The sequence below is a fragment of the Schistocerca gregaria genome, chromosome 2 (assembly GCF_023897955.1).
Source record: "Schistocerca gregaria isolate iqSchGreg1 chromosome 2, iqSchGreg1.2, whole genome shotgun sequence".
In the NCBI taxonomy this organism is placed as follows: Eukaryota; Metazoa; Arthropoda; class Insecta; order Orthoptera; family Acrididae; genus Schistocerca; species Schistocerca gregaria.
This window is the reverse complement of record NC_064921.1, coordinates 847,998,082-848,271,750: the sequence shown is the minus strand read 5'-3', so window position 1 is coordinate 848,271,750 and position 273,669 is coordinate 847,998,082. Positions and strand designations below refer to the sequence as shown.

Genomic DNA, 273,669 nt, shown 5'->3' with positions numbered 1-273,669 from the left:
CAGTGGAATAGAAGGAATTGTCCAGGAGAAATTATTTTAAATACTATTCAAAACTTGCTTAACTACCTGTCAGACATTTTACGTTGTTGGGCAAATGATCAGAAATATTTTTTGCTCCGTATTGAACTCCTTTCTGAGCCAGTAACAGCTTTAACAATGGGTAATAAAGGTCATTTTCCCTCTAGTGTTATAGGTACGCAGATCACTGTTCTTCCCAAATTGTGATGCACTATTTACGACGAATTTCACCAGCGAAAATATGTATTGTGACACCACAGTTAAAATGTCTAGGTCCTTGAAGAGGTATGCATATGACGTCCGTGGGCGAACACCACATATCGTTGTTATTGTTAGTTTTTATGCAATCCATGAGTGATGAGTTACCCCAGAAAATTATGCGACAAGACATTATTCTGTGGAAACATGCAAAATATGTCAGGTGATTGATACATTTCTTTCCAAGACTTAAATTACATGAAGAGAAAAAGTGGCCAAACTAAATTTTTTCAGAAGCTCAGTGATATACTTCTACCAGTTCTAGTTTTCATGAATATGTACACAAAAAATTTAGAGTTTCTATTTACTGATTGATGCTCATGTGGTACATCAATAGCTATTCTTACTTTATTTGTTGTACAGATGTAGTATGATGTTCTCAAACCTTGGATTCTCAAAATCCGTTTTCAGAGAACCACTTTATGATTCTTTGGAGAGTATCATTCACCAACTCTTCTGCTGTTTTCTCTCTAATGAGTTTTATTATAACATTAATATCGTCTGCAAAAAAATACCAATTTCACTTGTTGAATGTTAAGCGGAAGGTCATTCAAATGCACAAGGAATAGGAGTGGACCAAAAATTGAACCCTGTGAGACTCCTTTCGTGATTCTTTTTTCCCTTGTCACTGAAATTCTCTACCTTTACTACAGTGTCAGTGTCGTTCACTAGAGCCTTTTGCATTCTGTTTGTTAAGTATTGATTCAGTGCAGAGACGCCTGCCTGAGTCTTAGACCGGGAGAGCGCCATGTGGCCGGACTTCTTGCGCTGGTCTGGGCCGGTGTGAGCTCCGTCACGGTTCTTAGGGCCATCACCACCGGCAGACACGCCCAGAGTGCTCACGACACGTCGCGCCCAACAGCCGCGACCAATGGCCGTTACGGCACGCGGGTCCGCAGTGTGTTTTTGGCCGACAGCCGTATCTGTACGGAGACCACCCGGGGTGTGGCCAGTTACACAGGCACCTGAAAAGAACGCGTTGTAACTAACTACTGCCAGGTTTCAGAGAAGCTCCAAGTCGAGCTGGAAATCGACAGCTTCTCAGATCGACCACATTTCTAGTTACACAGCTGTGCAGTAAAGCTGCGCCACCTTGAAAGCAGCGTGAAACAAACATGAAATTGGTATAAAGTGTACTACATGTTTGGGTATGTAAGTGATTGCTGTCGCAGGGCAACTGCATAATGTAAGTAGGAGTAACGTCATCTACAGGGTGTATCATAATTAATTGTTGAAGTTTAAAGTACACGATACTGGAAGCAAAAAAGTCTCAGTAAACATAGTGTCGAAAATGCATACCTTTAGAGCTATGAGCAACTTTTCATCTTCGATACTGTGAAAGAAATCTCTTTTACTGCAAGTGCTTTGCTTTCCATGTTTTGGGAAGTGGTAGTATGTGCTCTAAAACGCATACTTTAAGAGCTACGAGCACTTGATCATTAGAAGAGTTGTGTTTCAAACTAGCAAAGATGAAAAAGTGGTCATAGCTCTTAAGGAATGAATTTTAGAGCAAGTGTTTTCTGGACATTTTTTTCTTGTTTTGGTCCATACTACCACTTCCCAAAGTATGGAAAGCAAAGAATTTGCTGTATAAGAGATTTGTTTTATAGTATCGAAGATGAAAAATTGCTCGTAGCTCTTAAGGTATGCATTTTCGACCCTATGTTTACTGAGACAATTTTGCTTCTAGTATCGTGTACTTTCAACTATACGCGTTTACGCCATTAATTATGACACACCCTGTATATTCTGTATACAAGGAAAGACTATGGACCGTATTTCTCTTTCAGAAATAACATTTTAATGGCGATTGTTTCAAGGAAGATAGTGAAGTGCCTCGTTTAAGAAACAGGAACGTCTATCGTCACTTGTCGGAATTTCACAGTAGAGTGATCGTAGCCTATGGAGACTCGTTTATTTTTCCTCGAAGTTGCTGCTAGCGTCTGTCGGGTTACGACGACTGTCATGCCCGAATATGGAATCACTGGGTACAGGAGGGCCACACACAGCCACGTGTAGGACCTCGACTGTCTTAAATGACTAGTGCCCATTTGCTAATGCAAGGCAGGTGGTTGATGATGCTTGGTCTTCTTCTTCTTCTTCTTCTTCTTCCGCTAACTACTGTTACCATTGTTTGTCTGCACTTATTCCGTGGCTGTAGTGAATCAACTGCTGTCCCATCTCTTGGGTGGTTGTCCCAGTAGCGGTTTCCCTGCAGTCGTCCATGTTTACAAACTTAAGCTAGTATTGAAGGGTCCATTCTTTCCACCTGACTCTTCCAGTTTCGTCTTCTTGTTTTCATTCGTTTACTTATATTTTGTACTCCACACTATTCCCTCATCGACACATTTGTTCTTTTGTACCACGTAGTTACACCATTTTTTATGTTTTTATTTTCCCCTCAGTTGCTTGAAATTTGTTTCTCCATACAGTATTTTGCAGGCCCACGGCTACCCTTACTGATAACAGTCCCTAGGTAGTTGAAGCTCATCATTTGTTCAATTGATGTGCCATCTACTTCCGATTCATATCGTATAGATGCTTTTGATATTATCATCCTCTTTGTTTTTTAATTGAGATTTGCATGTTATATTGCTTAACTGTTTTATTAAATTGGTGAAGAAACATTTGTAAACCATCCTCGTTTTTTGCTAACAGTACAGCATCATCAACATATCGTACAATATTTAACACTTTATTTCTCATTTTATAGCCCGGTTTCTTTCTTGCTTTATCAATGATGTGTTCCAGTACTAAGTAGAGCAGGAGTGCGATTATTGGGTCTCCTTGCGTTTTAATTCTCGTTTTATTGCATGTATATATATCTTCTATGATTTTTACTAAACCCGTTGGTACTCTCATGTCGATTTAGGTTTGAATTATATACTTTTTCTAATCCTATAAATGGCTTCTAACAAGTCAACGAAGCACAGGTAGGCTGCGTTATTTAACTCTATAAATTTCTCCACAATCTGTCTTAAGGCGAAGATAACATTTATGCACTTCTGTTTTTCTGAATTCTTGCTATTCTTCTGGTATTTCTATCCACTTCTGTATTCTGTCTCTAAATACTAATGTTAACAGTTTTGAAGTAGTTTCAAGGAGCGTCATTCCCCGGTAACTGTTTAATATTTACTTATCTCCTTTTTTATACACTGCAATTGTAATACTTTATATCCATTCTCCTTCCTTCATGATACTATTAAGCATTATATATGCGATCTGACCTTGAGGATTTTTTATTTCTAATTCCTTTTTTGCAGTGCATATTTCCTCCAATTAGGAGTCTATTTGATAGTCATTTTCTGTAATTTGATGACAAATTTCAATGTAGACTTTTTCTACGTTCTTACGCTGTAATTTAAAAACAATTTTCCCACTGAATTATAATTAGTTGTGTCACTCAATGTGTTCATTAATACTGTATCATTCTTTTGCTACAAGGTGTTCATTAATACTGTCTCATTCTTTTGCCAGGTACGCAACAGAGCAAAAGAACTGTATCAAGCCAAAATTAATAGTAGTTCCTTGCAAAGTACAGTCTATGTACTATAACAGCACAGCTCAAACTTCCCCTTCAGAGACAAAAATTAGAGAAAGTAAAAGGATCGTACTGATAATTAAAATACTTTCTTGAGATAGGCTTATATCGCGCTCTCGTGCACCTGTAACCACTGTACGTTACAAATTGTGTTTTAAAAGTCGTAATAAAAACAGTCCACAGATATGTCACGTGTTTCTCATGAAGAGTTTTGTATTGAGAAACGCAACCGCCTCTGAGCATTCTGTGTCCGTAAATTGTCGGAGAAAATGGGAGAGACAGCCCATCAGAGCATGTCTGCTTTTTCTCGTGACTTGCGTATGCCAACGGAAATGGGGGAACAAGAGCTAGGCGAGAAGCGAGACCGACGTTGTAGCGGCCTGAATGGGTTCACGGGACCGTGTCATCAAAACATAACACGCCTCTCAGTGGAACTGCTCTTTGATCGGTGACAGAGAACATTTGGTGAGGACGAATACGAGTGTAGTTCACGTACATTATACACCGAAGCGCCAAACAAACTGGTATAGACATGTGTATTCATATACAGAGATACGTAAACAGGCAGAATACGGCGCTGCGGTCGGCAACGTCCATATAAGACAACAAGCGTCTGGCACAGTTATTAGATCGGTTACTGCCGCTACAATGACAGGTTATCAAGATTTAAGTGAGTTTGAAAGTGGTGTTAGAGCCGGCAAACGAGCGATCTGACACAACGTCTCCGACGTAACGATGAAGTGGGGATTGTCCCGTACGGCATTTCACGAGTGTACCGTGAATATCAGGAATGCGGTAAAACATTCAATTTCCAACATCGCTACTGCCGAAAAAAGCTCCTGCAAGAATGGGACCAACGACAGTTGAAGAGAATCGTTCAACGTGACAGTTGTGCAGCCCTTCTTCAAATCTCTGCAGATTTCAGTGCTGGGCCATCAAAAAGTCTAGATACGACTCTGACAGGTGACACATACGCAAACATCCTGTCAGATCCCCAGCATCCATTCATGTCCATTGTACATTCCGTCTAATTCCGGTAATTCCAGCAGAACAATGCGACACCTCACTCGTCCAAAATTGCTACAGAGTGGCTCCAGAAACACTCCTCTGAGTCTAAACACTTCCAATGGCCACCAAACTCCCCAGACATTATTGAGCATATCTGGGATGCCTTGCAAAGTGCTGTTCAGAAGAGATCCCCACCCCACGTACTCTTGGAGATTTATGGACATCCCTGCAGGATTCATGGTGTCAGCTCCTTCCAGGACAACTTTGGACATTAATCGAGGCACTCCTGCGTGGTCGCGGGGGCTCTACACAATATTAGGTAGGTCTACCAGTTCCTTTGGCTCTTCAGTGTAAGACCTTCAGCTTGTGCATTAAACTATTTTATTCACTAGCCTTCAGGTCTATATGGATAAGTTAACGTGCAAGATGTGGAAAGTTATGTGTGTCAGTAGGACCACTCCCAGAAGTTGATTTCGATACCTTTGTAAGCTGCTTTACGCAATGTGTTTAAAGAAAAGTACCACGTATACTTACACGAAGTAGTAATGATCAAAAGAACAAGAAAAGTTCCTACAAGGATATGTTAGAAATTTACTACCTATTGAGACACGGAACAGTCTGTTACGTGTTAGACACTGAAGACAATGCTGAATGTGGTAACGGATATCACATACACATATACAGAGGGGTCCAAAAAATGTATCCACTGTTTAAAAGACCATAACTTGCAAACTAATAGACGGAATTGTATAATTTTTTGTGAAAGTGTAGCTTAAAGTCCAGCTTAAAGATATCACTGTAGGTGTTCAAAATAGTCACCATTAACATCCACACACAAACGATGCCGCGAACTGCAGCACGAACTACTGACTGCAACGTGTTCAGTTGGACATTTGCACATGAATGTACGATGATTTCTCGAAGTTCATCCAATGCGTGTGGCTTTTCTCGATAAACGACGCCCTTTATTGTTACCCATAAGTAAAAGTCCAGAGGAGTTAGGTCTGGGGAACGTGGTGGATACTCCACAGCACCTCTACGGCCTATCCATCTTCCTGGTAGATTTTTATGTCGATATAAGCCCTAACACAATTTTGGTAGTGGACTGGGGCATCACCTTGTTGAAAGTAAACTCTTCCATCTCCATACAAGTCTCGGCTCGGATGGCAGGTAAAATGGATGTCTGAAGCTTCTGAAGGTATACCTCACCAGTAACTGTGCCATCAAAGAAGACTGGCCCAATCAAGCCCCGGTAAGACAACCCACACCATACATTTACTCCTGGCAAATTCACGGCTTTGTCTACATGGACGTTCAGATTTTCGGCGGCCCAGTAGATGCAGTTGTGGCGATTTACTGTACCATCGAGTTTGAACTGTGCCTCATCCGACCACACAATCATATCTGCAAACTTCATCGTTGTGCACCATGTTAGTAAGCCACTCGCAGTACTCTGTTCTACGATCTGGGTCGTCCTCGTTCATTACGTGTAACAATCGTGGGATGCAGCACTTCCACTTTTTTTTTTTTTTTTTTTTGGTCATCAGTCTACTGACTGGTTTGATGCGGCCAGCCACGAATTCCTTTCCTGTGCTAACCTCTTCATCTCAGAGTATTCCAATCTCTGTCTTCCTCTACAGTTTTTGCCCTCTATAGCTCCCTCTAGTACCATGGAAGTCATTCCCTCATGTCTTAGCACATGTCCTATCATCCTGTACCTTCTCCTTATCAGTGTTTTCCACATATTCCTTTCCTCTCCGATTCTGCGTAGAACCTCCTCATTCCTTACCTTATCAGTCCACCTAATTTTCAACATTCGTCTATAGCACCACATCTCAAATGCTTCGATTCTCTTCTGTTCCGGTTTTCCCACAGTCCATGTTTCACTACAATACAATGCTGTACTCCAGACGTACATCCTCAGAAATTTCTTCCTCAAATTAAGTCCGGTATTTGATATTAGTAGACTTCTCTTGGCCAGAAATGCCTTTTTTACCATAGCGAGTCTGCTTTTGATGTCCTCCTTGCTCCGTCCGTCATTGGTCATTTTACTCCCTAGGTAGCAGAATTCCTGAACTTCATTGACTTCGTGACCATCAATCCTGATGTTAAGTTTCTCGCTGTTCTCATTTCTACTACTTCTCATTACCCTCGTCTTTCTCCGATTTACTCTCAAACCATACTGTGTACTCATTAGACTGTTCATTCCGTTCAGCAGATCATTTAATTCATCTTCACTTTCACTCAGGATAGCAAAGTCATCAGCGAATCGTATCATTGATATCCTTTCACCTTGTATTTTAATTCCACTCCTGAACCTTTCTTTTATTTCCATCATTGCTTCCTCGATGTACAGATTGAAGAGTAGGGGCGAAAGGCTACAGCCTTGTCTTACACCCTTCTTAATACGAGCACTTCGTTCTTGATCGTCCACTCTTATCATTCCCTCTTGGTTGTTGTACATATTGTATATGACCCGTCTCTCCCTATAGCTTACCCCTATTTTTTTCAGAATCTTCAACAGCTTGCACCATTTTATATTGTCGAACGCTTTTTCGAGGTCGACGAATCCTATGAACGTGTCTTGATTTTTCTTTAGCCTTGCTTCCATTATTAGCCGTAACGTCAGAATTGCCTCTCTCGTGCCTTTACTTTTCCTAAAGCCGAACTGATCGTCACCTAGAGCATTCTCAATTTTCTTTTCCATTCTTCTGTATATTATTCTTGTAAGCAGCTTCGATGCATGAGCTGTTAAGCTGATTGTGCGATAATTCTCGCACTTGTCAGCTCTTGCTGTCTTCGCAATTGTGTGGATGATGCTTTTCCGAAAGTCAGATGGTATGTCGCCAGACTCATATATTCTACACACCAACGTGAATAGTCGTTTTGTTGCCACTTCCCCTAACGATTTTAGAAATTCTGATGGAATGTTATCCATCCCTTCTGCCTTATTTGATCGCAAGTCCTCCAAAGTTCTTTTAAATTCCGATTCTAATACTGGATCCCCTATCTCTTCTAAATCGACTCCTGTTTCTTCTTTATCACATCAGACAAATCTTCACCCTCATAGAGGCTTTCAATGTATTCTTTCCACCTATCTGCTCTCTCCTCTGCATTTGACAGTGGAATTCCCTTTGCCCTCTTAATGTTACCACCGTTGCTTTTAATGTCACCAAAGGTTGTTTTGACTTTCCTGTATGCTGAGTCTGTCCTTCCGACAATCGATGTCTTCACACTTTTCCTGCAGCCATTTCGTCTTTGCTTCCCTGCACTTCCACTTTACTGTCTTCAAAACACTAAAGGACGTAGTTTATCGACAAAAGCCGTGCACATCGGATGAACGTCGAGAATCCATAGTACATTCATGTGCAAATATCCAACTGAACAAGTTGCAGTCGGTGGCTTGGTTTGTGTGTGATATCTTTAAGTTGGACTTAAAGCTACATTTGTACCAAAAATGAGACAACTCCGTCAAGTAGTTTGCAAGTTATGGACTTATAAACAGAAGATATATTTTTTTGGACCCCTCTGTACATTCGTATCTGGTAAAGGAGATGATCCTTGTGTCGTCCTCGAATTTGGACGCAATTCTACATCAGTCACAGCAGTGTATTACGAATTATTTCAAACACCTGAAGATCATTAACATTTACAAGACCAATTCTCTGCTACAGTTCTTCCACAGTGTTAACAGGACTGTTGTTCACTCCAATTTTGAGATGACCGTAACACAAAAATGTAAAGAATAGTGCAGGACGGTCTAGGAGTCCGAGATATAGGTCCGGTTTGACAGAAGCATCTTGGACCAAACTGGCGCGTTACATGTTGCCTTTCGTCAGAAGCACTTGCACTGTCTAGTTATCATAAGCAGCCGGACACGTATTAATGAATATTAGTATGGAGCATTCCCGCTCTTCGCCTTTCTGATGCTGAAACTGTGCTGAGGACACTTTCAATTAGATTCATGTGTAGGAATGTCAGCACAGTCTTCCTCGAGAGCCGAAACCGGATGTGATGGTGACGTTGGACACTGCGGACCGTAGCGACACCATACATCCCAAAGGTGAGATCCAGGTAGGGATTCTGAGCAGGCCAGTCTATTACAGTCCGCAGCTCGTAGTCTCGCGGTCGCGTTCTCGCTTCCCGCGCACGGGGACCTGGCTTCGATTCCCGGCTGGGTCAGGGATTTTCCCTGCCTCGAGATGACTGGGTGTTGTTGTGTTGTCTTCATCATCATCATTCATCCCCATTACGGTCGGAGGAAAGCAATGGCAAACCACCTGCGCTACGACCTTGCCTAGTCGGCGGTGCGGGTCTCCCGCATCGTTCCCTACGCTGCTCGGAGCATTGGACCTCATCATCATCAGTCCATTTCAGGAATGTTATTGTCTGAAAACCGTTGCCTCATGGATATTGATTTATGACAGGGTGCTGTGTCATGAGGATATAGTCTGCTGTAAGCAGTAAACTGTATTTTAGCTCTGGGGATAACAATATTTACTCATATGGAACTACGGACAGTGCAATGAATTAATAGACCTCTATGATTCTTGAAGGAAGGAAGTAAAAATATACAGAAAAAAACATTTATCATTCAACGTAATTGCATGTAAAAACGATAACGATTTATTACGTATGTTATTATTTGTTCTATTTTAAAAAAAATATTAATAGCTGTGAAACAGTCGAAAGATTTTATGTACGTACTTACTCAGGTCTTGATCTTGGATGAGGATAGGCGTGAGAGACATTGTAAGTGTGCTTATATTGTATTTTGGTTAAATATATGTGTTTATTTGCTCTTAAAATCTTTATTTATGCATCTTTAGCACCCCTACATGTTACGAAATAATGACTTATTTTTTTAGAGTGACAGAACGCGCAACACAGCTCGAACCTATGTTTGATTGTTGTCGGCCATTTGCACGGCCGCAACGTTTTATTTGAATATTAGCAATATTAAACGACACAGAGCTGCAAGCAAACTTACAAAGTTTGCATTTTAATTATATTATTTAACTTAAAACGCGTCATTTTAATTTGTTTACGATGGTTAATAGAGGTTTTCATTAAATTCTTGTGGTTGCCTCATAACGGGTACCCTCTGTCTGAGCTACGTGAATTTATAAAACTGACTTACTCCTAAATGATCAGTGACAAATATGCCACACAGTAATATTTCTCTACGTGAACCAATGACTTTAAACCAGTATTAATTTCAATGAAATTGCAATGCAAAAAGAACCTGAAATATTTTTTTTAACATACGAGATAGTGTGGTGCTTCACACCGCTCCTTACGTGTTTCGTATCGCGGGCATTAAACCTTCAATTAATATTTCCATTAAAAAAAGACTGTGTAATTAGCCCGTGACAAGCTGTGTTGTCACTTTAGTTTTTGTGGCGTCTTTTGATGTGTAACTACACGTATTTGTGTCTACAAGTCATACAGTTTAATGGACTGCACATGTACAAGCATTAAAGCACACCACTTGACGCACAGAACAGAACGCAACACAGCACAATGCTGTAAAATGTGTTCCTATCCTTCCGGTTTAGCATTGTATCTCATTGTTTTCAAATCCACAGACAAAGTCATTTTGACAGCTGGACTACATGTAGCACTTTGGTAGCAACGAGTGATTTCTTCCCACTGATCGCATGGTTTTTTTTTACAAACACTCTCCGCAGCTCTCAACCGTCTCTTTCCCTCATTACGTGAGGTCTGCCAATTCTTTGCTTGACTGTTGTTGTGCCTTCGCGTTTCCACTTCACAGTCACATCACCAGGAGTCGACTTCGGTAGCTTTAGAACGGATGAAACATCCCTGATGGATCCTTTACGAAGGTGACGTCCAATGACGAGTTCAGGTTCGAAGTCAGTGAGCTCTCATGACCGACCCGTGGAGCTGTTTCTGCTTCCCTGCTGACAACACAGACATCGAATTGGCTGGGATACACTCATTTTGCGTAGGAAGATCCAGCGTCCTGTGACACTCTGTCTTCCTCTTAGCTAACCTGGGGTAATGAAAAATGGTATTGGCGTGAATAATGGCTCGGGGACTCTGTTGTCCGATTTATGATGTTGATGTAGGGAATTTGTGATGGTTGTGGGATTACTTTTAATGTGTTATATGGTAGTTTTTCTATTTATTGTCTGAACTGACGATTTATGGTGGTGATGGGTAGGTTATGAGTGGGGTGTTGTCCTTCTCCGAGTGAGCTGATGCGATGAAATTGTGAGTTACAGCGTGCATTGTAGAATGAGATGGATATTTGCTTAATGATTTAATATATAGTGGGATGCCCCAGCGTAGCTCGATTCTCTTCGTTGCCGGTAAGTCTTGGTACATTTGAGATAATGCCACAAGACGTGTTCTGGACTCTCTCGACTTTCGTTAGGTTTGTGTTTGCCGCTATGCTCCGTACTTCCTAGGCATAATTTGGCGTAATTTGGAATCTTCATTCTTAGGATGTGTAGTGGAAAACTGTACTGAAACATATAATAGCCCGCCATTCCAAACACGGTCGAATCTTCCTCTTATTATTGTGTATCACTGAATCGATCTGGCATGTGCTTTATTGGAAGCCTCTGAGATATGTTGTCTGAACGTTAATGCTCTGTCAATTTTTAGTTCTAAGTAGGTAATTGATCTTTTCCATGGCAGATCCTGGTCATTTATTTGGATTTTTCTGATTGATGGCTTCCTCTTTGTGATGAAGAGGATTCTCTAGCATTTTTCTGCGTTTATTTTTACTTGCCATTTGTTGCACAATGTAAGAACACTGTTCATATGACATTGTAGTCTGACTACTATGTAACTTATGTTTAGGCCACTGTTATGTAGAGTCATGTCATGTGCATAAAGGGCAATCAGCCCCCCCCCCCCACCGCACCTTGGGTATATCGTTGGTACACAGGAAGTATATGAGGGGACCGAGCAAAGATCCTCAGATCCTTGGAGCACTGCAGCTTCAGTGTTTCTTATGGGGATATCTGCTCCATCTATCGAAGATTAGAGCGTGCTTTTGGTCAGGAAGGACTTAACTATTTTAGGATGTGTAGTGGACAGCTGTAGTTAGACATCTTATATAATAGCCCGCCGTGCCAAACACGGTCGAAAATGGCACCGGTGCTGCTGCCCTGGTGTTTCTGCATGCATATGTGCTCTATCAGGCGAATGGCTTGCTGTATTGTGCTGTCCCCAGCACGAAATCCGAACTGTTCGGGGGTTAGGATATTGTTGGCTGAAAGGAATTGCTATACTCCTCGCCTACTTTTATACTGGCGGATCTGGCTCTCGTGACATCTAGCGGTCAGTTTCGCTTGTTTCGCTTGTACAAGGGAGTCCCTCCCGCCAACAGTCTCGTACGACCTACTTTCGACGGTCCTCGGACACTGGAGTTCATTCTGTAACATTATTTCATAAACGGATAAAGATGAATGCCTTTCTGCGCTTCTCTGGAAGCACGTGAGGAGATCGGCGCTTCCTCACCTCCCTCCACTCCACCGCATACCTACACGCCTCCCCCCTCTTTTTCTCCTGAGAGCCCCCACCACCATCACCAATCTGAGGACCTCTGATATGCTGGAAAAGAACGAGGCAGCTGTAATAGCGAGTTTCAGCGTGACTGTAGCTGCTAAAGGAAAACCATGCGTAACGGCAACAAACATACCCGTGCTACAGGGATGCCGTTCTGTGAGAGAAATCTCATTAGCATGAACCTGCAGATGGAAGGAAAATATAGAACAAAGCTCTTTACAACTGTGAGACCGGAACGTAGCACATGTTCAGTGGGACCTGATGCTAAATCAGTGTTGTTGAAATTGAATGTCTCACACAGACAGCACTTTTTACATTGGTACAAGCTAGGGTGGAGGAGGAACTACCAGTTGCCGTGTAGTGTTCTTTGTCAGTCTAGCAGGATTCGGCCGGACGTTGTTGGGAGTAGTATCACTTCACGCAGTCTTCCTGGTCGTTGCCCTTGAATTACGTCTGCAAGACGTCTCAGTTAATGTCAACATTGATGATCACACCACGGGGGCGCAATTTGTAGTACAACACACCGTCATGTTCCACCAGATGCGCAACATTATCTATTGCGATGTGCGCGGGTGTTTTATGGGGAGTTGCTGCTTTTTTTCGGTTCGACCATTCCTTTTTTCCTCATTTTACCATAAAGACGCCAATTCTAGTCACTGATGCGGGATAGGTGACGAGCAAGCAGAGATACACGTACAGCCACCTACTAATTTTTGTGATTTTGGGTTAGGGCATGCAGTACCCATAGACTCGACTTTTGAACCTCCCCACTGCATGCAAATGTCCACGATGGTGAACGGACCACATTTCATCACATTTGCCAGTTCTCGAGTACCCTGAACTTCGATCATTGTGGATTAATTTGTAGAAACGATCCACCTTAAAATGTGAAATTCATTTTCTTGCCGTGATCTGTCCAATGTCATTATCTCCATACACGGCGCAGTAGTTACTAGCTCCGCTGCTGTCATCCTTTCAATGAACTCAAAGAGTTCACGTCGCAAATGTTCCGATTACTGTATTTGGCACTCCATTTTTTCGTATCTACAGTCCCATACCTCCAAATGATAAAATGAAAATATGTCAACTCACATAGCAACAGAGAACTAAAAATAAAAAATGACATACGATAAATAAACCGATAGCAACCGGAATACCAACTCAAACGAAAAAGCTATGAACTCACGCACCAACCAAATACATCACAGGTGCGTAAATAACTCATGAAAATTCCCGCAGTACAACACAAATTGTTTCACTATCTACCTCAGAACAAAAATTGAAGTAACTGAGAGCTCAGCTCGACAGTAGCTATGTAATGGCTACCACACTGCTGTAGGGCCTACGCTGTATTGTATTGCATTGTATGTTAACTGGGAGCCTAGAAACGACGAAGAGGCTTCGTCCCCGCCGCAGCCGCAGTGGTCCACAACCCCACGACGACTACCACAGTCCACTTCACCCCTCCGCCCCACACGAACCACTCTTTCAGGGTTACTGTGCGGTTCGCCCCCCCCCCCCCTCGCCTCCCTCCCAGGGAACGTCTCACACCAGACCAGTGTAACCCCTATGTTTGTGTGGTCGGGTAATGGTGTGGACGCGTACGTGGAGAACTTGTTTGCGCAGCAATCGTCGACATAGTGTAGCTGAGGCGGGATAAGGGGAACCAGCCCGCATTTGCTGAGTCAGATGGAAAACCGCCTAAAAACAATCCACAAACTTGCCGGCTCACCGGACCTCGACACTAGTCCCCCGGGCGGATTCGTGCCGAGGACCAGGTACTAATTTCCAATCCGGAAAGCCGTGCGTTAGACCACACGGCTCGCCGGGCGGGCTACCCTGTATTACTGTTGTTATTATTAGTGGGAAATGTCAGATACGATGCAATGTCTTCTAATTTCTGCCAGTTCAGGGTAAGATGTCGGGGGCTGCGGATTGTGGGTAACGAAAGTATCATGAGTGAGACAAGTAGATAGGGGCAAACATGTTTGGTAATAAGTGCCTGCCCTCCATGTGGAGGGCAGGCACTTCTTTTCTGAGAAGGGGTAGTAGGTAGCACTCGCGACACATGGAGAATTGCTTTCTCATTGTAGGAAAGAAGGCTGTTTGAATTAAGGAGTAACAATTACGTCTTCACTCATTAGTCTGTGGTTTAATAGCATGGCAACGAAAACTAAATATAACTTTCCTTTCGTCATTTCAAAAACGCAAGTGTTGAACGAAAGTTCTTCTTCTTTCTAAAGTCTAGTCAACTGCTAATGTTAATGACTGGTGGGGCGGGGAAGAAGGGATGCGTTTACTACCTAATATTTGATTGCACGCATGTGTAGTGGTCTCAGAAGACTTGGGAACCAATGTACTAAGTGATATACAAACATCTAAGTCTATGAAAGAAGTCAATAAACTCAAAATAAGTGAACTGAATGATCAGTTTTTGAGTGGTCCTTCGTTTCTTTTTTGGTTCTACGAGGCCAGAGCTTCGCTAGATGGGATTTTAATGCGCGAACCAGCAGTGCTGGTGGTCTGCCGTGACCAGTCGTTTGCTCACGCTTCGCCACCTGTCACGAAGTTGAAGCGCTGCCAAGGCCTTCTGTGTTCAATCGTCATGTCGAGTCCCTAGTTCAGTTGTCTTGTTTCACACGTTACTTCTCACTCGCTCCAGTCGCTTAAAACAGAAGAAGACCGAGCTCGCATGTCGCAACTTTTGCGTTGGCTTTCTCTTATCCGATTAGATGAAGATACTTATGTAACAGGGGACGCAGGTTATTGGCTCAGCAACTGCAACAGCTCTGTTGCCCACCTCAAAGCAAAAAAGCAAAGAAATAGTGGTTGCTGGTGACTGTAATGTGGATTTATTGGAATGCTCTGTCAGTGAACAATTACTGCAATCACTAACACTGTCATTCAGTTTAGATCCTACTGTAAACTTTGCAAGCTACGATATGTAAATCCTCTGAGACTGGTATTAATAATATCTTTGTAGACAAATCGAGGGAAAAAGTCATACAAAACCAATAATAGATCGGCTATGTCATCATAACATGCAACACCTTATATTAAATGTTGATACTTGTCAGGATATAAAATCTATTAAATCTGAGTATAGGAGGACAATAAACGGGTCAAAAATTAAGAATTTTTGGAGATTTCTCAGACATAAAATAGATAGATGTTTACAATACTTATGGCTCAAATGGAAAGTACAAAGCATTCATTAGTAAAGTTAATTCCTCATTTGAAAATATTTCCCCTACAGGTAACTCAAATCAAACAGAACTCCAAAAATAAACCATGGATTACACAAGGAATAAAGGTATCATGTGGGACAAACAGGAAACTATACCAACTATGTAGGAACAGTTCTGACATTTGTATTGTAATGCATTTCAAAGAATACAGAAAAATATTGAAGAAGGTAATCCAGAAAAATGAGCAGCTTCATTATGAGAAGAAGAAAATTACATGAGGCAACAAGATAAAAACTAAAACAAGTACTTTGTTTTAGTTACTGACAGCTTTGGGTTATCAGGTTCAGTAAACAGTGCAATGGAATATCTGAGACCAGTCTCTACAAATAACTTCAGTAGATTGGAAATGACCCTCACCTCTCCCCAAGAAGTAATATCCATTATAAAATTCTTAAAATCAAAATATTCTAGTGGTTATGATAACATATGGTCAATCACTTATCAGTGAAACATTTCTGGACCAGCTAAAATATGCTGAAGTTAAGCCTCTTTACAAGAAGGGAAATAAAGAAATACTTTCAAACTGTAGACGAATTTCACTTTTGCCGGCTGTTTTCAAAAATATATGAAAAGTTTGTAACTAAACTGGGATATAAAGGTGTCACTGGCAGTGCTGAAAAATGACTTGAATCTTACCTAACTAACAAGGAATGAAGGGTGTCGTTGCGAAATAAATGTGACGTAAGTAACCAGTCTTCATCTGTAAATTATTTACATGTGGTGTTCCTCAAGGTTCCATATTGGGTTCGTTGCTTTTTATTGTGTACTGTAATGGCCTCTCGTCTATTACATTGACAGATGCAAAGTTTGTTTTGTTTGCAGATGAGACAAACATTGCAAGAAATAATTAGTAAAGTACATATTTAGAAATGGTTGCTAATCAAACTTTCACTGACATTAATCAATGGTTTTCAGCTAATTCACTTTCATTAAACTTCGAAAAGACCCACTGTACACAGTTTAGAACCTCTAAGAGATTTCCTTCGAGCATTCACGTGCATATGAAGACATGCAGATGGAAGAAGTTGACTGTGTTAAATTTCTGGGATTACAACTCGATAATAAATTCAGTTGGGAACGGCATACCACAAAATTGCTGAAGCCCCTATACAAGTCTGTATTTGTAATGTGAATGTTGTCAGATGTAGGAGATATAAATATTTTAAAAAAAACTTGCGTACCTTGCTTACTTTCATTCTTATGTGTCATATGGGATCATAATTATCATGGTGTAACCCATGAAATCAAAAAAACGTTTTTAGAGTACAAAACGTGTAATAGGACTCATTTGTGGTGTAAATTCAAGAACAGTATGTAGAAACTTGTTCAAGGAACTGGGTACCCTAACTACTGCTTCTCAGTATACTTATTCCTTAATGAAATTTGCCACAAAAATATGCTCTACTGTCTACCAATAGCTTAATACATAGTATCAATACTAGGAATAAGAACAATCTACATACAGACCTAAAATCACTTTTGTTGGCCCAAAAGGGACTCAGTTACTCAGGAACACACATTTTAAATAAATTGCCAGGAACCACTAAAAACTTGGTATCAGTTAAAACACAGTTTAAACAGAGTTTGAAAGACTTTTTGATAGGCAACTCCTACTGTATAGATGAATATCTTAACAAGGTCTGTTAGATCAGCTTAAGTAAAAATGTCCCTTAGATTTCAGTTTTTACAGCACTTTTTCACAACAGTCAAGATAAGATATTTTGTGCATCATAAATTTATTAAAAATGCATAACTATGTTTCATTCTGACTGTGTATTAATTCTGTAAATATTTGCGGATCCAGTTTACTGTAATGTATTACCATATTTTGACAATCTCCTGACAAATGATTAGGGAAGTAAGTATTATATTGAAATGTTCTACATTCTTTATGTTGCTGACATGTTCCAGACTCACTAGAACCATCTCATTTTGGGTCTAGGGAACGAAATCTGAATCTGATTTAATGTAGTCTAATTGAATCTCATATAAAGTCCTGAATATTTTAAGTACACTAACAATATATACTATTTTCCATACTCTGTTCCCCGGGATTTACCACTTGTGGTAGAACTTGCTGCAAAATACATCCCAAATGTGAACATTAAGGTGTGTTTACGCAGGCAATAGAAATTGCACAATGACGACTATATAGAATGGCAATATTGCCCAGCAGCATGGTGGATCTCACTAATTGCAGCCTCTCCAGTATAAAGACATTAAATGCAGCTCTCTCTGCGTTACTGCAGCAGCCTACATCCACTTGAGGTTGCTTACTGTAATAAAGGCTTGGCCTTATCCTACAATTATTACTTCCTGTGCTTTCATCCACTACCAGATTCGTATGTTTCATACCTTGCATACCAGAAGGATCAGTTTTATTTCTCCCAGTCACTTTAGTCATTCTGAAGGGATGTCTTCTACTCCATGTTCTTCATTTCGACTTAGATTTTCCATAATTCTGTCAAATTCTTCACGCAGCGCTGCATTACACATCTCACTCCATCCACTCTCTCTTTCCTTTGCACAGCATTATTTGTAAGTGCCTTTACTGTATGCAGCCCTTCTGTATTTTCTTCCACTTGTCAACCCATCCTTCTTTGCTTAGCACTGGTTTACCGTCGGAGTTCTTGACGCTCATAGAGCCGCCTCTCTTTCCTCTAACGGTTTCTTCAACTTCTCTATGAGCGGCATCTACCTTTCTCTTAGTCACTCATGTTCCTACAACTTTGAATTTCTTCTCTAGCCAGTCTTGCTATGGAATTTGGTACTTTCTGTCAATCTACTTTCTTTGAAATTCTGCGCTCTCTTTACCCGTTTCATTTTGCTGTATTTTTATATTTGCTCCACACATTGATCAAATGTAATATGTCGTGCTTTATCCAAGAATTTTTATATGGCCTCATCTTTCTGTCTAAATGATTTTCTGCTGTATCCACCGTACATCTCTCCAAGCTAACCATTCATCTTCTATTAAGTTTCTTTACCCTATTTCAGTCAGTGCTTTCGTAAGACTCCCTTTTAAAATCCCTACTACATCTGATCGTTTCAACTTATCCAGGCTCTATCTTCCTAATTTCATCTTTCTCTGCAATTTCTGCAACTTTTAATTCCATGTCACAGATCAGATGCGCTCAGACTTCACGACTGCTGCTGAAAGTTATTTGCAGATGAAAATCTTGCTATTGATTGATCCACCTGAAATCTTCCAGCCTCGCCGTCTGTTTCACAGATAGAACACTCTTTCTTGATTGTTAAACCAGGTGTTATTAATAATAAAGTGGGCTTTGTGTGGAATACTAAAGCTACGTCAGTTGCCGAGGTCGCTAATGCACGCTTGTACTGTGTTACTCGACTCGGCAGTACACCGCTTCGTATCCTGGCGGTGGAAAATTTGTCTGGTCAGGGGAGGAGAGGTATTGGTGTAAAGTTCCTGATCACCAGTCTTTGTGCCAATGTCCTGGCTTAAATGTCTAACTTCTCCACAGTGTCTCGTGATGCGAAGACGTATGTCACTTCTGATGTTGAACCGTCTGTCGGACGGATACTTTAAGCTCGGTGGCCCGTCCGTGCTAATAAAGAGTAGGCTATGTGCCGACACACGGCATCACCCTCTTCCTTCCTTTCATTCATGACAACACAGACACAACGCTACAATCCTGCCTTTGGCATGGATGTGTGTGATGTCCTTAGGTTGGTTAGGTTTAAGTAGTTTTAAGTTCCAGGGGACTGATGACCTCAGCAGTTAAGTCCCATAGTGCTCTGAGCACTAAAAATAATTGTAATGTAATACTGTTTAATAGCAGTAATTTAAAACATGAGAATTATTTACGATCTTGGTACACAAGTTTGTAAGAAAGACCGCTTCCGTACAGTGACCAATGAAGATGCTTTGAAATAATACGAAACGCGTGTGGTCTCAATAAGAATTTTATTAGAGTCACAAGCGACAGTACATAACCTGTACTGCCTGAATATACAAGTTGTTAATTCATTGCAAGTTATTTTATAAAACCACTATTATATATCCCTTTTATTATTGTTGTTATATAAGGTAGGAGCTGTGGTGGTTCTCGTAATATGAAGTTTGATAATTCCAAGATTTGAGGGTTGTGGCTAATTCGTCGGATCAATTTCCTAAATATGGAATTGTACACAAATTAAACCAACCTAAACTCCATCCGAAGACGTCTCGAAAGACTCTTACGATACTGACTGACCGCCGTGCCATCCTTAGCTTATAGACGTCACTGGATGCGTATATGAAGGGGCGTGTGGTCAACACACTGCTCTCCCGGCCGTTGTCACTTTTCATGACCGGAGCCGCTACTTTTCAATCAAGTAGCTCCTCAATTTGTGTCACAAGGGCTGAGTGCATCCCGCTTGCCAATAGCGCGGTCACCCATCCAAGTGCTAGCCAAGCCCAACAGCGTTTAGCTTCGATGATGTGACGGGAACCGGTGGAATTGCACACGAGCAGGTTTTAAATATGGCTGTTACTGCATAGAGGGCATAAAGGTAAGGCAAGATCATTGTCTCTTGGGTAGAGTGTTGTGAGCTAGGTCAGGGCTATAGCCACTGATAGACACAATAAACATAATTACATTTAGTTCATATGTGATCACATTTAGTTCACTTTCAAAATCCTATTTCGACATTGGTGTGAATGTGAGACGATCTACCATGAAATGGAAGGCAACATGTCTGTGTGTAACGGATGCCGTGAACAAGAAGGTAATACAGTGTGACGTATGTTTTAGTTCGCATTAATTTAGAACGACAAAAATAAATATAGTAAAAGTGTCGCGTATATTACTGTGCTGGCGTATATTACTGTGCTGTTCTCAAACTGTTGTCCACATAAAGTTAAATTTACTTGTAACTAAAGTAGGAAGTGAGGAATATTAGGGTTCATCGTCCCGCCGACATGATGTTTATTAGAGAGGCATCATGAAGCTGGGATGCCGAAAGGATGGGAAATCGGCCATGCCTTTTCAAAGGAACCATCCCGTATTTGCCTGCACTGATATAAAGAAATCACGCAAATCCTAAACCTGGATGACCGGAAGCGGATTTGAACTATCAAATTGGTTCAAATGGCTCTGAGCACTTAACATCTGAGGTCATCATTCCCATAGAACTAAGAACTACATAAACCTAACTAACCTAAGGACATCAAACACATCCATGCCATAGGCAGGATTCGAACCTGCGACCGTAGCGGTTGCGCGGTTACAGACTGTAGCTCCTAGAACCGCTCGGCCACTTCTGAACTATCATCCTACCGAAATGAGTTCAGTGTGTTACGTAACTAACGTAAACAACTGATAGGCTAATGTAAGTAATTACAATGAATGTAGCTACGTAATAACTAATTATCATTTAATCATTGTACCCTTTACTACCCTGTGAACCATCGCAAAAAGTTCTCTGTACAGTTGGCTTTCTAACGAAGATTATGCATTGAAGTACTTCAAAGTTTAGACCGATTAAAGGAATCGTAATGGCTTTCGTCTGCAGTGATTCAGGGAAAACACAGGATATCTAAATAATCTTGTTCATGATTGGATTTGACTCCCGCTCTTCCCGAGTGTGGGGCACTTTTCTACAGAATGTTGCTGTTGCAGTGTTAGCTGCAAACGAATCAGTGTAGCTTTAGGTAAAGCTGGTAGAAGTATTTCGTGTCTCCATTTCCTCTTTCCATACCCATTATGTGACAAAAGATCGGTTGTAGCACACTCCATTACGAAGGACAACCGTGTCAATGAGATGGGTCGGAGGCCGATACGGTGAGTGCTTTGTCGTGGACTGGTGACAAAGCAGCGGTTGTCCAAGGAGGTTGGTTACGGTTCTCACTTGCAGGAGACATCAGACTGCGTGTTCCTCAGTGGAGACGCCATTCCGCGAGAAAACATCAATTCCTGACATTCATCCAACACAAGAGTTCTTTGTGCTTACTGCAGTAGAACTACAGCGCTTCATGCTGGGCATTTTATTTTCGGACATCTACATCTACATGACTACTCTGCAATTCACATTTAAGTGCTTGGCAGAGGGTTCATCGAACCACAATCATACTATCTCTCTACTATTCCACTCCCGAACAGCGAGCGGGAAAAACGAACACCTAAACCTTTCTGTTCGAGCTCTGATTTCTCTTATTTTATTTTGATGATCATTCCTACCTATGTAGGTTGGGCTCAACAAAATATTTTCGCATTCGGAAGAGAAAGTTGGTGACTGAAATTTCGTAAAAAGGTCTCGCCGCGACGAAAAACGTCTATGCTGTAATGACTTCCATCCCAACTCGTGTATCATATCTGCCACACTCTCTCCCCTATAACGTGATAATACAAAACGAGCTGCCCTTTTTTGCATCCTTTCGATGTCCTCCGTCAATCCCACCTGGTAAGGATCCCACACCGCGCAGCAATATTCTAACAGAGGACGAGCGAGTGTAGTGTAAGCTGTCTCTTTAGTGGACTTGTTGCATCTTCTAAGTGTCCTGCCAATGAAACGCAACCTTTGGCTCGCCTTCCCGACAATATTATCTATGTGGTCCTTCCAACTGAAGTTGTTCGTAGTTTTAACACCCAGGTACTAAGTTGAATTGACAGCATTGAGAATTGTACTATTTATCGAGTAATCGAATTCCAACGGATTTCTTTTGGAACTCATGTGGATCATCTCACACTTTTCGTTATTTAGCGTCAACTGCCACCTGACACACCATACAGCAATCTTTTCTAAATCGCTTTGCAACTGATACTGGTCTTCGGATGACCTTACTAGACGGTAAATTATAGCATCATCTGCGAACAGTCTAAGAGAAATGCTCAGATTGTCACCCAGGTCATTTATATAGATCAGGAACAGTAGAGGTCCCAGGACGCTTCCCTGGGGAACACCTGATATCACTTCAGTTTTACTCGATGATTTGCCGTCTATTATTACGAACTGCGACCTTCCTGACAGGAAATCACGAGTCCAGTCGCACAACTGTGACGATACCCCATAGCTCCGCAGCTTGATTAGAAGTCGCTTATGAGGAACGGTGTCAAAAGCTTTCCGGAAATCTAGAAATACGGAATCAACTTGAGATCCCCTGTCGATAGCGGCCATTACTTCGTGCGAATAAAGAGCTAGCTGCGTTGCACAAGAGCGATGTTTTCTGAAGCCATGCTGATTATGTGTCAATACATCGTTCCCTTCGAGGTGATTCATAATGTTTGAATACAGTATATGCTCCAAAAACCTACTGCAAACCGACGTCAATGATATAGGTCTGTAGTTAAATGGATTACTCCTACTACCCTTCTTGAACACTGGTGCGACCTGCGCAATTTTCCAATCTGTAGGTACAGATCTATCGGTGAGCGAGCGGTTGTATATGAGTGCTAAGTAGGGAGCTATAGTATCAGGGTAATCTGAAAGGAACCTAATCGGTATACAATCTGGACCTGAAGACTTGCCCGTATCAAGCGATTTGAGTTGCTTCGCAACGCCTAAGGTATCTACTTCTAAGAAACTCATTCTAGCAGCTGTTCGTGTTTGAAATTCAGGAATATTCCATTCGTCTTCCCTGGTGAAGGAATTTCGGAAAACTGCGTTCAATAACTCCGCTTTAGCGGCACAGTCGTCGATAACAGTACCATCGGCACTGCGCAGCGAAGGTATTGACTGCGTCTTGCCGCTTGTGTACTTTACATACGACCAGAATTTCTTCGGATTTTCTACCAAATTTGGAGACAATGTTTCGTTGTGGAACCTATTAAAGGCATCTCGCATCGAAGTACGTGCCAAATTTCGCGCGTCATTAAATTTTAGCCCATCTTCGGGATTTCGCGTTCTTCTGAACTTCGCATGCTTTTTCCGTTGCCTCTGCAACAGCGTTCGGACCTTTTTTGTGTACCACGGGGGATCCGTTCCATCTCTTACCAATTTATGAGGTATGAATATCTCAATTGCTGTTGCTACTATATCTTTGAATTTGAGCCACATCTCGTCTACATTCGCATAGTCAGTTCGGAAGGAATGGAAATTGTCTTTTAGGAAGGCTTCTAGTGGCACTTTATCCGCTTTTTTAAATAAAATTATTTTGCGTTTGTTTCTGTTGGATTCGGAAGAAATGATATTGAGCCTAGCTACAATGACCTTGTGATCACTAATCCCTGTATCAGTCATGATGCTCTCTATCAGCCCTGGATTGTTTGTGGCTAAGAGGTCAAGTGTGTTTTCGCAACCATTTACAATTCGGGTGGGTTCGTGGACTAACTGCTCGAATTAATTTTCGGAGAAAGCATTTAGGACAATCTCGGAAGACGTTTTCTGCCTACCACCGTTTTTGAACAAGTATTTTTGCCAACATACCGAGGGTACGTTGAAGTCCCCACCAACTATAACCGTATGAGTGGGGTATCTATTTGTTACGAGACTCAAACTTTCTCTGAACTGTTCCGCAACTGTATAATCGGAGTCTGGGGGTCGGTAGAAGGAGCCAATTATTAACTTAATTCGGCTGTTAAGTATAACCTCCACCGATACCAATTCGCACGGAATATCTACTTCGACTTCACTACAAGATAAACCACTACTGACAGACGCAAACACTCCACCACCAATTCTGCCTAATCTATCTTTCCTTAACACCGTCTGAGACTTCGTAAAAATTTCTGCAGAACTTATTTCAGGCTTTAGCCAGCTTTCTGTACCTATAACGATATCAGCTTCTGTGCTTTCTATTAGCGCTTGAAGCTCAGGGGCACAACCTTTCTGTAGACCGAAGACCAAAGCTTCTACGTGTTTGAAAAAGGAAGTCATGACCACCGGATAGCTTCAGTATGAGTTTGTTTTATTGAATAACTAGACAGTGTTATCATTTGGTCTAACCTATTAACACACCACTGTCATTTAGTAACTGTACAAAGCTATGTAACTGGCAATATCTAAAGAAAGCACCTTACAAACTTTGGCAACGGGCGCGGCCTGGAGCGCGGAGTTTGTTACGCTACGTGTAAAAGTTGTCGGCGGGCGAGCTCAAGTTTGACAGATAAGAGGGGGCGGTAACAAGCCGCGCGGTGGCTGAGCGTGGCTGCACACAGTGGCAACCGTTTTGTAGTTCGTTCGCTAGATGTCGGCGCTCTTTGAGTTCCGCTATTGCAGGAGACACCATGAATGAGAAATTCTGATGCTAGGAGACGACTGAAGCACTCTGAAAGTACGTGGCCGGTATTTCCACTGCTCGAAAGCCGTTAGGGAGAAACGACCGTCACGAGGGACTAAAGGATCTTGTTAAAGACTGAAAACTCAGGCACGTTCTAATAAAATGTGAACACAGTAAGATATTGGAAAACCAGACCACAGAAAAAAAGTGAAAATTATAGCTAGTACGAGGGTATAAGTGCGCCCTCGGTGCGATGAATAGCATTATTAAGTGTTCAACAACTTGTAATTCTGTGACAACTACACCGATTTTCATAAACGCAGTGTGAATGGACAGATCTCGTATAGACTTATCAGAGAATTAAATGAAAATTGTGATAAACATTTACATTTTTGAATTATAGTCCGGAGTGTTTTTTTCGTACTGAACAGTAGGCAAATTTAGCCACAAGATTAATTTATGTTGTAAAAGAAGCAGCAGCATTAAATAATAACAATAGTTAGTAAAGGAGAAATAGTTTCATAAATTGTTAACGATGATGTCACCAAAAGTAACGTTTTCATGTTAAAAGTGTAGTTCGTGCGAAAACCGGTGCCTGAAAAGCTGATAAAATTTTGAAGTGATTTCATATATAATTCTTATATATATACTCGTGAAGAAAGTATACTTCATTTGCCTCATGTGACCTACGCGAGAATATATATTTCCGACCGCCGTCTTGTGTCAGGCAGGCTGATATGGGCGGTACTCGCGAGCAGCGTCTGTGTGAATTGGTTGGTCAGCGAGTTGGCCGTCTCGTGAAAGTATTGAGATTTTTCTAAGTGCTTTAGCGCCTATGCAGAGTGTAGATTCAGGCTTGTTATTTTTGCCAGTTGGCATCTGAGAACTTTAACTTGAATCTGAACCAAGTTGGACTTCGAATTTTTCGAAGCTTTGGAGTAACTGGGGACTGAGCTGAACGGCTCTGGAGTAAGTGGGGACCTAGCTGAGATACTGCCTGGTTATTTAGCCTGGTTATTTATGTTCTCGCATAGGATAAACATTTATCTCTGAAAATTGCTGTGGTTCATAACAAAAATAAAACTAATAATTTCATGAAGCTCCAACCCATGTGAATTGTTGACTTTATTGCGCAAATCCCTGCCTGCAATCTGTTGAACAATTTGGGCAAATGTGACAAGTGAATGTTTGCTCCCTAGATGTTAACGCAGCCAGATTTTAGAAAAATCCAACGTTTCACTGTGGCCCGTGATGGTGTGCTACTAATTAAAACTCTAATAAATAGATGATTTTGCACAGTAATGCTGGGTGCTCAGAGCTGTTCCAGAGATCTATTGGGACTTCCAAGTGACATTTGTGCAGTTCAGTACTCCAGTTTTAAGTTTACAGTTTGAAGTTAGGCAGTGCATACAGCAATGAGTGTACGGTGTAGTACAGTCGCAACATATAGGGTGTTTCAAAGTCTTTAGATCAGACGTAGTGGATGAGAGATCGCGTCATTGGGAACAACTTAGTTTAAAAATAGTATGTTTGCTGGTGCTTCCCAGCGACTATCCTCTGTTATGCACCTCAGAAATGGTAGGGCGTAGCCGCTCTGTGGTGTGCGTATACCTCGTGTGTTGTCTGTAATCTAGTGATCTTCTCCATTTGATAGGGTGTAGGCCCAGCAAAATTAACTTTCCTGTTCCTTCTAAAATTTTATACTTGTAAACACTCAATTTTATCGTTTTCTGTTGAAAATTAATCTTTGAATTTGCTGGGGTAGATAGAATGCTAGACACCTGATGAGTAGACCCATTTGTTCGGTGAAATCTAATCGTTCCGGGCGCCGGGCCGAAGGATTACACGGTCGAAAAATTATGACCCATGCCCCCATGCCTCCCGCACCGCGAAAGATACGCCTGTTGCACAGGACCCAAGCCCCTCTCCCCCCCCCCCCCCCCCCCCTTCACAGTCAGGGAAGAAATCCAGCCGTCCTGTTCAAAGCAGGTTGTAACATAATTATTTCTAGTCGAAGCTGTACAAGATTTCTCTGTTGCAAGTAATGTGGAAAAACGACTCTGATTATGCTGAATGTCGAGGTCAAAAGGAAATGAGCCTCTGTCCCTTACATATGAATTACTGACTTTTGTACAAGTTCGATTAGCGTTACGCAGAGTACACCATGAGATCTCACACTCCGGAAGTATTTGCAAACTTAGTAGTACACTACTGGCCATTAACATTGCTACACCACGAAGATGACGTGCTACAGACGCGAAATTTAACCGACAGAAAGAAGATGCTGTGATATGCAAATAATTAGCTTTTCAGAGGAGTCACACAAGGCTGGCGCCGGTGGCGACACCTACAGCGTTCTGACATGAGGAAAGTTTCCAACCGATTTCTCATACACAAACAGCAGTTGACCGGCGTTGCCGGGTGAAACGTTGTTCTGATGCCTCATGTAAGGAGAAGAAATGCGTACCATCACGTTTCCGACTACGGTTTATAGTATAGCGACATTGCTCCTCGTTGGTCGAGATCCAACGATTGTTAGCAGAATATGGAATCGGTGGGTTCAGAAGGGTAATACGGAACGCCGTGCTGGATCCCAACGGCCTCGTATCAATAGATGTCTAGATGACAGACATTTGATCCTCATGGCTGTAACGAATTGTGCAGCCACGTCTCGATCCCTGAGTCAACAGATGGGGACGTTTGGAAGACAACAACCATCTGCGCTAATAGTTCGACAACGTTTGCAGCAGCATGGACAATCAGCTGGGAGACCATGTCTGCGGTTACCCTTGACGCTGCATCACAGACAGGAGCGCCTGCGATGGTGTACTCAACGTCGAACCAGGGTGCACGGATGGCAAAACGTCATTTTTTCGGATGAATCCATGGTCCGTTTACAGCATCATGATGGTCGCATCCGTGTTTTGGGACATAGCGGTGAACGCACATTGGGAGCGTGTATTCGTCATCGTCATACTGGCGTATCACCCGGCTTGATGGCATGGGGTACAATTGGTTACAAGTCTGGGTCACCTCTTGTTCGCATTGACGGCACTTTGAACAGTGGACGTTACATTTCGGATGTGTTACGATCCGTGGCTCTACCCTTCATTCGATCCTTGCGAAACCCTACATTTCAACAGGGTAATGCACGACCGCATGTTGCAGGTCCCGTACTGGCCTTTCTGGATACAGAAAATGTTCGACTGCTACCCTGGCCTGCACATTCTCCAGATCTCTCCCCAATTGAAAACATCTGGACAGTGGTGGCCGAGCAACTGACTCGTCACAATACGCCAGTCACTACTCTTGATGAACTGTGGTATCGCGTTGAAGCTGCATGGGCAGCTGTACCTGTACACGCCATCCAAGCTCTGTTTGACTCAATGCCCAGGCCAGAGGTGGTTGTTCTGGGTACTGATTTGCCAGGATCTATGCACCCAAATTGCGTGAAAATGTAATCACAAGTCAATTCTAGTACAATATATTTGTCCAATGAATACCCGTTTATCATCTGCATTTCTTCTTGGTGGAGCAATTTTAATGGACAGTAGTGTGAATACATATATTTTGTATCTTTAAACGTATTTGCATATTTATTGTCACACTAGACTACAATGTAAGCCTGTCATTAACATTGGAAATATTTTTCAAATCGTCTGTGCTTCCAGATGTTAATTACAGGAAACTAGTTTAACATATTATATTCCTACAATTTTTCCGTCTTTAAAGTTCTCGAACTTTAGGCCCAGACAGCACCTTCCCTTGGTTTTTTTTTTTTTGTCTAGTTGAATTTGTTTCAGTACGCAAGAGATCTGAACTGTCAAACTATTTACTTGCTTTGAAAACTGCCGCTAGTATTGGTAGTCCTCTGTCTATTACAACTTAGTTGCGCCCACGGAGTTGGATGAACGAGTACGTTTTAGTCTGTATAAGTATCACTACGAATTCGCAAAACGTTTGTAGTTTCCCACATGAAGGCATCGCTCACATTAAATCCTGACAAAACAGTCACCAAACATATCAGGATCCAGCACTGGCCAACCAAATATAGGACAGAAACTTCCTGATTTCATTTCAGGCGTAGGGGTCACTTGTAAGTCCCAACATTTGTATCTTTCACAACCAGTTCTGTGTTAGATGATATTTACAACCTCGGATTCTCACATTAGTTCACACTCCCTTTCGGCAGCAATAATGCTTTCTTCAAATACTGAAAACATTGTTGACAGAGGTAATTTCTGACCTAGACTATCGCACTTGACAATAAGTGTTAAAAAGACATGCTGATAAGATGAAGCTTTCTCATCGTTCAAGAAAGAAAAATCGTTAGAATATAACGTCCATTAACAAGCCCATGGACTGCAAAACAATGACTAAAAAACTTGTGCAATATTTGGAAATTCCAATTTTAGTATTGTGTCATACTAAATGATACCACAACGTTCTTCTCACCATCACGACGTAATAACAAATCGGCCCTATTCGTAGTTTTCACACTTAGGGTGTTTACTCGTGGAATAACAAGAACCTCCTGAATACTTGTAGATAATTACTGTGGAGTTTTCCGTCAATCTTTGTTAAAGGATTTATGAAAGCTCCTGACTTCTTTAATGTTTACCTCTGTCCTGTGTTGTCCTTTCGGTTGATTATATACAAATTTTGATGCTGTCTCACACATATCGCCTGTAGCTTTCCTCTTCAGATCACAAGCTGTTTTCTGTCTCTGAATGTTATCATCAACTACAGGGTGTTTCAAAAATGACCGGTATATTTGAAACGGCAATACAAACTAAACGAGCAGCGATAGAAATACACCGTTTGTTGCAATATGCTTGGGACAACAGTACATTTTCAGGCAGACAAACTTTCGAAATTACAGTAGTTACAATTGTCAACAACAGATGACGCTGCGGTCTGGGAAACTCTATAGTACGATATTTTCCACATATCCACCATGCGTAGCAATAATATGGCGTAGTCTCTGAATGAAATTACCCGAAACCTTTGACAACGTGTCTGGCCGAATGGCTTCAAATGCAGATGAGATGTACTGCTTCAGCTGTTCAATTGTTTCTGGATTCTGGCGGTACACCTGGTCTTTCAAGTGTCCCCACAGAAAGAAGTCACAGGGGTCAATGTCTGGCGAATAGGGAGGTCAATCCATGCCGCCTCCTGTATGTTTCGGATAGCCCAAAGCAATCACACGATCATCGAAATATTCATTCAGGAAATTAAAGACATCGGCCGTGCGATGTGGCCGGGCACCATTTTGCATAAACCACGAGGTGTTCGCAGTGTCGTCTAAGGCAGTTTGTACCGCTACAAATTCACGAAGAATGTCCAGATAGCGTGATGCAGTAATCGTTTCGGATCTGAAAAATGGGCCAATGATTCCTTTGGAAGAAATGGCGGCCCAGACCAGTACTTTTTGAGGATGCAGGGACGATGGGACTGCAACATGGGGCTTTTCGGTTCCCCATATGCGCCAGTTCTGTTTATTGACGAAGCCGTCCAGGTAAAAATAAGCTTCGTCAGTAAACCAAATGCTGCCCACATGCATATCGCCGTCATCAATCCTGTGCACTATATCGTTAGTGAATGTCTCTCGTGCAGCAATGGTAGCGGCGCTGAGGGGTTGCCGCGTTTGAATTTTGTATGGATAGAGGTGTAAACTCTGGCGCATGAGACGATACGTGGACGTTGGCGTCATTTGGACCGCAGCTGCAACACGGCGAACGGAAACCCAAGGCCGCTGTTGGATCACCTGCTGCACTAACTGCGCGTTGCCCTCTGTGGTTTTCGTACGCGGTCGCCCTACCTTTCCAGCACGTTCATCCGTCACGTTCCCAGTCCGTTGAGGTTTTTCAAATAGATCCTTTATTGTATCGCTTTTCGGTCCTTTGGTTACATTAAACCTCCGTTGAAAACTTCGTCTTGTTGCAACAACACTGTGTTCTAGGTGGTGGAATTCCAACACCAGAAAAATCCTCTGTTCTAAGGAATAAACCATGTTGTCCACAGCACACTTGCACGTTGTGAACAGTACACGCTTCCAGCAGAAAGACGACGTACAGAATGGCGCACCCATAGACTGCGTTGTCTTCTATATCTTTCACATCACTTGCAGCGCCATCTGTTGTTGAAAATTGTAACTACTGTAATTTCGAAAGTTTGTCCGCCTGAAAATGTACTGTTGTCCCAAGCATATTGCAACAAACGGTGTATTTCTAACGCTGCTCGTTTAGTTTTTATTGCCGTTTCAAACATACCGGTCATTTTTGAAATACCCTGTATTTCTGGTCATTATAGTCGTTTTAACTCTCGAACACATCGGTGTCTTCAGTGGAGGCAGTTTTAATAAAACTTTTGGAATTCTTAGTGTGCACGTCCAGCGCGCTACACTAGCTTTTAACAATTTAGGAATCCGGAACCGTAATCTTTCTGAAGTCGCAGTTTCTCTCCCACTATACTTACAGTAACTGCAACAGCGTTGAGGGATATGTTCACCATGCAGCAATCTGTCACAGGCTTAAGACTGAACCCTGAGCTACAAGCTACCATTCCGAGGATGCATGGAGTTCTTAGGGCTACTTCCTACTGGCTCGTAGACGTGTTCGGGGACAGATAGGTGCTGCTGACTGCTATACCTACCTGCTTTCCGGAGGCTTGGATCTTGCGCTCGTCTTTCCAGGGCGAGTGAATGCTAATGCCAGACCAGCGGAAAGCATCAACGAAAATTTTATCTCTCATAAAAGTTGTTCCCCATGATGTGATCTGTCAGCCCTAGACATCCAATGCAAAGACCCTGTGTATCAAAACTTAATAGCAAAAACTTACGTAATTGAGTCGTACTAACCGATTACAGCGAGCCATTGTCATCAAGAGTCACCAATGATTAAACATCTCTGTTTTGATCCTAGCAGCGCAATTCTGACTTTGTTCGACGTCTGCTGTAGTGATAAGAATCTGGTCTCATCTTCAGGAGGACAGTGGTTTGAAAGCCCATCGGACCATACAAATTAGGTTCGTCACAGTGTCACGATATCGCTTCAACAAATAATGAGGTCCAGGACAGAAAGACGGTCAATTTAGTTTGACTGATGCTTGTACATCCCACAATTTATTCCAATATGTGTCGTTATAATTATACAGAGTCTAAATGACACCTGTAACGTTCTGACGATACCTGCACTTTAGCTGAAATCTAGATTTTCAATAAGTTATATATGATATTACGACCGACGCTGACCACCTTTCTTTCCTGGATTACACTATTGTTCCCGTGGAATCAATCCTGATAAAAGAACGGGACGGTCGATTAAAAAACGACAGGCCGATTTCTTTCATCTTTCTCCTGCTTCGTCTCTAGCCACCTCTTCGTCCCGATCTGCTAAAACCTAAATCCTTTTTGTTCTTTTTTTGATGAGAACTCCAGGCTGTACCAGCATATTGGATGCAACGTATTAGTAAGAAACGAAGCAATGTGGCCATAGATTGAACAAGCAAAGAAGAAGTAGGACGTAGAACTGCCCAAACGAGAAGTGTCTCCAATAAACAGAAGAAGATATTGACCTTGTATCGTGGCCAAGGAATAGATTTCTATCGTCACAGACTTGAACGGTTATTAGAACGCTCTGATCGTTGAGTGATGAGACTTAGCGAATATGGTGAAAAATAATGCCATTTATCTGTGTCATTTTGAAGTATAGTGGGGCATTCAATAAAACTTACTTGACCTACCATAATAATTTGCAACTTACGTTTGAAAGTCCCTACGTGGCGCCCGGGTTCGATTCCCGGCGGGGTCTGGGATTTTCTCTGCCTCGTGATGACTGGGTGTTGTGTGCTGTCCTTAGGTTAGTTAGGTTTAAGTAGTTCTAAGTTCTAGGGGACTGATGACCATAGATGTTAAGTCCCATAGTACTCAGAGACATTTGAACCATTTTTAGTCCCTACGTGTTTTGTGAGCTTCAGCGTTACGCATTACACACTACCAACCTGCATGGGTATGTTGGCTCGTCAAATATATGTGCTCTTCGTGATCTTACATTTTACACTAACTATTTACATTCTCTTTTCCGATCTTTTTCAGGTCTGACGATGATTGTTACTAAAATCCTTCTGAATGTACTGCCACATCATCTTACAAACCTGTTGCTACTTTCTGTAGTCAGAAAAATCTCAATAAGAACATTGATAACAACAATGGAGTAGATTCAAATCTATTTTATTGAAATCGTGACAGCCACTAAAAAAAGAAAAATAATACCTGTACTGTTTACCGGAACCAATGTATGAAATGCGTAATGGACATCAATTTTCTTGTACAGTTTTACGGAAATCTTCACAAGAGATGTATTTGAAATTAAGTTTCACAATTACAATTCCTGCAAATGATTCTACAGATTGCTGTTTCCCTTCTTTCGCCCGTTGAACAGTTACAAGTGAAGACTCATGTAAACGAACAGAGCGATTTACAATGAACGAGAAGATAAAATTCACAGCAGTTATAGAAGATGAGAGACTGATCCACTGGAAGAATCCGCAGGGAGAGTAGCTCACCCACAAAGGAGACAGCGCCAAAAGCTCTCGTTCGATCAACACTTGAACATTACACGTCAGTCTGGGTGTCTGGGACCAGTACGAGGTAGGACTGATAGAAGAGCTAGAGAAGATCCAAACAAAACAAACACGATTCGTTACAGGTCATTTAGTAAGCATGAAAAGTGGCAAGGTATTTGATGTGTCCCTTTCAATTCAGTATGAGAATTACTTTCAACTAATAGGAGAGTGATGAGGCAGAACATTAGAGTAATAACTTACAAAAGCAGCTGGACTGTAGTAACTGTATGTCGTGACCTCTAACTAACTGCAGGTCTTGTGCATTAATGGGGTGTGGGTCATCTTTCTCTTTTGCTTCGTGAGTGGATGCGAACAAGACGCACGCTAGATTTGGGATATGGATGTCCAACATAAAAAAGCATGCCACAACATGTAGTAAGGACTTTGACATCTGCAGAAAACAAAGCAGGCACCATGAGGTGTTGTCATCATGAAAGTTGCATCGCCAGAGAAGTTCCTGGGGGACCGATTCTGTTGTTCATTTACGAGGCGTCTCCAGCCTAGCGGTAGAGCAGTGCCGTGGGAAGGAACTTCTATCAGCAAGAGACTGACGCTGTGCCGAGTTCGGAATAGTGCCTTCAACAACAGAGGGAGGGAGATACTGCAAAATAAGTGCCTAGCCTCGAGTGCACTTTTTTTACTTTCGTAGGACTTTCTTAGGACCAGTTGGCAAAAATACTCGTGACTCATGAGATCAGGAGGATGGATCATACGTAGAGGCGTAGAGGTTTTTTTGATAAACAAGTGTATCTTCATTCGACGAATTTTTCTCGACAGGCTTTTGCGGGAGAAGCAGTTAAGTCATTGGCAGACACGGAGTTCTTATGCAACAACTGGAAATCATGTCTAACTTGCTGGGAAGGAACAGGCAGGCTATACAATTCAGATAGAAAACTAGACAGATCGACACGGGTCTTGGAGCTGAAGAGATCTCTGTGGGCTGCAATCTTCACTCGAGCAGCCGACTGGATGTCCAGACTTTGCATCTGCTCCAGAGACCCATTCGCGACGTAATATCGTGCACCTTCAATGCTGATAATGTACAGTGAGTGTATTGGTAATACCGGCATCTTACGGCAATCCTTGGTAAGAATATACTCGGATCATTGTAGTTATCTGTCCAAATATACTAGTGCATTGGCAGATGCGTGTGTTTCTCAGTCTAACAGGCAACAATCACTGTATTCGTTCAGTTAGAAACTCTTGTGTCGCTTCAGAACTCCAGTTGCGCTTATAAGGCACGTTCCCAAACCTTTCAAATAAATCGGCGACCCAGCAGGATCAGTTGGTACAAACCATATAGTGTAGTTTTGCAATATTACTTTACTATTGCCAGATAGATGCGTTTCATGTTTGACTTTTCTTTCCATAAATTAATGTGTTCATTTAAAACTTGTTTCTGTTTACACCTTCAATTAATCAGTTTTCCAGTATTAAGCAATTCTCGACTTTAGGATCCACAACTAGGGCCTTAAAATTCCATCCCATTAGTCAATCTGTCTTATACACGCGGCATTTTGCCAGGCGTGAAAGCGTTACGGAGACACTGAGCAAATTACAGTGGCAGACGCTATAAGAAATGTGTTCTGCATCGCGTTGTGGTTTGTTGTTAATATTCCTTGAGTGTAAGTTTCTAGAACAGTCAACCATTAAACTGCTACCTCCTATGCGAAAAGACCACGATAGCAAAATTAGAGAGATTCGAGTTGACGCGGAGGCTTGTCAGCAATCGTTGCTCTATTCGAGACTAAAACAGGAAAAGACGGAACTGATATTGATACATTAAGTACCCTCAGCCACACATCTAGCTTGTGAAGTATAGATGTAGAGGTAAATGTAGTAGTTGATTTGTTGCTAGCAACGAAAAATTGACTACATCTGATCCAAAACTCACATATCATTAACAGTTATAGATTACAGCACTACCACTTTGATGAAAATGAAAATCGCGAGTATCGATTATTGATACGTAAGTATCGCCTTGATAGGTGGCTGTGGAGATTCCAGTATCGAATTAGATTTTTGTGTGTAGAATGTTTGGAATATGTTCTCGTAATAGTAACAGTGACAAAATACTGGAAATTTCTTTATAAACGAAAACGCTCCGGCAAGATTCGTACCGATGGCAATTCCACACGGAAGATGCCTGGACGGCATCTTACATGTCTAATAGCAAGAGCAGCGCGGGTTAGCCGCGCGGTCAAACGCGTCTTGTCACGGTCCGCGCGGCTGCCCCCGTCGGAGGTTCGAGTCCTCTCTAGGGCATGGGTGTGTGTGTCGTCCTTAACGTACGTTATTTTAAGTTAGATTAAATACTGTGTAAGCTTAGGGACCGATGACCTCATCAGTTTGGTCCCATAAGACCATATCACAAACAGGAAGACCAGCTGTAGATCCTCTCACAGATTTTGTCTTTTCATACTCAAACGGGTAGAGTGAGTTGTTGAGATCTGGTCCATTATACAGACGCAGGTTTTCAGCCAATTTAAGGCGAGGTGGGAGAGGGGAAACGAAGAAGAGTCCCAATTGGCATCAGCTGGAAAATTTTGGAGGGAGTTATCAGTTCTGGTACTTTATTTGTGTTGCATACAAAGGAAACCTCCCGCAAACCTTATTCGGAACCGGAGCATTGGAAAATTTTTTATTCGTTTCTGAGAGAATGGTGCTCATTGTTTCAGACAATGGTTCAAATGGCTCTAAGCATTATGGGACTTAACATCTGAGGTCATCAGCTCCTAGACCTAGAACTACTTAAACCTAGCTAACCTAAGGATATCGCACACATCCATGTCCGAGGCAAGATTCGAACCTGCTACCGTAGCAACCGCGTGGTTCCGGACTGAAGCGCCTGCGTCTCGAACCGCTTGGCCCCAGAGGCCGGCTAAAAACAATGTGTGTGTGTGTGTGTGTGGTGTTTAGAGATAGAATAGAACTCATGCAGTTCATCTCCGAAATCCGACACACTCTGTTCAAAAGGACTAGGGGAATATGTGACTCAGAAACGGTATTTTAAATCAACGTTGATACAGGTGGTACCTGTGATCTTACTGCATGTCTTGAGGTCTTCACTTTCAACGTATGCGATAATTAAGATCGTTCGCCATCTATTAGCTGTGTCTTGCGGTACAGTGTTAGGTGACTCCTCAGGAGGAAGTGAGTATCGGTGTCCCAGTGTTTTCTGTTGAGGTACACAGATGGCAGTTGTCGTTTGTTGGACGTTGTATTCAACCAAGCCCAAGCAATGCGATATCTTAATGCAATGCATGTTGCAAGGGCGGTTCGTTTCATCCAGAAAGAGTAGACTTTTCGTTGTGTTGCTGTAAATATCAATTGTCTCTCTTCGTGTCATCGATGGGTTGAGTTAAAGGGAGACAGGTCAGCACACAAGGCGAGTTGGATGAGGTTGCCGACGCATTACAACGCCACGTGAACACCGATATCCGGCCATCTCTGCGTTGCGACGTCTCGCGGGTACTACCAGAGCGCTGCAAGACGATCTCGGAAGGGCAACGGGAACCGCTGTGTCCGATCGGAATGTAACGTACAGTTTATGATAAAGGATCGTACGACCAAGATGTCGTGTTCGAGCAACCCGCTTGACATGAGAACATCTCGCAGCTCGCCTTCAGATCTGCCGTTCCCTTGTCAACTGGCAACTTCGTTACTGGCGAAAGATGTTATTCACAGACGAGACCGGATATTCTCTGATGCAAGGTGAAGGCCGAGTGTGTGGAGACCCTTAGTGAGTGTTACGTCTTACGTTTTGAGGAGGTATAGGTGTTGACAACCATAGAGACATCTATATGAAGATGTTATCCTTTCGGACATGTCCGAAAGGTCAGATACCATCTTCATATAGATAGGGATTACCGGCCAATGATCTTCTTCAGTGCGGATGCATTCACATTGTCCGAACTCTTACGGGAATCAGTAGATTGACTGCCGCGAGTAATGAGTATAGTGGGCAGAGGCAATACAAATGTGGTATGTGGACAGTAAGTTGGGAATGTGAGACTCACGGGGAGCGTGCCAGAGATAAGTCCCTGCAGTCTGTGTCTTCGGTGGCTCAGACGGATAGAGCGTCTGCCATATAAGCAGGAGATACCGAGTTCGAGTTCCAGTCGGAGCACACATTTTCAACTGTCCCCGTTGATATTTATGAACGCCTGTAAGCAGCTAAAGATCTGATCTCATTGTAGTTTCATACAGACATCTTGTCGTTGTCCATGGTCGTTTTTCCGAAAAGCATAAAATCGAGCAGATCCTGTTGGATCATGTGGTGGCCTGAATTTCTTTCTGAAGCCAGGGCCCCTGTGGCAGGCATCAATAAGGAAGTCTTGCGAAGTCTGGACACTGTAGTAATGAAATGGCCGGCGATGAGTCCTGACCTGTGTGGGACAACGATGGTCATCCTGCTCCACCACAGACTCTCCAAGAACTTCCACAGAAATTGAAAAAAGGGAAGGGATACCGCAGTGTAACCACCGCAGAATAATGCGGAGCAAGCCCCGTAGGTGTCAGCTAGTGATACACGCTCACGGTGGGCGTAAACGTTATTGAAGCCTTCATACTACAATGAAAAACACCCACCATGTCGGAATGAATGACTGTTTCCACTTTGTTTTCGACGCCTTTCGAACATTTCAGTTCTTTTTATACAAACGATCGAGGATGTAATGATGTTCTGTTGTGCACCTGATTTCTGAAAAGTAAAATTTGGTAACATACCCCACACTCAACTATCGGTCTGTGGGGTATGGCAGACCCCAAAAGTAATTTTCCCGTAGTTCCTTCCTGCGAGGTGACTTGTAGCAGCTGTGACAAGTGAACCTGAATAGGAGCAAGAAGTGTAGGATGAAGGACACGGGTGCTATGGCAGTGCGTACAGGTGCGTGGGCAGCTGGCGGTCTCGTTAGGCTCGCCTGCATTCAGCGGTGTGGGAGGGCGTGCCAGGGGACCATTTAGCGGCGGTGACGGAGCAACTTGCTGAAGGCGTTGGGCTGCTCCGCCGCCCGTAACCTGAACGCGCCGCAAACAAAACTCCTTGCGCCGGCCACAGCCAATGATACCCGCATCCGGAAACGGTCGCGGTCAGCGCATCACGGCTTCACTGCTTCTGGTGCCGCCATGGCGCATTACAAACAATGACATGCCGGCAGAACGTGCACGAAGTGTGTCTTCACAGAAAAGAAAGAGCGCGGTGCATTGGGTTTTAGGCCAGTGTCCTACAAATAAGTCCGAAATTTAACGGGTTCCATAATAATGAACTAAGCATGCTCCACTACGATGGGGTGACAAAAGTTACGGGTACCTCCTATTGCCCTGCGTAGTTCGCATATCGAGTTGGCATGGACTGAAAATGTCGTTAGGTCTTCAGCAGAAATAATACCTCTATAGCTGTCCCTAACTGTGAAGTTGTTGCCGGTGCAGAATTTTGTACACACTGACCTCTTGGTTATGTCCCATAAATGTTCGATGTTATTCTTGTCGAGCGATCTGGAAGGCCAAATCATTTGAACAAACTGCCCAGAATGTTCTTCAAGCCCATTGCGTACAACTGTGTCATCTATAAAAATTCCATCGTTGTCTGGGCACATGAAGTCCATAAATGGCTGAAAATGGTCTCCAAGTAGCCGAACTTAACAATTTTGTCAGTGATTGATTCATTTGGACGAGAGGAGCCAGACGATTCCTTGTTCCACGTAAACACAGTTCACACCATTTCGGAGCCACCGTCAGCTTGCACAGTGCCTTGTTGACAGTTTGGTTCCTTGGCTTCGTGGGTCTGCGTCACACTCCACCCCTACTATCAGTTCTTACCAACTGAGATCGGGATTCATCTGGCGAGGCCATCGTTTTCCAGTCGTCTACGGTCCACCCGATATGGTCGTGAGGGGCACTGCAAGAGATGAGATGCTGTTAGCAAAGGACCTTCAGTCGGTCGTCCGCTGCCATAGCCCATTAAAGGCACATTTCGCCGCATTGTCTTAACAAATACGTCCGTTGTATATCCACTTTGATTTCCGTGGTTATTTCAAGCAGTGTTGGTTGTCTGCTACCTCTGACAATTTAAGCAAACACCGCTGTTCTCGGTCGTTAAGTGAAGGCCATCGCAACTAGGTTGTCCGTGGCGATAAGTAACGCCTGACCTGACCTGACACTGTGGACCTCGGAGTACTGAAATCCCCAACGACTGACGAAATGGAATGTTCCAAGCGTCTAGCTCGAAAAACCATTCCGCGTGCAAAGTCTGTTAATGTCCGTCGTGCGACCGTAATCACGTCGGACAACTTTTCAATGAATCACCTGAGGCCAAATGATAGCTCAGCTAATACACTGCCAATTTATACATTGTGCACGTGATAGTACTGCCATCTGCCGGCCGGGGTGGCCGAGCGGTTCTAGGCGCTTCAGTCTGGAACCGCGCGACCGCTACGGTTGCAGGTTCGAATCCTGCTTCGGGCATGGATGTGTGTGATGTCCTTAGGTTAGTTAGGTTTAAATAGTTCTAAGTTCTAGGGGACTGGTGACCTCAGATGTTAAATCCCATAGTGCTCAGAGCCATTTGAACCATCTGAAGCACTGCCATCTGTATGTGTGACTGTCCCTGTGCCATGACTTTTGTCTCCTCGGTGTGTAGTAAAGTGTGCAGCGGGAATTCGATCACGCTTCGGAAGGCCCCTTCAAGGAATCCCACATTTGCTTTCTCATAATTTTTTATTAGGTGACAGTCCGGGTTAATGAGCCCTGAAATATTTGTTGTTGTGCCGGAGTGCACATTAGGGAGAAGCTTAGGATACTAAGTTGACTGGAAGTTGCTTTTATTCATAAACTGGAGCAACTATGCAGCTTCAGATAACGTTTAAGGCATACAAATTCTATCACTCATTTCGAAGAGACTGTCCGCACGTTCCAACACTGCAGGGTCAGAGCTGTGTGAGGACTGCTGGCAAGCGGGAAATCGGGCAGGTTTGTGCGACCTTGTTGCAATGATGATGTGATGATGATAGTCGCCACACACTACCACTCACTGTGCTTTTGTTTACCGCATGGTCTCCGTAGATATTTAGCAAGCACCTATGTTTATCTGCGATGCCCTGGTTTTCCGCCATGACTGCCTTCTCCTTGGAATGCACCTCCGTTACAGACGTCATTTTGAGGACTACCACTGGCCGGTGTGGCCGAGAGGTTCTAGGCTCTTCAGTCTGGAACCGCTGCGGTCGCAGGTTCGAATCCTACCTGGGGCATGGATGTGCACATGATAGTACTGCCATCTGCCGGCCGGGGTGGCCGAGCGGTTCTAGGCGCTTCAGTCTGGAACCGCGCAACCACTACGGTTGCAGGTTCGAATCCTGCTTCGGGCATGGATGTGTGTGATGTCCTTAGGTTAGTTAGGTTTAAGTAGTTCTAAGTTCTAGGGGACTGATGAACTCAGATGTTAAGTCCCATAGTGCTCAGAGCCATTGTAATTTCATGAAACTATAGGGGCTGAAGCGGGAATATTCCACCATGCTTCACAACAAATTCTGCGTTTTGTTCAACCGAAATTGGCAAAGAAAAAAAGTGGTGCGTCAATTACTGAACGTCCCTCGTAGAAATGTTGCAGTTGAAGGGCCACTGACTCCCCACTATGTTCTGCGTCTCAAGTGGCGGCTTGCGTCGCTTGGGCCATAAACTGGGCCTACTTGTGTCAAGTGTTGTTTCTGGGCGCACCACTGTCGGCCCACCTCTCTCTGCAACCTCAAGGCAAGCCGCAGCAATGGTCGCCTTGCTGGCAATCCGTGGTGGATGTCGTCGACCTGTCCGTGTGGGTACTCGTGTTGCGGCAGATAAGCCACTTTCCTAACTGAAGCCACATGGCATGGCCCTACGGTCCAGCACGGCAGAGGGGCCGGCCGAGGAGGCCGAGCAGTTCTAAGCGCTACAGTCTCGAACCGCGCGACCGTTGCGGTCGCAGGTTCGAATCCTGCCTCGGGCATGGATGTGTGTGATGTCCTTAGGTTAGTTAGATTTAAGTAGTTCTAAGTTCTAGGCGACTGATGACCACAGCTGTTAAGTCCAATAGTGCTCAGAGCCATTTTCTCCGGTGTTAGACGTTTGATCCCGTTGAGACGCTGCTTGGGGTTGAGTATGGAGATGGCAAACCATAGATTTCGTATTTCCGTGACACTGCTTGAGTCCCGACTAACGTGAGCGGCAGTAAATTTGAACTTTAGACTGGAGTCTTGATAAGCCACGATCAAGTAATTCCGACATATAGTAGACGTTTCTCATACTTACGCGAGTCATAACACAATCTCCTCACAAGCAACCAACATTCTATTGCGATTTGAGAATCTGTTCTTATCTACAGAATGTTCATGGAGTTTTTCCTATCCAGTTTCTGTGATTGCCCTGAAATGGTGATAGTTGTTTACCCATGACTGTAGTACACTTCATAGCAATCTGACGCTTGTTTTTCAACAACTTTAGTAGCATTGCAGTTTTAACGCGCAGCAGTGTACATCTAGAATTATTATTCAGAATGAGAGTTTCACTCTGCAGCGGAGTGTGCGCTGATATGAAACTTCTTGGCAGATTAAAACTGTGTGCCGGACCGAGACTCGAACTCCGGACCTTTACCTTTCGCGGGCAAGTGCTCTACCAACTGAGCTACCCAAGCACGACTCACGCTCTGTCCTCACAGCTTTACTTCTGCCAGTATCTCGTCTCCTACCTTCCAAACTTTACAGAAGCTCTCCTGCGAACTTTACAGGTCCCGAGTTCGAGTCTCGGTCCGGCACACAGGTTTAATCTGCCAAGAAGTTTTATTATTATTATTGTTGTCTCTCTGACGGCATACTGGAAAAACGTTTATACTTAAGCCAACTTGTTCAAATATTAAATTTTTAAAACCGGTTCCAATGTTCAGCGAATTCTTTTTTTATATACAAGATATTATTCAGCACTTCTTGTTGCGTTGCTAGCAGATCTAAGCTTTTGAAGTGCATTTATTCTCTATATAAGTACAAAATTAGTCATTAGGTGCGATTTTTTAGGAAAATTTCGTTTATTAACACAACTTTGCCAATGAAGATGCAAACATCATTGTGGTGTGTATCAGTACTCCTACTTCTCTCAATAAATTCATCTGCACTCCCTTCTCAAGAAAATTTAATATCCCTACCTTTTTCTTCAGCGCTATTCTGTGTACCTGTGATGACCTTTGTTGGCAGCAAAGTTAATTTGTTTAATCTGATTAGCCTGAGTATGTCCATGTTTTTTCGGAATGTGTCAGTTTGGTCAATATAAAATTTGGTGCTTTCATAACAGTTCGGTTTAAATATATAAGATTTGTGGTGTTTTTCGTCATTACATTTAAATATGAGTTAATTTTTCTTTCATTTTATTATTTGTGGAAAACTACTCTGGGTATTTTTTAGCAGAGAGCATGTTTGCAATCTGATATGACAGCTTACAAGTGGCTATACTCTTCACAGTGTAGCGGGGGTACAGTATCAAGTGGTATTAGTTGTAGATATGGAGCCCTTTTTAATTTTTTTGTTCTTCATATTGAGGTGGAGTTTACCGATTATAGCAGAGCTATAACCATTATTGCAAGCCACTAGTATAATTGTGTAATTTTTCTAATGGAATTATTTCCATTTTTTCAAAGTTGCCTTGCAGTACGGATGTTATCAGGTCACTCGACCAACGGTTAGTATTTCTCGTAGAGTATAATGCTGTTTTCTTTGTAGATTATTCCAGGGAACTTGTTTCACAAAGTAAAATTCATTTTTCAACACGAATCACAGCATACCTTCTCAGTTGACATCAAGACCGTGATTGTGATGTTTAATTTCCATTTTGTCACCCAACTTCTCATTTTTTTGCCTCAAACATTGGCTCAGCAACCTTCTATAATGAGTTAGGATTATCAACAGTAGAGCTTTCGTCTAAATCATTCCAGAAAAAAAGTTATAGTGCGTAACCCTGTCGAGAAATGAATCGTGTTTTATTAATATTTAAATTTACCAAACCCATAATACACTCTGTTATCTAAGTAACTTAATACATAAAATTTACTGCTTAACACATACATTTTAACTACCCATTTCAAAAGTTTGTTTTAGTAATCTCTTTAATGACTTTAGGGAATTAATTGTCTAATTAATTTCATGATGGAAATTGCTGTTCTGAGTTTTCTGTTTTTCTTTGTTGATAAAAGTTTGTTCATTCTGGCTCCTACTCCATGGAGATAACTGTTTGCACATTAATAATTACGTTATTTTTGATGTACATAGCTGTAGTGTAGTTAAACCTTCAATGATATGAACAGCTCTTTACAACGAACTCGATTACAATTTTGTAGCTACTATTCAGTCTTGAGGCATCAAGGAATAATTTCAAAGGTGCTTGTGGGAGTTCTATATGGTAGAAACCCTAGACGATGTCTAAGATTGGAGTTACCTAATAAATAATTGAGGACTGTGGTGCAAATACTTTATGAGAAGAGCAGGATGGCACAAGAGAGGAATCCGTGGGGACAGCATCAAACCAGTCACGAGTCTGACGATAAAAGGAAAGTAGTTTGGAAAGTGTGTCCATGTGTTGAGCTATTGTTACCCAACAAAGAACTGCCTAACTGATAGCTAACTGTACATATGAACAGTATGTAACTAAAACAAGGTTACTGATGTACACTAACGACTGGATACTAAGACATAACAAGGTGATGACTTTCTGTTTGCCAATGTCTTTGTATGTTTACACTACTTCATTCAAAAATAGTTCAAATGACTCTGAGCACAATGGAACTTAACATCTGAGGCCATCAGTCCCCTGGAACTTAGAACTACTTAAACCTAACTAACCTAAGGACATCACACACATCTAAGTTCGAGGCAGGATTCGGCCCTGCGACCGTAAGCGGTCGCGCGGTTCCAGACTGAAGCGCATAGAATCGCTCGGACTACTTCATTAGATAACTTATATTTATTCCTGAGAATTTTTTGTTCCTTCACAGTCTACTTTTAATTTAACAGTGTTAGTCTTCCTGTTGAAACTGATATTATCAGTATTCGTTATCAGGTTGGTAAATATATATTTATTGATTATTGGCCATAATAAATTTCCACAGAGGATATATGTGTTTTCTCAGCAAGTAGTTAACATGTATTCTCTCTTTTCACTGGCTATGATATTTCTGTCATTAGAAATGTTTCCTGTAAAGAGTATAAACGTTAATATACCAGGAAGGATAGGCAGTATAAGAGCATGGTGAACTGTAATGCGAGTGACCACAATTTATTTCACGTCTCTTGCCTGAAAACGCATAAAATGAGAAACTAGAGGACAACGCTGCAGTATCAACAGAAGCACGAAAGTCTTGGCGAGTGAAAAAAAGGGCGTTGCAGAAACGGATCAGGTAAAATCTGTTGCAGTTTCCCGATACCATTTGTGTGTCGTATTCAGAGGGGTAGAGAAGCTTACCTTCTAGTGGCGACACGTTGCACAAGAACTACAGTGAGTATCTTGCAGCGACCGAAGCTGAATTGTCACAGTAATTTGAAGCAAACAACCTTTAACGCGGTAATTAACTCCACAGAAGTAACGTTTTTCAGATGCTCATATATTGTTGCAGGCTATGTGTCATATACATCAGATTCCTAAAGAGACAAACTGATATGTAGAAATCTTTTATATTTTCTTATTACAAATATCTTTGACGTATTCAAGTGAACTATATCGTTGAGTGTTCTCTTACTGCTGTCACTAGTTGATACACAAAATGTTGAGAAAGATTCTAAAGTATAACATCAAAAACAAATATACATTATGTATTATGAATGGATTACAAAGTTCTAGCATTTTATGTAGCCATCATCTTTTGGTCTCAGAATCTTTGTCCTTGACTGACAAGTAAATAAAAAAAAATATAAAAATGCGCATGCAGCAGCAATTGGTCTCAGAAGCTTTGTCCTTGACTGACAAGTAAATAAAAAAAATATAAAAATGCGCATGCAGCAGCAAGAAAACAGCCACTTTAACATGATAAAACCTTGTGAAACAACACCACAACATCAGTTAACCACGTCAAGCTGTAGAATGAATGGGTGTGGGGTGTCAGAAGTTTGACCATGATAGGGAAGCTAGAAAATGTGAAAAGCGAAACGCTACGAATCACTCGAGACGTAATGGGGTTGGTGAAGTGAAACAGAAAGAAAAAAGGGGCTTCTGGTCAGAATGTAGAGTAATATCAACAGCAGAAGAAAATAGTATAACGGGAATAGGGTTCGTTATGAGCAGCATGGAACGGCGTAGAGTAAGTTACTGCGAACTGTTCAGTGAAAGTGTTGTTCTCACCGGAATCGACAGCAGACCAACACCGACAGCAGTACTTCAGGAAGACATGCTAACGTCACTACCAGAGGATGAGAAGACAGAGAAAGAGTATGAGGATACTGAACAGGTGATACAGAACGTAAAGGGAGAGGACAATCTAACAGCCATGGAGGTAGTGGAATGCGGTTGTAGGAGAGGAAGAAGAAAGGGTTACGGAAGAAGTTTGGCTTGGTCGCAGGAATGAGAGAGGAGAAAGAGTAATTGAATTCTTCATTAAATACCAGTTAGTAATAGCGAATACTCTGTTCAAGAATCACAAAAGGATGAGGTATACTTGGGAAAAGAAGAGAGATATTTGATGATTTCAGTTAGATTGCATCATGGTCAGGTAGATATTCCGAAAGCAGATATTGGATTCTAAGTCATATACAGGAGCAAATATAGACTGGGATTCAATTTGGTGATGATGAAGAGTAGGCTTAAGTTTAAGAGCACAGTCAGGAAGAATCAGTGTGCAAAGAAATGGGATACTGAAATACCAAGAAATGAAAAGATACGCTTGAAGTTCTCTGAGGCTGTAGATACTGCGATAATGAATAGCTCAGTAGGGAGTTCACTTGATAAATGATCTTTAAAAAGAGCAATCACAGAAATTCTAAAGGCAAAGATAGGTACAAGGAAGGTAACTAGAAAGATACCCTGAGTAACTGTAGTAATTCAGTTGATCGACGAAAAAATGAAGTTCAAAAATTGGAACGTAAAAGAGCTTTGGACGACTTAAGATCAAATAAGGCTGAAGGGATAGATAATATTCCATCATCATTTCTAAAGTCATTGGGGAAAGTGGCAACAAAACGACTATTCACGTTGGTGTGTAGACTGTGTGAGACTGGCGATGTACCATCAGAGATTGGAAAAAACATCATCCACAGAATTCCGAAGATAGCAAGAGCCGACAAGTGCGAGAATTAACTCACAATGAGCTTAATAGGTCATGCATTCAAGTTGCTGACAAGAATAATATAGAGAAGAGTGGTAAAGAAAATTGAGACTCAGTAAGATGTTGATCAAAGTGATCGTTATCTGATCCTCAATTTCCTTTTTTTCTGTATAACAGATTGGCTTTGGGAAATGTAAAAGCACTGACGTTGCGGCTGATAATGACTGGAGAAAAATCAAGGCACCTTCATGGGATTTATCGACCTGGAAAAAAAGTTAGACAGTGTAAAATGGAACAAAATGTTCGAAATTCTGAGAAAAATAGCGGTAAGCTACAGGGAAAAATGGGTAATATATACTATGTACATGGACCACGAGGGAATAATAAGACTGGAAGACGAAGTGTTCGGATTTAAAAGGTTGTAAGACAGGGATGTAGTCTTTCACTGATACTGTTTTGTCTGTACATCGAAAAAGCTATGACGAAAATAGAAGGAAGTTTCCAAGATGGGATTAAGATTCGGGGTGAATATATATCAATGATATGAGTCGCTGATTATATTGCAGTCCTCAGTGAAAGTGAAGAAGAATTACAGGAACTACTGAATGGAATGATCAGCCTAGTGAGTGCAGAATATGGATTGAGAGTTAATCGAATAAAATCAAACGTAATGAGAAGTAGTAGAAATAGGAACAGGGAGACACTTAACATCGTAATTAGGGATCCAAAAGCAGATAATGTTAAGGAATTCTCCTACCTAGACAGTCAGCAAAATAACCGTGTCGGACGGAGTAAGGAGAACAAAAAGCAAACTAGTAGTGGCGAATAGGGCATTCTTATCCAAAAGAAGTCTCCTGGTATCAAACATATACCTTAATTTGATGAAGAAATTTCTGAGGATGTGCGTTTGGAGCACAGCACTGTATGGCAGAGAAACATGGACTGTGGAGAAAGCGGAACAGAAGAGAATCGAAGCATTTGAGATATCGTGCTACAGAAAGATATTGAAAATTAGTAGACTTATAAAGTAAGGAGTGAGGAGGTTCTCCACAGGATCGGCGAGGGAAGGAATGAATGAAAAACACTGAAACGAAGAAGGGCCACGGTGATAGGAGATCTGTTAAGACATCACGGAGTAACTTCCACGGTACTAGAGGCAGCTGTAGAGGATAAAAACTGTTGAGGAAGACAGATTGGAATACAGCCAGTAAATAATTCAGGACGTAGGTTTAAAGTGCTATTCTGAAATGAAAATGTCGCCACGGAAGAGGAATTCATGGCCAGCCACGTCAAACCAGCCATAAGACCGATGATTCGTAAAAAAAGCTGCCATGCGGTACAAGTTAATAACGTCGTGTGAGAAAGAAAATAAACGAAAAAACAACTGAAGACAGCACATAAAGCGATGAGACTGGTCTGTGTAAATCAAAACTATAAAATGGTGTCTTTCACAGGGCTGCATACCTTTCCAGTTTATTTATATGAGTCATTTCTGGCATTTGCAATCCACATTTATAACTTTATGTTAGAGGGACGTGGTTTAATTGATTTGTTTGCTTACTTGTCATCCTCGCACTTTTTTATCATCTTTCCCTTACTCAGTTACTGGACTTACAGTTAGCACCTAGTTCTGTGTTTGATCAAGAATCTCGCCACTTTACCTCTGTGCTGCAATGACAGCAACGCCGGATTGCTGAGGTTGGCTACTAGATTTCTCCGAGATTTACAGGTTTTCTCAAAGTGAAATATCGAATTTCCCTGAACCAAATATTTTTAGTGCTTTTCGAAGCAAGTTGTACTCTACTATTTTTAATGGCGGCAGATGTATTGTTTGATTTACTATCTTATATGTCAGTGATTATTCAACTTCAGTTACGAAGTTTTATCAACAATTTCGGATTTATATTCTTACGTTACCGTGGTCCTTTACCATTCAGTGCCATGCCGTATCATTCTGTGATAACCTCTAGTATTTGGCAACTCTTCACGCGTCCACGCTTCGAAATGTTGCCACAATTATTAATATTTACAACTAAATCACAAAAAACTGAAACCTGTTTATTCAATACTAATCTACAAATCATGCTTGTTCACATGTGCCTCGATGTTCATAGTTTTCATAAAATAACTTACTCAAGATACATTATATCACGGGAAAAGTGGCTAGAGCCTGAGAATCCACGGACGATTACGAAGGTTACCGAGCGCGCCGGAGGTAGCCACGATCGAGCAACAAACATTATAATTCAAAGCGCTTTTTCACCTTTCCTTAAGCGACTACACAACCAGTTTTTGTCGATGCAGAATCTCAGACTGATTCGTCACAAAATGATATTTATGTCCGTCAACCAGCAGTTCAGCTCCACTGGAGTTTCTAAAAATTCCCTGCGATTCCTCTACTACTCCAGTAAATTCAATTTCCCTGGGAATTCCATATTTTTCGGGTTTTCCAGACGAGTAACTACCTTGCTGTAATGGCTGACACGTCGGATAGAGACCCTCAGTGTGAATAAAGCGCTGATACACCGCTGCTATCAGCTGTGCTGAGGTAGAGACTTGCGGTAGAGGATGATGTTCCACTGACTGTCACTTTTCTGTCTTTAGGTAAGACGTATCCTCTGTCTACGTATGCCACACGAACTCTGCGTAAACAAGGGCTTGCCAAAGACGCCAATTGCTCTAGAGGTGTCTCTTCCAGCAGCCACTTGGTCTGGAGGTGCACATCTGATTCTAGAGGAAAGTTCAGAAGGGTCTGGACATGGCGCTTATCGACAACCCGCTATCAGCTGTGCTGGAAAGAGACTTGCTCTAGGGAGTGCTACTCCAATGGCTATCAATTTTTTGCTTTAGGAAAACGTAGCCTTGGCCTGCGTATGCCATAGTTGTTATCCTTGATAAGGGCGCTCTAAAGAAGTCATTTATTTAGAGACGCGTCTTCTATTCACTGACGTTCGGGAGAGGGGCCACTTGTCCTATAGGTGCACTTCTGGTTCTATAAGAAAGATTAGAAGGCGATGAACACAGCACTGGTTCACAGTCCGCTAGCAGATGTGTTGAGGAAGAAACTTTCTCAAGGGGACGCTCTTTCATTGGCTGTCAGGTTTCTGTCTTTAGGGAACACGTAACTTCGGTTTACGTATGTCATAGATGCTCAGCCTTGCCGTGCGCGTGAGAAAGAATTGGTTTGCTCCACAAATGTCGCAGGTGTTGACGAACGCTGGTTCCTCCTAGAGGACAGGTAGCCAGGGCCTCGGCGAGACGCGGATCCAGAGCCCCCCAACTGGCGTGCAGAAGAAGCCGTGCTGCTCCAGAGCGGCAGGGCTGCCCGAGGAACGCGGACACTGGCGCAGCTCGTAGCGTGACAGCAGCGCCGCCAGGCCGGCCTTCATCTGCACCAGCGCCAGCGCGTCGCCTGTAACACGTGACCAGTGTCCGTCAGCTGAAGCAATGTGGACGAATACGGCTGCGTCAGACGTTCCCCTCATTTCTCCACAAGGAAGAGCTTTGTTCTGGAAGTACATGTATTAGGAAACTCAGCACAATGGAAGAGATTGAGGAATAATCACTGCAGGTGTACCACAGGGATGGAGATTGGGTCCACTCTTCTTATACACTACTGGTCATTAAAATTGTTACACCACGAAGATGACGTGCTACAGACGCGAAATTTAACCGACAGGAAGAAGATGTCGTGAAATGCAAATGACCAGCTTTTCAGAGCATTCACACAAGCTTGGCGCCGGTGGCGACACCTACAACGTGCTGACATGAGGAAAGTTTACAACCGATCTCTCATACACAAACAGCAGTTGACCGGCGTTGCCTGGTGAAACGTTGTTGTGAAGCGTCGTGTAAGGAGGAGAAATGCGTACCATCACGTTTCCGATTTTGATAAAGGTCGGATTGTAGCCTATCGCGTATGCGGTTTATCGTATCGCGACATTGTTGCTCGCGTTGGTCGAGATCCAATGACTGTTACCAGAATGTGGAATCGGTGCGTTCAGGAGGGTTATACGGAACGCAGTGCTGGATCCCAACGGCCTCGTATCACTAGCAGTCGAAATGAGAGGCATCTTATCCGCATGGCTGTAACAGATCGTGCAGCCACGTCTCGATCTCTGAGTCAACAAATGGGGACGTTTGCAAGACAACAACCATCTGCACGAACAGTTCGATTACGTTTTCAGCAGCATGGACCATCAGCTCGGAGACCACGGCTGCGGTTACCTTGACGCTGCATGACTGACAGGAGTGCCTGCGATGGTGTACTCAACGACGAAACTGGTCGCACGAATGGCAAAACGTCATTTTTTCGGATGAATCCAGGTTCTGTTTACAGCTTCATGACGGTCGCATCCGTGTTTGGCGACATCGCGGTGAACGCACATTGGGAGCGTGTATTCGTCATCTCCATACTGGCGTATCACCCGGCGTGATGGTATGGGGTGCCATTGGTTACACGTCACGGTCACCTATTGTTCGCATTGACGGCACTTTGAACAGTGGACGTTACATTTCAGATGTGTTACGACCCGTGGCTCTACCCTTCATTCGATCTCTGCGAAACCCTACATTTCAGCAGGATAATGCACGACCGCATGTTGTAGGTCCTGTACGTGCATTTCTGGATACAGAAAATGTTCGACTGCTACCCTGGCCAGCACATTCTCCAAATCTCTCACCAATCGAAAACGTCTGGTCAATGGTGACCGAGCAACTGGCTTGTCACAATACGCCAGTCACTACTCTTGATGAACTGTGGTATCGTGTTGAAGCTGCATGGGCAGCTGTACCTATACACGCCATCCAAGTTCTGTTTGACTCAATGCCCAGGCGTATCAAGGCCGTTATTACGTTATTACGACCAGAGTTGGTTGTTGTGGGTACTGATTTGCCAGGATCTATGCACCCAAATTGCGTGAAAATGTAATCACATGTCAGTTCTAGTAAAATATATTTGTCCAATGAATACCCGTTTATCATCTGCATTTCTTCTTGGTGTAGCAATTTTAATGGCCAGTAGTGTACATGATACATCATTACACACTGTGATGGGTCAAAAGGAAGTACACTGAAGCACCAAATAAGCTGATATAGGTATGCATTTTCAAATACAGGGATATGTAAACAGGCAGAATACGGCGCTGCGGTCGGCAACGCCTATATAAGACAAGTGTCTGGCGCAGATCTGCTACTGCTGCTACAATGGCAGGTTATCAAGATTTAGTTGAGTTTGAACGTGGTGTTATAGACACGCGGACGAGCGATGGGACACCCCATCTCCTAGGTAGCGATGAAGTGGGGATTTTCCCGTACGACAATTTCATAAGTGTACTAGTACCGTGAGTAGGAGGGATCTGGTAAAACATTAAACCTCCGACATCGCTACTGCTGGAAAAAGATCCTGCAAGAACGGGACCAACGACGACTGAAGAGAATAGTTCAACGTGACAGAAGTGCAACTCTTCTACAAATTGCTGCATGTTTCATTTACTTGTATAAGTCAAGGCTTTACCATTACTCACATTTTTTTGTGTGGCGAGTGATCTTTAAAGACGGAAAGACAGTGGATCGAGTCTTAATCTTGTTCCAGTTGTTTGAATGGTGTGGCATAAAGTGGTGGTGGCAAATGGGGTTTTTGTTTACATGTAATTTTTTTAATGTTGAATCGCTTTGTTGTGGATTACAACTTGAAGGCATTCGTTCACTACTGCCGACTGCTTCTGTAAGTGAAAGTCAAATAAAGCAAAAATGTGTCAAAACTGAGAAAAAATTAATCCCAACCCTAAATTTCAAAGGCAAATGAAATACTCCCCATAACAAAAAGAACAGTAAAAGATCCTCCTCCCTAAAGTGAGCAAGGGAGATATTTAACTGGGAGTAAAATTCATTAAAGGAGATAGAACTGGATATTCTCAGGCAGAAATGATGATATTTAAGTGTGTCACGTAATTAAAGTTCAAAGATAGCAGTTTAACTTCAGGTGTCGGAGAATATTATCAGGACTAAAGTCTAGAAACTTTCAAATCAATTAGTTTACCTCAACAGCAGGAAATATTAAGAAAGTAATTCCGGATTATTTATTTAAAGTGTAAATAAATAGACGAATAGCAAAGACATTGATTTTATTACATGAACAAGACATATAATCTATAGTGAGACAATATTATATTCCTGACTAACAACTAGCCGCATCCCTGGATACTGAACTGAAGGCAGATAGAATTTATGAAAATTAGATTTCTTTAATAAACCAGTATTGTAAGTAATTTTTTAGTTTATAACTAATAATAACAAAGATGATAAGAGAAATAGATTGGTAGCCCTGTGATTAGTTAAGAGGTATGCTGAGCGTGGGTCATTTTAATGCAGAAACGATGATACAAATGGATCAACTGCGCATGTAGACGCATTTTCTGATCCCAGTTGTTTTAGAAGTCTTATTTATTTACAAGGGCGATGTACTTGAGGACAATATTATGGAATTGGAAGAGTATGTAGATGAAGATGAAATGGGAGATACGACATTGCGTGAAAAGTTTGACAGAGCACTGAAAGACCTGAGTCGAAACAAGGCCCCGGGAGTAGACAACATTCCATTACAACTACTGACGCCCTTGGGAGAGCCAGTCCTGACAAAACTCTACCATCTGGTGAGGAAGATGTATGAGACAGGCGAAATACCCTCAGACTTCAAGAAGAATATAATAATTCCAATCCCAAAGAAAGCAGGTGTTGACAGATGTGTAAATTACCGAACAATCAGTTTAATAAGCCACAGCTGCAAAATACTAACACGAATTCTTTACAGACGAATGGAAAAACTAGTAGAAGTCGACCTTGGGGAAGATCAGTTTGGATTCCGTAGAAATGTTGGAACACGTGAGGCAATAGTGACCCTGCGACTTATCTTAGAAGCTATATTAAGGAAAGGTAAACCCACGATTCTAGCATTTGTAGACTTAGAGAAAGCTTTTGACAGTGTTGACTGGAACACTCTCTTTCAAATTCTAAAGGTGGCAGGGGTAAAATATAGGGAGCGAAAGACTATTTACAATTTGTACAGAAACCAAATGGCAGTTACAAGAGATGAGGGGCATGAAAGGGAAGCAGTGGTTGGGAAGGGAGTGAGACAGGGCTGTAGCCTCTCCCCGATGTTATTCAATCTGTGTATTGAGCAAGCAGTGAAGGAAACAAAAGAAAAATTCGGAGTAGGTATTAAAATCCATGGAGAAGAAATAAGAACTTTGAGGTTCGCCGATAACATTGTAATTCTGTCAGAGACAAACGGTTCAAATGGCTCTGAGCACTATGGGACTTAACGGCTGAGGTCATTAGTCCCCTGGAACTTAAAACTAGTTAAACCTAACTAACCTAAGGACACCACACACATCCATGCCCGAGGCAGGATTCGAACCTGCGACCGTAGCGGTCGCGCGTTTCCAGACTGTAGCGCCCACCCCGGCCGGCTTTCAGAGACAGCAAAGGACTTGGAAGAGCCGTTCTCAGAGACAGCAAAGGACTTGGAAGAGCAGTTGAACGGAATGGATACTGTCTTGATGGGAGTATATAAGATGAACATCAACGAAAGCAAAACGAGGATAATGGAATATAGTCGAATTAAGTCGGGTGATGTTGAGGGTATTAGATTAGGAAATGAGACACTAAAGTAGTAAAGGAGTTTCGCTATTTGGGGAGCAAAATAACTGATGATGGATCGAAGTAGCGAGGATATAAAATGTAGACTGTCAATGGGAAAGAAAGCGTTTCTGAAGAAGAGAAATTTGTTAACAGCAAGTATAGATTTAAATGTCAGGAAGTCGTTTCTGAAAGTATTTGAATGGAGTGTAGCTATGTATGGAAGTGAAATATGGACGATAGATAGTTTAGACAAGAAGAGAATAGAAAGTAGTTTGGAAAGTGTGTCCATGTGTTGAGCTATTGTTACCCAACAAAGAACTGCCTAACTGATAGCTAACTGTACATATGAAAAGTATGTAACTATAACAAGGTTACTGATGTACACTAACGACTGGATACTAAGGCATAACAAGGTGATGACTTTCTGTTTGCCAATGTCTTTGTATGTTTACACTACTTCATTCAAAAATAGTTCAAATGACTCTGAGCACAATGGGACTTAACATCTGAGGCCATCAGTCCCCTGGAACTTAGAACTACTTAAACCTAACTAACCTAAGGACATCACACACATCTAAGTTCGAGGCAGGATTCGGACCTGCGACCGTAAGCGGTCGCGCGGTTCCAGACTGAAGCGCATAGAATCGCTCGGACTACTTCATTAGATAACATATTTATTCCTGAGAATTTTTTGTTCCTTCACAGTCTACTTTTAATTTAACAGTGTTAGTCTTCCTGTTGAAACTGATATTATCAGTATTCGTTATCAGGTTGGTAAATATATATTTATTGATTATTGGCCATAATAAATTTCCACAGAGGATATATGTGTTTTCTCAGCAAGTAGTTAACATGTATTCTCTCTTTTCACTGGCTATGATATTTCTGTCATTAGAAATGTTTCCTGTAAAGAGTATAAACGTTAATATACCAGGAAGGATAGGCAGTATAAGAGCATGGTGAACTGTAATGCGAGTGACCACAATTTATTTCACGTCTCTGGCCTGAAAACGCATAAAATGAGAAACTAGAGGACAGCGCTGCAGTATCAACAGAAGCACGAAAGTCTTGGCGAGTGAAAAAAAGGGCGTTGCAGAAACGGATCAGGTAAAATCTGTTGCAGTTTCCCGATACAATTTGTGTGTCGTATTCAGAGGGGTAGAGAAGCTTACCTTCTAGTGGCGACACGTTGCACACGAACTACAGTGAGTATCTTGCAGCGACCGAAGCTGAATTATCACAGTAATTTGAAGCAAACAACCTTTAACGCGGTAATTAACTCCACAGAAGTAACGTTTTTCAGATGCTCATATATTGTTGCAGGCTATGTGTCATATACATCAGATTCCTAAAGAGACAAACTGATATGTAGATTTAAATGTCAGGAAGTCGTTTCTGAAAGTATTTGTGTGGAGTGTAGCTATGTATGGAAGTGAAATATGGACGATAGATAGTTTAGACAAGAAGAGAATAGAAGCTTTCGAAATGTGGTGCTACAGAAGAACGCTGAAGATTAGATGGGTAGATCGCATAACGAACGAGGAGGTGTTGAATAGAATTAGGGAGAAGAGAAGTTTGTGGCACAACTTGGCTAGAAGAAGGGATCGGTTGGTAGGACATGTTCTGAAGCATCAAGGGATCACCAATTTAGTACTGGAGGACAGCGTGGAGGTAAAAATCGTAGAGGGAGACCAAGAGATGAATACACCAAGCAGATTCAGAAGGATGTAGGTTGCAGTAGGTACTGGGAATGAAGCAGCTTGCACAGGACACAGTAGCATGGAGAGCTGCATCAAATCAGCCTCAGGAATGAAGACCACAATAATAACATTTATTTAGAAGATATCGCACGACCAGGAACTTTTTTTTGAAGTTCTTATTTGCTAGATAATACTGTAAGTTGCATCTTGTGTTAATAGCAACGGTGTGGTGCACTTTCCCGCGGTCAGTGTAGGCGGAATCTAATTATTTCAAGCCTCGGTCCAGCACACAATTTTAATCTACCAGGAAGCTTTTATTTTAATTAGTGATTGTAACGAGAGTGTATGTTATGTTTGTAAGGACATAAAAATCAGTATATACATTGATATGCTGGGTTTAACTGTAATATTGGAATATATTCAAAATTTAATATCTAACACGTAGAAACAAAGCGTCCAAGAGCTGGTATCTCTGATCACTGCCGATTCAGATGCGTGCGCGCAAATGATTGTACGGTTTCCATAAATTAATGAGTCAAACTATCTTGAGCTGGAACGGAGTAACCCATAATCAGTGCATTACCGTATTTATAATTTCGTCGGGTGTAGGAACTGTTAGTACATGATGTCACATTGTAGGAGTTGACGTATAGCCTGCTACTTAAATTATTGGTGATACTGCTTGTGAGAAGCTTATACTGGTAACGGGTAGGGGTGATCAACCACTGTTTAAAGGTGACTGCTGCTCGAATTCCACTTAGTGTAAAACAGTGTAGGAAGTGACTTATTGACTAAGATCCACTCCTTGTTAGTGCAAGAAGCGTCGTCCGCAGGCAGAATCAACTTCTTACAAATCAGTCGAGAATTTTAGCAGTTAACATCACAAGTAGTGAACAAAGATCGAAAACTTGTCGCTTCTGCATAACAACAACAAGTAGTGACAGTTTACTCCACGAAAGCATCTACGTCTACATCTACATCGATACTCTGCAAATCATACTTAAGCGCCTGGAGGAAGGTTCATCGTACCAACTTCACAATATTTTTCTATTATTCCACTCTCGAACAGCGCGCGAAAGAAAAAAAAACAAAAAAAACGAACACCTATGTATTTTGATGCTATGTAGTTTGGCGTTAACTTTCACATTCGGAGTAGAAAGTTGGTGATTGGAATTTCGTGAGAAGATCCTGTCGCAACGAGTAACGCCTTTGTTTCAATGATATTCTCTCCAAATCATGTCCGTGACACTATCTCTCCTATTTCTCGACAATACAAGACGTGCTGCCTTTCTTTGAACTTTCTCGATGTACTCCGTTAATCCTATCTGTTAAGGATCCCATGCCGCGCAGCAGTACTCCAAAAGAGGACGGAGTGCAGGCAGTTTCTTTAGCAGAACTGTCGCACTGCCTAAGTGTTCTGTCAAAATAAGCAGTCTTTGATTCGCCTTCCACACACTATTTTCTGCGTGTTCTGTACAATTTAAGTTGTTCCTAAGCATAAGCGCTTAGGAGTTGTTCCGCCACAGGTGGTGTTATCTGAAAGTCTGGTATGTAACCTGCAACAAATAGATGTATGGCTTTATAGTCAATAATACATGTACCTATATATCTCGGTGAAGTGTGATTTTCATGTTTATGTGTTAGTTCTACATATCGCTTTTTTCGCAAACTTCAGCAGTGAATGATAAATCTGCTTCCGTGAATTCCATGTCTTCAAGAGGCAAGAGACCAATTCTAATACACCTGTGGCAAAATTGTAGTGAAAAAAAGCAGCAGCAGACAATCTCAGACTTTGTCAAAGAATAGTATTTAGCGTACTTCTGCGTACAGGGTGGGGATCCGGACAAGTCATGGGGACCGTACCGATTGCGTTCAAGTAGTGAGGAAGGATCCCTGCTTCCCATGCAAATGGGCCAGTCCCTTCAAAATACAAGCACTGCTCTCAAAAGAATCTGGCCAGTTAGAATGCCGAATGTTGGAGGGAAAAACGTATTATTCGATTCAAAGTTGGAAAATACAACTTCTGCCCACAGTTTACGTAGAACTTCGCGTCATTAAATAAGTTACTAAAGCCCACCAGAATATAGAGTGACTTTTAAGTATGTGACAAGTACGTGACCGCGGATGTCAGAAGCTAAGACGAAAAGGGATATACGTCAGCCCTGACATTCGGAAACCAAATCTGAATCATTTGAAGACAAAACGAATGAAGTTGGAAGATCATCTTGAATATCCTTTAAAAAAGTTGTCAATAAGTTTCCTGTCTACTCAAAAGCCCGTGATTAAGAGAATTAGTAGGAAACACGCCGGATAACTTCAAAGCACTGGATGCCTCAATGAGCTTTATGCTGCACTTTATGGACTCCCGCATCAGCTATTTTCTAGAAAATATAGGTGTTGTGGTTAAGGAACAGGGAGAACATTCCATAAAATAAAAACTGAACAGGAGTAAGAGGACATATGGGATGCCAGCATGATAGCTGACTACTGCTGCATTCCGCGCACAGAATGCCTTCACTAAGTGCACAGAAAGAAATGCAATCCCTGCTCATACGAACTGTACCTACGGGATTTGTTACGCTTTCATGCGTGTAGTGGAAGGTAGACGGAGTTATGTACTAATTGTTCTCTTACAACAAGTATTTAATAGAGTGCGTTTAACAACAAAATTACTCCTGACACGTTCAATTTCTATCGCATATATATGTCGTTAGCACTGGATATTTACTTCGCCAGCAGTTAAGTGGTTAAATAATAAATAAACTTACTAAAACTATGTGTTACTTACTACTTACTAAACTATGTATTCCATAAACAACTTACCCAATAAAAAATTACGATCGACACAACCGAATACGATAAGTCAAAGAAGATTCCAAGTTGAGACATTTCATGAGCTGTCAATTGTCCGCCCCTGATAGCTGAGTGGTTAGCGGTATGGAATGTCATACCTAAAGGTCCGGATTCGATTCCCGGCTGGGTCGGAGATTTTCTCGGCTCATGGACATTGACCCATAATCAGAGTTGCAGTGAAATATCCAAATGAGTGGTGACAGCGGCGCCGCAAGCCGATCGTCGCACTCACCGGGGCAGTTGCGCGGTCCTGCGCCGAACGGCAGGTACGTGGTGGCCAGTGGGGACCCTTGGAGCTTGCCACCGGCGAAGCGGTCCGGGTTGAAGCGCAGCGGCTCCGGGAAGAGGCGGTGGTCCCTGTGGAGCGCCAGCACCGGCACGAACACCAGGGTGCCCTCCTCGAGCACCACGTCGCTGCCAGGTACGCGGTACGGCTTGGTACACTGCCGCAGGAGCTGCCCCATCGGCGGGTACATCCGCAACGATTCTGCAAGTCGGTTCAAAAATGGCTCTGAGCACTATGGGGCTTAACATCTGTGATCACCAGTCCCCTAGAACTTAGAACTACTTAAACCTAACTAACCTAAGGACATCACACACATCCATGTCCGAGGCAGGATTCGAACCTGCGACCGTAGCAATCGCGCGGTTCCGGACTGAGCGCCTAGAACCGCTAGACCACCGCGGCCGGCCTGCAAGTCTGAAACGTGGCACTAGCATCTCACGTTAAGCCATTTGGCGGATATTTAGGTATCCTCCACTCAAAGAGACGACTGAACCATCCCGATTCATAATATGCAAACCATTTTTCACTATTACTCACAGTTCTTGAGATGTCTGACATTGACTATTTTTGTAAGTGTAATATCGTATCAGAGCAAAATTACACACATGCAGCAATTCTTATAGGGGATTTATTACGACGAAGCCATTGTACAAGTAAAGACCTTTTCGATCTAACGAGCCTCTCAGTTTCGCCTCCACCACCCTCGCCATCGCGTTGTGGACTTTCGTAACAGCTGGCCACACACGAGGGGATTTCTGTGACGGGCCGGAGCCGCGGGTCAATTCCGCCGATTTTTTTGACGGATCTGGCCCGCCGATCTAGGACCCGTCGTTTTCCACTAACCATATAGTCGTGTGACTAGGGCCTCCCGCCGGATAGACCGTTCGCTGGGTGCAAGTCTTTCGATATGACGCCACTTCGGCATCTTGCCCGTCAATGGAGATGAAATGATGATGATTAGGACAACACTAGACCCAGTCTCTGAGCGGAGAAAATCTCCGACCCAGCCGGGAATCGAACCCAGGGCCTTAGGAGTGACATTCTGTCGCGCTGACCACTCAGCTACCGGGGGTGGACTCCACTCTCCATCAGGAGCCACCTGTCGCATCTAGTCTCTCAAACCAGCCCGACGGCCGAGCCCCGTCCTCTGTGACATTAACCGCCGGATTTTCGTGATTTACCCGCGGACCCAAGACTAAAATGCGTCATCCTCCACAGGCTAGCGGCCACAAGAGACGAATTTCAGGAGTTGCGACTTTGTCTCGCTGAAAGTACATTGTACAAAACGACGTTTTTTGGACATCATTTGATTTTAGTACATTTTAGTGTTTTGGAACTCGTTTATATTATTCAGAAGGAGTTACTATGGACAGTAGTTGAAGAAAACTACGCCAGTCACCGCCGGTATGTAGCTTGTGTTTTCAAATATTACTCGAAAAAAAAGGGTCAAAAATGGATTCAATAAAATCTTCCTGGTTTACAATTCATTTCGAATAAAACACTCGAGTTTTCGATAGCTGTTCCGCCATCGTCATCAGGAGTTTAAATCACTGACTGCTTATGCTTAGGTGTCCATTTCCTTTTATGTTAAATAAAGGGACATTTACCAAATTTTAGAAATACGCCTGAGACAAGTAATGGAAAACAACGGGACAAAATTGTATTGACAAAATTTAATGGACATAGTTTGTCTTTACATTATGCACACAGATGATCCAAATGACTTTTTACGATTATTCTGCCGCATTTTTACCGTCAAGATGTGCATTTCCTTTTGGTATTTTTTCATGAACGTTGGCACATTATACACCACTAAAGTGTATTGACAATGAGAAAGGCCTTCACTGTTCCATCTTTAATTCTGTTTTTTTTTCAGCTGACCACAAAGAGTTTACTCAGGAAAACATACGTTTCACAGCAACATCTGACACAGGAATTTCCAAGCAAAACTCCACCAAATAAATCACGTTTTTCATGTTAATGATCTTGCTATTGAAATAGGCAAAGCTTCTACACCACATTGCGCTAACACTTTCATTGTCTCCTCCTATATTTTTTATTAAGTTCTGTACAAGTGGAAGTTCATCAAAGAGTTGGTCTTCGTCAACAGAAAAATTTGGTACAATAATTCTAACAAAAGCGCAACAGTCGACAGTATCCTTCTCTATAGCCCACCTTTAGAAGGTGAGAGAAATAAATGATAAAAACCTTTCATCAATGTACTCAATCCAAAAGTCATAGAAGATGTCAGCAGAAGTGTGAAATTCTTTCACAATAATTTCACTCTCTTCTTCCAGCTTTCTTAGCTGGTCTTGAACAAAGGATGACAGAAATTTTTCAGACTTTCTACACTGCAATTTTCCCAGTAATTTCCTTCTTGATACGCCTCTATTGCTGTGGTTTCTTGTGTCTCAATAGATTTAACTGTTATGGAGAAAAGTTTTAAATGGATAACAAGGAAAAAAATAGACAGAGAGTTTTCAAAGAGGGGTTAAGGATAGCAAGGCAGTTATCGAGGCAAATGAAATTGAATTTTAAAGCAGGAAATACCGCTATAATCCTTTTCATTGCTGGTAGCATCCAGAACATTCTTGCCTTTTGCCCGAGTACAGTTTTGTATTCAGTTTCAGTAAATTTACAGAATGACAGAGATTCAACCCTTACTGTATATATGTGGAAATGCTGATAGATTTTGTCCATAATTAATTGACAGTCGATGGGTAAGCAGTTTGTAAAAAAAAAAAAAAAAAAAAAAAAAATGTGGGCTACATGTGCTGAGCAGTGAACATCTACAATATTATTCACTGTCTTCTGTTGCAATTTACAGAATATATCGTTTTGTGCTTTCCTTCCTTTACCACCAAAATTAGAGTTAGTCTTGTCTTCAGACTGCAACGACTTTTCCCTCAACTTTACATTTCTTTAAAATTTCAAGCACATAATTCTGAAGTGGACCTGGAGTTTCTCCAGACAAATTAACCAAGTCGAACTCTTTCACCATGATTCCAGTTTTAGGATGAAAATACCTGGCAATGAGATAAATTAACTTAACATCCATATGATGCCACGTATCAATCATTACAGAAATAAATCGAGCACTTTTCAGTTCATTTAAAACCTGCTGAGCTGCATACTGTGCAATAACATTTAAAATGACTGCATTACATTTTGTGTGTACACATGTGAAATTAGGACAGTAAACTTTTGGTACAAGTGCTGTAATAAATCCATTGACTGGAGTCCAATAACAGTCACAAAACTGTTGTTGATCTTTCCAGCCACGAACTGGATAACGGCCCTGTTGCTGCACTGAGTAAAAGCCTTAATTTTTCTTCAGAACCGCGACGTTTGCCAATACTGAATATTGTTAGTTTAATAGAGCAGTGCATCAGGCCTCTGTCGCATGACGCGGCTGAGGACGTCAGAATGACTACTAGCCGTATCCTATGGATAGCTAAACCATCGAAATCCCATATTAGTCGGGAGGAACAAATGGCTTATGCTTCTTACGTGAGAATGATTGTCTTGCCAGCTAATAAAAGAAATGCCACTGTAGTTCTAAGTACCGAAGAATACCGTCTGTAGGAGCTGCATTTATCAGCAGATGATACATTTCGGAAGATCAGTCGTCATCCAACACACACTATTGTCAGAAAGACAATGAAGTTAATAAAGGACTCCGGTATGCCAGAGGAAATGACGGAGAAATCAGTGGGTTGTGCTGCCAGACCTCTCAGGCAATACAGAATGTCGAAGATACACAAGAAAAAATTTCCTCTGAGGTCTATAGTTAGTGCAATCAGTTCAGTCACCTACAGACTGGCAAACCATCTGCTAGGGTTATTGCCACCTATAGTGGGGCACTGCAAAATCACGTTGTTAACTTTGTCTTTGGTTGAGACCCTCAGCAAAATACACATATGCCAAAATGAAATAATGATTATAGTCTGGAGGTTGTGTCACTTTTAAGGGAGTGCTGGATAAGACACGCTGGAACTTTTGGTCCAACAGTTTCCACCTGAGATCATCAAGATGTTCCGCCATGCCTGAACGACACTTTCTGTACCGCGATGAATATTACAAAAAGACGGATGGCACAGCCATATGATCAGCTCTGTCCCCGTCCAACGCGAACTTTTTCATATAGCACTCTGAGGAGCAAGCTCTGAACTCTGCGAGGTTGCAACTATTTGGTTCTTATGGTACGTTATTGACGCCCTCGACACCCTCTTTATATGGCCTTTTGGTGAAAATGCACTGCAGCGGTTCTTCGACCACTTGAACGATGTCCATCCCCACATTAAAATTACTGTCGAGTTGGAGAGGGATGGGAAGCTTGCTCTCTTGAATGTTTTAGTTTAACGGAAAGCCGGATACCGACTTTGTTATTCAGTGAAAAGGAATCTACGCACACTTATTTCTGATGACGACCACATAGAGCATAAATTTTAGCAACTGAAACGCGTTTTAAGAGCAAATGGTTACAGCAAGCGGTAAATTCATAAAGATTTCAAGTGCCGCCGACGAAAGCGTCCACTTGAATTGGCGGAAGATGCCAAGCCAGCTGCAGAATTCCTTTTGTACTGTGGAGCAACTACTAGCATAATAGGAATCGTGCTGAAGAGACATGGACTGATACCAGAGTTCTTGACCTCCTCAAAGGTAAGATATATGTTATGCCCCGTTAAAGACAACAGGGGTCTTCGAGTTCCTGGCGTGTGTGGTGTCTCCTACGGATGTGGTAGCACTTACTCAAGTCAAGCCGTTCACACTGTTGCCGAGCATTGAACAAAGCGTTCACGACATGTCAAACAAGGGGAAATTGGGAAATCGTCCGTGGCTGAACATCGTCTAGAAAACGGGCATAAAATACAATTTGAAAAAAACGAATGGTTTGAGTCAAATACCATCGTACTGGGATTCTGTCTTAAAAGAACCGGCCGAAATTAGAAAAAAGGCGTCAGTTGTAACAAGAGACCAGGTGTACGCACTTAAGAAGGCATGGGGTCAGATTTTGAATATTGAGCTGAAGCAAAGACGTAAGCTTTACTCTTGTAGGGGCGCGGGAGAGGCAGTTTCAAACGTAGCACCGAGCGCTCGCGCCATGGTACGTTACTCGGTCCCGCGATGAGGTTCAAATAGCTCTGGGCACTATGGGACTTAAGATCTGAGGTCATCAGTTCCCTAGAACTTAAAACTACTTAAACCTAACTAACCTAAGAACATCACACACATCCATGCCCGAGACAGGATTCGAACTTGCGACCGTAGCGGTCGCGCGGTTCCGGACTGTGGCGCCTAGAACCGCTCGGTCACCCCGGCCGACCCGCGATGAGGCCCAGGAGAAAGACAGGCCGTGGTGCGTACGTCACAGCACGTGATACTACAGGTCTTGGGAGTGGCAGCAGCTGTCTACAGCTGTCTCAGACAGGTTTAATAGTTATTGACTGCTTGTTTAAATGAATGCAAGTCCTCGATAGCACATGACAAGATCAAGATTTATAGAGGATATCTTTCAATTAAATATTGGTTTCCCGTGGCCCTGCATGGAGCCGAGCGTTCGCGAAGTGTGGCGGACAGGCCGACTAGTGTGGTGCCACGAGTTCGTCGCAGGGCCCGCATGTCTCGCTAGCCCTGGTCCCGCGGCGAGTTGGAGCTATTAGGAGCTGCCCAGCTTGCCTTCCGCGCATGCGCCACTCTGTCCCTCTTTGTTTGTAAGGTACCAAATGCTGCCATTACATCTATATGAGCAGAACACTGTGCTGGCCCCGGCAGTCAGTGATTTCAACTCCTGATGACCATGGCGGAGACAGCTATCGAAGGTTCAGGTGCTTTATTCGAAATGATGCAGCTTGTAAACAGAGAAGATCTTATTGGTGCATGCCACAGCGAAAGACACTGAGGACACAAAATGAATCTCTCCAGAGCCGTAGACATTCCTCTGAGGATCGTGAAGGTTCGGTATGCTACGAACAGGGCAGTCATTCGTAATTCTTGCAAAATAATGTACATAACACAGTTATGGGTAATAATAATAGTCTAGAAACGTTTTGGAGTCGCTCACCATAGTGCTGGGTTTTACAATTCATCTCACCCGTTTATCTACCCTACTTTCAAGAGACTTGTATTTTTCCGAGTTCTTTTCTGAGTTATCGAAGGTATTTTAAATTCGCCTTTGCAACCAGAAGTAAATGCGTACTTCTGTAATTAAACACTTTTCGTTTTACTGAAATGAAATTTCATCCAATTGTCTGTAATGGAAGATATTTACAATTTGGCTTGCAAAAATAGTTCTTTACAAAAATTATCGACTTTACTTGCGATATTTTATGTCTAACTTTTGCTCAAATCAGGAAATGGCTTCTGTTTGCACGTTTTTAAGGAATTCCCTTGTTTGGAATTGATGTTTCTTTTAGCGTAGTTTTAGAGACAGATCTGAAATACCTTTCAGGAATTATAAATCAACCACGGACACTTCTGAATCTTTACTCTAAATTTTGTAACTCAGAGATCATTGCACTTCGGTCCACAGTTGAAATAACGTCTAGAAATATTTTAACTATCGCTTTCTCAACCCAATTTTTTACATTCTTGTTCGTGTAATGTTCAGGTCTCAGTTCCATTAAGTAAGATATTTCACAGCACAATTGTACAGGTTTGTGGACGTGGCCGTTGCTCTACCACTTCACTATACCAACTGTAACTAACACTTGCTGTCACCTACCAACTGTAACTAACACTTGCTGTCACCAGAAATCCACAGGTAAACTCGTGAACTTCATGCACGTTTCCCGTCGCAGAAATCCGCACTTGTGTGTTCAGCTAGTGAAGCGAGCTGCAGATAACGGCCTGTGGGTCTTGCAGAACCAACCGGAAATATCCATAGCCTTTCCCAAAAATCCCCTGGGTGCAGCCAGCTAACCGTTGGCTCCAGTACTGACTCCAACAGCAAGAAGGAACGATAGTTTACTGTTTAGCTGTGCGATTTTAAAATATGTGACGAAATTAACAAACCCATCAAGTATGCGCTTCTTTGTGTAATACCGTTTCTGAACGCGATAGAAATCTTCCCTATCGCAGTTTACAGACAGATACCCGAAGATTATAATGCTCGAAGCTTCCGTTCGATAATGGTGTGTCATCTTCAACGGCAAAAGAACGATCAGACCGACCTTCTCTTGTACGTGACGAACTTATATTAAGGTACGAGTAAAAATTCAACACAATAGAGGTTTCATTATTGACGGATTAGGCTCATGCGTTCCTGACATGTCACTGCCAGTCCTTTATTACACTACTGGCCATTAAAATTACTACACCAAGAAGAAATACAGATGATAAATATATTATACTAGAACTGACATGTGATTACATTTTCACGCAATTTGGGTGCATAGATCCTGAGAAATCAGTACCCACAACAACCACCTCTGACCGTAATAACGGCCTTGATACGCCTGGGAATTGGGTCAAACAGAGCTTGGATGGCGTGCACAGGTACAGCTGCCCATGCAGCTTCAACAAGGTACCACAGTTCATCAAGAGTAGTGACTGGCGTATTGTGACGAGCCAGTTGCCCAGCCACCATTGACCAGACGTTTTCAATTGGTGAGAGATCTGGAGAATCTGCTGGCCAGGGCAGCAGTCGAACATTTTCTGTATCTAGAAAGACCCGTACAGGACCTGCAACATGCGGTCGTGCATTATCCTGCTGAAATGTAGGGTTTCGCAGGGATCGAATGAAGGGTAGATCCACAGGTCGTAACACATCTGAAATGTAACGTGCACTGTTCAAAGTGCCGTCAGTGCGAAGAAGAGGTGACCGAGACGTGTAACCAATGGCACCCCATACCATCACGCAGGGTGATAAACCAGTATGGCGATGACGAATACACGCTTCCAATGTGCGTTCACCGCGATGTCCCCAAACACGGATGCGACCATCATGATGCTGTAAACAGAACCTGGATTCATCCGAAAACATGACGTTTTGCCATTCGTGCACCCAGGTTCGTCGTTGAGTACACCATCGCAGGCACTCCTGTCTGTGATGCAGCGTCAAGGGTTACGGCAGCCATGATCTCCGAGGCATCACAACAACGTTTCACCAGGCAACGCCGGTCAAGTGCTGTTTGTGTATGAGAAATCGGTTGGAAACCTTCCTCATGTCAGCACTTTGTAGGTCTCGCCACCAGCGCCAACCACGTGTGAATGCTCTGAAAAGCTAATCATTTGCATATCACAGCATCTTCTTCCTGTCGGTTAAATTTTACGTTTGTAGCACGTCATCTTGGTGGTGTAGCAATTTTAATGGCCAGTAGTGTAAATTGTTAATGGTGATTTCGCTTATAAACAGTGTGTACGAGATGGCTGCCTCGACTTTTGACAAATGAACAAAAAAAAAAATGGTGGTAGGACAGATTCCTCACTTGATACGACAAGGATGGTAGGGAGTTTTTGAACCATATTGTTACTGGTGACGAGACGTCGGTTTCAAGTTCAGACATGAAGCTCCGTCAGGTTAGTACTCATTCGCTTACATTTATTCATATTCTGTGAATTCTTCAGATGTTGCTGGTATTTGACAAACGGCGGAATCTTGAGGAATTGCATTAGAAACTGAGGAAATTTCTTGATACTTTACAGCTGCAATAGTTTTGTAGGCGAATCCGATAACGTTTTTCATACACGAATAAATTCGTTCTGTTGTGTCTTGACTCGCGTAATATCCTAGAAACTCCAATTTGTGCGAGGTTGTTGTTCGCCGTTGTTATTCAGCATGCAAGTTGCACGCACACGAACCATGGTGCCCTCTCTTTATTCCATCAATGGGATTTGTCTGTTAAACAGCCACACACGAAGCAAAACTACCAGTAGCTGCTGAATCCCCTTCCTATTAAATGGGCAGTTTTACCCTAGAGGGCAGTGCGACAACAGTTGATTGAAATTAAACTTGAAAATATTTCTATATACACAAAGTCTTGTATAGACGATGGTTTCATTGGTGTCTCTGATGAATAATTTAAGCATGAACAATGCCAAATTTCTTGACTGTTGGTCTTCTACGAAATATTGAAGTTTTGTCAATAGCTACAAAATCTATCATATTGGCGCAAAGTAGTTTTCAGGTCTGAAACCAGCATGACAAACTACATTCTGAAAGGCAAGGCAAACATCGAATCTTAAATCTACAGATAGTTTGTGTAATTTTCTGAGCATAGAAGAGAAACCACACCATAAAGTTCTGCTCCACACCTATGACATGCACATTTCTTGTTTTGCTGTTCGGAAAGCTATTGCGTTACGTTACTCGTGTTCCTTATATCCTACGGAAAATGGTCTCTGGCACGCGGAAAGAAGTCGTAGATGTGTAAGGGGCAGTAAAATGAGAACTAGACAGACTGAAAAAAGTAGGTAGATTGCTATTTCAAAGGTAGTCGTCACAACCGTTAATACACTTATCCCACTGTGAGAAGAGACCGTCAATTCCTTCATGAAAAAATATTTGCGGTTGTCTACGGGACCATGATTGTACCTTTGCGTGCACGTCTTCATCAGGAGCAAATTGCCACGAAAGTCTTTTTTCAGGACTCCAAAAATATGGCTACAGCATTGAGTGAGATCTGGACCCTTTGGGGCATGTGTAAGGGCCACCCAAATAAAATTCTGCAGCGTTGTCGAAACAACCTTGGCAACATGCGGGTGGCCATCATCCTGCAACAGAATGGCGCTGTTCTTAAATATTCCTAGACGTTTGGACTTGATAGGGCGCTTCAAATTTTGCAAAGTGTCCATGTTACTTTGTGTTTTATTTGTGGCGCCGTGTTTCAGAAAGTCAATGAGCAGCGGTCCGTTGCAGTTAAAGCAAAAAGGTCATCGTGACTCATGATTTACCGGAGCTGGCGTGTCTGTTGTTTCGACTACGCTGCAAATGTTTCGCTAAGAAGCCCTCACACATCCTCTATATAGTCCATATCACGTAAACACAGCCCACACCTTTACGTAGCCACCAACAGTTTGAGCAGTGCCTCGTTGACAACGTGAATCCATGGCTTCGTGGGGTCTGCGCCACACTCTACCCTTACCACCAGTTCTTACCGACTGACATCGGGACTCTTCTGACCAGGCCACGGTTTTCCAGTAGTGTAGGGACCAACCTATGTGGTCACGAGCCCAGGAGAGGCGCTGCAGGCGATGTCGTCCTATTAGCAAAGCCACTCAGGCCTGCTATCACAACCTATTAACGCCAAATTTCGTCGTTATGTCCCACATTGATTTATGCTGCTATTTCTAGCAGTATTCCTTACATGCCTGCTCTGAAAACTCCAACGCCGCTTTTCTCGGTCGTTAAGTGAAGTCCGGCGGCCACTGTGTTGTCCGTGGTGAGAGGTAATGCCTGAAATTTAGTATTATTGGCAATCTTTACCCTGTGGATCTCGGAATAATGAATTCCCTAACGATTCAGAAAAGGAATGCCGCATGCGTCTAGCTCCAACTATCATTCCGCTTTCAAAGTCCGTTAATTCCCTTCGTCCGCCAATAATGAAGTCGGAATCTTTTCACCTGAGTATCAATGACACCTCCACCAATGTACTGCTCCTTTAAATGTGCCCATATCGCCTTCCGATGACTTTGTCACTTCACTGTGTTGAATAAGATTGAGATGTTGGAGCCAGATGAAACTGTGCTAGGAAAGGATATGACGAATGTGTAGATGTGGAATCATGCGCGTTCGATGATATAAACTTGTGACACAACTGCAAATTTGAGAGAGAGCTAAAGGACTTATGAAGGGGATAATTAAAAGTTTAATACCATGTCTCGTATACGTTGATACACTAGTTGGGCACACTACAGTGATTTGTAACCAATTCTTTCAACAAAGACCCTGGCTTCTTTGCGAATAAATAAGGAGAGAATATATCCTACCTGCCACCACCATGTCCAGGTAGGCCATCTCTTGCAGAGCTTCGTAGCTAATCTCTCCGCAGTGCCTCCGCAGGGCAGCGTCAATCTCCATGCGGGCTCGTGTCTGCAGGTCTGGTTTGAGGGATAGCTCGTGCAAGCAGAAGCACATAGCCCATGACATCATGTCGAAGGCAAGTGCGAACGCAATCAGCACCTGCGCTGCCAGGAAGCTGTCGGTGATTTCTGAAACAGTAACGTGAAAATCCAGCACTTACCAACATTCACAGCAACTGCCATGCACATATCAGATTTTAACATTTATCGACTACATTGCCCAACTCAGCATTGTGTCCCAATCCATGTTAACAAGTATATAACAATATGTATTGCCCACCACATGCTCACATTCCGCCCTCCTTTCCTTCCCTTGTGCAACTTACGGTTGACAGTCACGAATTTTCTAGAAGCAGCATCTTTGTCTACACCGTAACAGCATGCACACTAGTACAACAGTGTTCATTCTTAAGAGAAACACGCCCGCATCTCGTGGTCGTGCGGTAGCGTTCTCGCTTCCCACGCCCGGTTTCCCGGGTTCGATTCCCGGCGGGGTCAGGGATTTTCGATGCCTCGTGATGGCTGGATGGTGTGCTGTCCTTGGGTTAGTTAGGTTTAAGTAGTTCTAAGTTCTAGGGGACATATATGTTAAGTCCCATAGTGCTCAGAGCCATTTGAACCATTTTTTTAAACAGAAACGCTCCCAAATAATACCATTACATATTTTCAAGAATATGTGTTATTCACCTTACCTTAAAATATTCGTTTATTTATTTATCATCTAACTGAAGAGTAGCAGTAGGTAAAAATGTGCGATACGTTTTTTTTTTTTTTTTTTTTTTTTTTTTTTTTTTTTTTTTTTTTTTTTGCAGACGTCTTATGGATTTGAATCGAAAGCGCTTTAATCTCTCACGAGCTTCGTGAGCATGCATGAATTTTTTCCCGCCTATGACTATCGTAGTGCGTAGTACTTGTGTCGGTTTTTCATTGCAAGTGAAATGACAGAATGACTGGATTAGGGCTACTGCATCAAATTTTACAAGAAATTGGGTGACAGCCAATTGGAGTCCATTCTGAAGGTTCAAACAGCTTTCGATGATAATGCTACGGGAATCACACAGATTATGGAGTGGTACGACCGGTTTAAAGACGGCTGCACATTAGTGGAGAGCAAGCCACGCTGTTGTCGGCCATCAACATGCCAAAATGACGACGTGGACGCTATGGTGATGTTGGACCGTCATATGACTGTCGGGAAATTGTGGAAGAGCTGGGCACCAGCACTTTTTCGGCACATTCCACTATGACCGAAGATTTGGCCATGAAGAGAGTGTCAGCGAAATTCGTGCCGAAGCTGCTGTGGCTGGACTGAAGAGTTTTTAGCAAACAGAACACAGTATGTTGTTATCAATGGAGAGACGTCTACAGACGTTAAAGTAACCTCTGGCGTGCCACAGGGGAGTGTTATGGGACCATTGCTGTAGTATACAGAGAAGTTGCAGCATTAGAAAATTGTAGCGAAATGCAGGAAGATCTGCAGCGGATAGGCACTTGGTGCAGGGAGTGGCAACTGACCCTTAACATAGACAAATGTAATGTATTGCGAATACATAGAAAGAAGGATCCTTTATTATATGATTATATGATAGCGGAACAAACACTGGTAGCAGTTACTTCTGTAAAATATCTGGGAGTATGCGTGCGGACGATTTGAAGTGGAATGATCATATAAAATTAATTGTTGGTAAGGCGGGTACCAGGTTGAGATTCATTGGGAGAGTCCTTAGAGAATGTAGTCCATCAACAAAGAAGGTGGCTTACAAAACACTCGTTCGACCTATACTTGAGTATTGCTCATCAGTGTGGGATCCGTACCAGATCGGGTTGACGGAGGAGATAGAGAAGATCCAAAGAAGAGCGGCGCGTTCCGTCACAGGGTTATTTAGTAACCGTGATAGCGTTACGGAGATGTTTAGTAAACTCAAGTGGCAGACTCTGCAAGAAAGGCGCTCTGCATCGCGGTGTAGCTTGCTCGCCAGGTTTCGAGAGGGGGCGTTTCTGGATGAGGTATCGAATGTATTGCTTCCCCCTACATATACCTCCCGAGGAGATTACGAATGTAAAATTAGAGAGATTCGAGCGCGCACGGAGGCTTTCAGACAGTCGTTCTTACAGCGAACCATACGCGACTGGAACAGGAAAGGGAGGTAATGATAGTGACACGTAAAGTGCCCTCCGCCACACACCGTTGGGTGGCTTGCGGAGTATAAATGTAGATGTAGATGTAGATAGATGAAATCACTAACAAAGAAAATGGCCGAGGGTTCGAGGTGCTACAGTCTGGAACCGAGAGGCTGCTACGTTCGCAGGTTCGAATCCTGCCTCGGGCATGGATTTATGTGATGTCCTTAGGTTCGTTAGGTTTAAGTAGTTCTACGTTCTAGGGGACTTATGACCTCAGAAGTTAAATAGTGCTCAGAGCCATTTGAACCATTTGCCATAACAAAGAAAAAACTTCTGTACCTTTACACAAACTCCATCCAAACAGTCTCTTCTACGATTATCTTAGCAAAGTTAGTCGCTTTGCATCCTATATCTCCGCCACTTTACACTATTAGCTATTACTCTATACTATCTAAATAGTGTAACAGAATCGAACGGAACTGTCACAGCTTCAGTTCACCTACAAAAATTGGCCTAATAGCACTATTATCTTAAGAATCCTAAAATTATCTCCTAGTTCTTAGTAACCCTTGTAGCCGTATACATATGATCCTCTGAACTGTTGAAAATTTCCATAGTTCTAACTTGGGTCTAACAATAAATCCCGCCCCTGCTACTTAATCAGATCCACTTAATCAGGTTTTCTTCGTTGCCTATGAGGGTCTTTGGATTCAGTCTCTCCTTCCTACAACGTAGTCTTAAAACATAAATCAGCTTCAAGTCTTTCTTATCCTGTCTGAAATTTTCTTCTGACGATAATCTCTATTAATGTAACCACCTAGTACCCTAGTACCCCAGTAGCTTAAAATGGCGAATACTTGCTTTTTTATGCTGTAAAGCTATGTTCTTCCAGTTAACTAAGTAAACTTTATAGCATTCATTCTGCGAATGGCCATTCGCTTGTCTCAATGTAGGCGTGTCTCAAGACCCACGCCATTTTTCCGAATAATTCTCAGTTACAAAGAAACATGGAACCCCTTCATATTACCCATCCAACACAAAACATATAAGGCCTCCAGCAACTACAACCAATAACTGAGCTTGATTTTCTACAACTGAGAATTCACCTGAAGCATCTCTTATCTGCCAAAATATACTGTGTTTCCGTTTCTTCTGTCACACGATTCAAACCCCTAGACACCATGTAATTTACCTTCTTAGCTGCATCTGTTTACCCTTTCCTGTATCTTATAAAATCCCCTTCTCTTCCATACTGATCTGCTGATGCAGTGACTTGTAGCTATATGGAGAGGATTGTCCTATTTGCGGACGTAACGGTCGTCAAGGGTCTGTAGTTGGAGTACATCATGCGAGGTAAGAGGGAAAATGAATGCTATTTTAGTTGAGCCTTACTGAATTTCTCTTAACTACACTAGGGAGAAATACTAAATGGCTCTGAGCACTATGGGACTTAACTTCTGAGGTCATCAGTCCCCAAGAACTCAGAACTACTTAAACCTAAGGACATCACACACATCCATGCCCGAGGCAGGATTCGAGCCTGCGACCGTATCGGTCGCGCGGTTCCACACTGTAGCGCCTAGAACCGTCGGCCGCCCCGGCCGGCCATGTGAGTGTGAGACATTACTAACCATATCGATAACAGAGAACCTTTTTGGACAAATTAATTGTCACTTATTCTTCCGTACCTGACTGCTGTACTGATAACCAGATACACGCAACTACTGCTGAGCATTTACACATTATTTTTTTTCAATGTCAAGTTGTACCTGAAACAATACGAGTACTCTTCATAATGTGACGCTGGAATGAATTTAAAATTTCATCTTTGCCTAGTATGTAACACCTATGTAAATGTTACATGATCCAGCTTCTCGTAACCCTGTTACACGACCTCGTTCAAACTCTGTGGGGTGTTGATAATGGCATCTTTGTCGCCTTTAAGACACTCTTAACTAATATGAACTCGCCACGTCCGATCTCAAAGGTACCCATTGCTCACGACCGATTTGCATCCTCATAGCGATGCTACTAGCGCCGCTCTTATGCAGCTGCCGCGAAATTTTAATAGACATCATCTTCCAGATGTAGAAACGCGCCTAGCAACTTTCGTTTATGCCGGAATATTCTTGTTACGATTTTTTTTCCGTCTATACATACATTATATAGGGTGTGATTCAAAAGTTTCAACACTTAAATCAGAACTAGAAATTTGTTGGACATTTAAGTACAGCGGAGTAAAATTCTTCAAAATATGATCCTTCAGCATCAACACAGCGCTGCCAGCGCGTCTTGCACTGTCCGTAGCCCTTCTGGAAGGCCTCGGGCTTCATGCTGTCAAGGGGTCTCGTCGAAGCATGCTGGATGGCGTCGATGGAGTCGAATCGCTTCCCTTTTAGGCCTGTCTTGATTCGGGGCCAAGTCGGGGCTGTAGGGTGGCTGCAACAGTGTTGCCACGTTCAACTTGACCAAAACTTGGGCGGCGGCGCGCGGCGTATGAGCGGGCGCGTTGTCGTGCTGGACAATCCAATCGCCCTCGATCGCCGGGCGGACGCGGCGAGCTCGATCTCTCAAGCGGCGGAACATTCACAATAAGAAGACGGTCATTGCGTAAAAGTTCTCGCACTCTCTCAACATTTTGATCCGTTCGGCTTGATGGTGGCCTCCCAGCGTGCCCGTCATCTGCCACATTTCCGTAGCCTTCTTTGAAACGTTTGTGCCACATGAAAACCACTGCACGGGACATGGTTTCTTCCTTAAAGGCGTCTTGAATCACACCGAGAGTCTCCGTGGCGGTCGTGTTCAGTCGCGCCGGCCGGGGTGGCCGAGCGGTTCTAGGCGCTACAGTCTGGAACCGCGCGACTGCTACGGTCGCAGGTTCGAATCCTGCCTCGGGCATGGATGTATGTGATGTCCTTAGGTTGGTTAGGTTTAAGTAGTTCTAAGTTCTAGGTTACTGATGACCTCAGAAGTTAAGTCCCATAGTGCTCAGAGCCATTTTGTTCAGTAGCACGCAAAACTTAATCGCATAACGCTGTTCCAAGTGCTGCTTCATTTCCGCCTCTCCCAGTTTTCGACCGACGTCAATGACACGCACTCATGCTGCAAGCGATGCGCACTGTCCAGGGTTCTGGAGGCAACTGCCGCAGCATCAGATCGTTCCGTGAGAACCCCCATTACTTCCCCCACCCGCGCGCGCTCCACTACTCAGAAATGAATCAGTCTTGAAACTTCTGAATCACACCATATAAAGTTTCTCTTAGTTATATTTATACGCGTCTGTCATTCTCTATAACGGAGGAAACGGTTCTTGTGATCTGTTAACATTATTTTGATATTTGGAGCACCCACTCAATCTTGACAGAAAGCTGAGCAGTTTTCCATTTAGATAATCAGTGCGCAATCATATTAACTATAGTCCATAAGTTTCGGTCTCTTACAGTTCTTTTCAGGTCGCAGTCTAATTGCCTGCAGTATCTACGTGAAGAAGGGAGCATCTGAAAACATGATCACCGGAATATTCCTCTCCACATTTATGGATTGTTGTGTTACTACATCCCACTCGATGGAAATGTTTGTGAAATGGACCGTGAGCTGTTAATAAGTGCACCATTCCTCTAGCAGGAGCAATGTCGCCTAGTTTCAGCCTGTTCCCGATGCTTGGTAATATGCTGAAAACACGTGTTAGAGTGTTCCTAGTGTCCCAGTCAGACTGCCAGTCATCTGACTTCCAGGCTCTTAAATGTCTTTTACCAGTAATATGCCTTCCTCTGATCTCGTACGTACTATCGTATTGTTCACGCCCCAGCCAGTACAGCGCCTCCATGTAACGTATCATAATATCCATTGCATACATCCCGAGAATAGACAGTAAACCCTCGACAGGTGTAGTGCGAGCGGGCACCGATGAGCCTCAGTAATACGCTCCGCTGAATTCGATCCAGTATTGCTCTCTACCTGCGTAATCAAACGCGACATGTTCTGGCAGACATCTCTACTTCCTACACCAGATTTAAGACCATCTTCTCACAAAAAAGTGCATTCAACTGGTGTTTCTGACAGAGAAGGCCGCTGCGTACTTCTCTCCAACACGTAGAATGCATGTAGCTTTACTCCTGCCTATTTTGTGTGGTGGCGTTGAGTTGTTAATCATGAGCACATCTAAGCATGTACTACTCTTTATGTCACGTGAGTTTTAAAATTTTCCCGCGAACTGAATCTTCAAACCAACTTCGGGTTTGCAGCCGGTCGTCGTTTAATTTATCGTTCGTTGTTTCGACTGGGCTCTTGCCAATCATCCTCAGGTGAGCCATCGAAGACTGACGAGGAGCTGCTCTGTTGCGCAATATATAGCGCGCTGAGAGTACTCCGCGCAACCGACAAAACCAAGCTGACAGATTGGCCACATTTACCGGCGGCAACGCCCTCGATCATGAACTTCTGCATTACCTCTTTCCGCGGTCGATGACGCACTCTGTAGCCTTCGAATGGAAATAAATCGTGGACATGGTGGTGTTCCACGCACTGTCCAACTGGTAGCCAGTATCGCGGTTTTTCAGATTTTCTGCCAGGCGTATTTCTACGGAGCCTTTCGTAATGGAGTCCCTAAAAGATGTTGTTGTACTCACAGTCATAGTTCTATCATACTCCATTGAATGTCCAGTGGAAATATAATCTTCGGCAAAAGCGAACTTGCTTGGTTGCAAAAGGCGAATGGAGGTTAATGTTCAGTGCAGCGTTCTTTTACAGTGTGTGTGTGTGTGTGACCTGTTCTATGCAAGCCACACCATGCTGACAAGGTATTTTGTAAATTCCGGCCTTCCGCAATAACAAGCCGTCCTTAACTGATCCCAAAAGGTCTTGCAGTCTTAGATGGTTGACAGAAAATCAGTTTCATATTAAATTTACAGATGATTATTGCTATTTTAAACGAGATGTTGCCCATGAAAGGAAGAAGCGCTACATATATCGTCGGCGTATTCTCTATTTTGACCATTACCTGATTCTTGGTTTTAACTGATGGTTCCCTGTTAATCTGCTGGGTGGAATATCCATTTTAGGTGGGCGAGCTGTTTTGGCAAACTATCTACATCCCAGACAGCGGGAGTTCTGTGTTCTAGTCTTTCAAGCACGCTCACAGTTTGCAACGGGTGAAGACAACTTGGCGCTTGCAAATACAGATTAGTATAAGTGGGCTTATGGAAAACTGAATGCCCCAGAGAGCCATCATTCTTACGTCTAAGACATCCAAGAAAGGTAGACAACCATCTTTCTCTGCTTCCGTAGTGAACCGAATGTTGATATTAATGGAGTTGAGGTGGTGAAGAAACTCCATCAATTCATCTTCTCCACGAGGCAACACTATGAAAGTATCGTCCACATACCTTCAAAATACAGTTGATTTAAGGGCAGTTGATTCAAGCGCTCCCTCGTCGCATAAAAAGATTGCCCACGAAGGGAGACATGGCGATGAGATCAATCTGTTCAAAACATTCTTGGTTGAACATGAAACAGATTGGGGATAGAGCGTGCAAAACGTTTTGCCAACTAGTGCCAAAGAATTTGCGAGAGGGTCCTTTGTAAAAAGAAGTACCACATCAAAGTTAAAAAGAAAGAAAGATCAGTGCTGCTTAGACAGAGACCCCTTAGTCTGTTGATAGAAGTCAGTCTTCGATGGCTCTCCTGGAGATGACTGGCACGTGAGCAGTCGAATCGTACGATGAAGTAAACAACGATCGGCTGCAAGCCCGAAATCTGTTGAATACTTCGCGTCAGTCTGTCGAAAGTTATAATTTTAATTACCAGCAATGTATTTCAAATTTTATATTCAAAGACTAAATTGTAGTAACGTGGTCACTGTCAGCCAATCCCCTGCTATGGGGATGCAAATAACAGACAAATCACCAGATATCACGAAATTCATGCAATATACTGATGAGAAGCAGGATCACATAACGAGAATTACAGATCGGACGTAAGAAGTATTAGGTATAACTATGTATAACTTACCTATGCTTTCTCCATTTTTTCCTGACTTGAGTCCCTTCTCTTTTAATTCCATCAGCATATGCATCAAGTCATCTCTGATAATTCCTTTTCCCTTTCTGTAGTGGATGGTCTCGGTGAAAACTCTGTTGAAGAATTTCATCACATGACGATAGAAGTAGTTGCTACCGAGGAGCATGGATACTTGTGGCAGCATGAGTAAGATCATACCGCGGAATGACCCCTTCCTGGTTTTATCGAAAATCTGTGGAGAATAATATTACACATTACACTTTCCAGGCCTCAGGCGATTTGTTTTGCAAATCCTACTTTCAGACCTAGGTGAACCAAGGAAGCATACTCAAAATAAACGGTTAGAAAATTCTCATAACAAAATTGTACTATTTGTAAAACTGTGAAGGATATTAGAGGACAGAATGTGTGTACTGAAGATATTAATTTTCTTTTATACTGGAATGAAATTAGTGTTACACCAGAGTTGTGTAAAATATTTAATCAAAGGCAAGTGTCCACAATTTTGAGAGCCTCCTGTTCCTCAATAGTCAGTTCACATCCACATGCACATATGTGTAATAAAATGATGGCTATGTACTTGGAAAAGTATTATGTACCAAAATATGTTCATGATATTTTTATATATTGGTCACTGTACGTCATATAGATAAAAATATGGTCATTATGTTTTAATATAATGTTGAATATATTACATGAAATTCAGTGAAAGTGTACATTGGTGTAATATTCTCCACATGCCTTTTTTGTTCCCTTCCATCTCTTGCTGCTACCTTTCCAGTTCCTCGTTCCTCCACCTTCCGCCCTCCCCCCCTATCCAGCATCCCTCGCCTATTTTCCTACTCACTTCCCCCTTAGACTCCCCCCCCCCCCCCAAATCGCATCTACTTTCGCCTCATATGCCCATTCCCTGCCCTCGGTGGAACCCCCCCCCCCTTCCCCCCGTCCCCACCAGCCCTCCAAATCTCTGGTTACTCTCAGTCCAGCCTAACACGTTTAGAAAATCTGTTATTTATGATGAGGATTAGGTTGTTTTGACATGCCCCATTTGTTGAAACGGTTCAAATGGCTCTAAGCACTATGGGATCTGAGCTCATCAGTCCCCTACACTTAGAACTACTTAAACATAACTAAGGAGATCATACACATCCATGTCCGAGGCAGGATTCGAACCTGCGACCGCAGCAGCTGCGTGGTTCCGGACGGGAGCGCCTAGAACCGCTCGGTCACTGCGGCCGGCCCCCATCTGTGGACTCATACGTTGACAGTGACTTGCTTTATTTGAAAAGCAATAAAATATGCATATCGCTTCCTTTATAATGATGTCCTTTACATTGCTGTCTCTCGATGGAATAGGTGGACAGAATGCCTAATATGCTGAGCGTTCTTTGTATATGTCCCATGATAGGTTTTATACTACGTTGTTATATTATTTCATTGACGATATGACGCTTGTTAAAAAGAAATAGACGTAATGTGGTGTGATGGATATCGACGATGTTTTGAATATTGTAAAAGCTATGTCCTGGTATGTTTCAATCTTTGACATTAACGCCATATGGCGCGACGTTGAAGTAACACGGTTCTCGAATCTGTTGTCTCCGGTCTGACATGCGACGTCTCAGAGTGGCATCTTTTGAAATAACACTGAACAGCAACTGTACATGAGAGTGTACATTTTTCTTGAGTTGTTCACTTGTATGAGCTTTGCTAAGCATATTGTATGTACTTATACTCAATGTGTATTTCCTTTCTTGATGTTACATTGACCTTGTAGTATTTATACGTCAATTTCACTAATTTTGCCGTTGCGGTAATTTTGCCCACAGTTATCTGATGATGATTACTCGAAACGCGTCATAAATAATATATTTAGCGATCAAGACGTTTCCAAGGAATTATTACATACCAGAAAGATGTAAACACCCAACAAATCACTATGGTGTAACCAAAACTTACTCTTAATTACTCTCTTGACCTCACAAACAGCATTCGGTTTCTGGCCTCGTCAAGCTGTCTTCTCCATCCGAAGCATATTTCTGACGTTGCGTGACAAGTTTCTTTTTATGGGAACGGTTTTAAGCGCAGTCCCCAACGCCTAACCTTGAGGACCAGTCCAGTTATTTTTTTCACGGTGAGTATTTTATTTCCTCACTATCCTTCCAGACTGTTGCCGGCAGAGCTAGCGACTCTTAATTCCCCGTTTCAGTGGGGACGAGCCTGTTGGAGGTAACTGGCACATTCTCACAAGGGGTAGCGAAAACAAAGGAAAAAACATATTTTCTGTTTTAAAAATAAGATATAGTTGAAGGGATGAAATGAAAAACGGATCTAAATGCCAAAATAAGGAATTTTGAGGTTTCGTGTGAAATTGGATCTACGTGCCAAGCCCAGTAACGTATAATATGCTCAGACTGGCAAGAATGAAACTGTAATGCCAAATTCGTTCAATAGATGGTATGCGCTTTAGCAGCCACTGCTGTTAACATGTTGGGGGGCTGTATTTTCCGCGCACTTCCTCCTTACTGTTTCATAAAATGGCAGAGGATACATGTGTTTGTAACATTTTGAGTAGAAAGAAACGCGAAATTAAAGAAGAAGGTACTGTGTTGGGAATGAGGAAAAACCTGAAAAATCAGTACATAAGTTGAAGTAACAAATGTATTCCAGGAAATGCTAGTCCAGCGCAGAAAGTCAGTCTCGTTACTGATTGCTAACCTACACCAAAACTGGATAGAATGTTCATATTTTAGCTAGGAAATTTATTGTTCCAGATGATGTAAAGGAGACGACACAGCAATCATATTTATCGTCAATAACATGAATTCATCCAACGCTTAGATTTTGAGAAAGCTGCAGATTGCAATATAAACACAGCAAGTCTAAACATAGCCGAAGTACAATGACTATGGTTAAACAAACATAAACGTCATGTGGTCAAGACAAGAAGAAGTTAAAATGAAATTTAGGCCTTGGAGGGTATTCCTATTTTGAGACGCTAGTAGCGTCACTCTGAGGATGCAGATCAGGTTTCCTCTAAACACACGCTGTAACGGTCGTGAGCGGCAGTTACCTTTGCGATGGGACGTGATTAGTTGGTGTCAGTGAAGAATACCTTTAAGGTGGCAAAGACGCCATTATTAACACCTCATTGAATTTGGACGAGGTTGTGTATAGGGCTATGAGAAGCTGGACACTGTTTCTGCTATACTGCTTAAGGACTTGGCAGGAATGTGATCCCTGTACATGATTACTGGGCCCGGTGGTCACGGGACTGAACGTTCGCTGTGGATGTGGCACTACCGACATGGAAGACCATTATGTTCGGGCTATAGCTCTGGTGCATCGTACTGCTTCTGCAGCAACAATTTGAGCAGCATTTGGTACTGCGGTGACACAACAAACTGTTACAAATCGGGTACTTCAAAGACAGATACGAGCAAGACGCCCTGTAGCATGCATTTCACAAACCCCAAACCACCACCATTTGGAACTTCTGTGGTGTGGAGCTAGAGCTCATCGGAGGGCCGGGTGGAGTTCTGTCACGTTTTCTGATGAAATCTGGTTCTGTGTCGGTGCAAGTGGAGGCCGTGTTTCGATTAGAAGTAGGCCAGTCCAGGGCCTGCAACCAATCAATTTATGTGCTAGATACACTGCACCTACACCTGGCGTTATAGTGTGGAGTGCAATTTCGTATGACAGTAGGAGCATTCATGTTGTTATCGCACACACCCTGACTGGCAATTTTTACGTCAATCTGGTGATTCCTCCTGTCGTGCTGAACGACTTCCTTGGCGATATTGTAATCAAACACGCACTACAGAGTGTAGACATGCTGCCTTGGCCTACTCGGTGACCAGATCTGTATCCAAATGAGCACGACAAACAGCATTAACCGTTCCTGTTTTGTCTGACCAAGTGCAACAGGCATGGAATTCCATAGCACAAACTAACATCCAGCACCTTACAACACAATGCTTATACGCTTGCACTCTTGCACTCACTCAACATTCTGACGGTTACACTGCTTAAATTTGGAAAGTCTTATCTCGCGCTTACATTAACCTGTGATTATGCAATGTTAATCACTTAAATATGTTGCCTAGACAAATGTATTCCAGAAATTTCAGTACAATAACAACTTTTTGGTGTTGCGATTTTTTTTCTGTCAGTGTTTTCAACGATATTACGTTACAGATAAACAAAAACCAACAGAAAAATCTAATACACCAAAAAACCTGCAGCAATGACATGAGCTCATTGCAACAAAAATCTTGACTCTAGAATCATTATTATAAAAGTTAATATTGTTTTTAATTAAACAGATTATAAAGTTAATAACAAATAGCCCACTGGAGCAATAACACACTTATAATGTAATAAGAAAAGTTGACGACACGCATAATCACCACAACAAATTATATTTAATTTCATCCATATTTCGCAACTTCAAACGTGACTGTACACAGTACAATCGACGTATGAATTAAAAAAACGCCTTCAGTCACAACTTTTCGTGTTTTATTCAGTACACGATGCATTTCGGAGCGTGTGGGTACATAATCAGATGTAATTCGTCGTAATACATGCTTTAGTTTTTCTCTTGCAGTGCTCAAGCAACATCCAACTATAACATTCCAAAGCAAAGAAAAATGGTTAATATATGCCATTTCCTCCTCAAAGAAAAACAAGCAAAAACATGCAGAATAATGAATCCGACAGCTCCAAGACAGACCTCAACCTAAGACCCATAAACCCGAAGTTCCATAGAGACCTATTGTTAATTGTAAGAATACACTTGCTGCCAAAGTCACCCAATTACTGAACGAAATTCTGAAACAGTACTATACATTTGATAAATCATACTCGGTTAAGAACAGAAAGGAATTAGCAACTAAAATTAAAGATATAAATATACCTGCAGGTTCCAGGTTTGCCTCTTTTGAGGTAACTAGCCTATTTACAAAAGTACCAACGGAAGAAACAATAGAAATACTCTTTGAAAACTTAATGAAACAAAAAAATTGTCAATTGCAGAAATATCAGAAGTCTTGCAGCTAATGTTGTCGCACAAGTACTTTACACTTAATGGGAAAGTTTACCAAGAGAATGAGGGTCTTGCCATGGGTAATAACATATCAAGTTTGCTGGCAGATATATTTCTAAATCACCTGGAAAGTAAGTTCTTTAATGAAAACAACAGATTCAAGAGTAAAATAATATATTCCTGGATATATACTGATGATACCTTGCTTCTATTTGATGGAACAAATGATGAGATCGAAGAACTACTAGCAGTATTTAATTCTTTCCACAAAAACGCAAAATTCACAATAGAACATGAGGACAAGAAAAGCATAAATTTCTTGGATCTTAAAATCACCAACCATCAACAAAAACGTAAGTTGAGCATACACAGAAAACACAGATACACAGACATAACACTGGACAACTCATGATGCCATCCCATCACACAGAAACATGTTGCACTTAAGTCCATGCTACACAGAGTATACTCTCTTGATTTAGAAGAAAACACCCTCAAGAATGAGATAGATACAATAAAGAGCATTGTTATAATTAATGGCTACACAGCCAAAACAACTGACAATTTAGACAGGCAAATACAGAAAAGCAAGACAACGAATGGCCACACTATGAAAGAAGAAAAAATATTCGCCAGTATCCCATACCTGGGCCCCATATCACAAAAAATAGCTAACCTTTTCAAAAAAACAAGTGTAACAGTGTCATTCTAGACTAATAATAAGTTAGAAAACTTACTCATCCATAACATAAAATCAAATACGCAAACATACAACACAAGTGGAATGTACAAAGTATCATGTCCCAGTTGTCATGGTTACTATATACGGAAAACAGGCACAAACTTCAAAACCCAATTTCAAGAACATGTAAATGCTCTCAGGCTCAACCACTTTCAAAAATCAGTCATTGCACAACATATGTTGGAAACGAAACATGTCATCAACAACCTAGAAAACAATTTGGTAGTATTACATAATGAAGCCAATTGTGAGACCCTAAATCTGTTAGGACATCTCGAGCTATACCTGCACAAAATCAAGAAACCAGAATCGATGTTAAATGAACAATCAGATTTCGCAAACCACAACTGTTTCAGTAATTTTAAAGACCTATTACAAAGTTATTTCCAGCATATGTCAATTTTTTCGTGCATATATCAATTGCTTAATAATTATGTCTTTTCCACAATGAAAAATTCATCTTTGACCACACCATGCACAAAAACATCTATGGAGTGTTTACAAACATGTGTATACCAATGATCCTCTTGAATGAAGTGAAATGTACGAAAACGATGGAGAAAAAAACATATGCTGATGCTAAAACGCTAAAAACGCTTTTCTTGGATCATTTAGTAAGTTTAACTATTCATCTTTTTCCCTATTTCGCTCATATTTTCCGCGTTTGATTACGAAATTTGTAAACTAGCATCAAACCTTTTTGTGACAGGAATACGCAGTTCGTCTCATTCAAGAGAAAAAATAAAGCATGCATTAAGACGAATTACACCTGAAGAAGGACCCACAGGGTCAAAAATGGATTGTGTACTGAATAAAAACCGAAAAGTTGAGACTGAAGGCATTTTTTACAACAAATTAGGTTACAAACCACGCGTGAGCACAAAGAATTGGAGACGATTGATTAAAAGCTGATATCCAAATGTGCCAATGCTATAAAATCACCACAGCTGCACTTAATACGAAGACGGTATGAGTTTCACAGACCAACAGTTAATTTTCTTGTGAATGGTTAACCATAATTTATTATTTCATAAGTAAGTTTTCTCATGTTGTAAAATCGGATGTAAAAATGTATTCGTGAACTTCGTTAATAATGTGTTTAATATCATACTGATATTTATGACAGTTTGCATAGTGATTGCAATACTTTTCCTTGCCTTCTACTATCACACGTATAGGTGTAACTAATTTTAAATTTGAATAATGGTCATTATTTAAGTAACTAAACTGGATGAAGTAATGCTTGGCTTCATTAATAGCATTCAAGAGTGAGCAGTGGTGATCACAAGATCTTTGGTTGGCAGACCCTTTTGTCTCGGGTTATTGACTGAACTAGTGGCCGATGTGCCACGTGAGTTGGACTTCAAAGTTTTGAATAATTTTTTTGCAGGTGTTAGATTCTTTAACATTTCAAGGAAGTTTTAATAACTTCATGCGTGCAATTTCCAAGCATTAACAGTGATTTATTGCCCAAATATGGCAGGCTATTTAGAATCTTCATCGCTATAACTTATGACGCAATATGGCTGTCACAATCAAACATTGATACCCCAATTAAGTCCACCATTATTTCATCACAATGGACGTATCCCAGAGTAGAAATTGTGAGAAATTTAAAAAAGAAATCCAAGTAAGTTAGCTAGCATATTGCTTGCTCTATTTATCAAGGAACTTCTCTGAGTCCCTCCATTCATGCATCTAGTAGTGATATGTTAAAAAGCTCACATTCAGGGTGACTATGATGACGTTACAGACTTTAAGGGATGGTGAAGAAGTACCTCGTTTCGCAGAAGAGCTTCTGTGAAGTTTGGAAGGTAGGAGACGAGGTAGTGGCAGAATTTAAGCTGTGAAGACGGGTCGTGAGTCGTGCTTGGGTAGCTCAGTTGGTAGAGCACTTTCCCGCGAAAGGCAAAGGTCCAGTTCGAGTCTCGGGCCGGCACACAGTTTTAATCTGCCAGGAAGTTTCACATACATGTTTCTTGTGATAATACATATGAACGGCTTATTTCAATAGTGGTACAAGTCCATTTTTTTTGTTCATTTTGAGATACAGAATCCTAAAGTTAAAGGAGCTCTAGCTAAGATACCAGAAATATTGAAGCATATGGCTTGTTACTAGAGATGAACCTTTCTTTCTGTTTGTTTGGATCATTAATTTCAGCAGCATTATAAGCAGAAAAATGGAGGTAATGGACTTGTACCTCTATTGAAACAAGCCCTTCATATACGATTAAAGATATATAATCGCACATCACACTCATCAAATATGTCGCAAATAGAGTGCGGCTGTGGAGCATGTTTGGAGGGTGTATCAGTTTACCATGGAGGGAGACAGTATAGCTGTGTAGCTATAATGCTATACGTTCAGGATGATATAGCATTAATGAATAAGTGCCACTACCTTTCTCCCTAAATAGCAATTTTCCGGTCGGGAGTGACAGTGTATGTACAATACACACACATTGCTTATCATAATAGGCAAAAAAAAAATTACAGATCTCTGATCACGAATGTCCCGTATTTACTATAGTCTGCATGTGTCTTGGGATGGCGATCTTAAATATTAGTTGGGTGATACTGAGAAGCAGATGCAAGAGGGTATTTGGACACCTTTGAAAATTAGTTGAAAGTTGGTAATTGAAAGTATGGTAACCCTTTTTTATCAATATGGGCTGTAGTATGTTTTCTAACTTAACACTACCACATGAAAATCAAGAGGGACGCAAAAAGTTCTTAAATAAATAGGGAGTGCAATAAGAAATATATCTCAGTTGGATTTGTTTAATTCCCAGCCGTTTTTACACTGGGTGATGACCACTGTGCCGTCGTTGTGGGGAACTGGTCTTGGGCAGACTTGCTTGATTGTGGGAGCCATTTTGGGTCATAAATTCTAGCGATAAAGAACCTAAATACACACACACAGCCTGCCCTATAAGGCTAATGAAAGGATAGTCACGTGGATAATAAATTAGATCGTAAATGAGTGACTTTCAAAATGACTGGTAGGAGAGGAAAGCATAAATATTTGGGACCGAACTGTTATAATACCATTACCTCTAACTTCCATTAAAATGATTTAGAATAATTCGAGTGTTTCTCGTTGATTCATTTTTGTACGACTACATGAACTTTAATTTTCTTTGCATAGCTTGAGACAGTTGCTGCATTTAATGTTAGAGTTAATGTATTTATGGTCTAGTTTCCCATTTAACGAAAGATTTTGAAGATCAAAGACTTTAGTTTATGCCGCTGTGAGCAGTGGGCAGCTACGCTTCCGAACTCTGAATACTTGCTACTGATTTTGTGAATTGGTGTGTAGTTGAATGATCATTGTTCAAAAATACATTGTATGCTCTGCTCACATTGCATAAATTAATCTTTGTTCAGTTGTCTTAAGTCAATCCAAAAATGTATATGAAGCCACCATTCTCGTATGTGTTGAATAAAAACACCGCTGCAGTTCTATGGTTAGTTTATTACGAAAGCACGATCAGTTTCTAAACGTTAATTATATCATCAGGTGAAGTCAACTACAAAATCATGCTGGAGTGCATTTGATATTGAACGTTTGTCACGATTTCTAGACATTTACTCCCTTCTAAAAATAAAAATAAAAAAAAAATTGATAATGAAATATTCGGTTTCGTAAGCATCGTTATCCTATAGGATTTTTTTCTATTTACTTCACATATTTTCAAGATTTTTACTGATTTATATGTCTTTTTTAGGATTCCATACATCAGTCGGTAAAAGTGGTACACTTGTAGGGTCACTTTGTTATCGAGCTGCTTGTCTGTTAAGACCCATTATTCTCAAGCACAGGTAGAGATATGAAGTTGAAATTTCTGTTAAATACTAAGGTCCACTGTACCATGGCTGCGCACAAAATTAAACTTTTGAACCAATGCGCTCAAAATATACGGCCATTTATGTGAAATATTTTGATATTCGCAAACTCACTCATCAAAGTATATATGCAGACTGAAGCAACGAACGAAAACTTGTGTCAATACTGTGATTCGAAACCACATATCATGCTCAATAAGCATCTACATCTACATATATACTCTGCTAGCCATCAAGCGGTGTGTGGCGGAGGGCACAATTATCACCAAAGTCATATTTCTGCCCTCTGTTCCACTCGCGGATCGTGCGAAGGATGAACGACTGTCTGAACGCCTCAGTACGAGCTCTTATGTCCCTTATTTTTGAATGGTGATCATTGCGCGATTTGAAAGATGGTGGTAATATTATATGCTCTACATCCTCGGAATTTAGTAAGCAGCCCCTTCTGTTTAGCGCGCCGTCTATCTGCAAGTGTGTCCCACTTCAAACTTTCTATGAGATCTGTAACGCTCTCGCGATGGCTAAATGTACCAGTCACGAATGTTGCCGCTCTTCTTTGGAGCTTCTCAGTCTCTTGAATCACACCCAACTGGTAAGGATCCCATACAGACCAACAATACTCCAAGACTGGACGAACTAATGCATTGTAACCTATTTCTTTTGTTGAAGGACTGCATCGCTTCAGGATTCTACCAGTAAACCTAAATAAAGAGTTCGCCTTACCCGTTACTTGTGTAACCTGATCATTCCATTTGAGATCATTTCGAATAGTCACACCCAGATACTCTTCACGGACGTTACCGCTTCCAAAGACTGGGCATTTGTTTTGTCCTCGTACATTAATGGGGATTTTCGCCTTGTTATACGCAGTAGGTTACACTTACTAATATTGAGAGATAACTGCCAGTCATTACACCATGCATTTATTTTCTGCAAATCCTCACTGATTTGTTCACAAACTTCGTGTGATGCTACTTTCCTGTAGACTAAAGCATCATCGGCAAACAGTCTAAGGCCGCTGTCAATACCATCAAACAGGTCGTTTATGTAAATCGTAAAAAGCAGAGGACCTATTACACTGCCCTGGGGCACACTTGAAGTTACGCTTGTTTCTGTTGAAGTCACCGCAGATGCGCTAACCACTATGCAACCATGGCACAGTGGTCTTACACAACTGCACGAACTACCGTAACATGCCTCCCTCTCCAAACCGAATTCCCATTCGCCCCTCAGCCCACTTGGTATTGCCCAAACTCGTACAGCATTGCAAAGGCTCTCCAACTGTACTGAAATAGGACTTCAGCATCGAACGAAACGGGGAATCCCGCCTGAAACCCAGGCACAAATCAAATGAAATTAAATGGTACCAGAGACTTTTTCAAGTCCCAAACATCTATGATGTATATATGCAGACTGAAGCAGTGAATGAAAATTCTTACCAAGGCAGGGATTCTAACCTGTGTCTCCTGCTCACTAGGCAGATGCGCTAAACACTACACCACGTTGGGGGCTACTTGCTGTCAGCCTATCTGTACCGCTGATGAGACACCTTGTTCTCAGGGACAGATGGAGCGATCAAATAAAAATGTGTGTCAGCGGCTAAGATCTAGTGCCCTAGCGGTGAAAAAAATTTAACATTCTAAGTCTATGCAAGCAAAAGATGCGACTATTTATGTCACATTTTGAAAGTCACAAACTCATTCATCGAAAGATGCAGATGAACTATCTGTATACTTAATTAAGTTCGTAAGGATCGTTCAGAGAGAGAATCCTACTCGCACTTCTTCGTTTTTTATTTTTTTATGCGCCGATATACTACAAACGGATTTGAGGAACATTTCGATGTTAAGTATTTGGGCTTTAAAGCGGCGGTGCACGATCGACCCCTGCTGACATAAAAAGAATTAAGCCAACAAAATTGTCCACACGAATTGCACTGGTGGGCACGTACAGTGTAATCATACACTACCGGCCATTAAAACTGTAACACCACGAAGATGACGACAGGAAGAAGATGCTGTGATATGCAAATGATTAGCTCTACAGAGTACTCACTCAAGGTTGGCGCCGGTGGCGACAAATAAAACGTGCTGACATGAGGAAAGTTTCCAACCGATTACTAATACACAAACAGCTGTTGACCAGCGTTGCCTGGCGAAACGTTGCTGTAATGCCTCGTGTAAGAAAGAGAAATGCGTACTATCACGTTTCCGACTTTAATAAAGGTCGGATTGTAGCCTATCGCGATTGTGGTTTATCGTATCGCGACATTGCTGCTCGCGCTGGTCGACATCCAATGACTGTTTGCAGAATATGGAGTCGGGGGGTTCAGAAGGGTAATACGGAACGCCGTGCTGGATCCCAACGGCCTCGTATCACTAGCAGTCGAGATGACAGCCATCTTATCCGTATGGTTGTAACGGATCGTGCAACCATGTCTCGATCCATGAGTCAACAGATGGGGACATCTGCAAGACAACAACCATCTGCACCAACAGTTCGACAACGTTTGCAGCAGCATGGACCATCAGCTCGGAGACAATGGCTGCGCTTACACACAGGAGCACCGGCGATGGTGTACTCAACGACGAACCTGGATGGACGAATGGCAGAACGTCATTTTTTCGGATGAATCCAGGTTCTGTTTACAGCATCATGATGGTTGCATCAGTGTTTAGCGACATCGCGGTGAACACACATTGGATGCGTGTATTTGTCAACGCCATACTGGCGTATCACCCGGCGGGATGGTATGGGGTGCCATTGGTTACACGTCTCGTACACCTCTTTTTCGCATTGACGGCGCTTTGAACAGTGGACGTTACATTTCAGATGTGTTACGATCCCTGCGGAACCCTACAATTCAGCAGGACAATACACGACCGCTTGTTGCAGGTCCTGTACGGGCCTTTCTGGGTACAGAAAATGTTCGACTGCTACTCTGGACAGCACATTCTCAAGATCTCTCACCAACTGGAAACGTCTGTTCAATGGTGCCCGAGCAACTGGATCGTCACAATACGCCAGTCGCTACTCTTGATGAACTGTGATATCGTGTTGAAGCTGCATGGGCAGCTGTACCTATACACGCCATCCGAGCTCTGTTTCGATTCAAAGCCCAAGAATATCAAGGCCGTTATTACGGCCAGAGGTGATTGTTCTGGGTACTGATTTCTCAGGATGTATGCACCCACATTGTGTGAAAATGTAATCACATTTCAGTTCTAGTATAATCTATTAGTCCACAGAATACCAGTTTATCATCTGAATTTCTTCTTGGTGTACCAATTTTAATGGCCAGTAGTGTAGAAAGAAGCGATCACTTTTTATAATGTGCGTTGCGATTTTATTGGTTTCGGATCATCTTGGAACATGCATATCTGACTGCTGCTTATTTTCCGGTTCACACTCATGTACCCCATATTCGTCGCGCACTAACGGTTTGTTTACAGACTTCGCATTTCGTTGGTCGAAATGTTCGAGCCGGCCGGAGTGGCCGAGCGGTTCTAGGCGCTTCAGTCTGGAACCGCGCGACCGCTACGGTCGCAGGTTCGAATCCTGCCTCGGGAATGGATGTGTGTGATGTGCTTAGGTTAGTTAGGTTTAAGTAGTTCTAAGTTCTAGGGGACTGATGACCTTAGAAGTTAGGTCCCATAGTGCTCAGAGCCATTTGAACCATTTTTGAAATGTTCGAGGATTTCCTTATGCTAATTGACACATTCTGTGGAATCCATCAGGAACAGATCTACACTGCTACATGTTCGTGCAGAATCAAGTGCAGTGGAGTATTCAATATGTCTAAACATGTATCCGTCTTATATGTCAAGTCGCTTCAGTTACGTTGCCCAGGTTACCTGTATTTTGGAACTACAACCGATTTTGGTCGACCTCCAGGAAATTCACGGCTGGTGCAAGCACGACCACAACGAAATTATGCGGAACAGTTGTCTTTTCTGAAGTCGACTTCTTTCTAAAACTCAGAAGATGTGATTAGTAGCACTGCTGTTAGGTCTTTATGATGATACTGAAAAGACCCTCAGATTAGATGTTCCGTTTTTCGTTATACCATTCCATTAAACGCTCATTGTAAACAAAAACACTTTAATGTCGATTGGTGTAAGGAAATGTTTATGCAGTTCGACTAGGAAAAGTGAAATCCGTATACAGTATAGTAACAGGAGGCGAAATCTAAGGACCTTAAACTATTATGTTAACCAAGGTCAACCGAAACCAAAAAACGCAGTTGACTCGCGAGGCGCCACCAAGAAAGCTATCGCTTGTTTATTTGGTTCCTCTGGGCTTGTCGCCATCGCAGCTTTAAAGGTCAGCGAATAGTTAATGCTGAATGGTGCACAACAACGCACACCGCTTGACAAAAAAGGAAAGCCGCCACAAAACTTAGTCGGTTGTCATCATAACTTCGTCCGTGTACACTTGACAGCGAAAAAAGTGTGTCACTGCCGAATACAACCAACATAACGTAGCTGTGTTGCAGGTCCTCTAAACACCAAAACCCCGTGGGATACAGTCGTTTGACTACACACAATGGGTACCGCAAGAGACTACTAAGAGACCAAAGGTCTTTATGGCAGTCAGTCTGAGTGTCAACTAGTATCGTCATACAAAACATATTAGAAAACACGTTCTTAGCGGTGAGACACCTCATAACACTCATAATCTAACCTTAATTACAACAAGTGACATTCCAAAAGTTACGAGAAAACGGATTATTTTACATTTATCGTACAGTACAGTACAGGCAAAATTAAATACTTGAGACAATATATGGAGTTACAAAGCTGTACGGCAATCGGAAAAACGTTTTTCGCTCTCTAGAAGGTTTTCCATCCACGTGCTGAAGGTCGCTCAACGGCGAGTGGCTCTGGAAACTGGATATTGGACGAACCAGAAGAAAAAAGCGATTAAACAAGCACTCTAAGGAAATCTCAACATTAACAGCGAACCACCAGTAAAATCATTATTCTCGTAACACATCAACAGCTACGTGTACACAAATTTGATCTTCAAATGACATGACCAACGTCGTTGTTCTAGACCCGGATTCAAACCCAGCACCTATAGCCATTGCTAACTAAGCTAAGCTTTGTTTGTGCCTTATTGATACCCGATCACTAGGCATAAAGAGACGTGAAATATAGACGTTTGCCCCAGTATCAGTTATCAATTCAGATCCTGAAAATAAGTGACGAAAATGTTTGTACTGAACTGGGAATCCTGTCATAACAGATACCGTCCTCGGAACTACCCCCAACGACGTTTAATATGGTGTCACTCACAAGGAACAAGGTACGCCCATGTTTAAAATTGAAATGCCGTCATATAAAGCTAGTGCAGGGATGCGAACCCAGCACCTAATCGGATTGTTAACGAAGAACAGTCATGCTCAAAAGTATCCAAACGACCTGGATTGCATTTCGCCTCATTCCCATGCAACCCACATAACGCAGCTGTCTAGCAGGTTCTCTAATCGCTCCTTGATACAGTTGTTTGACTATTGAAAATGGTTCCAACAAGTCACCACTAGAAAACACTGCTCTGTATCGCATAACTCAAGAAGTAAAGTAATACCATGATACCGCCGGCCGCGGTGGTCTAGCGTTTCAGGCGCTCAGTCCGGAACCGCGCGACTGCTACGGTCGCAGGTTCGAATCCTGCCTCGGGCATGGATGTGTGTGATGTCCTTAGGTTAGTTAGGTTTAAGTAGTTCTAAGTTCTAGGGGACTGATGGCCACAGATGTTTAGTCCCATAGTGCTCAGAGCCATTTGAACCATTTGAACCATGATACTACAAATATCAGGGAACACCTCATCACAGATACAACTGTCCTTAAGGCTTGTAAACTCGCATTTATTGCAATAACTGACATACCTGAAATGTAAGCACTCTCATTATTACGTCAGATAGGTAATGCAAGTAGTAAGTTCGTCGTATTCATGATTTCCTCTTCAAAGTAACATACCATACTTGTTATTAAACACAAAATGTCATAAAAATTTACGTTATTCACGAGCAGCTAGTTGAAAATATGTATGAATTTCAAATGACACGACGAACCGACTCGTTCTGCATATGGATTCAAACCCAGGTCATGCAAACTAAGATTTCGTGACTGACGGAAATTAACAGTCATTCCTGACTAGGCATAAAGAGAGTGATATACCCCGATTTTAGACAGTATCAATTAACAAATATCAACTTCAAATTACATAACTTAAACATTTTTAATGGTCGCGAATTCCTACTTAGCATCTATTGTCTCTGTTAACGAACTACGAGAGATGTTAAATACTGCTTCTTCACATGTAACTTACTTCAAATGCAGTGAGGTAAAGCTTTGTGTTGGACCGGGATTCGAACCCAGAACCTAATCTGATTGTTATCGAAGCATAATCAACTTTGACATATCGGATTTTCTCGGCAGTAGCTAGATGTATTAACTAAAATGACGAGACGAAACATTAATTTTTTCCTTCCCAGGACTCCAACCCGGCACATATCGCTGTTATATTCTAAAGAAAAGAAGGATCGTTAAATATGGGTTTGTTACACCAGCAGCGACATGTGAGCATGTTTGAACAAGAAATAATATGACAAATAGTTCAGTGCTGACTAGGAATCGAACCCCAGACATATCGTTGTTGACTACAGTGGTCTCGCAAATAGTTCTGCGTCTCACTGGGAGTCAAAAACGTCAGATATCGTTAGTGTTGATAGCGAATGAAAATGCATTAAAAATAAAAATTATCATCCACCAGCAGATAGGTGTTCTCATGCTAGAGCTTGATAATACATAGTGAAAAGTTTAGTGCTGGGCCAGGATTCCAACCCATTCATGCGCAATACGTGAAGATGTTGAGGAATCTGCAGTCTCGAACAAACAACATGTAGCAGTCGAGCTGTATTGTCACGAAGGGATCAAATTCCCACGTTAAGGACGGTCTGAGTAGCATTCCCAGTTCAGAACCAATTTTATCGTCATACAGAAGCTCAAATAAAAGATGGAATAAGTGTCCTGTGACCATACAGAGGATTCGTTTCGTCACTAGCTATAAATAACCAGTATAAGAAAGGTTACTGGAGATAGAGTTTCTACATGTCGCCACTCCTTACTTTATTGTGGTTCCACCTAACGTCTACTTGGTAGAGAAGGAATATCAAGTTTAATGTGATTTTCAGACCACAATGCCATTATTCCTTCTTCACTTGGCGTAGCCAGAAGAGAATAGAATCTGCCTCTCCCTATCAAATAAATCTCCACAAGTTTGAATCGAACCGAGACCATCATCATATGGAACTATCATCAGTCCAACAGACCACCAAACCCTCTTCGCTACGACTCATTTGTCTATCATAGCACCGTTACGGCACACAAGATGAAAATTCTGACACACAGGCTCCCTGTAGTGGTGTTCAGTACATTCATTTACTTGGTTGACCGAATCGCCATGAACTACCTGCCTCGGCTATCCAGTGCATACATTCGACTCTATTTTGTAATCACCGAAATAAAATAACGTAACTGCCACCTACATAGAACTGCCAGCAGTGTAGGATGCAGAAATTTAAATAGGAAGTGTTCCTTTCCATTTGAGCTACTCTATTGCGCTACCTGTTTGTTGAAACCATTGTGCAGTGCAAAAGAAATGCTGTAACTGTCTGTCTCTCAGAAGTCTAGATCCGACCAGACGCATTATCTCACACCACTGTGAAATGTCGAAGTTCTGGAGGAACTGTTCTTCACTTCCAGAGGTGCTGTAACTACGCCACAGCTAGTAGCGTAACCGTATGTGTCGCGCACTGTTGATAAAACCTCGCGTCTTCTGTTACATTCGCTACTACATTTTTTTTTAAACGCAATCCTGCTGTCTGCTGAAGTTATCAATTTAATGGAACTTTGAACATAATATTCTTCACTTCTCAACCCAAAATAGTCGCATGTGGGAAAAAGGCTAACTTCTGCGTCATTTTGTTCTTTTCAGGTTTAATAGACGGCCAGGCAGCAGATGCGTCTCGAAGCTTTTGTATTATGTATGGGGAGAGCGCATCGTGCCAAAGTAGTCAGAAAAGTATTTTCTACATTAGCTGTCGTCTGGTAGTGGCAATTTATTCTTCTTTAAACCCTGTTTGACAGCTTTAATTCAGAACAAGTTTTCTACATGCATCTAATCAATAAACTGCATGTGCATTGTCAGACTGTTATAGATAACACCAAAGAATTCGCATATATCGTTGATGATTAATTTCTCTATCATGTTTAGTATTGTTTTAACAACACTAAAAGAATCCTTACGAAAACTGTGCACTGTATCACAAGAAACGAAAAATAATTACCCATGATAACCTTACGACGAAAGTCTGTTTTAACAAAACTGAGTATCTGTACACAAGCGTGCCTCTATCTTTACGAATTAGTAAAATACTACTCACTTAGATTTCGATTGGGTCTGTGTTTAAATGGTATGCTGTGTCATACTCAACAGGTATGCAAACATGGCATTTCATAAATAAAGTTACGTATTCCTAGAAACCCAAAATTTGCTTGCAGCAGCGGAAAGAGGCGTTACCTGTTGTGCAGCATTGTAAGTTTTCCACCATTGCACTTGGAGCTGAAAGTATTTTCTTGCGATTTGCTAATCATTTTATTTCCTTCATACTTATCACCCTGGCTTGGGAGTCTTAAGTGAAGAACATTATTGAATTTTGTATCGTTGACGGTCGATTCGAATTTCTTCAGAGACGCTTGTATTGTATAGCAGCTTGGCAGTCAGTAAGCTGAAATCTACGACCATTAACACAAATTACTGACTCGAGCTGCCAAGAGAATTTGATGTGTAAAGGTTTTCCTCTTTTTTTGTTAAAGAATTTTTTCTGGTAATTCGCAGCTCCATAAAATAATACACAAAAAAGCTCCCACGCGCTGCCCGTACCACGGTTAGAACTGACGATTCTGTTTACCACTGGAACAGGAGACACGGGCGGTACCACGGGGCTATCGACACACTACTGCCAGCACTCTCGTCATGGTATTGGACGCTCAGCCTCATAGCACATCGTGAAAGATATTAAAAGTTGTCACTTACGTGAAGAACAGCATTTCTTTAGCCAAAAATTGAAATTTCTGTCTCAGTGTCTTAGTATACTTGAGGATTACATACCACGAGTCATTAAAATGGAAAGGGAATATTAAGTGAATTTAGCGAGTCAGTTCAGTACCATACGCGGAAGTGATTGCACTGTCACAGTGTTGCCAAATGTTTGTCACGATGTTGCCAATTCTCAGCTGTGCTAGGAACAGCTCTGTAATGTTATAGGAGGATAACCCTGTCCTCGTGTCATAGGAGGATACGGAGAGGAGGCGCGGGGTTTGGTTAATATGCAGCGTTTTCTCCTACCAGCTGTGTCAAACATTCAGGTGTGTAATCTTCCATCACGATTACAGTTTCCCATAAAATATGTACGAATAAAACACCTTGTTACTTTGTTACAAAAGATTATTTCAGTACAATGAAAAGTCTTTGGAAATCAACTTTGCCAATCTGTCACGAAAAGTAAGATAACAAACACTTTGCACCTCGAAATCGATTGCATCTATGTGCAGTCGTGTGATCATACAAGTAGAATTTCATGAATTGCACGAGAAAGTAGAAAAATGTTGGTGCGAATGGAAGCTGTAAGAAACACAGTAACCTAATTATTCTGTACCACGTAATAATCAATTCATTTGATATTCAGAAGAGAAGAAACTAAAAATTATGCCCATTACGACAGAAACTAAAGTGCAGATGCGGGCAATGTGCAGATGTGCGATTTTTCATCTTAAGATCTATACAAATAATGTATACTAACCAGCGTGTTCATTGCTTTCGTAATGTTTCCCTCTTGTTTAGTCTTCTTATGATGAACTGGATCCACACCCATGAGTCTGATTTTTTCTTTGTACCCTTCCCTCTACTATCTTTTTGTGTTATTGTTCGGTTTCCAAAAAGTAAAATATTATGCCTGCTTCCACGAGGTATTAAAATGAGGTCGCAAAAAGGCTAACGAATTATAATCAAAACACAGTGAGACGCCAATTTGTCTGTCGTCATGGTGTTAAGTGGACAGAAATAGTTGGGTGTTATTGTCGTCTTTTCGTATTGAGATTTTCATATTACTCTGACACAAGACGACGAGATAAATGTGTATATTCTCCGTGACGAAACATCCCACATTCCATTCATCCTGAACCATTCGTTACGTGCATCGGCTGCAATGAGTGATAGGAAAGCTGTTGTGGGGTGACGAATAACAATAACAATGGTAGTAATTACAAATCAATAATGAAGGATGTTTACTGCATTACAGACGACTAACAAAATAACCAAGAATGGCTGAGTGTTTAATTGCGGACTGAGTAAGTGTTCTTACCACTTTGTTACTGAATTCTGTTCTAGTTGTTTGCAGAGAGAAAACAAAGAACCCCGAAGCCATAGATATCGCTAGTACAACGAGATATTACCTATCAATTATCCTTGCTTTACATCACGAGACGAACATGGCGTCACTGAGCTGATATTTGAAATACATTTCTGTTTTCTCTCACTCTCTCTCTCTCTCTCTTAATTTTTATTTTAATTTTTTGGGGAAAACATCGAGAAGCGCGATAATAAGCAAGTAGGCATATAACGTGTTTACAGTTATTTTTATCGGGATACATAATGCAAAAATACAACTTTTAAGTGTGTTATTGCGTAATTCCAGTTATTGACAATCTATTCGTGAGCTTGCTCGCATTCAGTGGGGTGAAACCTATCACAGAAGCAAGCAAAACACAAATATTTCTCGCAAGATGCGCAACACATAAACGAAATCTCGCTGCACTGACGTGTTGTCCGATATATTGCACGGAAAACATATCTGATTCGTGTTGCTAAATACAGCTCTATCAGATATCAATTTGGAAGCGTACCAGGTGTATAAAAGCATATCTTGAAATACGCAAAAGGGCCCATAGAGGTAATCGACTGAAACATAGCCATGATCAAAATTGTAACTGAGGTCGACACCGTCGTCGTCTTCCACCTTGACAACTTGAACAGTGACAGTGCTCGGCCGGTTACTTACGTTTACTGGTATCAAAGCTATAACATGAAAACACAAAAATGTTAATAACTCGAAGATAATTAGTTTTGGAACCCATAGAAAGTAAAGCAGTCATCAGTCGCAAGAGTGGTTTGAACACCGCAGTCTTGTTGCAGGTGGTATGCTGTTGCTTCCAATCGACCTCTGAGTTGACTTACCTAGCCAGTTAATAGGGGAACCTACAGTTTTACGTGGATTTCGGACCACAGTGCAAATTTTTCACATCAACAAACACTGCACAGGGGAAAATGTGTAAAACGGCACATAAAAATCGTAGGACTGGTGAGGCATCGAACCTGAGACCTTCGTATCCAAAGTCTTGCTCTTTACCACCTTTCCACCATGTAGCCAACACTGTGGATTCTGCTTGCCATTAAAATTAAGGATCTCTCGTTTGTGCCTGCGTTGGCGGTTGCGTGTGCCTTAGGAGACCTTACCTTTGGAATTACCCTCGTATACGTGTGTGTAAACGCCCTCCAGTGCCCACTCAAGGAAGACAAGGATACATAGTCTAGCTTCAATATTACAAATACGCCTCAGTTTGAGGATGAACGTAGACTTAGGTTGATAATCACCTTGAATATTTATCAGTACTGTACCCATTGGTGTGAAACTCGTTTTCTACCAATGATTCCCACAGCTACAGGAACACTACTTTAATACCTCTTACACAAAATACTTACGTAGTGCTATCACACGAAAAGATCAACCTGACACAAACTGTGGGAAGTTTGTTTTACAACCTTCGTACGTGGATAAAGAGCTTTTCCTATATGAGATATCTGTGAACGTTGCTGCATAAGACGATTTAAGAAGAAACTAAATTCCTTCAGCTACGCCAATGTTTAAAGAAATCGTGTTAACGGCACTAAATCGTGGTTTGTAAATCGTTTACCAACCGTACTCTGCCGCATTTCGCTGGTTGGAAGCAAGAAGCTTACTGACAAATTTCACAGAAGGAAAAGGGGGATGAAATGTCACCCACTGGAAGATTGTGTTATTTTATTTAAATGATTACAAAACCAGGTAAAACGAACAGTGAGGTTGTCAGTAAAAGCACATTACTGTTGTCAGTATGATGTTGCACTGCCCGGGGCCTGTAATGATAAATGGCCCGTTTAAATCAGGCATAATGTATACAGATGTGGTAGAGAGAGCACTACGATATTCAACAATCCGTATGCACTGCACACACACAGAAATTACTGATACCGTGTACTTATGGAGCCCAATGGATTAATAGCGTATTTTCCGGTGAGAAAGAGAACTGGCAAACAGTATTCGCTACATTAGGTTACTTAAACTGGTGTCACTCTGAGCTAGAATTTATGGTCAGCGTAATGTCAATGGGTCGGATGCGGGTTTTGCAACCGTGAAATACTTTTCCACATTACAGAAGCTAATATTAAATGTGAACTAATACTGCGAAAATTTTGAACTTGGTTTGCTTAGAATGAAGATCTTTCTGTTTATAGCAAAGGAAAACAATTGATTTTCTAAAACATTCTCTGTCATGCACAACTTGAAACAGGTTACGTCGATCAAATCATATGGAAGAACTGACAGCGACGTATATCGTAAGGCAGTAAGATCCCTTGGCTTCGGGTTTGGCAGTATTCGACAGCCATTTCTAGGCGCAGGTAAATGAAGAAAGACAGTGCGTTTTTGTTATCAAGTGACATCTTCATCAATTCCTTCAGTTTTAATGTAATCTACGAGTAATTACTGATGTTTGATATTAACATGAAAAGAATTCCGTAGACAGGGAAAGAACCTGTTCTTGGACAACTACTTCTATAATGACCAAAAGGACTTAAATGATCTTCAAGCTCATGTGTTCCAGCAGCGGTATGAAGAAAATGATAGTAATAATGACGGTGATAATCGAATTATCCGGTAACTTCACACTTCACAGTGGATTTTTTCGAACTAAGAAATTTCCTGAATTAGTGAAAATTTGAAAATGGCTTCAAATCGGGGCTATGACGCCTAGAAGAGTCTTTACATCCTACGTCAGAAGCTTGCTTCTACTTAACCATTTAATAGACTCGCGTTTTTTCCCACCGTGACTAGTTTAATAAGTTAAGCACATTATCCATTATAGCACACTCCTGAGACTGGGAAATGTGGCCACAATGGACTGGTGGAACGAACTATTACATGTGCAATGCGTGGGTTCAGGCATTTACTTTTAAGAAGCACACACAGATTTACTTCACCTCTGGTAATTTAAAGTTGATATTTGCTAACTGATATTGTCCAAAAATGAGGTATATCACTCTCTTTATGCCTAGTCAGGAATGACTGTTAATTTCCGTCAGCCACGAAATCTTAGCCTGCATGATTGGTTCAAATGGCTCTGAGCACTATAGGACTCAACATCTGCGGTCATCAGTCCCCCAAAACCTAGAACTACTTAAACCTAACTAACCTAAGGACATTACACACACCCATGCCCGAGGCAAGATTCGAACCTGCGACCGTAGCAGTCACGAGGTTCCGGACTGAAGTGCCTAGAACCGCACGGGCACCGCGGCCTAGCCTGTATGACCTGGGTTTGAATCCATATGCAGAACGAGGCGGTTCGTCGTGTCATTTGAAGTTCATACATATTCTCAACTAGCTGCTCGTGAACAACGCAAATTTTTATGGCATTTTGTGTTAAATAACAACTATGGTATGTTACTTTGAAGAGGAAATCATGAATACGACGAACATACTACGTGCATTACCTATCTGACATAATAATGAGAGTCCTAACATTTCAGGTATGTCATTTATTGCAATAAATGTGAGCTTACAAGCCTTTACAGTCTTATCTGTGATGAGGTGTTCCCTGATACGTTTAGTATCGTGATATTACTTTACATCTTGAGTTATTGCGCTACAGAGCTGTGTTTTCTAGTGGTAATTTGTTGGAACCATTTTCAACAGTCAAACGACTGTACCAAGGAGTGATTAGAGGACCTGCTAGACAGCTGCGTTATGTAGGTCGCATGGGAATCAGGTGAAACGCAATTCAAGTCGTACGGATGCTTTTGAGTACGACTGTACATAAAATCTGAAGTTAAATATCTATTGTTCTCACCAATAGCGAAATGCTGGAACCTTAATTGACGATAGAATTGTTTTTGTCTGACTGGGATTCGAACCCAGCATTAGGCACCGTCGTTTTCTAGCCAGGAACAGACGATAAATAGCTATTGTTGGTTCACCAGTAGCTAGATGGGCGCATGTTTAGCTAGACATCAGGCGATCTTCGGGAACACAGTGAAATCGAATTCTAATCCCAGTCCAGCACCACAATTTTCAACGTCTCAGTTTCAAATAAAGTAAGATCCTTGTGAACTTACATGGCCATTGGTTCATTAAATGAAATACGTTTTCTAGTTTACGACGGCTTGCTGGTGACAGAATCTCTGCCTTAGGGGGTCTCTCCATCTGCACGGCTCAAAGGAATGTCACTCTGCTCCAGTCGGCAGCGAATGGATGTTATCTTTGCTGCGGATCTTGAACTACGGAGCTTACTGGCGTTCTTCACTTGGCGTTACTAGGGGTGAAGGAGAGCTGCTTGTGTGTGTTAAAAATCTACGCCTGCCGTGAGATGTGAACCTACACGTTTTATACATCAATACAAGATTAATCCATCAGACCACAGAACCCCCTGTCAAGCACATAATTATCAATTGCAGAGTATTCATTTAGATGTAGATGTAGATGTCAAGGGACGCGTAACAGGACGAAGGGCGGGATCTGGGAATGGATATAAGTGCAGAAGTGCAAAATACAGGTATAAGCGTGAAATGCTCGCAAAGTATTGCTTACTTAGATGTGTGCCACAGTTCGTTTTATCCTAGGACCGAGAGATAAGGAAGGACTGATCTCAGAACGAAGAATGGGTTATAGGGAACGGGAGATCAAAGAATACGGTTTCATAGGTGGTGAGAGGAATGATAGAGAGTAAAGACAGCAGCAGTTAAAAGAGAAAATGTAGCGTCATTGTAAACCGCTAGATTTGTTTACAAAGTTTTGTGGGAGTGTAATAGAAGGGCACTTACGGCGATAGTGTCAGAGAGAGAGAGAGAGAGAGAATAGAAGAGATATTAACAACGAGTAAACATAAATCTTCAAATGGGTGTGAAATCTTATGCTAAGGTCATCAGTCCCTAATCTTACACACTACTTATCCTAAATTATCCTAAGGACAAACATACACACCCATGCCCGAGGGAAGTCTCGAACCTCCGCCAGGACCAGCCTCACAGTCCATGACTGCAGCGCCTAAGACCCCTCGGCTAGTACGGAGCGGCTAATAAACATAATATGAAATCGTTGGCGTATTGCGTGTAGGATGGAGGGTGTATTCATGGATGGAGGGGAAGAGAGACACGTATTTGAAATAACAAAACCTACTGTGACAGAGTGCTTCTACGCTGATTAGTTTGTAAGTATGTAGACAGGGTATAAATGAAATCAAAATAGAATACTTAACAAATTATATTCAAACGAAACCCACTTGAATTAAAAGGGCAACTCAGAGGAAAGCTATCCCATTATGTACCTTTTCTGTTGCCACGCGATCTTCCACTAGTTCCCAATGATGAAAAATGACGAAAAAGAAGACATAACAAAACATTTTAAGAACTCTAATATTTTATCCAGAATCTTTATTATTTTGTACTTCTATCACGCGTCTTGGCATAAAATGTATAAGCAGTCGGACGCAACAGTCTGAAGAAGCAACTTCCTCCCAGGCTTCCAGGACGCAGTTTCAAATAGCGTTGATTGGTTTCGTGGCCAGTTCTCTGTTAATGTTCTGGCGACCTCACCCACATGTTTTCCGTGGAGTTCATATGAGCCGCCCGTGGCGGCCAGTCCATGACGTTGACGCCGATCGTGGAGAGCCACTGCTGAAGACATGCTGAAGAAATGCAGACTTGTGAATGGGAGTATGGTCCTCTTCCAATGTGACGTCCCCTTCTGCGTACAGCATCCGCACTGACGGAAGCATCACATTTTCCAATATGTGGGCATACTGCGCGCTGTCCAGGGTTCCTTCTATCCTGTGAAGAATTCCCGCCCCTCTCGCAAAATTCCAACCCCAGCAGGTAACAGATAGCCGGCCACTTCTCGTCGTGGTTACATATTGCGTCGATGGGGAGTCCCTTGCGGCCTGTAAACGATTCGTGGGCCGTCGTTATTGGTGGAAAACACCTTCTCATCGGTGACAATGACGTTGTCCCACGACGCCCTCAGATGGAGCTCCGCAAATGCTAGCCAGTACAAAACGTTGTCTTCGCCGAGCTCTTGTTTCACGGCGGATCGTCGTGTATGCAGGCCAGCGCCCCTCAGCCTTCGACAAATCGTGTCACCGGAGCCGGGGAAGTTGGTCTCCCGCCGCAACTGCTTCGCTTTCAGAAAGGGATTTTCTCTGCTCCTAGACACTAGGTCCCTGTCTTCCTTCTGTGAGATCACTCTCTTCCTGTCTGAGCCAGGAGCCCTGTTGGTGGTGCCTCTTTCAAGGCAGATCCTCCACCATCTCGTTTGCAGTGGTATTTAGTACGCCATACCGTGTGCCAGCTTCTCTGATGGAACATCCTCCTTCTTCAATGAGAGCGACGACTCTATCTCTAATAGACCTCTCCATGTGAGCCATTACGGCAGACAGCCTGATGTGTATTTCTGCTTGCCGCCCTATACTGATGCCAGGAGAGGAAGTAAACATATTTACGTCAAACGGAACGGCAGAGGCAGAGGCAGAGGCAGAGGCATGCGGCGCAGCCGTGCTGGCTCGTCCCGGGCTGTTGGCCCACCAACGCCACCGCCCGCTCGCTCACTTGCGTCTCGCCTCGGCCAGCCTGGCTGGCCCGTAGCTCGCGAACCGCAGCTAGTACAGACCCGGGCCGCATGGCCACGATCACTCCTTGAAGGATCAAAAGTTACACCTAACCTACCCAAGTCTGTAGTACAAACTAACGCAGCTATAGCTATTCAACCACGATAACTAAGCGGAATGTGAAAGTAAACAGGTTTGGCGGCAGCTCCTCCAAATAATAGTATATACTTAGTATATAATACACCTTTTGTGCACTTTTAACATATACTCAGTGTCTCTGAAACAATACGTGCTGCACGACGGAAATTACTTTCTGCTGAGGCACTTCATTTACATCTCAATGATACACGACTACTAGAGAACATTGCTCTTTACGGCAGTCAGTCCACTTGTAAATTAACATCATGATATCGCAGATATTAGGCAACACGTTACTAGGGATGAGTAAGGCCTTAAGGTTTGCAACTAAACATGCTACTCCTAGCTACTACTGAATATGAAGTTGATTATTAATGTGTCTTCATAACCATGTGTGCGGCATTCGACTCTCAGTCAGCATAGTCGTTTTCGTCACCTTACTTCTAGTTAAACGTGTGCACATCTCGCTGATGGTGAACCAACATTGGACGTTTCTCGTCTGTTCCTGGTTAGAGAACGACGGCGGTAGGCGCCGGGTTTGAATCCCAGTCAGGCAATATAACTTCAGTCGTCATTTAAGGTTGCAGCCCCACTACTGGTGACAAACTGTGATATCTACATTCTGATTATACGTACTTATTCAACAATCCGATTAGGTGCTGGGGTCGCATCCTTGTCCCCAGCATTACATGATGGCATTTCAATTTTAAACATCTGCATCCTTTATTCCTTGACAACGCAACACTATACAACAATGGCTTTACATTCTGGGTTTGCATTCGGATCCAGAACGAAGACGTTGGTCATGTCATTTACAGTTGATGTTGGGATTTATGTAGAATGGTTGCCGCCATTAATCACGTTTCTCTTAACTGCTTAGTATTACATAAAGTTCATGCGAATCCACTCCCCGTTGAACATTGAACGACGTTCAGCATGTGTTGCGTAAACCTTTCAGGCAACAAAGAACTTGTTTCCAATTGCCATAAAACTTTATAAATCCATATACTGTCTCAAATATTTAATTGTACCTAAGGATTACTGAACGATTTATGTGACAAAACTAGTTGTCCCATAACGTTTGAAATGTCACTTATTGTAATTAAGTTTAGTTAACAAAAGTTAAGGACTGTCTGATCTCTTCTGTACTATCGTGGTGTTACTTTACATCCTGACGGACTGTCATAAAGACCGATGTTCTCTAGTAGTCTCTAGGGGTACCCATTGTGTATCTTACAACGACTGTACTGTGGAGGGTTGCGACGACATGCAACACAGATATGCAATGTTGGTTGCATACATTCAGGTGCAGCCTACACGTTGGAATTCAGGGGTGACCCACTTTTTTTGCTGTCGAGTGTACGTACCACTGATGTGTATGTAAATGATTAGACTCATGACGTAGAACGGCCACCATAATTGCATTAGTGTTGTTCGTGTTTAGTGTTGTTACAAAGCGTGGTGAGCTATATAAGGGGTGTCAACAATGTGATCACTATGGAGGACTAGATCATACATACTCCTATGAGACAGCGTTCTCAGCATCTGACAGACTTTGAAAGGGGCCTCAATCTAGAGCTCCCTCAATCTAGAGATCCACTTTCCTGCTGTTCGAATCGTACAGTATACAGGTTTGTTAAGCATCCGGATGTGACAGTGACTCATTGTGGGACAGCCTGCGAACGTGAGCCACACTAGTAGTCAAGGTTCTGACTACCATACGGGAGCAATCCCGTTGTGTATACCATGTACATCTGCACCTGCCACCCGAGGACGAATACATCTGCATCTACATGGTTACTCTGCAATTCACACTTAAGGGCCTGGCAGAGGATTCATCGAACCATTTTCATACTACTTCACTACCATTCCACTCTCGAATGGCGCATGGAAAAAAGGAACAGCTAAATCTTTCCGTTCGAGCTCTGATTTCTCTTATTTTATTATGATGACCATTTCTCCCTTCGTAGGTGGGTGTCAACAAAATATTTTCGAATTCGGAAGAGAAAGTTGGTGATTGAAATTTCGTAAATAGATCTCGCCGCAAAGAAAACGGCCTTTGTTTCAGCGACTGCCACCCCAACTCGTGTATCCATGTCAGTGACACTCTCACCCCTATTGCGCGATAACACGAAACGAGCTGCCCTTCTTTGCACTTTTTCGATGTCCTCCATCAATCCTACCTGGTAAGGATCCCACACCGCCCAGCAATATTCCAGCAGAGGACGGACAAGTGTAAGGTAGGCTGTCTCTTTAGTGGGTTTGTCGCATCTTCTAAGTGTTCCGCCAACAAAGTGCAGTCTTTGTTTCACCTTCTCCCCAGTATTATCTCTGTGGTCTTTCCAATTTAAGTTGCTCGTAAATTGTAATTTCTAGGTATTTAGTCGAATTGACAGCCTTTAGGTTTGTGCGATTTATCATATACCCAAAATTTATCGAATTTCTTTTAGTACCCATGTGCATAACCTCGTACTTTTCTTTGTTTAGGGCTAACAGGCACTTATTGCACCATATAGAAATTCTCTCTAGGTCATTAGATCATTTTGTAATTGGCACTGATCGTTTTATGATTTTACTAGACGGTAAATTACAGTGTCATATGCAAAAAAATCTAAGGGGCCTGGTCAGATTATCACCTAGATCATTTATGTAAATCAGGATCAGCAGACGGCCTATGACACTACCTTGCGGAACGCCAGATATCAATTCTGTTATACTTAATGATTTACCGTCTATCACTACGAACTGTGACTTCTTGTGTCATCCTACATCCGTCATCGGAGGCTAGCAGCAACCAAGCTAGGAAATTACGGTCCCATGAGCAGGGTGTTCAGTGCTGACTCGCGGTTGTGCACTGCCCTGAGTTACCATCGTTGGCGAGCCTGGAGGCGACCTGGGGAGAGGTCCAAGACTTCCAACATTCATGAAAAGGGGGGGGGGGGGGGAACTGACACGACTTGTTTAGTTCGCGGCTGGTTTCGACCGAGAGACTCCGAGGCACAGCAGTGCATCACGGAGATCATGCGTCTTCACGTGTCACCTCTCATGCGACAGTATCATGGCGTCATTTTACAACAGGACAACGCCCCTCTACACATGGAACGTGTGTCTAAGAACTGCAGAGTGATGGTGAGGTGCTCCAGGGGACAGCAAGATCGCTGTATCTGTTCTTGACGGAACATTTGAGGGAGCACCTTGGACATCAACTCTGTCCCAGTGGCAGTGTCCACGATATAAAGGAGCAGTCACAACAATTGTGGGCTATCTTGTCGCAGTATACAACTTTCAAGATCACCAATTCAGAAATACTTCCGCACCGTGCAATGGCAGCAGTCAACCAGCCGGAAAACGAATCAGGTTTACTAGTGGCAAAATTCAGTACTCCTCCAACGAAAAGACAGGGGCAAACCACGGCAGTGAAGGATCCAATTCCTTTCAGCTTGACTTTATTTTTCGTCGCCACGGGATCTATGTAATATTTACATTACAAGTAGCTTTGTACACTGAAGCACAGAAAAAACACGCAGAATACGACGCTGCGGTAGGCAACACGTATGTAAGGCAACAAGTGTCTGGCGCAGCTAGTCCGGTTACTGCTGCTACAACAGCAAATTATCAAGATTTAAGTGAGTTTGAATGTGGTGTTATAGTCGGCGCACGAGCATCAGGTCACAGCGTCTGCGAGGTAACGATGAAGTGGTGATTTTCCCGTACGACCATTTCATGAATGTCCCTGAATACCAGGAATCCGGTAAAACATCAAATCTCTGACATCGCTGCTTCCGGGAAAAGAACCTCCAAGAACGGGACCAACGGTGACTGAAGTGCAGCCATTCCGAAAATTGTTGCAGATTTCAATGCTGGGCCATCAACAAGTGTCAGCGTGCGAACCATTCAACATCATCGATAGGGCTTTCGGAGTCGAAGGCCCACTCGTGTAGCCTTGATGACTGCACGACACAAATCATTACTCCTCGCCTGGGCTCGTCAACACCAACATTGGACTGTTGATCACGTTGACAACTGGAAACACGTTGCCTGGTCGGACGAATCTCGTTTCAAATGGTATCGACTCGATGGACTTGTACCGGTATGGAGACAACCTCACGAATACATGGACCCTGGCTGTCAGCAGGGGACTGTTCCAGCTGGTAGAGGCTCTGTAATGATGTGGGGCGTGTGCAGTTGGAGTGATACGTCTAAATACGTCTAGATACGACTCTGACAGGTGACACATACGTAAGCATCCTGTCTGATTACCTGCATCCATTCATGTCCGTTGTGCTTTCCGACGGACTTGGACAATTGCAGTAGGACAATGCGACAACCCACACGTTCAGAATTGCAACAGAGTGCCTCCAGGAACATTCTTCTGAGTTTAAACACTTCCGCTAGGCATCAAACTCCCCAGACATGCACATTATTCAGCGTATCTGGTAGCCTTGCAACATGCTGTTCAGAGGAGATCTCCACTGTCTCGTAAAGTTATGGATTTATGGACAGCCCAGCAGGATTCATGGTGTCAGTTCCTTCCAGCACTACTTCAGATATTAGTCGAGTCCATGCCACGTCATGTTCTGGCACTTCTGCGTGCTCACGGGGGGCTCTACACGATATTAGGCAGGCGTACCAGTTTCTTTGGCTCTTCAGTGAACACAGTAGCGCGTAAACGCTGGCAGTGTTGCCACTGTACAGTGCGGAAGTATTTCCGAAGTTAATGATCATGAAGGGGGCACATTCGTGCAAGCCAGAATGCTAAATGGTCTCATGCCGCCAAGTTCTTTGCAAATTTGACTTGATTTTGTAGTTACATATCCTCTCATACGGCGATGATAGGTTCCATTTCTTCGTTCCCCTCTGACTGCTTACATCTTTTGTCAGGTAGCGTACTTACCACAAGTCACAGATGAAATAAGGTTAAATATCCGGAAATTTCGCATCGGCCTTGATTGTGACAATGCCAGCGGAGAATAACGGCGAATTAGTATTTTTCAAGTGGTTTTCATTTTATTAACTTATCTTTCGTTTTTTGCGACTAGTATCGAGGTCTCAGCCCCATTCTAAAGCAGTTATCTCTGCCAGTAGTCAAGTCGTCGAACTGGAAACCTGAATCACCACTGGTCAACAAACATTGCGTTCACAGCGGTTTTTATGACATCAGGAAATTGTTGAATCCTTCTAAAAGCGTGTTTTTGAAACACCAATGTGCGCACAACTGGCGAATATTTTGACAAACAATAATACCCCTACGTACCAAAAATGTTTTTGTTTCCTCGTTTACTTAACATATTAATAGGTGGCCTTCGTAGGTATTCAAAACGTTTCATAGCGGGGTAATGTGATTAGTGTTAGTACAAAACAATGGCACATACACTTGAACGATATGGCCACAGTGAATCTGTTGGGATTATAGTAAATTTTATCTCAAGCTTACCATATCGGCAAAACGACGAAACTGCGAATTTGGGTCGTCGATAGCTCCACACTCGATACCAAACGCACACATTCCGATGACGTCAGTGGTGAACGACGACAGCAGGTCCTTGAGCTCCAAGTCGCGACTGGGCTGCCCGTTGATGCGAGCTTTCACCGAGTCCTGCAGCCGTGTGCAACACTCCTTCACCAGGAAGAAGTCTCGCTTCATGTGCTCCACGGTGAACACCAGGTTGGTTCGCAGACGCATCTCCTCCCACAAGACGCCGGTCAGGATGAGCATATGCTGTCCCAAAGTGGCCGTCTTCGTCCATGGATTCCCTAGTCTGCAACAAAATGAGTAATGTTCCATAAACAATGTGATAACTATCCTTTAATTTCCTGGCCTGTTACCAAGCTTTCAGATTTCCTATGGAAACTGTAAAGCTCGAGGGAAAAGCCAGATTCGCCGACAACACCCAGAAAAACAGTCTAATATGACGACGAAAGTTCACAAGCAGTCATAACTATACAGTGTTGTAGTAGTAACACCCTGCTCGAACTTACAGAAGCTCCTGATCCTGTAGCAGACTGCTGGTTGTAAGTGTACCACTCACCTTAGCTAGGGTGGTGTACAGTCAGCGATCGTAATGGGAATGTAAGCTCTCTATTAACAAACTTGTAAGGTGTCAGGCAAATCCAACACCTTCCAGAAAACCCTGACATGATAAGCAAATCCAGTAGTATGTCACATAGCTCCGAATAAATCGTGACATTAAATTAACCAAAGTAATACGAGTAACGAGTGAGCAAATGGAATATCACAGACTAAGACAAGAATGCCTAAATGCATGTCGTACATTCCCACCGTGAGACCGACGCAGTTCCGAGGGGAGAAACGAGAACAGGAGCCAAGAGCAGAATCGTGTTAAGCTAGAAAGCCCTACGATAAGGGACGGACTGGACACCTACGTCGCCCGCCTACTGCTAAGACTACCACCCGCACGTTTTAGCGTGAGACTTTTTCGAGCCTCTGTTACGTCAAGGACCACCCCCCCCCCCAGCCCATGTTAAAAGCTAGAGCCCTCCAGAAAAACTGTATAGATCTTACGATAACACAAAAATGGCCACTACCACCCGCAAGTTTTAGCGTGAGACTTTTTCGCGTGTCTGTTACATTAGGACCACCCCCAGCCCATGTTAAAAGATAAAGCCTTCCAGAATAACAGTACAGATCTTACGATAACGCTAAAAGGACCACAACAGCTGCAGGTTTTAGTGTGAGACTTTTTCGCGTCTCTGTTACGTTGCAAACTTTAAAAACATTTCCCCGCCACGAAAAGTATAACGTTTCTCATTGGATAGACAGAATTTTTGTAGGCGGAGCTTAAGGTTAACATTAAGACCCTGATTGGCCAGTTTTTTTTTAAACCAACTTCGGTAAATTCTAGTGAGGGAAGTTAGGAGAGAGTTGCTTCCGAGATGGCGAGGTGAGCGGAGCTGAGCTGCCCGCCGCTGCCCTGACACTGCCTAAACACCGACAAGGTAATGAACGCACGCGATGCCGCATTTTTGAGCGCATAAGGCTTCACTGAGAACTGCAGAAGTCTCATCTGTTACACCCCCTTTTTTGTGTAATACTAGTGTCGATCTTAATTAAAACTCATGGTGTTCACATTTGTCACTTGAAGAACAGATCTGAAACGCGATGATTTTTCTTTTATATAGTTATTGAGTAGCCACATCAGCCACTGTAATTTACGACAAGTTAGATAAGTAATTAAAGATAATTGAGGGTCACTGTAGACCATTTTGATAGTTTTCTCTTTCGTGAAACTTAAATTAAACCTAGATTATAGATGTGATATGGCATAGGTCATCCTTCGATCGATTGTAGAACTTGGAAACCCATTCAGGGAACATTCGTTCACATTTTTGTTGAACGCAGTTGGTTTTTACCATCCTGTATTAAAACATCTTCTTTTATCAATAGTGCAATTTATAAACAATGTTTTGTGAGTAGAATAAAATTTCCAATGGTAAACTTAACTGCTTTTTCGACGTTATTTTACTAGCTAACTAAAAATAGGAAAGCTTTGAAGCCCTTCCATTAAATTTAGTTAGTATTAAGAATCTTTTACAGGGAGTGCAGTGGAGCTGACGCTGAGATCATTAAGTATTTGGTTATATCATCGCTAGTCTCACTGAACTCTTCTGAATTCTATATGTCATGTGTGGTCTGGCGTCTCCTTACCAGCAACAGGTCCCAGGTTCAAACTAGTTAATTCCCTAAAAAACACGCTCAGAGCGTCGTTGCGCGAAAGTGGTAGGGAGACACGATAGAGAACAAACAGACACTATCATGAATGTTTAGAAACTGTTATCGCAATTCAATTAATTTACAGCAAAATGATGATTTGATTAGTAGCAGATCTCATATCCATTAAACACATTCTCTTCTAAAAATGATCCCATGCCCCTAACTAACATTAAAACTTGTAAATTCATTATTAAATTATGTACTGTTAATGAGTTGAATAATAACAGTTTAAGTTTTGTAACACTTAGGATTTTATCAGACATCAATAGCTACAATATCTCTCTATTACACGCATACCACTGAAATGACAAACCTATCTTTTACACATCTGAGTCCATTAGCAGCGATAATTCCTCTAGTTCTCTAAAATAGTGAATGTAATACAGATTCCGCATATCATCTCTTCCGTATTAACTGTCTGACATCCCCTTTTACATCGTTACCGCGATTACAAAACTAGTGTCCACACTCCACCGTCAGACTCGTGACTCAACCAATGCTTATTGGCCCCATAGGTGTGCTGCAGTTCAAAGACAACCAGTGGCGGAAAATGGGTACGCTGTATCCTGCGAAGGTGATGGTACGCTTTCACGGTTCCGTCTGGCAGTTCCGCTTATTTCAGTCTCTCGTGTAGCACAGGACCTGGCCGCAACATACGAGTAGTGCAGGGACTAATTTTTCTGCAGTATCAACAAGTGTTGCATTGCAGTGGTTACGTGGTTACGTCTGTCTCGACGCCCCCTGCCGAAAGTCCTGTTAACTTCTGTTATTCTGCGGTCGGCTCTGAGCCATTACCAGACCTAGTAGTAACCCTCCATAAAGACCTGATGAATAATGATCACATAAAGCGAGTTGCAGGGAAGTTTTTGTAATTCCGTTCTGTGCAAATTGAATGGGACCGCAGGTGGTTAAAGATGTGAAGAAAATAGATACAAGCCTTAACTTCATTTAATAATTTGATTATGTTACCAGGTTTGTAGTCTCATTGACACTCTCTTCAGGCCCCTGCTCACATCAACGAAATCGTCAACCTTACAATAGAAAAAAGAAAATGTTATGCAACATCAATAGTTATTATTTAAAGTAAATTTACCATGGATATGCACTGGTAAAAATTATAAAAAACAGAGATAAAAATATCGAGACTGTAAAATGAAATGCATAACCCACAAACACTGGCACTCAATCATCATGTACCAATTCACTGTGTTAATAAAAACATCTTACACAAAATACATTACTAACATAATATTATGAAATATAGTAAAAATTAATCATAAAAGCCTAAATCAGAAATTACGGTGAGTCATGCGTACAAACAACGGTGTCGGATACAGTAGTCGTACTGTAACGAATCATCATGAGGACAGAAAATCTGTCATACTATATTACTACATTACAGTTTTACGGTTTTGCGCAATATTGTGTTAGTACTGTATTTTGTTTCAGCCGTTTTTATTAATGCAATGGATGGGTAGATGACAAATCAGTAACCACTGTTTGTATTTCGTGCTTTTTATTATACAGTCTTGATATTTCTATCTTTCTTTTTTATAAAGAATAGAAAATAAAAATTGCAAAATAATAAGAGCTAACGGAATCGAATTGAGGCTTTCACTTTGACCTAAATGCATGGGTCTCATTTCTGATGTTCTATTCTTTTTAGTGGTTTTCCAATCGTTCACAACTTGTCAGTTAGACCTTAAAAGTCGGATCACTTTCTACCTTTAATGTATTTTTGCATTTATTAAAAATGGCTCTGAGCACTATGGGACTTAACGATATCTATTGTAAGCTTGATGATTTTGTCGATTTTTGCAGAGGTAGCAATAAAGCACCGAAACTGCTAGTTCAATAAAATGATTGAAGTTACGGTTGTTGGTATCTATTTTCTACAAGCTGTAAGAAAGGTAAATTCCAGGCTAAGGCTAAGGAAGTGGTTCTTAAAATTTTTATTTTTTACTTTTTTCTTTTTAATTTTTTTGAACCAGATCTTCAGTGTTGCTCGTCAGTGTGGGTTTCTTATTAGATTTTATTGATTAAAGAGAGAGATTTCCGACGAAGAGTAGTGTGTTAATCATTGATCATTGGATTGTTTATAAAGCAAGGAAGCCAGTTGCTGTACAATACTTCTTCTTGAGGTAATAATACGTTGCACCACAAAACAACTTACTTGATGAAGGTGGATAAAATTAAGACGCCTTACCTGATAGTTCAAGAACCCAAAGCTGTGCGGAATTTCAACACGACGTGCTCGCTGATGTAACATTTGTTACGGCCACACCATCAAGGTGATTGTTTCATATTCTCGCCAAGCCGAGTGCCTAGAGGCGCAGAAGTATCGAAACAGCAGAAAAATGGAGTCTTAGCAGCTCGGATAGCCTCATTACCTCATAGTCCGAGATTCTGTGATGACTCGAATGTTGTATCGATGGAGGGGCGTGGGCTTAGCTATGGCAGCCTGTCGTTCACTCACCTTGCAACCTACAAGCACTGCAAGTCCCCGCCTGGCTGCTTGGACGCTGCTAGCAGCAGCGCAGCTGACGTGTGGTGGCCGACCTGCCGTCTTAATGGTCTAGCGCCACCTCTTGACATCAGCGTCGCGACAAAGCTGGGCGCACGCTGACGGTAGCATCCGCTGGCTGGATGCGTGTTGGTTCCGACGTACAAATGCTGGCTGCCCGGATGCCCGGAGCGATGCCTCGACTAATGTTGAACTCTGAATAGTCATTGTTTACGTTGTCAGCATGTTTCACCGACATCACCGTCTAACGGGCTCCTTCTCATCCACATTGCACCGCTGCGCGCCGCAACAGCGCAATCACAAGTCCGACCTCTGCAAATATTTCAAATTTGCTTGAAGCTATTTTCCCGGCAGATCCATTTCATTTTGCATCGGATGATATGATACGGCTACAACAGTTAACCTACGCAATAGAAATTACAACGAAAGACTGCCTTCCAAGTATAACTCCAAGAATGATTGTTTAGCCCAGAAAATGTATGATAAAATATGTAGCTACGAAATTGGCCTCTTTCTTGCAGCAACTATCAGCGTCATGTACATTTCGGCGCTGTTCGTATATTTTGCAACATCTATGAGCATTTCTGATGCATCAGGTAGAACAGTTTCCCTAAGTACAAATAGGCGTTATTAATTCAATGTTTGATAAAAGATGATCTGCACCGGCTACTGATTGTGCAGCGCTGCTTGTAACCAGCTATGGTCCAGTCTGACAGCTCAACTTTTGCTACTGAAAACCACGAATATGTATACAAGTTGTAATGGGTATAAGGGCAGATATTTTTTGTGTTTTGTGCTTTGGTATGTACACCCGTCGGCGTGAGGGGTATTTTTTCTCCGTATCAAACAGTCTTCTCACAAACATACCACAAACGTTATGACCTGATGTTTTCTTCAAAGCTATAGTCGCTACACTATGTGGACTGCGCCTGTCAGTACAAACTAACCGTTTGCGCCCATTTGTCCAAACTTCAACTACTGACCTGCTGTCCATGGGAAAACAAACATTAATGGTTTGGTCTTGCAATATGTACTTGGAGTTACTAATCAACCTAAAACATCTGATTTGTAATAGCTATAATTATTCATCTAAAGATTTCTAGAGACTAGGACAGTTGAAATGAACACAATTTTTGTTAGAAATTTGTTATACTCATGAAAATATGTTTTACGGGATAATCAGGTGCACACTGAGGGTCATTAATCAATACCATCTGAACCCATTAAGTGCAAAATTGTTTATACTGAGGAAAAGGCTTTAAATAAAGATTTCCACTAGTCGAAATGACTTTCTGTTGATTAAGAGAGTGTGATCCCGGCCTCCGTTGGAAAAGCAGCTGCAGCAGCAAGTCGTATACTCCTAGCTCACTCATTTGTTACATAGTTTAATTTTTAATTTTTTGCTTGTTTTTGTTACTTGCATTGTTTAATGCACAAATTTCGGGCGTATTATAGTATTTGAGAGTTATAACATCGCGTTTTTGTACCTGAATAGTGTAAAATCGCGTAGTCTCCTTCCGCCGCCGAACAGTGTGTCAGCAGTGCGCAAGTAGCAGCATTACTGCATTTACTAGGCACTCTTGTATTTTAATAACCGTTTAAATTTTGTGTCGATTTGTTTGCGCTCTCTGTAGATTAGTTCAGACGTTCCTTGCACAACAGTTTTTAGCATGGATAGGGACTGCAACTGCTGTGTTCGGATGCAGGCTGAGTTGGCATCCCTCCGCTCCCAGCTTCAGGCAGTGTTGGCTTCGGTCACACAGCTGTTGCCAATGGGCATCACTGTTGGGGTCCGGATGGGGGTTTGTCGGGGACGGCCAGCTCGTCCCACGCATCCCCCGATCGGACTACGACTGTGGCTGCCCGGGATACTGCCCACATTGAGGCTGATCCCTCACCTGTGGTAGAGTGGGAGGTCGTCTCGAGGTGTGACAGACGGCGAAAGACATTGCGGAGGGCTGAACGCAAGGCCTCTCCAGTTTGCCTGTTGAACCGGTTTCAGGCTCTGTCTCCGGCTGATACTGATCTTCGGCCGGACATGGCTGCTTGTCCTGTTCCAGACGTTGCTCCTCAGTCTGCAAGATCCGGGCAGTCGCAGAGGGTGGGCTTACTGGTAGTTGGGAGCTCCAATGTCAGGCGCGTAATGGGGCGCCTTAGGGATATGGCAGCAGGAGAGGGGAAGAAAACCAATGTGCACTCCGTGTGAATACCGGGGGCAGTCATTCCAGATGTGGAAAGGGTCCTTCCGGATGCCATGAAGGGTACAGGGTGCACCCATCTGCAGGTGGTCGCTCATGTTGGCACCAATGATGTGTGTCGCTATGGATCGGAGGAAATCCTCTCTGGCTTCCAGCGGTTATCTGATTTGGTAAAGACTGCCAGTCTCGCTAGCGGGACGAAAGCAGAGCTCATCATCTGCAGCATCGACAACAGGACTGACTGCGGACCTTTGGTACAGAGCCGAGTGGAGGGTTTGAATCAGAGGCTGAGACGGTTCTGCGACCGTGTGGGCTGCAGATTCCTCAACTTGCGCCATAGGGTGGTGGGGTTTCGGGTTCCGCTGGATAGGTCAGGAGTCCACTACACGCAACAAGCGGCTACACGGGTAGCAGGGGTTGTGTGGCGTGGGCTGGGCGGTTTTTTTAGGTTAGATGGCCTCGGGCAAGTACAGAAAGGGCAACAGCCTCGAAGGGTGCGGGGCAAAGTCAGGACATGCGGGGACCAAGCAGCAATCGGTATTGTAATTGTAAACTGCCGAAGCTGCATTGGTAAAGTACCGGAACTTCAAGCGCTGATAGAAAGCACCGAAGCTGAAATCGTTATAGGTACAGAAAGCTGGCTGAAGCCGGAGATAAATTCTGCTGAAATTTTTACAAAGGTACAGAAAGGATAGACTGCATGCAACCGGTGGTGCAGTGTTCGTCGCTGTTAGTACTAGTTTATCCTGTAGTGAAGTAGAAGCGGATAGTTCCTGTGAACTATTATGGGTGGAGGTTACACTCAACAACCGAGCTAGGTTAATAATTGGCTCCTTTTACCGACCTCCGAACTCAGCAGCGTTAGTGGCAGAACAACTGAGAGAAAATTTGGAATACACTTCACATAAATTTTCTCAGCATGTTATAGTCTTAGGTGGAGATTTCAATTTACCAGATATAGACCGGGACACTGATATGTTTAGGACGGGTGGTAGGGATAGAGCATCAAGTGACATTATACTGAGTGCACTATCCGAAAATTACCTCCAGCAATTAAACAGAGAACCGACTCGTGGAGATAAAATCTTGGACCTACTGATAACAAACAGACCCGAACTTTTCGACTCTGTATGTGCAGAACAGGGAATCAGAGATCATAAGGCCATTGCAGCATCCCTGAATATGGAAGTTAATAGGAATATAAAAAAGGGAGGAAGGTTTATCTGTTTAGCAAGAGTAATAGAAGGCAGATTTCAGACTACCTAACAGATCAAAACGAAAATTTCTGTTCCGACACTGACAATGTTGAGTGTTTATGGAAAAAGTTCAAGGAAATCGTAAAATGCGTTTTAGACAGATACGTGCCGAGTAAAACTGTGAGGGACAGGAAAAACCCACCGTGGTGCAACAACAAAGTTAGGAAACTACTGCGAAAGCAGAGAGGGCTTCACTCCAACTTTAAACTCAGCCAAAACCCCTCAGACAAACAGAAGCTAAACGATGTCAAAGTTAGCGTATGGAGGGCTATGCGTGAAGCGTTCAGTGAATTCGAAAGTAAAATTCTATGTACCGACTTGACAGAAAATCCTAGGAGGTTCTGGTCTTACGTTAAATCAGTAAGTGGCTCGAAACAGCATATCCAGCCACTCCGGGACGATCATGATATTGAAACAGGGGATGACATGCGAAAAGATGAAACACTAAACACCTTTTTCCAAAGCTGTTTCACAGAGGAAGACCGCAATGCAGTTCCTTCTCTAAATGCTCGCACAAACGAAAAAATGGCTGACATCGAAATAAGTGTCCAAGGAATAGAAAAGCAACTGGAATCACTCAACAGAGGAAAGTCCACTGGACCTGACGGGATACCAATTCGATTCTACACAGAGTACGCGAAAGAACTTGCCCCCCTTCTAACAGCCGTGTACCGCAAGTCCCTAGAGGAACGGAAGGTTCCAAATGATTGGAAAAGAGCACAGGTAGTCCCAGTCTTCAAGAAGGGTCGTCGAGCAGATGCGCAAAACTATAGACCTGTATCTCTGACATCGATATGATCGATATGTTGTAGAATTTTAGAACATGTTGTTTGCTCGAGTATCATGTCGTTTTTGCAATCCGAGAATCTACCCCGTAGGAATCAACATGGATTCCGGAAACAGCGATCGTGTGTGACCTAACTCGCTTTATTTGTTCATGAGACTCAGAAAATATTAGATACAGGCTCCCAGATAGATGCTATTTTGCTTGACTTCCGGAAGGCGTTCGATAGAGTTCCGCACTGTCGCCTGATAAACAAAGTAAGAGCCTACGGAATATCAGACCAGCTGTGTGGCTGGATTGAAGAGTTTTTAGCAAACAGAACACAGCATGTTGTTCTCAATGGAGAGACGTCTACAGACGTTAAAGTAACCTCTGGCGTATCACAGGGGAGTGTTATGGGACCATTGCTTTTCACAATATATATAAATGACCTAGTAGATAGTGTCGGAAGTTCCATGCGGCTTTTCGCGGATGATGCTGTAGTATACAGAGAAGTTGCAGCATTAGAAAATTGCAGGAAGATCTGCAGCGGATAGGCACTTGGTGCAGGGAGTGGCAACTGACCCTTAACATAGACAAATGTAATGTATTGCGAACACATAGAAAGAAGGATCCTTTATTGTATGATTATATGATAGCGGAAAAACACTGGTAGCAGTTACTTGTGTAAAATATCTGGGAGTATGCGTGCGGAACGATTTGAAGAGGAATGATCATATAAAATTGATTGTTGGTAAGGCGGGTACCAGGTTGAGATTCATTGGGAGAGTCCTTAGAAAATGTAGTCCATCAACAAAGGAGGTGGCTTACAAAACACTCGTTCGACCTAACTTGAGTATTGCTCATCCGTGTGGGATCTGTACCAGATCGGATTGAGGGAAGAGATAGAGAAGATCCAAAGAAGAGCGGCGCGTTTCGTCACAGGGTTATTTGGTAACCGTGATAGCGTTACGGAGATGTTTAACAAACTCAAGTGGCAAACTCTGCAAGAGAGGCGCTCTGCATCGCGGTGTAGCTTGCTCGCCAGGTTTCGAGAGGGTGCGTTTCTGGATGAGGTATCGAATATATTGCTTCCCCCTACATATACCTCCTGAGGAGACCACGAATTTAAAATTAGAGAGATTAGAGCGCGCACGGAGGCTTTCAGACAGTCGTTCTTCCCGCGAACCATACGCGACTGGAACAGGAAAGGGAGGTAATGGCAGTGGCACGTAATGTGCCATCCGCCACACACCGTTGGGTGGCTTGCGGAGTATAAATGTAGATGTAGATGTAGATTAAGAGAGGGCATGTTTGTGTAGTGTGTGCACAGATGCTGATGAAATGATCAATATCCTAGCCCATGTGGACAAAGGACTCAAAACCATTCACCAAATCTAAATTCTGATTTCAGTTAGAAAGCAAAAGAAAAATGAAAGATTCTACTGTATGTAATATCCAAAGTTAACACAGAAGACTGTAACAGCAATGTGTTCCCTACGCAACAGCATGCAGCGATCTCATTAATAATAGCCATAACTAGAATGCAGACAGCACACCGACCAAGGCAGGGCAATGAATGAACGGCATAGCACCGCCCAATTGACTTCAGCAGTTTGATTGCACTGAATCAAATTCTTGCAGAAAACCGTCAGCCTGGCTGAATGTTCACAGATCGCTGCATGAGATATGCCTCTTGCTTGGCTGCAGGCTAGTCCAAAGAGCTGTGCAACCTATTTCTTCCACTCCAGTTCGTGTTCATCGAAAGATGCCAGTACAAGGGGCAGTATATGTATGCGCAATATTTTTATATTTTTATTGATGATTGAGGACAGTGTACCGGACATTATTACATCAATATTTATTTCATTTGCAGATTAATATTTATAATTATTAGGAACAGTATGTTTTCAGTTGATTAGTACCTCCAAGTACATGTGGCAAGGGCAAAGCTTTACCATTTATTTTTCTTTGGCCGCAAAACTATTAGTCTATACTATAGGTGTAGTATACGTAATGGTGCAATTATGACCATGCAGGAAACTTCAGGTCGTAAATTATGTGGCGTGTCTGAGGTAAGACTGTTAGATCCGGAGAGAAAACCACTAACACGTTAGAGTGGGTAGATATTAAGGTACCAGTGATCACAATATTCTCACCTATATCCCTACCTCCTTATATATACGTGATATTTCAAACTCCCTGCGTCAATCGTCTAGATGTGATGTATCACGTCATGGGAAACAATTCTGTTAGAGACGCTTCCGGCGATGATAGAAATCCTTTTCCTTTATTGGTTGTGCCTCTGAGAGGCGGCAAGGTACAGGCTCTCTGCGAGATGTGTATGCAATATGTGCTGTGTACATTCCAGTCACGTGCTCCATGTGAAAGGCGATTGGCCGAGCCAGTTACAGTTCTTCAGTCATTTATAAAATATCTTTCTTCGCTTTGGGACACACATTCTTAAGATTTTCTGGTTGAAAATCAGTTTGTCAATTTACTGAGATAGGTAGTAGGCTATGAAGCACCGTAGCGGTCACGCGGTTCCAGACTGTAGTGCCTAGAACCGCTCGGCCACCCCGACCGGTGAAATTTAGCACCTTCGCTAATATGAAGCCATCACAAAACTGTACGAGATTAAAATAAAGCAAGAATTCCCTTTATTTTCACGTTTTGATCTGATGAATCTAATAAAACATGCCCCAGACGGGCATCTGCAGTAGTTTTCCAGAACATTCAGAGAAGAAAAGACATAATTTCGTAACATTTTAAATTTATTAACTACTTGGCCCAATTTGTTTTTTGAATTACAAACAATTGCACGAAGTTTTTCAACAGAAGTTGCTGAGAACTTAATTTTGGAAAAAAATAATGGTAGTAACGTTAATTGAAACTGTATGAATGTGTCAGATAATCTGCTTTTAGTAATACCATGGCACACGTGAATTCATTTTAAACCGGAAAAAACAAAGCTCAGTGTTAAGGAAGTTGTATAGTGTACTTACAGTTTCACAACACATTCACAATAAATGTTAAACGAGACCTCCACCGAGTTCAATGCATTTAGCTGCACGTGTATGAACACATTTCGTTGCTCATTTCAGGAAAGTAAACAAATTTACTTGTATAATAATCACCGCTGGCCACCAAACTCGGAGGAAGCTGCACATTCCCTCAATTATTTGAATAAGTCCCACGAATCTGAATTTTGCTTTACCTGTCTTCGTAACAGAATTTTACTTTAACTATCTTCGTAAGTAGGATCTAACGGCACTGTGGTGTCGGTATACCCTTATAAAATGGTAAACTCCCACCTAATTAGACGGTGCTGCACAGTATGCTCACCAATATCTTGTCTCGATGGACGTGAAGTTGAGTGCACCAGCCCGGAATCCGCGGATCACGCTGTCAGCACGACGGCCCAGCGCAGAATACGAGAACGATCGCCCCTCAACGATTGAGCGTATGAAGTCTTCTCTAAGACGGCCGATCCCAGAGCGTTCGTGATCATTCGTCAATGCACCCAACTACCCAGTTTGTGCTGGCACGGCAGAAAACATCATTTAGGCAAAAATGTTATTTAGTTCTGCCCAGTACCGTGAAACTGCAGTGTTAAATAATTTGCCACCACGGAATACATCAAGTAGAGGGTCAGTCAGGACTCAAGCTCCTCTCAACGTCTGTTGCGGAAATTCTCTTCTGTCAAGAGGTGATGGCGAATCAGTGTGTTGTTTACACCAGTTAACATTTCCATCAGGCCAACCGACTGCGACGGCAACTCCACCAGGTCCCGCTCCCATAGTAGCAGGCCTGGCCTCTGCAGAAACGGTGAGTTCTCTTCAGATGTTACTAGGTGACAGGCCAGTCCTTAAGACCCAAACCCGGTAGCCGGGCCCCGGATAGTACCATACTCCACAACTCCGAAAATACCGACCTTATTTGTGTGACATGAGAGTTCCTCAGGTGTCACTGGAATGTCTCTATCACCTGCGTAAGCCAGGGATTTGATAATGCTCTGAGTGGTGAGCGGACTGCCCCGTTCTCCCCAGTGTTTTGAGCCACGGCCGTTCACCAACTCCTGGGAAAACGAACCGCAACGTTTCCACGAATTCCCTTGTCCGAAACGACACAAGTTCAGACAAACAAGTCCAAAACTTTTTTTTCAGTTACAATACTCAGAATCAAGTACGGTAATTAGAGTTAAATAAAGTGATGAAGATCGTGTGTCCCGCATATCTCCAGACGTAACAAGCAGCAGATAGTGTTTCCTTATTAATGAAAGGAGGCAAACCAGAGGGCTTGTAAACTTTCAACTATTCATGGTGAATGGAATTTCTTAATATTTTGTCCGCTTGGTAGCCCCTTATTAGAAATTTATCATGGCAGCATTCTATGTGATTTCATTTTTGAAATCTTCTACTTGCGAAAATTTGCTGATGATGAAAGCTGCTTCATTCCCTTCTCTTTTTTCGAACTGAACAAGTCTTTTGTATGTCCATTCCAAATACACTTTATCATTTTAGTTATATTTTCTTGCTGCCTTACAAGAGGTTTCTTCTACCAGTTTGTACAGACCGCAAGGGATAATGCAGCTAAAATGCTGCAGAACGAGTCGTGCCTATGGAGCCGTGGTAAAAATTGCTGTTTTGAAGAGCGCGCCGCAGCGCGTAGTGTGAAGCAGTCGCCCTCCGTTTCTGGCGGTGGCGCCTCTGTGGCAATTGCAGCTTTGGTGTCTCCCTCTGGTGGGGAAAGGGAAGGGTTGCCTGTTCACGTCCATTTAAGGGGCGCTATGAGCTCGCCAGTGGGTCAGTCCGGGTCTGTCTCCCGTCCGCATTTGTTAGGCAGTTGGTGTCTGTCTGTCGTTCGGAGTGCTAGTATGTCTGTCCTTCGGATCAACCTTTAAAGTCTTTCCACTCCGCCAGTAAGAGAACTCAGCGAGTGGTCGCCCGGTCGAGGCTTAGTTCCTGCATCTGAGTCTGCCCGTTAGGCAGCCAATCTGCTCGAGTTTGCTCAGGCAATGGTCATTGGCGTTTGGATCGATCGGTTGGTCGATCGCGCACTGAGACACAAGATGGCTTGTCCGTCTTAAGCGTCGGCGCATGTGAGGTCGCCACGTGAGTCCAGTGGGCCGCGGCGTATAGCGAGGGGTGGTGACTTGGCGGTCGACACGAGAGCAACAGGAGTCAACCCACGACATCGGTCTGGCCGGTGCGACGCCGTGAGACGGGAGATCGGCGCGCCTTCCTGCGTCCGTTGAAGCGGCTGGCAGGGGACGGGTTGGGAGAGCGATTTGGGGATGGTGCGTCAGGTCTTCTAGAGAAATCGCAGTTTATGAGAAGTTAAGTGATCGGTGATATGTTGTTTGATTTATTCTTGTCAAATTCTACTTGTTTTCTTGGTGAGGTCACCAACCGTTTTGCTTTGGGGTCGTCCCACCATTCTTCTCCGTTTGCCCACCCGGTGGAAGGAGGTTGTTTATAAATTGGGTGGTCCGTTTTCCCCTTGTGGAGTAGGGGCGGGTTAGAGCGAACTGCGGTTCGGGTTGTCTCCCTATCAATCTACCGTACGTTAGTAGCTGCCTCTGTCATGTTTGTCGGATTTGGTGTGCTAACGAATTTATTGCTTGGAGTGTAACGGCCTAATACCTGAAATATGTTTTGATCTTTGGAAACTTTGATACTATTGCTTACGATCTTGAGAGGCGGTATCTGTTTACTGTAGAGCATCTTGACTATTCCAGAATGAGATTTTCACTCTGCAGCGGAGTGTGCGCTGATATGAAACTTCCTGGCAGATTAAAACTGTGTGCCCGACCGAGACTCGAACTCGGGACCTTTGCCTTTCACGGGCAAGTGCTCTACCATCTGAGCTACCGAAGCACGACTCACGCCCGGTACTCACAGCTTTACTTCTGCCAGTACCTCGCCTCCTACCATCCAAACTTGACAGAAGCTCTCCTGCGAACCTTGCAGAACTAGCACTCCTGAAAGAGACATGGCTTAGCCACATCCTGGGGGATGTTTCCAGAATGAGATTTTCACTCTGCAGCGGAGTGTGCTCTGAGTGTGCGCGTGAGTCGTGCTTCGGTAGCTCAGATGGTAGAGCACTTGCCCGCGACAGGCAAAGGTCCCGAGTTCGAGTCTCGGACGGGCACACAGTTTTAATCTGCCTGAAGTTTCATCTTGACTATTGTTTGGCCAACCTTGTAGAATTTTATACGAGATTGCATTTCATGGGCTTTTATTTAAATGATCATTTTAGTATATAAAGTTGCCACCCTTTCACTGTAAGACTTTTCTTAGAAGTTAAAATCAAATGGCAACTTCGGTGGCAAGGTTAATATTTTAATTTGTAGTGTTTTATACCATTTCCATCCCTTCTACGGGGAGGGAGATGGGGTGCATAGTTTGTGTGCTTTCGTAAATTGTTAAAACTCTTATTTTCTAGTTATCTGGTGTGTTGCAGATTTGCTCCGGTGTAGTCTTTCAGAGGATGTTGTGAGCGGTCGTAACTACGGCCGTGTCAAAATTGAGCGGCAAAGTTCTCTGCCTGAAACCTCATACAGTCAAAACTTGTTTCTTTCTGCCTCTGAATAAATTGTAACTTTAATATTTAGAGGATGCTTTCTGATTATAATTTTAACTCTGTTTCTTTTAAAAAATGCTTTTAGGCACTGTTAAATTGAATAAAATTCCCATTTGTTAAAAGGAATTTGGTTATAATTTCACCAGTTACTCCCTGGCAACTACTTCCATGCTTACATAGTGTGATTAAATTTGTTAATATTATTGATGAATCGCTAGTAAATAAAATAATAAATTCTTTGAAAATAAATCACGGTTCACCTATAAATAAATGACTTCAAGCTAAAGCGTTCTTATCTTTTCAAATTGATATATCCAGGTTGTGGCTGCTCAGACTTCAAAGTCTGCCGGGTGAAAATGCAAAGTTGACCCTCCCCCACGCATGAGGGATGGTTAGGAGGTATCCAGTTGTGCCACAGACAGATGTCTCCTTTACTAACGCTAACTTTTCATCAAGAACCTTTTTTTTCTCACGATGCGTCATTATCGAGATATACAGGGTGAGTCACCTAACGTCACCGCTGGATGTATTTCGTAAACCACATCAAATACTGACGAACCGATTCCACAGACCGATCGTGAGGAGAGGGGCTAGAGTAATTGTTTAATACGAACCATACAAAAATGCACGGAAGTATGTTTTTTTAACACAAACCTAAGCTTTTTTAAAAGGAACCACGTTAGTTTTGTTAGCACATCTAAATACGTAATCAATACGTAAATACGTAAAAATACGTAAACAAATACGTAATCAGTGCCGTTTGTTGCATTGTAAAATGTTAATTACATCCGGAGATATTGTAACCTAAAGTTGACGCTTGAGTACCACTCCTCCGCTGTTCGATCGTGTTTATCGGAGAGCACTGCAACATACATCGTGTTTCTACAGAATGATCTGCCAACGTTGCTCGAAAATGTCCCACTGGAAACGCTTCGACGTATGTGGTATCAGCATGATGGTGCACCTGCACATTCCGCAATTAACATAGGCTGACCCTTGACAGGATGTTCGACGGGCGTTTTATAGGACGTGGAGGACGCATAAATTGGCCAGCCCGTTCTCCTCATCTTACACCTCAGGACTTCTTTCTGTGGTGTACGTTAAAGGAGAATGTGTACCGTGATGTGCCTACAACCCCAGAGGATATGAAACAACGTATTGTGGCAGCCTGCGGCGACATTACACCAGATGTACTGCGGCGTGTACGACATTCGTTACGCCAGAGATTGCAATTGTGTGCAGCAAATGATGGCCACCACATTGAACATCTATTGGCCTGACATGTCGGGGCACACTCTATGCCACTCCGTAAATGAAAACGGAAACCACGTGTGTACGTGTACCTCATCCCTCACGGTAATGTACATGTGCGTCAGTGAAAAAGACCAATAAAAAGCTGTTAGCATGTGGACGTAATGTGCTGTTACAGTCTCTTCTGTACCTAAGGTCCATCACCGTTCCCTTTGGATCCCTACGTAATTCGGTGCTCTCCGATACACACGATCGAACAGCGGAGGAGTGGTACTCAAGCGTCAACTTTAGGTTACAATATCTCCGGATGTAATTAACATTTTACAATGCAACAAACGGCACTGATTACGTATTTGTTTATATGTTCAGATGTGCTAACAAAACTAACGTAGTTCCTTTTAAAAAGCTTAGGTTTGTGTTAAAAAAAACACACTTCCGTGCATTTTTGTATGTTTTGTACTAAAAAATTACAGTAGCCCCTCTCCTCACGTTTGGTCTGTGGAATCTTTCGTCAGTATTTGATGTGGTTTACGAAATATATCCAGCGGTAACTTTAGGTGACTCACCCTGTATACTTGTCTCAAGTTAAATCAAACACTCTGTATAGTGCCTCTTTGGAGTTAACAGGCTTATGTCACCTTAGTGTGGCAATCAAACGAGGCAAAAAAAGCAGACTCAGTTCCAGCGCGTGTTGTACAGAGGCGGCCATCGAGTTCCAGTAGCAGCTCCTACAAGAGAATTGTTGTGCTTAAAGGAGAGGATTACTGTTGAAATTCCGAAGGCTTATATCCAAGAAGTATCGTCTTATATATATCACGTTCGCCCACATACGTCTCGCGAAATGATCACGACGAGTAATCAGAGACATTAAATGTCGCAATCACCATTCGAAAATGGAAGAGATGGGCGGTAAAATTGTGGTGGTACCAGAAGCACTTGCCGCCACACACGTAATACGTATTACGTAGTATGCCATCGTAAGACGTCACGCAGCCGCGGCTGTCTCAGATCCGCGCCATCGACGCGTTATTGGTGGCTGAGTAATTCTTGGTGTCGCTGCGGCGCGAACGCAGCGACATACAGGTAGGTGCCACCGCGTGGACGGCAGGAGGGGAGAGGAAGCTGACAAGGAACTAGTCTGATGTTGAGGAGTGAGCAGGCAACAAGCAGCGGGCAGACAGCAGTCGAGTGAATGGCGTCTGCAACTGACTGCACGCCGTGGCTGCCGTGGTGAGACAGCTGCAACAGGGAGGAGCGAGCTGGCCAAATACTTGCTGTACGGCGAGGCTGGGAGCAGTTCACTTCATTGCTAGCTAGCTCATGAGTGGCGGCTACAAGTTCGGAATATACAGTCCTGATAGATACTGGTACACGGCGCCCTATTTATTGGATGGATCCTATGTTACAGGAGCCGATGACTGGAAGTACCTATTCGGGTCGTAGTAGGATCTGAAAATGATGGAAATATAACGTTGAAACTAGTTGTCTGAATAATAAATACTATCAAAATATGGCTGCCATGTAACTTTCCCGTAACTTACCCCAAAGTACGGTAAACAATCACGTTGTCACTGCAATTGCCGCTGGACATCGCTTCACTCTGCTGCACTCTTTCATCGATTCGCCCTGCTGTACTCCCACGTAGCTTCGTCAGCAGTACTCGATTAAAAGCGGTAGACTCGGAAGCATTTCCTCTCGATATCTGTATAGCCAAGGCCTGTGACGTGTCTGTACTTGCTCTTTCTGCAAAAGTGTCATTGATTGCATCCTGTACTTTAAGTGTCATTTCCTTCTATTTCGTTTATTTTATTGTGGATTTCAGTTGGTCGCAGTCACAAGGCTCCGGAAATTCAAGTAGTATTAATGTTTGTTGGCCAGTAAATACTTCAACTGTAAAAATGTTTGTTTATTGCTGGAGATTACGGCGAGGAGAAATCACAAGTCAGTGCTCTACACCCTCAACACCGAAAATATTGTGATAGTAATTTTATTTTGTTAGGGGGTGTCGAAATACCCTGAGACGAGAGTTCAAAAGTGTTCAAATGTGTGTGAAATCTTATGGGACTTAACTGCTAAGGTCATCAGTCCCTAAGCTTACACGCTACTTAACCTAAATTATCCTAAGGACAAACACACACACACCCATGCCCGAGGGAGGATCTGAAGCTCCGCCGGGACCAGCCGCACAGTCCATGACTGCAGCACTCTCAGACCGCTCGGGTAATCCCCGCGTGGCAAGACGAGAGTCTGACGGACATTATTCCCTGTGTAAATTTTGACCCAGGTTACTTTTAATGCTCTGCCTTTCTAACTGTAAATGTTGGTTGTCACCAGCATGATCTCTCGGATCGCTACACCACAATTCAATCAAATCGTATTGATGATTTTTTTTATTACAGTAAGGTAAATGGCAATATTTAACTTTAAGAATTTACAGTGGTGTGTCGCAAGCAATGGGCGGCAGACAAATTAGAAAATCTCTTCAGTATGCACAACTCCTAATACAAGTGAAACAATATGGTTCCAAAGTCGCTGCTGTTGGGCTCCTAGAACGGCTAGTCTTCAACTAGGTCCGCGGTTAGGCGCGCGCGGGCGCTTATGTTCTCTTCGCCTAGACGCCGCTCCTGTCTCGGTGTCGTCCTAGAGAGGGGTCTGTCAGCGTACTATTTGCTGACGTTTTCTTCACAGTCCTCTCTGCTCTCCCGTTCCTGACCGTCGTGCCGGAGTTTGAATTTTACACCGGAACAAGACGGACGCCAGAAGCGCATTAGTGCCTTCCTAGAAGGTAGGTGACGCAAACAGCCAGGTAATGAAATAGTATTCTCAGAACGTTTAGGGTGGGAATAGAAAATAGTGTCTACCCTCACAGTATATTGTTTTCTTGATGGGAGGGTTTTCAAATAGGACATACCAAGGTCAATCTGCCACCTGTTTGCCGCAGCCTACATAACATGACAAGAGGCTACGATCCACAGGCTAGGTACAAGCTTTTGTATTTACAATCCAGAAGAGCAACACGCTACGGTTTATGTATCCAGATAGCTAGCAACAATGTAAAGAAGAAAATACTACAACACAGTTTCTTGGGAAGTCAGTTCGCGCTACTTGGTTGGGCTGAAAGTCGGTACCACCGTTGCACTGGAACATTGTCGTCTGAAAGTCTGTCACTGAAACTGGACGGGAATGTTAATACTCAGAGGATGTCCTAAAGGCCGTAGTCTGTGGCGAGTGGTATGCGGCGGACGTCCAGTAAGGCGGTCAGCACATGAACGGTTGGAGACGAGATCCAGCCAGACGTGGGTTGAAGGTCGGCTGAAGTCCAGCGAGATGTGAGATCGGAGGTGGTTGACACGCATTCCGGTGAGGCATGGTCTCGAGGATGGTTGAGACGAGGTCCAGTGAGTCAGTCAGGGGATGGTTGAGGCGAAGACTCTCGAGGCGAGAGCTCGAGCATGAACTCCCGACTGATGCGCTCCTAAACGAGGCCAGCGTAGGCCCAGAGAAAGAACGAGAGCCAAGTGCGAACACCGAAGGGCTGCTGAGCCTTGATGCCGTAATTCCGGAGCGTGCACTCGCTGTAGAGTGGCCGGGCGACGCCCTAAATACCCACTTGTCGGAAAAATACCCGGGTGGCATTTACCAGGTACTTGATTTGCGGAACAAAAGCGGTGCCTATGATTGCAAACACCGTTTACTGCAGTACATGCAGTACATGGAAATGGGGGAATAGGGGGGTGGGGGGGAGGCCAAGTGAGGCGGAGCACCCTAAGGTAACAAGAATGTCCATTTGAAGTAATTCTCAACAACTGCTGCCTCTCACCGAGCCAACACATATAGAGAAATTTTCCGGACAGGTAACACTCTATTGCTTGAAAACATGCAGAGAGATTGACTATACCGCTCCCACAGCGGAGGGAGGAGATCCTCGACAGAGGGCTGCAACTACTTCGGGTAGGTCCTTCATTCATACGAAATTGAATTTTATCTGTTCATGGCATATACCGAGTGATCAAAAAGTCAGTATACATTTGAAAACTACATAAACCACGGAATAATGTAGATAGCCAGGTAAAAATTGACACACATGCTTGGAATGACATTAGAACCAAAAGAACACCTAATATTGCTAGACGCGTGAAAGATCACCTGCGAGCGCCGTTTCGTGATGATCGTATGCTCAGCCGCCACTTTCGTCATGCTTGGCCTCCCAGGCCCCAGACCTCAGTCCGTACGATTATTGGCTTTGGGGTTACCCGAAGTCGCAAGTGTATCGTGATTAACCAACATCTGTAGGGATGCTGAAAGACAACATTCGACACCAATGCCTCACCATAACTCCGGACATGCTTTACAGTGCTCTTCACAACATTATTCCTCGACTACAGCTATTGTTGAGGAATGATGGTGGACATATTTAGTATTTCCTGTAAAGAACATAATCTTTGCTTTGTCTTACTTTGTTCTGCTAATTATTGCTATTCTGATCAGATGAAGCGCCATCTGTCGGACAATTATTGGATGTTTGTATTTTTTTGTTCCTAATAAAACCCCATGTCAGTCCAAGCATGTATGTCAATTTGTCCCTCTCTATCTCCATTATTCCGTGATTTATTCAGTTTATAAATTTATACTGACTTTTTGATCACCCGTACATTAACATCTGTGCTATGGAAGTCACTCTACTCTGAATGGTGGAGGTTCTTTCTCCTACTGCTGTTAATGTCCCCCTTCACTTTTCCAGTCCCAAATGGTGCGGGCAAAGAACGATTGTCGATAAAACGTTTGTATGAGCTCTAATTATGTTGCTGTTCTCATTTCACGATACCTGTGGGAGTGAAATGTTTCTCGACTTTTCTTCGAATGTACGCTCTTGCAATCAAAACAGTGATTCTCTTCTTGGTGCACAAAACATCTCTTGTAGCGTCTGCCATTGGCGTCTGAGCCTCTCCATAACGTTCCCGTCACAGGACGAGCTTCTCCTCTTTGGGTCTTCTCTGTCTCCTCTCTTAATCCGACTTGGTAAGGGTCTCAGACTAATGAGAAATTCAGATGCAAATATATAGTTCAACAGACATCTTCAAGTGTCACACTTGTATTAAGTATAAAGGGTGGTCCATTGATCGTGACCGTGGCCAAATATCTCACGAAATAAGCGTCAAACGAAAAACTACAAACAACGAAACTTGTCTATGTTGAAGGGGGAAATCAGATGGCGCTGTGGTTAGCACGCTAGATGGCGCTGCCATGGGTCAAACGGGTATCAACTGCTTTTTTTAAAATAGGAACCCCATTTTTATTACATACTCGTATAGTACTTCAAGAAATATGAATGTTTTAGTTGGACTGCTTTTTTCGCTTTGAGATAGATGGCGCTGTAATAGTCACAAACATATGGTTCACAATTTTAGACGAACAGTTGGTAACAGGTAGGTTTTTTAAATTAAAATACAGAACGTAGGTACGTTTGAACATTTTATTTCGGTTGTTCCAATGTGATACATGTCCCTGTGTGAACTTTTTCATTTCTGAGAACGCAAGCTGTTACAGCGTGATTGCCTGTAAATACCACATTAATGCAATAAATGCTCAAAATGATGTCCGTCAACGTCAATGCATTTGGCAATACGTGTAACGACATTCCTCTCAACAGCAAGTAGTTCGCCTTCCGTAATGTTCGCACATGCATTGACAATGCGCTGACGCATGTTGTCAGGCGTTGTCGGTGGATCACGATAGGAAATATCCTTCAACGTTCCCCACAGAAAGAAATCCGGGGACGTCAGATCCGGTAAACGTGAGGACCATGGTATGGTGCTTCGACAACAAATCCACTTGTCTTGAAGTATGCTATTCAATACCGCTTCAACCGCACGAGAGCTATGTGCTGAAAATCCATCATGTTGGAAGTATATCACCATTCTGTCATGCAGTGAAACATCTTGTAGTAACATCGGTACAACATTCCGATGGAAATCAGCATACATTGCACCATTTAGATTACCATCGATAAAAGGGGGGGTCAATTAGCCTTCCTACCATATATTAACCCGCCAAGGTTGCTGATGTTCCACTTGTCGCAGCCATCATGGATTTTCTTTTGCCCCAAAGTGCATATTATGCCGGTTTACCTTTACCGCTGTTGGTGAATGACGCTTCGTCGCTAAATAGAACGCGTGCAAAAAATCTGTCATCGTCCCATAATTTTGCTTGTGCCCAGTGGCAGAACAGTACACGACGTTCAAAGTCGTCGCCATGCAATTCCTGGTACATAGAAATATGGTACCGGTGCAATCGATGTTGATGTAGCATTCTCAACACCGACGTTTTTGAGATTGCCGATTCTCGCGCAATTTGTGAGCTAGTGATATGCGGATTAGCCGCGACAGCAGCTAAACCTCCTACTTAGGCATCATCATTTGTTGCGGGTCTTGGATGACGTTTCACATGCGGCAGAACACTTCCTGTTTCCTTAAATAATGTAAATGATGTCGTCCAGGATACCGAGAAGCATGGATAGCACACGCCCGTTGGGCATTTTGATCACAATAGCCATACATCAACACCATATCGACCTTTTCCGCGATTGGTAAACGGTCCATTTTAACACAGGTGTTGTATCAGGAAGCAAATACCGTCCGGACCTGCGGAATGTTACGTGATGCCACGCACTTTTACGTTTTTGACTATTACAGCGCCATCTATCAAAAAGCGAAAAAGTGGTCCAACTAAAATATTCATATTTCTTTACATACTACACGAATACGTAATAAAAATGGGTGTTTCCCCCTTTAAGTTAGACGAGTTTCGTTCTTTGTAGTTTTCTCGTTTTATGCTTATTTCGAGAGATATTTGACCCGGTCACTATCAATGGACCACCCTGTATACGCAGACTGAAGCGATGATTGTACATGTGTACCAAGGCCGGGTTTCGGGCGCAGTTCTCCTGCTGACTAGGCAGATGCACTAACAACTACACCACTCTGGCACACTGGCTTTGCATAAGTGCACAGACTATCCTATCACGCCTCTTCCTCGACCCAAATTGTCATTCACGCCACGGCCCACTCGGTATTCCCCTGAACGAACAGCATTGCAGAGCCTTTCCAACTGTACTGAAATTGTAGTATCAGGTATCGAATCTCCCCACAGAGGATGTTGGCAACGAAATTACATGTTTCCGTCAGACTCCGATAGCGGTCACGTGGGATTTGGCGGACCCAGTGGTGCCCTCCTGCTGAGCTACGCCTTCAGTGGATCGGTACCATGAGTACCCGCTGCCGGTGGCAACCACTCACCCCCTCGCTCTAGTAGCCTCTTTGCTACGACAGAATCATTGGGACTTACTTCAGGGATATTCATCTTTATTGGCATTGTATTAGCCGATCTCTCTTTCTTGCTGCATTATTTGTAATGAGCCTTCGTACGCTAGGAGAAAGATAAATAAATCTGTTTGCTGTGTTACCTTGTTCACTAATCATTCCTGCTCCCGCCCAGTTTCCCTACGACGACAGTTGCTGTACCACTCTGTAGCGCATTCAAATGAATGTACATGGTTTGAGAAACCATTTCAGGTCTCACACATCTATGATGTATATATGCAGTCTGATGCCCCAGCCTTTGTACAAGTTTTCATCCAATCTGCATATATACATATTGAGCAATTCTCAAGAGCTGCTCTTAAAACTCTTTTGTATGTTACTTCTCTCGTGTCTGAATTACATTTCCTGAAGAATCTCTCTATGGATATCATCCCGGCATCTGCAATCGGTATAGTCAGTTTTACGCGATCAGTCTTCTTTATATCGCTCTGGACGGTTACTCTTAGGCATTTTACGGATGTTACCTTCTACAGTAATGCATCCCCAATGGCGTAATGGAACAGCAGTGGATCCTGTCTCCTGTTTATGTACAGTACACTAATTCTGTTAACAACTGCTGGTCCAGCCGCCAGTCATCGATCTCTGCAAGTCTTCCTGCATTTCACTTCAGTCTTCAATCTTCAACAGATACCAGTACCGTCCGCAGCTCGTGGTCTAGTGGCTAGCGTTGCTGCCTCTAGATCAGAGGGTCGGGGTTCGATTCCCGGCCGGGTTGGACATTCCCTCTGCCCGGGGCTTGTGTGTTTGTGTTGTCCTCATCATGTCATCATAATCATCATCATTTGTGACATTGACTAGATTGGATTGTGACAAAAAATGGACTGTGTAAAAATTGGGACTGTGTACGGGCGCTGACTACTGCAGAGTTGAGTGCCCCACAAAGGAAACATCAGCATAACAGTATCGTATGCAAATACTCATGTAGCTTCCAATGTCATCAACTAAATGATTTATATTTATTTTAATCAGTAACAGTCCTACAGTACTCTCTTTGGTTACTTAGGAAATTACCTTCACATCTGTCGATTTTGTTTTGTGATACAGCGTGTTGCATTCCGCGTGTTAGGAGGTTCCGAATCTATAAACTCGTATTTCGCTCAAGAACTATAGCGCTGAACTGCATAGAATGCCTCCAGGACGTCAAGGAAGACGGGCTCAACCAGGGCGCTTTTGTATACAACACTTTGAATCTCATAGACGAACAGAGCCAGTTGAGTTACGCAAGATCAGTTTTTTCGCGGAATCCATGTTTATTTGTGTAGAACAGAAACGTCATAATGCGTTAGTATGAAACATGTCCCATAACTCTACAACAGAGTGACGTCAGCGACATGTGCGTACAATTATGTGCGCCCACCCAACGACCTTTCTTATACATGGGAATGGCTGCCCTTTTTCTTCCAAGTGCTTTGTTTCCCTCGTTACTCAAACGACCTACGATAAAGTGCTCCTTGAAAGGAGCAGTTTCTTTCATATAACCTCCTTAGAGTCTCACAGATATCTCATCCGACTTAGACGCCTTTCAACTATTGAACGATTCTAGTTAATCTGCACCGGTGTTCCACAGGGTTCAATTCTACGACCGATCATGTGTGCGCAATACACCGCAGACGCACCTGCAACTGACTGCGTACAGTCTACGGTGTACTCTGATGACACAGCAACCTTCAGACGCGACATGAATGCAAACATCGTTCAGCGCAGCTCTCTTGTGACGACTTGAGCACTTGAGCAGTTAAGAGCCCTCTTCAGCTGAGTGCTTCCTAGACACAGACCTTGGCAGTCACATGCCACACTATTCCTGTAGTTCTGCTACCCATCACCATCGCGGGAAGCCCTTTTCCGTGGCTCTTCACGACTCAATATCCTGAAATTACGATATACTATAGGCCGTCGTCTAATGCGGTGCCAGCACATACAACACCTACAGGAAGCATCCAGAAATGCAGTCGTCGCCTTAACAAGCAGTTTTGTTCTTCTTCGACATTTTTGTAACTGATACGAGGCAGTCCCACCACGACTTATCATCTGCGCCAAGTTCTTCATTTCAGAGTAGTACTTACACCCAATATCTTTGATTATTTTATATCTTTAAAGCCTCTGTCTTCCCCTATTATTTTGGTCTTGACTGCTCCCTCAAGCACCATCGTATTTATTCCCTGATGTCTTAAGACGTGTCCTATCATCCTATTCCTTCTACTCGTCTGTGTTTTCTATATATTCGTTTTTTGCCGTTCCATTAAATCCATGATTCCTTACAGAACTGACCTTCAGTACATTAAACAACTTCAGACTTCTTTCTATCAATACATGTGTTACACATTTGACTTTAAGCATGTAAGCGAGAGAAAGTTCTGAAAAGGTTTGAATTTATGTATAAAGTTTGATCTGAGTCGATAGGTGCTCTCATTGTTTTACACTTTTTGCGTGCAGTCTTGATAATTAGAGTCCCATTTTAAACAAAAGGTAGTTTTACCACGTATCTGAATGTTTATGCCGTCATCTCCTGAAATATGTGTCATACAAATACAGCGATATAATTTTGCAAGTACATTTAGTGATATATGTGGATACTGTACGCAGAATGAATTAGAAATAGAGTAAGTAGTAAGGAAGTAATACATTAAAACTACGTGCCTGATGCTGCTGTTATACTAAAGATACAGCGAAAATGTAGTAAGCGGTGAAGTTTTTTCCTTTCGCCGTTTCGTGGGAAAGGGGTGTATCAACGAGAAAAAAGTTTCGTGAGAATTCGAACTTTTGTTACTTTTGTATGAAGTTTGTTACATGCCGCTAAGTGCTCTCACTCTAAAATACGGGTGAATATACACTGTGAGTCACTAACTATTGCCACCAAGAATAAATCCGTAAGTATGACAGGAGCTGAGAAGTTTGTGGGACAAAAGTTGCATGGAACAACGAGGGCCATAATATGACGCTGGTTTTTTGTTGCTAGGTGGGGACGCTTCAGAGATATGAAGGTAAAATTTATTTTTTTAAATGGGATGCTATAGTTTGGTACACACTTTCTCATAGCGGCTGTAGAGACGAATCCAGTAATGTGTAACAGTAAGGTCTTTGAAGGTCAACGAAGGTCACAAAGGTGGCATGAATGTCCATTTATAGACGTGCTCGAAGTGACGACTTCTGGTATCAATTCAGTACTGCAATCTTCTTATCATGGCATGAGTGGTATTCCTTGTCACATCGGCACTTATTCGAAGCACATGCCCAGACAATTCTCTCTCGCATATCTTCACGTGTAGTTGGAACGTCTTTATAAACAATGTCATTTAGGAATCCCCACAAGAAAAAATTCAGTGGCGTCAAGTCTGGAGAACGAGCCGTTGTAACATGCACGTGATAAATTTTTGCCTACAGTGCGACGAGAAGAAATTATGCCTCTAACAGTTATAAACATTACCTATTCCACATACAAAAAAAAAAACAGTGAAAACGATAAAGATTAATTATTTATATAATATTCTATGATGTGGTTGCACATATCGATGTGTATTATACAAAGACAATGATAGTTGTAAATTCCTTTTATGCTCTGCGTTTTTCCTCCTTTGTTTTTACCTTTTGTTGGTTGGCTGTTGTAGGTTCAGCACGCAAGACGCATATCAAACTGATGTCTGTTAAGAAACTGTAATTATTTGTTAATTATTACTTGAAAATAGAGTTCATTATTATTATAAATATGAGTGATTAATTATTTGTAACTCTAATTCCTCTCTCAGTAAGCATTATCTGTGTTAATTATTTCTTGCAATGAGCGCAGCCATTGAAGATAGCGATTTGTATCGCGTGTTTGTCTGTGTTTTCCTTAGAAACAAATCAAATGTTTGCTTGATGAGGTCTAAATAGTGCACAACGTCAAAATATAGTTTAAAGAATTTAATAATCATTTCAAATACTTACTTATTTGGTCTAACAATAGAAAGTCTCTATCAATTGTCTGCCGCCATCTTAACAATTATCACAGCGGCAAATTCTAATTACGCAACTCTGCAGACATAAATGCTGAACGTAATACAAATGTGTAAAAATAAATGTGCACCGGTGGTCCCGAACTCATTTTAATGAAAATAATTGTAATCAGATTGTTTCTTAAAAAACAGTGCTCATAGCACGGACGTTATAACAAACTTTTCTAGCTGGTGTATGGAGCTGAAATTAATTTCGCACGAGTTGCGAAGAATATTGTTTCAGGTAGCATACGTCAGTGTTGTGCGCGGCTGATATTCAGTGGTTTTAATGATCATTTTGTTGAAGATAGCTGCTTCCATCTTAATCAATAGTTGTATAGAATCTGTTGTATGAATTGTGATTTAGTGACACACAACTTACAGACAACACTTCTAACACGACGTTAACTTGGAGTTAACTCAATGTAATAAAAATAAAATTATCATTTCCATTTACAAATTAGTTAAATAGCAAACCACCAAATAACACAGTGAACGCCACACCGTCCACGACAAATGTCCTGCGCGTCCAGTCCAACGATTTGGGAATTGCCTCTGCAACTCATTTCTAGCCATCACTTAAAATGTGCCGGACACCCATCGTGTTGATACAGCATTCTGTTGCTTGTCCCTAAAGGTACTTCTTCTAGTAACAGATCTAATGTTTCTGGCAGGAATGTGGTGTACTTCCTACAATTAAGATTTCCTTCGATGAAATCGGGGCCTATAATTCTGTCTCCCAGAAACCCACATCATACATTCACGGACCACGGTTTTGGATGTGCGACTTGCCGCAGCCAACATGGATTTTCAGTTGCCCAGTAATGCATGTTATGCAAATTAATATTCCCATGTTTCGTGAATGTAGCCTCGTCAGTAAATACAATCAAATCAATAAATGTATCATACCTCTGAATCTGAAGTTGAGCCCATCAGCAGAATTTAATGCGACGCATACAATCCGTACCAGTTAATTCTTGGAGGTGACTGATACGGTAAGGATGATATTTATGGCGACGCAGAACACGAACAACACTACTCTGGCTCATACCAGATTTCCTTGCAATTTTACGCGAACTATCACAAGGCTCTCGTACAACAGTGGCTAGAGTACACTTCTTTGTTTCCTCGACAGTAGCTTTCCTTTGCCAGATATGTTACCGATGAGTTAAAGATCCAGTCGTTCTCATTTTATCATACATATATTTCAATGTACGACCTGTGGGATGAGTACGTTGAAGAAATCTTTCGGCGTGTAAGTCTCTAGTACTCACTGAATTTCGTTGTCATTTCGCGTAAATGTGAAGTTCGAAGGAATACATCATTCACTTTCGCCTGATTCGACGATACTAGTTCCTATTAGGGCTGTATTGCGAAACCGTCAAATGCTGTTTACATGTCAATGGCACATTAGATGGATACGCTGTATTCGCCGAATATTTACTGTTTGCACGCTATACGAAAGAGAATTGTCAGAGGATGTGCTTCGATAAGCGCCGAAGTGATAAGGATTTTCACTCAATCCATAAGAAGATTGCAGCACTGCACTGATACCAATAGTCATCACTTCGAACACTTTCTGTTAATGGACGTTCATGCCGCCTTTTTGACCTTCCTCGACCTTCAAAGACCTTACTGTTACTCATCATTGGATTCGTCTCAATAGCCGCTATTAGAAAATAAGTACCAAACTACAGAATCACACAAAAAAAGTTGACCTTCATATCTCTGAAGCGACGCCACCTAGCAACAAAAAATCAACGTCATGTTATGGCCACCGTCGTCCCATTGTTGTAACCGCAGAAAAGCCAAGTCTAAATGCAGTTGTTCTCAGACGATACACCGGAAATCATACGGGGAGGTAGAGTTAACAGGGGACGCCAGGCGTGTCAGAGGGGTCACAAAAGATAACGACGCAGCCAGATAGCCGAGGCGGCGGTCCAAGCGGCCAGGCAGCTGCGCGTGATAAGCAAGGAAGCAGACTCAGCTATTAAGAAAAAAAGGGCGCTCTGGGCAGGTCCCTTAATAAGCAATAACTTACAGTATCAACACACTTGGCTAGAGGGAGAAGTCTGGGAGCGGAGAGAGAAAGAAAGAGGGCCCTAGGTGGGGACCGCACTACGTCATGAGGAGCCAATGAAGGGCTCAGGACGCAGTGCGTGACCATATAGGGAGAGGCCCCTCTACCCCTCCACCCAGCTTCTGAAGAAAAGTACTGAAGTTAATACTAAAACAATCCCTAATAAGGAAAAGTTGCACTCGACGCTACGTCATGCCAAGCGCTGGCGGGGTCGAAGGGGAAGAGGTAACAAAACTCGGAGGCACGCCGCTCCGGGGATCTCTCTCTCTCTCGGGTTTAGGCAGCGACGGTAGTCAGCGTGAGTAGCAGCCGACTTGGGCTGAGGGCGGGCTGCAGGCAGACAGTTGGAGATAGTCGCCGATGAGCGTTTAGGCAGCGACCGCGGGACTCTGACGTAGGGTGCTAGTGTGGGCAGCAAAGTGCTGGAAAGTTCTATCAGGCAGCCAGAACGGTGGAAGTCAGTCACCGTCTCTGTAATGGGCTTGGCTATTCTGTAGGTACAATCACTACTCAGTTAGGGTGATCTGTATTCTTTATGAATAAATTAGAACTTTTATAACGTCCATACGAGTTTACTTCTACCAACATCCTAGCCTTGTACCTTCACACCAGGGAATTTAACATCTTAGCCAGATCAAAAGTCTCCCTCTCAATTAGGTCAACCGGCTAATTCCCGTTTACGAACCGTGTCGCTCAATCCCTCGCAAAACCCACGCTTGGGACGCGACACCATGCAACTTTTATCCCACAAACTTTTCAGCTCCTATCATACTTTCGGAGTTATTCTTGGTGGCAGTACTTAGTGACTCACCCTGTAGTCTGGGTTTTGCGGCAGGTTACGTTGCCTCAAGAGATATACACAGTTTTTATTATAATACCTCTCTTAATGTGTCAACCATTTAACATAAGGTTATACTTCTTAAGTAGTAGATTATGACACCATTTTAAATGTTTGAATTCGGCCAAGAAGTATGCGACACATTGATAGTAAAAATTTTGATTCCCTGGATGCCTTTAGACAGGCAGCCTGCACCTGAGGTTAGGTGCCGTTTACTAATACAGATCACTATTTTCAGCAATCAGCTGTTATATCACATCACAGACGCTTCGATTCTTTTCTTTTGTGGTATTCCCGCGGTCGATGATTGGGCTGCAATGTAATATGTGCTTTATTCTCAACAATTTCTTCCAAAAATTAAGGGCCCTAGGTAAAAACTACGAAATTCCCCTAATAACGAGGGCATTGACATTGAAACATCCACCGAATTGAAATATTATGTGGCCGAGCGGTTCTAGGCGCTACAATCTGGAACCGCGCTATCGCTACGGTCGCAGGTTCGAATCCTGCCTCGGGCATGAATGTGTGTGATGTCCTGAGGTTAGTTAGGTTTAAGTAGTTCTAAGTTATAGGGGACTGATGACCTCAGAAGCTAAGTCCCATAGTGCCATTTGAACCAATTTCTTTTAAAATACACTCCTGGAAATTGAAATAAGAACACCGTGAATTCATTGTCCCAGGAAGGGGAAACTTTATTGACACATTCCTGGGGTCAGATACATCACATGATCACACTGACAGAACCACAGGCACATAGACACAGGCAACAGAGCATGCACAATGTCGGCACTAGTTCAGTGTATATCCACCTTTCGCAGCAATGCAGGCTGCTATTCTCCCATGGAGACGATCGTAGAGATGCTGGATGTAGTCCTGTGGAACGGCTTGCCATGCCATTTCCACCTGGCGCCTCAGTTGGACCAGCGTTCGTGCTGGACGTGCAGACCGCGTGAGACGACGCTTCATCCAGTCCCAAACATGCTCAATGGGGGACAGATCCGGAGATCTTGCTGGCCAGGGTAGTTGACTTACACCTTCTAGAGCACGTTGGGTGGAACGGGATACATGCGGACGTGCATTATCCTGTTGGAACAGCAAGTTCCCTTGCCGGTCTAGGAATGGTAGAACGATGGGTTCGATGACGGTTTGGATGTACCGTGCACTATTCAGTGTCCCATCGACGATCCCCACATCATGATGCCGGGTGTTGGCCCTGTGTGCCTCGGTCGTATGCAGTCCTGATTGTGGCGCTCACCTGCACGGCGCCAAACACGCATACGACCATCATTGGCACCAAGGCAGAAGCGACTCTCGTCGCTGAAGACGACACGTCTCCATTCGTCCCTCCATTCACGCCTGTCGCGACACTGGAGGCGGGCTGCACGATGTTGGGGCGTGAGCGGAAGACGGCCTAACGGTGTGCGGGACCGTAGCCCAGCTTCATGGAGACGGTTGCGAATGGTTCTCGCCGATACCCCAGGACCAACAGTGTCCCTAATTTGCTGGGAAGTGGCGGTGCGGTCCCCTACGGCACTGTGTTGGATCCTACGGTCTTGGCGTGCATCCGTGCGTCGCTGCGGTCCGGTCCCAGGTCGACGGGCACGTGCACCTTCCGTCGACCACTGGCGACAACATCGATGTACTGTGGAGACCTCACGCCCCACGTGTTGAGCAATTCGGCGGTACATCCACCCGGCCTCCCGCATGCCCACTATACGCCCTCGCTCAAAGTCCGTCAACTGCACATACGGTTCACATCCACGCTGTCGCGGCATGCTACCAGTGTTAAAGACTGCGATGGAGCTCCGTATGCCACGGCAAACTGGCTGACACTGACGGCGGCGGTGCACAAATGCTGCGCAGCTAGCGCCATTCGACGGCCAACACCGCGGTTCCTGGTGTGTCCGCTGTGCCGTGCGTGTGAGCATTGCTTGTACAGCCCTCTCGCAGTGTCCGGAGCAAGTATGGTGGGTCTGACACACCGGTGTCAATGTGTTCTTTTTTCCATTTCCAGGAGTGTATTATATGATCTTTTCTTTGTGGCCGTCTCATATTTCACGCTACACGTTCCACCAAAACACGTTCTACATCTATATCTACGAGGATACTCTGAAAATCACATTTAAGTGCCTGGCCGAGGGTTCATCGTACCACCTTCACAATTCTCTATTATTCCAATCTCGTATATCGCACAGAAGCAACGAACGCCTATATCTTTTTGCACGAGCTCTGATTTTCCTTATTTTATCGTGGTGATCGTTCTCTCTATGTAGGTCAGTGTCAAAAAATATTTTTTCATTCGGAGGAGAAAGTTGGTGATTGGAATTTCTTTTGAAGATTTCGTCGCAACGAAAATCGCCTTTCTTTTAATGATGTCCAGCCCAAATCCTGTATCATGTAAGTGACACTCTCTTCCATATTTCGCGATAATACAAAACGTGCTGCCCTTCTTTGAATTTTTTCGATGTACTCCGTCAGACCTATCTGGTAAGGATCCCACACCGCGGAGCAGTATTCTAAAAGAGAACAGACAAGCGTAGTGTAGGCAGTTTCCTTAATAGATGTGTTACATTGTCCTGCCAATAAAACGAAGGCTTTGGTTAGCCTTCCCCACAACATTTTCTATGTATTCCTTCCAATTTAAGTTGTTCGTAATTGTCATTCCTAGGTATTTAGTTGAATTTACGGCCTTTAGATCTGACTAATTTATCGTGTAATCGGAGTTTAACGGATTCCTTTTAGCACTCATGTGGATGACCTCACACTTTTCGTTATTTAGGGTCAACGTTAGACCGCCCTAATGATAGCAGTGCACTACTGTCTGCATAATATTTTACAAAAATATCCAGAGACGTGCAGAATCAATGATTCGTTCATTACTTCCAGTAGCTTGTGTGCAGCTAAAGTGTATGCTGGATGCTGGCCGGTTTCTGTTGGCATTCACTGTTTACAGAACAACAGTAACGAATAGTTAGTAGTGCTCAATTTTTCGACTGATAGATAATGATTAATTGAGTCTGCCAATTTGGTTTAACCACCCATAATTCCGTAAGAAAAAACCTCTAGTACCCATCATCAGTCTGACAACTTGTATAATGTAACTGTAACACGCCTCATCTGAATATAAGCCTCCGAAGGTTCGAGAATTAGTTAATTGACCTAAAGAAATATTTCGTTAGTGATTAGTAGCAGCCGTCAGTTATATATCACTTATCATGCTGACCAAATACCAAAACCTACCCATTATTTTCAGCCTGCCACATATATATCCAGTTTTTAACTCCCTCAGCATCACCTGATTTAAATTCGATTACCTTTCATTTCCAGCCCATTACTCTTACACGTGTCACCTTTCTAAATTGTATCCAAAACTCTACCCGTTCCATTCAACTGCTCTTTCAGTCCTTTTACCATCTCTCACAAAATTCAAATGACATCGGCAAATCGTAAAGGATTTATTTTTTCTCCCTGAATTTAACTCCTAATTTCTCATTGTTTCGTTTATAGCCGTTTATATGTAGAGATCAAATAATATGGAGGATGGATTACAACCGTGTCTCATTCAGTCCACAATTATTTTTCTTCCACGTCCCATGACTCTTTTAACTGCGGTGTGGTTTCTCTGCTAGTTGTAGATAACCTATCACTCGCTCTATGTTATTCCTGCTGAGGTATGGCGCTTTAATTACAACAGGAAAACAAACGGCCCTAAAAGAAAGTTGATGCTCTCTGACGAAAAAGGAAAAAAAGAAGCCCGAATAGATATATATGATAAGTTGTGTAAAGTTGACTCATTTACTTATTGACAGAGCAATATCAATTGAGATGGAAGAAAGAAAGAGGATTTAAGTAACAAAACTGCTCCTGCAAACAGAGTAAAAACGAGAAAATATTATATTCAACAAATAGCAGCCTTTGGATTGGTAAAAGATTTCTGAAAGCACATGTTTGGAGAGTGGGAGTGCGTGCTGTTAAGGTCTGGGGTCTGGATATTAAGAAAAGGAAAGAACTATATTCACTTGAGATGCGCGTTTAAGACGCATCTTGAAAGTCCAGTGGAGTGATCAGATCCCAAATGTTGAAGACCTTACAAGAGAGAAGAGGAATTTATTGAACATTATTACTAAGGGTTTAAACTACTATTAGTGTCTCAAACAATATCCACTCCCTCTGACAATGAAAGGCGAAGGCTTGTTTACTTTACTTAGTTTCTCTCTATTATCTCGATGCGTTTGGGACAACTCTAAGCACTCGTCAAGAATGTTCTCAGCTCAGAAATTGTGGTCGGAGTGGTCTACGGTATCAGGAGGGGAAGGAAGTTAGTGTGCACTCCGTGTGCATGTCGGGGGGAGTCATTCTGGATGGGTGCTTCCGGGTGCCATGAAGAGTACAGGGTGCAGCCAACTGCAGGTGGTGGTTCATGTCGGTACCAATGATCGGTACCAATGATATGTGTCGCTTTGGATCGGAGGAGATTCTCTCTGGTTTCGGGCGGCTCGAGGAAATGGTAGAGACTGCCAGTTTTTCTTACGAGATTAAAGCGGAGTTCACCATCTGCAGCATCGTCGATAGAACCGAATGTAGTCCTTTCGTGCACAGACGAGTTGAGGATCTGAATCAGAGGCTCAGGCGGTTCTGTGACCTTGTAGGCTGCAGATTCCTTGACTTGCGCCATCAGGTGGTGGGTTTCCGGGTTCCCCTTAATTTTTTAATAGGTCAGGAGTCCACTACACACAGGAAGCGGCTACACGGGTAGCGGGGGCTGTGTGGAAGGTGGAAGGGACTGGGCGTTTTTTTTAGGTTAGAGTGTCCCAGGGAACCACAGAAAGGGAGTCCGTCTAAAAGGGAACAGGTAAAACACAGTAAATTAGTTGTAGTAACGATCGGTATTGTAGTTGTAAATTGTCGTACCTGTGTTGGGAAAGAACGTGAGCTCCGAGCCCTAATAGAAAGCACTGAAGCTCAAATAGTTATAGGTACAGAAAGCTAGCTAAAGCCGGATATAAGTTCAGCTGAAATTTTTTCAAACGATCTAACAGTATTCAGAAAGGATAGATTAAATACAGTTGGTAGTGGAGTATTTATTGCTGTCAGATGTAGTTTGCCTTATAGTGAAATTGAACCAGATAGTTCATGCGAAATATTATGGGTAGAGTTTATACTTGACAATCGGACTAAACTATTAACTGGATCGTTTTACCGACCCCCCCCCCCCCCCGACTCGGAAGATATTGTTGCTGAACAGTTCCAAGAAAACTTGAGTTTCATTCCAAATAGATACCCCACTTATACAGTTATAGTCGATGGTGAGTTCAATCTACCCTCGACATGCTAGAAAAATTATACGTTTAAAGCCGGCGGCAGGAATAAAACGTCATCAGAAATTGTACTTTCACAGAAAATTATTTAGAACAACTAGTTCATGAGCCCACTCGAGGCGAAAATGGTTGCAAAAGCATACTTGATCTCTTAGCAACAAATAATCCTGGTAGTGAGTATAGTGACGGATACAGGATTAGCAACTACAAGACAGTTGCTGCTAGGCTGAATGCCGTAACAACTACAACATTGAAAAGAAACGCAAAGTATATCTATTTAAAACAGTTGTTAAAAATGCTCTTAACGCCGTTTTAAGAGACAGTCTTCACTCTTTCCGATCTGATCATGTAAGGGTAGAAAAGTTGTGGAATGATTTCAAAGAGATAATACTGACACCTGTCGAGAGATGTATACCACATAAGTTAATAAGTGATGGTAATGGGCCCCAATGGTACACAAAACGGGTCAGATCGCTGTTGGAGAAGCAGCGAAAAAATCATGCCAAATTTAAAAGAATACTAAATCCCAAAGACTGGCAAAGCTTTTCAGAAGTTCGAAATATAGCGCGTACTTCAATGAGAGATCCTTTTCATAATTTCCACAACGAAATTCTGTTTCGAAATCTATCAGAAAACCCCAATAGGTTTTGGTCATACACAAAGCACACCAGTGGCAAGGTGCAATCAATACCTTCACTGCGCGGTAACAACTGTGAAGTCACTGATGACAGTACCGCTAAAGCAGAGATATTAAACATGGTTTCCCGAAACTCCTTCACCAAAGAAGACGAAGTAAATATTCCTGAATTCCAATCAAGAACAACTTTCAAGATGAGAAACGCAGAAGTAGATATCCTCGGTGTAACCAAGCAGCTTAAATCATTTAACAAAGGCAAGGCCTCCGGTCCAGATGGTATAACAGTCAGGTTCCTCTCAGAGTATGGTGATACAAAAGCTCCACATTTAGCAATTATACACAACCGCTCACTCATAGAAAGATCCGTACTTAGGAAAATGACTCAAGTCACAGCAATACCCAAAAAGGGAAGTAAGGGTAATCTGATGAATTACAGGCTCTTATCTCCGACGTAGATTTGCAGTAGGGTTTTGGAACATATACTGTATTCTAACACTGTGAAGTACCTGGAAGAAAACGATTTATTGACACATAGTCAGTAAGGATTCATAAAATATCGTTCTTGCGAAACACAACTAGCTCTTTATACTCATGAAGTAATAAGTGCTACCGAGAGTGGATGTCAAAATGGTTCAAATGGCTCAGAGCACTGTGGGACTTAGCATCTGTGGTCATCAGTCCCCTAGAACTTACAACTATTTAAACCTAACTAACCTAAGGACATCAGACACATCGATGCCCGAGGCACGATTCGCACCTGCGACCGTAGCGGTCGCACGGTTCCAAACTGCCTAGAACCGCTCGGCCACACCGGCCAGCAGTGGATGTCAAATTGATTCCATATTTTTAGACTTCGAGAAGGCTTTCGACACCGTTTCTCACAAGCGTCTTATAACCAAACTGCGTGGAATATCGTCTCAGTTCTGCGACTTGAATCGTGATTTCCTGTAAGAAAGGTACCAGTTCGTAGTAATAGACGGAAAGTCATTGAGTGAAACAGAAGTAATATCCGGCGTTTCCAAAGGAAGTGTTATAGGCCCTCTGTTGTTTCTGATCTATATTAACGACATAGGAGATAATCGGAGTAACCGTCTTAGATTGTTTGCGGATAATGCTGTCATTTACCGTATTGTAAAGTCATCAAATAAGCAAAAAGAACTGCAAAATGATTTAGATAAGGTATCTGCATAGTGCGCAAAGTGTAAATTGACCCCGAATAAAGAAAAGTGTCGATTACGCGATAAGTCACATAAGGAATTGCAATTACAAATAACCTCAATTGGAACGACCACATAGATAATGTTGTGGGTAGAGCAAACCAAAGACTGATTTTCTAAACATTCATGGTGGAGTCTGTTTGTTCTATATCGTCTCCCCCTACCACTTTCGCGCAACGACGTTCTGAGCGTGTTTTTTAGGGAATTGACTAGTTTGAACCTGGGACCTGTTGCTGGTAAGGAGACGCCAGACCACACATGACATGTAGAATTCAGAAGAGTTCAGTAGCGATGATATAACCAAATACTAAATGATCTCAGCGTCAGCTCCACTGCACTCCCTGTGAAAGAATCTTAATACTAACTAAATTTAGTGGAAGGGGTTCAAGGCTTTCCTATTTTTATTTAGCTAGTAAAATAACGTCGAAAAAGCAGTTAAGTTTACCATTGAAAATTTTATTCTACTCACAAAACATTGTTTATAAATTGCACTATTGATAAAAGGAAGCGTTTTAATACAGGATGGTAAAAACCAACTGCGTTCAACAAAAATGTGAACGAATATTCCCTGAATGGGTTTCCAAGTTCTACATTCGATCGAAGGATCACATCTATAATCTAGGTTTAAATTAAGTTTCACAAAAGTGCAAACTATCAAAATGGTCTACAGTGACCCTCAATTATCTTTAATTACTTATCTAACTTATCGTAAATTACAGTGGGTGATGTGGCTTCTCAGTAACTATATAACAGAGAAATCATCGCGTTTCAGATTTTTACTTCAATTGGCAAATGTGAACACCATGAGCTTTAATTTACGATCGACACTAGTATCACGCAAAAAAGGGGGTGTAACAGATGAGACTTCTGCAGTTCTGAGTGAAGCCTTATGCACTCAAAAATGCGGCATCGCGTGCGTTCATTACCTTGTTGGTGTTTAGGCAGCGTCAGGGCGGCGGGCAGCACAGCTCCGCTCACCTCGCCATCTCGGAAGCAACTCTCTCCTAACTTCTCCTTACTACATTTTACCGAAGTTGGTTTAAAAAACTATCTGGCTGTGTTTTCATCTGACCAATCAGGGTCTCAATGTTAACCTTAAGCTCCACCTACAAAAATGCTGTCTATCCAATGAGAAACGTTATACTTTTCGTGGTGGGGCAATGTTTTTAAAGTTTGCAACGTAACAGAGACGCGAAAAAGTCTCACGCTAAAACCTGCAGCTGTTGTGGTCCTTTTAGCGTTATCGTAAGATCTATACTGTTCTTCTGGAGGGCTCTAGCTTTTAACATGGGCTGGGGGGTGGCCCTAGACGTAACAGACACGCGAAAAAGTCTCACGCTAAAACGTGCGGGTGGTGAGGCCCTAGTGGTTAGCTGGCGACGTTCTGCTCTCGGCTTCTGTTCTCGTTTGTCCCCTCGGAACTGCGTCGGTCTCATGGTGGGAATGTACGACATGCATTTAGGCATTCTTGTGTTAGTCTGTGGTATTCCCCTTTCTCACTCGTTACTCGTATTACTTTGGTTAATTTAATGTCACGATTTATTCGGAGCAATGTGACATACTACTAGATTTGCTTAGTATGTCAGGGTTTTCATGGAAAGTGTTGGATTTGCCTGACACCTTACAATTTATTGGCAGAACACTTAGAAGGCGCAACAGGTCTACTAAAAAAACTGCTTACATCACGCTTGTGTGCCGTATTCTGGAGAATTGATGTGTTGCGTGGGACCCGCATCAGATGGGAGTGATGGATGACATCGAAAAGTACAAAGAAGGGCAGTTCGTTTTGTATTAACGCGAAATAGTGGAGATAGTGTCACAGACATGATACGTCAATTGGAGCGGCAATAATTAAAACAAAGGCGTTTTTCATTGCAATGGGATCTTCTCGTGAAATTTCAATCACCAGTTTTCTCCTCCGATTCCGAAAACATTCTGTTGGGGCCCATCTACATAAGGAGAAATAATCATCACGATAAAATAAGAGCAATCAGGGCTCGCACAGAAAAAAATAAGTGCTCGTTTTTCCCCCGCCGTTCGAGAGTGGAACAGTAGACAGCTTGAACGTGGTTCACTGAACCCTCTGCCAGGAGCTTTATGGTGAACAGCAGAGTAATCACGTAGATGTAGATGCAGGTGTAGATCACTTTGCGAGCTTCCTTCAGGCCGTCGCTCAGGTGTCCCGGAGTGCTAACTCTGTCATCCTCGTACGTATGTGCCACCATGCGATTTGTAGTTGACACTTTTGACTTTTTCAGAAGAAACTAACATTCGCTCAGTGAACGAAAGGCATAAAATGATATGGACTTAGATAACACACTCCAGGAAAAAATTAGTACACCTGTACAGATGACGTCGATTTTCATATGATGACCATATGCCAAAAATGGTTCAAATGGCTCTGAGCACTATAGGACTCAACTGCTGTGGTCATTAGTTCCCTAGAACTTAGAACTACTTAAACCTAACTAACCGAAGGACTTCACACACATCCATGCACGAGGCAGGATTCGAACCTGCGACCGTAGCAGTCGCACGGTTCCGGACTGCGCGCCTAGAACCGCGAGACCACCGCGGTCGGCACCATATGCCACCTAAGGGATGGTAGATGTACTGATAAACTGATAATGGTTTGAATGTCGTACGCCGACAGATAACCGGCATAGCTATGAGAGCGCCATCTTATAACATCCACGGTAATTAATCCTTTAAAAGATGATAATTATGTAAAACAGAGACAATATTCGTTTCACATTCTTTGTTAATCTATGTCATTCTTTTCTTTTGTTTTGTAGCCTTTTGCCGTCTTCTTCTGATGTACGTCGCCGACGCAAGACGCGAATCGATTTGAGGTCTGTTGAATGAAAAACATTTAATGAAAAATTATTGTACTTTGATGTTCATCTGCTGCTAAAAGCAAATAGAGCCAAAAGCGTTAAAACTATTTATGATTAATTATTGAAAATTTACTTCCACTTTTAATTATAATTTTCTATTAATTGTTTTATCGTAGCTGCAAGAAGCGCAACCATTGTTAGTTGCGATTATATAGCAACTTCATCTGTACTTCTAGTTGAAAATAGCATGGGTTTGTGTTAAACTAATTTGCAAAACAATTTAATAATTTTTTTATTGGTGGCATCAATTTAAATGATTAATTATTTATTGAGCAAAGGAAAACCTTTATTAAAAAAGGAATCCTCTATCTTTTGTTGGCCGCCATCTTAACTTTTATCACAGCGGCAAATTTAAATTACTTGAAACTGCAAACAGTATTCTGATGTCTAAGAAATAAATGTGCACCGGTGGTACTGAACTCTATTTATAAAAGAAAAAATTAATCGAATGAGACTGCATTTTCTAAGAACAGTGCTGATGGTATTTATTGTTGAACAAGATTTCATTGCTGATGTGTCAGGCCAAAATTGAACTACGCACGAATCACGTCAGTGTTGTGTGCGGGTGGTATTCTGTGGTTCCTTTTCATGATCAGTTTGCTAAGAATAATTAAATCCATCGAAGACAAAAATTATTAAACCTCTGATGTACGATCTGTAATTTTAGTGATATGAACACCACTTACAGTCAACATTATTACACTACGTCAGGAGGCATTCTTGTGCAATTTGAACAAAATAATTATCCGGGAAAAGTTGTAGTGTGAATAATGCATTATACATGGGTATAATATTGCCAGTCTCATTTACAAAATGAAAAAAAAGAGTGAATTCAAACCGCAGAATACCATAGAGTATCATATCATCCATATTCATTGCATTTGTCCATGTTGATGATACACAATAACCGCCACAATCTGTGCCCATCCTTCCTAACAGAGAATGCTCACAGTCAGAAGACTCAGTGGGGTAAAACGTGTAAAGCAAGCAGGCAACCATGCCACGGAGGCACACTCGTGCTTCCTACAGCCAACTGACTAAGTTTCAAAGCGGACAAGCTGTGGCCTTCCGAATGGCAGGATGGTCCTTTCGGAGAATTGCAACACACAACTCTAGTTCACCCTTGGTGTGTATGGAGGTGTACGAATCAGCGCTCGATAGGTGTAGAATGCTGTTGTACCCGTTTTCTGCCGTTCTTGCAACAGGAAGGTGATATGTTGTTCCAGCAATGCAGCCCACACACTGTCTGTGAAACTCGACGTGCTCTGTAAGAAATGCAGCAACTACCCTGGCCACCACAATCTTCGGACATGTCTACAATCGAGTATGTGTTGGATATGATTTGCCGAGAAGTGACTCGTATAACTTGTCAACCAACAACACCTACAGAACTACATGAACAAGTCGAACAGGCTTGGCATAACATACCATAGGACAGCATTCGACATCTGTACGATCACTGGATGATAGAGTAAACGCCTGCATTGGCACTGGTGAAGGCTACACCACGAACTAATGTCGGTGTTTCAGCTTGGGTCGATATCCGTTACGTTAGAAAAGCGTGCTCTATTGATCTGTAAACGTAAAAGTTTCACGTAAATCATGTGCACTGTTGTAGCAATAAACACTGAGTGAATTGGAACCTCTAAAGAGGCGTACCAATTTCTTTTTTTTTTCCGGTAGTACAACATTGGTGCGTAAAACGTAACGGTGATAGTAACATCCGCGTGATGTGTCACTACCAAGTAACATACACTAGTGGCCATTAAAATTGCTACACCACGATGATGACGTGCTACAGACGCGAAATTTAGCCGACAGGAAGAAGATGCTGTGATTTGCAAATGATTACATTTTCAGAGCATTCTCACAAGGTTGGCGCCGGTGTCGACACCTACAATGTGCTGACATGAGGAAAGTTTCCAACCGGTTTCTCGTACACAAACAGCAGCTGACCGGCGTTGCCTGGTGAAACGTTGTTGTGATGCCTCGCGTAAGGAGGAGAAATGCGTACCATCACGTTTCCGACTTTGATAAAGGTCGGATTGTAGCCTATCGCGATTGCGGTTTATCGTATCGTGACATTGCTGCTCGCGTTGGTCGAGATCCAATGACTGTTAGCACAATATGGAATGGGTGGGTTCAGGAGGGTAATACGGAACGCCGTGTTGAATCCCAACGGCCTCGTATCACTAGCAGTCGAGATGACAGGCATCTTGGCTGTGACGGATCGTGCAGCCGCGTCTCGATCCCTGAGTCAACAGATGGGGACGTTTGCAAGACAACAACCATCTGCACGAACAGAGCTGGAGACCATGGCTGCCGTTACCCTTGACACTGCATTTCAGACAGGAGTACCTGCCAAGGTGTACTCAACGACGAACCTCGGTGCACGAATGGCAAAACGTCATTTTTAGGATGAATCCAAGTTCTGTTTACAGCATCATGATGGTGGAATCCGTGTTTGGCGACATCGTGGTGAACGCACATTGGAAGCGTGTATTCGTCATCGCCATACTGGCGTATCACCCGGCGTGATGGTATGGGGTGCCATTGGTTACACGTCTCGGTCACCTCTTGTTCACACTGACGGCACTTTGAACAGTGGAACAGTGGATGTGTTACGCCCCATTGCTCTACCCTTCACTCGATTCCTGCGAAACCCTGTATTTCCGCAGGATAATGCAGTACCACATGTTACAGGTCCTGTACGCGCCTTTCTGGATACAGAAAATGACCGACTGCTGCCCAGGCCAGCACATTCTCCAGATCTCTCACCAGTTGAAAACGTCTGGTCAATGGTTCCCGAGCATCTGGCTCGTCACAATACGCCCTTCACTACTCTTGATGAAGTGTGGTATCGTGTTGAAGCTGCATGGGCAGTGGGCAGCTGTACCTGCACACGTCATCCAAGCACTGTTTGACTCAGTGCCCAGGCGTATCAAGGCCGTTATTACGGCCAGACGTGGTTGTTTTGGGTACTGATTTCTCAGGGTATTTGCGCCAAAATAGGGTGACAATGTAATCACATTTCAGTTCTAGTATAATATATTTGTCCAATGAATACCCGTTTTCTTCTTGGTGTAGCTATTTTAATTGCCAGTAGAGTAGCTCCATGAAACTTGGATCACACAAAGAAAGAACTACTATCTACATCTACATGACTACTCTGCAATTCACATTTAAGTGCTTCGCAGAGGGTTCATCGAACCGCAATCATACTATCTCTCTACTATTCCACTCCCGAACAGCGAGCGGGAAAAACGAACACCTAAACCTTTCTGTTCGAGCTCTGATTTATCTTATTTTATTTTGATGATCATTCCTACCTATGTAGGTTGGGCGCAACAAAATATTTTCGCATTCGGAAGAGAAAGTTGGTGACTGAAATTTCGTAAAAAGGTCTCGCCGCGACGATAAACATCTTTGCTGTAATGACTTCCATCCCAACTCGTGTATCATATCTGCCACACTCTCTCCCCTATAACGTTATAATACAAAACGAGCTGCCCTTTTTTGCACCCTTTCGATGTCCTCCGTCAATCCCACCTGGTAAGGATCCCACACCCCGCAGCAATATTCTAACAGAGGACGATTGAGTGTAGTGTAAGCTGTCTCTTTAGTGGACTTGTTGCATCTTCTAAGTGTCCTGCCAATGAAACGCAACCTTAGGCTCGCCTTCCCGACAATATTATCTATGTGGTCCTTCCAACTGAAGTTGTTCGTAATTTTAACACCCAGGTACTTAGTTGAATTGACAGCCTTGAGAATTGTACTATTTATCGAGTAATCGAATTCCAACGGATTTCTTTTGGAACTCATGTGGATCATCTCACACTTTTCGTTATTTAGCGTCAACTGCCACCTGACACACCATACAGCAATCTTTTCTAAATCGCTTTGCAGCTGATACTGGTCTTCGGATCACCTTACTAGACGGTAAATTACAGCATCAGCTGCGAACAATCTAAGAGAACTGCTCAGATTGTCACCCAGGTCATTTATATAGGTCAGGAGCAGCAGAGGTCCCAGGACGCTTCCCTGGGGAACACCTGATATCACTTCAGTTTTACTCGATGATTTGCCGTCTATTACTACGAACTGCGACCTTCCTGACAGGGAATCACGAATCCAGTCGCACAACTGAGACGATACCCCATAGGTCCGCAGCTTGATTGGAAGTCGCTTGTGAGGAATGGTGTCAAAAGCTTTCCGGAAATCTAGAAATACGGAATCAACTTGAGATCCCCTGTCGATAGCGGCCATTACTTCGTGCGAATAAACAGCTAGCTGCGTTGCACAAGAGCGATGTTTTCTGAAACCATGCTGATTACGTATCAATAGATTGTTCCCTTCGAGGTGACTCATAATGTTTGAATGCAGTATATGCTCCAAAACCCTACTGCAAACCGACGTCAATGATATAGGTCTGTAGTTAAATGGATTACTCCTACTACCCTTCTTGAACACTGGTGCGACCTGCGCAATTTTCCAATCTGTAGGTACAGATCTATCGGTGAGTCCCCTGTACATTTCAAAAGGCGGGACATATCCCTTAATAGGATGTATGAGCACCACCGGCAGCAATACGTGTCCAGCAACGTGCTCTCACTGTGACCCCAAGTTTGTTAACGAGCTTTAGTGTTAGAGGTTCCATTCCTCCACCGGCGGGGTTGACAACCGTTGGGATATCGCTTCCGCACGTGAACGTGCTGCGATATGTCTCCCCAACGCATCCCATACGTGTTAGATAAGATTTAAGTCGGGGGGACGGGCGCGCGAGTCCATTCGCCGAATTTCCCTCGTTTCAGGAGCTCCTCTAACTGCGCTATTCGATGCAGTCCTACATTGTCACGCGAAAAAATGAAATCAGGGCCGAATGCTCCCCGGAAAGATGCACATGGGGAAGGAGTACAGCAGGAATGCACAGACCGCGGCACGCGGGCCACGTGATCTGATGGCGGCCCGCCCTTAGAGTTCGGTCATGTAACTTTTTCTTTTTTTACTCATCTTCATTTAGGATCAAAAAATATGGAGCTGACCTTTACACGGTGTGTTTCGGTAAGAGCGTGCAAAAAAAATAACAGGACATAGAGAATGCTCCAGTGAACAACTTGAGGTAAGGAACATGGGATCATAGATGCCAGCTTAAGGAGATATGGAAGTAAACGTGCCTACCACCTTGTCTAACATTACTGTTTTCCAGCTCATTTACAACTAAAAGGACTACAAGTTCATAAGTACTGCGCTGTTTATTTACCGGGTGATCAAAAAGTCAGTATAAATTTGAAAACTGAATAAATCATGGAATAATGTAGATAGAGAGGTAAAAATTGACACACGTGCTTGGAATGACATGGGGTTTTATTAGAACCAAAAAATACAAACGTTCAAAAAATGTCCGACAGATGGCGCTTCATCTGATCAGAATAGCAATAATAAGCATAATAAAGTAAGAAAAAGCAAAGATGATGTTCTTTACAGGAAATGCTCAATATGTCCACCATCGTTTCTCAACAACAGCTGTAGTCGAGGAATAATGTAGTGAACAGCACTGTAAAGCGTATCCGGTGTTATGGTGAGGCACTGGCGTCGGATGTTGTCTTTCAGCATCTCTAGAGATGTCGGTCGATCACGATACACTTGCGACTTCAAGTTACCGCAAAGCCAATAATCGCACGGACTGAGGTCTGGGGACCTGGGAGGCCAAGCACGACGAAAGTGGCGACTGAGCACACGATCATCACCAAACGACTCGTGCAAGAGATATTTCACTCGTATAGCAACATGGGGTGTTTTTTTTTGTTCTAATAAAACCCCATGTCATTCCAAGCATGTGTGTCAATTTTTACCTCTCTATCTACATTATTCCATGGTTTATTAAGTTTTCAAATTTATACTGACTTTTTGATAATCCGGTACATGTACTTTCTTTATTTCCTTTAAGGAAACAAGGAGAAGGAGCCTTGTTACTAGGAAGTGATGATGCAGGTTTTCTTTACACTACTCTGTTGTATCGTATTTACACTGTCCTAGGGAAGAAAGTGCTATGAATCAACGACAGAACCATTCAGAGATGTAGAGTACAATACGATGGAGCAGTGCCGGTACAGTTTCGCAGAACTCATTGACATGCACCTTGTATATGAGGAAGTAAGTTGCAGTGCTCTTGCCATTGAAAGGTTTTACAGGGAACGATTTCTCTCGATCGACGAATGCGGGAGGCTGGTTCATTGGACAGAAGAAACGAGGGACCTGGCGTCATGAGGACCACTCGCACACCCGATTTTGAAGAGGAGGTGCTGGGCGTATTGCAGCGGATCCCACAACAAGAACTCGTCGTATTGCACGTGAAATGGTCGCTGCACATTCTAGCGTGTGGTGAGTACTCCACGAACAACAATTACACCCACATCACCCACAACGAGTGCCTGACTTTGCACCAAGTGTCGCACTAGGTCAGTTTTTGATCGTGATGGTATCTCGAACAGCAGGAGTAGCCATGTATGGAATGAGGTAAACCCTCGCGCTGTAGCAGAGGCACACCATCATTTTTCTGTGAATATCTGAGCCGGCATTGTAGGCGACAATCTCATTGTACCATATTTTCTACCTGGACTTCTGAATGGTCACTTCTTCTTGAGATTCCTACAAAGAGTTCCACATGAGTTGGCTGTTCGTGAGAGGATGTGGGTACAACATGACGGTGCACCGTCTCATTTCAGTGTGGATGTCCGCAACCATCTCAATGCTGTATTTCCGGGAACTGTATTGGAAGGGGAGATCCTGTTCCATGGCCTTTGAGTTCACCTGATCTGAATCGCCTTGATTATTTCCTATGGGGATACTTACAGTCTCTTGTGTATGAGATCCCAGTGGATACGGAGATGGAATAAGTTACCAGAACTGTAGCTGCCTGTGATGTGCTGCGAAATACGCCAGTGATATTTGTCAGGGTGCGTCAGACCCTTGTTCGCAGATGCCATGCTTGCATTGAGGTTGATGGCCGTCAGTTGCAGCACATTTTGTAAGATACAGTACAAATGGTACGTTCCTTGAGTCAATGGTGGTATTTGTAGTTAATTGTAACAAATGTAAATAAAAAAGTGTACAGTAATGTGAATTGATTCCTACTATCTCGCTAAGCTGGTTTCTCCGACCCCAGGCTCCATACTTCAAATTCTTCAGTGGAGCATCCTCTATGTCCTGTTAAATTTTTACACGCTGTTAAGGAAGCATTCTGTGAAACTTAGTTGTTTTGTGTCCAATCTGGCAAGCACTAGGGTAGGGAAGACCCCAATTCGGAATAATGAATTCTCCCGTACCATGTTATTGTTGAACTTGCAATTCTTACGTAGTTACAGCGAGGGGTTTTCGGTCCGCGGTACTAGCAAGTCTGAAGACCTCCTCGAGCACATTGTTACAATTATAATGACTAGAGTGTGCGCTGTGTTCTAAATTTGAAGGTTAGTCAGCACTTTGCAACGTTATGCGCCCCGCCCACGCCATAACAGTTGGACCACGAAAGCATTCATGTTGTAAAATCTGGACTTACCATGCTAAACTGTCAAACAATATCGTTTTAGTGGTGCACGTCTTTCGGTGTGGGGAGGCATCATATTGAGTGGGTGTACTGACTCAACGATCAACGTTATTGTGACACTGTACTCCTTTCCCATGTTCTCAGGGGTGAATTCGGCACAGAGTGCATCTTTATTGAAAGCAAGTTTCTTTAACAATTTTCATCGAGCTATGTTACTTGGCAGTACGCGTCATGCAAAACTTACTTTCGTCCTTAAGTTTTGCACAGTACACAGTGCACTTCTTTAAATGCTATGCAGAAAAATGTGCAATATTCACATGGTTTTATTATTTGCAGCAGAATGGTGAAAAGTGAATCCAAGTTGAAAAGTTTTCACCATTTTGTACAGTAGTTGCTCAGAGTAGTTGAGAACTTTTATCTGTAATATGGTATTGATTCGTAAACGTCTCACAATTGTTTCTTGTTTTATCACTCAGCGCTCTGTGAAATATGCACTGACGTTCATCGAGGATCTGGCTTCGGCTATGATGGACCCACGAAAATGATAAATTAAACACATAAAACTGAGACGAGAAGGAGACCTAACTGCCAAAATTGACGGGTGCGTCAGTGAAGGTGAACGACTTGTCGGACGACGTGATAAGAGGAAAAAAGGAGTCTATGTGGAAGACATAAGGATCCAGTGTTAAAGTTTAGCAGATTTCTGGAAGACTTGCAAAGAAATAATGATGAAAGAACAGATAACATTCCTTCGGAATTTCCAAAGTCATTGGGGGGAAGTGCCGAGTAAAGTTGGTTTTTGGAGTCTATGAGACTGTAAATATACCATCCAAGTTTCGGAAAAGTATCATATACACAATACCGAGCATAGCAAGCGGACATAAGTGCGAAAACTGCCGTACAACGAACTTAAAAGCTCATGTATGTTAGCTGCTGACATTAGTAATGTATAGAAAAATAGAAAATAAAATTGAGGGTGTTACCTAACAATTAGTTTTGCTTTAAGAAAGGTAAAGGCACCAGAGAGGCAGTTCTCACTTTGCGTCTGATAATGAAAGCAAGACTGAAGAAAAATCAAGATACGTTCATAGGATTTGTCGATCTTGAAAAAGAGTTCGACAGTGCAGTGTGAAATGGTGTAAGATGTTCGAAGTTATGAGAAAAATAGGAATAAACTGCAGAGAAAGACGGGTCATACACAACATGTATACACAATACGTACAAGAACCAAGAAGAAACAATGCGGCTGGAAGACCAAAAACGAAGCACGCGTATTAAAAAGGGTGTATGACAGGCTGCAGCTTTCGCTGCTACTGTTCAGTCTACACATCGAAGTAGCAATGACGGAAATAAAAGGGTGATTCAAAAGTGAGATTAAAAGGCAGACCGAAAGGATATCAATTATAAGATTCGTTGATGGCAATGCTACCGTCAGTGAAAGTGAAGAAGAATTGGTTCAAATGGCTCTGATCACGATGCGACTTAACTTCTGAGGTCATCAGTCGCCTAGAAATTAGAACTAATTAAACCTAACTAAGGACATCACACACACCCATGCCCGAGGCAGGATTCGAACCTGCGACCGTACGGTCGCCCAGTTCCAGACTGTAGCCCCTAGAACCGCACGGCCACTCCGGCTGGCGAAGAAGACTTAATGAATATACTAAATGGAATGAACAGCTTAATGACTGTAGAGTACGGATTGAGAGTAAACTGGAAAAAGACAAAAGTAATGAGGAGTAGCTGAAATGAGACCAGCGATGAACTTAACATCAACTGGGAGCCTCGAAGTAGACGAAGTTAAGGAATTCAGCTATCTTGGATGAGACGAATCAAAGAGGACAAGAAAGCAGGTTTGCACAGGCAAAGAGAACATTCCCAGTCAAAAGAAGTCTTCTGTTATCCAATATAGGCCTTAATCCGCTGAAAACATTTTTGAGTATTTAAGTTAGGAGCATAGTATTGTGTAGTATTTAATCTAGGATTGGAGGAAAACCGGAAAATCTATTCTGGTCTCTATTGCTGTCTTTTCCTTCACGTTTTTTCATGCCCAATCTCCTAGTTATTTAAAACGGTCTACTTCAGATATTGTGTTGTTACATTTTTTGAGCCTTTGAGGTACATTACTGATGTGTATTTTTTCTTTTTTTCAAATTACCTTGCAATACTACCGGAAAAGAAGAGAAACGAATCGAAGCGTTTGAGATGTGGTGTCCGCATCTCGTGGTCGTGCGGCAGCGTTCTCACTTCCCGGGCCCGGGTTCTCGGGTTCGATTTCCGGCGGGGTCAGGGATTTTCTCTGCCTCGTGATGACTGGGTGTTGTGTGATGTCCTTAGGTTAGGTAGGGTTAAGTAGTTCTAAGTTCTAGGGGACTGATGACCATAGATGTTAAGTCCCATAGTGCTCAGGGCCATTTGAACCATTTTTTTGAGATGTGGTTTTACGGAAGGCTGTTGAAAGTTAACTGAGCAGAAAAGGAATGAAGAGGATCTCCGCAGAATCGGCGAAGAAAGGAACTTGTTGAAAACACTGACAAGAAGAAGCGACTTGATGACGGGACGTGTGTTAAGACATCAGCATATTACTTAGATGGTACGAGAGAGAGCTATAGAAATTAAAAATTGCAAGGGAAGACAGTGATATTAAGGAGGAGACAGAAAAGACTGGAGGTCTGCTACTATCGATACTATTGGCAACCAGACTACTGCCAACCAATTCAGTAAAGGAGGAGTAGGAAAGTAACGTTTATGTTGTCTGAACGTGATGTGCAGAAGTAAAATTTTACTCACCTGTCGCTGAAATGCGAGAAATCAGTAACGAGAATTCGGTTGATGAGGCTGACATCTCTCAAGATAATACACGGCGTCATCATCATGTAAAATCCCCCAAAAGGCTTTCCGTCCAGATGGTGGTACAGCGTCTGCAGCATAGCGCAGAACGACTCTGTGGCGAAGAGAACACGACGGGTGTCACCGAAGAACAGCTCGGGGCGCGTGCCCGGCACTCCGAGTCTCTTCCAGTAGTTGTTCACAGACCAGAGGTACGCGTAAGACAGGGCAGCGACGGCGGCTACAAGCGCCAAACTCAACCAAGTAACAATTACAGCACTAAACATTCTCGTGCTGAATGTTTTTTTTTCGTCACACTGCACTGGATCTCGAATTTAGGATGTCACACGCTACCGGCGAGGTGAAATTATTTGTCCGTCACACGCGACTTCTGACAAAGCCTGGCTGTCACTGTTGTGCATGATGTTATGCCTCCGTGAAGCTGTTCGTAACGAAAGTTTTGTTATACTGAATGAAGTACGGGGACGTCCCGGAAAGTTCTCGTAGTACAATGCGCTCAGTAGCTTCCCAACGCGACCACTCTCCATGTACGAGTCAGCGACACTGTTCGACTCAGGAAGTGTGAATTACGTACAGCGCACAGCAGCTCGCTGGGTAGTCGGCACGCATGTCCACCAGCCAACTGCTCGCCTCCTTGACAAGTGTCGGCTACTTGCGCCTATTTACTCGATGCTATGACGCACGCGAGAGACGGCGCAGTCCCAGTCTGGACGACCTTGTGTAGTCGCTTAACGAGCACCGACGTAGGACGTTATCAAGGATCTTTGAAATCATATGGTTGGAAAGAACACGCTCGTAGGGACTTTGGAAAAAGTGTAATTGAAGCTTACGCGCGAATAGCGCTTTATATTATGAACTCACACTCAATGACGTATCTCGGCCGGCCGCTGTGACCGAGCGTTTCTAAGCGCTTCCGTCCGGAACCGCGCTGCTACGGTCGCAGGGTTCGAATCCTGCCTCGGGCATGGATGTGTGTGATGTTCTTAGGTTCTTTAGGTTTAAGTAGTTCTAAGTTCTAGGGGACTGATGACCTCAGAAGTTAAGTCCCATAGTGCTTTAGAGCCATTTTTTTTGACATATCTCGAGCAGAATGACCTCCACGACAAACAGCGTGGATTCCGGAAAAAACATCGATCACGTGAAACCCAACTCGCACTTTTCTCACATGATCTCCTAAGAGTTATGGATCGAGGCAGTCATGTAGATGCGGTTTTTCTCGATTTCCGAAAAGCATTTAGCTCACAAGAGGAGGCAACGACGTTGCGATCGTGGATTTACTTCAAATTTGGTACAATTTTAGCAAGTCATTAAAACAACATAATGTCGAAGTAGTAAGGTACACTACTCTGAAGAAAATCGAAAGAGAAGTTCTCGTGTTTAGTATGTACTGTAACTCATGTAACTGTGCGAAGGTGTCTGCCCGAGGAAGTGACTGTAGCCAAAGCCGGCACACTAGCTCAGCGTGTTCTGTCACAGGATTAGCTGCCTTGTGTCATAAGGAAAAAAAAAAAAGAGTGAACAGATCAACGAAGAATCTGAAGGGATGTCATAGGACGTCCGCCCCAAACAAATACGACCCCTGACGAACAAAATAAGATAAGAAAAGCTTGCTCGGTCAGAGGGTTAGGTGCCCTCTGCAGTAAAAGAACTCAGTAAATGGGTCAACGACGAACCTGAACGAGTGTCATGGAACGTCTGCGAAGTCCACCCCGCTCAAATGCAACAGAAAATAACGAACAAAATGAGATTTAAAGAAAAGAAAGAACGTGGTTAATGTTCGAACTCAACAAGAGGATTTTGGAGGAGGCAAGGGTTACAATCCTGGCTACGCTTATTTTTTAAACTGTATTTTTTTCATCACGGGTCACATTATTTAATTTATATGGCATTTGAGAGGCAATATGTAGAAAAAACGAGCATTTTCATGAAGTCGTAGTGAATTTCATATGTTATTTGACTGTTTACTAATTCCAGCTAAATTAACGAGATTCATATATTATTTGACTGAATACTATTTCCAGTTATATTTTCAAGGACGAGGGATAGGTTTGGAAAGCTCAAGTCAAATCTCGATAAATAGTTGTGCTATTGACGTTATTTACGATCAGTAAAACAGTAAGTCACAATGTGCCAGACTAAGAGAGTAATGTAGAATTACTCGTAGGATGTGACCTCGACATCACACGTTGCACGACGGTATTTGTCATACAGACATAGAAAACATAAACTGAAACTTCATGCAAATGCACATGGTGTTTTTCATTATACGCTGAAGCGCCAAAGAAACTGGTTTAGGTATGCGTATTCAAATACAGAGGTATGTAAACAGGCAGAATACGGCGCTGCGGTCGGCAACACCTACACAGTGTGGTCCATTGATAGTGACCCGGCCAAATATCTCACGAAATAAGCATCAAACGAAAAAACTACAAAGAACGAAACTCGTCTAGCTTGAAGGGGGAAACCAAGAGGGAAACCAGATGGCGCTATGGTTGGCCCGCTACGTAGCGCTGCCATAGGTCAAACGGATAAACTGAGTTTTTTTTAAAAATAGAAAGCCCCAATTTTTATTACAATTTCGTGTAGTATGTAAAGAAATATGAATGTTTTTGTTGGACCACTTTTTTGCTTTGTGATAGATGGCGCTGTAATAGTCACAAACGTATACGTACGTGGTATCACGTAACATTCCGTCAGTGCGGACGGTATTTGCTTCGTGATACATTACCCGTGTTAAAATGGGCCGTTTACCAATTGCGGAAAAGGTCGATATCGTGTTGATGTATGGATATTGTGATCAAAATGCCCAACGGGCGTGTGCTATGTATGCTGCTCGGTATCCTGGACGACATCATCCAAGTGTCCGGAGCGTTCGCCAGATAGTTACGTCATTTAAGGTAACAGGAAGTGTTCAGCCACATGTGAAACGTCAACAACGACCTCCAACAAATGATGATGCCCAAGTAGGTGTTTTAGCTGCTGTCACGGATAATCCGCACATCAGTAGCAGACGAATTGCGCGAGAATCGGGTATCTCAAAAACGTCGGTGTTGAGAATGCTACATCAACATCGGTTGCACCAGTACCATATTTCTATGCACCAGGGATTGCATGGCGACTACTTTGAACGTCGTGTACAGTTCTGCCACTAGGCACGAGAGAAATTACGGCACGATGACAGATTTTTTGCACGCGCTCTATTTAGCGACGAATCGTCTTTCACCAACAGCGGTAACGTAAACCGGCATAATATGCACTATCGGGCAACGGAAAATCCACGATGGCTGCGACAAGTGGAACATCAGCGACCTTGGCGGGTTAATGTATTGTGCGGCATTATGGGAGGAAGGATAATTGGCCTCCATTTTATCGATGGCAATCTAAATGGTGCAATGTACGCTGATTTCCTACGTAATGTTCTACCGATGTTACTACAAGATATTTCACTGTATGACAGAATGGCGATGTACTTCCAACATGATGGATGTCCGGCTCATAGCACGAGTGCAGTGAGGGCGGTACTGAATAGAATATGTCATGACAGATGGATTGGTCGTCGAAGCACCACACCATGGCCCGCACGTTTACCGGATCTGACGTCCCCGGATTTCTTTCTGGGAGGAAAGTTGAAAGATATTTGCTATCGTGATCCACCGACAACGCCTGACAACATGCGTCAGCGCATTGTCAGTGGTTCAAATGGTTCAAATGACTCTGAGCACTATGGGTCTTAACTTCTGTGGTCATCAGTCCCCTAGAACTTAGAACTACTTAAACCTAATTAACCTAAGGACATCACACACATCCATGCCCGAGGCAGGATTCGAACCTGCGACATTGTCAATGCATGTGCGAACATTACGGAAGGCGAACTACTCGCTGTTGAAAGGAATGTTGTTACACGTATTGCCAAATGCATTGTGGTTGACGGACATCATTTTGAGCATTTATTGCGTTAATGTGGTATTTACAGGTAATCACGCTGTAACAGCATGCGTTCTCAGAAATGATAAGTTCACAAAGGTACATGTATCACATCGTAACAACCGAAGTAAGATGTTCAAACGTACCTGCGTTCTGTATTGTAATTTAAGAAACCTACCTGTTACCAACTGTTCGTCTAAAATTGTGAGCCATATGTTTGTGACCATTACAGCGCCACCCACCACAAAGCGAAAAAAGTGGTGCAACTAAAACATTCATATTTCTTTACGTACTATACGAATATGTAATAAAAAATGGGAGTTCCTATTTAAATAAATGCAGTTGATATCCGTTTGACCTATGGCAGTGCCATCTAGCGGGCCAACCATAACGCCATCTGGTTTTCCCCTGCAAGCTAGACAAGTTTCGTACATTGTAGTTTTTTCGTTTGACGCTTATTTCGTGAGATATTTGGCCCGGTCACGATCAATGGAACACCCTGTATAAGACAGTGTCGGCCCAGTTGTTAGATCGGTTACTGCTTCTTCAATGGCAGATCGTCAAGAGAGTGAACGTGGTGTTGTAGTCGGCGCACGAGTGATGTGACACAGCATCTCCGACGTAACGATGAAGTGAGGAGTATCAGGAATTCGATAAAACATCAAATCTCCGACATCGCTCCGCCCGGAAAAAGACCCTCAAGTACGGAACCAACAACGACTGAAGAGAATCGCTCAACGTGACAGAAGTGCAACCCTGGCTCAAATTGCTGCAGATTTCAATGCTGGGCCATCAGCAATTGTCAGCGTGCGAACCATTCAACGAAACATCATCAACATGGGCTTTCGGAGCCGAAGACCCACTTGTGTACCCTTGGTGACTGCGCGACACGAAGCTTTACGCCTCGCCTGGGCCCGTCAACACCGACATTGAACTGTTGATGACTGGAAAGATGTTGCCTGGTCGGACGGGTCTCCTTTCAAATTCTATCGAGGGGCTGGGCGTGTACGGGTATGGAGACATCCTCGTGAATCCATGGGCCCTGCATCTCATCAGGGGACTGTTCAAATTGGTGGAGGCTTTGAAATGGTGTGGGTGTGTGCAGTTGGAGTGATACGCCTAGACACCACTCTGACAGGTGACATGTACGTACGCATCCTTCATCCATTCATGTCCATGACGGACTTGGGCAATTCCAGCAGGACAATGCGACATTCCACAGGTCCGGAATTTCTACGGAGTGGCTCCAGGAAGATTCTTCTGAGTCTAAATACTTCTGCTGGCCAACAAACTCCTCAGACATGAACATTATTGAGCATATCTGGGATGCCTTGCAACGTGGTTTTCAGAAGAGATTTCCACCCCCTCGTACTCTTACGGATCTATGAACAGCCCTGTAGGATTCATGGTGTCAGTTTCCTCCCTCCAGCACTACTTGAGACAGTAGTCCAGTCCACGCCACGTCGTTTTGTGGCACTTCTGCGGCTCGCGGGGCCTAGTTACTTTGGCTCTTCAGTGTATTACCTCTCACATGTCATATTAATTTTAATAATATGACCAGTGATGAAAAAATAGATTAATAATTAAGTCTGAGTGAGAGTCGAAGCGTCGTCTAATACACGTTCGTCTTTCATAGCTCGAACGCTAACCACTTGACCAAAATGAACTCTAACGTCCGAAACCTACGCACAGTTACGTGAGGCATATAACAGACGTGTACAACGTCTCTTGCAATTTTCTCGGAACTGCCAGGGTTGTGCAACTTACAACTTGCATATCATGTTGTTCTAATGGTCTACTAAAGTTGTACAGGATTTGAAGTAAACCTGTAATCACAACGTTCGGCCTGCCCTTGTCAATACCATACCTACACTTGTTAACAAAAGTGCGATCATATGGGATATCAGTCAAAATTTATCACTAATTAAGAATTTCTTGTTAGAGAGGACGCAGCATGTTATATTGGATGCAGAGTCATCGACAGATATATTTTCCTGTGTGAGCATTGGAAGTGTGTTGGGACCCATGCTGTTCCTGTTGTACAGTAATGACCTTTCAGACAATATTGATGGTAAACAACATGTTCGCTGATGATGAAGTTGTCTCAAGGAGTACTGTTTGAAAAAATCTGCAAAAATATTCAGTCAGATCTTGATCAGATTTCTAAGTGGTGCAAGGATTGGCAAAAGTTCAGGTATGTAAAAATTGTGCATGTAAAAAAAAAAAAGTCTGCCGCGAAAGTTTTAAAATGGTGCAGATTCTGCTCCAGAGAGAAAATTCATTCTGGATACAATTCCTTAGGAGGTGGCTAAAACATGTGTCTGCAGTACCTGTTATTTCTTTCTTTCGTTACCCGGAAGGTACGCAGAAGTACTGTGAAATTCGGAAGGTGGAAGATGAGGTAATGGCAGAAACTACGCTGTGAGGACAGGTCGTGAGTCGTGCTTGCATAGTTCTGTTGGCACAGCACTTGTCCGCGAAAGGCAAAAGTCAGAGGTTTCAGTCCTGGCCCGGCATACAATTTTTAGCTGTCAGAAAAGACTCAGATCAGTGCACTCTCCACTGCAGAGTGAAAACTCATTCTGGATAGTCTGAATAGTGTCCTAAGGCTGTGGTATTAGCGGCTCACAGTTGTAATTGGTCAACCCATAGAAACCCCTGGATGTAACTGTTTGTAGGAATATTAAATGGAACAATCACATAGGCTGTCGTAGATAAAGCACATTGCAGATTTCGATTCATGTGTGGAATTTTAAGCTAGTTCCGTCAATCTACGTGTAAAGGGGATTATTTACGAATCATTCGTGAGATCAATCCTAGAATATTGCTCATGTGTGTTGGATCTATGTAATACCACTGACAGGGAATACTGAATGTTTACCGAGAAGAACAGCACGAATGGTCACAGATTTATCTGACAAGTGGGAGATGTAGGAAAAAACTGGCAGACACTTGAAGATAGACACGAACTAGCCTGGGAAAGCCTACTTCAGAAGTTTCAACAAACAGCTATAAATAATGAATCAAGCGGTACGCTACAACTCCCCATGTATGGCTCACTTAGGCATCCTGGCAACAAGATTGGGTTAATTACCGCACACACAGAGGCATTTAAGCAATCATTCTTCCTGCCCTCCATACGTGAATGAAACGAGAAAGAGCTCTGATAACTGGTACGATGGGAAGGACTCTCTGCTGTACAATTCACAGTCGTCTGCTGTAGACGTAGATATAGATGGCATATTCTGTCGGATATTTGACTTCTGATGAATGAAGCTGTTTACGACATTCTCGTATGGGATATCATGTCCATCTATTTTGCAGACAACTAATATTTTTAATTTCCAAAAGTGTTTCGATAAATTTGTGGCATTGTCAGTGGATACTTTTATTCGGGTCAGTGACATGCAAATGTGTTTTAAGTACAGTGGGATCTCGATTATCCAGCCTAGTTGGGACGGTAGGTCATCTGGATTAAAGACGATCCGGATAACCTGGAAATTCAGAAAAAAATTAGTGTGCCATGGGTTAACTGCTACAAAGACACATGTTACATTTATTTTCACGCGAAGATACAAATTATACATTATTTTCATATAAATGTTGACCAGAAACTGCAAAACAACAGTGCGGTCTGTGCAATGAAATAATCACTAAGTTCAAATGGTTCAAATGGCTCTGAACACTATGGGACTAACCATCTGAGGTCATCAGTCCCCCAGAACGTAGAACTACTTAAACCTAACTAACCTAAGGACGTCACACTAAGTTCCTATTGTGTCAAAATCGTACCCTCCTCTGAATTGTTAGGTAGATTGCCATCTGCAACGGAATGATGTTTCTGTGACGTTCATTGGTGGGTTAGCAAATTATTTCATCTTTAAGTATAATTTTGCTCCGCGGAAGGATTCGGGATTATTTGCATTTACACTCCTGGAAATGGAAAAAAGAACACATTGACACCGGTCAGACCCACCATACTTGCTCCGGACACTGCGAGAGGGCTGTACAAGCAATGATCACACGCACGGCACAGCGGACACACCAGGAACCGCGGTGTTGGCCGTCGAATGGCGCTAGCTGCGCAGCATTTGTGCACCGCCGCCGTCAGTGTCAGCCAGTTTGCCGTGGCATACGGAGCTCCATCGCAGTCTTTAACACTGGTAGCATGCCGCGACAGCGTGGACGTGAACCGTATGTGCAGTTGACGGACTTTGAGCGAGGGCGTATAGTGTGCATGCGGGAGGCCGGGTGGACGTACCGCCGAATTGCTCAACACGTGGGGCGTGAGGTCTCCACAGTACATCGATGTTGTCGCCAGTGGTCGGCGGAAGGTGCACGTGCCCGTCGACCTGGGACCGGACCGCAGAGACGCACGGATACACGCCAAGACCGTAGGATCCTACGCAGTGCCGTAGGGGACCGCACCGCCACTTCCCAGCAAATTAGGGACACTGTTGCTCCTGGGGTATCGGCGAGGACCATTCGCAACCGTCTCCATGAAGCTGGGCTACGGTCCCGCACACCGTTAGGCCGTCTTCCGCTCACGTCCCAACATCGTGCAGACCGCCTCCAGTGGTGTCGCGACAGACGTGAATGGAGGGACGAATGGAGACGTGTCATCTTCAGCGATGAGAGTCGCTTCTGCCTTGGTGCCAATGATGGTCGTATGCGTGTTTGGCGCCGTGCAGGTGAGCGCCACAATCAGGACTGCATACGACCGAGGCACACAGGGCCAACACCCGGCATCATGGTGTGGGGAGCGATCTCCTACACTGGCCGTACACCTCTGGTGATCGTCGAGGGAACACTGAATAGTGCACGGTACATCCAAACCGTCATCGAACCCATCGTTCTACCATTCCTAGAAAGGCAAGGGAACTTGCTGTTCCAACAGGACAATGCACGTCCGCATGTATCCCGTGCCACCCAACGTGCTCTAGAAGGTGTAAGTCAACTGCCCTGGCCAGCAAGATCTCCGTATCTGTCCCCCATTGAGCATGTTTGGGACTGGATGAAGCGTCGTCTCACGCGGTCTGCACGTCCAGCACGAACGCTGGTCCAACTGAGGCGCCAGGTGGAAATGGCATGGCAAGCCGTTCCACAGGACTACATCCAGCATCTCTACGATCGTCTCCATGGGAGAATAGCAGCCTGCATTGCTGCGAAAGGTGGATATACACTGTACTAGTGCCGACATTGTGCATGCTCTGTTGCCTGTGTCTATGTGCCTGTGGTTCTGTCAGTGTGATCATGTGATGTATCTGACCCCAGGAATGTGTCAATAAAGTTTCCCCTTCCTGGGACAATGAATTCACGGTGTTCTTATTTCAATTTCCAGGAGTGTATTTCACCTGTCAAGATTAAAGCCTTCACGCCATCTGTTACATCTAATCAGTCATCCTTACTGAGTCAACATTACAATATGTATAGTACAACAGAAATGTGTAATCGCAATTAATAATCATCACAATGACAGTAATTAACTTTCAGAAAATTTTGAAATAAAATCAGAAGTAAGATAGCTGTGCGTCATAAAAAGTGGTTAGGGAATGGAGGAAGGTCATAAATACCAAGGGTATACGAATAGGAAGAAAGCCAAACAAGATCACTCTAGATCATAGGTGGGCAATGAGAAAAACGCGCTCCTGGAGCCAACTACACGAGCGCGGGCAGAGCCGAGAGCGGAGAGCAGCTGACGTCTTTCTAATAGTATGTACTGTGGAGACCAGATGGCGACATGCGCAGTCAAGGTGCATGCATAGCCACAGAAATGTACCTGGCTGAGTATTGTTATGGTACAGTGCGTTGTGTAGTTGAAATGGCTGATCAAAGCAGCGCGTAAAGTACCGTTCTACTTTACAGTTCAACTCTAATTGAGAGTGCGATTACTTGTTCACTGAAAGCAAAGCAGGAGCACAATGTTGGGTATGTAGTAAAATATTGGAAAGAATAACATACAATTTAGAACGTGACTACAGAATACGTCACCTCAACCAGTATGGAAGTGTACGGGGTGAAATACGGCTTAATCTTCTTAATAATCTACTTGAGCAAGGAACTAAAGTAGAGGCATGTCTTATAATGTTGTACCTACATTAGATATAATTACGGTGCCTAAATTTTGCTTTGAAATGAGAAATGAGCCGTGCGCGGCTCGTGTTAATGCCGTTTATTGTTTGTCATCTTCTCTTACGGTACTGCCGCCTCGTTTTCTTATTCCATTTACTGGCGTCACTAACTTACTGTCTTACCTGCCGTGAGTGGCAGCAGCAGCGCTCATCGATTAGTGCACTGTCGTACCATCTCTGGAGCGACCGATAGTATTTCCGGGTTCGTCGTTACTCGGCCTTTGGACCAGTTGGTAGTTAGTAGCAGGTAGGTCCGCAGGGTACAATTAAGCGCCGGGACCGTGGTCGACGAGGACGTGAGGCCGTTGGTCGGTCGGTCAGCTGGTCGTCGGATGGCGACATGTGGTCTGCTGAGCACTGACACCAGTATCAGTCGAGGAAGAGTTGGCAGCCAGCAGCAGCCATGTCCGTACGGTGCTAGTATTCGCCGGGACCGCTGTCGGCGAAAGTGGGCTGCCGTTGGTCGTGTGCTCGACCGGTCGTCTCAGTCGACGACGTTTTGGATCCTTAAGACGAACACAATTTTCCGAGTTTGTATGTGGTTGGACCTTGTTGGTTCGTTGGAACTCAGCAGCGACACAGTCTCCACAGCGCATGGCCAGGCCGGGGCTTTTGATGACGGGCACACGCTGTTGTATTTGGAGTCACAATCTGTGTGAGCGAGTTTTCACTTTCTTCCGGAGCAGGATCCTCAAGTTGAGTAATTAGTTACCTGTCCTTAGAACTCGACTGTTACGATTTGGTCGTTACTTGTGGATTGTTGTTTCTTCAGCTGATGACGAGTGTGATAACAAGTCGTGTGTTTTGTTGCCTCGAATCTGCAGCCTCCCGTAGTGATTTGACTGTTGTGACTTGTGTCTTCGGTATTCTTTTACTTGTCTTGAGTGGTGTTTGATTCCTTGATCTTGGTGAGGCCATGTTTTAAGTTCTTGGTATGTTGGTTTACTCTACATCGGCCGATATTTTCCATTATCTGTGCAGTTGGAACTCGCCGTTGGAAATCGGTCAGATTGTCGGTCGGTCGTGAACCGTCCCTAGGTTTTGTTGCCTTCCGATTAAGGGGAGCCGGAGGTGCCTCTGCTGCCCATGTTAAAACCACTAAGTTTGAGGAACATTTATGAATAAATTACCAAATAGAAAAATTTGAATTTTTTTTACAATATAGAGTGGTTTAGTATTGTAGTTATGACAGAGGGATTTTGGAGTATCTTTTCTAGTCTCCTTCCATTTATTTTTTTTATTAATAACCCAATTTTTTTACAAATAATTGCTTTATAATTCAATTGAAATGAAAACTACTGGACATATTGCTAAATGGTTGTGTTACAATGTAAGTTTGACCACTAGGAGTGCTGTACAAAAACTTCATCTCTCTAGCTTGAGTGGATTTTGAGAAAATGTTCCTTATATTCGAAAAATTCTAATTTACGGGAAGTGGCTATCAAAGTTTCCCAATACATTCCTGCACTATAGGATGGATTATCAGGGTCTTCTTCTTCATCCTCCAAAAGCTTCCTCTTCTGTCTTCTTTTCTGGCCTGTTGTTCCATCGTCCTTCATATGCCTTTCTCTTCTTTCTGCTCCTCTTATCCTTTCTCTGTCAATATTTCTTAGTACTCATACAGTATTCACCCCAGCTGTAAATCCTAATGCCTTCAGAACTTCACACTTCACACTGTTCATTTGGTTGTAGGTTGCTATTGTATCATAAATGCCAAAGTGCAGTGTTTTTATGCTTACAAACACCCTTTTAGGAATCACTTTCCAAATCAAATTTTACGCTCTCATTAGGATTCTGTGTCTTTCCGTGTAGACATTTGTGTAAGAATTCTGCCTGTGCTAAGTCATGAAAAATTGGTTTTATTGTTCCCTCCTGATGCTTGTACATACTGCATATTACCCGCTTTACACAAGAAGTATAATACTACCAACAACAGGCGCAACACTGAACTAATTCGAAACGGTAAACAGCAAAGAGATGATGTTCCGCGCTCTTATTCATTGTAGCAACACAACTTGGTATTAGTGTTAATTTTCTTTTCCCTACTTTCTTCCTCTTCTTGTATACACGGTTACTAAAACGTGGCATCTTAACCAGAACAAAAGTGTACGACAATATTAAATGGAGCAAGATGTTTGAAATTCTGAGGAAAATAGGAGTAATCTGTAAGGAAATAAGGGTAATATTTGTCACAGAAAACAATGTAGCCAACCATTGCACACTCGATGTATGCGTAACATAAGGCGCTGTATACGTAACAGGCCGAGAAAATCCCAAGCAGTTCGCCAGGAAGTCACGAGAGGGTGTTAGATGCATTCAGCGGCCGCCCATTTCCTCTGCAGGCGTGGGGGAAAAAGGTAATAACTCCACTTCTAGGGCGAGTAGAACAATAATTCAAAGTTTACATTAAAGAGGAATGTTCCAATTAATTTTCGGTAGCAAAAAAAATCGTAATTTTTTGGATTTGACCACCTCCGGCTCCCCTTAAGAGGTTGTCGGTCTGGCTGCCTGTCTCACCTAAACGTGCGTTAGTGTTACCTTCCCAGGCCGACCCTTGGAACCTTCTGAGCGCCGCTCCTTGTATTTTACATAGTGATTTCCTTTTTAGTCTTAAGTACTCTGTGTGTTGCAAGGCTTTTCTTCTTAGGCCTTAAACCGTAAAAAAAATTGTTTGTTTTTAGGTATGTGGCCTTCAGCCGAGATTCGGCCTTTCAAAATTAAAATTGAAAATTCATTGTGCCTAGGCCTTAAGCTGTGAATTTGTTTCAAGTTGGTTTGTGGCCTTCAGCCGAGTTTCCAGCCTTTCAAATCAAAACTTGAAAAATTTTGTCTGTGTCTTGAGCAGTAAGAAATATTTTATAGTTTGTATGTGGCCTTCAGCTGAGATTTTGAGCTTAAATTAAAAAATGGAAATTTCTTTGTCTCGGCTTTAAGCCATGAGATTGTTTAAGCTTGGTGTGTGGCCTTCAGCCGAGTTTTATGTGAAGCATTTTAGGATAGAGCCTTTAGCCTATTTTAATTGAAATTTAGAATCTCTTCCCTTTAGGCCTTTAACCGTAAAATTGATTTCTGCGTGGTGTGTGGCCTTAAACTGTTGTAATTCTCAAAAATTAAAAATCCTTGTCTTGCCGTTAAGCCGTAAGATTGTTATTCTTTAGTACGAGGCCTTCAGCCAAGTTTTACACGAAATATTTTAAGATAAAGCCTTCAGTCTTTTCAGATTGAAAGCTCTTCTTCCTAGGCTTTAAGCCGTTAAATTGTTTTGTTGGTATGCGGCCTTCAGCCGAGTTTTCAGCCTATTTAGACTAAACATTGAAAATCTTTGTCTCGGCCTTAAGCCGTAACAGTGGTCTTGATTAACGTAAGGCCTTCAGCCGAGTTCTATGGGAAAAATTTAAGCTAAGCCTTTATATTGAAGATAAAAAATTTCTTTCTAAAGAAGTGAAACGTCCAGAAGAACTCCTGTACTTCAGTTCCTTGCTTAGGCCTTGTGGCTTGGATTTCCGATGTGGCCTTCAGCCGATCTAAATTAAATCAAAGGAGGTCTTTCATTAAAACCTTGTTTTAATTCTTGCTTGTGTGATTGTGTTTTAACAAATAAAGTTTATATGTTGAGTGAAAATGACAGTAACTTATTTTGGCCTCTTTCCACAAATATAACCGCATCCGCTCTGTCCTGCTAGCCCAGGGATTTCAACAAATCCATTAATTTGTTACACAGTAATGTGGTGCCTTCTCTTCCGATGCAGTCCGCAGCTCGTGGTCGAGGGGCTAGCGTTGCTGCCTGTGGATCACGGGGTCCCGGGTTCGATTTCCGGCCGGGTTGGGGATTTTCTCTGCCCAGAGACTCGGTGTTTGTGTTGCTCTCATCATTTCATCATTAATTGTGAGAGTGACTAGATTGGATTGTGAAGAGGAAATGAACTGTGCAAAAATTGTAACTTTGTACGGGCGCTGATTACAGCGCAGTTGAGCGCCCCACAAACATCATCATCATCTTCCGATGCAACTGTTTGTGCTACTTACCGAATAGCTTTGTTGATCGGCCATTCTTCCCGACCATTTTGTGACGGCGAATTGGTGAAGCAGAATTTGGAGGTCGTAGCAGACGAACTGTGTCCTCAATTACCGCGTTCTTTCGCTTGTCGGAGTCTGTCGCGGCGCATTATAACTCGTATAGGTTTGTCAGGTGATATTGTGGAACAATTGATGGATGTCATTTCGAACGCCTTGGTGTTGTATGTTGCATTAGATGAAAGTACCGACTTATCGGACACAGCTCATCTGGCGACACTGATTAAATGTGTTGATCTAAACTTAACATGAAGGGAGGAACTCGTTGATTTATGTCCTCTCAACAACACCACGACAGGTGGTGACATACTGCACTGCGTGTAAGACGTACTCGTACTTATCGGGTTTGGTCTACAGTGCGAAAAGCTCGTCTCATTTGCCGCTGATAGAGCACCCTGAATGGTCGGATGTAGAGCAGGGCCTACAGGTCGTCTGAGAAGCAAACTACTGCAACACGAAGTGAGGTTCGTACCTGTGCATTGTTCAATTCATCAACAAAACCTGTGCGCAAAAAATGTCACAACGGCAAATGTACTGACCGTAGTACTGATAACAATTAAATTTATAGAGTCATGGACTGAACCATTGACAATTTAAAGGTCTACTGGAGGATAAGGAATGTGAATTTGGTGACAGTGCGTACTTTTGTGAAGTTCGTTGGCTCACTAGCGGTAATATGTTGAATCGATTTTCTGATTTGTTGGACGAAATAGTTTTATTCGTGGAAATGAATGAGCTTCCCATCCATGAGGACATGATCCTTAATGGATCAATGAGTTAGTGTTTCTTACTGACATCACATCCCGCATGAATAAACTTAATCTTAAGTTAGAGGGAAGCAACATACTTATTACTCATTTGTAGACTTCAAGCAAATGTTGGAGCTTGGGCAGCGTCAGATGTTAAAAATGAGTTAGCCAATTTTCCTAAAAAGTCAGTGCCGAAATCTAGTTTAACTCAAGATCAGTTGCAGGCACTTTCAGGTACTCTTGTGTGTCTTGTAAAGGAATTTTTCCATCCGATTTAGAGAAGTGGATGATTCATCGATGGATTCAAAGTGTTTGCTGCGCCCTTTTCAACTACTATAATAATTGATGACGTTTCGTCTGCTCTACAATGCGAGTTGCTCACAATTGATGTGATAGTGAATTGAAGGCTAAATATGAATCACGAACGGGCCTACTACACTTTTATAAACATTTTTCCCAAATATGCACAAAATGGCTGCCAAACTGCTATCAATATGCGGCTCAACATATCTGTGTGAAAACTGTTCTCTCTAACGAAGGTAAATAAATCTCCATGAAGAGCCACTCTAACAGAAGCACATCTCACCGCGGTTCTGCGAGTTTCAAGTGCGAGATCGATCGCACCAAATATAACTGGCGACAAAGAAACGCACACCTCCACATCATCTGCTGAATGACATTTCAGATATTTAAGAACACATACGCCTATGTTTTGTTTATGGTGAATTGGATTTATTCGTTTATTTATTTCTGTGCTTAACCTAGACTTAGTTTGTCGCTCATTGGTTATGCTGTCTTCTAAATAAGCTTTTATGTTGGCCTTCAATATTTTCATGACTATAGTAGTCAAAGGAGTATTCAGTTATCTGATGTCAAAATAATTACTTTTATTTCCAATGCATAATCTAATAAAAGGAATATAATTAAACGTATTTATTTAGCACCATAATCTAATGTACTGAACATAACGCGACATTGGACACCACAGCCATGTCACAAGTTTACATCTGGTTTGATGCGCGTCCATTCTCCAGTTGTTACGGCAAGCTGTGCAATCAGCTACAAGGTTAACTTCCGCCAGAGCTCTTGTTCCTGCCTGAGCTGGAATGGTGCTCACTGAGCCGGTTTGTACCCGCCTCAGCTCTAGATAGTCTAGCAGTTGCAGATGACATGGCACTTGTTATATATTCAACTTGAAACGTACAAGACCGAATCACAGAACTACAACGTCAAGTGGCAAAAGTAGGATTACAAATATCTTTTGGAACAACACAGGTCATGACAAACATCATTAACGCACCTGAAAGCTTAAAACAAATATCATCACAGCGTCTAAAGTAGAGTGTTTTAAATATCTAGGAGAATGGCTATCAAGCAGCATGAAGGAAACGACAGCGACAGAAACTAGAGTACATAAAATGAAGAGGACCTTTCAAATAACAAGAAACGTCTATACTACGAAATCTTTATCCTGGAACGCAAAACTAAAACGCTTTGGAACATTGGTTTGACCAGAAATACTTTATGCATTGGAATCTCTTAAAGTACGAAGGGAGAGCTTGGAAATTTTGAAAAAAAGAAGAATCCTAAGAAAAATGGTAGGCCCCAAAAGAAGCAGCGTATTATAATAGAGGGACATCTAATGCAGAACTGTATCTGAAAGTCGAAAAGCCAATCTGATGAGAAAAAGGAGATTAAAAGTCGATGGAATCATAAGCACGTTTAATAATGCCGGAATAACTAAACAAAACTTTGACTTATTAAACAATTACAAATCGAAAATGACATGGCTGCGAGAAGCGGGAAGAGATATCGAAGGTATGGGAATCAATGGGGGCGTAATACGAAAGAGAATACTTTAAAAGAAGATATAGAAAAATGATGTTTTAAGGCCAGTAAAAAATAAAGAATTCGAAGAAAGTGGTCACAAGAAGAAAGGGAACAACATTCACCAAGAATGAAAGATATGCCCCCCCTCCCCCCCCCCCCCCCCCCAAAGCAAACTGTTGTTGAAAAGAAGTAGAAACAATGCTGATTTGTTGTACTCTAAAAAAAAGAGTTATTCTAAATAAGAAAATGATAATATGTGTAGTAATGAATATGTGCAATTTTAGAAAGGTCAGTCATATTAACCTTGAGAAGTTTCCCCATTGCGCTATTGTCGAGTCAAGATCATCTCTCTTGACAATCTTTCAGAATCATCACCTGTTGTCATAAACCGTAAACGAATGACAACAGAGAAGAATCAAGATCATCTCTCATGACCATATTAAAGAATCATCACCTGTTCTCATAAAACGTAAACGGGTGACAACAGAGAAGAGTCAAGATCATCTCCCATGACCATATTAAAGAATCATCACCTGTTCTCATAAAACGTAAACGGGTGACAACAGAGAAGAAGTAAATTGGTCAGAGGAAGAGCGAGAAGTAGTAGTGGAAGGTAAGGAAAACAGAACTAGAAAGGGACGAGAAAAGCGTAGACAGTTTACAAAGTGTCGTATATATTGGTTCACTGTTGGTGAGAAAGAAAATAGCTGGGAAACAGACAATGACAGACAATGTTTTAATCTCCTCTTGAATGGAGACGGGTTTTGGGTTAGACTCACGACTGGGCAATTTGTTTCATAGACTTTGGCTGAAATGGAAGAGAAGAAAAAAGTGTAGGGAAATCCAATGTCTGGTGGTTACTCTCAGTTTCTCTGCGTTTCCTGTCCATCTCCCCACACGTAGCCTATGCTGCAGAAATGCGCACAATAAACACAGAACACGAATTTAATGAACAACGCTTCAAAGTCAACAGTTCTAATTTTACAAAAATAAGATTTTGTTCCTGATGATGTCCATTTGTTTCCATGCTCGTTCTGGAGCCTCATTTGAACTTTGTTTACCATCTCTTTGTGTAACGTCCCCCCCCCCCACCCTCTCTCTCTCTCTCTCTCTCTCTCTCTCTCTCTCTCTCTCTCTCTCTCTCCCCGTGTGTGTGTGTGTGTGTGTGTGTGTTTGTTTTGCTTTCATCTGATTACGTTGACCATTTTTTTTTGTCTCACTGTCGGAAAAAAGTTACAACACCAAGGACCGATTTGTGCGACATAAGCGAACTTCGTAGGCATGTTTCCCCATCTGAAAGATGATGCCCATTCAGATTTTGCGCCAGTCGCATAAGAGAGGCGCTAGTAGCCCCACTAAGAGGATAGAAATCGGGTTTGCTTTAAATACACTTTGTAACAGTCATGAGCGTTAGTTAGAGACTGGACAAGGTCAATGACGTTAGTCAAGAATGCCTTTAAAGCGACAAAGACGCCGTTATCAGCACCTCACTGAGTTTTAACAGGATCGTTAATGCAGGAAGATTTGGTAGGAATGTAGGCATTGTACATGATTGCCGGCAACGCTGGTCGCGATAATGTACGGTCGCAAGAAGGCCAGGCTCTGGACGGCCACTTGGCACTACCGAGAGGGAAGGCTCTGAGCACTGTGGGAGTTAACATCTGAGGTCATCAGTCCCCTAGAACTTAGAACTACTTAAACCTAACTGACCTAAGGACATCACACACATCCATGCCCGAGGCAGGATTCGAACCTCCGACCGTAGCGGTCACGCGGTCCCAGACTGTAGCGCCTGGAACCTCTCGGCCACCCCGGCCGGCCCGAGAGGGAAGACCATCGTGTTCGGTGTATGGGTTTGGCGCATCGTATTGCATTTGCAACAGCAGTCTGAGCAACATTTGGTATCACAGTGACACAACGAACTGTAACAAATCGGTTACTTCAAGGAAAGCTCCGAGCCAGAAAGTCCTGTAGCGTACATTCCATTGATCCCGAACCACTGCCTGTTGCGACTTCAGTTATGTTAAGCCTGAGCTCACTGAAGGTCAGGATGGAGGCCTGTTGTATTTTCTGATGAAAGCTGGATCAGCCTCAGTGCCAACGATAGCTGTGTGTTGGTTACGAGGAGGCCAGTTCAGAGCCTGCAAAAACAATCTGTGTTCTAGACACACTGGCACAACACCGGAAATTGTCGTATGGGGTGCGATTTCTTATGACAGCAGGAGCACTCTCGCGGTTATCCTACACACCTTACTGCAAATTTGTACGTAAATCTGGTGATCCAGTATGTACTGCTTCCCTTCATTAACACAAATCCAGAGGGAGATTTCCAACAGGATAACACTCGCCCATGTACCGCTGTTGAAACCTAGCCTTGGCCTGCTCGATCACCAGATCTGTCTCCAATCGAGTACATATTGAACATCAGCGACAACTCTAGCATTATCCACACCCAGGTTAACCGTCTGTGTATTGACTGATCACAGTGCATCAGGCATGGAACTCCAACCCAGAAACCAGATCCGGCGTCTGTACAGGACAATGCATACACAATTGCGTGCTTACATTCAGATTTCTGGTGATTATTGACCAGAATCTCACATTTGCAGTAGCTTATCTCGCGCTTACAATAACCTGTTATCTTGCAATGTTAATCACTTAAATAGGTTACATAGACAAATGTATTCTCAAAAATTCATTACTTTACACTTATTATTTTTTGGTGTTCCGATTTTTTCCGTCAGTGTAGTTCCTTTAATATTTGAAATAGTGTACAATTCCATAGTGTAGGGTAGTGTAGTCTTTTATAATCTCCTATCCTCTTGCTGTTGTCTTCTGTATCAGGAATTTTTGTGTGTGATTAGGAATTTTTTTATACAGACTGTGACTGAATTTTCGTGTTTTTAGGTCTGTATCAGTTATGTTTGGTTCGTTGTTGTTGTGAAGTACTACGTAGTCGGTAAACGCCCTATGTGAACTAATTTTTAGGGCTCTGTCGTGTTCAGAATATGCCTGCATGTCTGTTCTATGGATCGCCTGTCTAGAGTTGAATATAAATTACACTACTGGTCATTAAATTTGATACACCATGAAGATGACGCTCCACAGACGCGAAATTTAACCGACAGGAAGAAGATGCTGCGATATGCAAATGATTAGCTTTTCAGAGCATTCTCACAAGATTGGCGCCGGTGGCGACACCTACAACGTGTTGACATTAGGAACGTTTCACTCTGCAGCGGAGTGTACGCTGATATGAAACTTCCTGGCAGATTAAAACTGTGCGCCGGACCGAGACTCGCACAGTTTTAATCTGCCAGTAAGTTTCATATAAGCGCACACTCCGCTGCAGAGTGAAAATCTCATTCTGGAAACATCCCCCAGGATGTGGCTAAGCCATGTCTCCGCAATATCGTTTCTTTCAGGAGTGCTAGTTTTGCAATGTTCGCAGGAGAGCTTCTGTAAAGTTTGGAAGGTAGGAGGCCAGGTACTGGCAGAAGTAAAGCTGTGAGGACGGGGCGTGAGTCGTGCTTGGGTAGCTCAGTTGGTAGAGCACTTGCCCGCAAGAGGCAAAGGTCTCGAGTGCGAGTCTCGGTCGGGCACACAGTTTTAATGTGCCAGGAAGTTTCATATCAGCGCACACTCCGCTGCAGAGTGAAAATTTCATTCCAGGTCTAATGTTGTTTAGCAAGTGCGTCCAATGGTGCTTCAACGATTTGTGGGGTACTACCTTGAGATATATCCGAAGGTTTTGTTTCAGCTGATTTGTTGATAATGTCTTGTGTCAAAGAGCCATTACCGATGCGCAATAGGGAGGTTTTTATTGTATTTAGCCGAGAATACACTCCCGCAGTAAAATCGTTGATCTAGTCAAGTGCAGCTCTTCCGACGATGATATGGCATTTCACATATCATCGGCGTGTGCTGTGCAACACTTTCTGGCATTTCCTATAGCCACAACAAATGTTGCAGCCTTTATATTTTTAACGGGGTCTCTGCATCGCTGGCACACAGAACCACCGACACTATGCATCCTTGCTGGATTGAACATTTGCTCAACAGTCCGTTGATCTGGACAGGCTGTGAAGCGTTTGCAATGAGCCCTTTGATTAGTTTCATCAGACGTGCACCATATCCCATTTTCTACGTGATTTTGTTGAGATAATCATGACTAATGGGGACATGTGCCCTGTCAAAGCTTAAAAATACTACACAGAAACCTCTGATCTGCCCAAAGGCACAAATTACGTCGCGGAAGTCGCACGCGGCAGATATTACTCGTCGTCCCAGGGAGACCGTTGTATTCAGACCCGCCTAAAAGCTCTTCTTTAAAACTAGCTACATTCTCAGTGTAAGCCCCCTAGTATTGATCTTGTAGTTAGCATTAAGAGATCACTGGGACTCATTTAATCAATATTCTTCCTGCTGTCGATTTTAGGTAGTGACAAGATGATACCATCTCCGAATGCGAGAGATGTGTCTTCGACGTTCCATAACTCTTTGACACATCGAGCAGCTTTGGTCCCACAAGATCCGAGTAGTGTTCGTAAAAGTCCACAGGGGCCCAAACAGGTCCTACTAATTAACCTACTGCGGCTTTGTTAACAGATTCTTTGATTGTATCTTCGTTGAAAGGTGCATCGAGATTCGCTGTTTCATTCTACATCTACATTAGTGCTCCTCAAGCCATCTGACTGTGTATGGCGGAGACTACGTCTGGTATCACTAACTGCTTCTCTTCCCTCCCCCCCTTCTCCCTCGCCTCTTCCATTCACGAATGATGAGTGAGATTTTGTTCCATGAAGACCGACGCTTTGAGTTCTGCCTGTATCCTGAATCCAATTGCAGATATTCGATAAGCTGCGTCATTCGCCGACACTCTTCTTATTCACAAAGATTTCGTCGAACACTAGTTTCCAATTGAAGTTGCTATAATAATCCTGTGCGTGGGCTAAGATTTCGCCCCCATTTAAAAGTTTGTTTTCTAAATATTCTGCCAATAAATCGCCGTCTTTGTTTTGCTTTCTCCACAGGATCTACGTCATAGTGCCAACTTAAGTTACTAGTTTTTTTTAAAATTTATTTATTGTTCCGTGGGACCAAATTAAGGAGAAGTCTCCATGGTCATGGAACGAGTCAATACATGAAATTATAACACGATAATAGAAACAGATAAAATGAAATACAAGAAACGTATTCAGGCGACAGTTCGTAAGTTTAAATAAAGAAAATCAACAATGTAACCCTGGAATTTACTTAATTTTTCAGCTCTTTCAGGAGCTCTTCGGCAGAATAGGAGTGAGCCATGAGGAAACTCTTCAGTTTAGACTTAAAAGCGTTTGGGCTACTGCTAAGATTTTTGAGTTCTTGTGGTAGTTTATTGAAAATGGATGCAGCAGAATAGTGCATTCCTTTCTGCACAAGAGTCAAGGAAGTGCATTCCACATGCAGATTTGATTTCTGCCTAGTATTAACTGAGTGAAAGCTTCTAACTCTTGGGAATAAGCTAATATTGCTAACAACAAACGACATTAAAGAAAATATATACTGTGAGGGCAATGTTAGAATTCCCAGACTATTGAATAGGGGTCGACAAGAGGTTCTCGAACTTAACACTACATATAGCTCGAACAGCCCGTTTTTGAGCCAAAAATACCCTTTTTGAATCAGAAGAATTACCCCAAAAAATAATACCATATGACATAAGCGTATGAAAATATACGAAGTAGACAACTTTTCGTGTTGAACTCTCACTTATTTCAGATACTGTTCTAATGGTAAATAAAGCAGCATTTAGTTTCTCAACTATATCCTGAAAATGGGCTATCCACAACAGTTTACTATCTATTAGAACGCCTAGGAACTTGAACTGTACCGTCTCGCTTATAATGTGCCCATTCTGTCTGATCAAAATATCAGTTCTTGTTGAATTGTCGTTCCTAAGTATTTAATTGACTTTACACTCTTTAGATTTGTTTGATTTATCGTGTAACTGACATTTAGCATATTCTTTTTAGTACTCTTTTTATGACAAAACTATATTTACATTTATACTCTGCGTAACAGTGTGGTGTTTGGCGAGGATTCTCCTTAATGTATCATGTATTGGGGATTTTTCCCTTTCCCTTCGCATAGAGAATGTGGTAAGAATGACAGCTTAAAAGCCTTTGTGAAGGAACTAATTAGTCTGTTCTTATCTTTGCGTTCTCTACGGAATCGATAAGTGGGCGACTATAGTGTATTCATTAAAATCTTCCTTAATACTGGTTCCTAAAACTTTGTACTTTGTACTGCCCCTCTTTGCACACATTCGGAATGTCCTGTTTGGTGTGGAGCCAACATACTTGCGTAATTAGCTGGGCTAGATCGCACGAGTGTTTTCTAAATAGCATCTTTTGTAAACCGATTGCATCTTTGCAGAGTCCTATCAAGGAACCGAAAATTATCTCCTGCTGTACCTACTACTGAGCCCATGTTGGCCTCACGAAACATCCACCAACGCTGTATTCGAGTATTGTTATGTGGGTCGGCGGCCTCGTAGGGTAGCCACGGGATGTGACGCATTTTGTCACGGTCCGCGCGGCTGCACCCGGCGGGGGTTCGTTTACTCCCTCGGGGATGGGTGTGTGTGTCGTCCTTAGCGTAAGATAGTTTAAGTTAGATTAAGCAGTGTGTAAGTCTAGGGACCGATGACCTCAGCAGTTCGGTCCCATATGACCTTACCGCAAATTTCCAAATTATGTGGGTCGGCGACTCTGTGGTAAACTGGAAAGCAGTTCACCAACCATAAAAGAGAGACTACGAGCATTCAGAACTGAACATGCTACAAAGAGTTTCATGCGAAAACCACCTGGCCCTACTGTACCTCGCAAACATACCTCTAATCCTAAAAGTAGAAGCCAGAAGAATGTAAATGACATGTTAACAGAATCTTCCGACGGTTCTCGTTAGAACAACATTATAATAAATGAAAAGCACCAGTTTGCTTTTGTTCTAAAATATTACTCTTATTGTTAACCGGTTTTCGGCTTACAAAGCCATCTTCAGACATTTACTGAGTATTATCACCGAAGAAGTTAAATATTAGCAGACGACACTGGAAGAGAAGTAACACATCTAGACTGAAGTAGAAACATACAGTAAGTAACATCTTTGCAACGTAAAGGTAAAAACTGAACAGTACATAAATAACAATGGAGTAGACAGGAAAACCTTTAGCACAAAATAGGAATAACATGCCTACATAACAGTTTCTATTAATAAACAAAATTAATAAAATTAAATTAAAATTAGTGCTAGACAAGGCTGCATCAGGAGGTATGAAACATGGAGAGTGACACACAACCAATTAAAAGAAGAGACAGTTATCAATGTAAATACAGAATACATAAGGAACTTAAGCAATATCAATAAGATAAACAGAAATAAATAATTGCAGGAAAATGGAGGTGTTTGAGGGAACCTACAGTTTGAGAGTGTGGTGGTAGTGCATTTTAATATTAAAATTATAACCAAAGAAGTTGCTGCGTACCAGTTTTCATTAAATAAATGAGCAAAGTAAAATATGAACAGTATTTGATGAGACAACTACAAGGGGTGTTAAACATGGACAGTAATACAAGTACCAGTTAAAAGAAAGCCTTAACTATTGAAACTACAATCTATATGGAATACAACGACAACTTCAACAAAACAAAACAATGAATACAAGAAAATGGGAATATGTAGGAAGAGAGTGTGAGAAGTAATGAACAACAAAGATGATTATATGAAGTTTAGGAGAGGGGAAGTGTTGAGCTGTGTCTGGTCATTTAGTATCAGATCTGGACTGTCAGCAAGATGTTTGTTAATTTTCAGGGCTTCCAGCAGGTTGAGTTAATGGCTTTTGTTTGCTAAGTACATGGGACACTGGCTGGTAGTTGTGACCCTCACTCAGTACATGCTCAGCAAATGCAGAGCCTGAATTCTGCAACCTCCAGCTGCGTTCATGTTCAGCCAGCCTAGTTGATATATCTCTACCTGACTGACCAATGTAAAATATGTCATAATCAGAACAGGTGATTTTGTATACCCCACTGTTGGCTAATAACTGGATCTTGTCTCTGCTATTAAAAACACACTGGACTGTCGTTTTCATGACATATTAGGAAAGCCTACACTTGCACGATTTCAGTGCGTTGGCTACAATCTGTAACACCTGACCTAGAAATGGTAGTGTACACCATTTCTTGCAGACAGTGGATGGGGAAGCAGGTGGGGCATAGAGGAGGGGTATAATTTTCCGGTTTTGTTTCCTGTGCAAGTTTTGGTCAATAAGAACTGGACTGTAGCCATTGGCTGTGCCAATAAATTTTATTGTATCTAACTCTGCTTTAAAATAATCTCTAGACAGAGCTTTACTTTGTAATTATTATTTTAGGGGGCGAAGGGATGTTCTTTACTCTACTTAAAAGAAGCAAAGACAACTTTATTTCGTTACCCTAATTTCGATTTACCAGTTGATAGTTACCGAGCATGGTGGCGCAATGGTTAGCAAACTGGACTCGCATTCAGGAGGACGACGGTTCAATCCCGCGTCCGGCCGACTTCCTTCCCCATCCTTCCCTAATCCGATGAGGCCGATGACGTCGCTATTTGGACTCTTCTCCCCAATCAACCCAACCCACCCAGTTGATAGATATTGCTTTTTACGGTTTAAGTAAGTATCTTAGCAGATTAAACAAATGACAGCGAAGCCGGATGGACGAGAAAAAAGGATGAAATAAATTTTAAAAAAGAAGAGAAGTCGCGTGTACGATATCCGATCGTTCCCAGGATTTTTTAGTGTTGCACTTACAATTTCTTTAACTTGGAAAAAGGTAGTAAAGTGACAAACAACAAACCCAAAAATCTCGTGTTAGATTCTCCGAAAAAATACTAAAAATGTCGTGTTCGATTCCCCGGCTGTCCTAGGATTGTTATCAAATTCTTATGACTTCTTTCTAGTCTAGCAGTGTGTGATGAGATAAACGCCGTGGTTCGGTGTCCACGTTAAGCAGTATCCCCGCCCCCCCTCCCCCCTCCGCCCCTTCCGCCCAACCCACCGTCATAACTGGCAGGGTACTTGAGTTCAAAGCTCAGAGGTGTTCAGTGGCATACATATCCTTTTTTTGTTAGGTTAAATACTGTAATGCTGTAGGCTATTAACCACAACCATAACAGAGATCTGTAATAAAACAGGCATCAGTTAAGAGAATGTTTTACGGCTAACAACAACGCATAACTTAAGATCGCGGGGAGTTCTCCGTGTGCATGAAAACGAGCGAAATAACTTACATCCGTTTCAAAACAATTGGTTGAAAACTTATTCTGTTTCTGTTTTCAGCAACGCTGCTGTAATCGTGGTAATTCCTTTCAAAGTAGGTTAAAGACGTAGACCTGAAAGTCACGTCTGAGCTGTAGTGGGAATACCATTATTTTTACTTGCGATGAGCAGTCTTTCTACTCTAAGACGTGCGTTGAAGTAAATGAGCTGTCCAGATGGAAATAAATCTACTCTACACCGGAGGGTTTAGGATCACCTTCTGCTGCAGCAGGCTTACTCACAGATAGCAGGCCACTGCGCCAAGGACGCCCACCTGCACGGTGACGCAAACACCAGCGGCGGTACCTGGAATGACGTCTAATAACTCTACGGTGACGACCAATGCGCACAGTAATCCACTTGATATAACTTCCTTGAACTACCGACATCGATGCGCTAGAAGATGTCTGATAAGGAGTGGCTCAGAGGTGCATCTCGTGGATTTTAATAACCATACCTATTTTGTTATCTTTGTGGTTAATCTGAGGACTGATTTCATGCAGCATTCCACGCTGGTCTACCGTCTGCAAGACTCTTCATGTAGGCACAAATACTGCACTTTATTGTAGTCAACCCTACGTTTCTCTTAACAACTGTTACCCACCACTCTCCCCTCCAAATGTTCAAATTTGTGTGAATTCCTAAGGGACCAAACTGCTGAGGTCATCGGTCCATAGACCTACACACTACTTAAACTAATTTATCTCAAAAACAACACACACACACACCCATGCCCGAGAGAGGACTCGAACCTCCGGCAGGAGAGGCCGCGCAATCCGTGACGCGGCGCCTCAAACCGCTCGGCCACTCCGCATGGCACACTCCTCTCCATTACCAAACCGTTACATGAGCCTCATAATGTGCCATATCAATCAGATCCCTTCTTTAGTTATATCATAAATCTCTTTTTCACCCAATCAGATTCAGTACACCACATTTCAGAACATTCTATCCGTTCTTATCTTTACTGTTTACCGTGTACGTTTCACTCCGTGCAAGGCTAATCTCCAAGAAAATACACTCAGAAAAGACTTCCTAATACTTAATTATATACTCGATGCAATCAAATTCTGTTTTCAATAAACATTTATTTTGCTAATGGGAGTCTGCATTTTGTATCTTTTCTAATTCCGCAATCATCAGTTATCCACCTACCCAAACAGCAGATCACATCTAGTACTATTAGTGTCTCAGCTCCTAATCTAATTTCGTCACCATTGTCTGATTTAACCATTAATTCATTACCCGTGTTATGCTTTTGTTGATGTTCATCTTATCACCACTTTTCAAGACAGTATTGTAACGTGTCTTCACTTTCTGGCAGAATAAAAAGGGAAAGAAATATTTAAATCTGGTAAAAAGTATGCAGAGCTTTAAAACAGGTTTGCCTCGAAAAACACACGCCACAAATGTGGTGTCACGATGCTGTTGCTACTTCAGCACATATCAAGTTGAAACCGATTTTCGTATTGTATTTCATCATCTTAATTACCCTTCGTCTCCCATCGCTCTTTACCTTTTCTTCTTGGTGTATCAAGCCCTGGTGGCTCTTGCACACCGTCACTGATTGAAAATATTTTGGCCATGAAAATATTATAATGAATTCCACGTCAAAGGCTGCAAAGAGTATTAAATTGGACTTCGTAGAAAAGAATGCTCAGGTTCGACTTCGTATATACGCAATACTTAAACGGCACGACACGATAAGCTATCCGTCGTTCTGCTCTCAAACAATTTTTGCACATCTGTTACGTCTTTCTGTAACATAAAACTCGTACAACAAAATTAAGATATTCTCACCACAAGGAGTCTATAAACGATTACAGACACATTATCAGAAAAGTGATAATCATTACTCAATAAATGAGAAAGTACACAGAGAGCAATACACATTTTCGATCGCTTCGCAATAGATAACTGAAGACAACAGAATGCAACACAGTTCTAGCATTTCGCCTGTGTTTGGTGTAAGCATTACAGGAAACCCAGGACAAAATTCGGAAATAGAACTTAAGTTCAGAGAAAAGTTTGCCAACAATACAGTTTCGTCACAAACACAACTGGATTCAGAAGATCAGTTGAACGAAATGGACAATGCAATAAAAAATATCATCAACTGAAACACCAGGAATGTAGTGTTGCCGAATTTAGTCAGCTGATGCTGAGATATTGCTACAGGTACTGCAATAACGAACATCATAATTGTGGCGTCGATAGTTACGATGCCACAACGGAGGTACACGCTCTCGTAAGTTGGCACTACGAGAGAGGACTAACTACGCCGACCACAGCGCCCTCTGGCCGACGCTGTGGAGCTCAGAGCGTGCCGTCTTGACTTCTGCCTCATTTCATCAAGAGCAGACGGCCTGGAAATATCGCTTCTACTACCGAGTGGGCTAGCTTGCTATTGAGACTTTGTATTAGTTACGTTTAGTTAAAGTTTATACAGCAACGGGTATTTGTTAGTTTTAAGATTATACGGAACAGTCAACCTAACTTCACAGGATTAGACATGGACTACGGCTTCACACCTACGTGCTCATCCTAGCCAGCAGCGCGAAACGTGGCAAGGCGCCTCATACCCTGCGGCTACCCCGCGCGGCCATATAAGTAAAAGATGGAAGATGCGAAGAAACCTAGGATAACAGAGGAATACTTCAATTCATCGGCCAGAGAAGGCAGCAGAGAAGGAAATACAAAAAATGTTCAGGTAAACAAAGAATACAGCAACACAAATTATTTAGTAACGAAATAAACAGGAAGTGTAGGTAAGCCGAAAGGAATGGCTGCAAGAGAAATGCGAAGAAGTCGAAAATAAGTCGTCATAAATCGTCGAAAGCACTGATTCAGCATACAGAAAATACAAAGCAACGGTGGGTGAAATTAAAGGCCCTTGCATTAGTATTAAGAGCGCAAGAGGAATTCCATTCTTGAACTCAGAGGAGAGCGCGGATAGGTGGAAACAGTACTTTGGTTTCTATAAGGGAGATGAAAGGATATCGTGGGAAGGGGGGGGGGGGGGGGGGGGGAGGTGGGCAGTGGCAACCAAACGTCCTTTCGAATTATCTGTGATTACGTAGAAGTACAATCAGACTAAACAAATATCATTTCCTGAGGTAGCAGTGGCAGGTAAGTGCGAGAACCATCGCACAATCAGCTTAATATCTGTAGCATCGAAATTGCTGACAAGAATAGGAAACGGAATGGAAAGGAAAATTGAGGCTCTGTTAGATGATGATTGGTTTGTCATTAGGAGAAGTTATGGCATCAGAGAGGCTGTTCTGACTCTGCTCTTGATAACAGAGGCAAGACTTAAGACTCCTTCATAAGATATTCCGATCTAAGAAAAACGTCAGACAGTAAAACAATGCAAGACGTCCGAAATTCTCAGGAAAATAGGGGTAAGCTATAGGGAAGTGCTCGTAATATATAAGAACCAGGAGGTAGCATTAAGAATCAAAAGAAGAGGTACGACAGTGATGCAGACTTTCGCCCCTGCTGTTCAGTCTATACTTCGATGAAGCAATGACGGAAATAAAAGAAAATTCCAGAAGTAGGATTAAAATTTAAGGTGGATAGATATCAATGATAGGACCCGCTGGTGACATTGCTACCTTCAGTGAAAGTTAGAAACAATTGCAGGATCTGTTGAATGGAATGAACAGTCGAACGAGCACACACTATAGACTGAGGGGAAACCGAAAAAAAATTTAATAAGGAGTAGAGGAAATGAGATTAAGTATAAATTTAACATAAAAATTTGGAGTTACAAAGTAGACGACATAAAGTAGTTTTGCTACCTTAGAAGCAAAATAACATGTGACGGACGAAGCAAGGAGAAAATAAAAAGCAGCTTATCACAGACAAAGAGGGCATTTCTGGCCGAAAGAACTCTACTAATATCTGCCACTTAATGTGAGGAAAAATTTTCTGAGACTGTACGTTTGAAGCACATCATTGTACCGTGTTGAATCGTGGACTGTGGGAAAACCTGAAAAGAAATGACGCTATATAAGGGTGTTGGGCTGATAGGATAAGAAATGAGGAGGTTCTTCGAAGAATCGGCGAAGAGAGGAACATGTGCGAAACATTGACAAGAAGAAGGGACAGGATGACAGCACCTGTGTTAAGGTATCAAGGAATAGCTTCTTGGTACTTGACGTAGATGTAGAGGGTAAAAATATAAGGGAAGACAGAGATTGGAATACATTCAACAATTAATAATGGGGGACGTTGTGTGCAAGTGCTACTCATAGATGAAGGAAAAAAGATGATGGGGTCACTGGATTAGGAAACGAGAGTTTAAACGTAGTTGACAAGTTTTGTTATTTGAGAAGCAAAATAAGCGGAAAGGAAACAAATTGCAGGGGGGTAATAAGAAGAAAACGTTTTCCTAAAAAAAAAAAAAACAGATCTGCAAACAAAGCGTAAACTTAAGCGCCAGAAAGTGAAGTTTTTTTCGTTTTTGTCAGGTACGTGTGCTGAAAATGAGTTATTTGGAATTGTTACTTGAGGGATAAATAGACAAAACGAGAACAGAAACTATCGAAATGATGTGTTACAATGTACACACGACTGTTTGATGAGTAGACCGGATAACTACTGAAGAGGTACTGAGAAGAAATGGCAAAAAAGAAAAGACTAGAAGTAATTCGATACTTCATGAAAAAACAGAAAAACATAACTTGCTAATGGAGGGAGAGGAATCGAATATAGGGAATGAGGTTAAAACTATAGTGAGAATCCAAAGTGACTACAATGAGCAGATGCAGGTAGATATAAGTTGCAGGAGTTATTCGCCACATAGAGTGGCACAGACCAAACGTCAGATTGAAAACAGCCAAAAGAAACAAAAAGCACAGAGAATTTGAAGCATAACTGAGTTTGTTACGGCTTTATAGAGGATGTACTTCATGATGTATCATACATTTGCAGTTTACGAGAGTGCTTCGCTCCCATAGAACCTGCCCTGGAATTTCATCTTTGCCTACAATGTCACCAAATGAATTCATAACTGACATTAGCTGCAGTTCAATGCAATGATGGGTCCACATTATGCGTGACAAGCACACCGTGACTACCGTACACTGCGCACCATTTGAGAAGAGATAACTGCAAATGTCTGCTCTAGGATTAGGTCATGCCTTTTGATATAATATCGGTGTCGGTATACACGGTATAGCAAAACGGTACCAACAAATTCCGGTTGGTTTAGGGGAGTGCGTTGCGGAACAAACTAGGGATTAGGACCCTTGTCCAGAAACGCAATTGAACGACACTACACAAATTCTAGTTTACAGGCAGAAACGACTGTGGGAAGACGACCGCTGTTTCAGCTGATGCCAATGGAAGGGGCACACAAAATAATCAATAAACCAAGAAAACAACTCACTGTCATACCTAATACGATGTAAGAAATCCGTTGGTGTTCGAAACAGCGTCCAGTCGTCTCGGTGTGGATAAATGTACGTCCTGTACTGTTCGCGAAAGAATGTTTAGCATTTTTCCTGCAAAGTAGTGGAAATTTCAAGTAATGATGATGGAGGTGGATAGCGTTCACGCACTCTTCTCTCCAAGTATAATATTGAGACATGTTGATTGTCGTGGCTAGGTAGGAACGAAAGTCATCGTCGTACTCATAAGAGTCGGCTTGGAACACAGCATCGCCAGTGGGGAACAAATGTACCTTGAGAGGGACCTGATCAATCAAAACGTTCTCATATTCCTAGGCTGTAATACGATCTTGAAGGGCACCCATGGGGCCCGTGGAATACTACGGTACGGCTAACCAAATCAACAACGAACCCCGCGAAACATTTCACTCTTGGGATGCAAACTTTGTGAGAAGTTGGAAACAGTGTGAAACACGATATAGCCGACCAAATAACTTTCTTCCATTGCTCCATACTCCAGGTTTTGTGGCTTCACTAACTGATTTTCCCGTCACGGGAATTTGCGTCACTGTTGATTCGTTTTGTAATTTCAGTGCACCCTGCATTTTCCTGCTTCGGGTGCAGTAGCAGAGGAGAGAGAATAAGGTGAGAGGACGAGTTCCCATATATCTCAAAAGTTATCACTGTGTAAAAAACTTAGATACAAAAACATTTTGTCTAGAGCAACATAGAGAAGCATGTGCCTGTCAACTTAAACTGGAGGAGGGCTCTTTTATAATTGTAACAGTATATAGGTTCCCTTCAGGAAACTTTCATTTATTCCTGGAAAACTTGGATGCATTGTTGTGCTATCCGTCAGATAGGGAAAAGCAAATTATTATTTGTGGGGCCTTCAGTGTTGATTAACTGAAAGAGTGTAATAGGAAGAATGACCTGGAAGTGTTGCTCGGTTCTTTCAGTTTGACATCTGTCATTAATTTTCCTACTCAGGTAGTAAAGGACAACAGCACATTCATAGATAACACTTTTATAGACTAAGATACGTTTAGAAACATAAATTCTTGTCCTGTTGAGAATGGCCTTTCTGATCATAGTGCTCAGCTAGTTACAGTATATGACATAGCTCCATTCAGTTATTCAAAACTACCCTCCAAAGTTGTACATTCAATTAATGACTCAACAATTAGAAATTTCGGGCAAAATATTTAGCAGTTAAACTGGGATGAGGTATACAGGGAACACAATGCTAATTTAAATGTAACTTATTTCATAATACACTTGTAAGAGAATTTGAAAACTGTTTCCCCAAGAAAGTAGTTACATCTAACTATAAGAAACCATGCAAAAAACTTTGGCTTACTAAAGGAATAAAAATATCTTGTAACCACAGAAGGTAACTGTATTTAACAACAAGAAAGATTAATGACCCATGAACAGCCAAATATTATAAAAACTATTGTGCTACATTAGGAAAGGTTATTAAAAAGTCCAGAAGCATGTGCATCATGTCTGAGATTAATCCTTCTGATAACAAAATGAAAACAATTTGGAATATTATTACAAGGGAGACAGGGCAACCAAGAGTACAGGATGACGGCATTACCATCAAAGCGAATGGAAACTTGACAAACAACAGGCCGGAAGTCGAAAACATTTTGAATAATCATTTTTTAAATGTTGTAGGGAAAATAGGATCTAAATGTTCATTAGAAGAAACAAGGCAGTTAATGGAAGAGGCCTTACCCACAAAATTTGATACAATTGAAATTCCAACCAGCTCTCCATCCGTAATTAGGAAGATAATAAACTCTCTCAAGAATAAAAGCTCACATGGAATTGATGGCATTTCCAACAAGATAATAAAAACTTGTTCCCAAGAGATAAGTGGGATTCTTACCCACATATGCAATAGCTCTCTGAAGTATGCCATTGTTAAACCACTGCATAAGAAAGGGGATACGTCTGATGTCTCTTCTGACTGCCTTACCCAAAATGTTTGAAAAAGTAATGTATTGTAGAGTAGCTTCACACCTTTGTAAAAATAAAGTTTTAACAAAACGTCAGTTTGGTTTCCAAAAGGGTTTTTCAAAGGAAAATGCTATATATACTTTTACTAATGAAATATTAAATGCTCTGAGTAACCGGAAGTCACCCATTGGGATTTTTTGTGATCTGTCAAAGGCTTTTGACTGTGTAAATCATGGAACACTTCTAGATAAGCTCAAGTATTATGGTATGAATCGCACAGTGCTCCAATGGTTTAAATCATACCTAACTGGAAGAGTGCAGAAAGTTGAAATAAGCAGTTCAGATAGTATGCAAAAATCTGGTGATTTTTCAAACTGGGGAACAATCAAGAATGGGGTGCCGCAAGGTTCGGTCCGCTGTTCTTAATATATATTAATGATTTGCTATTCTGTATTCACGAAGATGCAAAGCTGGTACTTTTTGCCGGTGATACAAGTCTAGCTATCACACCCAACAGGCAAGAATTAACTGGTGAAATTGTAAACGATGTTTTTCAGAAAATCATTAAGTGGTTCTCTGCAAATGGTCTCTCATTAAACTTTGACAAAACACAGTATATACATTTCCACACAGTAAATGGAATGACACCAATGATAAATATAGACTTCGATCAGAAATCTGTAGCTAAGGTAGAATATTCAAAATTTCTATGTGTATGCATTGATGAGGGGTTGAACTGGAAAAAACACACTGAAGATCTTCTGAAACGTTTGAGATCAGCTACTTACGCTACTAGGGTCATTGCAAAATTTTGGCGATATACATCTGAGTTAGCTTCTGGGGTAACTCATCATTGAGTAAAAGAGTGTTCATTGCACAAAAGCGTGTAATCAGAATAATTGCTGGAGCTCATCCAAGATCATCCTGCACACACTTATTTAAAGAGCTAGGGCTCTTTACTGTAGCCTCACAATATATATACACTCCTGGAAATGGAAAAAAGAACACATTGACACCGGTGTGTCAGACCCACCATACTTGCTCCGGACACTGCGAGAGGGCTGTACAAGCAATGATCACACGCACGGCACAGCGGACACACCAGGAATCGCGGTGTTGGCCGTCGAATGGCGCTAGCTGCGCAGCATTTGTGCACCGCCGCCGTCATTGTCAGCCAGTTTGCCGTGGCATACGGAGCTCCATCGCAGTCTTTAACACTGGTAGCATGCCGCGACAGCGTGGACGTAAACCGTATGTGAAGTTGACGGACTTTGAGCGAGGGCGTATAGTGGGCATGCGGGAGGCCGGGTGGACGTACCGCCGAATTGCTCAACAAGTGGGGCGTGAGGTCTCCACAGTACATCGATGTTGTCGCCAGTGGTCGGCGGAAGGTGCACGTGCCCGTCGACCTGGGACCGGACCGCAGCGACGCACGGATGCACGCCAAGACCGTAGGATCCTAAGCAGTGCCGTAGGGGACCGCGCCGCCACTTCTCAGCAAATTAGGGACACTGTTGCTCCTGGAGTATCGGCGAGGACCATTCGCAACCGTCCCCATGAAGCTGGGCTACGGTCCCGCACACCGTTAGGCCGTCTTCCGCTCACGCCCCAACATCGTGCAGCCCGCCTCCAGTGGTGTCGCGACAGGCGTGAATGGAGGGACGAATGGAGACGTGTCGTCTTCAGCGATGAGAGTCGCTTGTGCCTTGGTGCCAATGATGGTCGTATGCGTGTTTGGCACCGTGCAGGTGAGCGCCACAATCAGGACTGCATACGACCGAGGCACACAGGGCCAACACCGGCATCATGGTGTGGGGAGCGATCTCCTACACTGGCCGTACACCTCTGGTGATCGTCGAGGGGACACTGAATAGTGCACGGTACATCCAAACCGTCATCGAACCCATCGTTCTACCATTCCTAGACCGGCAAGGGAACTTGCTGTTTCAACAGGACAATGCACGTTCGCATGTATCCCGTGCCACCCAACGTGCTCTAGAAGGTGTAAGTCAACTACCCTGGCCAGCAAGATCTCCGGATCTGTCCCCCATTGAGCATGTTTGGGACTGGATGAAGCGTCGTCTCACGTGGTCTGCACGTCCAGCACGAACGCTGGTCCAACTGAGGCGCCAGGTGGAAATGGCATGGCAAGCCGTTCCACAGGACTACATCCAGCATCTCTACGATCGTCTCCATGGGAGAATAGCAGCCTGCATTGCTGCGAAAGGTGGATATACACTGTACTAGTGCCGACATTGTGCGTGCTCTGTTGCCTGTGTCTATGTGCCTGTGGTTCTGTCAGTGTGATCATGTGATGTTGTATCTGACCCCAGGAATGTGTCAATAAAGTTTCCCCTTCCTGGGACAATGAATTCACGGTGTTCTTATTTCAATTTCCAGGAGTATATATATATATATATATATATATATATATATATATATATATATATATATATATATATATGTTTTTGTATGTGTGTTCACTTATGAAATTTGTTATTAACAATCCGAACGAATTTAAAAGTAATAGCAGTGTACATGGCTGCAACACTAGGAGAAAGGATGATCTTCGCTACTCAAGGTTAAATCTAAGTTTGGCTCAGAAGGGAGTAAATTATGCTGCCACGAAAGTCTTTGGTCACTTACCTAATAACACCAAAATCTGACAGATAGCCATATATCATTTAAAAGGAAATTAAAAGAATTTCTTAATGGCAACTCCTTCTACTCATTACATGAATTTTTGGATATGATAAGTAGGTAATTTCTCCAACACCACCAAAAAATTTAAAAATTAAAAAATAAAAGTATTAAGTGTCGTAATATTTAGAGTAAGTTAATATCTTGTGTAAACACCTTTTTTAACCTGACACGTTCTACATCATTACGAGGTGTCGTATTCACGGTCTATGGAACAGGTGCTAATCAAACCTAATCTCTCTTCGTCTTCTTTTGGTACTGACAGTATTCGAGGGTGTGAGATGCAGTTTTGGAGTGACTGTTTCAGCTGTCGTACTCTTAATTTTTGCCACAGTCCTGTTGAGCGACCGTCTGCACTTTCGTCCGTGTTGCGACTTAACGGATAGTGTTCTTCCGTTTCCACTGTATGCGGTATAAATCTTCGGTACGATGCCTATTGAAACACCGAACACTTCGGTTACGGAAGCACCCACCATACGAGCACCAACACTTTGCCTCTATTCGAATTCACTTAGCTGCATGATAATGCACTCATAAGTACGTATTAGACTATTCTAATCACGACTGCCACTAGATACGTTTTGAGAATGCTGTGCTGTTGCCATTCGTGGTCAAATGCAACAGCGCAGCCTGTAGGCTTGGCTAGCAACTGCATTTATGCTCAAGCGTGCGTTTCTCACGGTGTTTCCACATTTTTGCACAGTGTCTGGATGTGTCCCTCATGGGATAAAGTTTTATACCAGGTAGTCTCATCTTTACCTGTTTATGTGAATTTTCTTCTGTGAATATGAGAGAGGGGTTGCATTTTGTTTCTGATCTCGACATGGGGTCTGGCTTGACGAGCGGAGGCGTGCTGTTAGTGTTTGCAGTAGCACGCGTGAGAAGAAGTCGCTGTGTGGACTGGTGTTTTGCGGGCCGCAGTGGTCTGGCACGTTTATTGTCGAGTACTGTAGTAAGTGTGATACAGTCCAAGAAAGGAAAGAAAAAACACGACACACCCCGAAGGAGCTATCCGAATGGGACGGAAATCTGATAGATGTGATGTGCATGCAGAAACAAATGATTACAATTTTTTTTAAAATTGTATATTTTATTCAAGAGAAAGATCTTCACAAATTGAGAAAGTCATTAACGCCTTGGTCACATCTGTCCCTTATGAGAGCAGTTGTTCGGCTTGGCATTGATTGACAGGGTTGTTGGATGGTCGCTATTGGATATCGTGCCAAAGTCTATACAACTTGCGCTTTACATCGACAAAATCACAAGGTGATAGGAGGACCGGACCATAATGCTCCAAAAGTCGTCAGCTGGGGAGAGATCCGGCGAACTTGCTGGCCGAGGTCGTGTTTGTCAAGAACGAAGAAAAGCAGTTGAAACGGGACGTAGAATATCGTCGACGTACTGCTGTGCTGCAAGGTGGCTGCGGATGACAACCAAAGGAGTCCTGCTATGAAAACAAATGCACTCCAGGTCACCATTCCTCGTTGTCGGTCCGCCTGGCGGGTGGCAGTCAGTTTGGTAACTCACCGCTGTCAGTGGCGTCGCTGGTCATCGATTATTAATTGGAAGTGGGACTCATCTACTCCAGTCAATGATATTAGAGACAGAATGTGCCAGACACCACTGCAAACGGGCATGTTGATGTACAGAGTCCAATGGTGGTCGGGGTAAGGGGCGACATGAACTCAGATCATGTTAGCCGCCTGTTAATCGTTCTTATGGTCACTGATGCACGAAACGCACGAAATGCATATAGTATAGATGAGAGTGATGAATTCGGAGCTTTGAGCGCCTCTTTGACGACTGACTGGTCCTCTAGTTCCGTCTTTTCTCCACGTCAGCCGCTTCCTTCTTGACGATGTGTTCGGCCATGGTTCAGCCATTTCTGAGAAGGTCGTCGAATAGTGACGTCGTTCCTATTCAAATGTCAAGCGATTCATCGACTATTCCTAACGGCATCTTTGAGCCCAACTACACGTTGATACCTGCTTATATTGTTCACGCGCCTGTCCGTGAGATATAGTTGTGTATTGTACTATGTGTGTATTCAACGGGGGACCTAGAAACGACGGAGAGGCCTCGTCCCGTCGTAGCCCTCAGCGGTTCACAACCCCACAACAGGCCACAGCAGTCCACCCACCCTATATCAACCCCTCACCGAACCCAGGATTATTGTGCTGTTCAACCCTCCAGTGGACATCCCCCCCCCCTCCCCCCGGGAAGTCTCATACCAGACGAGTATACCCCAAATGTTCGAATGGTAGCGTAATTATGGTGTAGCCGGCCACGGTGGCCATGCGGTTCTAAGCGCTTCAGTCCGGAACCGCGCGACTGCTACGGTCACAGGCTCGAATCCTGCCTCGGGCATGGATGTGTGTGATGTCCTCAGGTTACTAAGGTTTAAGTAGTTCTAAGTTCTAGGGGACTGATGACCTCAGATGTTAAGTCCTATAGTGCTCAGAGCCATTTGAAACATTTGAATTATGGTGTAGGCGTACGTGGAGAAAGTGTTTGCGCAGCAGTCGCCGACATAGTGTAACTAAGTCGGAATAAGGGACACGAACCAGCATTCGCCTAGGCAGATGGAAAAGCGCCTAAAAACCATCTACTGGCTGGCCGGCACACCGAAAATCCGCTCGGGGAGCAGCGCGTTAGACCACGTGGTTAGACGAGCGTGTGAGACATAGTTAGTAACTGAGTTCACGGAATGAAATTCGCAATCACTTTATGGCCTGACATTGTCATGTCCCCTTTTTACTACCTCTGCCAGCTGGATGGTGAAATTACGCTGTTGCGTAATGCACTCTTCCATGGGCCGCCACAGTTTACAATTTTGCATTTTTCGACAATACCTGCTTATCAGTTTGTGATCAATTTGCATAACTCCTTCGAGGTGAGTCGTCTTTTTTTCCCTTCGAGTGTATCTTACGTGAAGTGGCACATAGTTATAGAAGGTTTAATACTTGTAATGGTGGATACCAATAAAGTTTCGACGATATTCAGGACTTAAAAATTATCGAGCTTGCAGATATTCTGCGTTTACTACCATGCACGACATTTTGACATGCATTTACCAATCATCCTCCGGTGAACCACCGAAGATTGACGCCCGTAATTTATTAGTGCCCTTTAATTTTTTGCACTTACATTAAAATACTGGCGACAGATTACTGGTGACAGACTGACGACACTAGCTGACTGGCACCGCCGACGCTGGTGGAATTGCGGACATCGGCTGTTCGCAGAATTGCCACACACCGCGGCCATAGACATATTTCCGTCGTTTCAGTGTAGTTCAGATTGTGGATGGATTGGGTTTCTTGCATTTATCTAACTGGTACCCGATGGCACAGTTCATCTGATTTTTCCGCCATGCGTCTTTTCATGGTTCATGCTCACACAGTATCGGATTCGTATTGCCTGAATAGCTCGTCCTCCTACAGACAGTGTTCCGGTTCGTCCGTTTTTTCCAATACTTCATTAAAGATAGCCAGAAATCATTGTTAAATTTCAAGATAAAGTGGTTTTTGCTCGCCTCCTAGGATGCAAGCTTTCGGGAATTAGCGCAGGACAAATGTGTTTTTGCGGAAAGTTGTAATTTACGAAGTATGTTGCCAACGTGGTATGGCTTACGGACAACGTGAAACAGCTCTCCATCGAACATTAACGCTGCTCAAAATGGTTCAAATGGCTCTGAGCACTATGGGACTTAACATCTGAGGCCCTCAGTCCCCTCATCAACACTGCTTTCGCCGCTTGCAGCCAAGAAATTCTGATACTGATAAACATTATATCTCTGCAGAACATTTAAGGGAGTATGCTAAAACAATAATTTTGGGCACAGAAACGTTGTTTTGGGACTCCATTATTAAAAAATCCATGTAAATACGTCTGTCGGAAAATATATGAACTGTGATAGTGAGTACAAGTTTCATAATGCGTAGAATCCAATATTATCCACACGGAAACGATAAGATGTACTCAGCACCATGCCTCACGCAGCTTACACCAGGAGGGCGTCGACATTATCGTTTTCTCAGTCGTGCTGGGTCGTACAGCCACGACAACGGGAGTTGAGTTTGGAAGTGGGGTCGTTTGCAGCGAGACAAGTATCCAAATGGATACATTTTTTTGTTTTTTTTTTTTTTTGCATTTAACCACATGCGAAACCCACTGCCTTGATAACTATGGTGGGTTGTTAGATTACTGATTTCAGTATGTATGCAGCAAGTCATGGTCTTTTAGCCGTTGCGGCCACTCACAAATGGTTTGTTTGCGAGTAGCTGCACCGTTTCCGAAACCTAGCCACGAGGAGGCGGACCAGATCTATGCTATCACGTGCATGCTGCGTGCGTGGTTTGGTGTTATATTTACAAAGTGTTACCATGTTAATAATATTTAGTATAAATATAAAACTATATAAAATATAAAGAAGATAAGAACATAGTGAGTTAGAAAGGAACGATATTACTTTACACGAATAGAATTAAAAAAAAAAATCATTTAGTGAGAGTTGCCTATAGTTGCTTCGCCCTTGTAGCTTAGAAACTTGATTAAGAACAAATAAACATTTCTAACACAGACAGCTTTGTCTACTTCAAAATGGGCAGGGGCACTACAGTATTATCATTGGTCTACATACACCCTTGTCTTATGTAATACTGTTTTAGAACATTTAAAGTAATACTTAATAATGTACTCATACTGGTATTAACCAAAGCCTGTCACACTCACTTACGACTGATAAAACTAATAACATGTGAACATAACGATGTCCAAATGGATAGTGCGATGGGGTCTGGGGCTCCGTGGAGCGTTAGCAGGACTACTATTGTTGAAATTTCCGTTGTTACGGCATGAGAGAGAGGCGTGCCGGCAGCTGTGCGATCCCAGTGGCAACACTGAAGACAATGCCACCACGTGTCCCTTTCAGACAAGTCCCGATTCTTCGTGCAACAACAAGATACACACTACCCGATCAAAAGAATCCGGACACCCGTATGTAATGTGGAACTAACCAATAGATGTCACGATTGAAAGACCCGCCACAATAAAAGGAGGCGAGGAGTATTGTTTTGCCAGGAGAGAGGCAGTAAAGCAGAATGAGTCAGTTAGGAATGTCATTGTGTGTCAGATAAGAAGTCCATCACAGACATTTAAGACTCTCCAGAACAATCAAACGTGACTGGTGGTGATGTCACTGTGAAGTGCAAATGCGAAGGAACGACGACAGCCAAACAGAGACCAAACGGATCACATATATTAATGGACAAATACCGTCGAGCATGGAAAAAAAAGCAACGCTTGAAATCAGCAGAATGTATCACTCGTGAGTTCCAAAGTGCTACCAGAAGTGTAGTTAGCACAATGACTGTAGGCAAGGGAGTCAGTAACAATGGGGTATAATGGTCGAGCAGCTCCTAAGCCATATATTTCAGTAATCAGTACTAAATAACAGAAAGCAAGTACGAAGGCGTGCCTCTAGAGCAGGACACAACAATATTGAGAGGTCTAGATTATCCTGAGACCATTTCCAGTTAGTCTCAAAAATAAAACTACTGCAATGTCGGAAGATAACTTCCAAACAAAAACAAAATAATGGTATACAAAATTTAAAGCACTTATTTTATTAAAGCACTTATTTAAAGAAAAAAGAGTCTGCTTACTATATCAGAAAAAGGTCGAGGAGGATATAAGTTAAAATTCAAAAGTGAATAACATCAAGGAGGAATGGAATAAAATAAAGGAAGCACTAATTAAACTAGCAACAGCAAAACTGGGAATAATAAAAACTTCTTTTGTTTTTCAAAATGTGTCTGTAATAATAGGATGATGAAATATGTAGTCTAATTGAAAATAAGAAACGTCTACTTAAACACATTAAATTCTTCAGGCGTCAACATCAGAGACTAGATTATAAAATAACATCAGCTATAGTGAAATGATAGATCAGGCAAGTCAAAAACCATAGTTGGGAAAAATTAAATTGAACATGATTCAAGGGGAAAACAAAGCATACAAAACATTGAAACATTCTAGCAAAGAAAATGAGGGTCTAGAAAAAAAGAGAATATCTTAAACTAATTGTGTACAATATTACAAACCAAGATACCGAAAGCGTTATGGCTGAAGCAGATAGAAATTTAGACTTATTGCATCCTGCGGTTCCTGCAGCGTTATTAACTGTAAATTCCCATTACCAAATGCCCAAATAAAAGTAGTGGGCAGTGACTGGAATAAACAAAGGAACTACACATGTGTGTCCTACCCCATCCATTCTTTTTAATATATACAGGGTGATACTGCTGTCCCCACCGATGGGTTTTATGCGACCTGCACCGCTTTCAAATACCTCACATACGATTTTCATAATCTCTCGTAGCTAAGAGTCTTATAGAAAAAAATGAACACAATCTTTTACGTGTAGTTCGGAAAACTGCATTAGTCTTCGGACTGGAGACAAAACAAAAACTTTCGCGAAAAGCCTCATGGAGCGTCCGACGTTGTCCTCTACCCTGTTTATATGTATTGTGAACAATAATGGACCCGTATCCTTGTGATATGCCCGAAGATACTTTTACAGAAGCTTTCTCTCCGCTAAAAACAACATTCTGCTTTCTGTTCACTAGGAGCTCATCAGTCCAATCACACGACCGATCTGCTTTCCAGCACGCTCGTCCTTTGTTCCTGCGTCAACCGCCTTCAGGAAGGCAAGGAACACAGCTCAGCCTGGGCGCTAGTGTACAGTGCCTACTGGGTCTCACGGACGCGCATAGCGAATTGGGTTTTGCTCCCCTACTGCTCGAGTACAGTACCTGTGCTAGATCTCTGATTTCGATAGTAACGAATGGAACTGCTGATTGCGTCTGTTTGTTCTGGAGAACAGAGTGGAGTATTTGGGCGGAGAGGGGCGACCCGCATTACTGTCCACACACAGCGGGCGCCCCTGGTGCTCGAGACGTTTGTGGGACACGACGGCCTCGCCCGGGGCAGCACAAAAGCGCTGCCGCAGTCACGTACGGCGCCGCTGCTCTCGCCCGTGCTTTGCAGACCGGCAAAAACGCCGAAGTGTGCCGGCGGGCCTACGTTAATTGCACTGTGGCTGTGGGAGCGTTGGTGGTCAGCACAACCCGTCGAAAATCGCGTCCGGTGTAGTCGGGTCACTCTACGACGTCAGCGCACAGTGGGCTCGCAACGATAAACACCCTTCTCACGCGTTTTTTCGAATATTAGGTCGGTTTCTTGTCTGTATGCTTATTCGGTACAAATACGCGTTTTTTCGAATATTAGGTCGGTTTCTTATCTGTTTGGCTACTCAGTACAAATTTTGTAATTGATTTCAAAGTGGAAAAACGAATGAGTGATCGTAGGGCATTGTTGGCCGGGAGGCCCCATTCAGTAGAGTTCGGCCGCCGTATTGCAAGTCCTTTTTAGTTGACACTACTTCGGCGACTTGTGAGTCAATGACGATGAAGGACACGCAACACCCAGTCCCCTGCCGGAAATCGAACCTGGGCCCCCTGAGTGGTAGGCGGTAACGCTACCGCTACGCTACGGAGGCGGACGATTTCAAACTAATTTCCCAATGAGGTAGAGACTTGGAACTTTCGGCATAGTTCAGGACTGGATGCCACTGCCAAATAAACTCGATTTCTTGTCTAGTGCTTGACGAAGGGTATTTTGTGTACCACAGTTATTTCGCCCTTTTTTTTCCTGTTCCACTCGCGAATGTTTTGCTGGAAGATGATTGCCGGTAAGCCTCCATATGAGCCATAATTTTTACCTTTGTGACCTTTCCGCAAGACCTGCGGAGGAATAAGCAATATATTGACTGACTCAAGTGGAAAGAAACTGAAATAAACCGGAAATTTACCACGCGTCTCTATTGTAATCTGATCGAAATGTTTAAAATCTACAGAAAATTTTCACGCATACAAGACTAAAAAGCAGAAAACAATAATTTAATTAAATATTTATTTAATACAGCACAATTTAACATGAACTAATAATTATAAAGTAATTGTTGCTAGCCCCATACAGATTCTTAGCACCATCAAATAACCTATTACAAAAAAAAGACCCACAATGACCTACCATAACAAATACACAATAGGTAAGATAAACAAAAATAAAGGCATAAATATTGCTTACAAAAGAAATAACTCAATACAAAAGCACATCCAAAACTGAAATCAAAACCAGGCAGATACCAACAGTCTGGTATCTACCAGCTCAGTTGTAGAGATTGTGAAAAGATATACATTGGAATGACTGACAGGACATTCGACAGAAGATGCAAGGAAGACCTTAGAGTATTTAAATACGGTACAAATCATTCAACATTCGGAGATCGTCTAAAATAAGGACACCAAAGAACAGGCAATGTTGAAAAAGATACGAATATCATAAAGACACCTCCTCCCTTTCCAAGAAAATTTCCACACACACACACACACACACACACACACACACACACACACACACACACACACACACAAGCGTTAACACAAAATAAACAGTTGCTCATTGACCAAATAAACACTGGAAATCAAACTCCACCTAAAATAATTGATGAAATTACATGAAAAAAAGAGCCTTTTCCATCCGACACCCCCTCCCACTCCCCCACTCAACCCCCCACCCCCTCTCAATTTTATTTCACTTCTTGCTCCTCACCTTTTGGGAATGGTCTACTTTGTCGTTTCGTTGACCGGAAGTACAGGTAATAATGTGCGGAAGCGTTGTTGGCAAGCAGATCATTTTGATGATGCGGTCCGTGCTTGTTTTAACGTGACGCATCAAATACGTGGAATAGTACAATTCTGACTTCGGGGAGTAAATTTCGATTTCAGGGGCTCGACTTTTATGATGTGTGCAAATCTGATCGTAATGGCACCTGACTGGCGCTCAAATAGGCACATCGCCAAACTGATCGCCATCCAACTTCAGTTACACAGAAAAAGAAAAATCTTGTTATCATTACTGACAAGAGTAATCACAGAGCTTTGTGAATGAGACATAGACAAAGATGTAGATTACTGTTATTACTATTCAACTCCATAAATCTCGTACAAGGGTGCTTACATGCAAAGATGCTGCGAACAAGAGGGGCAACGAAGAAGAAGTGATCACAAATAACAGGTGGTGAATCGTGCCTCACTCACTTAATTACAAAAGAATGTTGTAACTCTCAGCAATGTATAGCAATATATGTGTTTCACAGTGAAATAGTTACTTGCAAATCTCTATCGATCTGCTCTACGACTGTCTGCAGCTCGTGGTCTAGCGGCTAGTGTAGCTACGAGGGGTGTTTGCAAAGTCCGTGCAAAAATAAAAACTACTTACGTGTTTGGGGTAAACCTTTTTTATTTTTCGACATAATCTCCTTTTAGACTTATACAGTTCGTCCAACGCTGTACTAATTTGTTGATCCGTCCCGAATAATAGGAATTTCCCAGTCTGCAAAATAGCTATTAGTTGCTGCAATCACCTCCTCGATTGAATAAAATCTTTGTCCCGCCAGCCATTTCTTCAAATTGGGGAACAAATAGTAGTCCGAGGGAGCTAAGCCTGAAGAAAAGGGGGGATGTGGAACGGGTTGGAATCCTATTTCCATTAATTTTGCGACCATAACTGCTGAGATGTGTGCTGGTCCATTGTCGTGATGGAAAAGGACTTTTTTGCGGTCCAATCGCCGGCGTTTTCTCTTGAAGCTCGGTTTTCAAACGGTCCAATAACAATGAATAGCATGCACCTCTAATAGTTTTACCCTTTTCCAGATAGTCGATGAGGATTATCTCTTGCGAATAACCATTCCGGCCGAAGGACTGGTCTTCGCCTTTTTTTGTACATTCTCCCTTGGTAACCCACTGTTTAGATTTTTTTTTTATCTCAGGTGTACAGTAATGTATCCCTGTTTCATTCACAGTGATGGAACGATGCTTTAAGTCCTGTGGATTCTTCCTGAACACCTGCAAGTCATCTTTGCAACACTTCACACGATTACGTTTTTGGTCAAGCGTGAGCAATCACGGAACCCATCTTTCTCATGTCCAAATGTTTATGCAAAATATTATGTACCCGTTCATTTGAGATGCCCACAGCACTAACAATCTCACGCACCTTAACTCTTCTGTCATCCATCACCATGTCATGAATCTTTTCAATTATTTCTGGAGTCGTAACCAAATATCTCACTCAACTTAACTATTCTGTCATCCATCACCATATCACGGATTTTATCAATGATTTATGGAGTCGTAACTTCCACAGGGCGTCCAGAACGTTCAGCATCACTTGTGCCCATTTGGACACTCTGAAAATTTTGAAACCACTTATAAACTGTTCTTAAAGAAGGTGCAGAGTCACCGTAATGTTTATCAAGCTTCTCTTTAGTCACCTGAGGCGTTTTGCCTTTCATAAAGTAATGCTTAATCACCACACGAAATTCTTCTTCGTCCATTTTTTTGACAATCATTCGACTTCCTTGAGTCACGCGAATGCCAAACACAAAACCAATATGGCTGAAACGTGGTGTGCGTTCTTTCCAAAGATGCTACTAACTAAACATGACTTCGATACGTGCCGGTGGTGCCATCTTTCGGACTTTGCACGGACTTTTCTAAAGCCCCTCGTAACTCTGGATCACGGGGTCCCGGGTTCGATTCCCGGACGGGTTGGGGATTTTCTCCGCCTGTGATCTAGGTGTTTGTGTTGTCCTCATCATTTCATCATCATCATCATCACCACCATCATCATCATCATCATCATCATCATCACCATCATCATCATTCATGACAGTGATTAGACCGGCTAGTGTAAAAAAATTGGACTGTGTCAAAATTGGACTTTGCTTGGGCGCTGATGACCGCGCAGTTGCGCTCCCCACAAACCAAACATCGTCATCATCTCTAAGACTAGATTAAATAAAAATAAATGAAATGGTGTCCCCTTGTCTGTCAACCATACACCTCAAAGTTTTCAGTTTCTCCTACAGATGTCTTTGTACCTGGTATTTGGAAATTCCTTTACTAATTTCTAGGACTTGAAAAGGGGAACGAGTAGATAATATTTCTGAACTGGAATCCATGTTCAGAAACGTATCGTTTCCGTACTACAATCGATTGAAAACTGGTTGTAGAACGAGCACTTTTACATGTAACTGACTAGGCGGGAGCAAGTAAATCACCTGTTTCATAATTTCTCTTATTAATAGCCAAATAACTGCTCATGTATTCGTTGACGGATTCTGCAGTACGGCCACTTCCAACTCGGGTGTGCGGCATCTGCTTGGAGCACCCTTTCTCAAAGCCGTTGCCTAATTGTGGCGAAAAGGGTATGCAATGGGGTCGGACGTTGTGGAGAACGGATAAATGCGACAAACAGCTCTTCCATCACCGAGAGCTTCGCCATTCAACAGTATCAATTCGGTGTGTTTTGCCAAACTGTACTCAACCATGTTGCCCTAATACAGACACGTGAAGAGGCTGCAATCAGGTCGGAGACGTCAAATGACATCATTCGATCTGACGTAACCAACCCCCACCACGACTACCATATTGCATACCCAGCTAGCAAACAATCTTTCAAACGGTTGTAGCACGGAAACGCTACGTTCCCGCGATTCCGGAGATGGGTTCTCATTCAAAATATTATGTGCTCACTTCCCTCTACCAGTCCTGGAAGTTTGTAAAGGGAATTTTGGAACATCCCGTATACGATAATCTCCCGTTCGTACACATTTTAATTAATCCTATAAAGTTTGAGAGTATTTCAGATTTCTTGATTATATTTAGGAGTGTCTGTCGGTGTAGGCTATCTTTGGTCTTTTTTTGAAATCTAGAAAATAGTGTGAGGACATTTGCATTAAACTCCCACGCCTTGTCTGACAAGAAACATCGTCAATTTGATCTCATATTTAACGTAGGAAAAAGTACACTTGCAATAAATCAGCCGCAGCAATACCGCACGAAAATTTTGGCAATAATTCTGCTAGTAGGCAGTTACGACCTTTTGAACGTACGGCTTTTAACCATTCGTTTACTTGTCACCTACTCCAACCTACAGCAGACGCCTAACGCACGCGTGGGAATTTCTGTACAGTGAAGTGAGTAAGGACGTCGTGTTCATAACGCCGTTCGACTAACAAGCAATAGTGCTCTGTTCATCGCGTCGAAGTGTGTGGCTCCTAACCTGTAGCTGGTGCTAGAGATCCCTTTGCTTTCGACACTTTTACGTTGCGAGTCAAAAGTTCGGTGCATATTAATGAAATGTGTCATTAAAGAAGTACTGTAGCGCTGTTTAACGATTAAAATCGCTGTTGTCCGTTGTTTTCTTTGGGTTGGGAAGCTGACATTATGAAACTGAACCGCGTTACCGGGAGATGCGCTATTCATCGTACTGATTGTCAGCATTAAATTTTAAATCATTTTCATAACAATTCTTCAGTCGCTTACGTTTACTGATTTCGATTTTGTTTTCGCGATCAAGATTTCAAAACGCAATCTGCAGACGTCACGCCCTCTCTCCTCCTTTTCCGTCACCTTCAAAATCTCGCGAAGTGGAGACCTCTGGTTGCTAATCTGCTGTACACTGCTTCGTGCTCGGGTATTAATCGGTTGCAGTGGAGTGGAGCGAGTGACAAGCAACCGGCACGCCTGAATGTTTGAAAGCTGTACACTCAGAATGCCATAACTGCGTACTATCAGAATTATGGCCCTAATTTACCCTCTTTCTCTCTCTCTTTTTTTTTTTTTTTTTTTTTTTTTTTTTTTTTTTTTTTTTTTTTTTTGTCGTCAGTCTACTGACTGCTTTGATGCGGCCCGCCACGAATTTCTTTCCTGTGCTAACCTCTTCATCTCAGAGTAGCACTTGCAACCTACGTCCTCAATTACTTGCTTGACGTATTCCAATCTCTGTCTTCCTCTACAGTTTTTGCCCTCTACAGCTCCCTCTAGTACCATGGAAGTCATTCCCTCATGTCTTAGCACATGTCCTATCATCCTGTCCCTTCTCCTTATCAGTGTTTTCCACATATTCCTTTCCTCTCCGATTCTGCATTCTGCGTAGAGTCTCCTCATTCCTTACCTTATCAGTCCACCTAATTTTCAACATTCGTCTATAACACCACATCTCAAATGCTTCGATTCTCTTCTGTTTACCCTAGGGATCAATTATTGGAGCTGATATGTTGCTAGGGTGTCGTTTTCTCCTTATAATATCTACATCTACATGGATACTCTGCAAATCACATTCAAGTGCCTGGCAGAGGGTTCATCCAACCACCTTCACAATTCTGTATTATTTCAATCTCGTATAGCGCGTGGAAAGAATGGACTCCTATATCTTCCGTACGAGCTCTGATTTCCCTTATTTTAGTCCTGCCAATAAAACGCAGTCTTTGGTTACCCTTCACCACAACATTTTCTACATGTTACATCCAATTTAAGTTGTTCGTAATTGTAATACCCAGGAATTTAGTTGAATTTACGGCCTTTATATCTGACTCATTTATCGTGTAAACGAAGTTTAACGAATTCCTTTTAGCACTCATGTGGATGAGCTCACACTTTTCGTTATTTAGGGTCAACTGCCAATTTTCGCACCATTCATATATCTTTCCTAAATCGTTTTGCAATTGGTTTTGATCTTCTGATGCCTTTATTAGTCGATAAACGACAGCGTCATCTGCAAACAACCTAAGGCGGCTGCTAAGATTGTCTCCCAAACTTTTTATATAGACAGGGAACAGCAAAGGGCCTATAACACTACTTTGGGGAACGCCAGAAATCACTTCTGTTTTACTAGATGGCTTTCCGTCAATTACTGCGAACTGTGACCTCTCTGATAGGAAATAACAAATCCAGTCACATAACTGAGACGATATACCATAATCACGCAATTTCACTACAAGCCGCTTGCGTGGTACAGTGTCAAAAGCCTTCCGGAAATCCAGAAATACGGAATCGATCTGAAATCCATTGCCAATAGCACTCAACACTTCATGTGAATAAAGAGCTAGTTGTGTTTCACAGGAACGATGTTGTCTAAACCCATGTTGACTGTGTGTCAATAGACAGTTTTCTTCGAGGTAATTCAGTACGGAACCGCGCGACTGCTACAGTCGCAGGTTCGAATCCTGCCTCGGGCATGGATGTGTGTGATGCCCTTAGGTTAGTTATGTTTAATTAGTTCTAAGTTCTAGGGGACTTATGACCACAGATGTTAAGTCCCATAGTGCTCAGAGCCATTGAACCATTTGAGCCAATTCGTAATGTTCAACCACAGTATATGTTCCAAAATCCTGCTGCATATCGACGTTAACGATATGGGCCTGCAATTTAGTAGATTTCTCCTACTACCTTTCTTGAGTATGGGTGTGACCTGTGCAACTTTCCAGTCTTTGAGTACGGATCTTTCGTCGAGCGAACGGTGTCATATGATTGTTAAGTATGGAGCTAATGCATCAATATACTCCGAAAGAAACCTAATTGGTATACAGTCTGGACCAGAGGATCTTTACTTCTACGTTACTCATGTTCGCAGCTGTTCTCGATTCGAATTCTGAAACATTTACTTCGCCTTCATTTGTGAAGGCATTTCGGAAGGCTGTGTTTATTAACCCAGCTTGGCAGCACTGTCTTCGATAGCTTTTGAAAATAGTCTTTCAGAAGATGACGATATTGCTACACAGTCAAATATTTAAGTGTAGTTTTTTGTACTTTTGTTCTGGTAAAAGCGTTGATGTGTTTTTTTTTATTTTTTTATTTTTATTTTTTTACGTTCACTCCATAAATCAAATGTGGTTTCTCTGTTATCCTCAGATGTATTAACGAGTTTTCCATCGTCACTGGCAACCATGTCAACAGCTGCAAGTAAATCCTTGACGGTTTTGACAGCCTTCGAAAAAGCAAATATCGTCATGGAAGTATGTTCTGCTTTGTAAGTAAATAAAAGGCAGTTTGATTTTTACCATAAGCATTTCGTTTTGAACTAAGGAACGACGGAAAATGGAAAAAAATGAAGCTAATAGATCTTGAAAGTGTACGTTCTCGAATTTAGGATCGAGAAACGACGCTGTGAGCTGCGAGGACGGGTTGTGAGTCGTGCTTGAATAGCTCAGACGACAGATGAGTTTCCCACGAAAGGCAAATGCCCCGGTTCGAGACCAGCTCCGGTACATAGTTCTGACCTACCAAGAAGTTTCGAATCGACATACGATTCTCTGCAGAGTAAAAATTCATTCTGGTCGCAGGTTTGCTTAACACTGGAGAGAGCGTCAGAGAAAACTGACACGCGCTTGAACATGTACGCCCACTATTCTGCGAATTCCTCCTTACAACGTTCCAGGGACCAGTATTCAACAAAGAATCTAGGAATATGTTACATCCCTCTCAGTATTACTGCCGTAGAAACCGAAAAGACAGAATTAATGTAATTACGGTGTGTGTAGAGGAATTTAAAAACTCGTCTCGCTCTGCGCAAGCTAACGAAAGGGAAGAAACCCTGGTATTTGATACCACTGAAGTACCGCATACCACGCATTTGACAGTTCTTTCATAATATTCCTGAAAATGTAGACACACGCACAGTCTATACATTTTGGAAGAGCAAAAGTTTCACTCAGTGCAATAATTAATATCGCGGAAAATGAATAACTACCATTAGTAATTGTTATAGTTTATAGTGTTGAATGGGCCTAGTGAGTTTGATTAAAATTTCCTTCCAAAGTCACGACAATTATTCATTACTATCACAATAGTTAATGTCACAGCGGTACAGGTGCGGCTACAGTTCCGTACAAAAGCAAGGAATGCCTACGGTGACACAGTTGCACGACGGGTGGCGTCCTTAAAGAGTGAGTGCTATGCCGAAAATCTTCTTCATTTGGGCGACCTCGAATCTGCATGCTGTTACACAAAAAGTGTACGATAGTTCACTGTATGGACAATGCCTGTACATGAAAGTCTTCGAATGCAGCAATAATGACACTCGAGAACCGGATCTGGCTTCATGGAGACGAAGAAGAATGGATCCCTTCATGATGGAGGTCCGAACTGCTGTCAAGGCGAGGCAATCTTGTCACTGCTATTAAGTCCTGTCGTCTGTCACTGAATACACACGATGTTATTCACCTTTTCCAAAAGGGGAGATGCCACTTTGCCTCAGTTATTTTGTGAAAACAAGTTAATTAGCAAACAGCTTTCAGGTGTAATCTCCCATTACATTCCACACCTGGGGCAACAACTGGTACAGCAACGGAATGTCTCTGCGGAAATAAGAAGTCTAATCAGAAGGAAATTACCTCATTAACTCACTCCATTCTGTGACGTTAATAGGACAATGTTTTCAAATTAGAAAGCTGCTAAAGGTATATTATTGCCTTTGAAGCTACAGCACGATCGTTTGCACATATCAAAAGACGTATCGACAGCTGTAGTAGCATCAGATGGAGGGAGAAAACTATTATATAAATGTGACCTAAGCCGTCTCTTAAAATACTTCTAGTGAACGAGGAAAAAATGTTGCGATTGGCAAACGACAAAACGAAGAAGGAAGTCGAGTTTAACGCGTAACGTAGTTGCTTATTTCGCGCCTAAATGGAGCATAATAAAATTTAATTTCACATTGAACAAACTGCTGAAAATGTTTGATTACATTAACAAAACTGAGATGAGCTCACCAGTGTTAACGGAAAAAGATTAAACAATAACTACTACAATTTTTAGGTTAATAAAACAAATAAATAACAAATAACAAAGTTTCCGTTATATGAAGAAGTGTAACAGCTTCTCTTTCTTTTTAATTCAGGCTCTCTCATGTTTTCAGCTGGCGTAATACAGTGATTTCGTGACATAAGCTACGTTGCAACTGTGTACAGTGTTAACAGTATATGACTCGTATATTTTTAATAACGTGATTTTCGAATTTGCTGTTTCTTAAGGTATTACATTTGTAACTTCACTGAGTAACATTAAACTGACATCATTCCGTCAGATAGTGTATATACTATTACTAATTAAAATGAAACAGCTGAATTTCTCAAACAGCGCAATACACTGGTTCGACAGCTACCTCAAAAACAGAAGTCAACAAGTCATTTGTGGGTCGGAAAAGTCATCATGGAAAAGCGTGCGCTCTGGAGTTCCCCAAGGCTCCGTCCTTGGTCCACTACTCTTCTCACTGTACATTAATGATATTTCTTCAGTGATTCACTCCTGCAACTACCATCTATATGCCGACGACATCCAACTGTACATAAGTGCAAGCCCCAAAAACATTGCTGGCGCAGTAGCGAGTATGAATGCAGATCTTTGCTCTGTTTCTCAATGGGCACAGAACCTAGGTCTGAAATTAAACCCCAAGAAATCCCAGGTCATACTTATATCTCATCCAAAGTTAATCAGCCGGTACTTTCGCGAAACAGTCCCTAAAATACTCCTCAATGGTACCCAACTACCATACCAAAAAACAGTAAAAGACCTTGGAATAATCTTGGATGAACACCTAAACTGGGAAGAACAAACAGTCACAGCTTGCCGGAAATCGCTCTCCTCCCTACATGCAATTCAAAAATTTAGAAAAATATTTCCAACCCATGTTAAACAAAAATTAGTCCAAACACTAGTCTTGCCTAATATTTACTACTGCGATGTAGTTCAACACGGCACAAATAGTGAAAATTCTAGATGCCTCGAGCTATTGATGAATGCTTGCATTAGATACGTGTGTAATATTCGGTTGTATGATCATATCAGTCCTTCATACTCCCAGCTAGGTTGGATACGCCCACATAAGGCACGCGATCTCCACACGATGTGCTTACTACATCGACTTCTTAGCCACTGGTGCCCTCAATACTTATCTTCTCACATTAAACACTTATCATCATTCCACAATCGCAATACCAGATCGGATACGTCTAGCATCTTGGCTGTACCTTTACATAACACAAAATCTTTCTCCGTGTCCTTCTCCATCTCAGTCATACGACTATGGCACGCGCTCCCCTGTGATCTGCGTCTTATCCAGAACTACTCAACATTCAAGAGGGAACTTAAAACTTACATATTAGGGGCGGTGTAGCCACCATTGTTGTGCCCCTCCCATCTCTTTCTTTCTCCTCTCCATCACAGCTTCGAATTTTACCATTCTATTTCTCTTCCTCTAACCTATCTACCTCTTATATATCTCTTTCACCCCATTCTATCGTCTTATGTCTCTGTTCGATGAGAATAACTCACAAGCTGCAAGAACATAACGAGAAAATTCCCAACTAACAATGGGACCGACATTCACAAAAGAAAAGTACGTTTACTTTCATATACATAGTCATTATTATTATTGTTATTATTATCATTATCATTCTTGATTGTTATAATTACTTTTTATTGTTATAATTATCATTGTACTACTGTTATAATCTCTATTTTCTTTAACATCAATACTGCATAATACGTCATATGTCTATAATGTTATGTAGAAACTGTAACTCGTTCAATCTGAGTATGCCTGGTTAGGTGTAAGAGAGGGCCTGAAGGCCCTAATCTTGCCAAGTAAAATAAATGCATAAATAAATAAATAAATATATATATTACATGGGATTCTAAAAAAAGGTTATTTTTATAGGGACATCAGTTAATGACTCACGCCGTTTTAAACGCAAAGAAGCATCAGTTATGAGTCACGTCCCTTAAAAAATCAATTTTAGATAGCAGCACTGACGGTGCTGCGCATTATATAATATTTTCTACTTGCTCCCCTAGACAGCATAACCAGTAGTGTTCACACGAAACTACATGCTGCAATTGTTCTGACTGTTGCCATTGTCTCTGTTGTACTCGTAGTTAAAAGATAACTGCAGTGTTTAGAGATCATTAGTAATATAATGAGTGCTTCCAAGAGTGTACAATCAGAATACAACTAATGGGTATATTTTCAAACAGATGGTTAGCTGACAATAAGCATCACACTCTCAGCAGATTTCTGTTGTACCTAACCGATTCTGGGAATCCAACATCAATTTCCAATGAGAAGACACAATTTTTTACCCTGTATTAGGGATTTCGAAATTGTTACAAGGAAACCAAAGAAACAGGACCGATTGTTTACTGCGCATGACGTCGCAGAAGAAATTGTTACAAATTCTCAGATTTCTTGTTAGAGACTTTGCCGCTATTGTACTACAGGTCATGGCTGCAGGAGTACTTCAGAACAGCCAGCACTTCTCAATAATCTCAACATATTGGAAGACAAGGTGAGGCGTGGCGCTTTACATCGCTCCTGTCTAGAGCCCGTGTATCAGGAGAATGACTGATGCGTGCAGTGACAGATCGTCTAAAGCGGGTTCAGTCGAGTATGTAGTTCTAATTTTCATCTGCTGGAGAACAGGAGCTGACAGAGATTTTCAAGAAACAGGGCAAGAAAATGTTTTTGTGAATTGTTTAGTTTATTTCTTGAAGGCCTTTCTGTTTGTTTATGTCTGTACAGGTCGTAGCTCGTGGTGTCACGGTAGTGTTCTTGCTTCCCGACCACGGGGTCCCGGGTTCGATTCACGGCAGGGTCAGGAAGTTTCACCTGCCCCGAGACGACTGGGTGTTGTGTAGTCTTCAGCACCTTCATTCATCCCCATTACGGTCGGAGGAAGGCAACAGCAAACCACCTCCATTAGGACCTTGCGTAGTACGGCGGTGCACGTTTCCCGAAGCGTTCCCATACGCTCTGTCAAGAAGCATGGGACTTCATTTCCATTTTTTTACAGTTTTATATATGCTTTTAGTAGTGTGAATGATGCGTGGATGTGGTCTAAAGTCAATACATAGATAACTGTTCTACTAATGGACGCTGTAGTGTGAGAAAGTTTTACAACAGTGTGAATGGAGACGACGGGGAATTTAGTATCGTAATATGTTAAGTAAGTTTATGGTAAAAGGAAAGCTAATTTGAGTGCAAATGAAAATAGTTAAGAACGTAAAGTATAAACAAAATATCAGGATGTTAAATAGTTATTTCGGGAGAAAGCACAGTTCGAAACTGTGTTATTTGTTGTTTGGTTAGTCATGAAAAGCGCGGGCTAACGCGGGAGAATAATGTTTTACTACTGGCCTTACGGAAAACTCACCAATCAGAACGGAGAATTCTTTGCTCGTCTTTTCTCTTGGAGATAGAGAATGCTTACAACAGTCTAACTTTCAACGGTAGGGTCATGTGTAGTATGTGCTCCAAAGGAAGTTATATTTTTGCCCGTTTTAATTGTTTTACATGCCTCAAAACTGCCTTTAAGTGAAGGCATATTTATTCCAGTGTGTGGTTTTTATAAAGTACGAATTTTTAAGTAAGTTTGTATGGGAGAAAACACTAATTCCGCGTGCCATATTGACAAGATCGGTGACTAAAAACTGGAGTGCTTTAGACACTGATAAAATTAGTACACAACTGGCCATTAAAATTCTTACACCAAGAAGAAATGCAGATGATAAATGGGTATTCATTGGAAAAATATATTATACTAGAACTCACATGTGATTACATTTTCACGCAATTTGGGTGCATAGATCTTGAGAAATCAGTACCCAGAACAACCACCTCTCGCTGTAATAACGGCCTTGATATGTCTGGGTATTGAGTCAAACAGAGCTTGGATGGCGTGTACAGGTACAGCAATCCATGCAGCTTCAACACGATACTACAGTTCATCAAGAGTAGTGACTGGCGTATTGTGACGAGCCAGTTGCTAGGCCACCATTGACAGACGTTTTCAATTGGTGAGAGATCTGGAGAATGTGCTGGCCAGGGCAACAGTCGAACATTTTCTGTATCCAGAAAGGCCCGTACAGGACCTCCAACATGCGGTCGTGCATTATCCTGCTGAAATTTATGGTTTCGTAGGGATCGAATTAATGGTAGAGCCACGGGTCGTAAAACATCTGAAATGTAACGTCCCCTGTTCAAAGTGCCGTCAATGCGAACAAGAGGTGACCGAGACGTGTAACCAATGGCACCCAATACCATCTCACCGGATGATACTTCAGTATGGCAATGACGAAAACACGCTTCCAATGTGCGTTCACCGCGATGTCGCCAAACACGGATGCGACCATCATGATGCTGTAAACAGAACCTGGATTCATCCGAAAAAATGACGTTTTGCCATTCGTTCACCCAGGTTCGTCGTTGAGTACACCATCGCTGGCGCTCCTGTCTGCGATGCAGCGTCAAGGGTAACAGCAGCCACGGTCTCCGAGCTGATAGTCCATGCTGCTGCAAACGTCGTCGAACTGTTCGTGCAGATGGTTGTCTTGCAAACGTCCCCATCTGTTGACTCAGGGATCGAGACGCTGCTGCACGCTCCGTTAGAGCCATGCGGATAAGATGGCTGTCATCTCGACTGCTAGTGATACGAGGCCGTTGGGATCCAGCACGGTGTTCCGTATTACCCTCCTGAACCCACGGATTCCATATTCTGCTAAAGTCATTAGATATCGACCAAAGCGAGCAAGAAAGTCGCGATACGATAAACCGCATTAGCGATAGGCTACAATCCGACCTTTACCAAAATCGGAAATATGATGGTACGCATTTCTCCTCCTTACACGAGGCATCACAACAACTTTTCACCAGGCAACGCCGATCAACTGCTTTTTGTGTATGAGAAATCGGTTGGTAACTTTCCTCGTGTTTGCAAGTTGTTGGTGTCGCCACCGGTGTCAACCTTGTGTGAATGCAAAGCTAATCATTTGCGTATCACAGCATTTTCTTCCTGTCGGTTAAATTCCGCATCTGTAGCTCATCATCTTCGTGGTGTAGCAATTTTAATGGCCTGTAGTGTAGCATGGCGTCGTTTCAGTTGCCTGAGACTGCAGTCTTTTGTGTGAGTTGCATTTGTGTGTGTGTGTGTGTGTGTGTGTGTGTGTGTGTGGTGTGTGTGTGTGTGTGTGTGTGTGTGTGTGTGTGCGTGAGTACGTGTGTCTATTGTTGCCAGAGGCCTTAATGGCTGAAAACCTTTAATTGTGAGAGTCTCTTTGTTGTGCCTATCTTCGGCTCAGCGTCTCCACTGTGTGGTGAGTAGCAACATTCCTTCTCATAATATTGTGGCTAGTTGCTACGTTTCATCCACTATTTTAAATACCCCCAGACATTTCCTATACGATTAACATCGAACGATTTAGAGGGACCCGAGCAGCGAAACCAGGAGCGTATCGATGCAGCCCTGTGAACACGGTTGTTCTTATCTTGTAAAACAGAAGTGTCCACAGCATACTCATCATAAACGTGCAGAAGAAATGGCAACATCTGGTCATCAAGAATATGAAAGAAACGTTGTACTTAATTTTCACGGTAACCTGAATGGGAGAGCCCAGCCCGTAGTACTAAAAGCGCTCCCAAAAATACGAATCACCACCTCCGGCGTAAATTACACCCTCCACATCGTGGGTTAAACGAATCTTTGGTTGGCGGTGCAGTGAAATCACATCAGACTACCTACACGCCTAAAATCAGCTACTGTCTAATTTCTACGTTTTTTGAACCGCTGGAGACTTGCAGCTGTCCGTAGCTCGTGGTCATGTGGTAGCGTTCTCGCTTCCCGCGCCCGGGTTCCCGGGTTCGATTCCCGGCGGGGTCATGGATTTTCTCTGACTCGTGATGGCTGGGTGTTGTGTGATGTCCTTAGGTTAGTTAGGTTTACGTAGTTCTAAGTTCTAGGGGACTGATGACCATAGATGTTAAGTCCCATAGTGCTCAGAACCATTTTAGACTTGCAGCTGTACTGCCGCTGTGAGCAATAGCCTTCTGTGAAGTACCACATTCAGAAAGTACTTGCGTCCAGTTTTCTTCACAATGTTCGCTCGAAATTTGGTTGAGGAGCACCTGCAGTCATTGATAGCGGCAACTCTGTCAGGTTTCAAACCGATTTTCATTGTCAAAGTGCCTCCGGCCCCCCTAAGTTATGGTCGATCAGCGGTGACAGTTTGCAAACTTCGTGAAGGCCGTCGCCGAAGCGTTTCAGAATTCAAACTCTGGGATTTCTATACGTATACACTCTCACAGATATTTCTGATGATAAAATGGATGGACTCATTACAAAAGGGGAGAGCATTAATCACGAAGTGTATGTGCCAAAAAAAGTTTCGAACTTATATTACCCTTCTTTGTCCAATATAAAGAAACGCTAAAACGTGGATATTATATTCAATAGGATTCCTTCAAAATTCATAAATTTAGTTAATAAATACCCGTAGTTGCGGTACATACCTTACATTCTGTAGAGAAGTTCTTCACAGTAGTCAGAGTTTTTCATCGTATTATACAATCTATAAATTTCCTTGTTCTGCTTTTACTTTTCAATATTTAAATTTTTGTCAACAATCCGTGAATTGCAATGTCGTCTTTCATGACCGAGTAGCATTTACTGATATAGCACTACGGAAAAGATTAATAAAAATGCTGACGCTAACGTTTGATGTTTGTAATTGTCTCATATATGCACGTACGAATATAAAGACACTGGTAATAAATATTATTTAAAACGAAGTTGAGAGTCTGTGACGTATGCTCGTTGACTAATGATGCACCCAGCAGTGTCTCCTTCCAGCGTTCGTAAGTTACATGGAGAACATTAGAACAATACACTGCCTGTCATAAACATTGTTTGCATTTAAAGCAATCACTTTTTACAGCCGAACCGAGGGATTTTTGCAAACGTACCAAAGTGGGGTTTTCCTGTGGCAAAATAATTACAAAACCATCGTAGCCACAAGAAGAAACAAGTAATAGTCAGAACCAATAATAGAAAACGGAAAGAAATGGAACAAATGATGAGGCCAACCATGATTTTCTCACTGTGTCATACTCTTCATGTCAGAGTAGCACAGGCAGTCAGCCTTATCAGTTATTTGTTGGATATATTCCAGTCTGTTTTCCCCTTCAGTCTTACTCTCTACAGCTTCCTCAAATATAGCGGACGCTATTTCTTCATGTCTTAAAAATAATGGTAAGTTTTGAGTTTGAGATGAACCGAATAAACAAAGTTATGTGAATGATAAAATTGTTGCATGGGACACTGTGAAAGTAAATAACAGTTCGAGTATCAGAGAAGACATTGGGCCGTTGTCCTGTGTGAGTAAAAAAGGACAATGTGAAGTTGTTCACTTGATAAGAACAGAAAGTACAAGGTCAAAGCTGTGTTTCGAGGAGGTCGTTTTGATTTTACTTTCTCTGTTACTGACGACCCTATCGATCAATGTTGGTTGACAGTCGCTCTAGTACGAATTCATACTGCAATGAAGAGTCTTATTACGTCCTAAATGATTTATAAATTTATTAGAATATCGATGTAATTGTATGAAATAGTGTCAAAAACTTCGTGTTTTTCTTTTCATCGAAAATGCAAGTAGTGTGCATATTCACAACATCTATTTACAACATATTATTCATTAAATTTCTATCACAATTACACACAACAGATTGTACGAAATTTGAGGTATTGTGAGAAATGATTGTCCCTTTTCTTATCTATATTATGAGTTTAAACTGAACATTACAATGTAACAGATACACAAAAAATACTTGTCCCATATTTGACCAAATTATGTTGCATGGAGAGACAGTTCTCTACAGCTGTCCTTGACAGCACTCCTAAAAGAAATGTGTAACATGTGTAACTTATTAACACACACACACACACACACACACACACACACACACACACACACACACACACACACGCACACAAGTACAACACCTAATAGTATATTATTTTGTCTTAGGAGTTTTTATAAAATTTGTGCTTAACTTGTTTATGGTAATTTTCAGGTGATGTAATGATTGTGAAGTTGTAATTCTGATAGGTTTCCTTTCACTTTAATTTGGAGTATCAGAAATGTGTAGGAATATATCAAAGAATGTAAGGTTGTAAAATATTATGTAGAATCACATCCTTATTATAATCGATATTTATCTATCACAAATGAGGTCGAAGGACGCGGCAAGTGAGAGCGCTGCCAAAATGCTCGAGGTGAAGGCCGCAGTTGCCCACGGTAGTGGACAGGCTGTAGTAATCTTCGCATGAGTGAAGTGGCCATACAGATAGTTTCGAGTGTTCTATATAAAGATATGTTTGTCTCGCCGAAGAGGCAAGAAGTTTGTTAGAACACATAACAATTGGACGTATTCCACTCTAAATTATAAACTGAGAAAGGTTATTGCAAACGACTCTCATTGACAACACCAGGTCAAACAATTCTGAATATCTTCAAGGATCATTAGGAAAAGAAACAGAGTCGTTGGATTATTGTCCTGCCCCTTCTTCTTGTCAATGTTCACCAGACGTCCCGCTCCTCGTCGATTCTATAAAGAATCCTGTCCTTGCTTACCTTCTCAGCCCACCCAATATTAAATATTCTTCTGTAGCAGCACATCTAACCCCCTTCGATTCTCTTTGGTTTCGGTTTTCCCACAGACCATGTTTCACAACCAACAACGCTGTTCTTCAAACGTATATTCTCAGAAATTTCTTGTTAAGATTGAGCCCTAAAGTTTAAGGCTAGTACACTTCTGTCCTGTTTGCCTGTTCTAGTCTGCCTTTTATGTCTTCCTTGCTCGTTCGTCATATGTTATTTTGATTCCAAGGCAGCAGAATTCCTTAACTCTGTCTGCATCGTGGTCCCCAGTTCTGATATCAGATTCATCACTATTCTCATTTCTGCTACTCCTCATGCCATTCGTCCTTTTTCTATTTATTGGTTCAAATGGCTCTAAGCACTATGGGACTTAACATCTGAGGTCTTCAGTCCCCTAGACTTTAAACCTAACCAACCTAAGGACATCACACACATCCATTCCCGAGGCAGGATTCGAACCTGCGACCTTAGCACCAGCGCGGTTCAGGAATGAAGCGCCTACAACCGCTCGGCTACAGCGGCCGCCTTTCGATAGAAGATATTGTGTGCTCAGTAGGTTGTTCATTTCAGTCAGTATCATCAGTGTTTTTACTAGTTTGATGCACTCCGCCACGAATTCATCTCCTGTGCCAAGCCATTCAACTCAGAGTAGCACTTGCACTCATCGTAATTCTTTCTCGCTCTCACTAAGGACAGCAATGTCGTCGGTGAATCTTATTATTGATATCCCCTCACCGTTAATTTTAATCGCACTCCCTAACTCATCTTACATCCTTTCCAATCCGAGCACTTTGTTCTTCTATTATTATACTTTCTTCTTGCTTTTTTACATATAACACACACATTTAAAAAAAATTTGCCACACCCCAGTTCCCAGATCCCTGAAGATAGGCGTTGACTGTGGATATTGTATCAAAGACACAGTCCCTTTGACTGTTCAGACATGTCACTAAACCCGCCCAAAGATGTAAACAACCATGCTTGAGCGGAGCCTATTAGACGGAGGGGGTCCGACAGCCGATTAGTTCCGGTCATTCCCCCAGGAAGGAGGTACGCGGCTGTTGTTGTTTGTAGTTCAACCATGCCTAGACGGTCAATACCGCGGTTCGATCGCATCCGCATTGTTATTTTGTACCAGGAAGGGCTCTTAACAGGGGAAGTGTCCAGGCGTCCCGGAGTGAACCAAAGCGATGTTGTTCGGACATGGAGGAGATACAGAGAGTGAGGATCTGTCGATGACATGCCTTGCTCAGGCCGCCCTAGGGCTATTACTGCAATGCAAGACCGCTACCTACGGATTATGGCTTGGAGGAACCTTGACAGCAACGCCACCATGTTCGATAATGCTTTTCGTGCAGTCACAACACGTCGTGTTACGATTCAAACTGTGCACAATAGGCTGCATGATGCTCAATTTCACTTCGAACGTCCATGGCGACGTCTACCTTTGCAACCACGACACCATGTCGCGCGGTACAGATGGGCCTAACAACATGCCGAATGGACCGCTCAGGATTGGTATCACGTTCTTTTCACCCGTGAGTGTCGCATATGCCTTCAACCAGACAATCGTCGGAGACGAGTTTGGAGGCAACGCGGTCAGGCTGGACGGCTTAGACACACTGTCCAGCGAGTGCAGCAAGGCGGAGGTTCCCTGCTGTTTTGGGGTGGCATTATGTGGGGCCGACGTACGCCGCTGGTGGTCATGGAAGGCGCCGTAAAGGCTGTATTATGCGTGAATACCTCCTCCGACTGATAGTGCAACCATATGGCGAGGCATTTGTCTTCACGGACGACAATTCGCGCCCCGATCGTGCACATCATGTGTATGACTCCCTTCAGAATAACGAAATCGCTCGACTAGAGTGGCCATGAAGTTCTCCAGACATGAACCATATCGAACATGCCTGGGATAGATTGAAAAGGACTGTTTATGGACGACGTGACCCACCAACCACTGTGAGGGATGTACGCGGAATTGCCGTTGTGGAGTGGACAATCTGGACCAACAGTGTCTTGTTGAACTTGTACACAGTATGCCACGACGAATGCAGGCATGCATCAATGCGAGAGTATGTACTACTGCGTATTAGAGGTACCGGTGTGTACAGAAATCTGGACCACCAACTCTGAAGGTCTCGATGTGTGATGGTACAACATGCAATGTGTGGTTTTCAAGAGCAAAAAAAGGACGGAAATGACGTTTATGTAGATCTCAATTCCAATTTATTGTACAGGTTCAGGAACTTTCGAAACCGAGGTGACGCAAAACCTTTTTTAAAGTGTGTGTATTACCTGTCATCCCCTGCGTTTCTGTGACTTGGAAACACCTTGCATTATTTTACGTTGTCGAAAGCCTTTTCTAGGTTGTCAAATACTATGAAGATGCCTTGATTTTCTGAAGTCTTGCTTCTGTTATTAAGAGCAACGTCAGAATCGCCTCTCCGAAGTCTTTACCTTCCCCCAAGTCGAGTCACGTAAGGGATCCTCAATTTTCTCATTTTTCTGTTGTTGTTTTTATGCATTACAAAATAAAACATTATGAAAGGCAATTGCCAGTAGGAACTGAGAAAATACCGTGGAAATGACGAAATGCTTAGTTTAATATATGAACTAAAGCTGTGGTATTTCATGATAGATCCTTGAATGTTCAACGTGTTTGCTAAACTAATGCATCAATATCGACAGTGATGGCAAGGATACTGGAAATGCAACACCTTACATGAAAACCCACTTGCTTTATCTTTTACACCAAACTGTAATTTTCACTACCTTTAAAACCGTCTTAGCGTGTCAGAACAAAACCTACAGCTAGATCGTTATTTTTCGAAAGTTTGATGAACCTATAAACTGATGGGTTACGTGGATCCTGTGTTTGCAAAGGAAGCTTGACAACTTTACATGACAGATCAACGGTTCCGAACTTCGGGATAATTAGCCCTTGGGCGACAGAATTAGATTTTCTTAGGGGTAAAAAACGAAATGGGTTGACAGTGTTCCAGTCATGAAAGTAAACTACTTTTAAAACGTCACTACTATCATCATAATTTTTCAAGACTTTAATACTGATTTTATAAGTTTTCAATAATTACTTTTTCCACAATTACTAGCATTGACGCATGATCATGCGGTGGAGATAACAGGCACCTCACATTGGCCATCGATTACACGCGTACTTTATACTTTGAACTGTAAACCTCTGGAAGTAAATTGTTATTGTGGTAAGGTCTTATGGGACCAAACTGCTGAGGTCATCGGTCCCTAAGCCTACACACTACTTAATATAACTTAAACTAACTTACGCTATGGACAATACAAACACCCATGCCTGAAGGAGGACTCGAACCTCCGATGGGAGGAGCCGTGCACAGCGTGACAAGGCGCCTCAGATGAAGGAAGGAAGTAAAACTAAGACACATGTAACAAACGCTAAACAGCTCATGAAAATGTCTGCCACAGGTTGTAGATACTTCCCGCAATAGGCCAGAAATTACTTCATTACTTACTTTGAAATATATACTGGGCGATTATAATGAAATTTATACTTTCAAACCACTGTAGAAATAACACCACTGAGCAGAAAGACGTGAAATTTCAACGGAATATTATCGGAGAAGGGGGAAACGTGTGACAGAAGAAAACTAAAGTAGTTACAAAATGTAGCAATAGATGGCGCTGTAAGCATCATACTTTAATAGTGGTCGACTACAAATGACAAATGAATCATACAACTATGCCTAAGGTGTACGAGGGGCGACAATAAAGTAATGAGACTGATTTTCTTTGCAAGATGTGGCAACCCTGCAGGCTTGCCCAGGCACAATATCTTTGACCTTGGTCAATAAGCTGCTTCTAGTCCAAGCAGTACATCAATGCAACTGCTCATTCGTAAGTTGTGCTGTGATAAGTTAATACGTGTTTGTGTCTTTCGTCACGGAAATGGAACCGCATAATATTGCGCAACGGTATGCAATTTCTTTTAGCGTTAAATTGGGTGAAAACGCGACGAAAACTTACGGTAAGCTTCAGAAGGCTTTTTGAGAGGAGGTTATGTCAAGACCTCAAGTTTTTCGTTGGCATAAAATGTTTAGTGAAGGCAGAACGAATGTTGAAGATGAAGACCGCAGTGAACGACATTCAATCTCATGGGCAGATGTCAACTTGGCCAGGGTGCGTGAACTCGTACGGTCTGATTGAAGATTATCTGTGAAAATGATTGCAGAAGAACTGACCATCAATCGAGAAACGGTTCGTCTAATAATAACTGAAGCTCTTGGTATTGATAATTGGATTATCGTGATAATACGCCATCTCATACCGCTCTGTCAGTACACCAATTTTTAACCTCAAAACAAATTTCAGTAGTACCACAGCCACCTTGTTCACCAGATATCGCTCCGTGCGACTTTTTTCTATTTCCAAGAGACAAAATGGCGATCAAGAGACACCATTTTCAAACAACACAAGATGTCCAAAAAGCTGTGACGAGGGTTTGGAGGATATTACAAAAGAAGAGTTCCAGAAATGTTAGCATCAATGGCAGAAGCGCTGGAAAAAGTGTGTGCAATCAGAAGGAAACTACTTTGAAGGAGACAACACTAAACTTGGGTAAAACGATAAGCAACTTTTTTTTCACTTCAGTCGCATTACTTTGTCGCACCTCGTAAGTTTGACGTTAAACTGTACTACTCAGTGCGCTTGGGTGTACGGATGTGATACTGTTAATTACGTAAGCCCGTCCACCACGGCAAGGTCATATCACATAGGAGGGAACAATCGGTTTTTCATTGTCCTGTGGCCAAAAACCGCATAAAAAGCATGAATCAAAATCAAATCGGATTGTTAATTTCCGTGTGACTGGCGCAAAACACGTTCAATATGCTGTCCTCCGTTTTCTGCAACAAGCTGAAACCAAGAAACAGCATCGTCACAACTAATCGAAGTGTTTCCGGGGTCACGATCAGAATGTGTTGCGCATTCCGCTCGTTCAATGCAGCTACGTTTGCAGTCGGAACACTGAACACAACACCTTTCAGATATCCCCACAGCCAGAAGTCACACGGGTTAAGATCAGGCGATCAGGACGGCCAGGCTGTAGGGAAATGGCGGCTTATAATTCTAGCGCTTTCGAAATGGAGCTTCAGCAGCTGCTTAACGCGATTTGCAATGTGTGGAGGTGCTCCATCTTGCATAAAAATTGAGAGCTGGAATGATGTGGTTGACCAAAAGACACTCTCACCGCTTACCAGTGACGGAACAGGTAACAGGACCGGAAGCACCTGTCTCATTTAAAAAACATGGCCCTATGATAAATGATACCGTAAACCCGGCACCACACAGTGACCTTTTCAGGATTAAGTGGTACTGGTTCATTTGCGTGATTATTTTCCGTAGTCCATATTCGACAATTCTGTGTATTGACATATCCTGTCATATGAAAGTGCGCTTCGTCTGTCCACAAAATCTTTCACGACCAATCATTGTCGACTTCCATGTGAGCAAGAAATTCTAAAGCAAAGGTCTCTCTTGCTGGCAGGTGAACAGGAAGCAACTCGTACACATGGGTAATTTTGAATGGATACAAAGAAGGATGTTTCGCAGTATTTTACTCACCGTGCTCAGCGGGTATGTCCAATGTTCGGGCAATTCTCCGTGCTCTACACGTTTGGGCACCACCAATCGCTTCCTACTGTATTGCTGTGGCCACTGCTTCCAATGACGTCGAAACAGTTTGCTTCCTCCGTCAACCAGGTTGCACACAAAATGAACCCGTCCTTTCGAATTTCCGAATCATTTTCTCCAGACCCATGGCAGTCATCGGACTAAAGCGTTTTTTCAAACCCTTCAGTGTCAGGGACTTCTGTAGAGCGACTTGTGCACAGTCATCATTCTTGTAATATAGCTTTACAAGTAGAGCGCGACCCTGCATTGAGACAGTCATGGTGAACGTCGCAAACGCGAAAGCAGGAATAGCCTTGTACCCGGCGTGTTTATAACAACTTCAGTGGATATTTCACTTACGTATTGGGCACACTATTATTTTTTCTTCTGCCGTACATTTTCCCGTTCTCCGACGATATTCCGTTGCAATCTGACGTCATTCTGTCCAGTAGTGTTATTTCTGCACTGCTTTGAAAGTTGAATTATAATCACCCTGTATATGAACTAATTGGCAGAAAAACACTGTAGTGCTGTACTCAGAATTGTTATCATTATTGTTGTCATTACAATTATCAGACAGACAAAGCGTTAACAGCCTGAAGTCTTGCCACTTCAGAAGTAAGGAGTCCAGCAGTCAAGTGATTTACAGACAGTAAATATGAGGCACACGTTTTAGGTTTGTGGATTTAAAATGGGAATTCATGGTGTGGGTGAAGCAAATGCCGCTAGGGAGAGGAGCAGTACAGAGAAAGAACGTTTTGTAACAAATGTCTACTCGTAGGTAGCACTCGCTATTCACCAGGAATTGCTTAATCATTCATTGTAGCACACACACAGACACACACACACACACACACACACACACACACACACACAAACTAAATATAATTTATGTTTCATCTTTTTGAAACAAAGGTTTTCAAAGAAAATTCTTTTTCTTTTTAAAGTTTAGTTAGACGTTGAAGTTGACGATGGCGGGAAGGGGAAGTAGTTGAGTGGTGGAAGTGGTGTAGGAAAGGGGGGGGGGTGTTGGTACTAGACAATATCTAATTGCACTCAGGGATAGTGGTCTAAGAAAGCTTGGGAACCACTGTGATAGGTAAACTTGTACAATTCTAACTGCGTGTCTATTAGTGGTATAACGCAAGCAACGCTGCTTCTCTGGGACATTCGGAGCAGAGCGCTTACTTTCTTCCACCAGGAGGCAGTGACTTGGCGTTCCGTTCAACAACACCCAAGCGGTACTATTCACGTGTCTTTATGTGAGTTGAGTCCGATCAAAAAATGTGAACAATTTGCAGATGTTGATGAAATATGAGACTGAAAGTTTTCCGTCAAATGGTAGGTCAATACTGAGTGAGTACTGGGTTTATTTTCAGATGTTGTGTGTAATTTCACTTGGAATCAGCGGATAAATCAGTATTGTCGTTCTTAGTCAGTAGCGTCCGATGGCGACTCACACCATTACTTCTACAGTTATTATGACTATCGTCAGACAATTTTTCATTTTAGGCAACATTGTCAGGTTTCATACGAAGAATATTCTCTCCATTAACCATCCATTGGTAATGTCCTATCGCCGAAAAATTAACTGTTTTGCAGTAGCCGCCTTTGGAGTATGTGTTTTACCTATGTACTGACTGCGTTATAGAGCGCAGGACTATATTACGAGGTGGCATTCGTCTGCAGAAATAGACTGTGAACAGCGAAAATGTTGGCACACAGCGTAAGGGGAACAGTGGAGCAGCTCAAGAACAGTGCATCGCTTCACGTCTTTTGCAGGGAAGGCGTACACGGTGTGAGGGAAGTGATTTGGCAGCGTTGAAGGGGAGCCGGGAGGGAGAGAGGGAGGGAGAGAGAGAGAGAGAGAGAGAGTGAGGAAGTTGGAGGGAGAAGAGGGAAGGAGGGAGGGAGGGGACGTTGGAGGGAGAAGAGCTGGTCCGGTGTCTAGCCGAGAGCAGCCAATCACCGTTGTCTCAGGAGAGCTACCGAACTTGCTTGCGGTGTTTTGTCATTTCGTCTGTAAAGTACCCAGAAAAAACTAGTGGACTAGTACTAACCGATATTTCAATTTGCCTGCTTTACATTACATTGCCTCAAACTCTGCGAGTCTGAGCGTTGAAAGACTTTCATTCCCCCTGCCCAGAAATTATTAACTCTGACATGACTGAGGCTGATTTAACAAATAGGGGGATATTCGTATCGAATTTTTCAGCCTTTTTGTTTCATCGTTCTTCTGATTGTTTTGATGCGGCCCGCCACGAAGTCCTCTCCAGTGCCAGGCTATTCATCTCAGAGAAGCACTTGCAGCCTCCATACTCAATTATTTGCTGGATGTATTCCAATCTCTGTCTTCCTCTGCACTTTTTAGCCTCTACAGCTCCCTCTAGTACCATGGAAGCTATTCCCTGATGTCTTAACAGATGTCCTATCATCCTCTCCCTTCTTCTTTCCCATATATTCCTTTCCTCTCCGATTCTGCACAGAACCTCTTTGGTCCTTGTCTTATCAGGCCATCTAAGTTTGAACATACGTGTACAGCGCCACATCTCAAATGCTTCTATGCCGGTTTTCCTACAGTCCATGAATCACTGCCATACAACCATGTGCTCTAAAAAAAATTCTCAGAAATTTCTTCTTGAGATTACAGCCTATACTTGATACTAGTAGAATTCTCTTGGCCAGGAATGTCCTTACTGCCAGCGCTAGTCTGCTTTTGATGTCCTCCTTGCCCCGCCCGTCATGGGTTAATTTGCTGCATAGGTAGCAGAATTCTTTAACTTCGTGACCATCAACCTTGATGTTCAGTTTTTCGCTTCTCTCATTTCTGCTACTTGTCATTACTTTCGTCTTCCGTCGATTTACTGTCGGTCCATATTCAGCAGATCCTGTAATTTTTCTTCACTTTCGCTGAGGACAGCAATATCCTCCACAAATCTCATTAATGATATTCTTTCAGCTTGAATCTTAATTCCGCTCTTGAACTTTTATTTCCATCATTGCTTCTTAGATATGTAAATTGATCAACAGAGGCGAAAGAATACATCCCCTTTTAACCCGAGCGCTTTGTTGTTGGTCGTCCTCTCTCATTATTCCCTCTCGGCACTTTTACATGTTGTATGCTACCTATTCTCCGTATAGTTTACCCCTCGAATATTTGAAGCATTTGATATTGTCAAACACTTTCATCGGTCGACAAATTCTATGAAAAGGTCTTAATTTTTCTTCAGTCTTGCCTCCATTAACCGCACTGTCAGAACTGCCTCTCTGGTGCCTTTACCTTTCCTAAAGCCAAATTGATCGTCTCTAACACAGGCTCAATTTTCTTTCCCATTCTCCTGTATATTATTCTTGTCAGTAACTTGGATGCATGAGCTGTTGAGCTGATTGTCCGATAATTCTCGCACTTGTCAGCTCTTGCACTCTTGGGAATAACGTGGATGATATTTTTCCTATAGTCAAATATTATATCGTCAGACTCATACATTCTTCACACCAATGTGAATAGCCGTTTTGCTCCCAATTTCTGCAACGGTCTTACAAATTCTGATAGAATCTACCTTATTTGATCTTAGCTCTTCCAAAACTCTTAAATTCTGATTCTAATAGTGGATCCTCTACGTCTGCTACATTGACTCCTTTCTTCGATCACATCAGACAACTCTTCCCCTGATAGAAGTATTCGCTTCATTGTCTCCAGCTATTCGCTCTCTCCTCTGCATTTAACAGTGGGATTAGCATTGCACTCTTAATGGTACCACCTTTGTTTTTAACATCACTAAGCCTGTTTTTACTTTTCTATAATACTGCACTAGTCCTTACGAAAACCATTTCTTTTTCGATTTCTCCACATTTTTCATGCAGCCCTGTCGTCTTAGCTTCCCTACTTCCTATTTATTCCATTCATCAGCGAGATGTATACCTCAAATGCGTAGTCGTGGTACAACACTAATAGCTTACAACTGACACGTTATTATCGTTGTCACTTGTAGAAGATAACGGCGCAGTCTGATGAGATAAGTGAAATCGGCTTTCTCGAACCATCATACCATGGGAAACGGTTAAGAGTGATATATTCCCATTCATATGCTGTTGTTGTTGATGATGATGTTGACGATGTTAATAATGTGGTTTTAAGATCGAAGGCTGCTTTGATGTAGTTCTCAAGGCTGAAACATTCTGCGCAAGCGTCTTCGACTCTGTATAATTGCTGCAACCTAGAGCCCAGATCCAATCTTTTAGTTAGTTGTGAGCTGTGCACTAAATTTGTCTCTCGAAATTCTATTCAATACTTTCTCATTAGTTATCTGATCGCCGGCCACGGTGGCCGTGCGGTTCTAGACGCTGCAGTCCGGAACTGCGGGACTGCTACGGTCGCAGGTTCGAATCCTACCTCGGGCATGGATGTGTGTGATGTCCTTAGGTTGGTTAGGTTTAAGTAGCTCTAAGTTCTAGGGGACTGATGACCTAAGATGTTAAGTCCCATAGTGCTCAGAGCCATTTTTTAGTTATCAGATCCACTTACGTTATCTTCAGCGTTCTTCCATAGCAATTCCTTTCAAGGGATTCTGTTTTCTTCCAGTCTGAACCTTTTATGGCCCACTGTTAGCTCACGTACAAGGCTGAATTCCAGACACATATCTTCAGAAAAACTTCCTAACATTTAAATTTATTTCCTATGTTGGCGACTTTCACTTTCTGTTTTCTAAATAACAAATCTCACCTACCGCTTTCTAGTGTCTCATTCCTTAATTAGCTTTCCTCTGTATGGCCTGATTTAATTCGACTAGATACCATTACCCTTGGTTTACTTTCATTGACGTTCATTTTTTAAGCTCTATTAGGAACTCTACCCATTCCACTCAGTTACACTTCGAACTCCTATTCCGTCTCTGATGTAACTGCAGTGTCATCGGAGTTCAGTAAAATTTTACCAATAAATCCTCAAACAAGTAGCAATTTCGTCTCACACATCAGCTGAACCAACTTTCATTAATCGGCATTGGTATAGTGACTGATGTTCCGTCCGCTATTCAGTCAGCAGACCAGAAACTAACTTTATATCAGCCGAGTGACAGTGCCGCCTTGGAACAACGCTTCAAGGGGGAACACCACCGTAGATTTTTCAAGAACCCCTCTAGTGCTTCGTATGACCATAAGCTACTTAACTGCGCCAAATCGATACGCCCGGTAGTGTCTGGGTATAGTTAGAAGCATTTCAGGACGATAATACTTGGGGTTTGGCGTCAGTATCGGTACGGAAAAAGACTGTTCTTTTGCTTCGAATCTTCACCTGGCGTGCAGTATTGACTTTTGATAGTTTTTTGTGTGTTCTTATCGCATGCAGTTTTGTCTTTCAAGTATGAGCGGTAAGATAGTGTGCTCGGGCAGAAAACGTACGAAAACATCACATCCAACGCGGCGTCGGAGCAGTGTTACTCACAGCGCCCAAAGAATACTTATGGTGCTGAGAGCAGTTCGGAAAGAAACAGTGCCTCTGCTAAGAAACTGAAAGATAATGGCCAGGATTTTTATGTGAATTACGGCTGGTCCCGGCGGAGGTTCGAGTCCACCCTCGGGCATGGGTGTGTGTGTTTGTCCCTAGGATAATTTAGGTTAAGTAGTGTGTAAGCTCAAGGACTGATGACCTTAGCAGTTAAGTCCCATAAGATTTCACACACATTTAAACATTTTTTTTTTGTGAATTACGGATTGAGCTATAGAATTATAAATTTTCTTGTTCTTTTTCTCTGTTTTCTCAACACGTGAAGTGAAAATGTGCAACGTAGACATCTCGTTGTAAAAACGATGTCCTCGAGGCTTAGGCTCCACAATACTTATTTCTTGTCCAAACGGATCAGGAATTGTTATATCAAGTAGCAAGTTTATGCAGAACGCACATGATGTCAACCGTCGAATCGTCCTAGCAATGCGCCTTCTTTGAGTAGGGGTGAAAAGTGCTGTAAAGTTTTGTGGGATCATGGAATTATCTCGACCGATATTTCAAGCGTCCCGTGATAAAGTAGTGCGTATGAATTTGATCGCAACAGCGGCAGTACGTGAGGCCAGTCGTGGGATAGTAGATTAATGGTAAAGAGCTTTCGAAAAATAGAAATTGTTTCATTTGTCCATGTCTATGGCATATTTCAAAACTTCAAACACGTTTTTGTCGGAATATGATTTTTGAAAATGGCACGCAGCATAAATTTTCAATGTTTTTTTTTTAATTTAACCACAACTTTGAAATAACACTTCAATGTGAACCATGTACAGGATTTTAGGTTACTTAATTTAAACAGTATTTATTAACAAATGACTATCCTTTTTTTGGAGACAATTGAACGATTTCAGTCAAACACAACCCAATTACACAAAAATCAATATTTCTAAAATCCCTTACGCGGTTCACTAGCTACACTCATGTTGATTATGTGGTATCATCGTTGCCTACTCCATGGCGCCGCCACCACGACCACAGGTCACATGTCAGACAGCCCGCGGCCAGCCATTCTCAGGTCAGGCGCAGGGCTGGAGAGTTGGACAGCGATGGCGCGGCCCATGCGCACTGCTACCTCCACGGTAACATAGCAACTAGGTATCGATATTTAAAAAGTTTATAGTTACTGGCCCTAGAATCATCACAAAAAATTATCGATAAGTCGATATATTGACGGAGAAGATATCGACGTACCGGCCAAAAAAACTATCGGTTGCACATTGTACTGAGCGAGGTGGCACAGAGCTTAGCATACTGGACTCACATTCGGGAGGACGACGGTACAAACCCACGTCTGGCCATCCTGATTTAAATTTTGCGTGATTTCCGTAAATCGCTTCAGACAAACGGCGGGATAGTTCCTTTGAAAAGCAACGGCCGACGTCCTTCCGCGTTCTTCTCTAATTCGATGGGACTGATGACCTCCCTGTTTGATCCTCTCCCCCAAATCAACAGCCGGCCGCGGTGGACGAACGGTTCTAGGCGCTTCAGTCCGGAACCGATCGACTGCTACGGTCGCAGGTTCGAATCCTGCCTCGGGCATGGATGTGTGTGATGTCCTTAGGTTAGTTAGGTTTAAATAGTTCTAAGTTCTGGGGGACTTATGACCTCAGTAGTTGAGTCCCATAGTGCTCAGAGCCATTTGAACCATTTTTTTGTAATCACTTGTCAGTTCTAGTATAATATATTTTTCCAATGAATACCCGTTTATCATCTGCATTTCTTCTTGGTTTAGCAATTTTAATGGCCAGTAGTATAGTATGAAAAGCAGACACCAGACTGAGATTCTTACGAAGAATCTCAAGGAAATATAACTCATCCACAGAAGAAGTTGGTAATAAGGCACTTGTTCGGTCGATTTTTATGTACTGTTCGTCAGAGTGGGATACTGAGCAGGTGGTGGACTGACAGAAGAGAAGAGCAGATGCAACAGAGAGCCGCGAGTTTCGCCGCGAGATCGTTTAGTCGGCGCGAGAGCGCTACCGAGACGCTCAATAAACTCCACCGGCAGCCGTTACAAGACATGCGTTGTGCGTAAAGAGAGGTTTACTACCGAAATTTCGAGAGAGTACTTTCCGGGGAGAGTCGGATGACATATTACTTCCTCTCACACACGTTTCGCATAGTGATCCCGAACAGAAAACCCGAGGAATTAGAGCCAACACAAAGGCTTCCCCACAATCATTCTTCCTACACGCCGTTCGAGAATGGAACAGGGTAGGGGGCATCAGTTAGTGGTACTAGATGCACCGCCCCCCCCCCTCCTTCCTGCCTCTCCCCTCAAACCATTAGGTGGCTTGAGGCGTATTGTGGCGGACGCCACGTAACGTGATAAAAATAATATCAAATAATTTTGCAAATAAAGGGTCTAAATTTTAAGTTGACAGACCGGTATAACTCGAAAAATAAGCTTTACTCGAAAAAATGTGTAGAATCCAGAGTTGATTATTTTCGAGGGGGACATCTGCTGGTGCTAAAATTAGCCCGCCATTCCAGCCCGCTGGGGGTGGGGATGGAGGGAACTTTAAAATTTCAAATGGGAACCCCCATTTTTTATTGCAGGATCATATTCTACATAAAAAATTGCGTACATTTTGTCTTAATCATTTGATTTGATTCTTGGTAGTTGGCGCTGTAACTCAAGAAAATCCATGTTCTCATTTTTGCGTGGAAAATGGTTACGGGTAAATAAAAAATACTTATTTACTTCGTAAATTTTGATTCGCTGAAACCAAAACTCTCCCTCTCTCCCTATAGGATGGGGTTTGAGAGATAGGAATTAGACTTTTACAAATATTGACCCACACATTAATTTTTTCCGCAGATTCGGATAAGTTTTGTTTGGGTCAACATTTCTATAACTGTAATTCATCTCTTTCAAACCCCATCCTATAAGGAGAGAGGGAGAGTTTTAGTTTCAGTGAATCAAAATTTACGAAGTAAACATTTTTTATTTATCCGTAATCATTTTACACCTAAAAATGAGAACATGGATTTTCTTGAGTTACAGGGCCAACTACCAAAAATCAAAACAAATGTTTAAGACAAAATGTACGTAGTTTTTCATGTAGAATCTGATTCTTCGATAAAAATGGGGGTTCCCATTTGAAATTTTGAAGTTGCCTACCGCCTCAACCCCAGGGGGCTGAGTTGGCGGGCTAATTGTAGCACCAGTAGATGTACCCCTCGAAAATAATCAACTTTGTATTCTACACATTTTTTCGTGTGAAGCTTAATTTTAGAGTTATTCTGGTTTGTCAACTTAAAATTTACACCCTGTATACCAAAACTGACGCCGCAAAGAAACATAAATATTATCTCTTCTCAGAAAAACAGCAAAGACTCTGTAATCAGTTACTATGATCTGCAAATGTAATTGCAATCTCTGTTTTTTTGCAAAAATATCTCTCTCTTCCCTTTTGTTCCTTCGTAGTGTAAGAAGACATTTTGTGACGAGGCACGGAAACGTGTACGTTTCATGTAATATTTAGCCTAAATACAATCAAATATTACTCAAATTTGTTGTCAGTTTTTATGAGCACCACCTCCTATATTCATGAAGTGGCAAAATTAATTTGTTTTTGCAAATTTTATAGAGGAACATTAGAGCAGAGGTAAACGCCATTGTTCTAAATGATAACGGCCCAGGGTCGTAATAAATGTCTTAATATTCGCTAATTTTGACAAGTAAAAATAAATGTAAATGTAGGAGATTTCTGCTGATCAGCGGCTGTTCCTTTGCAGCAATAAAACTGATCAGTATTTCCAATATTGAATCGTATTTGAGGAAACTGAGTTCAGTAAATGTTTTCGATCCTCGCTTAACTAAATTGCGAGAAACTCCTTAGCCTCGCATCTTCACAAAGGTAAAAATAGTTAACAACAATCAATTTTAATAATAGATAGTCATATGTGGAATTATGTTTGCTTGTTGGTTTTGCATATTGTATTTGCATATAGGTTGCAGTGGTTACTTGGAGATGAAGAAGCTCGCGCAGGATAGAGTAGCATGGGTGCTGCATCAGACCAGTCTCTGGACTGGAGACCACAACAACAACATTGAACCACAAGTTCAAAGTCCTAATATTTACGCATTATTTTGAGCAGTACATTGTAATATGTTTGTGGTTTTTTTAAATATAAAACACCGTGTTGGACAAATTACGAGTAACTGCGAAAAGCAACTCTACTGAGTTACTAATGTAAATAATTTATAATTTAAGTATATCCGTTGTGGTTGACGAACTGCAACTGTGATTTAAATTGACGTTTATCTGGTAATAACTATGCAACCAATCGCTTTTTATGATTTATTCAACTATGAACATGTTTTTGAGCTACTGCAGGCTCATCTTCAGGTGGAGGTGTTACAAGAACATTATGTTGTGTAGTTTTGATGCTGCTGGCGGAAATGACGGAAATTTAGTAATCGGTGACGAAATATTTAGAAATCCGAACGTTTTTTATGTTTTGGGTACTTACAGTGCACTGCGTAAGATATTCACATGAGATTGACTCTTATAATGTGCATTATAAAGCTATGTACACAAATAAAGACAGTATGTAGCTACACTTGGTTTTACACTGGCTCACAGGGCGTAAACATTCGATGTCTTTACGAAGAATATGGATATGACATATACTGCACTTTACTACATAATAATGTTTGGCAAGAGATGCATTGTATTATGATGGAAATATTACTAGTACAGATTTTACATTTCAATAAATCTTGCTACCAGTATACAGAAGGTAAATAGCTAGAGGTAAATATTTAATACATAATAAAAACTTTTTGTAAGTTACAGAATACCATAGTCATGACACGCCAAGAAGAACAAGATTTATGCACAAAGATGAATTATTGTCATTTTTGTTGTTTTGGTTCCAGGATATCCTGGAAATTTTCGAAGACAGGGTTTTATGTTGACTCAGTCTGTTCATTCAGGATTTTTTGTGGTGGTTTTAGTTTGTGGATGAAAATTTCTAATTGTTCAAGGAGGTCCTTCGGTATTCCTTTCTCAACAATGTGTAGCACAGAAAGACTGCCATTGACATCATCAACAGAGTGTTAATGATGACCAACATGTGATGCAAAACTGGACATAGTTAAGTTTTTAGCCGGCCGAGGTGGCCGAGTGGTCCTAGGCGCTTCAGCCCGGAACCGCGCGACTGCTACTGTCGCAAGTTCGAATCCTGCCTCGGGCATGGATGTGTGTGATGTCCTTAGGTTAGTTAGGTTTTTCAATAGTTCTAAGTTCTAGGAGACTGATGACCTCAGATGTTAAGTCCCATAGTGCTCAAAGCCATTTGAACCACTTTTTTTTTTTTACTTTTTGAGTCGAAGGGTATGCATATGTTCTTTGTAGCGAGTTGCAATATTTCTCCCTGTTTGGCTCATGTAGAAGGAAGAACAGGAGCATGTGAGTTTGTACATGCCAAAATTTTTATGATAATCTCCAGTGGATTTATTACTGTGAACAACTTTATTTTGTAGTTTATTATCAGAATGGAAGGATATTTTTATGTTGTGTTGTCTGAACAGATCTGCAAGTTTATATGACACTTTGCCAAGGAATGGAAGACACAAATTTTGCCATTTCTTTCGTAGTTGGTAATGGTGATGGTAGTTGCTTGAGTTTGCTTTGGATTTTTTCAACTCGCGTGTTTATCAAAGATGCATTATAACCTTTATTTTGAGCTATAGATTTAAGTATGTTCATTTCTTTATAGGCATCTTCTTCATTGATTGGTGGTGCGGAGCATAGGGTTTACAGATGACCTGCAGAAAGCAGTTTTATGTTGGTTCCGGTGGCATGTGGTATTGTTAATGGTAACATCACTGGTAGTGGGTTTCTGTGTATTTGGATGTTATGCTTGATATTGTGAGTGGAGATAGTTATGTCAAGAAAGTTAATTCCTTCAGTGGTCTGGTGTTCAACTGTGAATTTAATATTTTGGTGCAATTTATTCATTTTATCTGCTAAGTTACTTAGTTCTTCCTATGGAGTATTGAAAAGTATTATAGTGTCATCCACATATCTTTTATAATACAGAATTTTGTCAGTCGATTCGGGGTGTGTTAAGAAGAAGTCTTGTTCTAGATTATGTATAAATATGTCAGCAAGCAAGCCTGGAATGCTGCTACCCATTCCCAGACCATTGTTTTGCACGTAATATTTGCCATTGAATGAAAAACTGTTATGTGTGAGGACTTCGGATTCATAAATGTTTCGTCACCGATTACTAGATTTCCATCATTTCCGCCAGCAGCACCAGCACTGACCGTAAAAAAGCGACTGATTGCATATATACACTCCTGGAAATTGAAATAAGAACACCGTGAATTCATTGTCCCAGGAAGGGGAAACTTTATTGACACATTCCTGGGGTCAGATACATCACATGATCACACTGACAGATCCACAGGCACATAGACACAGGCAACAGAGCATGCACAATCTCGGCACTAGTACAGTGTATATCCACCTTTCGCAGCAATGCAGGCTGCTATTCTCCCATGGAGACGATCGTAGAGATGCTGGATGTAGTCCTGTGGAACGGCTTGCCATGCCATTTCCACCTGGCGCCTCAGTTGGACCAGCGTTCGTGATGGACGTGCAGACCGCGTGAGACGACGCTTCATCCAGTCCCAAAAATGCTCAATGGGGGACAGATCCGGAGATCTTGCTGGCCAGGGTAGTTGACTTATACCTTCTAGAGCACGTTGGGTGGCACGGGATACACGCGGACGTGCATTGTCCTGTTGGAACAGCAAGTTCCCTTGCCGGTCTAGGAATGGTAGAACGATGGGTTCGATGACGGTTTGGATGTACCGTGCACTATTCGGTGTCCCCTCGACGATCACCAGAGGTGTACGGCCAGTGTAGGAGATCGCTCCCCACACCTTGATGCCGGGTGTTGGCCCTGTGTGCCTCGGTCGTATGCAGTCCTGATTGTGGCGCTCACCTGCACGGCGCCAAACACGCATACGACCATCGTTGGCACCAAGGCAGAAGCGACTCTCATCGCTGAAGACGACACGTCTCCATTCGTCCCTCCATTCACGCCTGTCGCGACACCACTGGAGGCGGGCTGCACGATGTTGGGGCGTGAGCGGAAGACGGCCTAACGGTGTGCGGGACCGTAGCCCAGCTTCATGGAGACGGTTGCGAATGGTCCTCGCCGATACCCCAGGAGCAACAGTGTCTCTAATTTGCTGGGAAGTGTCGGTGCGGTCCCCTACGGCACTGCGTAGGATCCTACGGTCTTGGCGTGCATCCGTGCGTCGCTGCGGTCCGGTCCCAGGTCGACGGGCACGTGCACCTTCCGCCGACCACTGGCGACAACATCGATGTACTGTGGAGACCTCACGCCCCACGTGTTGAGCAATTCGGCGGTACGTCCACCCGGCCTCCCGCATGCCCACTATACGCCCTCGCTCAAAGTCCGTCAACTGCACATACGGTTCACGTCCACGCTGTCGCGGCATGCTACCAGTGTTAAAGACTGCGATGGAGCTCCGTATGCCACGGCAAACTGGCTGACACTGACGGCAGCGGTGCACAAATGCTGCGCAGCTACGCCATTCGACGGCCAACACCGCGGTTCCTGGTGTGTCCGCTGTGCCGTGCGTGTGATCATTGCTTGTAAAGCCCTCTCGCAGTGCCCGGAGCAAGTATGGTGCGTCTGACACAACCGTGTCAATGTGTTCTTTTTTCCATTTCTACATCTACATCTACATGACTACTCTGCAATTCACATTTAAGTGCTTGGCAGAGGGTCCATCGAACCACAATCATACTATCTCTCTACTATTCCACTCCCGAACAGCGAGCGGGAAAAACGAACACCTAAACCTTTTTGTTCGAGCTCTGATTTCTCTTATTTTATTTTGATGATCATTCCTACCTATGTAGGTTGGGCTCAACAAAATAAAAAGGAGTGTATTTCCATATAGACGCCAGTTTATAATTTTCCAGTTGTGAAGCAAGCACAAAACATTAACTTTAACTTTTCATAATAAATAAAAAGCAACACATAAATAACCACCACAGTTGAATGTAGATGATGCCTTCCCTGACACCCCATATACAAATAAGAACATTTGATGTTCTAAATTTTCTGTGAGAGAGATCCATGCCAGAGGAAAACGATAATGAAATACACTGCCTTGTAGATGGTCAATACCATTTCGTACAAGTGCACACCATCGATGGGTATGTAAATGACCAGAATTGAAAGGCCCGTGACGAGAGTGCATTAATGTTCTTCGTGTTTAGTGTTGTCTCCAGATCCGGTAGGGTATATAAGAGGCGGAGATGTTGAGTAATCGCTGTGAAATACACGGAGAGAGTCGCACTCATATGAGACAGCATTATCAGCACCTGACAGAGTTTAAATTATGCCCAGTGTGGGGTCTCCGTTTGACCAGGTGCTCCAATGGTGCAATATCCAGATTTGTTGGGAATTGTGATATCACAGTGGTCCAGTGTTGTATTGCATGGAAAGGCACACTCGTTATCAAGGTTCTGGTCGACCACGTTTGGCCACCATAGAGGCGAACTGTGCACCAAACACATCGTAACTCCTTGAAACCTGCGCCTGCAGTCCGAGAACGTGTAATCGAATCCAGTATTCTGTTTCAGATACTGCTAGCAGCCGGCCTAGGAAATTACACTCTCAAGCTTAGAATGCTAATAACACCGGAACGCAAATGGCTGCGTTAGGAACGGCGCCAAGATCTGGAAGCATGGACAGATGATGAAAGGCGTCGCATTGCGTTCAGCGACGAATCGCTGTTCTGCGCTACCCCGGATTACCATCGTCGACAATTATGGTGACCACCTGAGGAGGGACTAAATGGTCGAAACCTTCTCGGGAGGCACCGCGATGTTACCTCACATGTCAAGTTGTGGGGAACCATCGGGTATGAGTTCAGATCAAGGCTGACAGTATCAAGGATATCAAAGGCCGGTTACTACAGTTGCGGGGTAATCTGCCTCGGGAGAGGATATAACGGTTTTCCGCAGCCTTCCCAACGGAATCAGTGCGTACATCCGGGCCAGAGAGGATGCAACGTCATACTGGTGACTACGTTCAAGCTCCAAAGTTCCTTGTAGATGAGACGACTCCATTATTTAATCACCGTAACAACATACACATCCTTTCGATCTCGTGACTTTACGTTTAGTTTTTTCCACCTCTTTTGGGTCCGGCGGTATTTTATTCATGAATGTAAATCCAAAAACACATTAGAATCTAAAAATAGTTTTACGCCCACAATGCAATGTATGGAGGGGCCACTAATTAACAGCTTTCTTTATTGTTCACCTCCAATCCTTGTTCAGCTAGGTGGTCTGTCTTTCTTTCTAGTTGTAACCAGGATTTCACATTTGCTTTACATTAAATCTCATTCCAGCTGTCCCAAGCGACCAGTTGTCCCTGAATTTCCTCCTTCCTGTTTCTCCATGTTATCAAGTCATCTGCGAACACCATTGTTTTCATATTCTCCAGTTTCTTCTGATCCTTAATAATTACCTCATCAAAGAGAGCAATGAAAAGGAGAGATGACAATGAACTGCCCCGTCTGTTTGCTGGAATCAAAACGTCATTTCATTTGCCACTTTCAAACGACTCAGATTTCCACAGTACACCTCCTCCACGGGCCCACGTGTTTGCTGCAAACTGTCTCTGATATCTTTGCGTAACTGTTGTACGTCCGTTTTCAGCCGCCCAAACATACGCGTTATGACAATTTCATGTGCCATCCCAAGTAAATTTAGCGCATCTGTATATAGAACAACATCGTGAAACTGACAATCTTATTTAGCCTGCTGCAGAAATCAGCGTAAAAACTCAACACGAGGTGGATAAACATCTGCTCCAAAAGCCATTGCTCCTGTAAGCCTAAAGGGATGGAGCAGCTGTTCGGGCAACGTATTCCATGCTAAACAACAATAAACACCAGGCTTATAGCCAGTGACAGTTACTCTGTACTTGCCTTGTGTCCGTTCTCGGAGTGTAGCTCTTCGTCAGTGGTAGATGCACCCATCATCCTTTGACTGATTGCATTGGACATGCGAACCATCAATGTCTCTCGGGAAACTCTCAACACGTGTAGTGCTCCATATTACATAGTGCGATCGTCAAGCGGGCACTACAGTGTTACATGCTGTGTATTGGCATAGTATGAATGTCAGGACGGCATAACACTGCGTGCCTCAAGTTAACATTTGTAGGAGGCGATTTATGTTTAAATAATTCGTCGCAGGTGCAAATTCCAACATTTCTGTTTTAAACATGTCATAAGAATAAATCAGCAAAGTCCAAAATTTACAATTCATTGACTGCATGTGCTTCAGGGTCTGAATAAAGCATATTTGCATTTATGTATTAATTATTAGAATAGGTAATACCACATTCATTTTTTTAACTTACTGGTGTATTTAATCATCGATGACTGATGCTCCTGTCTGACAGCTGCAAACTGCCTGAATTCTTGCTGTAGTATTGCTCCGCTATATTATTCACAAAATGTTATTTCAAAAAACATTCTGTCAAAACCACTCTGACTATCCCAACGTAACTAACTGCCCTCCTAAAACGCAGCCTCAGTATCATATATGTCTTTATAACATTGCAAACAGCTACAAGTACTAGTGAAATACACTTCATGAACTGATTACAAGGAAAAACGATTAATACAAATAATTTCTGATGTGACATCAATTTCAGGAATATATATAAATAACGTTTTTCAGTAATAGTCTTGCTAGTTTCAAAGTTTTTCCATGTTAATTTTCGTAAAATAAATTTTTTTAACAATTAGATCTACTATACAAATATGAAGATTAGTGCTGAAGTGCTTAATTATTTTGACTGCTAGCATTTACAGACGCTTCAGTGCTATAGTAATTTTTTCCATCCATTTATTTTATGAACTATGTTAGAGATCATTATTTAAAGGACTATTTACAATTTTAGTAATTAGACTCGACGATTTTAAGTGCTTTTTCTAGAATTTTCTATTAGTTAATTTTACAAAACTGTACTTCCTGAGGGAAGCATCATCATTCTGGATTATTAATCATCATTTTAAAAAGTGGGAGCATGCGTAAATTAAATTTCGAACTATCATATTTTTCCAAATGAAATAGCATTACTATCTTGTCATTTACAGCACAGTTAATTATTGGAAATGTATTTTTTATCTAAAACTATTTAGATAAACAATAACTATGGAACGAATAAATACGAACTTAAATATAGTACGCTATAATAAAAGGACAAAGTATCGACTAATACGTTATAGGTTTTGTACCGCATAACACATAAAGAATTGTGTACCGAGATGATTATTAAAGAGATGTATCGTATAAGCCAAGATTTGGGTCTCAACCTGTTACATTACAACCTATGGCTGCTTAGTGCTCAATCAATCTGCTTTTCCAACATCTGGTTGCTTAACGAAATATATTTGTTGTTGGCTCCGTCGTAATATCTGTTAGTTCGGGCACTGAATTTTTGAATACCATGTGTACTAATGTAAGTTCAGAGGTGCTTGATAGAACGGCAGAAAATAAACACAACTCGATCGCAGGCTATCCTCAGTTTTTCCTAAAACATTTCAGGCAAATACTGCGACGTTCCTCGTGGTAAAGTCACTTCGTTATCCTGTCCTATCCTTGTATTACTCCATCTACACCGCCTTCTTCTTCGAGATATGTTAAACCGTAGTGTTCCTTACCGATGGCCAACTGCCCCTCACTCCAGATGAACTGGTGTTCAATCTACGAAGGCAAGAAGCACTTCGACAGAAAATTACTCTGTGATTATCGTCTTTCTCTTCCGCAATAAAACGTTTCTTTCCAGCAATGGAACGTCGTGATGCATAAACCGATCATGAAAAAAAAAAAAAAACATTTCGATCGCTCCGTTTCTAAAGGTGTTCAGACAAACGAAAATGCGCGTCACTTCTGTGATGGCAGGTGGCAGAGCAGAGACCATTCTGGTCGCAGACACTGCAGTTCCGATATCTCCCGCTGTTCTGCTGATGGAGCTGCGATGCGCCGTGCAGACTCATCGCTGGACAAAGCGCGCCTTCACAATCGGCTTCATCTGCCCACCAGGGAGGGTGCTCCGCGAGCATTAACAGCACGTAATGGCTTCGGCGTCCGCAGTTAAATGCCTCCGCGGCTCGCTTTCCTAGAAATCTCTCTCTCACGTGCAGAAGCCAAATGAGAAATTACGCGAAGCGATCTATTCCGGTACTGCGAGCAACCAAGTCTCTAACGCTGTAATATACCGCGGAATTTGTCCTACTCGACACTTATACATCACAGATGCACAATGTCCGCAATGACCTCTTATGTGATGACATTACTTTGTCTGTAATGTGTATTTCTATTGTCATAGGAATGAAATAAACAGGAGGTGCAGAGAAGCTAAGACGGATTGGCTACCTGATAAATGTGAAGAAGTAGAAGAAGAAATGACTGTCGGAAGGACTAACTCAGCATACAGAAAAGTCAAAACAACCTTCAGTGAAACTGAAAGCAAGGATGGTAACTTTTCAAGAGTGCCATAGGAACTGCAGTGTTAAATAGCATAGAGTGAACAGGTGGAAGGAGTACAACCTACATCTGTTATTGCTTAGTGACATTTGGGAAAATATAGAAAATACTACAGCATAATTTTTTGTTCAAACCTTAGTAAACGTGTTAATTAGTAGTTTTAAATACAGTCTGGGATGGTGCGTCTTGTACAGCTTAGTTAGAATCGGTCGACGGAACCAACACTATCGTAGGCAAATGAAATATTAATTATATTCAATCAAAAGCCTCTATATTTGATGAAACTAATTATGAAAATATGTTCACATTTTCTGTTGTGTGTATGCGTGGGGAGCGGGGGGGGGGGGGGGTTGTATTTAGTTATTAGTCTCACTTTGAACTGAGCCCCGATGAGAAGTAAACTGCAGACGGCTACACCGTGGGGTACCAATCTGTCACCTTTCTCACAGCCCGACAACCAGGAGTAACGGTCTGGGGTGCCATTTGTTTTCATAGCTGAAATCTGCGGCACCCTTTCAGCATAGCGGTACGTCGACGATATTCTACGCCCCGTTTTGTTGCGCTTCATGGCAAGGTATCCTGGGCTTACATTTTGGCAAGATAATGCCTGCCCGCACACGGCGAGAGTTTCTACTGCTTGGCTTCGTGTTGGCAAGACCCTGCCTGGACCATTAAGGTCACCGGATCTCTCCCCAAACTAAGAACTTTTGAAGCACTGTGGGCAGGGTCCTCCAACTAGACCAACTTAAGCGCTGATTGAACAGGATCTCCCTCCACAGGACATCCAACAGCTCTATTAATCATTGCCAAGCCGAATAATGTCTTGCATAAGAACCAGAGGTGGTCCATAAACCATCCAGTTCATTTGATCACCTGAAATTGTAATCATTTGTTTGTCTCTATATGTACATCAAAATATACCAATTTCTGTGCAATACAGATAATTCCCTCGTTATTCTTCGTGCTATTTTTTAAAGACTTTTCGAAGGTAGTCAGCCCAATACTCTTTGCAGAGAATGAAGATAATACGTTAAATTAATCAACGATGATAGGCGCCTCCAACTGAACAATTTAACAAAATTTTTCCTGCACTAAATAACTTTGTCTTATTATCCACAAATACTCTTATTCCGTGCTGAATATAACGCAAAACTTAATTTTCAAATTTGGATACTGTTTCACTGTCATCTATAAGATATTACACCATAAATGTCTCATAAGATCACTTAATTTCTTAGATAGAATCTTGCTGTACTTGGAATTACCAATTATTTCTTTTGTGAATTTGGATTCTTTTCTTTTCGTAGCACAGTAAAAGGCACGAAAACGACTTTGAAACAGGGACACTTGAAAGTAGGCTTGAAAAACCGAAAGCTAGGTAGGATAAAAAAACTCAAAATATATGAGAATAAAAAGTGTGTTTTATACTAAGCTGAGGGGATGTCCTTCTTCTGAAATCCTGGACAGAGATTCTCTTTTAGTCAATGGAAGGAAGGAAGGAAGGAAAGAAGGAAGATTAGTACTACGACGCCATTGGAGACGGGCAAAAGCTCGAGAAGGACAGGGATGAATGAGAAATCCACCGTGTCCTCATCAAATCGATTACCTGGGCGTCCCATTAGGTTTTGGGATTGCACCAAGGTGAAGTCGACATCTCATCACGATAATGCGACAACTAATGTATATACGAAATGATCTTCAAAAGTACATTTAACTTGACACTACTGCAATGTGTTTACACAACACTCCGCAACACCATACAAATAAATAAACCAAAAGATAATGCAGATGCAGTACTCACAGCTGATACACCTCACGACGTAAAAGAGAACGTAAACGTAACGTGGGTCGTGTTCCCTGCGACTGGTCCAGAACCATACGACGCGCCTGGGTCGCTGGGACGGTGTTGAACTTTCACCGCCGTGGCCCGCGCACGCACCGTGGCGGGCGAGAAAACTGCATTGTCTGTTTTGCGGCGCCTCTCACCTGTGCGCCGCCGTCATTCTGACGGGCAGCCCATGCTGGCGATGACCGCCGTGTAAACAGAGGGAAACAAAGGACAGCTATCTCGACTGCTACACCACTCCAAACCAGCGCAAACTATATCCATGATTTTGTAACTCACGAAGTACACGGCTCTTGCACATTTTTCGGATGAGTCAGTACTGGATTCTCACGACGAATTTTCGTACATTGACTTGCAGGAGATCAGTGTCTGGTGCAGAGATTGGCAGAGGAGGCGAACATAAATAAAGGCAATGAAATGTGTGTAAATACACGTGCTTGGCGATCACACACCATTTTGTCCACAGCGATTAGAGAAGGAACGGCTATCTATATTTCTCAATGACTGCCAGCTGTAGAACTATGAAACCGGAATTTGGTTTCAATAATTACACGTCTGTTATTTGAAACAGATAAAACAATATTTTATTGAAAATAATCTCCATTGCTGTTTATACATTTCTCCCACCTTTCCGGCAGGTATGAATGCCACGCAAAAAAAAAAAAAAAATAATAATAATAAATAAAAGCAGTTCTTCTTTGGAAGCAAACCAGCCAGCAGGCCATTCTCGTACATTTTCATACGAACTAAAGCATTGTTCAACGAGAGCTTGTCCCTCTGATGCAAACGGATGATAATTGGACGGAGACAAGTCTGGAGAATAAGCCACAAGCCGTAGTATTTCCCAACCGAGCGCCTCGATCGTTCAAATGGCTCTGAGCACTATGGGACTTAACGTCTGAGTTCATCAGTCCCATAGAACTTAAGACTACTTAAACCTAACTGACCCAAGGACATCACACACATCCATGCCCGAGGCAGTATTCGTACCTGCAACCGTAGCAGCAGCCCAGTTCCAGACTGAGGCGCCTAGAACCGCTCGGCCACAACGGCCGGCCTCGGTCGTTCCCCTGATCAGTTTTGCTGTGTGTGATGGGACGTTACCATGGACCAATATGACTTTATGTTGACAGTTTTCATACTCCGGTCATTTTTCACGTATTGCTCGAAATTGGTAATTTGATGTTGGTAGCAACCAGTGTAGTAGGTTTCACAAGGTTTAAGCAGCTCATAATAGATGACACCCTTCTGATCCCACCAAACACAGAGCATTGTCATGTTTACAAAGCGATTTGGTCTTGCAGTGGTTTCACCCATGATTTATGACGCTTACGATTCTTAAAATGGAGACACGAATTTGTTTTGTTGCTGCCGGCCGATGTGGCGGAGCGGTTCTAGGCGCTTCAGTCTGGAACCGCGCGACCGCTACGGTCGCAGGTTCGAATCCTGCCTTGGGCATGGATGTGTGTGATGTCCTTAGGTTAGTTAGGTTCAAGTAGTTCTAAGTTCTAGGGGGCTGATGACCTCAGCTATTAAGTCCCATAGTGCTCAGAGCCATTTGAACCATTTTTTGTATTGTATCTGGCGAGCAGCATTTCACAAGTAATCTTTCGATTTGCTTACTGTCTTTCATTGAGTTCATGCGGAACACATTTTCCCACTTTATGCATTTTTCCCATACCTTTTAACCGAATAGAAACGACCTTCTGCGACACATTCAATTTTTCCATGAGTTCCTGTTGCGTCTGAGTATCATCTTCATCAAATAAGGCCTGCAATTCGTTGTCTTCGAACTTTTTCGTTGGTTTTCGTGAGTAATTTCTCACGTCGAAATTACTCGAAACACTGTTTTCCCAAGAGCATATTCGCCGAAAGCTTCAACAAGCATTCGATGCGATTCTGCAGCAGTTCCCTTCAAATGATAACTGAAAACCAATGCTGTCCGCAAATACACTACTGGAAATCGAAATAAGAACACCGTCAATTCATTGTCCCAGGAAGAGGAAACTTTGACACATTCCTGGGGTCAGATACATCACATGATCACACTGACAGAACCACAGGCACATAGACACAGGCAACAGAGCATGCACAATGTCGGCACTAGTACAGTGTATATCCACCTTTCGCAGCAATGCAGGCTGCTATTCTCCCATGGAGACGATCGTAGAGATGCTGGATGTAGTCCTGTGGAACGGCTTGCCATGCCATTTCCACCTGGCGCCTCAGTTGGACCAGCGTTCGTGCTGGACGTGCAGACCGCGTGAGGCCACGCTTCATCCAGTCCCAAACATGCTCAATGGGGGACAGATCCGGAGATCTTGCTGGCCAGGGTAGTTGACTTACACCTTCTAGAGCACGTTGGGTGGCACGGGATACATGCGGACGTGCATTGTCCTGTTGGAACAGCAAGTTCCCTTGCCGGTCTAGGAATGGTAGAACGATGGGTTCGATGACGGTTTGGATGTACCGTGCACTATTAGGTGTCCCCTCGACGATCACCAGAGGTGTACGGCCAGTGTAGGACATCGCTCCCCACACCTTGATACCGGGTGTTGGCCCTGTGTGCCTCGGTCGTATGCAGTCCTGATTGTGGCGCTCACCTGCACGGCGCCAAACACGCATACGACCATCATTGGCACCAAGGCACAAGCGACTCTCATCGCTGAAGACGACACGTCTCCATTCGTCCCTCCATTCACGCCTGTCGCGACACCACTGGAGGCGGGCTGCACGATGTTGGGGCGTGAGCGGAGGACGGCCTAACGGTGTGCGGGACCGTAGCCCAGCTTCATGGAGACGGTTGCGAATGGTCCTCGCCGATACCCCAGAAGCAACAGTGTCCCTAATTTGCTGGGAAGTGGCGGTGCGGTCCCCTACGGCACTGCGTAGGATCCTACGGTCTTGGCGTGCATCCGTGCGTCGATGCGGTCCGGTCCCTGGTCGACGGGCACGTGCACCTTCCGCCGACCACTGGCGACAATATCGATGTACTGTGGAGACCTCACGCCCCACGTGTTGAGCAATTCGGCGGTACGTCCACCCGGCCTCCCGCATGCCCACTATACGCCGTCGCTCAAAGTCCGTCAACTGCACATACGGTTCACGTCCACGCTGTCGCGGCATGCTACCAGTGTTAAAGACTGCGATGGAGCTCCGTATGCCACGGCAAACTGGCTGACACTGACGGCGGCGGTGCACAAATGCTGCGCAGCTAGCGCCATTCGACGGCCAACACCGCGGTTCCTGGTGTGTACGCTGTGCCGTGCGTGTGATCATTGCTTGTACAGCACTCTCGCAGTGTGCGGAGCAAGTATGGTGGGTCTGACACACCGGTGTCAATGTGTTCTTTTTTCCATTTCCAGGAGTGTAGTTGTTCGTTGGCACAAACTCGACATGTTTACGGGTTTGACACAGATACCATGCGATGTATAGAACTTGGTTTACTGTGTGTTGACATTCGTCGTCAGCCGCTACGCGAAGCAGATGGCGCCGCAGACGCGATCTCACGGGCCCCACACTGACGGTTAGCACCATGTATAGGAAAATTCCGGTTTCATACTTCTACACCTGGTAAAACGGTACATCGTGCTCAATCCCAGTCGGAGGTTTCCTATTCAACGGCTTCCAGGGGCAACAATAATTTTATTTTCAATATTTCATATAATTATTGACCGAATTTAAAAATTTCCTTTCGTAATCTACTCATGTCGATGTATAATCCTACGTTACAGGTTTAAGACAGTAAGTCAAGTATTAAAGTTAGAACTTGTGTGGTATATACAATGGACGAAAGTGGTATATACACTGGACTGCCAAGTAATATAACCCGATGAGACTCGGGCGACGCATAGGAAAAACTGCTACAGTATATTACAGAAGATAACTGAAAGAATGCGGAATTAGAGAAACTGAAATGACACTTTTATCCAAAGAAAATAATTATACCGAAGTCACGGCGATTTAATGTTCTCTAATGCACATTACAAAAGGTGGGACATGGTTCCTAATAATCACCATAAACAGTAATGCACTTGGTCCAAAGTGCTCCCACGCTAGCTACAAGGCTGATAAGGAGCTGTCGTGGTAGGGCGTTCTGTTCCTCCATCAGCGGGGCTAACAACTGTTGAATGATCGCTGGTGCTTCCGATGCTTCCGAGCGTGCCCTAATCTGCTCTCCATGGGATTTAAGATGGGGAAGGTCAGGCCAGTCCGTTCGCCGGGTACCCCTTGTTCGAAGATGTGCTCCATCTGCTCTGTGTGATGCTTTCACTTATTAACATATAAAAAAATGAAGGCAGTGTCGAATGCACTCCTGAAAAGACACATATTTGTTAGGAGTTGTTGTTTTGGTCTTTAGTCCAAGGACTGGTTTGATGCAGTTCTCCATGCTGCTCTATCCCGTGCAAGCCTCTTCATCTTCGAGTAACTACTGCAACTTACATCCTTCTGAATCTGATTAGTGTATTCATCTCTTGGTCTCCCTCTACGATGTCTACCCCCCACTCTTCTCTCCAGTACTAAATTGGTGTTACCGTGTGGCCTCACAAAGTGTTCTACCAACCAATTCCTTTTTTTAGTTTCGTTGTGCCACAAATTCCTCTTCTCCCCAATTCTGTTCAGTACCTCCCCATTAGTTGCGTGCTCTTTCCATCCTAATCTTCAAAATTCTCCCGTAGCACAACATTTCAAAGTCTTCCGTTCTCTTCTTTTCTAAGCTGTTTAACAGTCCATGCTTTACTTCCATACATGGTTACACTCCATTAAAATACTTTTCAAAAAAGTCTTCCTAACACTTAAATCTATGGCAATAAATTTATCTTCTTGAGAAATGGTTTACTTGCCATCGCCAGTCAACATTTTATATCCTCTCTTCTTCGGCCATCATCAGTTATTTCGCTGCTAAAATAGCAAAACTCATCTACTACTTTAAGTATATCGTTTCCTAATCTAATTCCCCCAGCATCAGTTGATTTAATTCGATTACATTCCATTATCCTCGTTTTGTTTTTGTTGATGTTCATCATACAGCCTCCCTTCAAGACACTGTCCATTCCGTTCATCTGCTCTTCCAAGTCCTTTTCTGTCTCTACAGACTGACAATTTCATCATCAAACCTCGATGTTTTATTTCATTTCCCCGGACTTTAATTCCTACACCATTTTTTAAAATTTCCTTTACTGCTTGCTCAATACACAGATTTAATAACTTCGCGGGGATAGGCTACGACCGTTTCTCACTTCCTTCTCAACCAATGCTTCCATTTCGTGCCTCTCGACTCTTATAATTGCCTCTCGTTCCCTGTTTACCCCTGCCACCTTCAGAATTTGAAGGAGAGTATTCCAGTTAACATTGTCAAAAGCTTTCTCTGAGTTTACAAATGCTAGAAATGTAGCTTTGTTTTTCCATAACTTATCTTCTGAGACACGTTGTAGGGTCAGTATTGCCTCGCATGTTCCCACATTTCTCTGGAATCCAAACTTATCTTCCCTGGGGTCGACTACTGCCAGTTTTCCCACTCGTCTGTAAAGAATTCCTGTTAGTACTTTGCAGCCGTGACTTATGAAATTGATAGTCCGATACTTTCCACACCTTTAAGCACCTGCTTTCTTTGGAATTGGAATTATTATATTGTTGTTGAAGTCTGGGGTTATTTCCCCTGTCTTATATACACTCCTGGAAATGGGAAAAAGAACACATTGACACCGGTGTGTCAGACCCACCATACTTGCTCCGGACACTGCGAGAGGGCTGTACAAGCAATGATCACACGCACGGCACAGCGTACACACCAGGAACCGCGGTGTTGGCCGTCGAATGGCGTAGCTGCGCAGCATTTGTGCACCGCCGCCGTCAGTGTCGGCCAGTTTGCCGTGGCATACGGAGCTCCATCGCAGTCTTTAACACTGGTAGCATGCCGCGACAGCGTGGACGTGAACCGTATGTGCAGTTGACGGACTTTGAGCGAGGGCGTATAGTGGGCATGCGGGAGGCCGGGTGGACGTACCGCCGAATTGCTCAACACGTGGGGCGTGAGGTCTCCACAGCACATCGATGTTGTCGCCAGTGGTCGGCGGAATTTGCACGTGCCCGTCGACCTAGGACCGGACCGCAGCGACGCACGGATGCACGCCAAGACCGTAGGATCCTACGCAGTGCCGTAGGGAACCGCACCGCCACTTCCCAGCAAATTAGGGACACTGTTGCTCCTGGGGTATCGGCGAGGACCATTCGCAACCGTCTCCATGAAGCTGGGCTTCAGTCCCGCACACCGTTAGGCCGTCTTCCGCTCACGTCCCAACATCGTGCAGCCCGCCTCCAGTGGTGTCGCGACAGGCGTGAATGGAGGGACGAATGGAGACGTGTCGTCTTCAGCGATGAGAGTCGCTTCTGCCTTGGTGCCAATGATGGTCGTATGCGTGTTTAGCGCCGTGCAGGTGAGCGCCACAATCAGGACTGCATACGACCGAGGCACACAGGGCCAACACCCGGCATCATGGTGTGGGGAGCGATCTCCTACACTGGCCGTACACCTCTGGTGATCGTCGAGGGGACACTGAATAGTGCACGGTACATCCAAACCGTCATCGAACCCATCGTTATACCATTCCTAGACCGGCAAGGGAACTTGCTGTTCCAACAGGACAATGCACGTCCGCATGTATCCCGTGCCACCCAACGTGCTCTAGAAGGTGTAAGTCAACTACCCTGGCCAGCTAGATCTCCGGATCTGTCCCCATTGTGCATGTTTGGGACTGGATGAAGTGTCGTCTCACGCGGTCTGCACGTCCAGCACGAACGCTGGTCCAACTGAGGCGCCAGGTGGAAATGGCATGGCAAGCCGTTCCACAGGTCTACATCCAGCATCTCTACGATCGTCTCCATGGGAGAATAGCAGCCTGCATTGCTGCGAAAGGTGGATATACACTGTACTAGTGCCGACATTGTGCATGCTCTGTTGCCTGTGTCTATGTGCCTGTGGTTCTGTCAGTGTGATCATGTGATGTATCTGACCCCAGGAATGTGTCAATAAAGTTTCTCCTTCCTGGGACAATGAATTCACGGTGTTCTTATTTCAATTTCCAGGAGTATATATATATATATTGAGCCTTGTTCATCCCGTTTATTGTTTGTCATCTTCTCTTACAGTACTGCCGCCTCTTTTCTTCATTTACTGGCGTCACTTACTTCCTGCTTTAACTGCCCGTGAGTGGCAGCAGCAGCGCATATCGATAAGTGCACTCTCGTACCATCTCTGGAGTGACCGACGGTATTTCCGGGTCGTCCTGAGTCGGGAGCTCAGTCGGCACGCAGCAGCAGTGAAGTCTGGGACGGAGCGCTGGTGAGGCGCGGACAACCAGTGCTCGTCGACCGCTGGCGACACACATGAACTGTCCGACGGAAGGAGACTGGAGCGGGACGACCATTGGTTGTTCGTTCGCTCGGTCGTCTCATTGGCCGACGAGTTTTTGGTCTTGGACCGTTTCCGGTGTGTGGCAGTCGGTCGGTTGGGACAGAGCAGAGAGGAAGTCTCAGTGGCGTGCAGTGAGGCCGGAGCCGCTTTCGGCGTGCACGCACGGTTGGAGTTCTGAGGCGCTTCTTGCGAGGGTTACGAAGTTCGTCCCCCACCGATCCTGGACACTAAAGTTGAGTTCTCATTTAACCTACTATCAAGCCTCAACTGCTATCATATCTCTTCGTTTGATACTGGTTGTCGCTTTCTGGGAGATTTCTGCGAGCAACAACGTGTGCATTGAAGTCGGCTAGGATTGCAGCCGTCTTCCTGTGTTGTGTTTAACTTAATTCATTCCTTCATTAATGAAGTGTACCAGCGGTATCTTCTGCCTTGTGGCCCTTGACGTTCCGGTGACATGCCCTGGTCGTTGACGTAGTTTTTGGCAGTGAATTTTCCTCGTCGTGTTGATGCCTCCAGCATGGCGCGTAGTTCGACAGCTGAGGTGTTGTTCGTAGTTTTGGGCGTCTATTCTGACTTGACTTGATTTTGCACCAGTTTCCAGAACGTTGTGCTATTGACATCCTGTTGTTTTGCTGGTCGGGTGGAGCAGAACTGATCTTGTTCTTTGGGTCGTTGGCTGGCTTTTGGTTGGGTTGCCTTCCGATTAAAAGATTGTCGGTCTGGCTGCCTGTCTCACCTAAACGTACGTTAGTGTTTCCTTTCCAGGCCGATCCACGGAACCTTCTGAGCGCCGCTCCTTGTGTTTAACATAGTGATTTCCTTTCTAGTCTTAAGTACCCTGTGTGGCCTTCAGCTGAGTTTTAGCTTATTAAAATTAGAAGGGTTTTCTTCTTAGGCGTAAAGCTGTAAAAAAATTGTTTGTTGTTTGGTATGTGGTCTTCTGCCGAGTTTCAGCCTTTCAAAATTAAAACTGAAAATTCCTTGCGGTGTAAATTTGTTTCAAGTTGGTATGTGGCTTTCAGCCGAGTTTTCAGCCTTTTCAAATCAAAATATGAAAATTTTTGTGTAGGCCTTAAGCCGTAAGAAATATTTTCTAGTTTTTATGTGGCCTTCAGCCAAGTTTTCCAGCTTAAATTAAAAGTTGGAAATTTCTTTGTCTGCGCTTTAAGCCGTGAGATTGTTTGGGTTTAGTATGAGGCCTTCAGCCAAGTTTTACATGAACTACTTTAAGATAAGACTTCAGCCTTTTTAAATTTAAAGCTCTTCTTCCTAGACCTTAATCCGTGAAATTGTTTTGTTGATATTCATCCTTCAGCCGAGTTTTCAGCCTATTTATATTAAAAATTGAAAATCTTTGTCTCAGACTTAATCCGTAGCACTGTTCTTGATTAATGTGAGGCCTTCAGTCCAGTTCTATGGGAAAAATTTAAGCTAAGGCTTTCAGCCCATTTATATTGAAGATAAAAAAAATTCTAAAGAAGTGAAATCTGCATAAGAACTCCTGAACCTCAATTCCTTGCTTATGCCTTGGATTTTCGACGTGGCCTTCAGCCGATCTAAATTAAATCAAGGGGGTCTTTCGTTAAAACCTTGAAAGTTTTGATGCTTGCTTGTGTGATTGTCTGTCTTAAGAAATAAAGTTTATATGTTGAATGCAACTGCCAGTAGCTTATTTTGGCCACTTTCCACAAATATAACCTCATCCGCTCTGTCCTGCTAGCTCAGGAATTTCATATATAGTGAAGCGTTATTAGCAAACAGGAAATTTTTATTTGTAGTTTATTGGTTTATGATTAGAATACTGCTACAGAATCTGACTTTGCAATAACAGTTAACAAGAAAGAATGGTCAAAGTCAGAGAAAGGCGGGTAGAGCAGATGGACTGAGGGATGGGAGGAAATGGACATAGAAAACAGGAAGGAAGAAATGGACGGAGAGAGGAGGCGAGAGGAGATGGAGACGGTTAAGGAGGAGGTAGATTGTGGTGTCACCGCCAGACACCACACATTGCTAGGTGGCAGCCTTTAAATCGGCCGCGGCCCGGTAGTATACGTCGGACCCGCGTGTCGCCACTATCAGCGATTGCAGACCGAGCGCCGCCACACGGCAGGTCTAGAGAGACTTCCTAGCACTCGCCCCAGTTGTACAGCCGACTTGGCTACCGATGGTTCACTGGTAAAATACGCTCTCATTTGCCGAGACGATAGTTAGAACAGCATTCAGCTACGTTATTGGCTACGGCCTAGCAAGGCGCCATATTCAGTTACCATTGATATTGTGAATCATGTACTGTCACGAGCGACGTTCATCATTAATGGATTAAAGTTAAGTATTCCACCAGCTGCGTCCGTTTTTCTCAATTCTAATTCCCTTGTCATGTTCCAGACCTCACGCCAGCCTGCGTGATCTAAAACGCGTGCATTTCGGCCTCCTTTAGTAACACGGTGTTGACTCTCCTGCCAACCACAACAGAGATTGACAGAAAAATGGTGCAGGAGGTGGTGGATTGAGGGAGGAGGAGATAGGGGACAGGTGGATATAGAGACACAGTGGGGACGAGAAGGTGGACAGAGAGAGGATGAAGGAGGAGGAGTAGAACGAAAGGAGGAGAGAGAGGTGGACAAAGAAGGGGGAGGGGGTGATGTGATGGACAGAGAGATATTGGAGATGTTTGTTTTCTCTTTTCTTTCGTTTCCATTTAACCAGGCTGAGCCACTGCAAAGCGTTGCTGCGTAAAGCAACTAAAGAAAAGGAAGAAAGTTCGTCGCTTGCTACATTTTCCGCTGATCATGCAATTAAGCTGAATCATCAGGTAAGATGTTTTAATTTTCTACGTCTTACCTACTAATTTACAAAAGAATGCTGAAGATTAAATGGGTAGATCACTTAACTAATGAAGAGAATTGGGGAGAAACGAAATCTGTGGCACAACCTGACAAGAAGGAGGCATCGGTTGATAGGACACTTTGTGAGGCATCAAGGGCTCACCAGTTTAGTGCTCGACGAAAGTGTGGAGGATAAAAATCTTAGAGGGAGACCAAGAGGTGAATAAAGTAAGCAGATCAGAAGGGTGTAGGTTGCAGAAGTTACTTGGAGATGAAGACAATTCGCTAGGGCACTACACTGAAGTGATAAAAGTCTCCTTTGAAAATGACATTCTGTGTTCTGTTTGCTAGAAATTGTTCAGCCCAATCACACAACTGGTCTGATGTTCCCTACTCTTTTATTTAGTCATTAGGAGGCAGTGCGGATCTACACTGAAAAGTCAAAGAAACTGTTACACCTGCCTAAGATCGTGTAGAGCCCCCGCGAGCAAGCAGAAGTGCCGCAGCACGACGTGGCATGGACTCGACTAATGTCTGAGGCGGTACTGGAGGGAACTGACACCATGTATCCTGCAGGGCTGTCCATAAATCTGTAAGAGTACGAGGGGATGGAGATCTCTTCTGAACAGCAAGTTGCAAGGCATCCCAGATATGCTCAATAATGTACTTCTCTGGGAAGAAGAATGTTGCTGGAGCCACTCTGTAGCAATTCTAGACATGTGGGATGTCGCATTGTCCTGCTGGAATTGTCGAAATGCGCAGGTGATCAGACAGGATGGTTACGTACGTGTCACCTGTCAGAGTCGTATCTAGACGTATCAGTGTTCCCATGTCACTCCAACTGCACACGCCCCACACTATTACAGAGACTCCACCAGCTTGAACAGTCCTCTGCTGCCATACAGAGTTCATGGATTCATGAGGTTGTCTCCATTCCCGTACACGTCTTTCCGCTCGATACAATTTGAAACCAGACTCGTCCGACCAGGCAACATGTTTACAGTCATCAACAGTTCAATGTCGGCGTTGACGGGCCCAGGCGACGCGTAAAGCCTTGTGTCGCGCAGTCATCAAGGATACACGAGTGGGCCTTCGGCTCCGAAATCCCATATCGGTGATGTTTCGTTGAATGGGTCGCACGCTGACTCTTGTTGATGGCCCAGCATTGAAATCTGCAGCAATCTGAGGATCCGTTTCCGCCAGCAGATTTGATGTTTTGCCGTATTCTTGATATTCACGGTACACACATGAAATAGTCGTACGGGAAAAATTCCCACTTCATCGCTACCTCGGAGATGCTGTGTTCCATCCCGCCTGCGCCGACTATAATACCAAGTTCAAATTTACTTAAGCCTTGATAACCTGCTGTTTCAGCAGCAGTAACCGATCTAACAACTGCGACAGACACTTGTCGTCTTATGTAGACGTGTCCGACCGCAGCGCAGTATTCTGCCTGTTAATATATCTCTGTATTTGAATACGCGTGCCTGTATCAGTTTCTTTGACGCTTCAGTGTACATCGAACACCTTCCGGTGTCAAGGAACAGGGCATCTACCTGGGCCCCGGCGTCACCTTCGTAAGACTAATGCTAGACACTGAAGGAACTATAGATTTAGCAGCCAAACGTGTCACGCTCTGAAAGGTACCCTGAGAAGTGTGCGAGGTCTTATATGAAAAAAAATCGAATAAAGTATCAGCCAAATGCAGTTCGCGATTACGAATTGTCTCGTAACAAGGTACGCTCCTTTCCTATCCAAATCTTAGTCCGGAAAAGCCTCGACCAATAAATAAGTGTCTTTGTTTACATTGTCGATTACGCAAAGGCATTCGACGATGTGTGAAACTGATAGGGCTTGATAATTTATCAACTACAATGGAATAGAAATACCCAAATGAAAATTGGCGAGCATGTTACAAATGTCATTAGAATACTGAAAGGTCTCACACAAGGATGCATTTTATCTCCAGCACTCTTAAAACTGTACTATAAAGTAATTAATCACAGTACCAGGCATAATAACAATAAAGAATGAAAGACCATTGCTGTATGCTTAAATAACACAAGTTTTGCTGATAACAATGTACCACATGCTAGCAATAGCAGAGACCTTCAGTTCAAATTGAAACAAATGAGCCCTCTTTCACTATTATTTTTAGTCTTAATGACCAGGCTTCAACACTTTAAGAGTGCCTTCATCATAATTAAAACAATTAAAATGGCCTATAACATAGTTATAAATTTATAGGAAAAGACAGTTTTATATAATAAAGAGTAAGTACTGACTAACAATGAAAGACGGAGGCAGTACTTACATGTCACATATAAAATTATTAACAGGCCAGAAGCGCTTTAGTCACAAAATGTATAAAAAGGAATCCGTGAAGGCGAGCCACTATGGTCTGCTCGTACATGTACAGCCACAGCTTGCAACGGACTGAGGCGTCCGTGTTAACAAGTGCGGGCAGGTGAACATTCAATTCAAATGGCTCTAAGCACTATGCGACTAACATCTGAGGTCATCAGTCCCCTAGTACGGGGCTGTTTCTATTGGTTAGGGTGTGAACCCCTTATAGCGCTTACGAAAACGCTGGATGCGGACCTGACGTGGAATTTTAGGTGGGCTAATTTAACAATTATTTAACTAACTTAAGTCAAATAACACAGCACTGAAACATGGGACTTAGGGAAAGCAGGAAAAGGTGTGGAAGGGGCCTTACTCAGTTACCGTTGGTTGCTCAGGAACGAATTCTAAATCAGTTTGACAATAAGGAATAATTATCAATTTTGATTGTTAAAACACAATGTCTAATAAAAAATTCTTAAACAGGTTGCACTCACGGCTGAAGGCCTTATTGACCAGAAATTCAAATTAGTTGTCGGCTGAAGGCACCAACAGTAATAATTCAAAAACAATATGGTGGCTGAAGGCCTCGATAGGAAATTCTTAAGAACAGTTAAACTTCTCCGAGAAATACTAAAATATTTTTTTTAAAACACAGTCGTCAAAATTCCACCTTTAAGAGACAATATCTGATTAAAAATTCCTTAGACAAGTTGCATTCACAGCTGAAGGCCTTATTGACAAGAAATTAAAATTACTTGTTAGCTGAAGGCCGTTATAGTAATGACTCAAAAAAAAAAAATTTAACGGTAGAAGGCCTGGATTGCAGATTCTAATGAACAGTTAACTTCTCCAAGAGATACTAATTTTTTTTTACTTAAGAAAAAATAAAAATTGTTTAGACAAATTGAGTTCACGGCTGAAGGTCTTACTGACCAGAAATTCAAATTATTTGCCGGCTGAAGGCCCCAATAGTAATAACTCAGAAACAATTTAACTGCTGAAGGCCTGGATAATAATTCTCAAGAACATTTAAACTTCTCCAAGAGACACTAAAATACTTTTCAAAAAACAATCATCACAATCTGATCAAACTAAGAGAGAAGTGCTCCAAGGATTAGCCTGGGAAAGGTCGCTCAACTTCATAACCGTCGAGACAGGCAGTCAATAGTTGTATTCAGTTAACCGGATGGGAAATCAAACTAGTGACAGTTTAAACGCAGACCAATAATCTTGCAAAATCTACTTAACGTCTGGTAACCAACACAACGATGGAGTAAACCAGGCAAGGCGGAACCGGCGGACAGCACTGCGACGTCAGAATTCGGTGTTTAGAACATCCAGAAGCAGAAGGAACCACTACGTCCAAGCTACCCAAAGAGAATAAAATATCCGAACCACAATCAAGGAGGCTCTCGAACTATACGCCTTACCGGAGAGCAGTGGCAAGGCGAGGAAAAGTACACTGCCGCGAAAATACGCTAACCTCCAGGGCAGGTAACTAGGGCATTAGCGGCGACTAGGCAGTAAAATACCGCTGGTTGAACTTCATGAATAAACACAAGGAATTCAATGATTATTATAAGAAGTGGAGGACTGCTAATTAATTTCGCCAACTCCAAACACTCCAAACGCTCTTCGTCTCAGTGACCCTGTGAGCAGCAACGGAAAACACTTGACGTCCTTCCAAAGATAGTAGCATGGAACTAGATATCGATAATTGCTGCTGCTGCCACTCGCGGACAGACAACGCTAGCAAACGTAGTACCGCCTGTAAACAGAAGAAGGAAACGAGACGCCGCTATCCCTATTACACGATGCCGACCTACCAACAGCACCAACACGAGCCGCAACTAGGCTCAAGCACAATTATCAGAAATAACAGAACAACTTCAAATACAGAAAAAGTTCAATACTGCCCCACAACAGATAACCAGGCAACAACACAGACAATTTACAATGTCTGGAACTCGGCCATTACCAGAAGCTGTTAAACTTACAATGTCAAAGAATACCTAAACACATCTTGGAACAGTTATTTAACGTCTAACTACACGTTGGTCTGCTGTTACTACGGTAGCTTGGCGTTTCGGTGTAGCGGGGTTCGGGCTGTGGCTTGTGCATACGTGGGTCCTAGCATTTTTATTACCGCTTTATTTCTATATCTACTTCTACATCTACATATCTACTCTGCAAGCCATCGTACGGTGCATGGTGGATGGTACCTTGTACCACAACTAGTGGTTTCCTTTCCCGTTCCGCTCGCAGAAAAAAATGGCTCTGAGCGCTATGGGACTCAACATCTGAGGTCATCAGTCCCCTAGAACTTAGAACTACTTAAACCTAACTAATCTAAGGACATCACACACATCCATACCCTAGGCAGGATTCGAACCTGCGACCGTAGCAGTCACGCAGTTTCGGGCTGAAGTGCCTAGAACCGCACGGCCACCCCGGCCGGCCGCTCGCAGATAGGGCAAGGGACAACTGTCTGAGGGCCTCCGTATGAGCCCTACTACCGAACTTCCCTAATTTCCGCCGTATCTAACTTTAATCTATGCATTTCCGTTTTTAAATTTTCTAACCTACTTGCCTGATTAAGGGAGTCGACATTTCACGCTCCGATCCGCAGGACGCTAGTTTTGTTTCTCCTGATAATGACATCCTCCTGAGAAGTCCCCCCCCCCCCCCCCAGAGATCCGAATGTGAGACTATTTTACCCAAGAGGATGCCATTATAACCATTTAACCACACAGTAGTGCTTAATGCCTTGGGAAAAATTAAGGCTGTAGTTTCCCTTGTTTTCAGTCGTTCACAGTAACAGCACAGCAAAGCTGGTTTGGTTGATGTTGCAAAGCCAGATGAGTCAGTCATCGACTGTTGCCCCTCCAATTACTGAAAAGGCTGCTGCCCCTCTTCAGGAACCGCACTTTTGTCTGGCCTCTCAACCGATAACCCTTCATTGTAGTTTCACCTATGGTACGACTTTCTGTGCAGCTGAGGCACGCAAGTCTCCCCACCAGTGACAAGGTCCATGCTTCATGGGACCCTTATCCGATATAAATGACGAAGAACATTGAGAAAAGTCTCCGAAATATCCTATTTTCCAGGAACAAGGTGTCCAAGAGAACTTCAGTGAGGAGGGTTTTGGAAGATAGGAGTTGAAGTAATGGCGCAGGTGAGGATGTGGGGACGAGTTCTGAGCCGTGGTTGGATAGATCAATTACCAGAGTGTGTATCCGCATAACGCAAAGGTCCCAGGTCCGAGAAAATTGTTTTAATCTGCCAGGAAATTTTAGCTCATTTTGTGTTATCGCGAAATAGAGGAGAGAGTGTAGAGTGTCAATGATATGATAAGCGAGTTGAGTTAGGAATCGCTACAACAAAAGCGTTTTTCGTTCCCCTGATATCTTTTCACTGAATTTCAATCACTGACGTTCTACTAAGATTGCTAAAATTTTTGTTGACTCTCTTCTACAAAGGGAGAACTGACCACCGCAATAAAATATGAGAAATCAAATTTAAGTGCACATTTTTCCCACATGCTATTCCAGCGTGGAACGGTCAGTATATAATCTGAAAATCGTTCTGTGGACTTTATGCCAGACACAAAAGTGAAAATTGCAGAGAAGTCATGTAGATGTACTACTTCGAAGAAGTGTCGAAATATAATGAGAGCTGGTGTCTTAGGATGGGTCAGGATAAGGTTATGATTGTTGACGGGGCAGTAATCAGTTACTCACGGTTGCACAACAAATACGTAAATTTTATTTAAAGAAATTAAAATTTTAAAACAATCTCTTATATAAAACGCAATAGACTGTATGACGGCTGAAGGCCACACACAACTTCACAAACGACTGAAGGCATGAATTAGAAGTCAGAAAAACAATTCCAAATAGCACTTTTAAAATAAATGCCTTGCTTTTAAAACAAGTTTGCTTAAAAAACTTACTGTAGCATGTCGGAAGGCCTTATCACGAAAGAAGTGAAATTATTGCTCGGCTGAAGGCCACACCAGCAATAATTAGAAAATTACAAATACCCTAAAAACAAACGTCCCAGTCTAAGGAATCAGGACAAGCGGTTCTCAGCAAGTGTCCCAAGGGTTGGCCTGGGAAGGTAGCTCAAACATAAGTTAAGGCGAGACTCACGTAACAAGATGGCAACTCAAACAAGGGGCAGCTTAAGCGCCGACCGACCGACTAACCATTCCACCTAACGTCCGATCACAGATACAACGGAGGAATATTTTTAGGCAAGGGCGAAGAGAGAGACAGCACTACGTCTTTAGAAAACACCCAAGGCCGAAGGAAACGGTAGAACCAAGGCATACATCCCCAAAAATATGCACAGTACAATAAAAGTTGGTCTCGTATTACACATTGTGTAGGACAGCATCAACACGACGAGGAAAGGACACTGCCGGCAAAGTATGCTAACCTCCAGGGCAGGTAACTGGGGCGTTAGCGGCCACAAGGCAGAAAATACCGCTGGTTGCACTTCACTAAAAAGAATAATACCAAATTCATTGATAAATAACAAATAGAGAAAGACAGCTGCGATATTTCACCACCTCGAAACACTTCACTCATTGCCGCCAGGCTCAGCGGCCCTGGGAGCAACAACTCGCTGACCAAAGGAGAGATCTCAGAATAACCGAGGTTGCATTAGCAGTTAACTCTTCACTCAACTTACACGTCCAGGGTTCGGTGTGCAAAGAAGTCGTCGCTCTCGCAGCTACCCCTCCTCGATCCGGCAGTGGCAGCACACCGCCAGTGGCCCCCCGGCTTGCCTCGCGCTGCACGGACCTGCTCGCTTCTGCGCCCCAACCGAACTGATGTCCGTTCGCTAATCCCACCAAATCCAGTATGCACTCAGCAATAAAGTAACTGCTCATTCAAAACCACAAGATACACATGGATCCTGGAAAACAATTCCACCACCAGCTCACAATACCACAGCCAGTCACTGTCAAACGAATTATAAGTCGGCACAAACACAGAGAAGCCAGAAGCGATCGGAAGACAAAATGCAGGTCATCCCCTGCGACGACCGACCGAACGACAAACCAAAGGTCGTCGCCACTCAAGTCAGGCATCGGGAAGATCCCAGTATAAATCGTCGACTGACAACTTATTGCCACGTGGTCACTTCGATGGGCAGACACACACACAAGCGAAAGTTGCAATACTGGAATACCACGGTCCATTGAACTAAAACTCGCTGAATCCGGTCGTCGACGTGGTCGTGCTCTCTCGCGACCACGTCCTTCCGTCGGACAGTGCATGTGTGTCACCAGCGGTCGGGCGAGTACTCGCTGTCCGGACCTCACTACTGTTCCGTCCCAATCGAACTGCCGACACACGGCGACCCAGAAATACTAGCGGCCGCTCCAAAGACGGTACCACAGTACGCGCTATCGATAAGCGCTGCTACTGCCACTCACGAACAGACAAGGCGAGCAAAGGTTGTGGCGCCAGTGAACACACTAAGAAAACGACGCACCACTATCACTATTACAAGATGCCAAGCTACGAACGGCATCAACGCGAGCCGCACATGGCTCATATAAATCGTCTGACGTACAGTATTGATTCCATTTGATTAAGCAGTTTATCTGGAATCTGAATTCGTTGTTTGGTAAACCACTTTCATCCCTGGAGAAGTGCCCGTTATCGGTAGAAATGAAGAATCACAAGCAAGCGAGTATTCAATAAACTAGCAGCTGACAAGGATTTCTTTTAGTTTTTGTGTCCGCAAAGTCACGGATTTATGGCTGTACCGACATTCACAGACAACACGATAATGTTGCTGTACATTGCTTCTCGTAAAAGCCGCATCGACCAAAATACGAGTCTCATTGAAGAAAGTGCGAATAAAAACAAAAATTTGTAATGCCATATGAACAACTGTCAGCTTCAAATGTAACTGATTCTAGGTTGTTTGTATACTCTAAAAAAATCCGTCAAGTGCTACGAACAGATCATAATGTCATATGTGACTGAAGTTTTAAAACAAAAATCCGTCACGCGAACAGATTACAATTGCATATGTGACCGAAGTTTTTCGTTTGCTACATGATAAAACGTGAGCTGTTAACACAACGTGGTGTCATGTTCACGTTTTCTTTTAAATATCTCGATTTTTAAAAGCTATTTTACAATTACAAAAATTATTTAGTTTCAATAAACAAATGATTTTCAACGTCAATGGAGAATGTGACATCTTTCAAAAAGATTTACATAACTGTAAACTCTAACACGAGGAGTTATCATTACCTTGGTAGTTGCCCAATATTTCTATTTGTGTATTATTAAAATAAGTGAAGTCCTTTTTAATTACGAGACTGGTGAGTTCACTTATGTGATTAATGATCGTAAACGTGATGCAGGTTCTTATACCTTTGATCTAGTCGTGGTGGAGCTGTGCTGTGTGACCCATGGTACTCCATGCTCTCACAAGGCAAGCCAGAGCAACTCCTGTGGCAATTGGCGTCTGAAAGGCCTCCGACCGAGTACTACACCGGTTGATTTGGCTTCCCATGCGAGAGCATGGATTACTTGAAAAACTAGTACGATGGGTCACATAGTTCTGCCACGTCACGAAGAGCCAGATACAGCCAGCTGCTGGACTGTTGGGCGATCTTCCTGTTTCTGTAGGGGTAATTCAGGGATCAGACCTCACGCCTTCCCTCTTCATCACAGTTATAGATGCGGTCACAAGAGATCTGCAGCAAATTGCACCCTGCACGTAACTGTATACTGGATTCTGAAGATTGACATGCTACGTCAAGTCTAATGCACTCACGACCGCGTGTCCAGTAGTACGACTGTGACAGAACATAAAGATAACACATAGTCTCACAATATATCTAAATGGCTTGGATTTAATTGGAATCCAAGGTGTTCATCTCCCAACAAAAATACCTTTAAGTACCTTATAATTCAAGTGAACGCAAAATCCTCAAGATTGGTTATCTTTTCAGAAGCTAGAAATTAAACACGGACTTCAACTTGAAGTAATTATATTGGTTTCCGCAACGAATCTTTGTCTCAAAACCTTGAAGAAAATCCGAAGTGATTCTGGTCGTACGTAAAGTGTACTAGCGGCAAGACACAATAAATGCCTTCTCTGCGCGATAGCAATGGAAATACTATCGATGACAGTGCTACTAAAGCAGAGATACTAAACGCAGCCGTCCGAAGTTCCTTCACTAAAGAAGATGAAGTAAATATTTAAGTATTCGAATCAAGAACAGCTGCCAACATGAGTAACTTAGAAGTAGATAACTTCGGAGTAGTGAAGCAACTTAATAAACGTAAGTCTTCTGGTCCAGACAGTATACCAATTAGGATCTTTTCAGAGTATGTTGATGCAGTAGCCCCATAATTAACAATCATATACAACCGCTCGCTCGTTTAAAGGTCCGTGCCCACATACTGGAAAGTTGCACAGGTCACACCAATATTCAAGAGAAGCAATAGCAGTAATTCATTAAACCATAGACCCATATCATTATCGTCGATATGCAGCAGGATTTTGGAACATATATTGCGTTCGAACATTATGAATTACCTCGAAGAAAACAGACTATTGACACACATAGTCAACACGGATTTAGAAAACATCGTTCTAGTGAACGAAGCGTTGAGTGTCATCAACAAGGGAATTTGAAATTGATTCCAAATGACTAGATTTCCAGAAGGCTTTTGACACTGTACCTCACAAACGGCTTGTAATAAAATATCATACTTATGAAATATGGTCTCAGTTATGCGAATGGATTCGTGATTTCCGGTCTGAAAAGTCACACTTCGTAGTAACAGACAGAACTCATAGAGTAAAACAGAAGTGATTTCTGGTGTTCCACAAGGTAGTGGTGTAGGCCCTCTGTTGTTCCTTATCTATATAAACGTTTTAGGGTCAATCTGAGCAGCCGTCTTGCGTGATTTACAGATGATGCCGTCTTTTACGACTAGTAAATTCATCAGACGATCAAAGAAAAATTGCAACACGATTTATAAAAGATATCTGTATGGTGCAAAAATTAGCAATTGGCCCTACATAACAAAAAGTGTGAAGTCATCCACATGAATGCTAAAAAGAATCCGTAAAATTCGGTTAGACGATAAATTAGTCAAATCTAAAGGCCATAAATTCGTCTAAATACCTAAGAATTACAATTATGAACAACTTGAACTGGAAAGATCACATAGAAAATGTTGTGAGGAACACAAACCGCCGTACAAGCAAATCGACATATAGTTGAATTAGCTTGCTCAATGTTAACGTCTAGCAGGTTACCTAAATCATTTTGGATTCATGCGTGTGACACAGCCGTTTTGCTACTCAATCCTACTGGGAAGTCAAGCGTTGAAGCTAAAACACCTTTCGAATGGTGGACTGGCAAAGTGTTTAGCAGCATTTTTGTATCAAAATGCTATTTTCATTTGCAAAAGAAATTTCGCTCCAAGTTCGATGACAAGGCTGGCAATTTCATTGGCTACGTGAATGACAAAGATGGTTACAAACTGTGGATTCCATTGAATTTCAACCAGAAAAGCTATGTACAACTAACTGGAAATTCGCCTGAATTGGAATTTGACTCCGTGCCTGAAGAAACAGGAGAGATGTGAATCTACTGTTGATCAGATTGAAACTAGTGACCAAGAATGTTCGAATGAGTTACCAAATCGTCGTCCAGTTCGTGAAATACGTCTCCCAGTAAAATTTAGTGACTACGAAGTAAGATACCAGCGTCACCACTCTCAAGAAGCAATTGCATTAGTTTTTCTGACAAAAGTAAGCCAAGAAGAGCTCACAACAACAAACTTCAATGAAGCTACGGAAAGCAGAAACTCCAATAAATTGTTAAATGTGATGAAAGAAGAAATGAAGGCATCTGAAGAAAATGATGTTGGGTTTTGGTAGAACTGCCTAAAGGAAAACATGTTATCGATAATCGATGGGTACTTCGTATTAAATATAAACGTGATGGATCAATTGATCGATACCGTGCTCGCTTTGTTGTGCGCGATACGTTTCAACGTGCCGGATTTGATTATGATGATACTTTTAGTCCAGTTGCTCGTTATGACGCTATTCGTGCTGTAATAGCTGTTGTAGCAGAAAAAAATTTGTAAATTCCATGTTAAAACTGCTTTTTTATATGGTGCAGAAATATACATGGCTCAGCCAGATTTCGATAAGGGGCCAGGTCGTGTTTGTTGCCTCAAGAAATCATTGAGTGAACTTAACCAATCACCTCATTGCTGGAACTCTTAAAGGCTGGCGTTTGTGTTTTGGTGTTCATGACAACCTACGAATAGAGCAGTAATTCCCTAATATGGCTCCTTCTCGACCTTCATCAATGGTGAAAGATGACACAGAATTTGTAGGAAATCCACAGCTTATAGAAGTAAGAGGCCTGTTCAAAAAATTCTGGAACATTCGTAATTTCGCTCCAGTGATGTATTGGAATGAAGTGCAGTTGGCATACCTGCACGAGCCATTGTTTAATGAGCATCTACCAGAAGTTTCATCGTTATATGTCTATTAGGTATTGTTCAGTGCTGCATTGAGTAGAAGGTTGCGTCGCACACTTTGCTAATTTCGAGATGGCAGACTTGGAGGAGCAACGCGTGTGCATTAGAATTAGCGTGAAACTCAAGACAACTTTTACAGAGGCACACCGAACGATGCAGGAGGTCTATGTTGATGAGTGCTTAAGCAACACTCCGTGTTACGTATGGTTAACACGATTTAAAAATGGTCGGACGGAAGTTAAAGATATCCTCGTTCAGGACGCCCTTCGAAATCTACCGACGACACTCACGCACAAACGTCAGCATAATTGTGCGTCCAAAACGAAGGATAACTGTCCTAAAGATCAGTTGGATCATGTCACGAAATCCTGATACAGCATCTTGGAATGCATCATGTTGCCGCCAAGTTCGTACTACGGCCCTTGTATTAAAACCATAATGACCTTCGCCTCATAAGGTGTGGAGAGGTGTTGGATCGCATAAATGAGAACGAGACGTTCCTTAAGAGAATCATAACTAGTGATGAGACGTGTGTGCCGGCCAGTGTGGCCGAGCGGTTCTAGGCGCTTCAGACTGGAACCGCGTGACCGCTACGGTCGCAGGTTCGAATGCCGCCTCGGGCATGGTTGTGTTTCATGTCCTGAGGTTAGTTAGGTTTAAGTAATTCTAAGTTCTAGGAGACTGATGACCTCATCTGTTAAGTCCCGTAGTGCTCAGAGCCATTTGAACCATTTGATGTGACGTGGGTCTACGGTTATCATGTTGAGAACAAGATTCAGTCCTTATAGTTCGTCGGGAAAGGCTCTCTAAGACCAATGAAAGCTCCTCTGGTCAGGTCAGGTCAAATATCTAAGCCATATTGATAGTTTTCTCTTACGAAATAACTGCGCTACCTCATCCTCCGAACTCTCCAGACCTGGCCCCTGCGGACTTTTTTTTATTTCCGAAGTTGAAAACCCCGTTGACAGGACGAAGATTTGCAACGATAGACGAGATAAAAGAAAATTCACAGCCGGCGCTTCGAGCGATGTAGCAAGAGGCGTACCAAGACTGCTGCCGGAAGCGGAAACGGCGTTAGGAATGATGTATCAATAGTGGAGGAGAGTATTTCGAAGGAGACCATGCACAATAAGTAAAAAGTAAGCGTAGGAAAATTTTGTGGACCAAGTTCCGGAATTTTTTGAACATGTCTTGTGTAAATTTTAGTCTTTATTCGCAATTTATTATTTTTGCTGACTAGCTACCGATTTCGGTACACAGTACCATCTTCAGGCTGTCCCCTGATAAAAATTCGTCACATTGCCTTTCGGAGCGTGACGACAGTGTACCAGAGGATTTACTAAATATGGTACTGTGTACCGAAACCCGCATCTAGTTAGCAAAAATAATAGATTTTAGAGTAAAACATATACGTTCTTAGTATTGCAGCGGTCACTGTTCCATCGACAGTATGTCGGGAACATGTAATCCATCACTTGTTCTCTGGTGGAAGGCGTAGATGTGAAATGTTTACGACAATATGGCGATCCGCTATTGTAGTGATGAGGCTTGGTTGACCAAAATCTTGACAGTGAGTATGCCTGTCTTCACGTTCTCATGCAGTCCAAATTCGGGCCATTGCCAAATCCAATTTCCCCAAAAATTTGGATATTGCGCGTTTCGACCAGTTGGCCAAATGGAGACCCAAAACGACACCACTTCCAAACTGTGTCTAGTCCTGGTAATGCTGTCTCATAGGAGTATTTGGCATTTCCCTGTTCTTCACAATAATCACATCTGACATCGTTTGCTCCCCTTTGTATATCCTACCCAGCCTGGTAGTAGCACTAAAGACGTACAAGATTAATGGACTCTGGTGGCCGTCCTAGCAGTCACAGAGATTTGCAACTTGCATTATAAACTTACCTACCGATGGTGTGGACGTGTACACACACATCTGTCCACTTCTTCTGGGTGCTTTTTATCCATGTAGTGTAATCTCCATCAACTTTCCTTATTCAGTAGAGAGGCATTACACTGCAATATGGAGAAAATGAGAAACAGAAGTCTATACCCTGCGACAGACATTAGAAGACGTGTCATTCCAACGAAATTAGTGGAGTGTTAAGAAAGTAACAGGTAGAGAGAGAGAGATCACATGGTCTGTAGAAACGGGTTGGTTGTTTTGGGGGGAACCAGACCAGACAGCGAGGTCATCGGTCTCATCGGATTAGGGAAGGATGGAGAAGGAAGGTGGCAGTGTCCTTTGAAAGGAACCATCCCGGCATTTGCCTGGGTCGATTTAGGGAAATGACGGAAAACCGAAATCAGGATGGCCGGACGCGAGATTGAACCGTCGTCCTTCCG

General features: G+C 42.8%; 1 protein-coding gene across 1 annotated transcript; it reads right to left on the bottom strand.

The window, feature by feature from the left end:
• Nucleotides 1-44,993: 44,993 nt before the first annotated feature.
• Nucleotides 44,994-162,745, bottom strand: LOC126335207 (cytochrome P450 6k1-like). Its single transcript, XM_049998219.1, has 6 exons — nt 162,043-162,745; nt 110,498-110,822; nt 78,303-78,543; nt 70,077-70,298; nt 59,094-59,348; nt 44,994-50,079 (listed from the first exon to the last, which is right to left on the bottom strand). The coding sequence occupies exons 1-6, from the start codon at nt 162,366-162,368 to the stop codon at nt 49,895-49,897; spliced, it is 1,554 nt and encodes a 517-aa protein (XP_049854176.1). The 5' UTR covers nt 162,369-162,745; the 3' UTR covers nt 44,994-49,894.
• Nucleotides 162,746-273,669: the final 110,924 nt, after the last annotated feature.

Excerpts from the sequence above, each read along its gene's own strand:
- LOC126335207 (XM_049998219.1), bottom strand. The coding sequence starts at position 162,368 with ATGTTTAGTGCTGTAATTGTTACTTGGTTGAGTTTGGCGCTTGTAGCC. Across the intron at positions 110,823-162,042 it reads TTCTCGCATTTCAGCGACAG|ACTAGGGAATCCATGGACGA; the intron begins GTGAGTAAAATT and ends ATTTTGTTGCAG. Across the intron at positions 50,080-59,093 it reads AGGACCGCGCAACTGCCCCG|GCGACGCGCTGGCGCTGGTG; the intron begins GTGAGTGCGACG and ends CACGTGTTACAG.